This window comes from Ranitomeya imitator, chromosome 1 (assembly GCF_032444005.1).
Source record: "Ranitomeya imitator isolate aRanImi1 chromosome 1, aRanImi1.pri, whole genome shotgun sequence".
Lineage (NCBI taxonomy): Eukaryota > Metazoa > Chordata > Amphibia > Anura > Dendrobatidae > Ranitomeya > Ranitomeya imitator.
In genome coordinates, this window is record NC_091282.1 from 1,179,500,443 (window position 1) to 1,179,761,270 (window position 260,828).

General features: G+C 44.3%; 1 protein-coding gene across 5 annotated transcripts; it reads left to right on the forward strand.

Moving 5' to 3' along the window:
- The first annotated feature begins 315 nt into the window (after nt 1–315).
- Nucleotides 316–193,937, forward strand: RGS12 (regulator of G protein signaling 12). Of its 5 annotated transcripts, none has more exons than XM_069744749.1 (18): nt 316–470; nt 15,174–17,092; nt 42,375–42,491; nt 127,230–127,251; nt 149,674–149,843; nt 150,910–151,002; nt 151,409–151,552; nt 152,044–152,223; nt 156,062–156,221; nt 157,432–157,544; nt 159,500–159,688; nt 161,600–161,673; nt 162,103–162,229; nt 163,520–163,616; nt 168,220–168,287; nt 169,356–169,512; nt 171,466–172,065; nt 192,421–193,937. In XM_069744749.1, exons 2-18 carry the CDS (start codon nt 15,242–15,244, stop codon nt 192,762–192,764), a joined length of 4,506 nt encoding a protein of 1,501 aa, XP_069600850.1. In that variant the 5' UTR covers nt 316–470; nt 15,174–15,241; the 3' UTR covers nt 192,765–193,937. The 5 variants fall into 5 exon arrangements, with proteins under 5 accessions (XP_069600850.1, XP_069600849.1, XP_069600852.1 ...); XM_069744748.1 differs by having other exon boundaries at nt 353–475; XM_069744751.1 differs by having other exon boundaries at nt 399–475; nt 152,044–152,154; nt 192,421–192,902.
- Nucleotides 193,938–260,828: the final 66,891 nt, after the last annotated feature.

Consider the following 260,828-nt stretch of genomic DNA (forward strand, 5'->3'; position numbering starts at 1 on the left):
CAGGAATTAAAAAAAAGAAAGTTCATAGCTTTAAGGGGTTAAAAACAAGGACTAGAAAAAATAAAATAGAAGATAAATGAATAAAAAAAAGAAGAAAAAAAGTAAGAACATAAAAAATAGATATTACAAATGTTTTGTGCTAATAACTAGGCAGGGGCTGGACGGAGCAGGAGTAAATCGCATGCGGTTCTTACTGTAGCAGGTAAATGAAAGGCTGCACTGAGGGCCACTCCACCGGTCCGCAGCCCCGACCAATCAGATGCCTGCATTCGTATCAACACAAGCGTCTCCTAGGAGACAGGAGGAGGCGGGGCCAGGCTGCAGCCGGGGCCGGAGGAGGAGGACGGGAGGCGGCGGCGGCTATTGTCAGCTGCGGGGAGAAAACTTCTACGTTACGAGGGAGGGAGAGAAGTTTTGAAATGGCAGCTCCGGTGCAGGGCGGGAGGCCGGGGAGCTGAGCGCCACCACCGGTAATGTAAGCATGTGACCTGGGGTGTGGGGGTGAGGATGGGGGGCGCTGACAGGATCTATTGTGCGTGCTGAGCCCCCCTGCATGTCATGGGGCCTGGCCCACCTCTGTGCTGCACTGACGGCTGCCCCAACTGTAAGTGCGTGGGCCTGGGGGCTGCCCCTTATGTCCTGGGACCCCCATCATGTGACCCTGAGCTAAGTACATGGTCCTGGGGGCTGCCCCCTATGTCCCAGGACCCCCATCATGTGACCCTGAGCTAAGTGCATGGTCCAGGGGGCTGCCCCCTATATCCCGGGACCCCCATCATGTGACCCTGTGCTAAGTGCATGATCCAGGGGGCTGCCCCCTTATGTCCTGGGACCCCCATCATGTGACCCTGAGCTAAGTACATGGTCCTGGGGGCTGCCCCCTATGTCCTGGGACCCCCATCATGTGACCCTGAGCTAAGTGCATGATCCAGGGGGCTGCCCCCTATATCCCGGGACCCCCATCATGTGACCCTGAGCTAAGTGCATGATCCAGGGGGCTGCCCCTTATATCCAGGGACCCCCATCATGTGACCCTGAGCTAAGTGCATGATCCAGGGGGCTGCCCCTTATATCCAGGGACCCCCATCATGTGACCCTGAGCTAAGTGCATTGTCCTGGGGGCTGCCCCCTATGTCCCGGGACCCCCATCATGTGACCCTGAGCTAAGTGCATGGTCCTGGGGGCTGCCCCCTATGTCCCGGGACACCCATCATGTGACCCTGAGCTAAGTGCATTGTCCTGGGGGCTGCCCCCTATGTCCCGGGACCCCCATCATGTGACCCTGAGCTAAGTGCATGGTCCTGGGGGCTGCCCCCTATGTCCCGGGACACCCATCATGTGACCCTGAGCTAAGTGCATGGTCCTGGGGGCTGCCCCCTATGTCCCGGGACCCCCATCATGTGACCCTGAGCTAAGTGCATGGTCCTGGGGGCTGCCCCCTATATCCAGGGACCCCGTCATGTGACCCTGAGCTAAGTGCATGGTCCTGGGGGCTGCCCCCTATATCCAGGGACCCTGTCATGTGACCCTGAGCTAACTGCATGGTCCTGGGGGCTGCCCCCTATATCCAGGGACCCCCATCATGTGACCCTGTGCTAAGTGCATGATCCAGGGGGCTGCCCCCTATATCCAGGGACCCCCATCATGTGACCCTGAGCTAAGTGCATGATCCAGGGGGCTGCCCCCTATATCCAGGGACCCCCATCATGTGACCCTGAGCTAACTGCATGATCCAGGGGGCTGCCCCCTATATCCAGGGATCCCCATCATGTGACCCTGAGCTAACTGCATGATCCAGGGGGCTGCCCCCTATATCCCGGGACCCGCATCATGTGACCCTGAGCTAAGTGCATGGTCCTGGGGGATGCCCCCTCTATCCTGGGACCCCGTCATGTGACCCTGAGCTAAGTGCATGGTCCTGGGGGCTGCCCCCTATATCCCAGGACCCCCATCATGTGACCCTGAGCTAAGTGCATGGTCCTGGGGGCTGCCCCTTATATCCAGGGACCCCCATCATGTGACCCTGAGCTAAGTGCATGGTCCTGGGGGCTGCCCCCTATGTCCCGGGACCCCCATCATGTGACCCTGAGCTAAGTGCATGGTCCTGGGGGCTGCCCCCTCTATCCCAGGACCCCGTCATGTGACCCTGAGCTAAGTGCTTGGTCCTGGGGGCTGCCCCCTATATCCCGGGACCCCCATCATGTGACCCTGTGCTAAGTGCATGATCCAGGGGGCTGCCCCCTATATCCAGGGACCCCCATCATGTGACCCTGAGCTAAGTGCATGATCCAGTGGGCTGCCCCCTATATCCCGGGACCCCCATCATGTGACCCTGAGCTAAGTGCATGATCCAGGGGGCTGCCCCCTATATCCCGGGACCCCCGTCATGTGACCCTGTGCTAAGTGCATGATCCAGGGGGCTGCCCCCTATATCCAGGGACCCCCATCATGTGACCCTGAGCTAAGTGCATGATCCAGGGGGCTGCCCCCTATGTCCCGGGACCCCCATCATGTGACCCTGAGCTAAGTGCATGATCCAGGGGGCTGCCCCCTATATCCAGGGACCCCCATCATGTGACCCTGAGCTAAGTGCATGATCCAGGGGGCTGCCCCCTATATCCCGGGACCCCCATCATGTGACCCTGAGCTAAGTGCATGATCCAGGGGGCTGCCCCCTATATCCAGGGACCCCCATCATGTAACCCTGAGCTAAGTGCATGATCCAGGGGGATGCCCCCTATATCCAGGGACCCCGATCATGTGACCCTGAGCTAAGTGCATGGTCCTAGGGGCTGCCCCCTATATCCAGGGACCCCCATCATGTGATCTCTCTTCTCCTTGTTCAAAATGTTTTTATTAAGATTTTTCACATATTATATGGGAGGAGATACAGGAAAAGGAACAAATAGAGAAAGTGGAGTGTGGCGATCTCTCTCCTCCTGAGCTTCATTACAGCAGTCAGTGGCTCTCCAGATGTGTGGAACTACAACTCCCAGCAGACTCCTATTGTGATTATACAATTCCCACGCTGCTCCTTCTTGGACTTCCAGCTGTTGGGGAAACTACAACTCCTAGTATGCATCACTGCAAGTCCAATTCTTTTTCAACTTCTCCCACTCCCAACTCTCCAGGTTGTAAGGACGTGCTGGGAGTTGTAGTTCCCCCAACCGATTACAGACCCCAGTGTTAAAGGGGATTTTTTAATTCTCACACTCTAGATACAGAGAATCCACTGACTGTGAGTCGTGGACTGCAGAGCAGCACTGAGCGCCCGTGTGTTCATCCGCTATATGGGGGCTGCATACGTCAGGGGGACGGGTCATAATGCCACCTGCTGCCTAATTACACCCCCCCCGGACAGATGGCAGCGGGAGATTCACCTGAGGCTGCGACACAATCGCTCCTGTCATCCTGCGCACCCACCAGAAGTATCCCCCTGTGTAACCAGGGATATGTCAGTGATGGGTGCAGAAGGGGCCCCTGTGCCAGAACAGTACACGGGCCCTCTACACTCCAGTGTATGGCTGCCGTCACACAAGCAGTATTTGGTCAGTATTTTACCTCAGTATTTGGTCAGTATTTTACCTCAGTATTTGGTCAGTATTTTACCTCAGTATTTGGTCAGTATTTTACCTCAGTATTTGGTCAGTATTTTACCTCAGTATTTGGTCAGTATTTTACCTCAGTATTTGGTCAGTATTTTACCTCAGTATTTCTAAGCCAAAACCAGGAGTGGGTGATAAATGCAGAAGTGGTGCATATGCTTCTATTATACTTTTCCTCTATTGATCACCCACTCCTGGTTTTGGCTTACAAATACTGAGGTAAAATACTGACCAAATACTGAGGTAAAATACTGACCAAATACTGAGGTAAAATACTGACCAAATACTGCTAATGTGACAGAAGCCACTGTCTGCTTTGGAGCTGCTAGTGGCCCCATTACTCGTTGTGGCTGCTCAGGTTCCTCCAGTGATGTCTCCGGCCCTGGAGAGAAGGACAAATGAGATACATAGATTAATGGATGAATTATTCGTTACATAAATTTGATTACTTAGAGAGATATTAAATAATTAGAGAGAGAGCTGAGATACAGTATCTATCCATCTCATATCTATGTAGATAGACCAGTGCATCACAGCAGCACAAGTACATCATCCACACAAGTGCTGATAGATTAATTAGATGAATAGAATAATGAGATTTGTATATTAGATTAATTAGATACAAAGATTAACGAGAGATTAGACAGATTAAGGCCGGTTTCACACGTCAGTGGCTCCGGTATGTGAGGTGACAGTTTCCTCACGTACCAGAGTCACTGACTCACGTAGACACATTGAAAGCAATGTGTCCCTGCACATGTCAGCGTGTTTTCACGCACCGTGTGTCCGTGTGCAAAACACGGAGACATGTCAGTGTTCGTGGGAGCGCACGGATTACACGGACCCATTAAAGTCAATGGGTCCATGTAAAACACGTACCGCACACGGATGCTGTCTGTGTGCCATGCAGGAGACAGAGCTACTGTAAGCGCTGTCCCCCCCACGTGGTGCTGAAGCTGCCATTCATATCTTCTTTCCAGCAGCGTTCGCTGGAAAGAAGATATGAAAAATCCTTTTTTTTTTTGTCCTCGTGTTTAAAATAAAGATCCCTGTCGCCAACCCCTCCCACCCTGTGTGCGCCCCCCCAGCTGTTACTAAAATACTCACCCGGCTCGCTCCCTCGCAGCGTCCTGTCCTCTCCGCACCTTCTCCTGTATGGGCGGTCACGTGGGGCCGCTTATTACAGTAATGAATATGCGGATCCACCCCTATGGGAGGTGGAGCTGCATATTCATGACTGTAATCGGCGGCCCCAGGGGACGCACAGGGGGTGGGAGGGGGTGGTGACAGGGATCTTTATTTTAAACACGAGGACAAAAAAAAAAAAGCATTTTTCATATCTTCTTTCCAGCGAACGCTGCTGGAGAGAAGATATGAATGGCGGCTTCAGCACCAGATGCAGGGGACAGCGCTTATCTCTAGAGCTGTCTCCTGCACGCTCCGTGTGGTACCCAGTCGGCACACGTGTGCCACACTGATGTACCACGGGAGCTCACGGACACGGATAATTCCGGTCGGGATTTTTCAGGTACCGGAATTATCTGGACTTGTGAGACTGGCCTAATGAGAATATTATTTATCTCTGTCTAATTAATCTGTGGATCTAATGCATCTCTCATTAATCTGATATAAATGTATCTCATTATTCTAATTAATGTATTTATGTAATTGATCTGTCTATTATCTGTCTATTATCTGTCTATTATCTGTCTATCTATCTATTAACTATTTATCTATTATCTATCTATTATCTATCTATAAAAAAAAAAAATCACTCCAAAAACTTTACAAAACAATCATGTGCCTCATCTACTTCTGTGCTGCTTTAGTTCCCGGTCTCTGTATATCTCTCTATGTATTCCTTCCTTCTTTCTTTCATTTCTTTTCTCTTTTTCTCCCTTTCTGATCCCCACACATTCCTAGTAGAGGTGTACTCAGTTTCCTATATATTGACCTATGCATTCCCTGTTTGATCCATATTATGGACTATTTGTTTCCAATAGCAACCAATCAGATCGGATCTTTATCAGACAGCTCTGATAAAATGGAAGCTGCTGTGTGATTGGTTGCCACGGACAACACACACACACAGGTTTTAGTTTTGGCCCCTTTGCATGGCTTTGTATGTGCTACAGGCGTGGACTTGGCCTGGAGGGGGGCAGAAGGGTGCAAATGGATAGGTGATCAGATTCGTAAGCCTGAACAACCCCGTTAACTGTATGCATAGATAGTAGTGAAGAGCTGGTACTTGCCTACCGTAGCACTGGACCAAGGGAGGGCGAGTACTATCTTTTGTTTTTTTTTTTTTTGTTTGTTTGTTTTTACCCCTTTGATCAATTAAATCAGAATATTTTTTTTGAAGAATGTTAAAAAAAACAAAACACCAGCACCCAAAACGTCCCAAAAAACTCAGGATTAGGGATGAGCGGACCAGTGAAAGTTGGGTTTCGTCTGGTTTGACCAAATTTTAGTCCAAAGTTCGGGTACCTGAACTTGAACCCCATAGAAATCAATGGGGACCCGAACCTCCGAGCTGGAAAATCTCTCTCTCCCCTCCCCACGCTCCCGAATTGTAAGGCCATGTTCCCACATTGCGTTTTTCTGCGTTTCTTTTTCTACGTTTCTTTTTCTACAAGCAAAACCTGCTCTTTTGGCAGTAAAGAAGCTGCCTACAAAAAGTAGGTTTGCTGCTTATTTTTTTTTTGCTTTTTTATTGTCCCTTATTCATGTTGATAAAGTTTAGTGCCCCCTCAAAAAATGATGTAACTTTCTTAGGTTTTTGCACCAAAAACACAGCAAAACCTGATACCTGTGTTTTTTTTTTTTTTTTTGCTGCATTTTTTTTTTATTGCTTTCTATGGGTGAAAAAAAACGCTGAAAGTAGTGACATGATGCAGTTTTCCAATTCAGTCAGGAGAAAGAAGTGTGTGCGCACGAGATCTCTGAAATCTCATAGCGTTTTTATTTTACTGTAAAACGCAGCTTAAGTTGCCTAAAAAAAAAAAGCAGCAAAAACCCAACGTGTGAACACAGTCTTAGGTAGTGAATTCTGCACAAAATAGAAAATGCTCTTTATTTTTGTCTTGAATTTTCTTTGCAACTTTTTAGCTCCAAAAAAGTTCTATGTTCTGCAAAAGTGTCGCCAAATTTCAGATGTTAATATAACTCCAAGGAACAAACTACATTTCCGCAAATATTTAACAAGTGGCATTTGATGAATCAAATATCTGGAATCTCCAAAGCACGACCGCAATGATTGATGTGACATAAAAAAAAAAAAAAAAAAACAACACAGGGGACCAAATAAAAAGAATAATGAGGCGCAAATGAACAAAAACAGGCAAAAACCACCAAGAAGGAGACAAAAAAATGTGCAAATGCGACAATGAATCAGAACCTTAGTTTTTAATCTTTTTTTTTTTCTTTTAACAAGGATTTTTCAGCCAGAAAATTTGGAAGAGGATCTGCTTAAAAACTCATATAAAAACACCACTTTGACTACTTTTTGAAGTGCATTTTGAAGAGGAATTGTTTTAAAAAGCCACATAAAAAAACTGTGTGTGAACATGGCCTTATTGTTTCCTCCTCTATGGGAAAGAAGTGGAGACTTGGCCTAAACTGCGGGTTGCTGAGAGACAAGGTGAGAACAGGAGGCATTTGGGACGAGTCTCCGCTGATTGTGTATTCCAGGCGACGAGGAACAGTGTGTGGAGAACCTGCTGACACATTGTCACGACTTTTCTGCATCCTCTGCAGCAGCGTATTAGTGTCGTGTGTAATTAACGCCGAGGAATGTCCGTTGTTACCTCTGGTGATTCTCCATATCCTGATCAGAAGCCACAGGTCACAATGCCCAGGAACTGGTTCGGCTTGTTTGCAATGAATTATATATTTGTTTTTGTTTTTTTTGGTGACGGATAAGTGCATGCGGTAATGCTTGTGTTATGAAATGGTTGGAGACACAAACATAAAGTTCCAATAATCCTCCAACTTTGTCTTAAGAGTAGTGATGAGCGAGCGTACTGGGATAAGGTGTTATCTGCGCATGCTCATGTCCTAATTTGGCATGCTCCAAAAATATGCTTGAGTCCTCGCGGCTGTTAGCTGCAACACATGCGGGGATTGTCTGTTAGGTAATCCCTACATGTGTGGTGGCTGTCGAACAACCGTAAGACATGCAGTGGCGGGGATTCGAGGATATTTTTCAAGCACAACACTCTATTAAGACACGAGCATGCTCAGATAACGCCTTTCCCGAGCACGCTCGCTCATCACTACCTGGGGGACTCATCAGCGGGCTCCCGCCACTACATTTTTTGGTTATTGCATACCCCCTCAAAAGAAAATCCATTGCATCTCGGTAAAACCTCTTTAGGGTGTGTACACAATGACTCTTTTTGCTGAGTTTTTGGAGCTGAAACGTTCCGAAATCTGTATTTTGCTACTTTTTTTTTTTAACAGCTTCAATGTTTCGAGACCATGAGGCAGCTTCCACAGGAAAGTTTTTAAGGCTAAAGGGGAAGCATTTGTCCATCAAATTCAATCCATAACCTAACATGTGGATCCAGAAGAAGGTAAAATTACCCCATATTACGGGGAAACTTTCTTCCTGACTCCACATACGGCAAGCAGACTAGTTCCCTGGATGAAAAAAAATGACCACAACGCTGACAGTGAAGACGCTTCAGGGAAAAAGTATGCTGGCGTTTTCAGAAAGTAGCTTAACATACAAAAACCATGGCAGCTCTGCTGGGGAAACAATGGGGGAACAAAGATGTAGTGTGCACATACCATTCAGCTATGCGCATGCGGAGGCCCCCGATTCCTGAAAACCCAGCTCCTGATGACGGTGCTGCGCTGGAGTCATCTGCTCCTGATGACGGTGCTGCGCTGGAGTCATCTGCTCCTGATGACGGTGCTGCGCTGGAGTCATCTGCTCCTGATGACGGTGCTGCGCTGGAGTCATCTGCTCCTGATGACGGTGCTGCGCTGGAGTCATCTGCTCCTGATGACGGTGCTGCGCTGGAGTCATCTGCTCCTGATGACGGTGCTGCGCTGGAGTCATCTGCTCCTGATGACGGTGCTGCGCTGGAGTCATCTGCTCCTGATGACGGTGCTGCGCTGGAGTCATCTGCTCGTGATGACGGTGCTGCGCTGGAGTCATCTGCTCGTGATGACGGTGCTGCGCTGGAGTCATCTGCTCGTGATGACGGTGCTGCGCTGGAGTCATCTGCTCGTGATGACGGTGCTGCGCTGGAGTCATCTGCTCGTGATGACGGTGCTGCGCTGGAGTCATCTGCTCGTGATGACGGTGCTGCGCTGGAGTCATCTGCTCCTGATGACGGTGCTGCGCTGGAGTCATCTGCTCGTGATGACGGTGCTGCGCTGGAGTCATCTGCTCCTGATGACGGTGCTGCGCTGGGGTCACCTGCTCCTGATGACGGTGCTGCGCTGGGGTCACCTGCTCCTGATGACGGTGCTGCGCTGGGGTCACCTGCTCCTGATGACGGTGCGGCGCTGGGGTCACCTGCTCCTGATGACGGTGGGGCGCTGGGGTCACCTGCTCCTGATGACGGTGCGGCGCTGGGGTCATCTGCTCCTGATGACGGTGCGGCGCTGGGGTCATCTGCTCCTGATGACGGTGGGGCGCTGGGGTCACCTGCTCCTGATGACGGTGGGGCGCTGGGGTCACCTGCTCCTGATGACGGTGCGGCGCTGGGGTCATCTGCCCCTGCTGATGGTGCGGCGCTGGGGTCATCTGCTCCTGATTACGGTGGGGCGCTGGGGTCACCTGCTCCTGATGACGGTGCGGCGCTGGGGTCATCTGCTCCTGATGACGGTGGGGCGCTGGGGTCACCTGCTCCTGATGACGGTGCTGCGCTGGGGTCATCTTTAAGCTTTAAAGTGACCAAGACCCCTGACACTGGCTCAGTGAATAGTGCAAGTCTCTGCATTATGCGTCCAGATAGTTTCTCCTCCTGTGCCACCGTCCTTCTGTGTCCTAGTAATCTGGAGATTAAAGCAGTATGTACAATATATATACCGTATATGTATATATACTGAGAAAGTGACTAGCAAGGATAGACGCTCCCGCTGCGGATTAGACACCGTAGCCTCCATTACCAATGGCCCCAGGACAGGATTTTCTTGTAGTAAGAAAATTGTAAGATCTGAGATATATATCTGTAGAATTGTATAAATAATGAGAAAAATATCAGAACAGATCTTACAAGTTTCTTACTCCAAGAGAAGCATACAGTATATGTATTATAATGTCTGTATATTTCTGATTTCCAGGGCTCAGGACAGGCCCCTCCGTGCTGCTCCTTACAAAGTGTTGGCGCCTTTATTTGAGCGCTGCTGCCTGTCAGTTATTTCGCCCTTTTACCTGTCCAGGTCACGTGCCTACAGCAGGTGACAGACGATCCTGTGCCGGCTCCATTAATAATTCACTCCGAGTCTTATTTCAAAGACTTGAACAGGAAAAATGATGATACGGTGGCGGGCGAGAGTGAGTACAGCGCACATGTCGGGCTCCGATCTTGTATTCCTCGATTTAGCTCACAGAGTTTTTATTTTTTTAATTATAATCATATATAAATGCCTTGCTATTTACATACTTCTGTTATAAGGTGGACGAGATCAGATTTCAGACTGTTTTTTCCCCCCTAATGTACATTATCATGGCAGACTCTTAGATTTTCTATTTGCTTTCTTTTGTTTTTTACATTTTTTGTTTTCTTCCTGCTTCGATTTAAATAAAAACAAAACAAAAAAAAACAAAAACCCAAAAGGCCGAGGAATGTATGAGGATTGTGGAGAATGGAATCCGTCGGGCAGCATTGTATTTCTCATGTGGTTCATATTACAAACCTGTAGTATAGGCTGACTTTGCTGTGATATAATGTGTTTCATGTACATTGATTTTTATACTATGCGGATATGTTATCCCGGAATTTCCTGAGCAGAAAATCCGCAGCCTGTTACAGCAGCAGCACAGTGGATGAGATTTGTCTGAACCTCACACACCGCCAGAAAAATAACCTGCGGTGCAGAGATTTTACATGCAAACTAGACTTTATACAAACTTTGCATAAATCAACAGTAAAGATGAATATTGGAAGAGCATCGGAGTAATCTTTCTTTCCTACTTAGGAGCCACTTCTTCCTCTTCCTCCTCATCTCATTATGCACTCTGAAAAAACAGCTCCACTCCATCTTGCTCGGACAGGACAGTCCGTCAGCATGGTGAGGGGAGCAGGAAGGAGCGAGGGGCAGAGTGAGAGACACGGAAATATCGTGCTGTTGATACCATGATGTGTATGGGACATAACGATCGCATTTGAGATAATTCTGTCCCCATTATTGTTTGTTAGTCATTAGAAACAGAGGGATCTATTTCACTTGTTTATTTCTGTTAATGTTGATGTTTATGGCTTACAGCCAATGAAAACCCAAGTCATTATCTCAGTAACAGTAAATTAGAATACATTATAACACCAGCTTGAAAAATGATTTTAAAATCTGAAATGTTGGCCTACTGAAATGTATGTTCAGTAAATGCAGTCAATACTTGGTCAGGCTTCTTTTGCATCAATTACTACATCAATGCGGCGTGGCATGGAGACGATCAGCCTGTTTTCGCTGCTGAGGGGTTATGGAAGCCCAGGTTGCTTTGATAGCAGCCTTCAGCTCATCTGCATTGTTGGGTCTGGTGTCTCATCTTCCTCTTGACCATACTCCATAGATTCTCTATGGGGTTAAGGTCAAGCAAGTTTGCTGCCAATCAAGCACCGTGATACTGTTGTTTTTACACCAGGTATTGGTACTTTTTGCAGTGTGGACAGGGGCCAAGTCTTGCTGGAGAATGACATTTCCATCTCCAAAAAAGCTTGTCGGCAGAGGGAAGCATGAAGTGCTCTAATATTTCCTGGTAGACGGCTGCGCTGGCTTTGGTCTTGATAAAAAACAGTGGACCTACACCAGCAGATGACATGGCTCCCCAAACCATCACTGATTGTGGAAACTTCACACTAGACCTCCAGCAGCTTGGATTGTGGCCTCTCTATTCTTCCTCTAGACTCTGGGACCTTGATTTCCAAATGAAATGCAAAATTTACTTTCATCCGAAAACAACACCCTGGACCACTGAGGAACAGTTCGGTTATTTTTCTCCTTGGCCCAGGTAAGACGCTTCTGGCGTTGTCTATTGGTCATGAGTGTCTTGACACAAGGAATTCGACACTTCTGGCCGATGTCCTGGATACGTCTGTGTGGTGGCCCTTAAAGCAATGACTCCAGCAGCAGTCCACTCCTTGTGAATCTCCCCAAATGTTTGAATAGCCTTTTCTTAACAATCCTTTCAAGGCCGCGGTTATCCCGGTTGCTTGTGCACCTTTTTCTTACCACACTTTTTCCTTCCACTCAACTTTCCACGAATATGCTTGGATACAGCACTCACAGCCGGCTTCTTTAGCAATGACCTTTTGTGGCTTCCCCTCCTTGTGGAGTGTGTCAGTGACTGCCTTCTGGACATCTGACAAGTCAGCAGTCTTCCCCATGATTGTGGAGCCTGCTGAGACAGACTAAGGGACCCTTTTAAACCCTTAGGAAGCCTTTGCAGGTGTTTTTTGATAATTATTCTAATTTACTGAGATAATGACTTTTGTGGTTTCATTGGCTGTAAGCCATAATCATCAACATTAACAGAAATAAACACATGAAATAGATCATTCTGTTTATAATGACTCTATATAATGTTTCACTTTTTGTATTGAACCACTGAAATAAATTAACTTTTTGATGATATTCTAATTTTGTGAGAAGCACCGGTAGGTACAAACGGCCGTAATCCACTGACTGTATTGCCCACCGCATATTTATTGTGCATTATGTCTAGTATTTTGAATTAAAGAAAATACCTTGATGGTTTTTGGTGGCCCAACAATAGGAACTTTTAAAGAGTCTCTCTTAATATTTGTTCTGAAATTTGCTTTTCACTGGTATAACCTAATCTGATCATAGATATGAGCATTACCTAGAATTAATAGTTGTGCAAAGCCATTATCTAAACTCCTGATGATCAGCTGATCGCTGCTGGTCAGTGCACAGTTTTCTCGCAGTGGCCACTGCTGGAGAGATTTGGCATTGCACTCTGTCTATTGAAGTGAATGGGTGACTATAGGTGGCGGGCAGTGATGAGCAAAAGTGCTGGGATAAGGTGTTATCTGAGCATGCTCGTGTGCTATTTGAGTATCTTCCGCGTGCTCAAATAATGGTCCCCATGGCTGCATTAGACAGCTGCAACACATGCACGGATTGACTAACAAACCTCATCTACAGTGAGACATGAAACTTTTTCCGTGTTCCCCATGTCCTTTCCCTAGCAGGCAGCAAACCCAACTTGTTCTTGCTTAATATCCGCAGCAATCCATAGTGTATATTTATAGTCTAAGCCTTCTGCGAACCTGAAGATTCAGAACTGACCCAATTCTGCTCCAATGTTACACCTAAAAGGGTCAGTAGGGTTGTTTGATGATGTCCTCATGTCCGTCACTGTGACCATCTGTCATCTGGAGAACACAAAGTTGTCACCAGTCTTCTACATGTCTTTTATTGTTCCCTCCTTTCAGGTGATCTTCTGTAATGTTGACCTTGCTCAGCCCAATCCGGTTCTCTGCTGATTTAATAAGCCGCAGAGTCCGCAGAATATTAGGGCATCTATCACATGACCTAGTAAAACTACCGCAATCTAATGCTAGGGAAGCACACTGCTGACCACTATATACCGTACTAAGTAACCAATAAAACTGCATTGGATTCCTATTTTTTCAGCATAGCCCACGTGGCCCGCTCCATTAGCTGGATTATCACCCGCTAGCTTAGTTTTATCAAAGAATATCTACCCCTTTAACTAAGGCATCATATAGGAAATATTGCGTCTCCAAAATTGTTAAGCTCTTTGCCATAAATATGTTTTTGTTTAGCTAGTGTAAATGCCGCTGTTCTCCTGAATCCGGCGTTGTTTTTCTTCTGTTGCTACGCCGCTTCGTTCCTGAGATATGGCCCCCTCTCCCATGCATATAAATCCATTATTTTTAGCATGGTCCTCAGGAGCTGATGACCACACCCATTTGACAAAAAAAGACCATATTTACATACAGGGAAGAGGCAGCCATAAATCTGAAACAGAGAGGCGCAGGAACAAACAGTCATGTCTCTCTATACCTTTGTAAAACAAATCTGTCGAGATTTTTGCTAAGTAATCTGAAAGCAGAATGATGTAGGGGCGGAGACCCTGATTCCAGCGACATATCACTTACTGCTCCGCATTCTTTCCTTTTCTTTCAAGCACAGTTTTCTCGGCTGCATATCTAGCAGAGCCCAAAAAGCTGAGCCCTGTATAACCCGCCCACACCACTGATTGGCTGAAAGCTGGTAATCAGTGGTGGGGACGTGGTTGGACTAGGAGGCACGAAGCTGCTAGTCCTGTAGTGATAATCTCTTGCTGATAAAACAATGATTTTATTGAAACTGGAAAACACAGCCCAGTACGTGACACATTATTGAAATTGGGGTCTCTCCCCTTCCATCATGCTGCTCTCAGATTACATGGCAGAAAACCTGGAGACGATTTCCATTTATGATCTGTAATCTAACAGTTCTCCTTCCATAAGATCTGTCTGCATGACCCACCTTTAGTGTGAAGAACCTATGTTTTGGAACTCGACATATTTCAGCTTCTCAGACCTTCAAGTACAGTATATGAAATATTGGCATTGGCCCTAGTTGAGTAGAAAATGGCTAGGGGGCACATTTCTAGGGGCTTTTCTATTGATATCTGCAGACGTTTTCATAAGCGACTGGCGATGAGGAATGGACATCATCTACTTGAGTGTAGGAGTAGGAGCTGGTGATTTGGATATTTTCTTTAGGGTACAGTTTGTGTTACCAATGATTGCAAACATTGCTAAAAATCCAAATGTCTCGTTTAATATCAGAGTGGGAATTAGAAACTTCTGGTACCAGTTACTGAATCACCAATCCGCCCCCGGAGGCTATAGATTTCCTTGGAAAGCCTATAAATATTTTGATTAAATTTGGACCTTTCTACCTAATCAAGTATTCTTTTTACTTTCCAGTTAATAATCATCTTGAGAAGAGTACGTTTTGTGATTTCCACTGTGAGAACCTGCAAGGCACAAGAGAAATGGTCCACTTATTAATGCATCAGCGTGGCTTATATTACTTATGTAAAAGCATACCTGTTAGAAACGTTTGGTTAAAGGGGTTGTCCAAGGTCAAAAGAACATGGCTGCTTTCTTCTATAAACAGCGCCACACTCATCTACAGGCTGTCTGTAGTATTGCAACCTTGTCTCATTCACTTCACCGACTGGACAAACCCAATGACAAGGGTCACTGTTTCTGGAAGAAAGCAGCCATGTTTCTCCAATCACTGGAAACCTCTTTGGCGTTTCTCGTAACGGATATGTTTGACATTTCTAGGACTTGAAGCTGATTCAGCGGAATACAGCTGCTTAATGTGTTTTGTATTTTTGTTTTCTAGGAATCTTTGCCGTACAGGGGAACTCTTAATATTTTATAGAAGATTGCTTCACCCCATTGATCACTGAAATGCATAGACCGGGCGAGCCCACCAAAAACTGGAATAAAATGCATCTGCCCCATAGATTGAGGAGTGTTGAAGTTGCTCGAGGGAGAACTGGCTATGGCTTCACCCTTTCTGGACAATCTCCTTGTGTCATTGGTAGCATCATTAAAGAAAGTCCTGCTGAATTTGTAGGCCTTAAACCTGGAGATCACATATGTGCTGTCAACGACATCAGTGTCAAGAACGCATCTCATGACGACGTCGTCAAGCTGATCGGCAAATGTTCTGGAGTACTTCACATGGTGATTGCCGAAGGGTTCCGTCATGTAGATCTATGCTCAAGCGATGAGGAAATTGCTTTCTATGAGGGCAAGACTTCATTAAAACCTAGGCCTGATTCCAAAACTTTAGGCATAAACCGAGCGGAAAGAGTTGTTCAAGAGATGCAGTCAGGACGAATCTTTAGTATGATCTTTGAGAACCCAGTAGGTGGTGGGAAATCCGACCTTCAAATGGCAAAACCAAGATCAAGGTCAATGTCTGCATCCTGCTATGAAACGAAAAGGGACAGGCCGAATCACAATCTTGACTTGCTTTCGAAAGACGAAATATCGAAGATGATTAACTGTGACTCGGTGTTCTCCAATGGTGTTCAGAACCTCGAAGACTTTGAGTTAGATGCGAGCATCCTAAACGTTGGCATGATAGTTGGTTACCTTGGTTCCATAGAACTTCCTTCTACAAGCTCTAACCTCGAGTACGAAAGCTTACAGGCCATCCGAGGATGCATGAGACGACTCCGAGCGGAACAAAAAATACACTCCCTAGTGCTGATGAAAATTATGCATGACAACATTCAGTTGTGTAACGAGAAGACCGGCGTCATAGCTGTGTACCCAGCAGAAAAGTTGGCATTCAGTGCCGTTTGTCCTGATGACAGAAGGTTTTTTGGACTCGTAACTATGCAAAGTAGCGATGACCAAAGCTTGGCGCAGAACGAAGAAGGGGTTTTGAGGACCTCTTGTCACGTCTTTATGGTAGACCCTGAACTGTTCCACCATAAAATACATCAAGGTATTGCTAGGAGATTTGGATTTGAATGTACTCCAGACCCAGATACTAATGGTTGTTTGGAGTTTCCACCCTCTTCTCTGCCCGTTCTACAATTTGTCTCAGTTTTATACAGAGATATGGGTGAGATGATAGAAGGGGTCAGAGCACGAGCTTTCCTAGACAATGATGCTGATGCCCAACAGAACAACAGTACCAGCAGTAACAGTGATAGTGGCATCGGGAATTTTAATCAGGAAGAAAAGGCCAACCGGGTGTTGGTGGTTGACTTGGGCAGTGCGCCAAGTAAACATATTCCTCATGCTTTTTGGGAAAATCCGAGTGGAAGATCACCGAACCAATCTGTCCTACACAGGAACGGTTATTCCAATGAGGATGATGGGCACTTTGTAGCACCACATGGACCAATAGGTGATAAACCTCAAAACTTAAAGAAGCATTTAGGACCATCTGCTCGAATTGAAGTCCCCGTTATCCCACCCCGAGGACCACAGCCAGTCCCCCAAAAATTCAGCGCTTTGGAGGGTCAAAAGAAATGGCTGCCTGTTCATGTAATTCAGGATTGGCAACAGGGGAATGTCAGTGACCATGAATCCTATGCGGACTCAACCGACGGTTGGTCGAGTGTCAATTGCGGAACCTTGCCTCCGCCCATGAGTAAGATTCCAGCGGACAGATACAGAGTTGAAGGGAGCTTCGTACCGCCTACTACTCGCAAAGATGTCTGGCCCAAGAAGACGTTTGACGTACACCACATATTTGGTGTTGGACATGGTTCCAAAAAGTCAAGAGAAGACAGGAAGGTAAGATTGGAACAAATCTATTGTGTAGATACATTTTACCTGGCTGACTAATATCAGATTATCGTACAAACTGGAAAAGTTATATAAATTGTCATTATAGGTGTTATTTGGGGGATTACAAAATTGATGACCTCCCAATATATCTACTGTATATACTCGAGTATAAGCCGACCCGAGTATAAGCCGACCCAGCCCCCCCGCCCCCTACCTAATTTTGCCACAAAAAACTGGGAAAACTTAATGACTCAAGTATAAGCTTAGGGTGGGTAATGCAGCAGCTACCGGTAAATGTCAAAAGTAAAAATAAATACCAATAAAAGTAAAATTAATTGAAACATCAGTAGGTTAAGTGTTTTTGAATATCCATATTAAATCAGGAGCCCCATATAATGCTCCATACAGTTCATGATGGGCCACATAAGATGCTCCATATTAAAATATGCCCCATATAATCCTGGATAAAGGTTAATAATGGCCCCATAAGATGCTCCATAGACACATTTGCCCCATATAATGCTGCACAAATGTTGATTATGGCCCCATCAGATGCTCCATACAGACACTTGCTCCATATAGTGCTGCACAAACGTTTATTATGGCCCCATAAGATGCTCCATACAGACACTTGCCCCATTTGCTGTTGCTGCGATAAAAAATAAAAAAATCACATACTCACCTCTCTGTCGCACAGGCCCCCGACACTTTCAATATTTACCTGACTTCGTTACGGTGCCGCTCCGTCTTCAGCGTCTTCTGCACTGACGTTCAGGCAGAGGGCGCGCACTAACCACGTCACCGCGCCCTCTGACCTGAGCGTCACTGCAGAAGACGCTGAAGACGGAGCGGCGCTGGAACGAGGAGAGGTGAATATCGCACAGCGATTCCCCCTCCTCATTATACTCACCTGCTCCTGGCGCGCCGCAGCTTCTTCCAGTACTGAGCGGTCACCGTTACCGCTCATTACAGTAATGAATATGCGGCTCCACCCCTATGGGAGGTGGAGCCGCATATTCATTACTATAATGAGCGGTACCATGTGACCGCTTGGTACAGGAAGAAGCTGCCGGGGAAAAGACGTGCAAGGACCGCACCAGGAGCAGGTGAGTATTATTAGACAGCCCCCGTCCCCCTCCCCTGCCGACCCCTGGGTATGACTCGAGTATAAGCCGAGAGGGGGACTTTCAGCCCCAAAAAATGGGCTGAAAATCTCGGCTTATACTTGAGTATATACAGTATCTAATCGTCCTCTGTAGGGGAACAGTGAGTGAGCCCCCCCACCATAGGCAGTCATACAATGGCCATCCATTGAGTGCCATCTCTTACTGCACTCACAGTAATAATGCAGACAGTAGTGTAGATTGTGTAGAAATAAAATGCAATTTTAAAGGTTTTTTTTACCTTCTCAGGAATAATGTAGGATATTAATACATAATTAGTGGTATTCCAACCACCAGGACCCAAACTGAACATCAGAATAAAGGAACGTAGCCATGTTAGAACTTCATATCTTAAAAGGAATCTGTTGGCAGGTCTTTGCTATTTAATAAGAGATGTAGGGGCTGAGATCCTTGATTCTGGTAATGTGCCAATTATTGGGCTTCGTGTTTCAATAAAATTGGAATTTTATCAGCAGGAGATTATCACTACAGGACAAGCTGCCTCATGCCATCTAGTCCTGCTGCTCTGTGTAATCCCACCCCCACCACTGATAAGTAGCTTTCTGTCCATGTACAGTGTACAACAGAGCTGCCAATCAGTGATGTACGGGTGGTATTATGAAGGTTTCAGCATTCAGAGTACTGCTAGATCTAAAGCAGAGAAAACTGTGATTGTATCAAAATGACAGCCTACAGACCAGCAATTGACACATCGCTGGAATCAGGGTCTCTGACCCTTACATCATGCTCTCAGATTACATGACAAAAACCTCCTGACAGATCCCTTTAATCCTTTTCCAGATACAGTGGGGTATCCCGTCACAAGCACATATTCTGCTGATCGGTGGGGATTCTGGTGGTCATATATCTCTACATGTACATGGACATCTATACTCTGTACAAAGGATATTTTATTTCATAGGATTGAGAACACTGCAGAGGCAGATTTCATTTTCTGCTTCCCCAAGTCTCTTGTGCTGCGTGATATCGGGCATTTTGGAAAATCTATAATACGCTGATGGCTGTTTCGCGTGTACATTGTGGTAATGTGAGTTTTTTGGGGGGATTACTCCTCGATTTCCAAGATTTGGCAGTGATTTTGGTTGGACGCCATGCATATATCATGTAGAGCAATCTTGTCTCTTTATGTTAAGCTTGGCTCCTGTGGCACTTTTTTCTTTTATGGAAACCATGTGAAGCTGTGGAATGATTCACTTCTGTGGATCAGTATGAAAAGCTGCGTGTCTGTCCAGATCTCTAGTCCTGACGTCTGGTTTTGATGGTTTATCTTTTTTGCAAGTGGCAGCCGAGCCTGGCGGGCGTATAAGGTAGTCTGTTTTGCCTCTAAATGTCCAGTAGGTTCTTAGTAAATCATTTATTATAGAGACTTTATTTTTTATTGGTCAAAGGGTTTCCAACGTTTTTGGCACCAATACAAGATAAAAGTCGTCTGAACCTGCTAATTTGCATAATTGGCCCCAAATCATGTTTGTTTATAGGCATTCTGGATGTTCTCCGACAGATTATGTGTGGGGACATAAAGATCCGGCTGTTAATTGTCCGTCCCTTTTGTTCTGCTTGGCAGAGCATTCATGTGTATGGTGGAGTCAGGAGAGGTAGCTGTTGGCCGAACAGTCATTCATGTGTATGGCCTGCTTAAAGGGAGGTTTTTTTTTTATTTAATCTGAGAGCAGCATAACGTAGGGCAAGAGATCCTGATTCCAGGGATGTGTGTTGTGAATTCTGTTGTCAAGCTCCCTCCTGTGGTCATGAATGGTACTTCGGCTGGTTCTGTCCATGGGCTTCCTCTGGTAGTTGTGAGTGGGGCTGCGGCTTCTGAGTTTCCTTCCACAGGTGACGAGGTTAATTCGTTAGCTGGCTGCTCTATTTAACTCCACCTAGATCATTGCTCCATGCCAGCTGTCAATGTTCCAGTATTGGTCTAGTTCACTCCTGGATCGTTCTTGTGACCTGTCTTCCCAGCAGAAGCTAAGTTCCTGCTTGTTTTTCTTTAGTTTGCTATTTTTCTGTCCAGCTTGCTATTTTGATTGTTGTCTTGCTTGCTGGAAGCTCTGGGACGCAGAGGGAGCGCCTCCGCACCGTGAGTCGGTGCGGAGGGTCTTTTGCGCCCTCTGCGTGGTCTTTTTGTAGTTTTTTGTGCTGACCGCAAAGCTACCTTTCCTATCCTCTGTCTGTTCAGTAAGTCGGGCCTCACTTTGCTAAATCTATTTCATCTCTGTGTTTGTAATTTTCATCTTTACTCACAGTCATTATATGTGGGGGGCTCCCTTTTCCTTTTCGGGAATTTCTCTGAGGCAAGGTAGGCTTTATTTTTCTATCTTTAGGGCTAGCTAGTTCCTTAGGCGAGCCGAGTTGCATAGGGAGCGTTAGGAGCAATCCACGGCTATTTCTAGTGTGTGTGATAGGTTTAGGGATTGCGGTCAGCAGTGTTCCCACGTCTGAGCTCGTCCTATATTATCAGTAACTATCAGGTCATTCCGTGTGCTCTTAACCACCAGGTCCATTATTGTCCTGACCACCAGGTCTTAACAGATGTGTCACTTATTAGGCCATGTACTGTAGTTTCAGTGCAATCAGTGTTTTATCAGCAGGAGATTATCACTGCCTGACTAGGTCTCATGTGCACTGTAGTCAGGCTAATCTGTGTAACCCCGCCCCCACCACTGATTGGCAGTTTGCTGACAGTACATTGGAAGCTGCCAATCAGTGGTGTGGGCGGGGATATACACGTCAGTATTCATAGCACTGCTACACCTACAACAGATTAAACAAGGATTCTATCAAAACTGCACCAAGCAATCCAACAAGTGACACATCGCTGGAATCCGGCTCTCCTGTGCTATGTAATGCTGCTCTCAGATTACATATCAAAAACCTGCTGACAGATTCCCTTTCATGTTATGTATTCTTGTCAAATACAGCTGAGAAAAAATAGGCAGATTTGCACAGCCTCATTGAATATTGGTTCGAGGGCAATCTGAGAAAAGAAAATATATATATATATATATATACATACATACATACATACATACATACATACATACATACATACATACATACATACATACATATATATACACACACACACACACACACACACACACACACGATGGTGGCCCGATTCTAACGCATCGGGTATTCTAGAATATGCATGTCCACATAGTATATTGCCCAGTCACGTAGTATATTGCCCAGCGACGTAGTATATAGCACAGCCCACGTAGTACGGTATATTGCCCAGCCACATAGTATATAGCAGAGCCACGTAGTATATTGCCCAGCACAGAGCCACGTAGTATAGAGACTTAAAAAAAACAAAAACAAAAAACATATACTCACCTATAGCCCGTTGAAGTCCTGCTATACTTACCATCCGCCGCCTTTTTCGCTCCTCTCCACGCTCCCGGGACCGCTCCATTGCAAGCGGCAGCTTCCGGTCCCGTCCCAGGGCTGGTGTGAGCAGGACCTATGATGACGTCGCGGTCACATGACCGACTGTGACGTCACGGCAGGTCCTTGTCCCACACCAGTGGAATGGAGCGGTCCCGGGAGCGTGGAGAGGAGCGAGAAAGGCGGCGGAGGGTGAGTATAGCAGGTTTTTTGTTTTTTTGTATTATTTTTAACATGACATATTTTTACTATTGATGCTGCATAGGCAGCATCAATAGTAAATAGTTGGGGACACACAGGGTTAATAGCAGCGGTAACGGAGTGTGTTACACCGCGGGCCGTTACCGCTGCCATTAACCCTGTGTGAGCGGTGAGTGGAGGGGATTACGGAGCGGGCGCCGGGCAGTGAGTGTAGGGGAGGGACTAATCGGACTGTGGCCGTCGCTGATTGGTCGCGGCAACCATGACAGGCAGCTGCCGAGACCAATCAGCGAATGAATAACCGTGACAGAACGACAGACAGACGGAAGTGACCCTTAGACAATTATGTATATAGATTTTTGTACATTCACACTGAAGGCATCAAAACTATGAATTAACACATGTGGGATTACATACTTAACCCCTTCATGACCTTGGGGTTTTTCGTTTTTCCGTGTTCGTTTTTCACTCCCCTCCTTCCCAGAGCCATAACTTTTATATTTTTCCGTCAATTTGGCCATGTGAGGGCTTATTTTTTGCGGGAAGAGTTGTACTTTTGAACGACATCATTGGTTTTAGCATGTCGTGTCCTAGAAAACGGGAAAAAAATTCCAAGTGCAGTGACATTGCAAAAAAAGTGCAGTCCCACACTTGTTTTTTGTTTGGCTTTTTTGCTAGGTTCACTAAATGCTAAAAATGACCTGACTTTATGATTCTCCAGGTCATTACGAGTTCATAGACACCAAACATGACTAGGTTATTTTTTACTTAAGTGGTGAAAAAAAATTCCAAACTTTGCTAAAAAAAAATAAAATAAATAAATTTAAATTTGCGCCATTTTCCGATACTCGTAGTGTCTCCATTTTTCATGATCTGGGGTCGGTTGAGGGCTTATTTTTTGCGTGCCGAGCTGGCGTTTTTAATGATAGCATTTTGGTGCAGATACGTTCTTTTGATCGCCCGTTATTGCATTTTAATGCAATGTCGCGGCGACCAAAAAAACGTAATTCTGGCGTTTCGAATTTTTTTCTCGCTATGCTGTTTAGCTATCAGGTTAATGCTTTTTTTTATTGATGGATCGGGCGATTCTGAACGCGGCGATACCAAATATGTGTAGGTTTGATTTTTTTTTTTTTTTTTATTGATTTCTTTTGATTGGGGCGAAAGGGGGGTGATTTAAACTTTTTTTTATTTTTTTCACATATTTTTTTTAACTTTTTTTTTTTTTACTTTTGCCATGCTTCAATAGCCTCCATGGGAGGCTAGAAGCAGGCACAGCACAATCGGCTCTGCTACATAGCAGCGATCTGCTGTTCGCTGCTATGTAGTAGAAAATCAGGTGTGCTGTGAGCGCCGACCACAGGGTGGCGCTCACAGCTACCGGCGATCAAGGACCTCTATGGTTACAATATTGAAGCATCGCCGACCTCCGATCATGTGACGGGGGTCGGCGATGCCGTCATTTCCGGCCGCCCGGCTGGATGCGGTAGTTAAATGCCGCTGTCTGCGTTTGACAGCGGCATTTAACTAGTTAATAGGTGCGGGCAGATCGCGATTCTGCCCGCGCCTATTGCTGGCACATGTCATCTGTTCAAAACAGCTGACATGTCCCGGCTTTGATGCAGGCTCACTGCCGGAGCCTGCATCAAAGAGGGGCTTCTGACCTCGGACGTACTATCCCGTCCGAGGTCAGAAAGGGGTTAAAGGGAACCTGTCAGACCCCATCCCCCCCCACCCCCAGGCGTTTGAAACTAAAAGAGCCACCTTGTGCAGCAGTAATGCTGTATTCTGACAAGGTGGCTCTTTTAGTTATTGGTGCTGTAATTTGTCGTAAATACCTGTCTTCAGTCCTGGAGGCAGGCCTTTCCCCCCTTCTGCAGACGCCACACAGCCGTCACTCAAGTCTTCTTGGCGCCGGGCGCCGCCTCCTCACCGCTGTTTGCTTTGAAATCAGCCAGCGCCTGCGCTCTTTTGTCTTGCCTGGGGCAGGCGCAGTGAGCGCTGCCCGTCTGTCCTCATATGCAGTCTCGCTGACTGCGCCTGTGCGGCCGCCCTGCTTGTGAATCCCAGCCCCGTAGTATGAATAAATCAGAAGACACTGCGGGGCTGGGATTAGGGTATCAGACATTGAAACCCTAAGGATGGGCCATCAATGTTAGTCTCGGATAACCCTTTTATGTATTTATGTACCAAAACGCTGGAGTTCACAGTGCAGCTGGAGATGATGCGTCTCCATGACAACAGACCACAAATAAACACTGCGTAGTCTGATCCAGCAGTCATATTCTCTGCGATCTTGTCTTTCATTTCTGACTAATCAACAAAATGTACGTTAAGATGTAATAAAAGTATATGCCTGCCGGATTATTCTGCACAGCGTTTATTTGCTATGTTACCATGAAAATACAATTATTAGGCCTCATTTATCAAGTGACTAAATAGAAAACCAATCAGAGTGCAGCTTTCATTTCATAAACTGATGTGGTAAACTGAAAGCTGCTCTGTGACTGGTTGCTAAGGGTGTAGCAAAAACGCCTCCTTTTACACACTTCTGATAAATGATCCCCCTTATGTCTGCAGGAGCCGTGGAAACAATGCCGTAGTTAATTAAGACCTGATGTGAAGTTGCTTAATTTTTCATATTAAATATATTGGGGAAATTAAACAAACAAAAATTAAACAAACAAAAAAAGAAAAATTGGATGTGAAGCCGAGCATCCGTGTAAAAGCATGGGGGTCATAAAGCAGCATGGACTTCACATAAACCAGGGGGCTGATAATGAAATTAAGCATTATAGTTGAACCTTTAAAGGGGTAGTCCAGGTTTAGGGTACATGTCTGCAGTCAGTGCATGTGACCGTAGACTTGTGATTACTCGTGGTGTGCGCTGTCAGGATTCGCCCCGCCGGAATCGGGTGGTCATGTGATTGCATGTATGTGATTTGCAAACTTGCGGCCACATTCTGACTAGACTTGGCCAGCCTCGATCAATACACTGGTACTGAGCACAACCGAGTGCATGTGTGTACTGTAAGGCTGTGTGCACACGTTGCAGATTTGGATGCGGATCCGCAGCGTTTTTGGCCACATGGATTCGTATCAAATCCGCAGTGTAGTGCACAGCCAGTGTTAATCTATGGGAAATTGAGATTTGTTGTGCACATGCTGCGGAAAAATCCGCGCAGATTTGCAGCAGTTTTTTTTTCCGCTGCATGTCAATTCTTTTTTTGGATCTGCAGCATTTTTGCACCCATTGATTTCCATTGAGTCAGGCCAATCCGCAGCAAAACCGCAGATGTAAAAAAGATCTGCGGATTTGCTGCGGATGTGGGTGCTAGAAATACTGCAGATCCAGAGGAGGGAAGTGTGTGGCGGAGCTGTGTGCGTGTATGTGTGTATGGGGGTCTGTGTGTATGTGTGTGTGTGCCGGTGTCTGCGTGAATCTGTGCCTGTGTGCGGGGCTGTGTGTGCGGCAGTGTGTAGGCAGGCATCGTCCGATGGGACTACTGATCCCATCCGGCTATGCCTGCTACAGTGACACCATTAGCCAATGGTGGGAAAGTAGTCCCATCATCCAGCTAATGTATTGAATGTTAAAAAAAAGCAAAAAACAAAAACCACACATGCAGTACACATGTAGTACATACTTACCATATACAGCTAATCCCCGAAGCCATCAATCATCTGCAAATAAAATTAAAATAATAAACCAACAGTATACTCCCTGTTTCCAACGTAATCCATTTAATAACGATTGACCCACGACGATCTCCCCTGGAGAGCTGTCACATCAGCAGATGCGACCGCTCTCCAGGGGCTCCAGGATACAATGACGGAGATAATCCTCCGCACTGTATCACTCCACCGCCGACAGGTCACCTCAGTTCACCTGTCACTTGCGGCACTACAGCATGAGAATTTTCTCTTGGCTGTCGTGCCGTAAAGTGAACTCCGATGATACACTGCGGGAGGGTTTTCTCCTGTCAGTGTGTCATCGGAGGCCCTATAGAACGGTGACATCTTTTGATGTGACCACTCTATAGGGGAGATCATCGTGGGACACTCGTTATTAAAGAGGGACTACATCGGAACAGGGAGTATTTGTGTGTTTGTTTTTTTTTACATTTTTTGCAGGTGATCGATGGCTTTGAATAAAAACAATGAAAAGTGTAGTGTTTTATTTCATTAAAATACCTTTCTCTGGCTCTTTTTTTTTTTTTTTTAAACCCATTAATAACTATAGGATTAGTAACAGATAGTTGTCTTTATTGACACCTCTCCATTATTAACCAGGCTTAATGTCACCTTGCAATCAATGGTGACATTAACCTCTTATTACCCCATATGCCACCGCTACGGGGCAGTGGGAAAAGAGAGGCTAAGTGCCAGAATCTTACATCTTACAGATTTGCCAATCATGGGTCAGCTGGGTGCTGGTGTTTTTAGCCGAGGTGGTGGAGGGGGGCAATATACATGGCCTCTTTTTAAGCTATGAATATCAGCCCGCCGCTGTCTGCATAGCCTTTCTGGCTATAAATTATAGGGGGACCCCACGTAATTTATATTTTGTGGTGGTCCCTCTATTTTAATAGAACACACCGATATCGACTGGTTCAGCCAGTAATGTGTATGGGGCGCTGCATGACCGATGGTCGGGGGAGATGTCGATCATGCATGTCCAGTTACGAACTGCTGATTGCATTTTTTCCCCCTAAGATAAGTGCCGGCCGAGAATACAGGAGCGTTCGGCCCACGGCTGTAGAGTCTGTGTCCATTTTGGTGGCGTTCGGTATAAAATAGACTGATGCCTAAAATATATAATGCATTGGGTTCAGTAGTACAGTGCTGCAAATTTTTTCATAAGAATTTGTGAAAGTTATGAAATGTCCAATAAATGTTTGATCTGTTCCTGTTCTAAGGATCTGGGCTTTTAGGTGAGATGAATCTGTGCTGCACTTTATGTACATGCTCAGTAGTGACCAGTGCTGTGGGGTTGGAGATGAGATGAATCTGTGCTGCACTTTATGTACATGCTCAGTAGTGACCAGCGCTGTGGGGTTGGAGATGACATGAATCTGTGCTGCACTTTATGCACATGCTCAGTAGTGACCAGTGCTGTGGGGTCGGAGATGAGATGAATCTATGCTGCACTATATGTACATGCTCAGTAGTGACCAGTGCTGTGGGGTTGGAGATGAGATGAATCTGTACTGCACTTTATGTACATGCTCAGTAGTGACCAGTGCTGTGGGGTTGGAGATGACATGAATCTGTGCTGCACTTTATGTACATGCTCAGTAGTGACCAGCGCTGTGGGGTTGGAGATGGCATGAATCTGTGCTGCACTTTATGCACATGCTCAGTAGTGACCAGTGCTGTGGGGTTGGAGATGAGATGAATCTGTGCTGCACTTTATGCACATGCTCAGTAGTGACCAGTAGGGTTGAGCGAAACGGGTCAAACATTTTCAAAAGTCGCCGACTTTTGGCGAAGTCGAGTTTCATGAAACCCGATCCGACCCCTGTGCGTTGTCGGCCATGCGGTACGCGACTTTCGCGCCAAAGTCGCGTTTCAATGACGCGAAAAGCGCCATTTCTCAGCCAATGAAGGTGAACGCAGAGTGTGGGCAGCGTGATGACATAGGTCCTGGTCCCCACCATCTTAGAGAAGGGCATTGCAGTGATTGGCTTGCTGTCTGCGGCGTCACAGGGGCTATAAAGAGGCGTTCCCGCCGACCGCCATGTTACTGCTGCTGATCTGAGCTTAGGGAGAGGTTGCTGCCGCTTCGTCAGAAGCGGGGATAGCGTTAGGCAGGGTCCATTAACCACCAAACCGCTTGTGCTGTAGCGATTTCCACTGCCCAACACCACCTTCGGTGTGCAGGGACAGTGGAAGCTATATTTTTTTTTTTTCCTCAGCGCTGTAGCTCATTGGGCTGCCCTAGAAGGCTCCCTGATAGCTGCATTGCTGTGTGTGCGCCACTGTGCAAACCAACTGCTTTTTTCAAAGCACAAATCCTCTTGTTCCTTCCTTTCTGCACAGCTATCTTGTTTGTTTGTCCACACTTTTTATTTAATTTGTGCATCAGTCCACTCCTTATTGCTGCCTGCCATACCTGGCTGAGATTACTGCAGGGAGATAGTAATTGTAGGACAGTCCCTGTTTTTTTTTTTTTTTTTTTTGTGGGAGATTAAGATTGGCATTTCTGCTAGAGTGCCATCCCTGTCTGTGCCATCTCTCACTCAGTGGGCCATAGAAAGCCTATTTATTTTTTTGCTTGATTTGGGTTCTAAAATCTACCTGAAAAAATCACTACATCAATCAGTGGGAGAAAAATATTGGCCTCAGGGCTTGTGTGCCACTCCTGACTCCTGTGTGTGCCATCTCTCACTCAGTGGGCCATAGAAAGCCTATTAATTTTTTTGCTTGATTTGGGTTCTAAAATGTACCTGAAAAAATCACTACATCAATCAGTGGGAGAAAAATATTGGCCTCTGGGCTTGTGGGCCACTCCTGACTCCTGTGTGTGCCATCTCTCAGTCAGTGGGCCATAGAAAGCCTTTTTTTTAAATTTTTTTTAATTTGGTTTCTAAATTATTCCTGAAAAAATCATTTTATTTTATTTTGTTTATAAAGTCTCCCTGAAAAAAAAAAAAAAAAAAATGGGTGGGAGATTAATATTGCCCTTTCTGCTTGTGTGCCAGTCTTGACTCCTGGGTGTGCCATCTCTCTCTCTCTCTCTCTCTCTCTCTCTCTCAAATTGTGGGCCATAGAAAGCCTATTAATTTTTTTGCTTGATTTGGGTTCTAAAATCTACCAGAAAAAATCACTACATCAATCAGTTGGAGAAAAATATTGGCCTCTGGGCTTGTGGGCCACTCCTGACTCCTGTGTGTGCCATCTGTCACTCAGTGGGGCATAGAAAGCCTTTTTTTTTTTTTTTATTTGGTTTCTAAATTGTCATTGAAAAAATCATTTTATTTTATTTGGTTTCTAAATTATTCCTGAAAAAAATCATTTTATTTTATTTTGTTTATAAAGTCTCCCTGAAAAAAAAAAAAAAAAAAAATTGGGAGATTTATATTGACATTTGTGCTTGAGTGACAGTCCTGCGTGTGTGGTATCTCTGTGATTTGGTGCCACAGAAAACAGAGTGTGTAACATTGTGCCTGATTTTCCTTGTGGTATCACCAACCTGTAAAGGGATATTGAAATCAAACAGAAGTTATAGCTCACCGTGTAAGTTGTTTGACAGCAACAAATACCGTTAGTTTGGTAACGTTTTAAAAACAATGAGGAAGTCTGGTGCAAGAGGTCGTGGCCGTGGGCGTTCATTGTCAGCTGGTAATGATGGTAGTGGTAGTGGAGCATCAGGTGGTCGTGGGAAAAAAAATATTGCACCTAAGTCTGGAGCTGTGGAGCCAGGTTCGTCGTCTGGCTACACAAGGCCTCGAACGCTCTCTTTTCTGGGAGTAGGAAAACCGCTTTTAAAGCCGGAGCAGCAACAGCAAGTTTTGGCTTACCTTGCACTCAGCCTCTAGCTCTTTTGCCTCCTCTTCTGAAACTGGTAAATGTAAAAGCAGCGCGTCGTTTGTGGATGTTCACGGTCAGGGACAAGTCGCTTCCTTGTCCTCTTCAGCAAAAACAACAACAAGAGAGAAGGATGCAGCAGGCAACACAACGGGTTACTCCATGGAGCTCTTTACACATACCGTCCCTGGCTTAGAAAGTGAAACAGTTAACAGGCCATACCCATTACAAGTAGATTCTGACATGGAGTGCACTGATGCACAGCCACAGCCAGACTACTATGCTGGTCCTTTGACTCAGACCACAACATTGCCCTCGCAGGGTGTTGATCAAGAATCAGACCCTGATGAGACTATGTTGCCCCATCACGAACGCTATACCACCGACCGACACGGTGACACAGACGAAGTTGCACACGAGGTAGAAGAGGAGGTAATAGATGACCCAGTTGTTAACCCCGATTGGCAGCCATTGGGGGAACAGAGTGCAGGCGGCAGTAGTTCTGAAGCGGAGGAGGAGGGGCCGCAGCAGGCATCAACATCGCAACAGGTTCCATCTGCCGTGCCCGTATCTGGCCCAAAACGCGTGGCAAAGCAAAAAACTGTTGGAGGACAGCGTGTCCATCCGGTTAAAGCTCAGTCTGCAATCCCTGAAAAGGGATCCGATGCTAGGAAGAGTGCAGTCTGGCAAAGTCATCTGTCAAAAATGTTCAACTACCTTAAGCAGAGGACAGAATCTGAAAAGTCTCAATACAAGTTGCATGCATAGACATTTAACCACCATGCATTTGCAAGCCTGGACTAACTACCAAACATCCCTTAAGGTTGTAGCACCCTCGGCCAATGAAGCTAGTCAGCAACGCAACATCCCTTCCATCACTGTAAGGCCACCATTTTCCGCACCACCGGCAGTATCTGTGCAGGTTTCTTTGCCAGCCCAAAGCAGTCAGGGTCAGGGAATCACCAGTTTTGTAGGAGGAAATACTGCATCTAGGGCACCGGCGGAAACAATACCGTCTCCAACAGTCTCTCAGTCTGCCATGGCCACCGGCACACCCGCTAGTTCCACGATCTCCAGCTCTCCAGTCCAGCTCACCCTACATGAGACTCTGGTTAGAAAAAGGAAGTACTTATCCTCGCATCCGCGTACACAGGGTTTGAACGCCCACATAGCTAGACTAATCTCGTTAGAGATGATGCCCTACCGGTTAGTTGAAAGCGAAGCTTTCAAAGCCCTGATGGAGTACGCTGAACCACGCTACGAGCTACCCAGTCGACACTTTTTTTTCCAGAAAAGCCATCCCAGCCCTACACCAGCATGTTAAACAGCGCATCGTCCATGCACTCAGGCAATCTGTGAGTACAAAGGTGCACCTGACTACAGATGCATGGACCAGTAGGCATGGCCAGGGACGTTACGTGTCCATCACGGCACACTGGGTGAATGTGGTGGATGCAGGGTCCACAGGGGACAGCAATTTCGGGATAGTTGTGCCTAGCCCACGGTCTAGGAAACAGTTGGCTGTAGGCGTTCGCACCCCCTCCTCCTCCTCCTCGTCCTCCTGCAGAAGCGAGAGCTCGTCCACAGACCGCAGTCGCACAACCACTCCATCGTCAGCTGTCACTGTTGCACACCAGTTGTCCCATTATGGGGCAGCTACTGGCAAGCGTCAGCAGGCTGTATTGGCTATGAAGTGTTTGGGCGACAACAGACACACCGCGGAAGTTCTGTCCGAGTTCTTGCAGGAAGAAACGCAGTCGTGGCTGGGCACAGTAGATCTTGAGGCAGGCAAGGTAGTGAGTGATAATGGAAGGAATTTCATGGCTGCCATCTCCCTTTCCCAACTGAAACATATTCCTTGCCTGGCTCACACCTTAAACCTGGTGGTGCAGTGCTTATTGAAAACTTATCCTGGTTTCTCCGACCTGTTCCTCAAAGTGCGTGGACTTTGCTCACATATCCGCCGTTCGCCTGTACACTCCAGCCGTATGCAGACCTATCAGCGGTCTTTGAACCTTCCCCAGCATCGCCTAATCATAGACGTTGCAACAAGGTGGAACTCAACACTGCACATGCTTCAGAGACTGTGCCAACAGAGGCGGGCTGTTATGTTTTTGTGGGAGGATACACATACACGGGCAGGCAGTAGGATGGCAGACATGGAGTTGTCGGGTGTGCAGTGGTCGAAGATACAAGACATGTGTCAAGTCCTTCAGTGTTTTGAGGAATGCACACGGCTGGTTAGTGCAGACAACGCCATAATAAGCATGAGCATCCCCCTAATGCGTCTGCTGATGCAAAGTTTGACGCACATAAAGGATCAGGCGTCTGCACCAGAGGAAGAGGAAAGCCTTGATGACAGTCAGCCATTGTCTGGTCAGGGCAGTGTACAGGACGAGGTAGCGGGCGAAGAGGAGGTGGAGGACGAGGAGGATGATGGGGATGAGTATATTTTTAATGAGGAAGCTTTCCCGGGGGCACTGGAAATTGGTGGCGTGGCAAGGCCGGGTTCTGGTTTTTTGAGGGACACAAGTGACGTAGATTTGCCTGCAACTGCACCTCAACCAAGCACAACCGCAGATTTGACAACTGGAACTTTGGCCCACATGGCGGATTATGCCTTGCGTATCCTCAAAAGGGACACACGCATTACTAAAATGATGAACGATGACGATTACTGGTTGGCCTGCCTCCTTGATCCTCGCTATAAAGGCAAATTGCAAAATATTATGCCACATGAGAACTTGGAACTAATATTAGCAACAAAACAATCAACTCTTGTTGACCGTTTGCTTCAGGCATTCCCAGCACACAGCGCCCGTGATCGTTCTCACACGAGCTCCAGGGGGCAGCAGACCAGGAGTGTTAGGGGTGCACACATCAGAAGTGGCGTTGGACAGAGGGGTTTTCTGACCAGGTTGTGGAGTGATTTTGCTATGACCGCAGACAGGACAGGTACTGCTGCATCAATTGAAAGTGACAGGAGACAACATTTGTCCAGTATGGTAACAAACTATTTTTCATCCCTTATCGATGTTCTCCCTCAACCGTCATTCCCATTTGATTACTGGGCATCAAAATTAGACACCTGGCCAGAATTGGCAGAATATGCAGTGCAGGAGCTTGCTTGCCCGGCAGCTAGTGTCCTATCTGAAAGAGTATTCAGTGCTGCAGGTTCAATATTAACCGAAAAAAGGACTCGTCTGGCTACACAAAATGTTGATGGTCTAACATTCATTAAAATGAACCACAACTGGATTTCGAATTCTTTTGCCCCACCTTGCCCGGGCGACACCTAGCTTTCCTTAGAAAAGCTCTTGCCTGTGGACTACTGTGAATGACTTTTCAAATGTCTTAATTTGCAGCAGCTGATTGTCCAGCACACGACATGTTTACACCTCCCTAAATGGCCAAACTCCCCACACGGGGCCGTGGTATCGCGACTTGGCGCAAGCACCCGTGAGAGTGTTGTTTGTCTGAAGAGGTGGGTGTGCCCGCTTTTGGTCGACAGCACTGCCACTGGGTCCCTCATAGTACAATAAAGTGTCTCTGGCGGTGGTGGTGCGCACCCAACGTCAGACACACTGTTGTAACATGAGGGGCCCTGGGCCTCTGCCGCCGTCCACAAGAGAGTTCACCCACCCCCAGGTCAAACATTGCTCTGCCACTTCCACAATTATCTCTCACACTTCCACCAATGTTTAGACTATGCGCTGACATCCTTCCATTCCTGCCACTGACAATACCATTGTGTTGACATGTATAATGGTACTTAACATAGTCAGGGGCAGTGTCCTCTATTTACCAAAGTAAAAACTTTGCGCCAAATTAGTAGGTCAGAAACAACGCAGAGGATCCCACCCCTGTACCTAAAGATTGCACCCTTTAGTGTTTTCGCTGGATTTTAATGTGAGACATTCACATTTATGTATTGTTTTGGACTACTAACTGGCAGACACTCATTACAATCATCCTCCGCTGACCAGGCCACTGCTGGCCGTGTTCACCTGGAACCAATTTAAAATTGCCTACAGCCATCTGATATTATGTTAGGCCTTCGATGCCTGTCTGCGGTCACTCCTTCCACTAGGCCTCCACTGACCACACCACTGCTGCCCGTGTACCCCTGGAACCAATTTAAAATTGCCTACAGCCAGCCCAATTTTTTTATGTTAGGCCTTCGAAGCCTGTCTGCGGTCCGTTCTTTCTACTACTACTACACTGACCAGGCCACTGCTGCCCGTGTTCCCCTGGAACCAATTTAAAATTGCCTACAGCCATCTGTTATTATGTTATGCCTTCGATGCCTGTCTGCGGTCACTCCTTCCACTAGGCCTCCACTGACCACACCACTGCTGCCCGTGTTCCCCTGGAACCAATTTAAAATTGCCTACAGCCATCTGTTATTATGTTAGGCCTTCGATGCCTGTCTGCGGTCACTCCTTCCACTAGGCCTCCACTGACCACACCACTGCTGCCCGTGTACCCCTGGAACCAATTTAAAATTGCCTACAGCCAGCCCAATTTTTTTATGTTAGGCCTTCGAAGCCTGTCTGCGGTCCGTTCTTTCTACTACTACTACACTGACCAGGCCACTGCTGCCCGTGTTCCCCTGGAACCAATTTAAAATTGCCTACAGCCATCTGTTATTATGTTAGGCCTTCGATGCCTGTTTGCGGTCACTCCTTTCACTAGGCCTCCACTGACCACACCACTGCTGCCCGTGTACCCCTGGAACCCAGCTGAAAGTGCATGTAGCCTCCTTTTTTTCTTTGTTTTATATTTAGAAAGCCCAGATGAACTACGCTGTGCAACGGTTCAAGCTACCCAGTCGACATTTCTTTTGCGAGAAAAGCCATCCCAGCCCTCCAGCGGCATGAAAAAGTCTGCATTGTCATAGCACTCAGGCAATCAAACAGTAGAAAGGTGCACCTGACAAGAGACGCGTGGACCAGTAGGCATGTCCACAAAAAGTTACGTGTCCATAACGGTGCACTGGGTTAATGTGTTGGATGCATGGTCCACAGGGGACAGCCTACAAAGTCTGTCTGCAGTCCCTAATTCCAATTTTCCTCCGCTGACCACACCACTGCTGCCCGTGTACCCCTGGAACCAATTTTACAGTGTCTACAGCCTAATTTTGTTATGTTAGGCCTACTACGCCTGTCTGCGGTCCCTCCTTCCAATACTCGTCCACTGACCACACCACTGCTGCCCGTCGACCCCTGGAACCTATTTTTAATTGCATTGAGCATCCTTTTTTTAATAGTAGGCGTACAAAGTCTGTCTGCGGTCCACTATTGAAATTGTCCTCCACTGCCCAGAGCACTGCTGCTTGTGTACCCCTGTAACTTTTTAAGCTGCAGTGAGCCACATTTTTGGGTTAAGTCCTACTACCTGTGTCTGTCTGCGCCACTCAATTCAGCTGTGTTCCTTTGAAAAAAGCTGAGCGTCAATGGTCTTGTTTTCAGCCTCTAGGAATTTTAAAACTGCATTGGGGGTACAACTTTGGTAGGGCCTACTAACGGTGTCTGCCTCCCCAAGGTGTGCTCCAGGTTTCCTCGCCATTGCTTCGATCTTAATGCTCTCGTTTAGTAGTTGTTGGAAACTACACTGCATTAGGCCTACAAATTGGGTATGGGGTGTAGAGAGATGGTGTGTTCCACTCCAAGGTGTTCCCCAGGTTTCGTCCACATTGCTTCGGTCTTCCGACTCTCGTTTAGTAGTTGTAGAAAACTACACTGCATTAGGCCTACAAATTGGGTATAGGGTGTAGAGAGATGGTGTGTTACACTCCAAGGTGTTCCCCAGGTTTCGTCCACATTGCTTCGGTCTTCCGACTCTCGTTTAGTAGTTGTAGAAAACTACACTGCATTAGGCCTACAAATTGGGTATGGGGTGTAGAGAGATGGTGTGTTCCACTCCAAGGTGTTCCCCAGGTTTCCTCTCCATTGCTTCGATCTTCATGCTCTCGTTTAGTAGTTGTTGGAAACTACACTGCATTAGGCCTACAAAATGAGTATGGGGTGTAGAGAGATGGTGTGTTCCACTGCAAGGTGTTCCCCAGGTTTCCTCTCCATTGCTTCGATCTTCATGCTCTCGTTTAATAGTTGTTGGAAACTACGCTGCATTAGGCCTACAAATTGGGTATGGGGTGTAGAGAGATGGTGTGTTCCACTCCAAGGTGTTCCCCAGGTTTCCTCGCCAATGCTTCGATCTTCATGCTCTCGTTTAGCATTTGTTGGAAACTACACTGCATTAGGCCTACAAAATGGGTATGGGGTGTAGAGAGATGGTGTGTTCCACTCCAAGGTGTTCCCCAGGTTTCCTCTCCATTGCTTCGATCTTCATGCTCTCGTTTAGTAGTTGTTGGAAACTACACTGCATTAGGCCTACAAATAAGGTATGGGGTGTAGAGAGATGGTGTGTTCCACTCCAAGGTGTTCCCCAGGTTTCCTCGCCAATGCTTCGATCTTCATGCTCTCGTTTAGTAGTTGTTGGAAACTACACTGCATTAGGCCTACAAAATGGGTATGGGGTGTAGAGAGATGGTGTGTTCCACTCCAAGGTGTTCTCCAGGTTTCCTCTCCATTGCTTCGATCTTCATGCTCTTGTTTAGTAGTTGTAGAAAACTACGCTGCATTAGGCCTACAAATTGGGTATGGGGTGGAGAGAGATGGTGTGTTCCACTCCAAGGTGTTCCCCAGGTTTCCTCTCCATTGCTTCGATCTTCATGCTCTTGTTTAGTAGTTGTAGAAAACTACGCTGCATTAGGCCTACAAATTGGGTATGGGGTGTAGAGAGATGGTGTGTTCCACTCCAAGGTGTTCCCCAGGTTTCCTCTCCATTGCTTCGATCTTCATGCTCTCGTTTAGTAGTTGTTGGAAACTACACTGCATTAGGCCTACAAATTGGGTATGGGGTGTAGAGAGATGGTGTGTTCCACTCCAAGGTGTTCCCCAGGTTTCCTCTCCATTGCTTCGATCTTCATGCTCTCGTTTAGTAGTTGTTGGAAACTACACTGCATTAGGCCTACAAATTGGGTATGGGTTATGAAAACAGACAATTTTAAAAATAGCCTACAGTGCTACTAGTGAGCCAAAGAAAAGACAAACAGGCATCACCAATGGATGGGCAGATAAATCACAAAATGTGACAGACTAAATAATACATTCCTCAATGCATAACCATAACGTGCCGGGGTATAAAGAAACACTAAACATGACTGATGAGCTGTTAATACAGAGCCCTACTGGACAAAATCAACGGTCCCCAATGCAAGGACTAAATCAGTATATAAGTAACTATAGGGTTAAAGTAAATAGTAAACTACGCTCCTGAAACTAAGGTCGTGTAGGTGAGGAAAAGGTTACATAATATGGAACTTACCAACATCCATGTGGTGATGCCACAACCCCAATGCGTATTTCGGCATTGTGCCTTCGTCAGGGACCTTAGTTTGACATCTAGGATTTCAGGGGTTGTTTCATTATGGACTTTTTGTAGCCGTGGCTCTGATGGGTTCTTTCAGGAGCGTAGTTTACTATTTACTTTAACCCTATAGTTACTTATATACTGATTTAGTCCTTGCATTGGGGACCGTTGATTTTGTCCAGTAGGGCTCTGTATTAACAGCTCATCAGTCATGTTTAGTGTTTCTTTATACCCCGGCACGTTATGGTTATGCATTGAGGAATGTATTATTTAGTCTGTCACATTTTGTGATTTATCTGCCCATCCATTGGTGATGCCTGTTTGTCTTTTCTTTGGCTCACTAGTAGCACTGTAGGCTATTTTTAAAATTGTCTGTTTTTATACCATTTAATAAAGTTTGTTGCTTGTTCATTAAATACGTGTTTTTCCTATTAGCTTCATCTGACATTTCACGTAGAACGATAGTTTATCCTCTTACTTGGACACATTTGGATTTCTCATAGTCCTATTACTATCATATCATACTTTTTTGGTGTGTCCATTAGCAGGAATTATCATTGGTTATTAAATTGGGTATGGGGTGTAGAGAGATGGTGTGTTACACTACAAGGTGTTCTCCAGGTTGCCTTTCCTGAGCTTCTATCTTCAGGCTCTTGTTAAATAGTGGTTAAATGGAACAACTGCATTTGGTGTACTAGTTGGTTTGGGGCCTACTATCGGTGTCTGCCACTCCTTGCTGTTCTCCTCCACTGAACAAAGCTGTGCCGCCTGTTTACTACGGTTGCCAATTTTGAACTGCATTTCGACTACTTACTGATTTGGGCCTACTCTCTGTGTCAGCCTCTCATTCCAGTTGTCCTCCACTGCAATGCCCCCTGGTTAGTCCTGTGTTACCAATTTTGAACTGCATTTAGCCCACTTTATTCTTTGGGCCTATATCTGTGTTTCCTCCTCATCCTGCCCATTGCCCAGCCAGTGATAGATGAGTCTGCTGGTACATTGACCCATAACGCAAAATTCCCCGTGCATGCTACACAGCAAGATTGTGACCCTGCTGAAAGTCACGTTCCTCTTCCCGCATACCATACCACCTTACACGGGGACAAAGAGGAAGGTGCAGATGAAAGTGCAGGTTCCTTCATCAGGTGCGGGGAGGAATACTAGTTGGCGACGTCACTGGCACAGGGCCTCTCATAGTACGCAAAAGTGTTGCTGCCGGTGGGAGGCGCCCCCGCCGTGCAAACACACCGCTGTACTTTGAGGGGCCCTGTGCCAGTGCCAATGCCAACTAGTGGGCCCCCCCTGCTTGCTCAGGATCACAGCACTTGCAAAGTTGAAATACTTACCTCTCCCTGCTCCACTGCCGTGACGTGTTCCAGATTTCCTGGGCCCACTAATTACTTGAACCAGCCCTACCCCCCACAACTTTAGCCAAATGACCCCCAATTTCAAATGCCTTCAAATTATTATAAGCTAAATTACAATTGACAAGCTTCAGTAACAAGAATGGATGTTTTTGCCATTAAAATGGGCAGTGTAGGTGTTTTCCTGGCCTCCACTCACTGCCGACTATGCTCCCCCATTGATTTGCATTGGGTTTCGTGTTTCGGGCGATACCCGACTTTTCGCGATAATCGGCCGATTCCACTCGACTCGACTACTAAGATAGTCGGGTTTCGCGAAACACGGCTCGACTCCAAAAAGGTCAAGGTCGCTCAACCCTAGTGACCAGTGCTGTGGGGTTGGAGATGAGATGAATCTGTGCTGCACTTTCTGACCATGCTTAGTAGTGAGGCAGGGCTGTGGGGTCGGAGATGAGATGAATCTGTGCTGCACTTTCTGACCATGCTCAGTAGTGACCAGTGCTGTGGGGTCGGAGATGAGATGAATCTGTGCTGCACTTTATGCACATGCTCAGTAGTGACCAGTGCTGTGGGGTCGGAGATGAGATGAATCTGTGCTGCACTTTATGTACATGCTCAGTAGTGACCAGTGCTGTGGAGTCGTGGTCGTGGAGGCGGAGGTTTGGCTTACCGACTCCACAGCCCTGGTTTGGTCGAATGAGCGCTCCTGTGTATGGGGAGTTTTGGCTGAGACGGCGGTCGGCTGAACGATTGGCTAAAACATTGTTTGGTCGACAGCCAACTAGTGTATATGGCTGGCTTACAGGGGTAACAAACAGCAGCAGATGTTCTATTTTTCTGTTTTTTTTTCTCCGATTTTTGATAATTTTTTTTTGCTTTCACGGTCTACACTTACTATCATCCCCATTCTATATACCAGACCCAGCTCTTTAATTGGAAACACAAAATACTGTTCTTCATAATGTGCCCAGTGTTCCCCATTGTCTAAGTCATGACTTGTGAGATCGGAGGACAGGACTAGGATTTATTACGATTCTCACATAAATATTGACATTGAGATAATATTCTGGATGTTAATATTTAGCCAGTGTTTGGACACTTCATTTCAATGATTGATGTATGACAAATTACAAAATCAGGTGTGTAACCTATAAGCTTGCAGGGCGCTGCATATGGGGAATTGTTGTCGTTATTACCCTATGACCGCAGGGTGGACAAATGCTGAGATCCCCAGCGGTCAGCGGTAATCTGCAGGGAAAATTCGCATAAAGTTTCCAATTTCCCCACAGCACCGCCACAGGGGGAAGTAGTATTGCATGGGGCTCATTAGAATGGCTAGGCTGTGTAATCTACTATATAAAGCTGAATGTGTGTGTATGTGTGTGTGTATGTCCGGGATTGGCATCTGCACCGTCGCAGCTACAGCCACAAAATTTTGCACAGTCACACGTCTGGACCCCGAGAGCGTCATAGGCTATATTGTGAGGCGAAATTTTAACCCCGCGCGTTCCAATTCACCAAACAATTTTGCCCCTATCTACATAATGGGGTAAAAAGTGAAAGGAAAAGTGTTGGAAGCGTCGCAGCTACAGCAACAAAATTTTGCACAGTCACACGTCTGGACCCCGAGAGCATCATAGGCTACGTTGTGAGGTGAAATTTTAACTCCGCGCTTTCCAATTCACCAAACTATTTTTCCCCTATCTACATAATGGGGAAAAGTGAAAAGAAAAGTGTTGGAGGCAAATTGACAGCTGCCAGATGTGAACAAGGGGGACTTAAAGAATGAGAGCGATGGCGCCAAAGAGTATATACCGTACACTTGCTAAGGTGGGACCCCGACATGGGATACTCACCACACACGGGGATATGAACACACACACAAAATGCGCCACACACTACCACGCGCTTGAACACATATACCACCCTCAGCACACGTTTCACCACACATACACCAACCTCGCCACATAAAAGTCCAAACACAAAAGTTGCCGCTCAAAACTCACCACATGCAAAAAATAGGCTCACGCAAAACTCGCCACAAGTGCAAAACTCACCTCATGTAAAACTCGCCACTAGCAAAACTTGCACACGCGGAAAAATTGCCACATGCACAAAATTTGCAACACATGCAAAAGTTGCCTCACACAAAACTTGCACATACTCAAAAGGCACCAGACATAAAACTCACGACGCGCAAAACTCGCAATGCGCAAAACTTGCTGCACACAACTTGCTACACTAACCTGTCACATGCAACTCGACACACAAAAAGTTGCTACACGCATGTTGCCACACAAAACTCATCTCACAAAAGTCGCTACATGCATGTCGCCACACGCAACTCAACACACACAACTTGACACATGAAACTCACCCTAAAACACACACAAGTCTGGTATTAGCCTTCAAAAATAAAAATCTGATTAATAACCAGACAAACTACAAGAGCAACAAATGTACCATATAGGAAATACGGCAGCTGTCAGTCACATGACCTGTCTATTTTGTGTATGTGTGAGCTAATATATACTGCCAGGGGGAGGGCTTCCTGTTGGCTGGGGATTTATCAGGCTGCCAATTTATCTTACAAATACTGAGGTAAAAATACTGACCAAATGACGTGTGAACGAGGTCTAATACAGGAGGAGATGACATACAGATATATACTATATACAGGGGAGATGACACACAGGTATATACTATATACAGGAGAGATGACACACAGCTATATACTATATAAAGGAGGAGATGACATACAGGTACATACTATGTACAGGAGGAGATGACATACAGGTATATACTATATACAGGAGGAGATGACACAGGTATATACTAAATACAGGAGCAGATTACCTACAGGTATATACTATATACAGGAAGAGATGACATACAGGTATATGCTATATAAAGAAGATGACATACAGGTATATAATATATACAGGAGGAGATGACACACAGATATATACTATATACAGGGGAGATGACACACAGGTATATACTATATACAGGAGGAGATGACCTACAGGTATATACTATATATAGAAGGAGATGACATACAGGTATATACTATATATAGGAGGAGATGACATACAGGTATATACTATATATAGGAGGAGATGACATACAGGTATATACTATATATAGGAGGAGATGACATACAGGTATATACTATATACAGGGGAGATGACATACAGGTATATAATATATACAGGAGGAGATGACACACAGATATATACTATATACAGGGGAGATGACACACAGGTATATACTATATACAGGAGGAGATGACCTACAGGTATATACTATATATAGAAGGAGATGACATACAGGTATATACTATATATAGGAGGAGATGACATACAGGTATATACTATATATAGGAGGAGATGACATACAGGTATATACTATATACAGGGGAGATGACATACAGGTATATACTATATACAGGAGATGACATACAGGTGTATACTATATATAAGGGAGATGACAAACATGTATATACTGAGGTGAAAATGAGAGGTGTGAGGTGAAAATGAAAAGGTATGAGTGCAGAATGAGAGGAGTGAGGGAAAATAGTGTAGTGATCGGAAAATGACAGATGTGAGGTCGAAATGACAAGTGTTAGGCGGGAATGAGAGGAGTGAGGGAGAAAATGAGAGGTGTGAGGGGGAAAATGAGAGATGTGAGGGGGAAAATGAAAGATGTGATTGGGAAAACGAGAGAAGTGACGTGCTATAACTAACCACCGATATTTACTATGCCCAGGCAACGCCGGGCTCTTCAGCTAGTAGATAAATATATTGGGTCTTCCAACATTACAAATGATTTTTGCAGACACTGCTCAGTCTGGTGAATAGATGATGCTCCTAACCTTGGACTCTCTAATACTGACTCACTTATTGAGTATTTTAAAAATGTTTTTTTTCCCAACCAAATAGGTTTGATTATGTTGTGGTTTACTTCACGGCCCTTCCTAGGTTCATGCACCATCTTCAGCCAGCTATAACTTCTTGGCATAGGCGGAAGTGCCGTAATGCACACGTGTTACATACCCGTGCCAACATGGTCACCTGCATAGTGTTTATAGGCATTGGTGCTGGCATTATCCATTTATATAGCATTTTCTTTTATACATACCAAATTTTCTGTCTTATTATTATTTGTTATATGCATATTTTACAGAGCTCAAAATTTGGCCTGTCCAGTGGGATGGTCCCAGGCTCCCAGCGCTCCTCGGGACGTAGGTCGCTTGGACGATCAAAGAGGTTCAGTGTCACGCGGTCTCTGGACAACTTGGAGGTAAGAAACGAGCAGTCGTCATATTGATGGGAATATGAATACAGTTTGCTTTCAAGAACATACGCTCTGGCATTAAGAATTTCTTGCTGTGGATATTACTCAGAAGTGTGCCTATAGGCAAGGCAAAAGATATGATGCACCTTGTTGTGATAAAAAAGAGGTAGAAGATGGAAGATATTAAGACATGACTACCAGGAGGTGTAACTTAACGCAGCTGTACCTCAGTGCAAATTTAATAACTGTGCCCCCGCCCACCATGGGGTGTTTGCGACAGTAGTGTGAAAAGAGCTTTACAGTCAGCCACCAGGGTCTGCAAATGCTGCATCTCCTCAATCTCTGCCCCTCACGGCTGTAGCAGCAGCGCTCTGCACACAAACTGGTGACTTCATTTAGACTATTTGTATGTTAAAAATGTGAAGGTGACAGAAAATGTTTATTTTACACATTAAGATGTCAGGACAAGGGATGAGCGGGCCCATGGAAGTTTGGGTTCTGGTGCGCTACCCGATCTTTATTCCAAAGTTTGGTACGGGTGCCAGAACTTTACCCGAACCCCTATTTAAAACAATGAGGACCTGAACTTTTGAGCTGGAAAACTTCCTCTCTCTGCAGTGGACTTTACCCGGAACTCCAAACGTTGTGATGGACCTGGAGAAGTCTGTGTTTGGCGTTTAGCATCGGGCACGAACTGTCCAGTACGAACCACAAACTTTTAAGTTTGGGTTCACTCCTCTCTAGTCAGCACCTTTGTACTGTGTATGGAAATAGTGGTGAATGTTAGGGGTCAGTTGGCAGCTCTAAAAAAGGCTACAATGGACAGGCTAGTTACTCTGTACTCTTTAACTTAGTGACGGAGCCAAATTTTTGAAATCTGACCAGTGTCACTTTATGTAGTAATAACTCTGCAACGCTTCAACAAATCCCAGTGATTTTGAGATTGTTTTTTTCGTGACACATTATACTTTATGATAATGGTAAATTTAGGTCAATATGTTTTGTTTATTTATAAAAAATATCAAAAATTTGAGAAAAATGTTAAAAAATTAGCAATTTTTAAAGTTTGAATGATTATCCCTTTAATCAAGATGGTCATACCACAGCAAACCATTAATAAATAATATTTCCCTCATGTCGGCTTTACATCAGCACCATTTGTAAAATGTTCTTTTATTTTGTTTGCATTTTAGGAAGTTTAAAAATGTAACAGCAATTTTTCATTTTTTCAAGGAAATTTACAACATTTTATTTTTTTAAGGAACTATCCATGTTTGAAGTGACTTTAGGGGTCTCATATATTGGGAAACCCCCAAACGTGATACCATTTTAAAAACAGCGCCCCCTGACATATTGAAAACTGCTGTCAGGTAGTTTATTAACCCTTCAGGTGCTTTACAGGAATTAATGTAGAGTGGTATGACAGAAATGAACTTCTGAACAGGTTACAACAGCCGACAGACAAAGGCCGCTATTTGGTCATGAATTGCCATCGCAAACACACAATCATGATCTGAGGGCACCAATTGGGGTAAAGAGGAAGCCCCCACACTCTTTTAATCATTTATATGATGTAGTCAATTTTTACAACAGCATCTAAGGGGTTAAACAGATATGGACGGTGCCAATACTGATCGTGGCTGATACAGCAAGTTGTCAGCTATAGTGGACAGCCGACAGCGGCTGGATTGTCACCTGTATGGGGAGGCTATTCTCTTATATCTCAGGTCAGTTAAAAGACGTATTGGCTGTCATTAAGGGGTTAACCCCTGTACAGGGACCTTAAGCCAAGTCCTTGAAGTAGGCTCTGGCCAGTGTGGCAGGCTGGCAGAAAGAATGTGTCAGGTAGGCAGTTAAAGACAGAATGTATGAGGTACAAAATAGTCAGGTGGGTGAATGGTGAGTAAGCGAGCCAAGGTCTGAATCGGTACTGATAGGTCGTTCGGAACCGATCTGGCCCAAAGAACTGCTCCCTTCAGTGAATTGTGAGAGCTGCTGCAGTCTATGAAAGTCTCTCTGGTAAGGCTACTTTCACATTTCCGTCTTTCTGCTACTGTCGTAATACGTTGATTTTTGAAAATGCAGGATCCTGCATTTTCCCATAGACTTGTATTAGCGACGTATGGACTCGCGTTTTGTCCGCCGTGCACTGGATCCTGCAAAATGTGACGTCTGTACGTTGTATCCTGTGTTTCCGACTGCGCATGCTCGGCAGTCTTTCTCTCTCTTTCCTCCCCGGGACTTTAGACTGGACAGCGGACCCGTTGAAAAACTGCGTCCGCTGCTCACGATATACACTACTAGCTATTGAACCCGTTCTACGCCCGGGTGGCGAGCATTTATATTGGTATATGGTCTCCATCCTGGTATGTACTGCTCCATCCTGCGTCCCCATCCTGTCATGTGCTGCACCCATCCTGCGCCCCCATTCTGTCATGTGCTGCTATCATCCTGCGCCCCCGTTCTGTCATGTGCTGCTCCCATCCTGCGTCCCCATCCTGTCATGTGCTGCTCCATCCTGCGTCCCCATCCTGTCATGTGCTGCACCCATCCTGCGCCCCCATTCTTCTGGGTCCTCTGGCTGTGACTGTTCAGTCAGAGGGCGGCTCGCATAAGCGCGTCATCGCGCCCTCTGAACTGTGAACGTCACAGGCAGAGGACCCGAAAGATGGAGCCGCACACAGCACTGGAACGGGGGACAGGTGAATATAATACTTACCCTCCTGGCGCGTCCACGTCCCTGCCTCTTCGTTGGAGATCGCGGTGTGCGTTCAGTGTTTACGCATACCGCGATCTCCTGGGAGCGTCACTCTGTGGGGTCCAGCTTGCGCTTGCGCAGTCTATAAAGGCTTCGGACAGAGTGACGCTCCCAGCGTTATATTATAGATTTCACAAACGTCCGTCAGTACGTCGCGCTGACGCTTTGTGACGGCCGACTACCGACGGAAATGTGAAAGTAGCCAAAAATGACTGTTTGGATGCCAATGAAACAGAAAGCCTGTCCTAAAAAATGCTCTGATTATGCCTGTAGGTGAGTGGGGTTCTGATTTTACCATACCTGCCGGTGTACACACATTAAATAGGGATCCATTTGGGATGCAAAACAAAGCTGTATTTTATTTATTTATTTTTTTGGTGAACTGAGCCAAATGATCCAGCTCATCTAACAGAGCTAGACTGCCCATCAGTATGAATCAGGACTATCCACAAGAAACAGGAGTACACCAGAGCAAGTAGAACTATAACTGGCAGCAAGTAGCAGGATTTCAAGAGCTTAAATAGCTTGCAGCCCCGCCCAGAGCAAATGATAACTGAAGACTATTCCTGAGCTCCCAGCTAGGTAGTACTACAAGTCACAGAAAACCTAGGAGTAGCTTCGTTGCCAGCAATGAAGGTGTGGCAGCGCCCGGCAACAGAGGAAGGTAGACAGATGTCACAGTGTAACTGTATAGGCGTTCGGTCCCCAATTAAATTATACTTTTTATATAGAGATCCGATATGGCAGTCATGACGTATCTAGCTATATGCAAATCAGGCTGAAAGTGCGTTGGAGGCGTGTCTATTCACTTGTAGGAAACAGTCCCAGCGCACGGATCTTCATGTGTTTTTATTCTAGATTTCCCCTGTCTGGCTCATCCGATCTCTGCATAAAAGGTATCATTCTGATTGGGAGACAAGTGCTATACAGTCGCACTACTACTTCCGTATCTAAAAATATTCTGATAGGTTCCTTTTACGTTTCTGCACTAGGATGGGGGGAAAGTTGGGGTTTTATTTAGCATCTGAGCACAGGGAAAGAGCAAATGACGGTTATATGAAAGTGCCTGTATTTTACCTGTAACGGTTTACTGTCTGCAGGGCATTCTATTGAATTACATCAGCATGTTATGAAGCATAGCACCGAGATTAAAGGGAAAGAGTAGCGCAGACTCAGTGCCGGCAGTGCAGCCAGTGTAATGTTTCTACAGGGTTGGGCTGTTGTGGTTGCACTTGGCAGCAAGGCTGCATTTCCACATTTTTATCCAAAAGATGTGTATACCAACCCCTAAAGAGCAACACCCAACCCTGAGCATAGTACTTACACTATAACAACATGCCCAAAATACAATGGTGGCATACTGATATGCCGCGTACAACAGGACACCCGGACATACGCCGCGAGCAGCAGAACAACTGGACATTCACCCAGTATCCCCGACATACACCGCGTGCAACAGGACAGCCGGACATTCACCCAGGATGCCCAGACATACACCGCGTGCAACAGGACAACCGGACATACACCCAGACATTACACCGCGTGCAACAGGACAACCGGACATTCACCCAGGACACCCAGACATACACCTTGTGCAACAGGACAACCGGACATTCACCCAGGACACCCAGACATACACCGCGTGCAACAGGATAACCGGACATTCACCCAGGAAGACATACACCGCGTGCAACAGGATAACCGGACATACACTGCGTGCAACAGGACACCCCGACATACACCGCGTACAACAGGACAACCGGACATTCACCCAGGACACCCCAACATACACCGCGTGCAACAGGACAACTGAACATTCACCCAGGACACCCCGACATACTCCGCGTGCAACAGGACAACCGGACATACACCGCGTGCAATAGGACACCCCGACATACACCGCGTACAACAGGACAACCGGACATTCACCCAGGACACCCCAACATACACCGCGTGCAACAGGACAACCGGACATTCACCCAGGACACCCCGACATACTTCGCTTGCAACAGGACAACCGGACATTCACCCAGGACACCCCGACATACACCGTGCAACAGGACAACCGGACATTCACCCAGGACACCCCGACATACTCCGCGTGCAACAGGACAACCGGACATTCACCCAGGACACCCCGACATACACCGTGCAACAGGACAACCGGACATTCACCCAGGGTACCCCGACATACACCACGTACAACAGGACAACCGGACATTCACCCAGGACGCCTAGACATACTCTGCGTGCAACAGGACAACCGGACATTCACCCAGGAAGGCCCGGACATACACCGCGTGCAACAGGACAACCGGACATACACCGCGTATAACAGGACAACTGGACATTCACCCAGGACACCCAGACATACAGCTCGTGCAACAGGACAACCAGACATACACCCAGACATACACGCTGACTGACATACACCGTATACAACAGGACAACCAGACATACACCCGACACCCAGACATACAGCTCGTGCAACAGGACAACCAGACATACACCCAGACATACACGCTGACTGACATACACCGTATACAACAGGACATCCAGACATACACCCAGTACACCCGGATGTACGCCGGTGACGCCAGGATGCCTGGAGGTACGCTGAGGACACCAGGACAGTGGTTACATTTTGACCCCGGGACACAAACTGTTAGTGCACCATGCTGAAATAATTAATTTATTTTTAGAAAAGTAGGAAAGTGCCAGAGTGCTTGTACAATTGTAACGCTGACACTGCAAAATAGGAATATACTGACAACGATTAGATAATAGAAGTATGAGGCCAAGGAAAGTACTAAATCTGGTCATACACATTAGCTGTCAGACAAATTCCCCCATACACAGGAGTGCTAGGCTGTGTCCATTTATTTTCTACAGTATGGGGATAGAGGAAAGGGCTGCTGGCAGGTATCTCTGGCAGCATCTTATCTCCACTACCAGGTGAGGGCGGGAGGCTCCCATACACATCAGAAGGCTGGTTCAGCTAGGGCTGATCTAATCTGTAAGGGCCTTAAGGAGCGCAGTGACTCTACATGTTTGATTTATATAGGCTAGTGCTAAACTCCTAGTTCCTGCTCTTTTCAGTAGCCATATAGATATGGACAGCAATTGACTGGCTCATGGACCTCAGCAGGAGAGCAGCAGCCTGGGCATGCTGTAATTTGGGTATTGTTCTTTGTGGTGGGAGCGAAGAGGTAAGCTGTGATCTCACCTACTGTCAATGGTGGATTCTGTGTTATATACTGTATATAGAGGTGTTATCTGTCATTGTACAGGAGGAGGAGGTGAGCTGTGACATCACCTATTGTGAATGGTGTGAATGGTGGATTCTGTGTTATATACTGTATATAGAGGTGTTATCTGTCATTGTACAGGAGGAGGAGGTGAGCTGTGACATCACCTATTGTGAATGGTGTGAATGGTGGATTCTGTGTTATATACTGTATATAGAGGTGTTATCTGTCATTGTACAGGAGGAGGAGGTGAGCTGTGACATCACCTATTGTGAATGGTGTGAATGGTGGATTCTGTGTTATATACTGTATATAGAGGTGTTATCTGTCATTGTACAGGAGGAGGAGGTGAGCTGTGACATCACCTATTGTGAATGGTGGATTCTGTGTTATATACTGTATATAGAGGTGTTATCTGTCATTACATAGGAGGAGGAGGGGGTGAGCTGTGACATCACCTACTGTCAATGGTGGATTCTGTGTTATATACTGTATATACAGGTGTTATCGGTCATTGTACAGGAGGAGGAGGTGAGCTGTGACATCACCTATTGTGAATGGTGTGAATGGTGGATTCTGTGTTATATACTGTATATAGAGGTGTTATCTGTCATTACATAGGAGGAGGAGGGGGTGAGCTGTGACATCACCTACTGTCAATGGTGGATTCTGTGTTATATACTGTATATACAGGTGTTATCGGTCATTGTACAGGAGGAGGAGGTGAGCTGTGACATCACCTATTGTGAATGGTGTGAATGGTGGATTCTGTGTTATATACTGTATATAGAGGTGTTATCTGTCATTACATAGGAGGAGGAGGGGGTGAGCTGTGACATCACCTACTGTCAATGATGGATTCTGTGTTATATACTGTATATACAGGTGTTATCGGTCATTGTACAGGAGGAGGAGGTGAGCTGTGACGACACCTATTGTGAATGATGGATCCTGTGTTATCTACTGTATATAGAGGTGTTATCTTGTAGTATCCTGATACCCGTTCTACTGCTGAGTGAAACAGTAGTCGTGTGGCAGTGTGTACTCCCGTGTGCCAGCACTGCTTTGGGCCCCGTGAGTTAGGAGATGTAATACATTGCATGTCCATACAGTGAGGATTCATACATTTTCATTGTAATTTGGACTTTGCTGCCATATACTGATCAATATATGCATATTAAAGTTAGGTGATCAATTTCCTCACAACTAGCTGCCATAGCCTCCCACCTCAGTGAACACACTTCCCGTGAGCTGGTACAAACCAGTCTGATCCTGTCTAGTTAACCCCTTTCTGCCATTAGACGTACTATTGCGTCCATGTGGGGTGGGCTTTACTTCCCAAGGACGCAATAGTACGTCATGTGCGATCGGCAGCGCTCACGGGGGGAGCGCCGCCGATCGCGGCCGGGTGTCAGCTGTTTATCGCAGCTGACATCCGGCACTATGTGCCAGGAGCGGTCACGGACCGCCCCCGGCACATTAACCCCCGGCACACCGCGATCAAAGATGATCGCGATGTGCCGGCGGTACAGGGAAGCACCGCGCAGGGAGGGGGCTCCCTGCGGGCTTCCCTGAGCCCCCCGCAGCAACGCGATGTGATCGCGTTGCTGCGAGGGTCTCACCTCCCTCCCTGCTCCCTCCAGCCCCGGATCCAAGATGGCCGCGGATCCGGGTCCTGCAGGGAGGGAGGTGGCTTCACAGAGCCTGCTCAGAGCAGGCACTGTGAAGCAGCCTGCACTCCTATCAGATCAGTGATCTGACAGAGTGCTGTGCAAACTGTCAGATCACTGATCTGTGATGTCCCCCCCTGGGACAAAGTAAAAAAGTAAAAAAAAAAATTTCAAATGTGTAAAAAAAAATAAAAAAAAATATTCCAAAATAATGAAAAAAAAAATAAAAATATTATTCCCATAAATACATTTCTTTATCTAAATAAAAAAAACAAAACAATAAAAGTACACATATTTAGTATCGCCGCGTCCGTAACGGCCCGACCTATAAAACTGGCCCACTAGTTAACCCCTTCAGTAAACACCGTAAGAAAAAAAAAAAAAAAACGAGGCAAAAAACAACGCTTGATAATCATACCGCCGAACAAAAAGTGGAATAACACGCGATCAAAAAGACAGATATAACTAACCATGGTACCGCTGAAAACGTCATCTTGTCCCGCAAAAAACGAGCCGCCATACAGCATCATCAGCAAAAAAATAAAAAAGTTATAGTCCTGAGAATAAAGCGATGCAAAAATAATTATTTTTTCTATAAAATAGTTTTTATCGTATAAAAGCGCCAAAACATAAAAAAATGATATAAATGAGGTGTCGCTGTAATCGTACTGACCCGAAGAATAAAACTGCTTCATCAATTTTACCAAACGCGGAACGGTATAAACGCCTCCCCCAAAAGAAATTCATGAATAGCTGGTTTTTGGTCATTCTGCCTCACAAAAATCGGAATAAAAAGCGATCAAAAAATGTCACGTGCCCGAAAATGTTACCAATAAAAACATCAACTCGTCCCGCAAAAACCAAGACCTCACATGACTCTGTGGACCAGAATATAGAAAAATTATAGCTCTCAAAATGTGGTAACGCAAAAAATATTTTTTGCAATAAAAAGCGTCTTTCAGTGTGTGACGGCTGCCAATCATAAAAATCCGCTAAAAAACCCGCTATAAAAGTAAATCAAACCCCCCTTCATCACCCCCTTAGTTAGGGAAAAATTAAAAAAATGTATTTATTTCCATTTTCCCATTAGGGCTAGGGTTAGAGTTAGGGCTAGGGTTAGGGCTAGGGTTAGGGCTAGGGTTAGGGCTAGGGTTAGGGCTAGGGTTAGGGCTAGGGTTAGGGCTAGGGTTAGGGCTAGGGTTAGGGTTAGGGCTAGGGTTAGGGCTAAGGTTAGGGCTAGGGTTAGGGCTAGGGTTAGGGCTAGGGTTAGGGCTAGGGTTAGGGTTAGGGCTAGGGTTAGGGCTAGGGCTAGGGTTAGGGCTAGGGCTACAGTTTGGGTTGGGGCTAAAGTTACAGTTAGGGTTTAGATTACATTTACGGTTGGGAATAGGGTTGGGATTAGGGTTAGGGGTGTGTCAGGGTTAGAGGTGTGGTTAGGGTTACTGTTGGGATTAAGGTTAGGGGTGTGTTTGGATTAGGGTTTCAGTTATAATTGTGGGGTTTCCACTGTTTAGGCACATCAGGGGCTCTCCAAACGCGACATGGCGTCTGATCTCAATTCCAGCCAATTCTGCGTTGAAAAAGTAAAACAGTGCTTCTTCCCTTCCGAGCTCTCCCGTGTGCCCAAGCAGGGGTTTACCCCAACATATGGGGTATCAGCGTACTCAGGACAAATAGGACAACAACTTTTGGGGTCCAATTTCTCCTGCTACCCTTGGGAAAATACAAAACTCGGGGCTAAAACATATTTTTTGTGGGAAAAAAAAGATTTTTTATTTTCACGGCTCTGCGTTATAAACTGTAGTGAAACACTTGGGGGTTCAAAGTTCTCACAACACATCTAGATTAGTTCCCTGGGGGGTCTAGTTTCCAATATGGGGTCACTTGTGGGGGGTTTCTACTGTTTAGGTACATTAGGGGTTCTGCAAATGCAATGTGACGTCTGCAGACCATTCCATCTAAGTCTGCATTCCAAATGGCGCTCCTTCCCTTCCGAGCTCTGCCATGCGCTCAAACGTTGGTTTCCCCCAACATACGGGGTATCAGCGTACTCAGGACAAATTGGACAACAACTTTTGGGGTCGAATTTCTCCTCTTACCCTCGGGAAAATACAAAACTGGGGGCTAAAAAATAATTTTGGGGGGAAAGATTTTTTTTTTTAATTTTCACGGCTCTGCGTTACAAACTGTAGTGAAACACTTGGGGGTTCAAAGCTATCACAACACATCTAGATGAGTTCCTTAGGGGGTCTAGTTTCCAAAATGGTGTCACTTGTGGGAGGTTTCTACTGTTTAGGTACATTAGGGGCTCTGCAAATGCAATGTGACACCTGCAGACCATTCCATCTAAGTCCTCATTCCAAATGGAGCTCCTTCCCTTCCGAGCCCTCCCATGCGCCCAAACAGTGGTTCCCCCCCACATATGGGGTATCAGCGCACTCAGGACAAATTGGACAACAAATTGTGGGGTCGAATTTCTCCTTTTACCCTCGGAAAAATACAAAACTGGGGGCTAAAAAATAATTTTTGTGGGAAAACATTTTTGTTTTATTTTTACGGCTCTCCATTATAAACTTCTGTGAAGCCCTTGGTGGGTCAAAGCGCTCAGCACACATCTAGATAAGTTCCTAAGGGGGTCTACTTTCCAAAATGGTGTCACTTGTGGGGGGTTTCTACTGTTTAGGTACATTAGGGGCTCTGCAAACGCAATGTGACACCTGCAGACCATTCCATCTAAGTCTGCATTCAAATGGCACTCCTTCCCTTCTGAGCCCTCCCATGTGCCCAAACAGTGGTTCCCCCCACATATGGTGTATCATCGCACTCAGGACAAATTGGGCAACAAATTTTGGGGTCCAATTTCTCCTGTTACCCTCAGGAAAATACAAAACTGGGGGCTAAAAAAATAATTTTTGTGGGAAAAAAATTTTGTTTTATTTTTACGGCTCTGCATTATAAACTTCTGTGAAGCACTTGGTGGGTCAAAGTGCTCACCACACCTCTAGATAAGTTCCTTAGGGGGTCTACTTTCCAAAATGGTGTCATTTGTGGGGGGTTTCAATGTTTAGGCACATCAGTGGCTCTTCAAACGCAACATGGCGTCCCATCTCAATTCCTGTCAATTTTGCTTTGAAAAGTCAAACGGCGCTCCTTCCCTTCCGAGCTCTCCCATCCACCCAAACAGTGGTTTACCCCCACATATGGGGTATCCGCGTACTCAGGACAAATTGTACAACAACTTTTGGGGTCCAATTTCTTCTCTTACCCTTGGGAAAATAAAAAATTGGGGGCAAAAAGATAATTTTTGTGAAAAAATATGATTTTTTATTTTTACGGTTCTACATTATAAACTTCTGTGAAGCACTTGGTGGGTCAAAGTGCTCACCACACCTCTAGATAAGTTCCTTAGGGGGTCTACTTTCCAAAATGGTGTCACTTGTGGGGGGTTTCAATGTTTAGCCACATCAGGGGCTCTCCAAACGAAACATGGCGTCCCATCTCAATTCCAGTCAATTTTGCATTGAAAAGTCAAATGGCACTCCTTCGCTTCCGAGCTCTGCCATGCGCCCAAACAGTGGTTTACCCCCACATGTGGGGTATTGGCATACTCAGGACAAATTGTACAACAATGTTTGGGGTCCATTTTCTCCTGTTACCCTTGGTAAAATAAAACAAATTGGAGCTGAATTACATTTTTTGTGAAAAAAAGTTAAATGTTCATTTTTATTTAAACATTCAAAAAATTCCTGTGAAGCACCAGAAGGGTTAATAAACTTCTTGAATATGGTTTTGAGCACCTTGAGGGGTGTAGTTTTTAGAATGGTGTCACACTTGGGTATTTTCTATCATATAGACCCCTCAAAATGACTTCAAATGAGATGTGGTCCCTAAAATAAAATGGTGTTGTAGATATGAGAAATTGCTGGTCAACTTTTAACCCTTATAACTCCCTAACAAAAAAAAATTTTGGTTCCAAAATTGTGCTGATGTAAAGTAGACATGTGGGAAATGTTACTTATTAAGTATTTTGTGTGACATATCTCTGTGATTTAATTGCATAAAAATTCAAAGTTGGAAAATTGCGAAATTTTCATAATTTTCGCCAAATTTCCGTTTTTTTCACAAATAAACGCAGGTACTATCAAATAATTTTTACCATTGTCATGAAGTACAATATGTCACGAGAAAACAATGTCAGAATCACCAGGATCCATTGAAGCGTTCCAGAGTTATAACCTCATAAAGGGACAGTGGTCAGAATTGTAAAAATTGGCCCGGTCATTAACGTGCAAACCACCCTTGGGGGTAAAGGGGTTAAGGGAGAGCATGGAAGCTCCTCTGCTCCCTGAATCTATTCCAGTCCACGCTGAGGGGACATCATCCTCCACAAAGGAGTGAAGCCTCCAACAGTCGGGAAAGCTAGGCTGCACAAGGGCAGTCCTGCTTACTGGTTTTCCAATGTGCCTCCAGCTGGAAACCAGATCCATGTGTCTGACCATATAATGAGAAGAAAAATGATGCAGCACTCACCCTTGCGCTTCTTCCAAGTGTGCTCTTTATTCAGCAAAACATACTATGCATAGTATGAACTGGCATACGCAGTGATCTGTGAGGGAGCGGGAGTGAGGAGAGACCGGACGACAGCTGTTTCGCGCTACGGCGCTTCTACAGGTCCTTGCTAAAAACAGGTGATGTCGTTTCCTTTTTAAGGTTTTTTTTTTTTTTTTTGACTCACCTGATTCTATTAATTACAATTGTGCGAGTTAAAAACAATGAGATCTCTTATTACAGAATGAACATTTACAAGTATATTACAAAATGAACATTTACAAATGTAGCGCGAAACAGCTGTCGTCCGGTCTCTCCTCACTCCCGCTCCCTCACAGATCACTGCGTATGCCAGTTCATACTATGCATAGTATGTTTTGCTGAATAAAGAGCACACTTGGAAGAAGCGCAAGGGTGAGTGCGGCATCATTTTTCTTCTCATTATATGGTCTTGTACAAAACTCTGACGATTGCATAGCACCACCCGCAGCTCACAGCAAGAGAGACCTCATCTGTCCTTCTGAAACAGATCGTTTAAGCGAATCTCCAATTGCGCTATAGTGAAGCTCTGTGCCGATCATCTTTCTGTTTCTTGGTATAACGAAGATCCATGTGTCTGCCACGCCACAAGCTTTGTCCCACCTACCCCCTGCAGTAGGGAACGGTAGGACCAAAAACATGTGGAGTACCTACACACTAGTAGTGTGTTGCCATGGGGAGCAACCTGTGAAGGTCCCTCCATTAGTGTAGCATTATCTGGACTGTGAATAATATTTCTCCTAATAACTAGTGTCAGGTCAGGGAGAATACCCGAGAGATCACACAGATCCCACCGCTGCTGCCACCAATTTGTCAGTGTGACGCAACTCCGCTTCATCCAGTGGTCAAGACAATTACGTAATTGACTGATGGTGGCAGGATGCGGAAAGGGCTTCGATATGTGATTTGAAGGAGAGATCAGAGTGAAGGATCACCCCGAGGCAGCGAGTTTGTGGGACTCGGGAGAGTGAGCAGCCATTTACTTTAATTGATAGGTCCTTTGTGGGGTTCGAGTGAGATGGCGAAAGATGATGAATTCTGTTTTGTCCATGTTAAGTTTTAGAAATCCAGTGGAGAAGGATGAAATAGTGGATAGACATTGAGGGATTCTGGTTAGTAGGGAGGTGATATCTGGTCCAGAGATGTAGATCTATGTGTCATCAGCATAGAGATGATACTGAAAGCTGCGAGATTCTATGAGCTGTCCCAGGCCAAAGGTGAAAATGGAGAAGAGCAGGGGCCCAAGGACTGAACCTTGTGGGACTCCGACAGATAGAGGGCGAGGTGAGGAGGTGGTGTGTGAGTGTGAGACGCTGAATGTCCGGTCTGTTGGGTATGGCGAGATCCATGATAGGGCCAAGTCTGTGATGACAAGGGATGAGAGGGTCTGTAGGAATAGGGAATGGTCCACTGTGTCAAAGGCAGATGACAGCTCCAGGAGGAGGAGGACAGAGTAGTGTCGCTTTGGCGGTTAGTAGGTCATTGGTGACTTTAGTCAGGGCAGTTTCAGTGGAGTGATGCGGTCGGAAGCCAGATTGTAAGCGGTCAAAGAGGGAGCAAGAAGAGAGGTTGGAGGACAGTTCGAAATGGACGTGTTGTTCCAGTAGTTTTAAGGCATAGGGAAGAAGTGATCTGCTAGAGTCAAGAGAGGGCTTTTAGAGGATGGGTGTGATTTAGGCATGTTTGAAGCATTAGGGGAAAACACCAGTTAGTGATAGGTTGAAGAGATGGGTTAGAGTTGGGATGAAGACTGTGGTGAGGTTTGAGATGAAGTGGAATGGGATCGGGTAAAGTGCACAGGTGGTGAGATGTGATCTTGAGAGTAGAGCATAAAGTTGATCTTCTGTAATACTGTTTGGGCACAGTCTGGCCGCGAATTCGCCCCTTCCTACTCTGTCAGTGCCCCCTTCAGTCAGCGCTCACACAGGGTTAATGGCTGCGTTACACCGCGTTATGTCGCGGTGTAACGCACTCCGTTAACGCTGCTATTAACCCTGTGTGGCCAACGTTTTACTATTGATGCTGCTTATGCAGCATCAATAGTAAAAAGATCTAATGTTAAAAATAATAATAATAAAAAAAAAAATCATTATATACTCACCTTCCGGCGCCTTTCCCGCTCCTCGCGACACTCCGGGCTATGCATTGCAGTCTTGCGAGATGATGACGTAGCGGTCTATTACATTTTATGGGGGGGCTGCATTACATTCTATGGGGGGGGGGGGAGGGCTGCATTACATTCTATGGGGGTTGCATTCTATTCTGTGGGGGATGCATTATATTCTATGAGGGGGCTATATTATATTCTAGGAGGGGGGCTACAACAACCCCTGCTATATCATTAAGACTAGTGATAAGCGAATATACTCGTTGCTCGGGTGGTATCTGAGTACTTGTGACTGCTCGGAGATTTAGTTTTCTTCGCCTCAGCTGCATGATTTACAGCTACTAGCCAGCTTGATTACATGTGGGGATTCTCTAGAAACCAGGCAACCCCCACATGTACTGTGGCTGGCTAGCAGCCATAAATCATGCAGATGAGTCAATAAAAACTAAATCTCCAAGCACTTACAAATACTCGGAGACCACCCGAGCGGGAAAACCCGAACGAGTATACTCGCTCATCACTAATAAAGACGTGTAATGCCTGATATTAGCGTGTTTTACTGCACAATTGGTGGTCTTGTATTTATTTCTATGTAGCTACATAGTGGGCCCCAAGAATGCTTTTCTCTGGTGGGCCCAAGGTGCTCCAGTCCGATGCTGCCCTGATAAGATCACTGCCAGCTCCACAATACCAAAAGGATCTACTAGCTGCAGCCACCAATTGTTTACACAGGCCAATTGAACAGCCGTTACAGATAGTGTATAGCTTGAGCGGTGCGGTTTACAGAGCAAGAGGAACAGAACTATCACATTTTATATATTTAATCCGGAAAGGTAGGCTGTGTTTTGTAAATTAAAAAAAAAATATAGAAAGATGTTACAAAATAGGAACAAAACAATACAGAATTTACAATTTATGTAAAAGGGATAACCTAAAAAAGTACTGAACCTGTGTCATGGAAATGACTCAATGCTGAGTGGTTTTCCTTAGGAAAACGGACAGAACTACAGCATGCTGTAACTTCCTATACGAACCAAAACCCAAATTCTGACTCTTTATTAGATCAAGGTTATGCCCGCATACCTCCCCTTGGTGAGCTCATATGGGGACTGGTTGTGGGATGTACTAGGTCTTTTAGAAGTTTGAGATCCCCAACTATCAGGCTATGTACACCCGTTGAGGTCTCAGGCAGAAATATGTTTTTTTTTTTTTTTTTTAATGTTCCTGTGCTGAGATAATCTTATAAATGTGCCCCTGCTGTGTAATAGCTGTGTCTGACCGTACAGGAACATGGTTTGATCATACCACAGCTCCTGGGCAGAGGAGGAAGCAAACGAGAGAGCACCGATATTACAGCATGGGATCACAGCTTATTCTTTTTGGGAGCCAAAACATTACACTGCCTTTTTACACTGTTTTTACAAAATGTTTTAACTCAAAGAATCATTTGTGATCCCGTGCCGCCCTGTTGATAATCTCTTCCCCTGCCCAGGAGCTGTGGTATGATCACACCAGAGTCTGGGTCAGACCAGGACGACATCCAAATGTTTTTTGTGATTTCACAATGCTGACCCTATATACACAGCAGGATATACATGCTGTATACAGCTTGTACGTGTATACATGTCCCAGAGACGGCTGTACTGGTGTGCGCCCTTTAGCTCTGTGATTTTTCCTAGCCTCGGTGGGAGAATATAATACAATTTTATAGGTCAGCAGGAGAACCTTTTGAAGACCTGAATCATCACGGGGATAGAATGGAGGCGGTTAACAGGCTTTCCTCTGTGTCGGCGGCAGTCAGTATAAACATACAGAATAGCGCCCAGCTGGGAACTTCTGACCCGCTGCCCTAGATGTGGCCAAGTGTCTATGGTCTCCTCGGAGGAACACAGGAGCCATTGTCCTCCGCTCAGGGAACTGTAATTTGGTTTTTCCATTCACTTTCCAGCCCTGTTTCTTTTTGGCCGGGTTGCAAATCGCTTCAAGGGTTTCTCTTCGGTTTGCTTTCTAGCAATGACCTTGACTTGACGTGGCTGCTGATTCCTACTGAAAATGCTTCTGTCACTTATGTGGTCGCCGGTCATTTATTAACATTTGTTTTTTTCCCGGAGCGTGTAATAAACTTGATCCTTTATTTAACCCTTTCCTTCAAAATAGTGGTTGAGCTACATTGACGTATCGTCAAAAGGGAATGTGCGGCATTGCCACTGTTATACACAGAATCGCTCCCACCGAAGCTCCAGGATCAGAAAAGGAAAAGACCCTCACATTGGCCGCAATGCCTCATTTGTTTTATTTTTAATCTTTTTTTTTTTTTTTTTGGCTTGTTTTCCTTTTTTGTCCCATCTGCCTGTAACGGTAACTGGAGTTTGCTCTGATCGCTGCTGTGTAACCATTTAAATGCTGTTTTCAATTAGCGACAGCAGCATTTAAATGTCCTGATTGATACTATCGGCTCCACGAGACTGGATCACAAAGAGCCAATAGATCATCATGACAGTTTGGTGCTGGCCGATGGCCCCAAAAACTGCAATTTTTATCTTCATGTGGCGCCATTTTCTCTATATACTGCAATCCCGTAGAACTGCAGTATATAGCACAAGCAAGCAAGCAATCAATCAGTCACAGGTTCACAATAAAAAATGGTTAAAAAATTGAAAAATACAAAAAAAAATTCTAATCTCCAATTAAAAATACATTTAAAACAATTTGGCATTTCCATGTCCATAAAATTCTTAACTAGGAAAATATAAAATTGATTTAACCATACGGTAAATACCATAAGGTGAGAAAAAAAATTGAAAACAAGAATTGCATTTTTCTTGTTGCCACATCTCTCTTAGGCCTGTTTCACACGTCAGTGGCTCCGGTACGTGAGGTGACAGTTTCCTCACGTACCGGAGACACTGACACATGTAGACACATAAAAATCAATGCATCTGTTCAGATGTCATTGATTTTTTGCGGACCGTGTCTCCGTGTGCCAAACACGGAGACATGTCAGTGTTCGTGGGAGCGCACGTATTACACGGACCCATTAAAGTCAATGGGTCCATGTAAAACACGTACCGCACATGGACGTTGTCCATGTGCAGTCCGTGTGCCGCGCAGGAGACAGCACTACATTAAGCGCTGTCCCCCCCACTGGTGCTGAAGCCGCGATTCATATCTTCCCTGCAGCAGCGTTTGCTGTAAAGAAGATATGAATAATAGTGTTTAAAATAAAGATCTATGTAAACTTTAGCGCTGTCTCCTGCACGGTGCGTGTGGTACCCAGTGGGCACATGGGCGGCACACGTGTGCCACACTGATGTGCCACAGAAACGCAGGTGCACACGGACACGGATAACTCCAGTACTGATTTTTTTCCGGTACCGGAATTATCTGGACGTGTGGGACAGCCCTTAAAAAAAAAATAAAATGCCATAAAGAACCTTCAAAATGTTGTTTATACCTGAAAATTCCATCGTTAATAAGTCTCCAAAAAAAGTGACATGAACCAATTTTTGTAAATAAATTTACAATTTTTTTTCACTACTTATAAAAGACTAACAAGCAAGTTTGCTAATACCATCTGTTGTCTGGTTATTGTTGTCACATGGTCAACACTGTCCAAACAAAGCAAAAAAAACAAACAATGATGGAGCTGTGTTTGGAATTTTTTCCCCAAATTTTTCAATACACAACATGCCGCCCCCTCCCCCCCCCAAATAATAAGTTGTCCTATGTCTAGAGAAACATAATAATAAAAAAACGCTTTGGTTCTTATAAGACGGAACGAAGGGGCAAAAACAAAAATTTACTTGAAGATTTCATGATCTTCAGCTTCCGCTCACCCAGCTCCTGCGATGTATGCTCTCAGCGTCGGCAGCAGGTCCTGTGTGAGCGGTCACATGGTACCGCTCATTACAGTGATGAATATGCGCATATGCTGGGTGAGTATTTCTCGGCAAGCGGGCGGGCGCACAGGGAATGGGAGACGGGAGGTGACCCACAAACTTTATTTTTAACACAAAAAAAAACTTGATTTTTCATTCCTTCTCTCCAGCTGCTGGGGAGAAGGAATGAATGCCGGCTTCAGCACCACACGCAGGGGGGACAGCGCTTACTGTAGCGCTGTCTCTCCTGCGGGCGGTACGTGCACACGGAGGAGAGTGCACACTGTTCTCCGTGTGAACGTGTGCGGGACACTTTGCGGCCCGTGCTGCCGGAGAAAAGCGGACATGTCTCCGTGTTTTGCACATGGACACACGGTCCGTGAAAACACGGAGACATGTGCATAGACCCATTCATTTGAATGGGTCTACGTGTGTCAGTGTCTCCGGTACGTGAGAAAACTGTCAGTACACGTACCGGAGACACTGACGTGTGAAAGAGGCCTAAAGTAGTATTTCTTCACTGGGCTTCTTACTTAAGATGCTGTGGAAATGCGCCTTGTCTGAGGAGATCTAGCATATGGGCTTTAGTGCTAAAGAAGTTCCCTTTAATAATTCAGACTCTAAGCTCATGTTTATGCAGTGTACAAATCCAATCTCATCCTACTATTACCGCCAAGCATCAAAGTGGATGACTGCAGCTCGTACCCTCCACCATGTGAAGAATATTTATACCAGAAAATGACGATTATGATATAATGGCCCCAGATAACCGCCCAAAGCTGGAGAAACATTGTTGTTCTCGGCATCTGTATCTTTAAGATAAAGTTCTGGTCAATATTATTGGCACCGCTGATATAATGATATGATCTACTGATATAATGTACTCCAGGTAAAATTTCTTCCGAAATCGGTTAGTGAACCTGCTCGGTTATATATAAACTTACATGAATGATGCAGAAAAGCTCAAGACACAAATTAAAAAAAAAAAAAAACATTAAAACCTTTAAAAGAAAAAAAGATATAAAATTGTACACAATGTCAGTACGTGATTAATGGCACCTGCTGTTCACAGTGAAGCAAAGGACAAAAGCAGATTAATCTGTAATTAGAAATTAAAGGGAATTCATCAGCAGGTTTTTACTATGGAATTTGACAGCAGTATGAGTTAGGGGTAAAGTGCCAGATTCCAGCGATGTTTGTTATTGGGCTGCTTGCTGCAGTTTTGATAGAATCCTTGTTTTCTCTGCTTTAGATGTAGCAGGGCTCGGAATGCTGAGCCCTGTATAACCCCGCCCGCACCACTGATTGGCAGCTTTCTGTGTACATTGTCAGCGAGCTGCCAATCAGTGATGGGGGCGTGGTTGCAAAGATTAGTCTTACTGCTTTGCTCATGACATCTATTCCTCCAATGATGATCTTCTTCTGATAAAACACTGATTGTATTGAATCTACAGCAAGCTGCTGAGCAAGTGATACATCCCTGTAATCGGGTTCTCAAACCCTACGTCCTGCTGCTGTCAGATTACTGAGCAAAAACCTGCAGAAAATTCCCTTTAACACCTCCATACCCACTTAGATGACTTGGCCAAATGATCCGATTCCGGCAGGATAGGCCGACCATCTAACGTGTATGAGGGCAATTATACTCTACTATAAGCAGCTCTGGACCGCGGGAGTGAGGGTGAGTAAAAGCTTAGCTTGTTTGTTTTGTTGCCCACCTTAGCATTTAGAGCAGTAATCTTTAAAAGAGGACAACCCCTATAATCAACCCACGAATGATGGTTTTGATGCTTAGAAAGTTCCATTGTATTCCCTGTTCGTTCTTCACAATGGCAAAGACAAAAAGAAGTTTCTGAGTAGAAATGTTATCACCAAGCACAAGCAGTCTAAAAGGAAATGTTATCACCAAGCACAAGCAGTCTAAAAGGTACAAGGCTATCTCCAAAGACTTCGGCATCGCAGCTTCAGTAGTTCAAAATATTGTGAAGAAGTTTACTACTTATCGAAGAGTCCAGAATCTTCCAGGACATGGTGAAAATGCAGAGGATAGTGTTGGGTGCTTCTGGAAATTGTCGGTTTGCGATGAAAATTGGTGATCCTGCTCCATTAAGCCCCAGTGACTGGTCAAGAGATTAAAGCCGGGTTTTGGCGCCCCATTTTTGGACCAGACAAAGCTACTGCACCCATCCATAATATGGATTAACACCCGGATCTGTACGTGGAGCCAGTCACAACCAAAATTCACAGATGTTACTGACCCGTTTCTTTTCTCATACGGCCACCAAAGGGTTTGACATTCTTCTGCATCGCAATCCAAGCCGGAATCCTGGCCTCTTCTCTGCTACATTATGTTGACCTCAAGTTTGGGCCAAGGAAATAGTAAGGTTTTGTTTTTTTGTTTTTTACTACCTAAAACCACAAGGCAGCGAGAACTACTGTACGGGCGGCTTCTTGGGTGCACATGGATTCTGGACCACACTTAGTTCACCTGGTGCAAAGACCAAGATGGGAGATAACCCGTGCAATAAAAGAAAAGCATAAAGAAGCCAGACATGTCCTAAATATTAAAACGGATAGCTGTTTTTGTTTTGGGTGGTGGGATGGTAAGCGGGATGGTTGGGCATTGGAAATCCCTCTAAATCGCCCTCTGCCTGTGTCGGTCCTCTCTGTTCAGTAACCTGGGCCTGATCGGATTGACAAAAGAAAAACATGATTTCCTAAAATCCAATATAAAATGTTATTAATACAATAAAAGCCTCCAATTAACCTTTGTGAATGTTAATGTGTTCCAGCATGGCGAGAGCCGCGCTGCGCTGAGCCGCTTTCCTCAGTACGGATGTAAGTGTGGATGAAACATGGCCCAGGTTCAAGAAGTCCTTTACACTTCTCGAAATAATTAATTCCACTGTTTTCTGAACATCAAGAAACTTTGGGGGAAAATGGCACTACTCAGGCTAAACTCGCGCACGTATAGTGATCTCCACCGAGCACGATGTCGGGATTCTGTCAGAATCCACAAAAAACGGGACTCGCGACAGAGCCATTCACTATTATGAGGCCTTTGGGGTCAGTGTAGACACTGACTGACCTCCGCCCGGGGAGTATTTCTCTTCTTCAGACATACACGGAAATGTAACAGGCCATGTTTTGCGCACACTAGAGAAAAGACGGGTTTCTGTCTGAATCCATTTTTTTTTTTTCAGGGATAACATCAGAAACCACTATGTAGAACAGTCAGTGTATGTGTGACCCTAGACTCATGGAGACCTACTGAGTATAGCGTCTTATTGACAATTCTGTATGGAAATAAAAGCATATACTCTCTCCAAAAGGGAAAGAAAACTATACGTCTAAGGCCGGAGTCACGCAACAGCGAGATACGGCCGAGTCTCACAGGTTAAAACCGAGCTCTGGCACCGGCACTCCGGAGCGGAGCGTGCGGCTCCATGTATTGCTATGTGGCTGCACGCTCCGCTCCAGAGTGCCGGTGCCAGAGCTCGGTTTTAACCTGCGAGACTCGGCCGTATCTCGCTGTGTGTGATCCCGGCATAATGCAAACTATAGAGGTAGTGATTGTGTACGTCACGGGTGGGCAATGAATTTTCCCATGGGGTCACATGAGAGACCGTGACTGTTGTGGAGGGCCGAACCAATAGGCTGAATCAATATTAATATTTATTGATAATTACCGTATGTTAATTGTATTACCTAATATTGAGCAGCATTAAGTGTGCTGACATCCCCCCATATATCATTTGAACCCCAATACAGCCCCTTCTGTATATCGCATGAGCCCCCACAGCCCCTTATATACTGTAAGAGCCCCCACACAGCCTCCCCATATACTATAACATCCCTCACACAGACTCCCTATATACTGCATGAGCCCCCATAGCCTCCACGTGTCTAGGAAGAGCCCCCCATAGCCTCCCCATGTCCAGGATGAGGCCCCCACAGCCTCCCCATGTCCAGGATGAGGCCCCTACAGCCTCCCCATGTCCAGGATGAAACTCCCATAGCCTCCCCATGTCCAGGATGAGGCCCCCACAGCATCCCCATGTCCAGGATGAAACTCCCATAGCCTCCCCATGTCCAGGATGAGGCCCCCACAGCCTCCCCATGACCAGGATGAAACTCCCATAGCCTCCCCATGTCCAGGATGAGGCCCCCACAGCCTCCCCATGACCAGGATGAAACTCCCATAGCCTCCCCATGTCCAGGATGAGACTCTCATAGCCTCCCAATGTCCAGCCAAACCTCCTATACACATGGAAAAATGAACACCACATACTTGACTAGGTCACATTCCCCTGAAGCTCTGCTTCTGCTCCTGTCTCTGTGCCTCCCGTGCGCTGACTCTCCACAGTACACAGCTGATGCGATGAAGTGACGTCAGGGCGTCAGCTGTTTCACTTTCTGATTGGTGGAGGAAGTGCCTTCCTCCACCAATGAAGTCCGTGCAGATGGAGACAGCGAGCGGGTGGGCATGGGAGGGTACAGTGCGGCCCGTGTGCCACTGTTTTTCAGCCCCTCGGCTGTCTCGGTCACAGGCTGGACTGGGACAGCCAGAGGACCGGATGTGACCCGCCGGCCACACTTTGCCCAGGTCTGGTCAATGACTATTTACCAAGCCTAGCATCGTGACGAGGAAGCCATTTCTAGATACTTGCCCCTCATCAGTACAGAGCAGAGTTTGGGTCACAGATTAAGACACCTTTGACATAGTGGGAAAATAAAGACAACCAGGGAAGTTATTTGCATTGATTTACTTAAAGAGGCTTATCCAGAAATAGAGTACTTATTGTTTAAAGGAAGCCCTGTATTGATCATCATCAGCTATAGTGCTAATCCTCAGATGTATCCATGTATTTAAAGCAGTATTTAACAGTCAACACACCCCTGTTGAAATACTAGTTTTTTTTTGTCATGTAAAAAAACCTGATAATAATTCCCTCTACCTTGACTAAAACTCCAGTTCCAGCTTCTGAAAAAGCCCAGCGCATAGTGATGCCTCCACCATGCTTCACTGTGGTTATGGTGTTCTTTTGGTGATGTGTAATGTTGGCTTTGTGCTAAACATACCTTCTGGAATTATGGCTACAAAGTTCAACTTTGGTCTCATCAGACCCTAACACGTTTTCCCACATGTTTTTGGCAGACTTGATTTTAGGTTTTGGTAGAGCCATAACCTTTTTTATTTTTTGGTCAATAGGGCCATGTGAGGTCTTGTTTTTTGTGGGACGAGTTGGTTGTGCTTTTGAAAGACACCATTGGTTTTAACATATCATGTACTGGAAAATGGGAAAAAAATTCCAAGTGCAGTGAAATTGCAAAAAAAGTGCAATTCCACAATTTTTTTTTCTCTTAACCATGTTCACTAAATGCTGAAACTGACCTGCCATTATGATTTTCCAGGTCATTACGAGTTCATAGACACCAAACATGTATAAGTTCTTTTTTAAAGTGGTCAAAAAAAAAAGGCGCCATTTTCCAAGATCCGTAGCATCACCATTTTTCGTGATCTAGGCTTGGGTGAGGGCTTATTTTTTGCGCACTGAGCTGCCATTTTTATTGATACCATTTTGGTGTAAATACAATCTTTGTTCACTCATTATTGCAATTTATTTTAATGTAGCGGCGACCAAAAAAATGTAATTTTGACGTTTTTAATTTTTTTTCTTGTTACGCTGTTTACCAATCGAGTTAATTCATCTTTTAATTTCATATATCGAGCGATTCTGAACTCGGCGATACCAAATATGTGTATATTTCATATTTTTATTGTTTTATTTTGAATGGGGCGAATGGGGGGTGATTTAAACTGTTATATTTCTTCATATTTTTAAAAACATTTTTTACTTTTTGCATGCTTCAATAGTCTCCATGGGAAACTAGAAGCTGTACTGCTTCAATCACCTGTGCTACATACAGGCGATGATTAGATCACCTGTGTGTAGCAGAAATGCTCACTTGCTATGATCGACGACCACCGGGCGGCACTCATAGCAATCCGGCTATAATAACCATAGAGGTCTGCTTCAGACCTCTGGTTGCCATGCTGACCCATCGGTGACCCGCGATCATGTGACGAGGTAACCCATGGGCGGGATTTACAACGCACTTCCGGTAAGATCTTTGCTTTTGTTTTTTTATTTTTTTTTTTATACCTCATCTCCTTTCTGGATAAATGGAGGGTCACACAGAGAGGGGAAAATCAGCAGTATGTACATAAAGCATAAAGTAGATTGTGCCTTCCAGCAGTCGTATGGTAATAGCGTATTTACAGCGATGGAACAAACGGCACAATGTGGATTATTCCGTACTTTATACACCGGACGTTTCCGATATCAATGATGATGTGTATTGGGAGAATAGCTATAAAATCCACGTTGTTGTTGTGTTCTGGATGATACGTTCTCTCCGCAGCTCGTTCTTTTAATATTCGCCGTGCCGAGATCAGTGCTGAGCTGCATACGGAATTCAGAGCCACCATCAGACTGCGAAATAACACCGCACAAATAGGGGAAGCGGATTATTCTCCAGCGACAGTTCCACAATTTGATCCTCCTTGTTAAGATTATAAACATGTGGCGCTTTCTTCCAGAACCAGCTCTGTTGTGAATTCTGCTTTTGGGCTCCCTCCGGTGGATGTAGGTGGTAATGCAGTTGTCTCTGGGCTGCAGTCCTGGACAGGTGTATCTACTGATTGCAGTTCTGACTGGAGTATTTAGGTTTGCAGGACTCATTTGTCCTTGCCAGTTGTCAATGTTTCTTGGGAAGGATTTGATCTCTGTCTGGCTTCTCCTGCTTAGCTGCCAATTCAGCAAAGATAAGTGTTTGTTTCTTTTTCTTTGGCACACAAGCTGAGTGCTTGTTTTTGATTGTATTCCTGCTCTGAGTTTAGTAGTCTCTGGAGTTGCAGATATACGTTCCACGTCTTTAGTTAGATGGAGGAATTTTTGTATAATCTGCTGTGGATATTTTTGGAAGGGTTTTAATACTGACCGCACAGAACTCTGTCCTATCCTTTCCTATTTTAGCTAGAGCGGCCTCTTGTGCTAAATCCTGTTTTCTGCCTGTGTGTGTCTTTCCTCTCCTACTCACAGCCAATATTTGTGGGGGGCTGCCTATCCTTTGGGGTTCTGCTCTGAGGCAAGATAGTATTCCTATTTCCATCTATAGGGGTATTTAGTCCTCCGGCTGTGACGAGGTGTCTAGGATTTGTTAGGCACACCCCACTGCTACTTCTAGTTGCGGTGTTAAGATCAGGATGTGCGGTCAGTATAGTTACCACCTACTCCAGTGAAAGTTTTCATGCTGCTCCAAGGTCACCGGATCATAACACAGCTCCACTCTTGTTTGTGGGCTGTTTCTGATATTCCAGAGACCGGACATGGATATGAGTAATGATGTCTCCGGAGAAAATAGCCACATTATTCTGATCTCGTACAATACTCATCAATTGAAGTTGAGCAAAATTATTTGCAGAGCCCTGGTTCGGTGGCCCCATTGGAAGTCCGTGGTTGCCATACCAGAGCCTTGCGAGCCTCCTCACTGGCGCCCTTTCTGATGTCTGGTGCAATGACATATGCCTGCTAGTCAGAAGATGTGCCGAGGTTGGCAGGGCTCCGGTCCAGCAGCCATTGACTACAGATGTGGCCACTGGACCAGGGTCCTGCAAATCTTTTTGCTCAACTCTTATCATGAACACAACGTTACAGCCTACATAAGGAATAAACCTACTTTACTCGGACTCCCATGACAGCACGACGAGAGAGGGGATCCGCCCATTAGGAACAGGAAACCTACAGATACAAAAGGGCGGTACCTCTCCCTTGCCTCAGTTGGTTTCCTGTTCCTGAGGGGACGGGTGCCTACAGACAGAAGCCCAGGCCGGCCTGCCGATTACGGTAGCGGGGGGGTCTCCTACCTCGGCCGGTGCGGAGATCCCTGGAGACGCCACGGTGGTCCTTGCTGGATTGCACGTCGGTGGCGTTCGCAGCAGGGAGCGGAGTCCGGAGGATTTCCTGCATCCATCAGCGTCGGCGCAGGTAAGTATTCCCATTGGTGGCGCAGTGGTGCGGCGTGGCTGCGGGTGCCGGGCTCAGGTGTGTGGGTGAGCTCCGGAGCGCTGCCAATCTGTCCCCGGCGTCCTGCACCGCTCTCAGCGTGTGCTGGAGCGTTTCCGGGTGCGGTGACGTGTGGGGGGCGGAGTTTGGTAGCCGCTTCCGGGTCGCCGGACGTCTGCGCATGCGCGGTCGGTCCAAAATGGCGGCGCCCATCGCATCTGGACGCCGGTTCGTCCGACAGCCCTCCTGCCCTCCCTGCGGTGTCCAGAACCAATAGGGATAGCGCTGGCCCATCTGCTGACCGGATCCAAGGGGGATATAAGCAGGTTAAAATGTCAGAACCTTGCTTTTTGATCGCAATTCGTCATGGAGAGTGGTGGTGAGCAGCAGCAGCAGCAGCTGTCAGACGAGGTGCGTCAGAAGCCCAAAAAGGATAGAGGCGACCAGCCCAGTCGAAAAAGCTCATCCAAGCAGGGATCCAGAGCTTCGACTAGGAAAGAACCCCCTCGGATTCCGGTACTTGACTTTGGCGCACGGGTAAGTGATCTACGTGAAAGTTCACTCTGTGACGCAGGCCCCTTATACTTTATCTTTCCAGGGGAAGAAGAGTTCGGACAAATCAAAACATAAGGAGTGTGCCCTCTGTGGAGTCCCCTTACCTGACTCTTGTTTGAAAAAGTTATGTGCCCCCTGTATACAACAGACGGTGAGGTCTACAGGAGTGGTTGGGTGGAAGTGACTTTAGGTCAGATAGTGGTTATCACCTATATTGTCCTCCCCTAGGTAGCAGAAGAGTCCGTGAGCACAGCAAACTTAAAGGAAATGATCCGGCTTGAAGTAAGGGAGTCATTACGATCCCTATCCCAAGCGGAAGGCTCGAAGCATAGGACGCCTCTGGACTCTAATTCGTCAGATGAGGAAAGAGAAGAAAGTACCTATCTCTCTAGTCCTTTCTCCTCTTCATCAGATGAGGAGTCTGGACGATTTTGTCTACCCTTGGATAAGATTGACAGGGTGGTCAAATCAGTTAGAGGCACGATGGGTATAGAGGAACCCAAATCACAGCCCTCAAAACAGGAGTTAATGTTTAGTGGATTAGATCGTAAAAAACATAGATCTTTCCCGGTAAATGAGAAGATCCAAGAACTGATCCTCCGAGAATGGAAGAAACCGGAAAAAAAGGGGGCCTTACCGCCAGCTTTAAAACGCAGGTATCCCTTTGATGATCCGGTGGTGGATACATGGGATAAAGCCCCTAAGTTGGACGCGGCAGTAGCAAAAGCGTCAAAGAAAGCCTCATTACCCTTTGAGGATATGGGGTCCCTCAAAGATCCCCTAGACAGGAAGGCGGATATCTTCCTAAAAGGTACCTGGGAGATGGCGGCAGGATCCCTCAGACCAGCCGTGGCCGCAACATGCACAGCCAGGTCATTAATGGTCTGGCTAGATCAATTAGAGTCTCAGCTGAAGGACGGGGCATCCAGAGATTCTATTCTGAAAGCGCTACCGACAATTCAGAATGCTGCGGCGTTCCTATCGGATGCATCTGTGGACTCTGTCAGAATGGCAGCTAGAGCGGCAGGACTGTCTAACGCGGCTCGCAGAGCCCTATGGTTAAAGTGCTGGTCGGGTGACATTCAGTCCAGAACTAAACTCTGCGCCATTCCGTGCGAGGGACAGTATCTCTTTGGTCCAACGCTGGATGAATTACTTGAAAAGGCAGGCGATGACAAAAAGAAGTTTCCCAGCCTGTACTCGGCATCCTACCGCCGACCCTTCAATCGAAGAAGGTTTGGACGCGGGAAGAAACGCGGGTCCTCTCCCACTAGAGAAAGTTTCAGATGGGAAGACAGACGCGGTAGAGGTACGGGCTACATGTTTCGCCGTTCCTCAAAGGATCAGAAAAAACCGGACCAATGACTAGCGATCCCTGTGGGGGGTAGACTGTCAGCATTCTCCTCAGCGTGGCTTGACATTACGAACAGTAGATGGGTCAGAGGTATTGTTACTAAAGGTCTAAGGCTGGACTTGAATCATTGGCCTCGAGATAAATTCAAATTAACCCCTTTTCGCTCCTCTTCCCTGGAGCAAGCAGCTCTAGAAGCAGAAGTCATGAACTTATGCGCTAAAAATGTATTGGTGGAAATCCCAGAATCAGAAAGAGGAAGGGGATTCTATTCTCCTTTTTTTCTGATCAAAAAGCCAGATGGATCTTTTAGAACGATCATTAATCTAAAATGTCTTAATGAGTTCCTGGTTAATGAATCCTTCAAAATGGAAACAATTAATTCAGCAATAAAAATGTTGTTTAACCACTGTTTCATGGTAGTTGTAGATCTTAAAGACGCATACTATCATGTCCCAATACATGAAGATTTCCAGAGGTTCCTGAGAGTAGCTGTGTCAATGGAGGGTAGCATTCGCCATTTCCAGTTCAGAGCTCTCCCCTTTGGCTTATCAGCGGCTCCTAGGGTGTTCACAAAACTAGTGGCTGAGGTCATGGCGCACTTGCGAGAGTCCGACATCCTGATCATTCCCTACTTGGATGACTTTCTTATAGTAGGGAGCTCAGCAGATCATTGCCTGTCCCAGCTAGAAACAGCCACATCCAGGCTGGAGCGTCTGGGGTGGATCATAAATTATGAGAAATCTCGTTTACAGCCTCAAAAAATACAAAGATTCTTAGGACTGTCATTAAACTCAGAGTCCCAACAGTGTTGTCTTCCATCCGACAAATCATTACATATCCAGCAACAGGTGTCTAAGGCAATTGACAAACCATCCATGACCCTTAGACAGGCTATGTCACTATTGGGTTCCTTAACCTCTTGCATTCCCGCTGTCCGTTGGGCCCAATTCCACACCAGACCGTTACAATCCGAGGTGCTGGCTAATGATAGAATCTTACAGGGGTCCCTGCAGAGTCAGGTTACTTTAGGTCCAAAAGCGCTTACATCTCTTAGGTGGTGGCTAGTCAGTGAAACTTTATCGGCGGGGGTTCCCTGGGTGTCACAGATAACACGTGTTGTAACAACAGATGCTAGCCCTTCGGGTTGGGGAGCACACATGGATGACATGATGGTTCAGGGTCTATGGCCCCCTCCCCTAACATCAGCCTCCTCCAACCAGAAAGAGTTAATGGCAGTAGAGCTTTCAGTGAAAAAATTCCTCTCATATCTGCAGGGTCATCATGTCAAGATCCTATCGGACAACCAGGTGGCGGTCGCATACATAAATCATCAGGGTGGAACTCATTCCGAGTCACTGATGAGAGTGGCGGATCGTCTGTTCCAGACAGCGGAAAATCACTAATTATCCTTAACCGCTCTACACATAAGAGGAAAAGAAAACGTCAGAGCGGACTTTCTAAGCCGCAACACCTTGAGGCAAGGGGAGTGGTCCCTAAACAATTGCGTGTTCGATCAGATTGTCCAAAGATGGGGACATCCAGAAGTAGATCTATTTGCTACCAGGGACAACCGGAAGACAACAAAATTTTGTTCCCTAAATCCCAGGGAGAATCCTCTGGCAGTAGACGCCCTTCTGATCAATTGGGATTTTCAGCTGGCGTATGCATTTCCTCCACTAGGCCTGTTACCCTTAGTAGTCAGGAAGATAAGAGAAGATCGAGCCAGAGTTATATTGATTGCCCCATTCTGGGCCAGAAGGGCCTGGTTCACTTGGCTCAGGATCATGTCAGTGGAGGATCCCTGGGTGCTTCCGGAGATTCCGGATTTGCTCTACCAGGGTCCGATCAGTCATCCGCAAGTAAAGAACCTTCATTTAACGGCATGGATTTTGAAAGGGCGTTACTGAAAAACAAGGGGTTTTCCCCGAGTTTAATTGAAACCCTTATGAAAAGTAGGAAGCAAATAACCACAACAATCTACGCTAGGACCTGGCGAAAGTTTCTGGTCTCTTCTGATTTCAATTTAGAAGAAGGAATACCCGTAAAACAAATTTTAGAATTCCTGCAAAAAGGCTTAGAGCTAGGTCTATCTACTAGTACTCTAAAGGTACAGGTCTCGGCCCTAGGGGCTCTATTTTCATGTAACATCGCCAATAATTACTGGATCTCAAGGTTCATTAAAGCATCTAGTAGGTCTAGACCCATACATAAAGATAGATCTATGCCTTGGGATCTCAACTTAGTCCTATCAGCATTGACTAAAGAGCCGTTTGAACCTTTACAATCAGCTTCAATTAAGGCCCTATCCCTTAAGACAGCTTTTCTGGTAGCAATTACATCTGCCCGTAGAGTGGGAGACATACAAGCTCTCTCCAGGGTATCCCCTTATACAGAGTTTCTACCAGAAACCGGACCCAGCCTATTTACCAAAAGTGTCATCACGGTTTCACAGGTCACAAGAGATAATTTTACCATCCTTCCTCCCTAATCCTGCTAACCCTAAGGAAGAACTACTCCATACATTAGACGTGAGGAGATGCCTGCTAGAATACATCTGTTACCGACACATGGAAGAAAGATGATGCATTATTTTTATCTTTCCAAAATCCTAGAAAGGGACTCGGGGTAGCAAAATACACGCTAGCAAAGTGGATTTTGTGTAAAGTCTTGTCTAAAGTCCACTTTAAGGGAGGATATTAGCGAAGGAAATGAGGATGTCGAGTCCATATGGGTCGAAATTCATGGAGGGAAAAATGGTAACAAAATTCTCATTGGGGTCTGTTACAAACCCCCAAATATAACAGAAACCATGGAAAGTCTACTTCTAAAGCAGATAGATGAAGCTGCAACCCATAATGAGGTCCTGGTTATGGGGGACTTTAACTACCCGGATATTAACTGGGAAAGTGAAACCTGTGAAACCCATAAAGGCAACAGGTTTCTGCTAATAACCAAGAAAAATTATCTTTCACAATTGGTGCAGAATCCAACCAGAGGAGCAGCACTTTTAGACCTAATACTATCTAATAGACCTGACAGAATAACAAATCTGCAGGTGGTCGGGCATTTGGGAAATAGCGACCACAATATTGTACAGTTTCACCTGTCTTTCACTAGGGGGACTTGTCAGGGAGTCACAAAATAGCGACCACAATATTGTACAGTTTCACCTGTCTTTCACTAGGGGGACTTGTCAGGGAGTCACAAAAACACTGAACTTTAGGAAGGCAAAGTTTGACCAGCTTTAATCTGGTAGACTGGGACAATATCCTCAGAAATAAGAATACAGATAATAAATGGGAAATGTTTAAGAACATCCTAAATAGGCATTGTAAGCGGTTTATACCTTGTGGGAATAAAAGGACTAGAAATAGGAAAAACCCAATGTGGCTAAACAAAGAAGTAAGACAGGCAATTAACAGTAAAAAGAAAGCATTTGCACTACTAAAGCAGGATGGCACCATTGAAGCTCTAAAAGACTATAGGGAGAAAAATACTTTATCTAAAAAACTAATTAAAGCTGCCAAAAAGGAAACAGAGAAGCACATTGCTAAGGAGAGTAAAACTAATCCCAAACTGTTCTTCAACTATATCAATAGTAAAAGAATAAAAACTGAAAATGTAGGCCCCTTAAAAAATAGTGAGGAAAGAATGGTTGTAGATGACGAGGAAAAAGCTAACATATTAAACACCTTCTTCTCCACGGTATTCACGGTGGAAAATGAAATGCTAGGTGAAATCCCAAGAAACAATGAAAACCCTATATTAAGAGTCACCAATCTAACCCAAGAAGAGGTGCGAAATCGGCTAAATAAGATTAAAATAGATAAATCTCCGGGTCCGGATGGCATACACCCACGAGTACTAAGGGAACTAAGTAATGTAATAGATAAACCATTATTTCTTATTTTTAGGGACTCTAGGATCTGTTCCGCAGGACTGGCGCATAGCAAATGTGGTGCCAATATTCAAAAAGGGCTCTAAAAGTGAACCTGGAAATTATATGCCAGTAAGTCTAACCTCTATTGTTGGTAAAATATTTGAAGGGTTTCTGAGGGATGTTATTCTGGATTATCTCAATGAGAATAACTGTTTAACTCCATATCAGCATGGGTTTATGAGAAATCGCTCCTGTCAAACCAATCTAATCAGTTTTTATGAAGAGGTAAGCTATAGGCTGGACCACGGTGAGTCATTGGATGTGGTATATCTCGATTTTTCCAAAGCGTTTGATACCGTGCCGCACAAGAGGTTGGTACACAAAATGAGAATGCTTGGTCTGGGGGAAAATGTGTGTAAATGGGTTAGTAACTGGCTTAGTGATAGAAAGCAGAGGGTGGTTATAAATGGTATAGTCTCTAACTGGGTCGCTGTGACCAGTGGGGTACCGCAGGGGTCAGTATTGGGACCTGTTCTCTTCAACATATTCATTAATGATCTGGTAGAAGGTTTACACGGTAAAATATCGATATTTGCAGATGATACAAAACTATGTAAAGCAGTTAATACAAGAGAAGATAGTATTCTGCTACAGATGGATCTGGATAAGTTGGAAACTTGGGCTGAAAGGTGGCAGATGAGGTTTAACAATGATAAATGTAAGGTTATACACATGGGAAGAAGGAATCAATATCACCGTTACACACTGAACGGGAAACCACTGGGTAAATCTGACAGGGAGAAGGACTTGGGGATCCTAGTTAATGATAAACTTACCTGGAGCAGCCAGTGCCAGGCAGCAGCTGCCAAGGCAAACAGGATCATGGGGTGCATTAAAAGAGGTCTGGATACACATGATGAGAGCATTATACTGCCTCTGTACAAATCCCTAGTTAGACCGCACATGGAGTACTGTGTCCAGTTTTGGGCACCGGTGCTCATGAAGGATATAATGGAACTAGAGAGAGTACAAAGGAGGGCAACAAAATTAATAAAGGGGATGGGAGAACTACAATACCCAGATAGATTAGCGAAATTAGGATTCTTTAGTCTAGAAAAAAGACGACTGAGGGGCGATCTAATAACCATGTATAAGTATATAAGGGGACAATACAAATATCTCGCTGAGGATCTGTTTATACCAAGGAAGGTGACGGGCACAAGGGGGCATTCTTTGCGTCTGGAGGAGAGAAGGTTTTTCCACCAACATAGAAGAGGATTCTTTACTGTTAGGGCAGTGAGAATCTGGAATTGCTTGCCTGAGGAGGTGGTGATGGCGAACTCAGTCGAGGGGTTCAAGAGAGGCCTGGATGTCTTCCTGGAGCAGAACAATATTGTATCATACAATTATTAGGTTCTGTAGAAGGACGTAGATCTGGGGATTTATTATGATGGAATATAGGCTGAACTGGATGGACAAATGTCTTTTTTCGGCCTTACAAACTATGTTACTATGTTACTATGTTACTATGATTAGGGAGGATATCTCTTTGGCTTATACTGCAGGTGGGGGTCCGGCTCCGCAGAATCTAAGGGCGCATTCCACCAGGGCCATGGCTACATCCTGGGCGGAAAAATCTGGAGTATCAATCGACCAGATATGTAAGGCGGCCACATGGTCATCCCCGTCCACCTTCTTTAAACACTATAGGTTGGATTTGGGGGCTTCCTCTGATCTCACATTCGGGTTAAGGGTGCTACAAGCCATAGTCCCTCCCTAAGGTACCTTACATCTCTGTAATTCTCTCGTCGTGCGGTCATGGGAGTGCGAGTAAAGCATTAAGCTACTTACTGGTAGCGGCATTTCTCGGAGGCCCATGACAGCACCCTTAGTTCCCTCCCTATTCACTGGGGGTTGCACTTCCTATAGATGTATATCTCACATATGATACCCAGTTCCAAGTATATGACTGAAATTTTGTATATAATCTGTATATAGTGTATATTTTTTGTGCCACTAACCGCGGTAGTCCTCTCAAGACTCTGAAATACAACTGAGGCAAGGGAGAGGTACCGCCCTTTTGTATCTGTAGGTTTCCTGTTCCTAATGGGCGGATCCCCTCTCTCGTCGTGCTGTCATGGGCCTCCGAGAAATGCCGCTACCAGTAAGTAGCTTAATGCTTTTTTTTTTTAGTGTTTGTACCTTGTATTACTGAGCTAAAATCTGCCTATTTACATAACATTCCCTGTGCCTACCTAGTTTTGGCAATACAAGGATACAATATTGTTCCAATACAGCAGAGCTCAAGAGAGCTGCAAAAAATATGGATGAAAAAAAGGATGCAACTCAGGATCAGTAATGTATGTACACAGTGACTGCACCAGCAGAATAGTGAGTGCAGCTCTGGGGTATAATACAGGATGTAACTCAGGATCAGTAATGTATATACAGTCATGGCCAAAAGTATTCACACCCCTGCAATTCTCTCAGATAATACTCAGTTTCTTCTTGAAAATGATTGCAAACACAAATTCTTTGGTATTATTATCTTCATTTAATTTGTCTTAAATGAAAAAACATAAAAAGAATTGTCCTAAAGCCAAATTGGATATAATTCCACACCAAACATAAAAAAGGGGGTGGACAAAAGTATTGACACCGTTTGAAAAATCATGTGATGCGTCTCTAATTTGTGTAATTAACAGCACCTGTAACTTACCTGTGGCACCTAACAGGTGTTGGCAATAACTAAATCACACTTGCAGCCAGTTGACATGGATTAAAGTTGACTCAACCTCTGTCCTGTGTCCTTGTGTGTACCACATTGAGCATGGAGAAAAGAAAGAAGACGAAAGAACTGTCTGAGGACTTGATAAACCAAATTGTGAGGAAGCATGAGCAATCTCTGTGCTACAAGTCCATCTCCAAAGACCTGAATGTTCCTGTGTCTACCGTGCGCAGTGTCATCAAGAAGTGTAAAGCCCATGGCACTGTGGCTAACCTCCCTAGATGTGGACGGAAAAGAAAAATTGACAAGAGATTTCAACGCAAGATTGTGCGGATGTTGGATAAAGAACCTCGACTAACATCCAAACAAGTTCAAGCTGCCCTGCAGTCCGAGGGTACAACAGTGTCAACCCGTACTATCCGTCGGCGTCTGAATGAAAAGGGACTGTATGGTAGGAGACCCAGGAAGACCCCACTTCTTACCCCGAGACATAAAAAAAGCCAGGTTGGAGTTTGCCAAAACTTACCTGAAAAGGCCTAAAACGTTTTGGTACAATGTTCTCTGGTCAGATGAGACAAAAGTAGAGCTTTTTGGGCAAAGGCATCAACATAGAGTTTACAGGGGAAAAAAGAGGCATTCAAAGAAAAGAACACGGTCCCTACAGTCAAACATGGGGGAGGTTCCCTGATGTTTTGGGGTTGCTTTGCTGCCTCAGGCACTGGACTGCTTGACCGTGTGCATGGCATTATGAAGTCTGAAGACCACCAACAAATTTTGCAGCATAATGTAGGGCCCAGTGTGAGAAAGCTGGGTCTCCCTCAGAGGTCATGGGTCTTCCAGCAGGACAATGACCCAAAACACACTTCAAAAAGCACTAGAAAATGGTTTGAGAGAAAGCACTGGAGACTTCTAAGGTAGCCAGCAATGAGTCCAGACCTGAATCCCATAGAACACCTGTGGAGAGATCTAAAAATGGCAGTTTGGAGAAGGCACCCTTCAAATATCAGGGGCCTGGAGCAGTTTGCCAAAGAAGAATGGTCTAAAATTCCAGCAGAGCATTGTAAGAAACTCATTGATGGTTACCGGAAGCGGTTGGTCGCAGTTATTTTGGCTAAAGGTTGTGCAACCAAGTATTAGGCTGAGGGTGCAAATATTTTTATCTGGCCCATTTTTGGAGTTTTGTGTGAAATGATCAATGTTTTGCTTTTTGCTTCATTCTCTTTTGTGTTTTTTTCATTTAAGACAAATTAAATGAAGATAATAATACCAAAGAATTTGTGTTTGCACTCATTTTCAGGAAGAAACTGAGTATTATCTGACAGAATTGCAGGGGTGTGAATACTTTTGGCCATGACTGTACACAGTGACTGCACCAGCAGAATAGTGAGTGCAGCTCTGGGGTATACTACAGGATATAATTCAGGATTAGTAATGTATGTACACAGTGACTTCACCAGTAGAATAGTGAGTGCAGCTCTGGGGTATAATACAGGATGTAACTCAGGATCAGCACAGGATCAGTAATGTAATGTATGTACACAGTGACTGCACCAGCAGAATAGTGAGTGAAGCTCTGGAGTATAATACAGGATATAACTCAGGATCAGTAATGTAATGTATGTACACAGTGCCTGTTGGTGCAATAGTAAGAAAATGGAAGAAGTGCAAAATGACTGTCAATTGACATCGATCTGGGGCAGCATGCAAAGACCCAAAGAACACCGTCCCCACTGACAATCATGGAGGTGAAAACATTATGTTGGGGGTGTTCCTCTGCTAAGGGCACAGGACTAGTAAAGCGCATCAGTGGGAGAATGGATGGAGCCATGTACCGTAAAATCCTGAGTGATAACCTCCTTCCCTCCGCCAGAACATGACCCAAAACATACAGCCAAGGCAACAAAGGAGTGGCTCAAAAAGAAGCACATTAAGGTCATGGAGTGGCCTAGCCAGTCTCCAGACCTTAATCCCATAGAAAACTTATGGATGGAGATGAAGCTCCAAGTTGCCAAGCGACAGCCTCAAAACCTTACTGATTTAGAGATGATCTGCAAAGATGAATGGACAAAAATTCCTCCTGACATGTGCGCAAACCTCATCATCAGCTACAAATAACATCTGACTGCTGTGCTTGCCAACAAGGGTTTTACCACCAAGTGTTAAGTCTTGTTTTCCAGAGGGATCAAATACTTATTTCTCACTGCAAAATGCAAATATATATAATTTATACAATGTGATTTTCTGGATTTTATTTTCGATATTCTATCTCTCAATGTTAAAATTAACCTGCCCTTAAAGTCCTAGACTGTTCATGTCTTTGTCCGTGGGCAAACTTACAGAATCAGCAGGGGATCAAATACATATTTCCTTCTCTGTATATCAGCATCTCTGCACAGGTCTCTGCTCATTCCTCGGACGTGTCATAGTGGGGTTACTGCTGTATGGCACCAGACATGCAGCAAATAAAACTGTACGATATTCATCAAACGTCAGAATGACTGTAGCGGAATCCATTCTAAAGATTAATAGCGCTGTACGACATGATTGATACAACCGGAAACATCAGTACATCTCCGGGTAAGAGACATTCATTCATCACTGCAGAGGAAAAAATAATTAACTGGTACAAAGCAGTGCAAGGATTTCATTAGTTGTATTTGTAGCATTCTCAGTATTTTTATTATTTGTTTTTTTATTATTATTTATTTTGGGGAATAAATTTAAATTATCTCCGTGCACTTATCAGAAACCTCATTTTAAAATAACCTTTTAGGTTTTTTTTTTTAATTAATAAGAGATACAAATAGCATCTTTTTTACCCTGATGACCATTGTCCTCTATATTTGTTATCAACTGCCCCTTGATTTGAATGAGAACTGGTGTAATGCTTTATTTGTCCTATTGTGGCGCTGCAGAGATGTTGAAAATTGGCTGCTGGCTCTCATACACCATAAGGCTAATTATATGGGGTCCTGATACCCTGTTATTAGCTAATTTATAGGAATGGTCCAACAACTAGTATATTTTTTTTTTACCCGTTTTCTCATAATATTTAAAAGATTCTCTTGTTGCCAAAGGGAAATCGAATCTGTCATTCCACGAGAATTTTTTCAGTCTTGGAATCGGGATGCTTGGACACTTGAGACCATTTCACAACAGACCGTAAAGAGAGGCTCCTTTTACAAGGTTGAAGTCTAGCTTGATGCACTGACATCTAGTGGCCATCATGAATACTGCAATATCAGAATTAATTTATACATACTTGGATTGTCATGCAAAATAGTGCTCAGTTATGCAACCCCCTTATTATGATGTCCCTTAATATAAGAGGTGCACATAATAGCGTACTGTTTAGAAACCGACATGATGGCTGTTGACATGTCGTCAGAGAGAAGAGGCAGGGACAGACAAATACTAATGGTGTACTATGTGTTCATCCCTGGATCCCCGATATTGGGGCCTGGTTGGCAGAAGGAAGTTCTGGCAGATATCAACTCTTAAGCCGGAAGAATTATGAATGCTGCTCTGGAGTATTTTTTTTTTTTTTTTTGCTTGCTGCTTGTGTGATTGATGAATACTGGATACAAATACTTCTAAAATTCTATTTATATAATTGGAACTATCACAAATACATTCATTTTTGATAATTATTGCAATTGTTAGCGTTTTCTATGAAAGTCCTTGGCTTCACTGCACCAGTTGCAGCTTTACTAAACATCCAAGGGCTCATGCACGGCCGTGTTTTCGGTCCAAGTGTCATCTGATAAAACATCAGATCGTTCTCTGACTACGGGGCCGTGGACATGTCAGATTTATTTTTTACATAAACTGTGCTGGTCTAAAAAAACAAAAAAAAACAAAACAAAAAAAAAAACATAGCTGCAAAATAAATTAATAAAGTTAATAAAATGCCGTATGTAATTCATGTATAATGTGGGCCGGAATATAGTGGAAAAAAAATCATGAGGATTTGTATACCTGCAGTAACTAATTTTGGCCACTAGATGTCACCTTTGTAACTTTAATAAGTAAAATGACCCCCAATCACTTTTCTGTACCATGAAATGTCCCGTGTTGCGTTCACTGCGACCATCTCTGAATGCTGACATTTTTTTTCCCATGTGTGGTTTTCTTACATTAACCTTTCTGCAAACAAAACGCATCAATAAGGAATTATTTTATTTAGGAAGATAGCAGAACGCTGACCAGATGTCTTGATTCGTCACGTTGACCTGAGCGTAATTTATTCTGATTGCTTTGGTATTTGCTGCTATAATTAAATGTCTTCTGCTTTATTATTTTGAGTGCAGCAAATACCAGGAAATTGTAATATCTGCAGCCAGTACGAGGGAGAAGTAGGTGCAGCAGCTCAATATACTTCATGCGTCCTTTCTATACCTCCATTCTATTTCTGAGGGTCTTGACTATATTTTGCCTTACTATAATCTGAATCCTTTTCAATCTGGAGGACCTATAAGGTCATTTATTACATAGACAACTCTATTTGATGCTTCCTTTTTTACTGCGGTGGTACTGTAGGGTAATAAAATGCATGCTGTCACATTTCATAGCTGATCTCTGGGGGTCCCGGACAGTGAAATTCTATGTAATCCCTTTTTTGTTGGAGGACATTACTAGTAAAACGATTTTTCAAAATAATGATCCTCTTTAAATTTAGAAAAAGCTGAAATCTAGGGTATAGTGGCTTTTTTTGGAAGTGGTTAGAGGAAGTGTCACAGGTTTACCGCTACAGAGAGGAGCCAGAAGACCGCGGTGCCTGATTTCACGTACTGCTGCACTAATTAGGAGCACTTCGCCATCATAATAAACATTGCAAATATCTGCTTGCAGTGGACGAGTTAATGTTCATTTGAGAAATCCTGGAGCTTTCCCGCTTTGATGGTATCAGCTGTTAAGTGTTGGCCACTCGCCTCTGGCAATCAGGGGTGTTTTGAAGTGTTGTTCAGAAGACTGTTGCTTGGTGATTTGTTTGTGTGCATATCCCTATCACCTCCTATTTGGTTTTTCTTTCCTTTACTTCCTGGTGTTCCACTCTGTTGTTTGTGAGTGCATATTTGTATTATTTGTATTTTAATTTATCCATGTACATCTTCCCTTCTGATTTGCGTATTCTTATACACTACAACTGTCCATTTCCCTGGGTGGAGGAGGGGGACATATAAGGGCTGACTTAGAAGCTCAGCAAGGCATGTGGCCCCGGCATCTTCACCATCAGAAGTTATCCAAGGAGAAGGGATAGCTAGGGCACCCCTATCTTTAGAGCTAGAGAAGGAGCCCCTAGCCCTGGAATATCACTGCAACAGTGCTGTGACATTGACTCTGGCCCAAACCATTTGTTTGATCCATCATGGATGCAGTGACTGTTCTGGCTGGGTGACTGCAGCAACCCAGCCTGGAGGTGGCATACCTATGCACTGTTGTTGTGCAACACCCAAACACATTTGGCTTAGGTAACGTGACTCTCAGGCAACCCTGTATTCAGGAAGGCCTGTAATCTTAAAATTACGTCCTCATTCCTTAGGAACCCAGGAGCAATGGGTGGGGATCACAATTTCTCTCTTTCAGGGTGACCCCCAAGCCTGGGCATTTTCTTTCCTGTTAGACTGTCACTTCGGGCAGTTGAGGAATTTTTCCAGGTGCTGGGTCATATATATGATCACCTCGATTGCATTTCCTTGGCAGAGTCTACGCTACGTCAGTTTCAGCTGGGAGACCGGCCAGCAGAGGAGTGTTACTTTGAGTTTCGGAGGTGGTCCACAGATACTAAGTGGAATGACCCCACCCTCCATAGCCAGTGCAGTCAAGGGCTGTCTGTTGGGGTAAAGGATGCCTTTGCTCTGTATGAGTCTCCGGTCTCCATGGAGGCGGCCATGTTTCTAGCTATCCGCATGGACCCCTGCTTTTGCCAGAAACATGGATAAACTCCCATATCCATGGGGCCCGGTGTCAAGGGAATTAGCTCTGAGTCTCCTGAGGAACCCGTGCAGTTGGGTGGGGCGACTCTTTCTTTTGGTCCAACTGTAGTTCGGCGTAAAGGGGAGTGTATTTTTTCTGTGGTGGTAAGGGTCATTTTGTGGGTGCTTGTCCTTCCTTCATAACACCGTAAATAGTCGCCGGAAAACTTATGAGCTTGGGTTGTGGGGAGGCTGGCAACCCTGGTCTACATATTTCTTCTGTGTGTAGGTCACAATTTCTTTTTACCGGCCATGATTCATCTGGGCAAAAATAATGTGGTTATTTAGGCCTTTCTGAACAGTGGGGGGGATTTAATTTGATTGACTCTAGGCTCGTCCAGGACCAGGGCTTCAAACCACATGAACTGTATAGAACCCATAATCGCCACTGACTCTGCACCCTTGAGCCAGGGTTGTTTTACTCAGGTCGTTCGTATGCGGCATTTACTGATAGGGGCCATGCACTCAAAAGTTATTGACGGTCATGTGCTAAAGAGTCTGCCCTTTCCTGTGATTTTTGAGCTACCTTGGCTTACACTGCAAAATCTTGTTTTAGACTGACACTCGGGAGGTAGTCAAGTAAAATGGAGCGAGTATCGTCAAGGACATTGCTTGTGCACTCGGCTATCCAAGATGGATACCCAATCTCTGCCTGAATACCTGTTGACTTTGGGGATGTGCTTTCAGAACAGAGGTGTCAGGAAGTTCTTCCTCATCATTTTTATGATTGCGCTGCTATTCTTATTCCTGGGACGAAGCTGCCAAAGAGCAGGTTATACAATATCTATGGTCCGGAGAGGCAGGCCATGAGGGACTATATCACTGAAAGTCTAGCAAAGGGTCATATCTGATGTTCTTCATCTCTCACTACAGCAGGGTTTTCCTTTGTCAAAAACAAAGACCAGTGGTTATGCCCCTGCCTAGATTTTCGGATACTTGATCAGATCATTGTGCGGGATATATATTTTCTAAACTGGATCTCAGGGAAGCTTATAATCTCATTCACATCAAGGAGGGGGATGAGTGGAAGACAGCCTTCAATACACCTGAGGGACACTATGAAAAACTTATGATGCCATTTGGGTTGACTAATGCTCCTGCGGTCTTTCAGCACTTTGTAAGATTACATTTTTAGTCACCTGGCAGGTAGATTTGTTGTGATTTATCTTGATGACCTATTGATTGATTTATTCGTCTGACCTCAAGTCACATCAGGTACATATCCGGCAGGCCTTTGAGATACTCGGAGACAATAAATTATTTGTCAACCAAGAGAAATGTATGTTCTCAGTTCAGGAGATCCTTTTCATGAGTTATTTCTTATTGTCCATTTTTTTTTCATTTTTTCATTGGACTGGGATTCTTTTCATGCATCTGCATATTTCCCATAAGGGATGGGGGCAGTGTTCTGGAATCACTGCGTTGAGAAACACGTGATGGTGTCTCCGCGGTGTTGGATGTTTTGGTCTCCCCGAGGCCAATCATCTGTGCCTTTATAGCCTTTTTACTAGGCACTGCTCCTAATAGCCAGATTCCTACTCCACACTGATGAGGGGCAAAAACCCCGAAACAGCTGTCTGTGGATGGATACCATGCTTGGCATAGGTGGCTTTCCTTCATAGGATGCTGCCCTTCCCGTGGTTGTTCCTTCCCGGGGAAAGGCCTGGCTATTCACTGCTTGCGTCGAGAAACACGTGATGGTGTCTCCGCAGCTTCTTTACATGCATCTGCATATTTCCCATAAGGGATGGGGGCAGTGTTCTGGAATCACTGCGTTGAGAAACACGTGATGGTGTCTCCGCGTTGTTGGATGTTTTGGTCTCCCCGAGGCCAATCATCTGTGCCTTTATTGGACTGGGATCGTCCTGGGTTCATCAACTACTACTGTAAGCTCATCAAAAATGCTTCGGTAGTTGCTAAACCTTTGACGGATATGAGCAGGAAAGTGATGGCCTTTTCCAAATGGTCCAGTTAGGCCAGGGAGGCATTTGATACCTTGAAAAAATGTTTTGCTTCTGCCCAGATTTTTATACTGCCTGATGCCACTCAGCCATTTAATGTATCTGAAGTGGGGCTGGGGGGGCTGTGTTGTCGCAGGATGCATCTCCTGGTAAATGGAGTCCGTGTTCATATTTTTATTAGAAACTCATCTGCTGAAAAAAGCTATAACATTGGTAATGGGGAACTCTAGGCAATTAAGTGGGCTTTTGAAGAGTGGTGAAATTTTCTGGAAGGGGCAGTTCATCCGGTTATGATAATCACTGATCATAAATCAATAAATCATAAATTTTATATTTAATCCGCTAAGCATGTGACGCCTAGATAGACAAGATGATTGTCGTTCTTCACCAGATTCAACGTTTTTGTGACATATAGACCGGGCAATAAGAGCCTACGTCTCCTGGGGGGTGGAGATACGGTAGTTATTATCCGGTTCCTATAGTACAGAAAAGGGTGGTTATTGCATCTATATGTTCCGATCTTGAGAACGAGGTGGTAGAGGCTCAGGGGGATGTCCCTGCTGTCCATTAGCTGTTCGTACCTGTGAATCTCCATCTTAAAAGTTTTTTTAAGTGAACATCATGATTCGGTCTTGGCCAGACATCCTGGTAGTAAAGCCACCACAACTCTCCTTACTCTGTGTTTTTGTGGTCTGACGTGCACAAGGATGTTTGGGAGTATGTATCTGCCTGCAGTGTTTGTGCAATTTCTAAGAACCCTCATACTTGTTCGTCTGGGTCTCTCCAACCATTTCCGATTCCCAGTAGACCTTTGACTAATTTATTGGTAGATTTCATCACTGCTCTACCTGTATCTGTAGGTAATACAGTTATTTTGGCGGTGGTGGACAGATTCAGCAAGATGTCTCATTTCATTGCACTACCTGCTTTTCCCCAATTTCAAGACCTTGGCGTAATTTTTTATCAAAGAAATTGTGAAATTATATGGGATTCCTACAGATATTGATTCTGACCAGGGGTGCAATTTAATTACAAATTTTGGAAAGCATTTTGTGCTTTTTCGAGGGTCCATCTGTCTTTTTCTTCAACCTTTCATCCACAGTCTAATAGGCAAACTAAATTTGTTAAAGGGAACCTGTCACCTGAATTTGGCGGGACCAGTTTTTGGTCATATGTGCGGAGTTTTCAGGTGTTTGATTCACCCTTTCCTTACCCGCTGGCTGCAATATTGGATTGAAGTTCATTCTCTGTCCTCCGTAGTACACACCTGCGCAAGGCAATGGATTGTAGACTTGGCAAGCACAGGCTTGTACGGATGATGGACTGGCAGGTGGGCACGACTGATAGACTGGAAGGTGGGCATGGCTGATGGGCATGTAGGCTGGCATGGCTGATGGACCGGCAGGTATGCAGAAATGCGAGCACTGGGACCTGAGAAGTAACAAGAGTGTTATAAACAAACTTACAATGTTGCACATGCACCTCCCATCAAGTGGAGATGCCTTATATAACGAGTGTTTCCTTGCCAGTCCCTTTAAGAGCACCCTGGGCGTCAGCAGCCAGAGCTGTAAGTGCAGGAAGGAGGCCGTGGCGGTGAGTGAGTCGGCGTCTTTGCTGGGGAAGAGAGTCAGAAGGCAGAGGGGACAGATAAAGGCTGATTTAGGAGCTCAGCAAGGCACATGGCCCTGGCATCTTCACCATCAGAAGTAATCCAGGGAGCAGGGATAGCCAAGGCGCCCCTAGCCCTGGGATATCCTCAAACATTGCTCTGACAGGAAGTTTTTTACTTTTAACAATCCTTTTGTTTGGTAAAAATGACCCAGCTTTGATTCGCTGCTGGTTATCCAGGTACTTGGACCTGCAGCGATCAGCTGCAAACTCTATGAGAGCCAAGTGTTGATTTCTTCTACAGTGCCTTCAGAAGAAAATTAAAGTTTTACATGTTACCCTTTTCAAATCAATGGATTTTTATGTATCGTTCTCCAATCTGGTGATTTGATGAGCTCTTGACTTAAGAATCCCTCACCCCCTTTATTAACTTACAGTTCCTTTATAAGGTATTTGAGAATTGGTTTTGTAAACTTTCAGTTCTGTCTCTTGCGGGACTTCCAGCCACGTCTACTCTACAGGGGATTCCTTACATGAGATTACGTAATGCATTTCTTATGCCAAATGTGGAAGTACTATATTGAGCAGACATCCCTTTTATAATAAGGACTTTTATCTTATAGGAATACAGAGTTATTTATGTTTTATTAATGTGTAACTCAATATGTAGTAAGTAATAATATATGGCCCTCCGAAAAAATGGATAAGGGGCCTGAGTAGCGTTTCAATCCGTACCGGTAAGTAGATGTTAAACTCGGCACTTGGGTAGGTGTAATGAAGAAAGGGTTCATGCAGTCCAAAAAATCCAGAGTGATACGAACATTTCGGTCCTATCTGTACTTTCATCAGAATGATGCAGATCACGGTGTGTATAGCGCTACACGGCCAGCAACATCCATCCTCCAGCATTATTCTGATCAAGATCCAGACTTAGCTTGGAAACATTAATATAATTTTGGATTGCATGAATAAATACCCAGAGGTGGTAAGCACCTGCTGCCTTACTCATTGTGGTCACCCCTCTACTCTCCCCAGTTGTGGGCTGTCTCGTGGAGTTGCCTCTTGTAGCATTTCCTACACTGCTGAATCCTCCTGCTGCTGACAAGTGTTCACCTTTCTATAGGCATATGCAGCCATTGTGTCCTGCAGAGGGGGGAGATCCTCTGGCCTATCCTCAAGCAGTATTGGGTTTATTAGGCAGCTCCTCCCACCACTCCTCACCTGATCTAATGTTCTAGTTCAGTTTCTGTCTAGATTCCTGTAAGGTGCTTTTTTGTGTTGTCTCTCCTGTTTTCTGACCCAATTTGCATACCAGTTTATCCTGACCTCGGCTATGTATATTAAACCAGTGCTGCCTACTCTGTCCTCCCATTGCCTGACTACGTCTTTGCATCTGTCCAATTGTACTTCTTACCGGTGTCTGTGACCCTCTGGTCAGCTGTATAGGACCTCAATTTAAAAGCAGTGGACAAGCTCTTTAAGTACACCTTCCCACCTGCTTGGTTTCTATAATAAGGAATGGGTAGAAAAAGGTAGCGGCCCTTGTCTAGCCAACGTGTGGCCCCAATATTACGCGGTTTTCATGTACTTTTTAATGTGTGCTTTTTTTTTTTACAGGTAAATTACAGTTTTGCCTGACATTAAAGGGTTTTTCCCATGTTACCTATGATTGAGATGGGAATATCTGACTTCAGTAACAGCCTTGCGAGCTGGGCCAGGCTGTTTACATAACTCCTGTAGAAGTGAAAGGGAGTAACAGAGTAGCACAGCACTCTATGGTGTTACATAACTTGGAGTTTTTCATAACCCTATCCACTCCATATCCATATTCTCGTCTCCGCTATGAATGGTTAATTCGAGATTACCCTTTGAACAATATTTGAAAACAACACCATATTGTTTATCCATTTTTGCTCATCAATAACCTATGTATATACCTGCAAGAAGAGCATTTTTATCAATGGATCTGTTTAGATGTTTTCACATACACAATGTTTTATTTGTTTGTGATGCTATAAATCACGTCATTTTATTTTTGACATGTTATTTTGAAGGCTGCTCCTGAGTGCTATGAAACATATGGCTGCTGAGGGTGCGGCTACAGCACTCAGCTCTGTGATTATGACCAAAACTATTCCATTAATAAAAGTTGTGAACCAAAGAGGAAGCATCTGGATTTTACAGTCTAGTTTCATAATGATTTTAATGGATATGCAGAAAATCAAGAATTAAAATTCTGTTAAATATATTTTGACATGTTTTCTACCATTTCTAAATTTTTTGGACAAATGTACGTGACCATGGCGGTACCTAATCTTTGTAACTTTTACTGTGTATTGCCCTATTTCCCTGGTTATTCAGATATACTCCTACCCAAGATGTTAACATAGGGCTCCTTAAATAAGAGGAAATCTCTGGGACCACTAACATAGCAGGCAGGACCCATACGGTTAGTAGTAGTCACACAGCACTCCCCCTGAGATGATATTCACTTTATCAGTGATGGCAAAGATCAGTACTGATAGATAAGATTTGCACCATTTTTTTTAAGCGCGCTGAATCTGTTATCATCTGTATACTGTAGCTTGCTTGATTTGACAATGTGGCTGTAATGCATTGGCTAGTACTATTTTAGGGCACTGTGGCTTGCAATGCTATTTGAGACTGGTATCGCTATGCGAGTACTATGGCTGGCTCTGTTTTGGAGAACTTTTGTTCCCATTGTTAACAGGTCCAATGTAGATATTTTTTGGGGGGGGCACTGACTTTAAATTTATTACTAGCACCATTTTAATACTGTTGGAGAGCTGTGGCTTAATACATTGCCTTTTTTGATGTTTCGGCTTAAAATATAATGGGACATTTGATGTTCACGCTGTTATAGTAGCATTGTGACTGCCTGTGTTGATGTAACAGGTCCGCTGTAACTGTTATTAGTGGGTACTGTTCACTTACCTAAATAGCTGGAAGTGTTAAGAGTGCCCATACTAAATTGCCACTGAGTAATTGGTAGCGGCCACTGCAGGTAACAAGTGGTATTACACGCCCTATATACTGTATAACAAGGCAGTTTTGAGTCCTCCAGAAAGATGGCTGATTTACTCCTTATGGGTATATAATAATACTAATCTTTTATTTTTATATAGCGCTAACGTATTCCGCAGCGCTTTACAGTTTGCACACATTAGCATTGCTGTCCCCAATGGGGCTCACAGTCTAATATATGGGTAAGTATTGTTCAACTTTTACTTAAAAAAAAATAAAAAAAAATTCAAAAGGATATAAATAACATTGAAGGGGTTAAAGTGAAATATTGTATAGCAGTTTCTCTCTGGTATACAGTGCATTACATTACTGAGCCCCGCTATGAGCTCTGTGCAGCAGTCATTATATACCAGCCATGATACAGTAAATGTTATACTATAACCAGTACGGGGTTAAGTGCTTTGTATGTGGGTATGATACAGTAAACCCTGGCATTATATTGGCTGCCATCACTGCGCCGCTCCGCAGGTCGCCTATTTTCATGTCTTCCTGTCAGAATCTCGACTGCTGTTTCATTATCCTCCCAGACCATTTAACAAAACTGAAGTCCTATGCTGGGTATTATATTGTCATCCATGATTACTGCTCAGAATTCCTCCTCCTCTTCTCTATTTTACGCGACCTGGTACAATGGGGCACTTTTATGTATAACATCTAGAAGATGGCGCACGGTCACTGAAACTTAAGAGTTTTACCAAGGCATTCTCCTACACAGACGAAGTTCCAGGATGCTTCCCTGGCCAAGGCAAAGTGGCTTGTTAGCATCCTCTTCTTGTTTTTTTTCCGATAGGAAGGGTTAAAGAGTCTGTACTAAGCATGTAATGGTGGATTTAGCATGTAATGGTGGATTTTACATTGCCGATTTTACAGCATTACACACACGATGGTCATTTACTATCCTTTTTACATAGGCAGACCGCACTTAGATTTTATCCACTACTTTTACACTGATGACCTGTCCTCAGTCATCAGGCCATCAATCTTTCATTGGCCGAGGTCTTACACCCGACACCTAAGCAGATCAGCGGTGTCTGCAGCCACCGAAGTACCCGTTTGCCGAGCTGCTCAGTCTACTTGCAATGGCCATGGCTTGGTACTGCACATCCGCCTCCTATACAAATCAATACAAGGCGCATATGTAGTACCCCACAGCGGTCACTACAAGTAGACGGCCAGCTTGACACATAAGTATTTCCAGCCTCCACCACCGCTAACAGCTGATCATCAGGGGTGAAAATACAACATATCGGCCACCAGTGGGTCTTTTTCAATTAATTGAACATAGACCCATTGGTGGTCAAAACGTTACATTTTCTACGGCAGAATAAAACTTCATCTTTTTTTAAACTTCACCGTGGGTTGGACGCGGTCTACACCTTTTCTTCCTATCCCAAAGATAAGTCATCAAGGTAAAAGTAGTGGACAACATCTTTAACCATGCGCTGCTGTCGTTTGTGAAAACGAAAAGACCATTTCACCCGATGAACATGCGTTTTGCTTGTTCAGGTGACCGGCAGCCTGTTTAGACGACAAGATTATCGTGAGATGAGCTTTCCTACGAACTCTCGCTCGCAATAATTTTGCAGTGTAAATGCTAAGTAATCTCTAATCCAATCCCCTAACTGCTAGGCATCCAACCGCTGGGACCACTGCAGAGCACCACCTTGATGGAACTGAGGTCAAGCATGCAAACCTTCACTTCATCCATTGTCTATGGGACTGCTGTAGATAGCGAAGCATGGGTCAAGTAATGAATGGAGTTGTACTATGTATGCTCCACCTCTGCACCATTCAGACGTGGCTTTATGCAGCCCCATTCCTGAGATTGGTGGTGGTCCTTTGGGTAGGTGATAACTATAAAGCTTGGTACAATGTAGAGTTGAGCAAAAGAGTTGTAGAGCCCTAGTCTAGTGGCCACCACATTGGTAGACCTGTGAACCTCCATCAACATGCCAGTATCCCCAGCTCCTTTATCTTTGTGGCAGGACACATGCATGATGCCGCACCAGTCCTACTAATCTGCAGACATGTAAGGGATGTTGGCCGATAAGGAGAGTCGCAGGGCTATGGTTTGGCAACCACGGACCAGGGTCAAGCTAATCGTTTTGCTCAAATCTAGTACGAATGTGATTTATGCTGATCATTACCAGATCCATATTATGCCTGACTTTGTTGAAAGCCATAGGAATTGGCTAGACACAGCCTACCCTATTGTGCTATGGACACCAAAGGGAGCCTGGTGTCTGCCATGTTTGCTGGATTATCTACAGGGTAGGACGACCTAAATATGTTTTCACCATCAGAGGCGGCATGTGCCCAGGTGCCAAGAAGCTACTCTGCTTTAGCTAGGGTAATTGGGCTAGGGCAGCAAAGTGAAGCTTTGTTCAGGGTTATGGAAATACTAGATTTGTCTACACCCCAAGTCCTTTGCTGCAGACCTTTCTGTAAACCAGATTGCAGAGATGCCAAGTGACAGCGCTTCTTCCCCCCCAACACCCTAAATTACATTACCATCCATTTAAATAGATCCCATGAGATACTTAAGCCAATTATCAAAGAGGTGCTGTGGAAACTAGGCTTAAGGCAATTTCTCCGGCTCTGCAGATTTTAGTCACCCTCTCTCCGGGAAATCGTTCCATTTTAGTGAATGAGATTCTCATAGAGTCAAATATTAGTAAAGAAGCCATAGCATTAAGTTACCAGCTATGCACAAGATAGGTAATCATGTTATAATCAGTGGGGGTCCAACCACAGGAACCCCCACTGACCCTGAAGCAGAGCTCTAAATGCCTTGCCGAAGTAGAGCAGTCACCGTGTATGCTCACTAAATTCTTGTTCTGTGGGAGTACCGGAAAATGCAGAGGGCTGTACTTGGCTAAAACTCTGGCAGGGCCATAAAAAATGAATGGAGCAAAATTACACAGGTGAGGCCTCCTTTCCATTCCAACAGAGCATTTTAGAGGCCTATTTTCTGCAATGGTGGGTGTCTGACCCCTGGCATCACATCAGCACCAATCGCAACGTTTGACTGTTGGGAATAACCCTTTTGTAGCGCTGGCGTCCCTGCAGGCTGCCCCTCTGCTACGGCAAGGACACCGACTCACTCACCGCCGCAGCCCAGAACTCCCTCCTTCTCCTGCAGCTGCTGCCCGGGGTCTGCGTATGACCCTCAGATCCCCGATCACTGTGTTTAGGGCGCGCCTTCCCACCCTCTTAAGGGGATAGCTTTTGTCATCCTAAACTGTCCCCAGCCAATGGCTGGGAGACACTTATTATTTAAGGCACCTTCACTTGATGGGAGGTGCCTGTGCAACATTGTTAGTCTGTTCCCAAATACGCTTGCTAGTTCTCAGGTCCCATTCGACTAGTTCACACTAGTGTCTGTCCCTAAACCTTCTTGCCAATATGTGACTTATCAGTCTGTATTAAAACTGGACCAAGCCGTGCCAATCTGTAGATCAGCTGGACCCGCCATGCCAGTCTGTATATAAGTCAGGCCCACCTGCACCTGCCGTGCCAACTTGTATCAGCCATACTAATCCGCTTCTGTCAGTGCCTGCCTGCATCAGATGCCCTCTCCCTCCAAGCTGTTCCAACTACCAGTTCATTGTGCGTCCTTGGTCTGTCCTGGTGTAGCACCTAGTGTTCATTGGGAGCCAAGCCTAACCTCACCCTCAGGGGCTCTAGTGAAATATCAGGTGCTTACCTAGTCACGTCCCTCCAGGCTCACCTCGGACCACAGCACAATGGCTCCACCACTCCTCTTACACCATTAAGTACTGCAACCCCTTTATTCTAGGGTTTGAGTTCTTAGCAGGAGTTCTGGTAGTTGTATTCGCACTGTTCAGGATCTGAGGCCATATCCTGACTATAGTGAGAAAACCCCTTTTAATTTATTACTTAAAAGTATATTCTTCCTGAACACTGGGAGATCTGACCTCTGGAACCACCGCCGATCCTGAGAACAGGGGTTTTGAAGAACTCAACCGGAGTTTTGGTTGTTCATGCTGCTCCATTCATTCTTATGGGAGCGCCAAAGACAAGCCGAGGGCAGCGGTCCGCTATCTCCAGCATTCCCTTTAGGAAAGAACGGAGCCACAGTGCACATGTTCGACCACCGCGCTCTGGTTTTCGGGATTGGTGTGGTCCCAGCGGTTGGACCCCTTTTTAATGGAATTTCCGTTTTAAGCATTTTTGCAGCTCAGTTGTAGCTTACTACTTTAGGTCGCTGAATCATTAGTTACATTCATAGAGCACATATGTAGGCCGTCATCGGCACCTACAAACCTTCCTTATAATGTTTTTTTTTGTTTTTTTCTATTGACAAAAATTTCCTGAATGCCCGAATTAGCTCTTTGTGCTTCCTCTACAAGCACCCACTTCTCAGTAGTATTTTAGAAAACCTCAAGGTTCTGGTATAAAGCTGACGAGTCTGGATCTGCCGCTGGTCTCCTCGCTGTCAATTGGTGATAGTTGGGGTTTTCGGGTTGATTATGGTGATGCCACCATGCTGGTAATTCGGTGTAAATATTCGGAGAAGCTCAGGACAGCTCATCTCATTAATCGCACTTCTTCTGTCCACAACGAGAAGTGAGAAATTAACACATTGAAACTATGACTTTCTTATTTTTTGTTTATTTTTGTTTCTCTGCACTGGAAAGTACTGTGCATACCCCTTTCTATCAGGACTAGTGTTGAGCATTCCGATACCGCAAGTATCGGGTATCGGCCGATACTTGCGGTATCGGAATTCCGATACCGAGATCCGATACTTTTGTGGTATCGGGTATCGGATACATAGAGATGTGTAAAATAAAGAATTAAAATAAAAAATATTGATATATTTACCTCTCCGGCGGCCCCTGAACTCAGCGCGGGTAACCGGCAGGCTTCTTTGTTCAAAATCAGCGCTTTTAGGACCTGAGAATCACGTCCCGGCTTCTGATTGGTCGCGGGCCGCCCATGTGACCGGCACGCGACCAATCACAAGCCGCGACGTCACCGCAAGCTATTAACGCGCTCATTTTTAAAAATGAGCGCGTTAATGGCTTTCAAATACGTAGCGGCTGGTGATTGGTCGCGTGGCCGCGACCAATCACAAGCCGCGACGTCACCGCAAGCTATTAACGCGCTCATTTTTAAAAATGAGCGCGTTAATGGCTTTCAAAGACGTAGCGGCTTGTGATTGGTCGCGTGGCGGTCACATGGGCGGCCCGCGACCAATCAGAAGCCGGGACGTGATTCTCAGGTCCTAAAAGCGCTGATTTTAAACAAAGAAGCCTGCCGGTTACCCGCGGACTCACCAGGGGCCGCCGGAGAGGTAAATATATCAATATTTTTTATTTTAATTCTTTATTTTACACATCCCTATGGATCCCAGGGCCTGAAGGAGAGTTTCCTCTCCTTCAGACCCTGGGAACCATGAGAATACCTTCCGATACTTGATGTCCCATTGACTTGTATTGGTATCGGATATCGGTATCGGCGATATCCGATATTTTTCGGGTATCGGCCGATACAATCCGATACCGATACTTTCAAGTATCGGACGGTATCGCTCAACACTAATCAGGACAAATTGAGTCATTCTTTTATGTCTTCCATAAAAAGCTTAGAAGAAAATACCGTATCTAGTTTTGTGAGAAAAGATTCAGTATAGCTTGTATTTTTTTCATTGAAATCCCTGATCATTCTGGACTTAGGAGACCAGTGGGCAGTCCTAGTCGGTTGTCTCTGAATGCAGAAGGGGCTGCAATTAACTAACATTAAAGGGACTCTGTCACCTGAATTTGGAGGGAACAATCTTCAGCCATGGAGGCGGGGTTTTGGGGTGTTTGATTCACCCTTTCCTTACCCGCTGGCTGCATGCTGGCTGCAATATTGGATTGAAGTTTATTCTCTGTCCTCCATAGTACATGCCTGCGCAAGGCAAGATTGCCTTGTGCAGGCATGTACTACGGTGGACAGAGAATGAACTTCAATCCAATATTGCAGCCAGCATGCAGCCAACGGGTAAGGAAAGGGTGAATCAAAAACCCCAAAACCCCGCCTCCATGGCTGAAGATTGTTCCCTCCAAATTCAGGTGAGGTTCCCTTTAAAGGGACACTGTATCACCAGATTTTTGCTACCTCATTCGAAAACAGCTTGATGTAGGGGCAGAGACCCTGATTCCAGACTCCAGATCACTTACTAGTAGTGATGAGCGAGTATACTCGTTGCTCGGGTTTTCCTGAGCACGCTCGGGTGACCTCTGAGTATTTATGACTTCTCGGAGATTTAGTTTTCATCTCGGCAGCTGAATGATTTACAGCTACTAGCCAGGCTGAGTACATGTGGGGGTTGCCTGGTTGCTAGGGAACCCCCACATGTAATCAAACAGGATAGTAGCTGTAAATCATTCAGCTGCTACGATGAAAGCTAAATCTCCGAGCAGTCATAAATACTCGGAGGTCACTCGACCATGCTGGGGAAAACCCGAGCAACGAGTATACTCGCTCATCACTGCTTACTAGGCTTATTACTATAGTTTTTTTTTTTTAATAAAATCGCTATTGTAGCAGCTGCAGATTATCACTAGAAGACTATCAAATTTCCACTACTGATTATCAACTTTCTGCCTATGCACAGTGTACATAGAAAGCTGCCACTCAGTGGTGTGGGCGGGGTTATACAGAGCTCAGCATTACAGAACTGCTAGATCTGCAGAAGATAAAACAGGGATTTTATAAAAACTGCAGAAACAGCCCAGTAAGTGATACATCACTGTAATCGGGGGTCACTGCTCTCAGATGGGGTTGCAAAAACCTGGTGAGATTCCCATAAATTCCTTCACATTCTGATGTTAGGAGTCTAGTGGGCGGTCCTATCAGGGATTTGATAGCTGTTCTTTTAGAAGTGTGCATGCAGAGAGAACTTTTTGAGAGAGGGACAACCCACTGGACTCCTAAGACCAGATCCAGTTAGAAATTTAAATGAAAAAAATTAGTTATACATCGTTATATATATATCTATATATATATATATATATCTATATATATATATATATCTATATATAGATATATATATATATATATATATATATATATATATATATATATATATATATATATATATATATATATATATATAATGTGTGTGTATGTATGTATGTACAGGATGTGTATGTATGTGTATATATATATAATATATATATACCGAATGTATTGACCATCCTGCAACACTGGGTGAGAATGATGGTTTTGCTGCCGCAACCAAAACTGACATTAAAAATTCCCATGATGATAAATCCCCCCCAGGAGTGCTGTCCTGTACACGTCTGGAGGCCTCGTTTTCGAATGTGTACTGCTAATTTTATTATAAAGCTCAGAGAGAATAGAGCCATTGATACGTAATTCATGCATGTTATTTCCTATGGAGACGGGTGAAGCAAAGGGGAGGTAAAAAGAAATAAGGCATGACATTGAAGGTGTCTGGCAGGCCAGCTATACAGAGCCATGTACCCGGTGTGTACTCACAATACATAGCTATGCGTAACTACAGATCTCGTTATGTTCCTGCAGGAGGTCACAGCGGACCTGCACCCCCTGCTGATTGCTTTATATACAGGTTGAGTTTTTTTTGCTTTCCTACTTTTATAGGATTTGGTGCACTGACCCCTTTCCTGAACCCAAAGTTTATTTCTCTTTTAAATAGAAACCTTCCAGTCTTTATGTTGGCCAAACCATAGGCAGAATAATACAGCTCTGGCAAAAATCAAGAGACCACTGCAAAATGTTCAGTTTGTCTGATTTTTCTCTTTATAGGTATATTTTTGGAGTAAAATGTAAATTTTTCTTTTATTCTATAAACTTCTGACAACAAGTCTCATTTTTTTTTTCTGAAATGGAGAAATGGTCAAAATTAAAAAAAACAAACAAAAAGAAACCCCCAGTGCTTACAGACCTCAAATAATGCAAAGAAAACAAGTTCATAATCATTTAGACGCAATAATACTGTTTTAACTCAGGACAAGTTCAGAAATCAATATTTTGTGGAATAACCATGATTTTTAATCACAGCTTTCATGCGTCTTGGCTGCTTTCCACCAGTATTTCACACGGCTTCTGGTGCAAAAATGTAATCAGTTCTTCTTTGTTTGACGGCTTGTGACTATCCATCATCCTCCTGATTACATTCCAGAGGTTTTCAGTGGGGTTCAGGTCTGGAGATTGGGCCGCCCATGACAGGGTTTTGATGTGGTGGTCTCTTAATTTTTGCCAGATCTGTATATAGACAGGCTCCCTCATTACAGAATGCTTCTCTGATAGCTTAAAAGCATTGTCCACATTTGGGAACAACTTATTTTTTTCTTAAAGAACTTGTCCACTACTTGGACAATCTGTTCTCATACCCCACGCTCTGCCCCCGATAAAATAATAAAGCATATACTCCCCTCCCGTGCTGACGCCGTTCCCGCAGTGTCGGCACTTGCTCTCCTCGGGGCTATGGTGCAGTTATTGTGACCCGTGGTACCCGGCGCCCAATCAGCGCTGGGGTCACTGCCCCCCACTTAGTACGAATTGAACAGGAAGTCAGAGATCAGCTGATCCCGGACTTCCTGTTCTCGTTCAATTTGTCCGAAGGCAGAGACAGTGACGCCAGTGCTGATTGGATGTCGGGCATCATGTGTCACAATAACTGCACCATAGCCCCGAGGAGAGCAAGTGCCGACATTGCAGGAACAGCGTATAGACTTTATTATTTTATTGAGGCCAAACATTTATATCAAGAAACGATTGTCCTAGTAGTGGACAAACCCTTTAAATGTATGTATGTGGGGCTAAAAATAATTTTTGCAATTGGGATTCATTAAAAAAATGTCACCGTTTTGGCTTTTACACTCCCTGTCCCAGGTCCACTCATGTTAGCGGATCTGCAGAAAACCAGTGTGAAAATGCCAAAAGTTGCAAGATCTTGCACAAAGCTGCACTGCGCAAGATTGTTGTGATTTTTCACACCAGTTTTCTGACATGAACACATCGATGAAATTGGGGCACACGTTTCCCTGCACGTTTAACTTTGATGTTCTCATTGGTCATAAATCAGATGAGAGGAGATCGGAAAAAGACAGATAGGAGAGTTATCGTATGTACTCCCTATTAGTCTGTTTATAGAGGGCTCACTGCATTTAGGTAAGAAAAAAACGCCATTAAAAATGAGCCGGAATTCGGAAAGGAGTCTTCTGGGCAGCGTTTTACATATAGGTAGAGACCTGGCAATCAGGACAAATAGGGCAAGTAGAAATTGCCGGGAAAGGCGCCGCCCAGCGGACTCCTCTCCCTGTGCCCGGCCTTTTTAACTGAAATGACACAATGTTTCATAAAGCCTAGCTCCTTGCCACGAGGGCCCTCGCCTGCTACTCATGGTTTGTGCATCGTGGAATGGCTGACCAACCTCGCCTGGCTGACCGACCTACCTCGCCTGGCTGGCCGACCCACCTCGCCTGGCTGACCGACCCACCTCGCCTGGCTGACCGACCGACCGACCTCGCCTGGCTGACCGACCGACCTCGCCTGGCTGACCGACCGACCGACCTCGCCTGGCTGACCGACCGACCGACCTCGCCTGGCTGACCGACCGACGACCTCGCCTGGCTGACCGACCGACCTCGCCTGGCTGACCGACCGACCTCGCCTGGCTGACCGACCGACCTCGCCTGGCTGACCGATTCCCTTTAACCCTCTAACAATATCTGCCATACATTTATAGAGGATATGTCACCATGGCAAAAGTGGGCAGTTTTGCTCTTATTTTAGTCCCGCTGCTCCCCTGAATATTCTGTTTTGTTTGCTTTTTTTTTTTTTTTTAGTTTTTGAATACCAACATACAGTTCTACAGATTTGGGTCTTCTTATTTCTGTATGCCAATTTTTATGGTCTTTTACCAAGGGGACAGTGCTCACAGGATATCCTGGGGCATCTATTCAGGCTGCTTTGCATATTTACCTTATAAGGAACACCTCCTTGTAAAGACTACAAAAATTAGCACCAAATCAAAAGGGCCATATCACTGGAACCGTGTGGCGGATATAAAAAGAAAACAAATGGAACACTTGGGAGCAGCGGGAATGAAATGAGAGCAACAAATGGACACTTTCGACCTGGTGACAGTACCTCTTTAAAGCTGATGTGCGCATTGTTTATATTTGGCTGACTCAGGAGCTGAGCCTGCTCCATACAGTGCATGTTCTAGCTGTGTTACACAGCTGGCAGCTGAGAGCAACTGCTGTCATCAGAGTTAACGCTGATCACAACAGTCAAGCATAAAGGGAGAGTGTTTGAGAAGACCATATAGGGAGGGGGGTGTATGAAGAGGCCGTATGGGAGTATGTGCAATGTATGATAAGACAGTATGAGGAAAAATGGTAGTGTGTGAGTAGATAGTATGGGGAGTATGTGCAATGTATGATGAGACAGTATGAGGAAAAATGGTAATGTGTGAGGAGACGGTATGGGGAGTATGTACAATGTATGATGAGACAGTATGGGGGAAAATGGTAATGTGTGAGGAGACGGTATGGGGAGTATGTACAATGTATGATGAGACAGAATGGGGGAAAAATGGTAATGTGTGAGGAGACGGTATGGGGAGTATGTGCAATGTATGATGAGACAGTATGGGGAAAAATGGTAATGTGTGAGGAGACAGTATGGGGAGTATGTACAATGTATGAGACAGTATGGGGAAAAATGGTAATGTGTGAGGAGACAGTATGGGGAGTATGTACAATGTATGATGAGACAGTATGGGGAAAAACGGTAATGTGTGAGGAGACAGTATGGGGAGTATGTACAATGTATGATGAGACAGTATGGGGAAAATGGTAATGTGAGGAGACAGTATGGGGAGTATGTACAATGTATGATGAGACAGTATGGGGGGAAAATGGTAATGTGTGAGGAGACGGTATGGGGAGTATGTACAATGTATGATGAGACAGTATGGGGAAAATGGTAATGTGTGAGGAAACAGTATGGAAAGGAGGAGATTTAGTGAAAATGTGTAAATTCTGTAAGAAAAAAAAAATATATATATATTTGCAATATACATTCCGATCTCCTCTAGGCCTAATCTGTATACTGGAGCATTGATGAGGAACAACAAGAGACCACAAAAGCCTTTTGATGGTGAATGTATTCCAGTGACTATTTATTTTTACCTCTTTGATTTAATTCAGACACAGAAAGATCTTTGTCCTATCACATGTTGGATATAAAAATAAACTAAAACCAGAATAAACTCCGTGGGAGTCATTTATCAATGATGCCTTAAAGAAAAAAAGAAAAACAGTTGTTGTTGCCCATAGCAACCATTCTGAACTTGGGTTTAAACTTTTAAACCGCTGTCGTACAATGAAATCTGCACTGTGATTGGTTGTTACAGGAAACAAAGTTTCTTTTTCAGACAGGCCTAATAAATCCGCCTACAATTAATGCCATCACAATGCACAGAAGTGAGGGGACAGATTCGTCTCTGCTACATGCGGACCCTGTTCGTACCCTTGTAACCTAATGGCAGGTACACGTGTAATCCTAATGATTTGCCGCTCAGCTCTTTTTACACTACGTTTTCCCTCGTCTTGGGTGCGTCTGTTGCTTCCCGTCTTGATCCTGACACAGTTATGAAGTCACCTAGTAAGAATGCCTTCCGGATGAGACTCGCTGAGATAACTGTGTCCGTAACAGAATTCAGCAAATCTTTTCAGATTCCCATTGAAAAAATATAAAAATCATATATATTTCTGCTTATTATTGTGCTCGAGGCCTTTATAGCCGCACTGGGTGTCTACTAGCCCTGGACAGGTAAAGGGTATATATTACCCATCACAGCCAATCAGCAGATCAGAGAATAATAGCCGTGATCTGATTGGTTACTGTGGACAATATATCTAGTTTTGGCCATTACTAGTTTTATACACAAGGCTTAATACCGGTTTGTCCAAGCTTGGGGTACAAGTCAGTCACTGCAGACTTTTAACCTCACAGTGGGCATATTGCACACTGTCAGGATTCTCTGGGGCCCGGAGCGAGCAGTCATGTGCCTGCAGGTATGTGATTTGCATTCCCTCTGTCACATTCCGACTAGACGATTCTGACCTTGTATTGAGTGAGGATATGCACGTCTAGTCGGCACGTGACCGCATGTATGCAGATTACATACTTGCAGTCACGCGCTCCCTCCCTCCTGGCGTTCTGGATAATCTTGACTGTGCGCACTGTGAGGATTCACAAGTCTGCAGTCGCATAGATTGTCTGCACACTTGTACCCCAAGCCCTGACAACCCCTTTAAAGGTTTTGTTGTGCATGGGAGAGGTGGGTGAGATTGCTGTCTGCCAAACGATCAGCTGCAGCGCCGTTCGGCCGATAGCCATCTAATGTTTATGACTAGCTGTTGTCAAGGTTTGGAGCACAAGTCTGCAACCGCTCTCTGTGACTGCAGACTTGTAAAGTGCACGTACGGTCATGAGACCGCAAGTATTTGATTTGCATACTCCTGGCCACATTACAACAAGACGTGCCCAACCTCGCTCACTTGTATTGAGCGGCGCCGCACACGTCTAGTCGGCACATGACCGCATTTATGAAAATGGCACACTTGCTTTCACGCACCCGCTCGCTCCCAGCAGCAAAGAATCCTGACAGCGCAGAGTGACAAGTCACATAGTGCGACTACAGACTTCTACGTCAAGGCTGGACAACCCCTTTAAAGGTGTTTTTTTTTTGGCCTTTTTGAATACATATTTTTGTTTTCACTAAACATATTCATTTAGAGGCTGAAAATCATTTTTGCGATTTTGTTTTCATTAAAAATTTTGCACCGTTTTGGCTTTTACAGGTTCATTGTTCCCTCTTTTTCTTCTGTAGCCTCTGTATTGTACAGCGTATTGCTGGCTGCAGAATGAGTTAACTGAGAATCCATCAGTGAGCTCATTGTAACGGTTTAAAGGGACTCTGTCACCTGAATTTGGAGGGAACAATCTTCAGCCATGGAGGCGGGGTTTTTGGGTGTTGATTCACCCTTTCCTTACCTGCCGGCTGCATGCTGGCTGCAATATTGGATTGAAGTTCATTCTCTGTCCTCCATAGTACACTCCTGCACAAGGCAAGATTGCACTGTGCAGGCGTGTACTACGGAGGACAGAGAATGAACTTCAATCCAATATTGCAGCCAGCATGCAGCCAGCGGGTAAGGAAAGGGTGAATCAACACCCAAAAACCCCGCCTCCATGGCTGAAGATTGTTCCCTCCAAATTCAGGTGACAGTGTCCCTTTAAGGGAAGGTGCTCACATCGCTTTTGAAATAGAGGATTTTTCTTTCTTTTATTGCCGCCTTTTGTCTTTTTGTGCCATTTTTGCAGTGTTGCTGTTGCCGGCTTTTCTTTCATTCCATATGTAGAACAGTGGCAGCTTCCAAGCCGGCTGGAGAATGCTCGGGTCACTTCTTTTAGCTGCTTCATGACTTTCGAATATTGAAGCGACAAAAGACGGAACATGTGCACAGCAAGTCGTTTTGCAGTTGCCGTGTATTCTTTTTTTTTTATTTTTTATTCTTGATGATTGTTTAGTGCTTTTTTTTTTTTTTTGGCAGGTCCCAGGTGACCTGAAAAATATGTTGTGTGCACATACCCTATGTATGTACGCTCAGTATTTGCCGAGTATTTTTCTGCATCCAAAACCTGCTCTTAGCAGTAAAAATTGCTGCGTTTTTTGGTATTTATATATTTTTTGGATGACTTTTGTGACTTGTCTACAGTAGATGTTTAGTAAAGTTGGTTTTAATCACCATAAACCGCAGTAAAACCTGCAAAGAAGGTGTAAAAGCAGCGCATCATGGTCCTGGTGTTGGTCTCATCGGTCCCATTGGATCCCGGCCCCGCTCTCCTGTCTGACACTCGGCTGATCCTGGTCTCAGAACTCCTCCTTTGTTTTTGTAGCGGGGGAATCTGGCCACAAACCCTCCTGGCAGCGGCTGGAAGGATAAACACGTTTTCTATGCAGGGTAATGTAATGTATGGTAAGACCATGAAGGGGAAATTTCCTAAGGGATTTTGCCAGTTTCTGGATATAAAAAAAAAAAAGTTGCACACATTTTTTAAAGAAAACTTTTTTTGCGACTTTATTTAACTTTATCTGAAAATTTGAGTAGGGTTAGGGGAATAGAAAAGGGCCCTCGTAATCTCAGAAATGGACTACAACTTATACCCGCCCTTAAGTCAGGCTTAGAATTGATTTTTGGGAACGTGAACAGAAAAAAGATGCAACGTTTTTTAGTAAATTTGTCACTTTGTACGCTAGCGGGTTCTGATTTAAAGGGGTGTTCCACTCTCTTCTGCATCGGTCACATGTATGATTGAGAGGTATTGTGTTCCTATCCTATTTTAGGGTATGTGCACACGTAAAAAGCTCCTCTGCGGATTTTTCCGCAACGTATTTATCGCGTTTTCTATTGCGGATTCCGCTGCGGATTTACATCTGCAGTTTTCTATTGGAGCAGATGTAAAAACGCTGCGGATTCCGCACAAAGAATTGACATGCTGCGGAAAATAAAACGCTGAGTTTCCGCGCGTTTTTTTTCCCGCAGCATGTGCACTGCGGATTTCGTTTCCCATAGGTTTGCATTGTACTGTAAACTCATGGCGGATCCGCAGCGAAATCTGCATTGTGTGCACATAGTCTTACTGAATGGGACTGGTGCCAGATTTCACGTTGCTCCTCTGTCTTGGGCTCTGTCTTTTAGACGCCAGCGAGCCTGCACCAACACTATGGCTATTTTCAGACAAAGGTATCTGTGTACGGACCGACTGCCGGCCTCCCAACCTGCAGTTAACAGCCGGACCATAATCCAATATCTACCACGGGGTAGCATGTATTCTGCATATAAAAGACAACTAACAGCCTTGACACGCCGTGCAGATAATCCTTCTGCTGCGGCTACACGGCCACTTTACGTGACACAGGATGGGCAACCTCAGATGGCTCTGTGCTGCAGTGCCGGGGAATAGGGTTGCGTTGCGACCAGCAAGCTACTGAAACTGACAAGTCACAAAAAAATCTAATATCGGCTGACATTTTGCGAGTTGCTTGTCCCGGTACCTTGCGGGTCACAATGCATCTCCATTCATCTGCAGTTTTGCTGTGCATAGTTCTCTTTAGCTGTGTGACTTGTCTTGAGGCTAAAATCTCCATAGTTCCAGTCTTAAAGGGGTTGTCCGGTCTTGGGGGACAAGTGGTCACACTGTGACTGCAGATTTGTTAAGTCTCTCTCGGTGCCGTCAGGATTTTCCGGTGCCGGGAGCGGGCGGGCGCGTGATTGCAAGTATGCAGTTTACATGCACACAGTCACATGCCGACTAGACATGAGCAGCATCACCCAATACAAGTGAAGTGGGCGAGGTCGGACATGTCTAGTTGGAATGTGGCCGGAAGTATACAAATCACATATTGGCAATCTCATGAACCAGCGAATCCTGACAGCGTACACTGTGATAATTTACAAGTCTGCAGTCACGTAGAATGACTGCAGACCTGCGCCCCAAGCCTTGAAAAAAACAAAACATTAGATGGCTGTTGGCTGAACGATGCTGCGGCCGATCGTTTGACAGACAGCAATCTCTCCCATACACGGGGACGCTCGCTCAGACGAGCGCTCCATGAGAAATTTGCCGAGTGACAGCTCATCTCTGCAAGAACAAAGCGATCAGCTGTCAGAAATCGTGACATAAGGCACGGCGTATGGATGAGATTAAATTAAGGCTATGTGCACACGTAGGAAAAGAGGTGCAGAATTTTCTGCACAAAATCCGCATCTCCTTGCAGAAGCCGCAGCCGCGGATTTGCCGCGTTTTTTATGCGGATTTTGTGCGGTTTTTATGTAGAATTGATGCAGATTTTCTGCGGTTTTTTTACAACTGCGGATTTTTATTACGGAGGGGTGCAGAAACGCTGCAGATCCGCACAAAAGAAGTGACATGTACTTCTTTGAAATCCGCAGCAATTCCGCACTGATTTTTCCGCACCGTCTGCACAGCTTTTTTTTTTTTTTTTTTTAACCCATTGAATAACATCATACTGTACATCACAGTGCGGATCTGCAGCGTTTCTGCGTGGAAATCCGCATCGTGCGCACATGGCCTAAATCCTCAACCAGTCATGAATGAGCCGAGGACGCGTCGGCATTCTGAGCCGTGGATTCATCTTTTGTTTTTCCGATACGCTTCCCTTTTGGGATAAACCCCTGACCGCTCCACATGACTGATAATTAATAACCTCATGACCGTCCGCCGCGTGTAACACCAATTCCCTTCGTGAAAGAAGCGCTTTTGGCCATTATGACTTGTTCCCAATTCCGTGTAATCTTGGTGACGCAGAACCCACACCCTCCGCGTCCTAGAAATTGCAGGCAGCTTCTGATTTATTCCTAATTATCCACTTTTTTAGAAAGGTGGAGAGGCCAAATTTAGCTTCCACTTCTCCGCCAATTGTAATATTTAGAAATGTGCAAGGGGATTATAATGATGAAGCCGATGAGTGTTCTTACACCCCACTAATCTCAGCCCTTGCTGATGGATGGAAGGGGGCGGAATGAGTACAATGGCTAAATATATCACAACAAAGGCCGCACCTTGGGGGTTTTTTTTTTTCTTTTTCTGAAAAGAGGATCCCTTGAATGGTTGTCAGCAATTGTCCTGTTCTGTAAGGGGGGGAGGCCTGAGTGTTTAACATGGGCGGAGAAAGAAAAGGGGGCAGAGAGAGGAGGTGCTGGCTGAGCCAGGCTGCATTACACTGTGCTGAACTGATGAAGCAACTTGATCATCTGGAGACAAGCTGCAACCTAGAATAGGGGGGCTGTGCTGACCACCATGAAGGAGACCTTCATTGAGGACCTGCTGGGCACTGAGGACACCCTAAACACCAGCCGCTTGTCGGTGAGTGCCAGCTATATACTGCCTGACCCTAAGGAATCCTTTATTCTCCCCACCAGACCTTATCCTGCTCTGCAGACCTGCACTATTTTATTTATTTTTGTTGCATTTACTAATATAGTTGCAAAATTTAAAATATGGCAAAGCTAGCTCTGCGACACTGTCAACTTTTAAAGTTTACAAACTTTCACTGCCCAGACTGAAACTTTTTTTATTTTTTATTTTTGTAAGCACTTTTAGGTACAGTAAAGAGTCACGGGGCGTAGATGTGAGTTTTGTTTTCATACATGAAGGGGAGGTGGGGGGCAAGTCCCTGTAAGGAATAAAATGCAGCTTTTGTTGAGAGTTGCTCCTTCCAGCCCGGGCCACATCTGTGCGTAGACGTGTAATTAAATTGTCTGTCTCTTACAAAAAAAATTCTCATTAATTAGCAAGTTTCAGGCAGTGTTGGTGTCGGAGCAGCATGGGGCAGCGCAGAGCTGGATTTGTCATCGTTGGGGTTTTTCAGGACATTATTTTATGACCTGATCCTATGAAGGGCTGTGATACATATAGCCAAGGGCTAGACGGATTAACCCATAGCTTTCCCAGCCCAAAAAGACCCCATCCAAGTATTTTCATTCAATAAATCCATTGAAGGTTGATTTTGTCCAGCAGGAATGCAGTTACATTTTACTACTACTGCTTTATGATAAGTGTTTTTTATTTATTTTTTATTGCATTTCATACTTTTTAAGATTTCTATTTACTGTTTATTTTTGTATCTTTGTTGTCTTGTACAGGTAGATGGTTGTTTTATTTTAAGTAAATTGTCGTTTTTATTGGTCTGTGCATCATTTTCTGGGAGATATCTAATTTGCATTGTTTTTTTTTATTCACCCATTGCCAATAAGTCTCCATACACAGCTGGTCCCTCAGCCATATCCTGCGACATTTTCGTCAAAATATTACCCAGCTCTGTACGCAATATGGAGAGCAAAGTAAAATAGTATGGTTATAAAGTTACATCACTAACCCTGTACGTACATCAAAACCTGTTATATTCTTATTGATGGCTACCTCGCATATTAGTAATATGGCCCTTTTTGGTTAGCTCACCGAGAGAGAGTATGGGCTTAAGGGTTCCTGCAAACTGACGCTTTAATCGGACAAGTTTTATGTGGTTTAGATGGAACACCCTTGTACCCATGTTATTCTATGGGGCTGTGCACAGGTCCAATTTTTTTTTGTTTTCCTCGAACTGCGTGGTCCGAGGAAAAATGTGACAGCATGCAATTTTTGCCTTTGAGAGTCCGATGGCACTTACCCATACTTCACTACGGGTCCGTGACAAAAAGTCAGATCGCACACGAAGTCATCCTAGTACAGTCTGATTTTCATGGACCGACATAATGGAGAAGGTGGAAAAAAGTGTCCCCCCCCCCCCCTTCCCCCTACCTACAAGAAAATAAGATTAGAGTGTGATTAGCATAAAGGGACCGATTTTCTCAGATGGAGAGAAAGCGGTCATGTGAACCTAGCCAGTATCGATCGCACTGAGCAACCCACGACCGTGAAGGACTCCCGATTGGCTGCGTAAGGCTATGTGCCCACGATCCGGAATCAGCAGGTAAATACGTATGTGTGCACTGAACCGTGCAAATTTGCCGCATTCAATACATTTCTATTGATGTAATTTCTGTTATGGAGACTCACGTCTCAGCAAGGAAAATTGACATGCTGCAGTCCTGAAAGACGCACCGCATGTCCGTGTCCGCTGGTGATCCGCAGACGCACATGCACGCATAGTGGATATGGAATTTCTAGAAGTCCCATCCTTTACGCTGTCAAAGCTGACCGCTGTGGTTAGACGCTGCATAAATACACAGCGTCAAACCCGCAGCGATTCCTGATCGTGGGCACGTACCCTAATAGGTTGGCTATCCGAAAAAAACGAACATGCTTAGGCTGGTTTCACATTGGCGTTTTTTCGGGTGCGTTTTTGCGGTAAAAAACGCATGGTGAAAAAACGCGTGTAAACGCTGCGTTTTTTTGACGCATGCGTTTTTGCATGTGGTGAAAAAAACGCGGCGTTTTGACGCGTTTACATGCGTTTTTACATGCGTTTGCATTTTTTAAACGCATGCTGAGAAATGTGTGACAGCTGCCAATCATCAAAATAAAGTAAAAAACCCACTATAAACAGAAATAGTTAGGGTTAGGGGTAGGGATCATAACCCTAACCCTAAAGGGATCCTACCCCTAACCCTACCCCTAACCCTAAGGATCCTAACCCTAACCCTACCCCTAACCCTAAGGGATCCTAACCCTACCCCTAACCCTAACCCTAAGGGATCCTAACCCTACCCCTAACCCTAACCCTAAGGGATCCTAACCCTACCCCTAACCCTAACCCTAAGGGATCCTAACCCTACCCCTAACCCTAACCATAAAGGGATTAGGGTTAGGGTTAGGATCCCTTAGGGCAGGGGTCCCCAACTCCAGTCCTCAAGGCCCACCAACAGGTCATGTTTTCAGGATTTCCTTTGCATTGCACAGGTGATGCAATTATTACCTGGGCAAGACTAAGGAAATCCTGAAAACATGACATGTTGGTGGGCCTTGAGGACTGGAGTTGGGGACCCCTGCCTTAGGGTTAGGGGTAGGGTTAGGGTTAGGATCCCTTAGGGGTAGGGTTAGGGGTAGGGTTAGGTTCCCTTTATCACCTTTATGTTGGGGGGTGGCATATCAGTGTGTTTTCTGTTTTTTTTAATAAAAAAACGTATGCGTTTTTTTACCGCAAAAAACGCATGCGTCCCCATTGACTCCAATGTATTTTTTGACCCAAAAAAAACGCATGAAAACGCATGCGTTTTTTTTTGGTCCAAAAAACGCTTGTAAAAATACTACAAGTAGCATTTCAGAAAATGAACGCATGCAGTAAAAAAACGCATGCATCAAAAAACGCGACCAAACGCGTACACAAAAAAACGCATGCGTTTTCAATGTTAAATATAGGGAAAAAAACGCATGCGTTTTTTTGAAAAAAAACAAAAACGCTGCAGACAAAAACGCAAGTGTGAAACCACCCTTAATGCAGTAAAAAAAAAAAACGCTCTTGGGCCGAATCATCATTTGCTGGGTTTTCTTTTTTTCTTCACTTTTCTCTCTTTTTTTTTTTTTTTTGTCCTGTGATATTCATTGTCGTTTTTGTGCCAAATTCTTCAATATGGTACGCGTGGCTCTTGAATCTTTTTGCGCAAAATGAAAAATGCTTTTTTTTTTGGTCTTTTAAAGCTTCTTGCAGATATTTAACACAAAAAGTCAGAGTTTTTTTATTACATTTTGTGCATTTAGTCTATACATAAATATATTGTAATGAGGGGGTGGGGGATTGGCGTACATTTGAACAAAAAACATATGGAAACCCCACAATGGCGAACAGAGTTCCCCCCCATTCCCATCCTTCCTCTAAGCAATCAAATACCGTATATAAAACATTAAGAATAAGGTGTAAATTAAACACCAAAGAACTGGTCAAAAAATGCAATAATGATTTGGAGCCTTTTGTGTGATGGAGGCTAAATCTCTTGTAGTGCATGGTATGGCGCCACTTTTACTCGGCGTGCTTCGGCCCCTTTATAGTGGGCAGGACAATGAGCCTGTTTTAGGCTTCATGACTGTGAATCATGTCGTGATCACAATATTATGGCCCTCCCTACCCTAACCCTAAGGTACCATCACACAGTGGCATTTTGATCGCTACGATGGCACGATCCGTGACGCTCCAGCATCGTAACAATATCGCTCCATCGTCGTAGACTGCTGTCACACTTTGCAATGTACGACGCTGGAGCGATAGTTTAATGACGTATATGCGATGTAGAAGCCGTTGGTTACTATGCGCACATCGTATACAATATCGTGCACACCTTTGTTACACCATGCGATCATGCCGCCACAGTGGGACACTAGACGACGAAAGAAAGTTTCAAACGATCTGCTACGACGTACGATTCTCAGCGGGGTCCCTGATCGCAGGAGCGTGTCAGACACTGCGAGATCGCTGGAACGTCACGGATTTATCGCTGGAACGTCACGAATCGTGCCGTCGTAGCGATCAAAATGCCACTGTGTGACGGTACCCTTAGTGTTATCCTATGTGCTGGTATGTAAGATGTCTGACATTGTCAGGTTTTATTTCAATCACAGATAGCAGCAGACACATGAAATCTGTTAGAGCAGCGATGGCGCGCAGCGGCCCTCAGAGAAGGAATGGTCCAATGATACATCCCACGGTTATTGCCATGGATCGGCTCCAAAACCGACCATAGGTGCTAGTCCAACAACTCTCATCCCCGTGGCGCCACCAGTCATTTTTTTTTTTTATCCATTCATCTATGCGGCTGCTTGTTTTTGAGTGGACGTATAGGAAGGGACAGGTAAAAATCCAATTTCTCCAGTCCCTGTTTTAATCTTTGGCTGACATCAGAGAACAGTCTGGCAGTCGTCATATTATCAGCTGATCCTATCGTGATCGGTGGAGGGTTGTCTAGACGGGATGCAAACGCTGAGCTGTGAGACGTATAGTTAAATGTCTGCCGATCGGTGCTTGTTTAGACCGGCCGACCGCACTTTGCACGCGCACAGAAAGAAATCCAACTTGAGCTGCCGAGAGCAATGATTTTTGCGCCGGCTTAACCATTTTACCCGATGACTAGTTTTTTTTTTTTTTTTGCTTGATTGACGGGTCAATTGTCAAAAAACAAGCATTGGTAAGGATGTGGCTTTCTCATTATCGGCCACGGAGACTACATCCTTCAGCTTAAAAATGCTTTAAAAAACCCACAAGACTGATTTCTTTGGAGGAAAGTTCAGTTCCATGTATATGTAGGCCCCGATTCATTATTGCCTTTGCGTCTGTTTTTTTTTTTTTGTTAGTTTTTTTTTTTTTAGTTGTGTTTTGCGTCTGTTTTTGTTTGCATTTAATTCAATATTTTTTTTTTTCAATAATTTTCCGCTTGGTGGGTGGTGTTTAGCGATTCCAGATGTTTTCGGCTAAGTCACAAATTTTGGCGCAGCTCCATTCTCGCTCTTCCCTCCATGTATCTTTGAGTGTGGTTTCTGGCTTTTTTTTTATTTTTTTGCCACGGTTTGCAAAACTTGTGACTTTTTAGCATAAAAACAGTTCAAAATAGACCATTTTTGACTCTGTGCCAAATTAATGAATCACATGCGTCATTTTGAAGAAGTTGAAGCAAAAAACAAACGAATACCACAAACCAAAAAGGAAAGTGACTTTAAAAAAAATAATCCCCACAAATGATGAATCGGGAACACAGACATAAACTGTCCGTCCAATGTAACTCTCCCGCTCAATCCTTTCATTGACGTGGGCAACCGGATTGGCGGCATATCACAGTGCCTCCCCCTGCCCAATCTGAAGAATGAGTGACATTACAGGGACAATTCATGGCTGTTCCCACAATGAGCTTTTGATTTGCGGATTTTCTGCACCTATTCAGTAATTTAGTTTTATTGTGGTTTTTTTTCATAGCTCTTTTCACATGAGTTTTTCTTTCTTGTTGGTGTGTCACGTTATAAATAAAGCTGCTTTGTTTTTGATACCTCTGGTGCTTTTACAATGGACTTAGGCAGTGGCTCACATCGGGGCTTATGCTCGAAACAACGCAAAACGAGATTCAGACGCATGCGCCGACAGGGACCATAATGGTGAGGGCAGAGCGAACGTCTGCTCTGACGTGCATCATTTTTGGGTGTATACGCCTACTGGAGACGGACACCCAGCCATAATAGACTGCATCCGAGTGTCCGTATCAATATGCGTATACACCCAAAAAAGTTGCACAGCAGAGCGTACGTTCAGTCTGCCACCACCATTATAGTCTATGGCCCCGTCTGCGCATGCGTCCGGATCTTGCTTTGCCTGGGAGGGGTTGGACATAAGCCCTGACAGGGGCCACTGAACGGTTACCTAAATGCAATATGAAAGCACCATTTTTGTTATTTGACAAAACCTTATTGATACAGTCCTGCGTTTTTGCTTTTTTTTTTTTTTTACCTGTGGATTTTTCCACATCTAATGCAAATCTATGGTAAAAATCAGGATATAAAACTCAGCGTACCCGCAAGAGAAACTGATATGTTGCGGAATTGAAACTTGCACCGCAGGTCAGTTTAGGCAGCATTAAAAAAAAAAGTTCAGTGAACGGGAGATTTCTATAATTCTCATTCACTTTGCTGGAACCGTTAGATGCTGACTAGATGCCACGTTCACACATTCAGAATTTGGTCAGCATTTTACCTCAGTATTTGGTCAGTATTTTACCTCAGTATTTGGTCAGTATTTTACCTCAGAATCTGTAAGCCAAAACCAGGAGTGGGTGATAAATACAGAATTGGTGACATGTTTCTATTCTACTTTTTCCTCTGGTTGTTCCACTCCTAGTTTTGGTTACAAATACTGAGGTAAAATGCTGACCAAATACTGAACGTGTGAACGTGGCCTATTATCGTTTTCTCAGTATGTAAAGAGACTTTTTTTTTATTCATGGACTACAAGCAGAGACTTACAATTGTTGAAGGTACATACTTAGAGTAGGTCGTAAACCGCTGTTCTCGGACTCAATGTCCAAGGACAGAAGTGCTGACCGCCATGTCTACATGAGACTGCAGTAGGACATTGCACTGGGAGCATTTGTCATGGGGTAACGGTAACTCGGGAACTTGTATAAGTGTACTTTCAGCTTCAGGAATGACATGTTGTATATGTCCGTCAGTTATATGTTTACTGACATGACTGTGCCGACAAGCTTGTGCCTCCGTCCTCACGTTGTCGCTTAGCATGCTTTCCCCATGACTGGTCTGTACTACTTATATATGGAGAATCCCAGGTGTTGGCTCAGTCACAGGATCACAGACGTGTTGGCACACGCCAAGGCCGAACGCTGCAGAACCTCTCCAGCTGTGCTTCCTCATCATTCCTGGTCAGGTCCTGGAGCAGTATCTTCACCTCACCATCTTCTTAGGGCCTGGGGCCTATGTCTGCCCGACCTAATACTGGGATTGTAGCTGTGTCACCGATCCTCCACTATGACCGATCTCCGTATCGCCTGTCTCATGAAGATGACATTGAGGAGGAGAATTCCTTTTCCTCTGGATGAGCAGGTATTGATTTTTACAATGGAGGGGGGTGCCATGATATAAAGTGATATAAGATTGTGAAGTATTGGGGTATGCTCACATGGAGTTTTTGGACAAAGATTTTTCTGACTGTAAAATCCAGTTAAAAAAAAATAATGCTGTGTTTTCTGACACCGTTTTTGTCAATACAGCACTTATTTTTCCCCAGTTTTCAGTAGACAAATTTGGAGCAGAAATGCCACAGGAATTGACAATGTTGCTTCCCCTCCATTGAAATGAATAGGAGGCTTATTCAGGGGCCATTATTATCACTTGATATGTTCGCGATACTTTTTTTTGCTTTTTCAGGCATATATAAACACAATCAAAGAGTAAGTGAAGCAGTTTTTCATGCGTATCTTGGCGCAAATCCACATGAAAAAGGAACATAACCTTTAGGCTATGTGCACACGGAGCCTTTTAGGCCTCTGATGAATTTTTCCAGGCGAAACCACCTTAGGAAACCGCTGGAGGTTGTTTACCTGAAGCGGCGTCGGCGGCAGCTTTGTGGATCCGCTGTAGGCGTCTTCCGCTCTGCACTGTGATATATATAGAGAGAGAGAGAGATCAGACGGATTCCAAGCGGGATCGTCTGAAGAATATGCACGTCCTTTCTTTTAACCACGTCGGGGTTTCCGATGCCTAAAGCAGTTCAAAGAAGTGACATAAAACAGAACGTGTGCACAGCAGTGTCGTTTTGATATTGCTGTGCTTAATATTCATTTTGTGGGGCATTTTTGCGCCACTTTTCCAGGTGGAGTCCTGAAAAAAAAAACAACAACCCGCTGCTTCACCTAGCCTTAGGCTAGCTAAGGAGTTTTTTTTTTAATATCTCTTTGGAATGAATGGCTTAGTTCATAGTTCATACTGATTTCCTGATTCATCAAAACATTTATGCCAGCGTTTGAGTAAAAAGCTTTGAAAAGTCGCATAATTTTGTCGCAACTGACGGCTGCACTAAAATTATGCAACTTTTAGCGTTCTCGCACCATTTTCGCCCAGCTAAAGCAAAAAGCAAGTTTGTGGCGGCGTTCTCTATGCCACAAATTTTACTCCAGCAATGACCAGAGTAGGATTTGTGTACAAATCTTAATGAATCGGGAGCGGCTGACTCCAGCCCATCTCTTCATCAGGACCAGTGTGAACAACGTCGGTCTTGATGAATCGTACCCCAAGTCTGTATGCTGACTTTTGGATAAGGATTTGGAGAGTTTCCGAAAAGTCTGTGTGCAAGTCTTGGAAATATCTTCCTGGTCATTTCTATGAGAAATCCACTTTGCTGTTTTTATATGACGATTTTTTTTTTTCATCAGCTTTTAATGACATTGCAAAACACTAGTTAGAAAAAAAAACAATATTTAAAATGCTTCCTAATAAAATCTTCTCAAATCTAGGAGCTGACGAATCATCAGGCTGCAAAAAATTTAAAAAAACCCAAAACCACCTAAATGTATGTCCACGTGCATTTGTATATTGACCCCATGATCATATTCACCACAGAATTTCTTCATTTTTTTTTTTGTATACATTTTAAAGTGGTTTTTGAAAGGTTACCACCTAAATCTGTGCCTTTTTTGCTGGTCTTTTTCAGGGACAATAAAGGCCAGGCAGATTTTTGGTTATAAAAGGTCGCTGACCATATACAAGTCGGTTAGTGAAACTATATGGGGCAGGACGACCGTGAAGACAGTCATTCTGCCTCCATAGAGTATGCTACATGTTCAGACAAGCAAAAACGATCCAATCGGCCACCTAACGAGCACCGTGCTGATTGGTGTCGTGTTTGCAGGAATTTATGATTGGAAACGAGGAGGTGGTCAACCAATATAATTGATTGATCGCCAACAACTATTGTTTTTTTTTGTACTTAATTCGGCAGGTGAGAAGTGTCAAATCTTTTTTTCAATCATTATTTTGAGACTTTGTTAATGCTAAAATCTTTTGTAAACTCGTTTAGTCAGTGCCTTTGTGTCTCAGTTTGGTTTCCGTGGTGAGGATGGCAGCGGTGACATGATTATACTGCTTGAGCCCCTTTCACGTCTTTCCCAATTTCAGACGGATTCCAAGTGTCATGTGAACCTATCTCGGTATTGGTGGAGCAAAAAACAAAAAAAACTCAGAGGGTATTATGTACAATTTACTAACATCTGGCCGCTGTTCTTCTAAACATTTAAAAAACGTGCACAATTAGGGTACATGCCTCAGAAAAGCCCGGCCTCCTCCATAAATCTGTCCCTACAAGGTGTGTAAGGTATGTTCACGCGAGGTGAGGAGGAAAGAAAAACAAATGTCCTGGATTTTGTTGCAGATTTGCTGTGGATTTCAACCTGTGTATTGTCACTCAATGCAAGGAGAAACATTACACCTTAGACCTCAATCCAGAGCCTCTCACCTAGCCAAATCAGTTCTCATTCTTTGCACTGACTAGTGACAATACCCCGAAACACCGTGTCTGCAAATTGAGATTCTGATTTGACTTTTATCCTCTGTTACATTTCAATGCTCGTTAAAGGGTTGATAGTGACTCGTAGGATCGCTGTTTCCAACAAGTGGCGCTCACTTCTAGACCTTACGTGCCATGAGGTTACCAAGCCTGTGAGTGTGTTTTCTACCTGTTGCGGCCTTGTCTATAGGAAGGGTTATCGGGCCAGATTTCTGCCCATTTAATTTGAGGTTGAAACGACGCTTGCCAATAACCAGTGTCCAAACGATCAAAATACAAAACTTGCGCTGGTTTAAAGGTTCCCTTGTGGGTCAATAGAAGCTGCTGGCCAACATGATTGTTCTGTTCCCATACACGTTTCATCAGCAGATATCCCCTCTGTACCTGAAACGCGCGACTGACATTGATATGCATACCCGCGTACCTTATCCAGTCAGGCGTTGATCAGGAACAATGCTTCATAGTATTAGAAGTGTATTCCCATCGTGCCCTGTTGATGCGCCATAAGTGTATGGTAGACGCGGGTCCCATCAACTCACAGAAAATACCATGGCGTAAAACGCAGCGAACCGCGTCAAGCAAATCCACCCTCCTACGACATACAGTGGTGGAGCAGCTGCTATACACCTGTAGGGGAGGGGAGCAACATATACAGCCATAAACATGTTTGTATGGCAGACCGCTATCTATCTCCACTCTCCTATTCACTCAAGCACTTGTGTTTTCAATGGGGAGAGAGGAGAAAGCCACTGCCAATCACTCTGATCTCCCCTGAAAGCAAAAGGTGTTGAATTTCCGACTGCCCGAGTCTTCTCTTGCACGGCATCATGAGTCGAGAGGTCCCAATACACCCGGCATCATGAGTCGAGAGGTCCCAATACACCCGGCATCATGAGTCGAGAGGTCCCAATACACCCGGCATCATGAGTCGAGAGGTCCCAATACACCCGGCATCATGAGTCGAGAGGTCCCAATACACCCGGCATCATGAGTCGAGAGGTCCCAATACACCCGGCATCATGAGTCGAGAGGTCCCAATACACCCGGCATCATGAGTCGAGAGGTCCCAATACACCCGGCATCATGAGTCGAGAGGTCCCAATACACCCGGCATCATGAGTCGAGAGGTCCCAACACACCCGGCATCATGAGTCGAGAGGTCCCAATACACATCAGCTGGCAGGCCGGTGCCATCAAAATCATCAGCTTAGCCGATTCTAATGTGTATGGAGACTTAAGGCTGTGAAATAAATCTTGTTAACTTCTAAATACCCTTGATGCCTGAGGGTGTTGAAATACCCTTGTAAGCATTTGGCCCTTATTGAATTGAGTCTGTAACAAAATAGACTTTGAGCATCACAGCTTCTCTTAAAGAGTTTGTCCCTAAAAATCTGCCCCCGGGCAGCATAACCTCTAACATAATTAGATAATATATGCTTGCCCTTTTGCTCCCTGCCGTTCCGGTGTCACACTTCATCACCTCTGTGTACCTCGGACTTCCCATAGACCGCACATGACTGCTGCAGCCAATCGCTGGCTTTTGCAGTCTTGTAACTTCTGCGGCCAATGATTGGCTGCAGCGGTCACATGGGGCATATGGGACGTTACCGCCGTAGCCAGGAGGGTGTCACTACTTGGCTCATCTGCTTTTGGAGATCCCCATACAGCAGAAATTGGCAAACTCTACCAATTTGTATCTAGTATCTATGGGGGTCAAGGATAAATTTGGACGCCAGTGTGCCATGTGTGAATGGAGCCTGAAGCGTCGGACGTGTATGATGGCCATCTATCTGTAAATGGCACCAGAGGGAGACTTTCATTTTTTATTTTTCATGGGGTTATGTTGCATAGTTATTGCCTAGGAGCCATTGGCCTGATTCCTATTATCGGGCGTCCACAAGGATAATCTGCACCTTCCCAGAGATCTGCAGCACTCCCGCCACGGATGTGCTGTTAGCTGCGGCCCCATATTATGGCCTCTTGGCTTTGCAGGTGATGTCACCGAACTCTGACATGACTCATTTGCTCTATTACTCCCCATCAGAGCCATATAATGATATTCGGCTTTCCCATGTGTCCTGTTCACACTGACTTCTCCATGGACTAATTATTTAGATGAGGTCCTATCTCCATGAACAGATCCATGAATGTTTGTCTATGCTAATAGCAGTCTGTACTGTGGGGGATTTTGTTTTGGTGGAAGCAGCATGGGGTGAGACGGCCCTTTAATTAGCACAAGGCTCCAACACAATGGATGACTCTAGGGCGCTGGAGGAACAATTCCACACTTGGCATAACCTTCCTAAATGACAAAGAGGAGGCTGGCTTTGGATTACGTGTGGCCTGGGTGGTGGGGGAGTCATTTGTAATGTTCATGTGATGATTAGAGGGATTTGTGGCCTTCCATACCCATGATTTCCACCCTATATAATGACATAGTGAAGAAAATGGTCATTCTGGTAGGTGACACTTATATACCGTACTTATTTAAAGGGATTTTCTACTTTTTTTTTTTGCATACAAAGTATTTGGACCGGTGCTGAGGCAAAGCTGCTAGTAACGCTATAGACTTCTCTGAATTTAATCAGCAAGGTATTGAGACGCGTGGGAACACTTACATGTTATGGATTTTGTATAAGTGCTTGTTTACACGTTGCATCTTTGCTTTTGGAAAAATGTAACATTTTACAGTCACCAGCAAAGTGTATGAGACTTGTATAGGGTTAATATGCAGGTTAATAGTGTTAGGAAGGTGCCCGGCCGCAGCCGGCTTTGTCGTACAGATTTGCTGACTCTGATTTCGTCACCAATCACAGCACTGTGAGCAACATATGCAAGAACGGCCTGACACTGACTGATAGCCGGTCTGCACTGATACACTGTAGACTTGGCTGTCAGTTAAAGTGACGGTGTCTGCTTACAGCCACCACTCTCTGTGCTGTGAGTGGTGACTGTAGTTGGCCAAACCTTCTTTTTTCTGCGGGATCAGCCGACCATCTGTGTGTGGGGGTCTCCTGACTGTTTCCCGATGGGTGATATAGTGGAGTCAAGGGTCAGGCTTTTTCTTTTCAGGAGAGATAAGCTGCTGCCAGAGGAGTATGGCAGTGGCTTTCTCTGGCTGACAGTGCATGAACGCTCTGCCGACGTGAGCACCTCTGCAAATGAGGGAATCGGAAGAGAAAGTAGTCTGGCTGCCAACTTTCTCTCCACCTTATGTTCTGTTTCCCACCCTGCAAATTTTGTTGTGGATATTTCTGTGGCTGAAAAAGCGTTTCCGATCATCTGAATGGGGGTATTTCTGGTGAATGGGGCAGTTTTGGAACTTTTCACCCTTAGTTTTGGAGATGATTGGATGGATTCCAACATTCATTCCGTGGATGAATAAAGTCCTGGGGAGACTGAAGTTCACTGTTTAAAGGCGACTTCTGGATTGATATACATAGGGCTATGTAAACGTCTATGACTTCTTCAAGATCACTGCTGATCAATGAGATCAGTAAGGATGAGTGTGAGATTGCGGCAGATGAGTGTGAGATTGCGGCGATTGCGGCGGATGAGTGTGAGATTGCGGCGGATGAGTGTGAGATTGCGGCGGATGAGTGTGAGATTGCGGCGGATGAGTGTGAGATTGCGGCGGATGAGTGTGAGATTGCGGCGGATGAGTGTGAGATTGCGGCGGATGAGTGTGATCAGGGCAGCTGTATTAAGTTCATCTTAGCCCGTCTACAATTGTCCACTTCTCAGCTCTGCAACGGACCAGCTAAGGCTACTTTCACAGTGGCGTTTTTTTTTTTAATACGTCGCAATGCGTCGTTTAGGGGAAAAAACGCATCCTGCAAAGTTGTTTGCAGGATGCGTTTTTGCCCCATAGAGTTACATTACCGACGTATTGACACACGTCGCAACCGTCTTGCGACGGTTGCGCCGTGTTGTGGCGGACCGCCGGGAGCAAAAAACGTTAAATGTAACGTTTTTTGCAGCCGACAGACCCCACCTCCCCGCACCTTACAATGGGGCAGCGGATGCATCGGAGAAATGCATCCGCTGCACCCGTTGTGCGGCACAACAAACGCTAGTGTGAAAGTAGCCTAAAGGCCCCGTCACACATAGCGACGCTTAAGCGATCCTGACAACGATATGACCTGTCAGGGATCGTTGCTGCGTCGCTATGTGGTCGCTGGTGAGATGTCAAACAGTGAGATCTCCCCAACGACGCAGCAGCGATGCGGCGACCTGTAGCGACCTGTACAACGATGCTATTTCATGACGATTCAATGGGACGTCCTGTCAACGAGGTCGTTGGTAAGGTGTCAAACACAGCGATGTGTGCTACCCAGCGGGACCTCAGCGATCAAAAAACGGTCCAGGCCATTCCGACACGACCAGCGATCTCACAGCAGGGGCCTGGTCGCTGCTACGTGTCACACATAGCGAGATCGCTACTGAGGTCGCTGTTGCGTCACAAAACTTGTGACTCAGCAGCGATCTCGCTAGCGATCTCGCTATGTGTGACGGGGGCTTTAGTCACCAACATCCGTGCTGGCAGCGTAAAAATGTTCGTGGTGTTGTGGAAGGAGACAGTGGATTAGAGGAATGTCAGTGGTGTTCTTGTCCATGTCTTGGCTTATTTGTGGGGAAGGTTGGTATAAACTATATGTCCTCCCTCTTTTTTTTACCGAAATCACTGAAAATTTGCCTGGGCTGCTTTAAAAATGTTTTGATTATCCCGGCAAATTTGGGACAGGCGACATGTAGCCTTTTTTGCCAGCGCTCAATTCTACGGGATTCGTTTGGATCCTCCATACATGATTGTGTTGTCCAATTCCCTTTGCTGGAGCTTCATGTTCCTACCTGTACAGACACATGTTGGGGAACGGCCGTCCTCACCAGACAGGGAAGTCTTCGCTTTCCAGTTGCCAAGAGCGTTGAGTAATCGCGCAGATCAGCAGAATTCCTCAGCATGTAGAGGCGGCGTTCGGGGCCCGGGACGTCCTTCCTGCCTCATCGTTATGGCAGTGCCCCGGAGAAACTCTCCTCTAACATGCCGCGATTGAAGAAAGGAATTTGGAGAAAACAGACCTTTAATATTTTTGATGATAAGGTGAGAGGCGAACGTAAAACTTGTATGTGGAGAGGGGGGATAGGGACACTGATCCGTCACCTTTTGTCACTTCAGACAATCGCATAAATGGCAGTTCCTCATTATCGATTCCTTTTCTCTACTACTAATTGCTTTTACTTTCAATATTAGATTTATCGTACGTACACGATATTTGCTGCAGCTTAGACTCGGATAAAGGACTATAATTAAGGAATAACAATAAGTTTTGTCATGTACAGCAATGTAGTAGGGTGGCCATAGGTGTACGATAGGGGGGTCTGCACCACTCTTTTTGGAGTTCTTTCCATTGGATGCAGTTTTTTTTCGGAAGCCGTTTCCCCTAGAAATGTTGGTGTTGCCCCAGATCTTCAAGCAAAATCTAAAATGGTCAACAAACTGGCAAAAAAATGGAATTTTCCATCCTAAATTGTGTTCCCGTATTATTACTGTACACTACAACCCTCTAATTAGCTGGGATTTAATTGTTGTGTTTTATACATGGTAAACCGGCTGGTATAATCCCCAGTACTAATAATTCATAAAATGCATACATACCATGGAAATATATTTTATTTTTTTTTTACTTATATGCATGTATTTGAGGCTGAAAATTATTTTTGCAATTGGGTTTCATTTAACATTTTGCACCATCCGACCTCTGCCGGCTCATGTGGCCCCCGATTCAGTAAGACTGGTATCTGGCTTTTTGTAGCCCCTTATGTATTTCTCTACACATTCAACTTTGATGTGTCGGCAGTCCTAAATCAGCAGAGGTCCTAACACCCCGCCTCTCCCCCCCCCCCCCAAAAAAAAAAAAAAAAAAAGTTAGCCTCACCCATTAAGTTGTAAAAAATGAGCCCACTAACGGTTTCACAGTTAACTCACTCTACAGCCAGCAATAGAACATACAACACAGACCCTACAGGAGTTAAGCTGTGTAAGAGTTTTAGCCAAAATTATTTTTAGACCCAAATACAGGCATATAAGTAAAAAAAATATTGCTCCCAAAGCTGGACAACCCCTTCAATCTCTGACCTCTGAGCATGCCCTCATAACCGGAGGGTCTCCAGTGCAAGAACGTTATAAGGGCCCCTCGCTTATGTTAGTGAATGATTAATGTTGTGCAAGTCTGGGTCAGACCAATGGGATCTTGGCTGTTTCAAGAAAACTAAAGGATTGGGCATGTTGAAATTCATCTGTCTGATCCTTCTACTGCCCAGCATCTGACATGAGGGGAGAGTCGGTAGGCCGCCATAATCCTTAAATAATAATATATTAGACAAAATATTGCCAGAATCCGTCCCTTCCTCAGCCCTCAATCTACTAAAACTCTTGTGCATGCCCTCATAATCTCCCGCCTCGACTACTGCAACACCCTCCTCTGTGGCCTCCCCGCTAACTTTCTTGCACCACTCCAGTCTGTCCTCAACTCTGCTGCCCGGCTAATCCACCTCTCTCCTCGCTACTCCCCTGATTCTCCCTTCTACAAATCCCTCCACTGGCTCCCAATTCCCCAACAAATCCAGTTCAAACTACTAAAACTGATCTACAAAGCCATCCACAACCTGTCCCCTCCCTATATCTCTGGACTAATCTCCCACTATCTTCCCTCACGTAATCTTCGATCCTCCCAAGACCTCCTACTCTCCTCCACACTTATTCGTTCCTCACACAACCGCCTCCAAGATTTCTTCCAAATATCCCCCATCCTCTGAAATTCCACGCCTCAATACATCCGATTATCCACCACCCTCGGATCCTTCAAACTGCAATAACCATTCTGCCGCCTCTCCGCCACCCGTGCTGCCGCCTCTCCGCCACCCGTGCTGCCGCCTCTCCGCCACCCGTGCTGCCGCCTCTCCGCCACCCGTGCTGCCGCCTCTCCGCCACCCGTGCTGCCGCCTCTCCGCCTCCCGTGCTGCCGCCTCTCTGCCTCCCGTGCTGCCGCCTCTCCGCCTCCCGTGCTGCCGCCTCTCCAACCACCCGTGCTGCCGCCTCTCCAACCACCCGTGCTGCCGCCTCTCCAACCACCCGAGCTGCGGCCTCTCCAACCACCCGTGCTGCCGCCTCTCCGCCACCCGTGCTGCCGCCTCTCCGCCTCCCGTGCTGCCGCCTCTCTGCCTCCCGTGCTGCCGCCTCTCCGCCTCCCGTGCTGCCGCCTCTCCAACCACCCGTGCTGCCGCCTCTCCAACCACCCGTGCTGCCGCCTCTCCAACCACCCGTGCTGCCGCCTCTCCAACCACCCGAGCTGCTGCCTCTCCAACCACCCGTGCTGCGGCCTCTCCAACCACCCGTGCTGCCGCCTCTCCAACCACCCGAGCTGCGGCCTCTCCAACCACCCGAGCTGCTGCACCCATGACCTTCTGTCTCTTTCCCATTATCCCATAGAATGTAAGTCCACAAGGACAGGGTCCTCTCCCCTCTGTACCAGTCTGTCATTGGAAATTTGTTTACTGTAAATGATATCTATAACCCTGTATGTAACCCCTTTCTCATGTACAGCACCATGGAATTAATGGCGCTATATGAATAAATAATAATATTTTCCTCTTGACCTGAGATCTAATGTGTATGGGCAACTTAACATGTGATCTAGTGGGAAGCTGCATTTAAAGGGATGGTGGCCCTTATGGCATATGCCCTTTTTATGGTGATGGGGCCATTTTACCAGATCTTGACAAACCTAACCGCCTTCCATTTGACTTTGGCTTTTGATTGCCCGACAGCTGCTGGTTCGGAAGCAGTGATCTTCCTGTCACAGGCGATGGCCCCACATAAAACACAGGCTCATGTATAAGTCATTAGTGTTAGAGGAGGCGCACGTTTGGATACTCATCTGCCAGCAAACAAATGGCAGCAAATGGGGCCCAGGACCCTGTGAGGAGCCCCCTTCCTGCCATCATGGTATCACTGGGGTTATCCTGGGTAGGAAGGAATGGTGGTCACACCTGAGGTGACAAATGGCGCCACATGCCTGTGACTCACTGAAGAGGATGATTGTGTTTGATCCCTTACCGAGGATGGGGCAGATGATGAAGCTGCCGTGCGCTCAGCCCTGTCATTTATACAGTGCACCATTCATCAAAGCCAATGATTTCCTCCTGTGTAGGGTTCTTTACAGGTCGCGAGGTCAGGAAAGGAGCGACCTCTTCAAAAACTCTTCTGCAATTTCTTAGATATATCTATGTCTGGGGAAACGTGGGCGACTACCGATATGGCTGCCATTAACAGATGGGGCCACACGAAACAAATCCACATAGAAAACCATAGAAACTATTCAATGGAAAATCCACTTTGCTGTAGATACTGCACGTTTTTATTTTTTTATTTTTTAAGAGGTTTTTTCCCCACTGAGATTTGAAAAACTTGTACAAAAAACAAGGAATCTGCTCCATTCTTGAAATGATGCAAAACAACATGTGGGAAAAAATAAACTTAAGGAAAAAACAAAAAAACAAAAAACACTTCTGCAATTGGGTTTCATTAAAAATTTGCATTGTTTGGCTTTTCCAGATTATTTTGTCTCCCTGCACTTTTAACTTTGATGTGGTCACTGGTCATATGTCGACTGAGTAAAGCAAATAACCATTAAAAAATCTCCTCCTGTCAGATTGAGCTCGCTGACTGATACTCAGTTAACTCATTCCGCAGCTTGCAATAGACAGCGCATCATTTCTAACAAAATCCAACTGCAAAAATTAATTTTTAGCCGCAAATACACGGTTGGAAAGCCTCTTAAGGGAATCCCTCTTGAAAAACTTTTTTTCTTCTCGACTACAAAATTGTGTGACTACATCATAAGGATCCTATAGGGGGTTTTCCTTCCAGAATTTACAGGAAAAATCTATTTTTATTATATATTTTTTTTACTATTTTTTTAGTTTTTGAAGTTACGAATAGGTTTTTGTTTTGTTTCAGGGAAAGTTTGGAGACCACCAATACACCATCCTCATTGCGGCACCAACTTGTCAACTCTCCTGAAAGCGTGGTGTGATCGCTATGGTGGGAGATATATTTTTGCGAATAATACTGTAGTTTCACAGAGGATCTAAAAAAGTATGAAGTTCTTCCCTGCCGGGGTTGTTCCTCAGCTTTCAGAATAGTATTCACATACTGGAGTCATATGCTTCGAAAGGGAAAAAAAAAACCCTTAAACTTCAAGACTTGACAATCCCTTTAAGTCTGTAGTCGATCTCTGTGACTGCAGACTTGTGAGACCTCGCAGTGTGCCCTGTCAGGATTCCCTGTTGACCGCAACAGGAGCTGGCAGTACTAAGATAGTGAATGGCATTTCTGAAATCTCATGCACATGCTGCTTATTTTTTTTCCTTGACGATTTTAACCATCAATGCTTTTTTGTTTATTTCCCGAAATCTGCATCTTTCACACACTAAGGCTGCCGTCACACTATCAGTATTTGGTCAGTATTTTACATCAGTATTTGTAAGCCAAAACCAGGAGTGGGTGATAAATGCCGGAGAGGTGCATATGTTTGTATTATACTTTTCCTCTGATTGTTCCACTCCTGGTTTTGGCCAGCCAGCGTGCCGGCACCGGGAAGTCCACGGTGTTCATATGTATGAGAAAACCGGCAAGAGATAACAGGCAGCCGCGTGGTAGTTCCCTAAATTTGTTGGATGGAGACGGTGGGCTTCGGAAAAGTAAAATGTTTGGACCGGTGGGCTGAAGTGTACGCCCTTCGATGCTGCGTGCTATACAGCGCTCCAGAGATCCGGCCAACTTTAGATTAACACTTACAAACGCACTGCTCATGCTCGGCCACCGCTGACAGTCTGCAGAGGTGGTAGGTGAAAACCCATCCATTCCCAGTGCAAGCTGCATTTGGGGGAAAAAGAGCCACTGACCTTGGAGGCACAGCCCAATGACTATGGACCCGCAGGATCTGCATGTAATTATTTCTGATATCAGTGGGGTTGCATAGAGTTAGAAAAACTGTCTTTCAAAAAACGGCTCCATTTAAAGGGAATCTGTTATCACAAAATGACCGCTCAAACCAAGCACAGACACTCGGCGCACCCCTGCCGTGGCCAAACGGTTCAGCGCACCTTCCACCTACTTGTCATCCAGCAATCTCTGCCCTTCTCTTCCTTTATAAACCCAGAAGTGTCCATCAATGAGGGAAGGTGTCCGAGAGCGGAGGGGAAGGTGCGCTGAATTGTGACACTCTCCGCCCCAGGATTTGTCCGTTCACCTCCCTATTCCGTTCCCGCTACAGAACATCTGCCGAATTTAAATCATTCCGAAGTATTTTTATCCCGGCCCTAATTAGTGTTTTTTATTTATTTATTTATTTTTTTATGCAAAAGCAGCTTTTTTTCCCCAATAAATTGCGAGTGACTGATAGGACGGCGACTCTGATGATCCGAGGAGGAGTCAGTCGCTCTGTTGTTCCTGGCGGGAGGGAGGAGCAAAGCTGCTAATCAGATGGACGTGTTAAGCCGCGAATGTATCATAATCTATCCTGCTTTTCAGACTTGACAGATATTCACCATTTTGAATTCTAGATTTTAATTTAAACAACATATATATATATATATTTTTTTTATTTTTTGGGAAGGGGGCGTTGTAATGCGTCTTTGCATCCATTCATGTCTCTCTCTTCTTTCCCGCAGGCCGCCACAGTCTCCGATGGAGGTAAGACCGCTTTCTGCTTATTATTTGAGAATTATTTTGTCTAGAATGAAATGGACTGATGTAGCAGCGCTGATTTTGTTTTCCCATGTACAACTGGATCTGATTTTTTTTTTTCCACATTTTAAGTGGCTCCTACATCCCATTATTCTGACCCAGTGCTGGGTGCCAGGCGATGGGGCTCTCGTCGTCCTCGCCTATGTTTGCAGCAGGGGTGGACGGGTTGGGACGGGCAGCCCGGCATGTCTCTGCCATGTGATCGTTTACTGCGGAGAAAGTTGGGTTCTTACTACCATGGAGACGACTTGTCTTTAGTCCGTAGCCTCCGGCACAATCCTCTACGTGTGCGGACAGGCAGGTTGTCAAACACTTTTCCTTACAGACGGCGAAAAGAGCCGCGGCAGAGTTGTCTATTGTCTGTCAGTCATCAGCTGTGCTCGTCTTGTAAATCCCCTCCCGCCCGCTCTGTGGCTCCTCAGTTGAAATGGCAAGTAAATGGTTAATGCAAAAAGCTGTTTTGCACTTTGATTTTCTTATTTTTTTTGGGGGGCGATGGTTTTAGGCGTCTCCTCCTCATACACCGCCTATTCCCTATCCAAAATATTAGTAATGCACCTACCGGATTTTTGCTTAATGACTTTCTCAATTATTGGGGTAAAAACCAAAAAAAAAAGAAAACCTTGGAAAAAAGTTATAGTTGGCCAAAAAAAAAAAAAAAAAAATCTGCCGTAAATATAAGTACCAGATCTGTCGTAATGTTGGTTGGACTTTAGTTTTCGGGATATGGATGATGATCTAAACTCGCCAATATTATAATAATATATACGGTAACTTTTGATTTTCTAAAAGTCAGACTTTTTGAGATAAAAGACGTTCTGTACACTTGTGGGTCTATGGTAAGAAATATGCTATAATATAAATATATATATAGATAGATAGATATTATATATATATATATATGTGTAATACAATTTTCTATATTTTCTAATAGAATTATTTATATATATATGTAATGTGTATTTATAATGTGTGCTTACATACTGTAGTATGTATAATATATATGCGTGTGCATATATATATATATATATATATATATATATATATATATATATATACATTTTCAGCGAATAAAGATGACGCATTCATTAATGGAAACGTACAATGTTCTAATATTTTCTGTAATCTTATTTATTTTTTTAAGCTCTCCTCTTGTTGTCTTGCCAAAAGGAGCCTTCTTTGTTTACACCCACAGGCGCAGGGGTCATTACAGCACCAGCCTTGCACCCCTGTATTCGCCCCTTGACCGGGACGAGCTTTTTTTTTTTTTTTTTCCCCTGCAGACAAGCAATGCAGGTTTCCATTAAAAGACATCAAGAAAAGTTCATATAGAACATTTTTTTGGGGAGGGGGGAATATTGCTCAATTTTTCATTATACAAACATTTGCAGACACGGTATTACCCTTTTTGGGGGAATAGTTTTTTTTTTTTTTAATTCCAGTTTAAATGCATGTATTTGGGGCTAAAAAAATGAAATGATATTCGCGATGGGGTTTCATACTGTCTATAGCTGGCTGCCAGGTGAGTTACCTGAGAATCCATCAGTGAGATCATTTACGCCCCAGAGGTACATAACCCCTTTAATTTGTTATTCCCGGTTATAAGCCATTTCTGGTTGCCAATGGGAATACCAGTAGAAATTAGTTTTACCATTTTTTTTTTTTTTTTTCTGTTCAAAAAAATATCAATCCTCAGTATTCTATTTACACCCATCTTTGTGAATATTGGCACGAACGCTGCAGGCTTAGTGGCCCTTTAGATTGCAGAGGGCCCTATATCCGTCACTGTATAGATGTGCCGTGCCGCCATGCCTCCTCCCCTGGACCGCAGACTGAGCCTAGCTCAGATTTTCTTTCTTTTTTTTATTTTATTTTATTCACTAAAACCAAACCTCCGCACGTGTATCAGTCTTCTCCTAGGATTTTGGGCTGGAACACGTTTAAGCACCCTGCTAAAAATGGGGTAACAGGAGCCTAAACTGTACACTTTTTAAAGGACATTTTTTTTCTCTTTAAATGTGTTTTTTTTTTTTTTTTTTGGGGGGGGGGGGGGATAAAAATATTTCCTTTTTATTAAACTTTCCTGCACAGTTTTTGCCCCCTTTAGCCTCTGTGTTGCATTGTTTATTGTTGGTGACAGAATGAGTCAACTGGAAATCGGTCAGTAAGCTCCCTATGATGGTCTGACCGGGAGTTTTTATCTTTTATGTGTCTTTCTGAGCTTTTATCAGCTGATTGATGATCAATGACCACCAGGGCTGTGGAGTCGGTAAGCCAAACCTCCGACTCCTCAATTTCCATGACACCGACTCCACCAAAATGGGCTCCGACTCCAGAGCCCTGATGTGACCACATCAATGTTGAGTGGGCAAGGAAACGAGGAACCTGTAAAACAATAAAATGGTGCAAAAATTTTGAGTCTCAAATTTATGCATTTAAGTGATACAAATTAAAAGGGGCTTGTTTTCTTTTTACCGGGGGAGAAAAGATTCAGACATGTTTGTTCGGACAGCCGGTCCTTTTGTGCCGCCGGAGGTGCATGACCGGACTCCACTCTCCCCATAGAGAAGCTGTGCACGCTTGATCAGAGTGTGCTCTGTATGGCGAGGATGGGGGGCCGAATGAGCTACTTTCTGACCCAGAAGCAAAAGGCAACAGTCTACACCGAGTTACTACCGATAACGGATCCAGCCAATTTTTTTCCCGGTTCCCACTCCTGATGAAGGCGCCCTTCCCGGCCTCAGCGGCGAGGTGCACAGTCACGCTATATCAAAATGAATTTATCCAAACCCAATCAGATCTCCGCTTCTAATCCCATTTTTATGATCGCATGAAAATATATTCTGATTTTAGAGCCCTGCATCTGTTTTTTTTTTTTAACTAATTAAAACTCTTCTGCATACATTTGCTTGGAAATGGTGGCAGATGTGTTGTCGCATAAAAAGGATAATTTATACTTTTTTCTTTTTTTTTTTCTTCTGCCTTGATTAGCGGATCGTACTCTTACCACTTTATAATCAGCACTAATCAACATTTCTTCACAGTCAAGATGTGGAAAGTTATTATTTTCCATTTTTTTTTTTTTTTTAATCCAAATAGACATTATTTTATTAGATCCTGGTTACTGAATATCAATGGCCAGATATGATGACTGATACTGATCATATTGGGGTACGGTCACTACAGACCTCCCAAAAACATGTAACAGTAGGTACCGCTGCAAGAGGATCGGTCAACAGTGTCCAGTGTTTGCTCTTTTTATTCCTGCTCCTCGCCTGAGTATTGTTTCTTTTTTTAATATCTGCCATACATTACTATTAAAGAGAGAGATGAACCTTTTTTATTTCTTGCTCTTTTTTTATGGTCTTTTCTAAGGAGGTGTGACGCATTAGATTCCTCGGGGGCGTGTCTTTAGATGCTCCACCCCCCAAAACATGCCCCCGAGGAATCCAACGAGTCCTATGGTAAGGTAATCAAAATTATCACTAAATAAAAATGTGCATATCTCATTAACCGTATGGTGGATTAATAAGAAAAAATGGAAATCTCAATGGAGTATCAGGAATAAAAGATTAAAAACTGGACACGTCGGACCTGGTGGCATGCTCTCTGTAAGCTCAGTTTGACATGTGTGCTCATAGCCATGTATAAATACCGCATGAAATACAACAAACCACAAAGAGTGACACTATTTAGCTTTTTTTTTTCCTGTTTAAAGGGGTTGCCTAGGCTTGGGGCGCTCAAGTCTGCTGTCACTCTGTGACGCAGACTTGTGACTAGTGCACGCTGTGAGGATTCTCCGGGAATGGGCGGTCATCTGACTGCAAGAATGGGAGCTGCATACTTCCTGCCACATTCCGACTAGACGTGTACACGGCATCACTCAATACACTTGTACAGAGCGAGGCTGCACACGTCTAGTCGGCACTTGACCACAGGTATGCAAGTCACATATTTGTGGTCACGCACCGCAGAGAATCCTGACAGTGTGCACAGTGCGTTCTGTAAGGATTTACAAGAGTGCAGTCACATAGAGTAATGACAGACTTCTACCCCGATCCTGGACAGTCCCTTTTAATTGAGAATTTTTCTATCACAAAAATCCATGTCAAAATACTTTGTGTGAACATACCCTTAGCATGTGAACGGTTGACCACTCCCTGTTCCTACAGTCCCCTTTACTTCTGGAGACCCCGTCACATCTTGATGCCATCGTTGCCCTGCAGTAAAGTGTTTGTGGAGTACAACGTACTGTAATCTGCGTATTTTCCCCATTTCTTTGTGCTGCTGTGTGCACAGCCTGGTTCTGCGCGTTGATATTATGGACTGGATGGAGAACCTAATCTTGTTTTTTTTCCTCCTCTGGGTGCTCGTATCTTATCAGTATAGTTGTGTCCTGACTCATCACACACTTTTCCGGGGTCATATCGGTTCTTGAACACAAGACTGCTCTGTTCTTCTGATATTCTATGAAATCTGTGACCGAGACAGATACAGAATTCCTGGAACGCAGCACCGTGCCGAGTCCCGGCCGAGGTTTATGAAGCGATAGGGAGTAAGGCTGTGTGCACACGATGCAGATTTGGTGCAGAAAAATCTGCTGCAGTTCTGCACTAAAAATCTGCATCTCCTGGCAGAATCTGCAGGTGCGTTTTTTATGCGTTTTTGATGCGTTTTTGATGCGTTTTTTTGAGCACAAATCTGCACAAAAACGCACCTGCAGATTTCTATTATGGAGGGGTGCAGAAACGCTGCAGAACTGCACAAAAGAAGTGACAGGCACTTCTTTGAAATCTGCAGCGTTTCTGCGCAGATTTTTCTGCACCGTCTGCACAGCTTTTTTTTTTTCACATTGATTTACATTGTACTGTGATCACAGTGCAGTTCTGCAGCGTTTCTGCTGCAGAAAAATCTGCTGCAGTTCTGCACTAAATCTGCATCGTGTGCACATACCCTAGAGTGTTTTCTGTCAATCAAAATGTTGTATAATGAGTAAATAACATTTGTTTTTCATTCTACTCCCTATAATGTATGATAAAAATGCCCAAATTCCATAAACAGCGCCACTCTTGGCCTTAGGTTATGTCTGGTATTGCAGCTTAGTTCAGTTCTCTTCATTGAAGCTGCAGCTACAATACTATACACAACCTATGGACTGTTTCAAAGAAAAGCATCCAAGTCTTGAATGTTGTAGCACGAGTCTGTCATCCCCACAAAATGGATTTTAAGCGAGCTATACATTGATACAGACACCTATAAAATAATACTAACACTGTACCTGTTACTGGTACAGTGAGAGAATACATTTTAATTAGTATGAACTGAGGGGGCTATTTTGCACTATTGGCATTACGCCCCCTCATTTTGTATGTTGTGAGTTTCCTTCGCTTCTTGTTGATGGCGCTCACTTCCCAGAGAGAGCGCTGCCTAATCTCGGGCACACTCGTGCACACCGACACTGCTCATCCCTGGCTGTGTGCTCTTCCCTTGCTCCCGTCTGTTGATGCCACTCGTTAAATTTCCAGGTGTATCGGTGTAGTGAGCGGCGTCAGCGGGGAGGAACCAGGAAGGAGACCGCACTCCGCCACCATGGTGGGGCACGGGCAGGCTGAGTTTAGGCAGCACTCTCCCAGGGAAAGTGAGCCATGTCAATCAGAAGCAGATGAAGCCCCAATATATAAAATGAGGGAGCGTAATGGCGCATCAAGCTCTTGATCACGCCAAGTGTGAACCGTACCACCCTCCTTTGCATAAAAATTATTTACCAGTACAATGCTAGTTAGATAGATTTTTAAATTCGCTAAGTCCCTTATATCTCTGTATAGCTCATTTACAATCCATTCCAAGGGTGACCGACTACTGCTCCCACAATTGAAAAAACCGTAAAGGTCCATATTTTTGGGTCCAAATCTCTGTACCTGAGCCTTTCCCCACGGTTGGAGTAGAATGCTTTCATCAGAATAGTAGTGTGGTCTATCATGTCAGCTGTTGGCCAACAGTTGTTCAGCTGACCACCATCTCTCCCGACTCCTTCATCCACCAGAACGATCAACTGAGCCGATCCTATATTGTCTGAGAAAGACGCTGCCAGACTCCTGGCGGCAGCTGATCTCCAGGAAGATGAAAAAGATTGGGCGCTAAACTTCAGGCGAGAGTCAGGAGGCCCCCATACGCATTACTGTCGGATGAATGATGCTGGCTTTAAAGTGACATCACCTTAGCAATTAGAGATTGTCCCCTTCTGACAAACACTTTTTGTTTAAAGTGGAGGAGGATGCCTCATTGCGTGGACCTTTTTAGTGATCACCTGTAATCTGTAGAGCTACCTAGAATAAAGTGTGTAATTTCTATACAGCGCCCCTTCAGGTGAAGTAAAACTTGACGTGGAGCCCTTTGCTGTCCATCTAATGTGGGGTCCTCCCAAATAGAGTTCTTTGTAGACCCTTCTCTGATCTAGATAATTGATTACGGGACTCCTTTTTAAATATTTTGCCCTCTATGGAGGCCATTGACAGACTGGTTTTGCCTCAGTTTTGACGATTGTTGATAACTCTACCCTCTCTTTCGTCCACTTTCGCAACAAAAATTTTCTGTGAGTTCTTGATGACTCTCGTTTGCTCTGCATACCCCCATAAAGTACTATAACGTTGTTGCATTGGGCATAGTTGACCTCGGCATGGTAACCTGCGGTGAGGACACACATGGAGCTTCGCTGAGGTCTAAAAAGACTTGGTTAATGACTTGATTTACATGGTCCTGTAGGCAGTTAGAGCTGAAGTTACAGCCATTACTGTGAAATCCCTGAGGATTTTCTTGTTTTCATTCTTTGTCTGACTTAGAGACCTGATAAAGTTCTACAAGATGACTGGTGATCATCTTATAGATGACTGTTGAATTATCTAATCGCCCAACTCCCCTATTTATGACTCTTTCAGACTCCTCTGGTGGTAGCTTTTTTTTTTAGGGAGAACAAAAGGATAGTCAGTCTGAAATCGGACATTGTAGAACTTTACCTACGCAATCTGTTTGGGGGTCACCCATCCACATAAGACTGTTGGGCAATCCTGTCACTATCAGTGACGTTAGTATAATGTGTATGATTAAATCCGTATCTATTGACCATATTATATTCATGGTGTTTTGGCATGACCGATCACCCATGACAGCACCACTGGAGATATGGGATCCTCCCTACAAGGAAAGGAAACCTACAGAATAAAAGGGTGGCGCCTCTCCACCGTATCTGTTGGTTTCTTGTCCTTGGAGAGGGAACCTACATCTTTGAGTTGTCCAGGGAAATGATCATTGTGGGAAATGAAGACTAATATAGCCCCGGTCACCTGGGTAGCGGTATGGCACTGCTGTGGCCGGAGCATGTGGATCTTGGAGACGCCCCCTTGGTTCCAAGGGGAAAACAGCTGGTGAACGGATGCTGGACCGCAGCAGCATAGTAATCTGATGTCTGCTGGACGCCGCTTTAACTTGAGCCTGCACATAATTCTGGGAATCCAAAGGAAGAACAACTTTAGATGTTAGAAGTCTGAGAGTATATCTCAGCCGCAACAAGATGTCAGCCACTTTTTATTTCCTTTCTGGCTCTTACAAAAAAAAAACTATAAAGCCACACTAGCTAATTGGATTAAAGAGGCAATAGGGTTAGTTAGTTCCGCAAATGGGCAGTTCCAGGTGATCTCAAGGCTCATTCTGCTACAGCTAGTACAACCTCCTGGGCGGAGAAAGTGAATGTCTTCATCAAGCGACATGGTCGTACCTTCTATAGACATTATAGGCTTGATCTGGGTTCTTCTGCTGATTTTTCCTTTAGGCCGGTGTCACACTTGCGTGTACAATTTGAGAAACTCTCGCATCAATACCCGTCACTGCCCCCGGCGGTTCGGACCGGAGCGTTCAGCTGCGTAGAAATACATGAAGCCACACACTCCAGTCCCGAATGCCGGCGGCAGTGCCAGGTATTGATGCGAGAGACTCGCGCAGGTTTCTCGCATTGCACACGCAAGTGTGACACCAGCCTTAGATGAAGGCTTTTACAAGTTGTGTTCCCACCCTAAGTTTAAAGTTTTTCTGTAAATCTCTCAGGTGTAGCGGTCATGGGTGATAGGAAAAAACTAAATTACTTACCGGTATTGGAATTTTACAGAACCCATGATAGCACCCTTTATATTCCTTCCCATCACCGGTGATGGATGATTATTTTGTTTCCTTCGTGGTGTTGGATTTACGTAGCGTTTAGAAGAAAAAAAATCCTGTTGGTCTTTAATAGTGTATTACTATTGTGTACTATTAAGTGGTGTCTTCTCATGCTCTGTAAGCAATTGATGTTGTGGAGAGGCGCCGCTCTTTTATTCTGTAGGTGTCCTTGTAGGACAAAGCTCCCTCTCGCTGGTGGCGCTGTCACATGTACTGGAAAATCCCATTACCAGTAAGTAATGATTGGTCATGGGTCTCGTGACTCAAATTGAGTCTCGTATGTGTTTTGAGGCTGTTGCGATCAGGTCAGGAGACCCGTGACGTGTCTAAAAATTCAAGGTCTGGACAGGGAGTGTGAAACCGGCCTTTGAAAAATTAGAACTCCTCCTTCAAGACGGTCAGCAAGACACTCCGACAGATGCTGTATCTGTTCTGTGGCATAATATTGTCAACAGTTGGTCTTCTTATGTAAAGATGATCTGGACTCGCGTAGTCTAATACATCAGGAGCTTATTGAATGATGCCGGGTGTCTTATATCTGAAAATTTTAAGCCAAAAAATCTTTTAGGAGAGAATTTCCTTGTTGATTATTTCTAGGGAAAATAGTTGTCAAATTTTCCATTTTATTAGAGGAACTCCCTGATCCTACAAAAAAAAAATATTGGTTGCTAATTCTTCTGATTGCTTTGGGGTCTGACTCACCGCTAATCATATGGAGGGGCTGTAGTGAGATTTATGTTCTCTACGTTTAGCGGAATTACAACTCTGAGCATCTTGGTCTAATTGACGTGAACGGTTCTGGGGACACAAGATGGAGAATACACAAGAACATGTCAAGTAAAAGATGACATTTTACATTAATTACATAATTCTTTTCAACTTTTATTTTTTTTTCCACATTGAAAATAAAAGTAAATGAAAGTTGTGTGTATAAAGCAGAGCGCGTGTAACCTGTAGTAGATGGCTGGGAATATCTGCCGTCTTATGGAGGTTATATTTCATCGTAAGCGCATGGCTCCAGTCCAGATTCAGGACTTTACTGGGAGTTCTTGTAAAACTGGCGTCCTTTGTGGTGAGTTTTCCAGCTCTGGATGTCGGGTTTCGCAGCGTGTCGGTTTGTCTAGAGGTGTAAAGGTTAAGAAGCCGGAAAAGGAGATTGACATAGATTTACAATTCTTGGTCCATCCGTGGCTTCTCCAAGAAAACCTCTGAATATTTAGTATGTTCCCCGGGGGACGCAGGATGCTAAATTCCAGACAGACCAGGAAGAAGGGACATAATACATAACATGGGATTGACCTCCCTTATGATAGAAAATGTAAAGGGTTTGTATTTGGGTGAAGTTTGCTTTTTATTTTTTTATGTCCCCCAATAATGGCGACACCGTTGTCTATAGGTCGTGCCTGGTATTGCAGCTCAGCCAAGCCATTGAGTGACATTGGTTCTGTTTCTGAAGAAAAAAAATGCTGATTTTTTTTTTTTTTTTCTTTTTCAAACTCGCACTACTTTTATTAGTGTTGTTTTAATATATTTTTTCCTTTTATTCATTTTTATTATTTTTTTTACTCCGGTGTTTCCAATTATGCTACTGATAGTTTGCACACTATATGGGGACCAAACGATCGTAGAGTCCTTCATTCATCCTCTTACAGTTCCCACTGGACAGAGTAAATGGATTTCTAAACTACTGCGGATCTACTTGTTATATCGACACTCGATTAAATCTGCCAGCGTAGACTTGCCCTTTTAAAGAGGATCTATCATTTCCAATAAATACGTAATTTTTTTTACCTTGGTGTACATGCCACTGTTCTCCTGAACCCGGTGTTGTTTTTCTTTTCTTCCTGTGTCTCTTCGTTCCTGAGATATTGCCCCATCTTCCCTGCATATAATTCTTGTCCGCCGTGTGGGCGTGGTCCTTAACGCTATTCTGTAGGTGTCGTCTTGAAGACCACGCCTAGTTGTTTAGCGGGACTAGATTTCTGTGCAGAGGAGAGAGGGCCGTATCTCAGGAATGGAGAGGCGTAGGCGCAAAGGAAAAATGACACCGGATTCAGGAGGACACTGGCATTTACGCAAAGTAAAAAACATTTATGGAACGTGAAAAGTCCTCTTTAAAGGGATATTCCCATTTCCTACAAATTCACAAGAAATATCATAAATGCATATTAGAGGTGGGTCTCATCGGTGCCATAAATGAAAAAGATGGGACTACACCTCTTATACGCAGAATTTTTTGTTCTATGAAAATACCGTATAACAAGCTCAGCTCTGCTACTTCAGTTCAGGATCCTTGGCATTGCAGAGACCGGGTTGGGATGGCAATTATTAGGAGGTGCCTTGAGTCATCTCCCCGTCAGTAGTGCTAGTATTACAGAAGAATAAAGTTGGTTGATGAGGTTTTTCTCTTGTTATTGGTCGCGCCATGGCTGTGGCTTTAATAATTGAGGCCTCTTTATCTGCGGCAGGCTAAAGGTCCGCTTTATTAAATAATTCAGTAGCCTTCCCATGCTGCTTTGTTGAGGGCACTATCGGTTTTCACTCCTTCCAGCCGTGGCGGAACGGGGGGGGTGAGGAAAATCAATTTGTCCGTACGGCAGAGCTGGAAAATGAAATGGATTAGTCCTCACCGTGGAGCTATTAGCGAGGAGCCATGTGCCATTTTACAGTCTGTACGCGTCGGGGCCATGGGGGCTAACAGCTGAAGTGGGCATGGATTCTGATGGCTGGTTCTCTGTGAGCGAGTTGAAGTATCTGGTGAGATGGCACACGGGTTCCTACCAGCTATACCCAGGTAAAAGGCTTGCCCTTGTGTGCTGGGGGTCACTTACTTATTTTTTTCTGGTTTGTGTGAAGTGTTTGTTTGTGAAGTGTTATTCCTATTTGCCAGAACAAGCTCATTCCGAGACTTGTGTTGTCTCTGTACCACGGACGCACGTTTTTAACAGGAAGACGGTGATGCAAATCAATTAAATAACTATTCTTTGCATACTAATTTCCAGGAACATTTGTTGGCAGACAGAAAATTCTGTCTGTGAGAATAGCATACAACTAGTTCAGAACTAGCCGAGAAGAGTTTGCAAAACAGAGCAAACTTAACTTCTAGGAAATTACATAGGACTGCCGATGAACTTACTGCATAGCCTGAATTCAATAATGGGCCTCATTTATCATTTGCATTTTTTTTGTTATGAATTTCGTTTTTGTTTTTTTTCAAATTCATAAATATAGTGCACTAAATAAAAAAATAAAAAAACACAAAAACTTTTTTTTTGTCTTAACTGGAGCCTAAGGGGCCAATAAGGTCCATTTTGACCCATGTGAGAAGACCATTACTGTTACGGACCAGTGATGGTTGTGGGTCTCGTTAAGATTTGTATTGGGGCCTACGAGCTTCACGTTACACCATCTGTATCAAAAATGGAACCCCACTGTGCAATACCTGGAGTGTAGAGGTGGCCATGCTGGCAACCCCGGGCTCTATTCATTTTTATAGGCTGGAAAAATATTGAATATTGGGATTGAATATTGGGATAACCCTTTAATTCCAGGCTCTGACATACGGTGGGCTAATCTGAATGCCTGTATTTAAAAGGATTGAATAGGATTTAAAAATAAATAAATAAATTATATATATATATCTACTATATAAAGCTGAATGTGTATGTATGTATGTATGTCCGGGATTGGCATCTGCACCGTCGCAGCTACAGCCACAAAATTTTGCACAGTCACACGTCTGGACCCTGAGAGCGTCATAGGCTATGTTGTGAGGTGAAATTTTAACTCCGCGCTTTCCAATTCACCAAACTATTTTTCCCCTATCTACATAATGGGAAAAAGTGAAAGGAAAAGTGTAGGAGGCAAATTAACAGCTGCCAGATGTGAACAAGGGGGACTTAAAGAATGAGAGCGATGGCGCCAAAGAGTATATACCGTACAGTTGCTAAGGTGGGGCCCCGACATGGGATACTCACCACACACAGGGATATGAACACACACACAAAATGCGCCACACACTACCACGTGCTTGAACACATATTACCCTCAGCACACATTTCACCACAAATACACCAACCTCGCCACATAAAAGTCGAAACACAAAAGTCGCCGCTCAAAACTCGCCACGCGCAAAACTCGCCACATGCAAAAACTAGGCTCACGCAAAACTCGCCACAAGTGCAAAACTCACCTCATGGAAAACTCGCCACACGCAAAACTTGCACACGCGGAAAAATTGCCACATGCAGAAAAGTTGCAACACATGCAAAAGTTGCCTCACACAAAACTTGCACATACTCAAAAGGCACCACACATAAAACTCGCCACGCGCAAAACTCGCCATGCGCAAAACTTGCTGCACACAACTTACTACACTAACCTGTCACATGCAACTCGACACACAGAAAGTTGCTACACGCATGTTGCTACACAAAACTCATCTCACAAAAGTCGCTACATGCATGTCGCCACACGCAACTCAACACACACAACTTGACAAACGAAACTCGCCCTAAAACACACACAAGTCTGGTATTATCCTTCAAAAATAAAAATCTGATTAATAAGCAGACAAACTACAAGAGCAACAAATGTACCATATAGGAAATACAGCAGCTGTCAGTCACATGACCTGTCTATTATGTGTATGTGTGAGCTAATATATACTGCCAGGGGGAGGGCTTCCTGTTGGCTGGGGATTTATCAGGCTGCCAATTTATCTTACAAATACTGAGGTAAAAATACTGAGCAAATAACGTGTGAACGAGGTCTAATACAGGAGATCACACAGGTATATACTATATACAGGGGAGATGACACACAAATATATACTATATACAGGAGAGATGACACACAGGTATATACTATATAGAGGAGGAGATGACATACAGGTACATACTATATACAGGAGGAGATGAAATACAGGTATATACTATATACAGGAGGAGATGACACACAGGTATATACTATATACAGGAGCAGATTACCTACAGGTATATACTATATACAGGAGGAGATGACATACAGGTATATGCTATATATAGAAGATGACATACAGGTATATACTATAATACAGGAGGAGATGACATACAGGTATATACTATATACAGGAGGAGATGACATACAGGTATATACTATATATAGAAGGAGATGACATTCAGGTATATACTATATATAGGGGAGATGACACACAGCAGGTATATGCTATATACAGGGGAGATGACATACAGGTATATACTATATACAGGAGATCACATACAGATGTATACTATATGACAAACATGTATATACTGAGGTGATGAGGTGAAAATGAAAAGGTGTGAGTGCAAAATGAGAGAAGTGAGGAAAAATAGTGGAGTGATCAGAAAATGACAGATGTGAGGTTGAAATGACAAGTGTTAGGGGGGAATGAGAGGAGTGAGGGAGAAAATGAGAGATGTGATTGGGAAAATGAAAGGCGTGATGGGAAAATAAGAGAAGTGAGGTGCTATAACTAACCACAGATATTTACTATGCCCAGGCAACGCCGGGCTCTTCAGCTAGTGTGTGTATATATATATATATATATATATATATATATATATATATATATATATATATATATATATATATATATATATATTTATAATCCTGTACAATCCCTTTAAATACAGGCATTCAGATTGGCCCACCGTATGTCAGAGCCTGGAATTAAAGGGTGGCGCAGTGGTTAGCACAGCAGCCTTGCAGCGCTGGGGTCCTGGGTTCTAATCCCACCCAGGACAACATCTGTAAAGAGTGTGTATGTTCTCTCCGTGTTTGCGTGGGTTTCCTCCGGGTTCTGATAGGGATTCTAGATTGTGAGCCCCATCGGGAGCAGTGATGATAATGTGTGCAGCCTGTAAAGCGCTGCGGAATATGTTAGCGCTATATAAAAATAAAGATTATTATTATCCCAATATTCAATATTTTTCCAGCCTATAAAAATGAATAGAGCCCGGGGTTGCCAGCATGGCCAACTCTACACTCCAGGTATTGCACGGCGGGGTACCATTTTTGATACAGATGGTGTAACGTGAAGCTCGTAGGCCAGAATATATATACCATACTTAAAAAAAAAAAAAAAAATCAAATATATACACACACACACACACACACACACACACACACACACACACACACACACACACACACACACACTCTCTCTCTCACACTCACATATATATATATATATATTTTAGGGATTTATTTTTTTAAATTTCAGCTTTACCTGCCCTGCAAACATAAAGCACACAAGAAAAAGTATGATTTTCTTTCCCCCCTGATGACGACAAGCTTTACGTAACTTGCAACTTGACCCTGCAGGCTTTCCGTACTCGGGTGACAGACGGCGCCAATCTCCGTTAAATCTGGTATTTGACGAGGTGAAAAGCAGAAATGGACATTTTACAGGATATTTCCCAGAACGTGGAGATGGCTCTTATCTGGGATAAAATCTTGGGCGGATCAGAGAGATACAAGATAAACACTGCCTTATTCTCACAATGTTCGGAAGATGTATATCATGTGTCCAGGAATCCAGCGCACATGAGAAAACAACAATTTCATGTTTAGTCAGAGCGAGGAAGGTTATTTATAGAGGAGCAGAAATGGGGAGAAACAGCACATGAATAATGTTATAATAACCGATCAGACAGATTCTGTAGGCAATTGCCAGATCCTTTAGAAGAAAAAAATCTGCTCCCATCAGTATAAATCAATCAAATCCCAGCAGTCAGGTTAAAAATATAGAATCCGGCTTTCTCCGCACTGTAAACCACTATTGTTACAGAGTCTAATTTCTTAACACACCATTGGATTATAAAATTGCAAAGAAAACCTGAATAAGAAAATATCCTATCCTATAGCGGCAGATGTAGCGTTAATATTTCACCCAACAAATATTTCTCAATCACTTTTTTCTTTTAGAGGCTCCCCGGACAATAAGCTGATCACAGTGATCAGTGGTAACACCTAGCATCAAGTGTTCAATTCCTCTGCAGCACTCCCACTGGAGAAGTGGAGTATTGCACAGCTCTCCTTTAAAGCTCAGTGAACAGTAGATGTAATGAAAGGTCAAGCCGAGTCCTCCAGAGTGAGACACTCACTATAGCTGCTCCCAAATCTGGCTGATGGATGAGAATCCTAAATTAGAGACCTCTTATTTTAAATTGGTTGTCCCAAATTATTTTTATTTAAAAAAAAAAAAAAGGTTCATGCTAGAGTACTTGAATATGGGTTTCCCACACCAGACAAACCAAATGCCGCAAGAGTTGCATGGTGGAGACCTAAAATTTATCTTTTGCCCCATCCTTTTCTTTGTAAGATCGTATTTTAGTTACACCAAGTAGTGATGAGCGAATGTGCCGAGATAAGGTGTTATCCGAGCATGCTCGTGTGCTAGCCGAGTGTCTTTGGCGCACTAGAAGAATATGTCCGGTCCCCGCGCCTGCATGTCTCGCGGCCGTCACGTCATGAGATATTTGAAGTATACATCTTATCCTGGTAATATTAAGAAAGCTTAAAGGCCAAGAGCAATTTTTTGGCAGATCTAGCGCAAAACCTCTCATTCAAGCCTGGGGTCCTTGTGACCGCACGGCCGGAGACTTGTAGAGGAAACCCAGGCCTCTGGTTAGGAAAATGTCCAGGGAAAGCTGGCTAGATGCAAACTCTCAAAACTTGAGTTTCTTCCTCCTGGGCTTCTTCTACATGTCACTTCTCCTGTTCTGTAGTGAGCTGGATGAGTGCCTCGGAGGCAGAAATGTGGAAATGAGGACAAACGTGAGCTAACCTATGAGAATTGGCATGTAATGATAGATTCAAGCCGCACTTGTAAGCCAACTTGGATGCCATCACCTCCATCGCTTGTGTTTTTATGTTTGTTTCCAGTCTTTTTATGTGTCTTGGCTAAGTTTGACAAAATTTATTCTCACTGTAGTAAAAATCCTTAGCCAAACTGTAGGTTGACTTTTGGCTCTGTAAAAAGAAAAAAAAAAACACCCAGACCCTTTCCTACGAAGTGCTGCCAGATATAATGCTCAACATTGAAAGTGCAGCATCAAGAAGCTAAAGTCGTTCAATTGTGGAAATCAGACCTGTTAATAATATACAAATAATATAAAAATGGAAACCATTTTTTCTAAAAATCTCGATTTATTCAATATGAAAGCCACATGCGGAAATCCCCGCACTTACAGCATCGACTGCTATCTGTGAGGTTAGTAATGGTTGACTGACGAAAGTTCTGCTGCTCGAAATGCACTTGGGCAAATCAAGATCTGCTGCTGGCAGATTCCTTTTGGAATTGACGACCAATGATTTCCCAGATGTGCTCGATGGGAGACCAGTTCATTAAATTTCTCCCCCACCTTCGCAGCTGTGCTATGATCATCTCTATGCGCGAGGATTGGTGCACAGTGGTATGACACTTGGATCAAAGCATGGGCCAAGAGTCATTAGCATGATATACTGGTGTGACTCCAGCCTAAGGCAGCAAACAGTGTCTACAGAAAACATCCGAATGCGTTTGCATGACGCTGGGCTCTGAGTTAGACATCCAGTACAGGTGCTCCATTGACCTCGCATCACCTCTCTCAAATTCTATGATGGTGCAGAACCAGAAGGCATTGGAGGCTGGAATGAAGGTGTATCCTGTTCTGTGATAAGTCCCACTTTTGTAGACTGGTCTGGAGACCACGTGGACAACGCTATGAAAAGGTTTCCACAAGGGAATGCCACACCAGTCCGAGTCCTTGTTGGGTGGAATAATTTACGATAACCGAACCCTTTAGTATTCATTCCAGGTACACTAGCAGCCCAGCGTTACATTGATTTGGTCACTGAACTAGTGGTCCAGCCATATCTCAAGTGTCCCATAAGCCATTTTTTCAAGATGACAACGCCAGCCCAAACATTACTTGCACTACTTGAGCAGCCTACATGGCCTAAATGTGCTACCATAGCCTGCAGCGTCACCAAGACTGGTCTACCGTCGAGAACATATGGGACGTGATTGCGCAGCTTTTGCAAAAGGAGGATTTTTCTTCTTCTACAGTACCTTTTTTGGTTTCGAAATTCAAGATGCTAATTTTTCAGTGCAAAGTGAACAAACCGGTGTTTTTGCTTCTTGAAGGTGTCTTCTACCTACTGTTGGTTGTCTACAATAATCAATCAATTGGGAGGAGATGGGAATGAGCACTAAAACAGTGCAGAATCAAGTTGAAAAATTAATGCGGCCATTTTTTACACTTTTTGGTCTAGATCTTCTTTTGGTTTTAGACCTTGCTGTGAGCATAATCATAAAAAAAAAACTTGACAGATGTGTTCAATTTTAGCTGTCTGGCATGATGTGATCTTAACCACTTATCTTCAGATTTATCTTTATCCATTTGGTAACAGGCTCTAAAGGCCTTGATACACATTAGATAGCTGGATCTCCCGATGGCCATCAGCCACTTCTCCCACTGCCCCACCGTAAACAGACTGCTCAGCCAAGTGTTCCTATGCTCCTAGAGAGACGCTTACCTCTCTGGAAACAGATTTACTCCACGTGGAACAAAATGATCGGTTAAAATTCAACAGACCTGATTCTTCTCTCCCCTCGGGGGAGGCCCGGATACACTTGACTTCAGATGGGCAGTCAGTCCCACCATAATTGGCAGGTTCTTCATTTTCCATTTACTGTGTTTGGGAACCTTCATAGCCCAAACTTGTCTTGTGGATTTATTAATTGCCCAAAGCCTTTGCTCCAAGAAAGATATTTCCATAAACCTTCACGTTCTACTCGCCACCAGTATTTACCAAAATTGGAAATTGGGTAGACTTTCTAATTACCCCAACACACATTTTTTCTAAGGCCAAAGAGCCTTCACAAACTTGTAAATTATAAAGGCCCAGATGATTGGCCTCGGGGAGACCAAAACATCCAACACCGCGGAGACACCATCACGTGTTTCTCAACGCAGTGATTCCAGAACACTGCCCCCATCCCTTATGGGAAATATGCAGATGCATGTAAAGAAGCTGCGGAGACACCATCACGTGTTTCTCGACGCAAGCAGTGAATAGCCAGGCCTTTCCCCGGGAAGGAACAACCACGGGAAGGGCAGCATCCTATGAAGGAAAGCCACCTATGCCAAGCATGGTATCCATCCACAGACAGCTGTTTCGGGGTTTTTGCCCCTCATCAGTGTGGAGTAGGAATCTGGCTATTAGGAGCAGTGCCTAGTAAAAAGGCTATAAAGGCACAGATGATTGGCCTCGGGGAGACCAAAACATCCAACACCGCGGAGACACCATCACGTGTTTCTCAACGCAGTGATTCCAGAACACCCGGGGAAAGGCCTGGCTATTCACTGCTTGCGTCGAGAAACACGTGATGGTGTCTCTGCAGCTTCTTTACATGCATCTGCATATTTCCCATAAGGGATGGGGGCAGTGTTCTGGAATCACTGCGTTGAGAAACACGTGATGGTTTCTCCGCGGTGTTGGATGTTTTGGTCTCCCCGAGGCCAATCATCTGTGCCTTTATAGCCTTTTTACTAGGCACTGCTCCTAATAGCCAGATTCCTACTCCACACTGATGAGGGGCAAAAACCCCGAAACAGCTGTCTGTGGATGGATACCATGCTTGGCATAGGTGGCTTTCCTTCATAGGATGCTGCCCTTCCCGTGGTTGTTCCTTCCCGGGGAAAGGCCTGGCTATTCACTGCTTGCGTCGAGAAACACGTGATGGTGTCTCCGCAGCTTCTTTACAAACTTGTAAATTAGGCAGCATTCATATATCTGTGTGTCAAGGTCAGAGTATGTCCGCCGATCTCCTATAGCAACCTTGACAGTCTGAGGCTGTCCAGTTTGGGTCAGGAGACCCATGGCTGGTCCTTGAATCATTGTTTGTGGTCTGACCATGAGACACAGATGTGTGAATACAGCATTACTCACCACAAGCAGAAGACCGACCATAGTACAAGTGGTTAATGCCAGTTTCTCCTCTCCCTAAGACTATATATGGGCTTCTTAAAAAGTATTTCATTATTAAAATCCTACTAAAATCAGATCATATAGTTTTCGTCAGGCTCTGTGGACAGTCTTTATCATGTACTTGCCAGCTTCAAAAAATGACCACAGTAGATACTCGCTGATAACAAAAAAAAAAAACCACAATATAAATATTGACCCAAAAAACAAGCGCTTAATGAGGTCTCCTCCAGCATCTGTTTGTCCTCACCAATTCGGGTTCATGTAGGGATAATGTTATGTCAATGGCCGCACCATCTTATAGGCAGAGTAAGCCCCATCCGTTCCAGTTTTCGAGCTTCGGCCTATTGTACATCTTCCATGGTTGAGCACATTTGCCCGATGCGTCTCCTCCGTTACTCTGCAGAATTTCTTGGCACATACTAAATAAACAATAATGAAAATAACAGGCCTTTTCTGCTCGTAGATGAATATGTACGATTGTGGAAAGCCCTCTTTTGTTGCACATGGCCCTTTCACATAATTATAGGTCTTCGGCACATTCTGCTTTCTCTAGTCAAGTTGATTGCCCATTGACTGCCGCCCTGCACACGCGGCTCTGAGGGGGAGGCTTAATTATCCTGACGAGCTTCTCCTCCACTGTCTTGTGGGCTGTGTGATGATTTGATCGCCTGCTGTCAGAACGGGTGCATCCCCTATGTTGGATCACTATGTAGCCAGCGTTCTCTTAAGGGTGTACCGTTATTTGCCAAATCTGAGATAAACGTTCTGATACTGTAAGATATAACCTTGGTGCACCGACTATGGCAGACCCTGTAAGGACTGAACTAGGATTTACTGTTTTCTGCACGGAACAAGGTTATAAAACACATTTATACCTATATTAAATCACGTGATTGTTCGGCGTGTCCTTGCCATTGTTTTATAGTGTCACTTTTCTCAAATAATATTTGCACATGTTGGATGAGAGAAGGTTTACAAGGTTATTTTATTGGATGCCAAACAAACCATGTTCTCCATAATCAGGGTGTGATAGCTCTTATTGCTTTGTGTGTTTTGTATCTTCCTTACAGTATTTAGATTTTTTTTTTCAATTTTCTGTAAATATTGTTATAGACATTGAGAAAAAGGTGTATACAGGCATAAAGGCTTCAGTGCCTGCCCACTAGATTGGTTGGCTGGGGTCCTGCAGACTTTGATTGGAACTACTTTGCTCATTATCAACCGTGAGCCCATTTTATCTCTTATTGTTGGGAAACAATGGACCTCCTTGTAGCAAAAAATGGACGCCCAATGGACCTACAATGTAGTAATCAATGGGCGCCCAGTGGACCTACAATGTAGAAATCAATGGGCGCCCAGTGAACCTGCAATGTAGTAATCAATGGGCGCCCAGTGGACCTACAGTGTAGAAATCAATGGGCGCCCAGTGGACCTGCAATGTAGTAATCAATGGGCGCCCAGTGGACCTACAGTGTAGTAATCAATGGGCGCCCAGTGGACCTACAATGTAGTAATCAATGGGCGCCCAGTGGACCTGCAATGTAGTAATCAATGGGCGCCCAGTGGACCTACAATGTAGAAATCAATGGGCGCCCAGTGCACCTACAATGTAGAAATCAATGGGCGCCCAGTGGACTTACAATGTAGTAAACAATGGGCGCCCAGTGGACCTACAATGTAGTAATCAATGGGCGCCCAGTGCACCTACAGTGTAGAAATCAATGGGCACCCAGTGGACTTACAATGTAGTAATCAATGGGCGCCCAGTGGACCTACAATGTAGTAATCAATGGGCGCCCAGTGGACCTACAATGTAGTAATCAATGGGCGCCCAGTGCACCTACAATGTAGAAATCAATGGGCGCCCAGTGGACTTACAATGTAGTAATCAATGGGCGCCCAGTGGACCTCCTTGTAGCATGACTGTATACAGATGGATTTCACTCTGTGAGTAGGATCACCCTCCTGAATCATTCATACAAACACCAGGGATTTTAATGAATATAGTCCAATTGTACTGAATTTTTTCATAAAAAAAAGAAAAAGAAAAAAAGCAACAACAAAAAACAGTCTATATATAATGCTTTTCCTTCTTTTATGGGCAGCACGGTGGCGCAGTGGTTAGCACAGCAGCCTTGCAGCGCTGGAGTCCTGGGTTCAAGCCCCACTAAGGACAACATCTGCAAAGAGTTTGTATGTTCTCTCTGTGTTTGCGTGGGTTTCCTCCGGGCACTCCGGTTTCCTCCCACATTCCAAAGACATACTGACAGAAAAATTTAGATTGTGAGCCCCAATGGGGACAGAAATGATAATGTGTGTAAAGCGCTGCGGAATATGTTAGCGCTATATAAAAATAAAGATTATTATTATTATTATTATTTGTGCCATGCTGTCAGCAGATCAGACTGTGTGTACAACCTGACCGGTTCCTGTTAGGACTGCAATTTAAATGAATCTGATGAACCCATGGACACATTGGTGCCCCAAGTATTTGGGGAAAGAAGGATCGGGTGATTGGACATTACCGGAATCCTTTAGTTCTCATGGAAAATGAGCCGCCATCAGAGGAGACTGATAAAGGCTTCCTCAGCTCTCCCCATTCAGAACTTATGTATTCTTGGGTGAGCAGAGCATGCACACCTCTATGGCGGGGTTGGGAGGAATGGCCGCCTGCAGCTATCCAGAGTTTGCCCGGCTTTAGAGTTTTTCTCTATCTGGAAGACATGTCTTGTGTTAAACACAGAAGCAGTTAATGCTCATGGGCACAGTGTTATGCCTTCCTTCTCCGATGATGGCGCTGCAGGGATCCTGATCGGGTGATCTACAGCAGGGGTCCCCAACTCCAGTCCTCAAGGCCCACCAACAGGTCATGTTTTCAGGATTTCCTTTGCATTGCACAGGTGATGCAATTATTACCTGGGCAAGACTAAGGAAATCCTGAAAACATGACATGTTCGTGGGCCTTGAGGACTGGAGTTGGGGACCCCTGATCTACAGTACTCCAAAAAGTTCTAAATAAATCCCCTATGAAATGTCATGTAATGCACGTCAGTACTTCCTAACCATATTGGCCACTACCCATGTACTTCTTCTCTATGGAAACGAATGACTGATGACCTACCTACGTTGTACTTCATGATTTTCTCTTTGGTTTTCTGGTAGAACTGAACAGCACTGATCTTAAAGGATGTATCAGCGAGAACAGCCTGAGCAGCAATGCCAGCCTGCCCAGTGTGCAGAGCTGCCGGAGGCTCGGAGAGCGGCGGGTGGCCAGTTGGGCTGTGTCGTTCGAACGTCTTCTTCAGGATCCAGTCGGGGTTCGATATTTTACGGTTAGTAAATTTCTGTGACTGATGAGAAATTACTGAGTTACTTTTTGGGGTGAAGTCTAGATGGTTTATATGGTGACCATCCTACGAGAAAACTGCAGTGGTCCTGGTAGGCCGTGTCCAAATTGTGGTAAATTGAGCGGAAAACAATTTGACAAACAATCTATAAAGTTTCAGAAAGCATGACTTATCCCAGACACATGCTCGGAGGAGAGCCAAGAGCAGCCAAGGGCACGCGGCTTGGTGAGGCAAACTGGTGGAAGGGAACTGTCATAAAGCAGAGTAATTGCCAAGTGCTCTTCAAGCCACGAGTGGAGCAGCTGCTGCTAAAGTGCCTCATTAAAAAAAGGTCTGACAATCAGTCTGCAGAGAAGAGCAAGTTGTATGTGGAAATTACAATAATGCGTTCACTATGTGAGTATTCCGGTTCAGGTTGTGAAGACTTAAATGGTTTGCACCCAGATTAGAAGTTAGCGCCCTACGCCTAGGATAGGGAATACGATTAATGGAGGTCTGACCTCCGGTACTTCCACCAATCCCAAGAACATGGTTCTGAAGAGCCCATCTGAATGGAGTGGAGGTTGTGCAATGCATACCAATGATCCATTCTTCTTGTCTCCGTCTTTCCCATTAAGAATGAATGGAGTGTAGCTGCGCATGCTCACTCTTTGCTCCATTCTGAAGGGACTTTAGAGTCCCAGAGGTCAAACGCTTCATTGGTTAGGGGATGACCTCTCATCTTGGTACATATCCTTTAATTGGAGTTGTCTGGCAAAAAAAAAAATGAGAATATGCATTTCCTTCTCTGGAGGATCCTGCTTGTCCAGGCGTGTAGACATCTTAATGGAAACTGTGTAATGCTTCATTCGCCCAGTGGGGGTGCTGTAGGGAAATTGCCTGGTGTCACTGCCAGGTTCTCTCGGCGATCATTGCTGATCCCTTTTATTTTTAAAAGGGAGACTCGTGGAAATAAGATTATTGCTGTCGGAGTCACACACACGTGGAGGAGGTGATCTATGTGCGCTCAGGTTTCATTGTAATCTGTATTTTGTGTCTTGACCCCCTGCAGGAATTTCTAAAGAAAGAATTCAGCGAGGAGAACATCTTGTTCTGGCAGTCCTGCGAATATTTCAGTCGTGTTCCAGCTCATGACAAAAATGAGGTAGACTGCTTACGTAATGAGTGATATTTCTGCAGAACCGTATTTCACCGCGCTGTCTGGGCTTTGTGTATACCAAAAGAAAATCCTAAAATAAATGCAGAAAAAAAACACAGAACTGTTTGCTCCGACTAATAAGTAGAAATCCTCTCTCCACTGCATAAAAGCATGAGGCACATTCCACCTCGTGCCTTAGTTGTTGGAATATATTAATTATCGCTATAACATAATGTTGTATATATTATTATTAGTAAAAGATGAAAACAAATATACACTATTACTGTTTTTAATAATGAAATTTGTCTAATTTATTATCTATCTATCTATATATCCCGGTCTGTGTATGTATGTGTGTAATCTTGAATATATATATATATTATTTAATTTTTTTATTTTTTTTACGTGACAGCTGTCCTATCGAGCCCGGGAGATATTTAATAAGTTCTTAAGCAGCAAAGCGACTACACCAGTAAACATTGACAGCCAGGCTCAACTGGCCGATGACATCCTGAACGCTCCGCACCCTGATATGTTCAAAGAACAGCAGCTCCAGGTACGGCTGCAGAAAATAAAATATTCGGACCTTTTAGTGCAGACACTTGTAGAAAGAATTGCTCTGTTTATTGCACGTTTGCTGTGTTTTTATTTGTGTTTCTCTGTCTTTTATGGACATAAAAAAAAAAAACTTTAGTGAAATCCCGTGGATTTTGTTTAGAAGCAAAATGCAGCGTATAAAGTATTTACACTATTTGGCTCTGTGGCCTTATGTGCATTATTATATTATTTTTTTAATGCCCGTCCTCCGGGGACACATTTTTTCTTGTTCCTTTTCAAGCTCGTTATATCCTCGGCTTGCTTTCAGAAGCTTTATATTGCTACCACTAAGCGCATAAACTCCTTTAGAGTATGGACCTGTTGTTAAAATTCTGTTGCCTTCCATCACTAGAGCAAGACAAATATATTTTTTTTATATAATGTTTTTCTATATTTATTGCTCTGTTCAATTTGTTGAAAACACTAAATAGGTTTTGTCTTTGTTTGTAGATTTTTAATCTTATGAAATTTGACAGCTACACCCGGTTCCTAAAGTCTCACCTGTACCAGGAATGCATGCTTGCCGAAGTGGAGGGGAAATCTCTACCAGACCCCCAAGAGGTACCAAGTAGTCCCACCTCAAAACATAGCGTTGGCTCTGACCGCTCAAATATCTCCACACCTAAGAAGGTATCTATTTTTTTGTATTTTTTTTTTAAAGGGAGTCTGTCAGAAGGTTTTTGCTCTGCCATTTGAGTAGGTAGCGGTTAAACACTGACTTCAGCTATGTGTCACTTATCAGGCTGTGTGCTGTTTACTTACAATGAAGGTTTTATCACTAGGACATTATCAATGCTCAGACTAGCTGCCTTGTGCCAAGGTGTCCAACCACGCCACCTCCTGTGATTAGCAGCTCACTGTCACAATTTGCAGGTCTGTGTAGGAATGATGTTTGGATGCTGCAGATATATCCAGGACTGACTATAAGTGGAGACCTGTCTCTGAGTGTCCTGGAATGTCCGGACTGGTGTCTGGTCTGGCAAGTGTCAATCTCCAGATAGTGAGGGATGAGCTGTATAAATGATCTCCAGTGCTTTATGTGGTCCGTCAATCTCCAGATAGTGAGGGATGAGCTGTATAAATGGTCTCCAGTGCTTTGTGTGCTCCGTCAATCTCCAGATAGTGAGGGATGAGCTGTATAAATGGTCCCTAGTGCTTTGTGTGGTCCCTCAATCTCCAGATAGTGAGGGATGAGCTGTATAAATGGTCCCTAGTGCTTTGTGTGGTCCCTCAATCTCCAGATAGTGAGGGATGAGCTGTATAAATGGTCTCCAGTGCTTTGTGTGGTCCGTCAATCTCCAGATAGTGAGGGATGAGCTGTATAAATGATCTCCAGTGCTTTGTGTGGTCCGTCAATCTCCAGATAGTGAGGGGTGAGCTGTATAAATGATCTCCAGTGCTTTGTGTGGTCCGTCAATCTCCAGATAGTGAGGGATGAGCTGTATCAATGATCTCCAGTGCTTTGTGTGGTCCGTCAATCTCCAGATAGTGAGGGATGAGCTGTATAAATGGTCTCCAGTGCTTTGTGTGGTCCGTCAATCTCCAGATAGTGAGGGGTGAGCTGTGTAAATGGTCTCCAGTGCTTTGTGTGGTCCGTCAATCTCCAGATAGTGAGGGATGAGCTGTGTAAATGATCTCCAGTGCTTTGTGCGGTCCGCCAATCTCCAGATAGTGAGGGATGAGCTGTGTAAATGGTCTCCTGTGCTTTGTGTGGTCCGCCAATCTCCAGATAGTGAGGGATGAGCTGTATAAATGGTCTCCAGTGCTTTGTGTGGTCCCTCAATCTCCAGATAGTGAGGGATGAGCTGTATAAATGGTCTCCAGTGCTTTGTGTGGTCCCTCAATCTCCAGATAGTGAGGGATGAGCTGTATAAATGGTCTCCAGTGCTTTGTGTGGTCCCTCAATCTCCAGATAGTGAAGGATGAGCTGTATAAATGGTCTCCAGTGCTTTGTGTGGTCCGTCAATCTCCAGATAGTGAGGGATGAGCTGTATAAATGGTCTCCAGTGTTTGTGTGGTCCACTAATCTCCAGATAGTGAGGGATGAGCTGTATAAATGGTCTCCAGTTCTTTGTGTGGTCCGTCAATCTCCAGATAGTGAGGGATGAGCTGTATAAATGGTCTCCAGTGCTTTGTGTGGTCCGTCAATCTCCAGATAGTGAGGGATGAGCTGTATAAATGGTCTCCAGTGCTTTGTGTGGTCCGCCAATCTCCAGATAGTGAGGGATGAGCTGTATAAATGATCTCCAGTGCTTTGTGTGATCCGTCAGTCTCCAGATAGTGAGGGATGAGCTGTATAAATGGTCTCCAGTGCTTTGTGTGGTCCACTAATCTCCAGATAGTGAGGGATGAGCTGTATAAATGGTCTCCAGTTCTTTGTGTGGTCCGTCAATCTCCAGATAGTGAGGGATGAGCTGTATAAATGATCTCCTGTGCTTTGTGTGGTCCGTCAATCTCCAGATAGTGAGGGATGAGCTGTATAAATGGTCTCCAGTGCTTTATGTGGTCCGTCAATCTCCAGATAGTGAGGGATGTGCTGTATAAATGGTCTCCAGTGTTTGTGTGGTCCACTAATCTCCAGATAGTGAGGGATGAGCTGTATAAATGATCTCCAGTTCTTTGTGTGGTCCGTCAATCTCCAGATAGTGAGGGATGAGCTGTATAAATGATCTCCTGTGCTTTGTGTGGTCCGTCAATCTCCAGATAGTGAGGGATGAGCTGTATAAGTGGTCTCCAGTGCTTTATGTGGTCCGTCAATCTCCAGATAGTGAGGGATGAGCTGTATAAATGGTCTCCAGTGCTTTGTGTGGTCCACTAATCTCCAGATAGTGAGGGATGAGCTGTATAAATGGTCTCCAGTTCTTTGTGTGGTCCACTAATCTCCAGATAGTGAGGGATGAGCTGTATAAATGGTCTCCAGTGCTTTGTGTGGTCCACTAATCTCCAGATAGTGAGGGATGAGCTGTATAAATGGTCTCCAGTGCTTTGTGTGGTCCACTAATCTCCAGATAGTGAGGGATGAGCTGTATAAATGATCTCCTGTGCTTTATGTGGTCCGTCAATCTCCAGATAGTGAGGGATGAGCTGTATAAATGATCTCCTGTGCTTTGTGTGGTCCGTCAATCTCCAGATAGTGAGGGATGAGCTGTATAAGTGGTCTCCAGTGCTTTATGTGGTCCGTCAATCTCCAGATAGTGAGGGATGAGCTGTATAAATGATCTCCTGTGCTTTGTGTGGTCCGTCAATCTCCAGATAGTGAGGGATGAGCTGTATAAATGGTCTCCAGTGCTTTATGTGGTCCGTCAATCTCCAGATAGTGAGGGATGTGCTGTATAAATGGTCTCCAGTGCTTTGTGTGGTCCACTAATCTCCAGATAGTGAGGGATGAGCTGTATAAATGATCTCTAGTGCTTTTTGTGGTCCACCAATCTCCAGATAGTGAGGGATGAGCTGTATAAGTGGTCTCCAGTGCTTTATGTGGTCCGTCAATCTCCAGATAGTGAGGGATGTGCTGTATAAATGGTCTCCAGTGCTTTGTGTGGTCCACTAATCTCCAGATAGTGAGGGACGAGCTGTATAAATGATCTCTAGTGCTTTGTGTGGTCCACCAATCTCCAGATAGTGAGGGATGAGCTGTATAAATGATCTCCTGTGCTTTGTGTGGTCCACCAATCTCCAGATAGTGAGGGATGAGCTGTATAAGTGGTCTCCAGTGCTTTGTGTGGTCCGCCAATCTCCAGATAGTGAGGGATGAGCTGTATAAATGGTCTCCAGTGCTTTGTGTGGTCCGCCAATCTCCAGATAGTGAGGGATGAGCTGTATAAATGATCTCTAGTGCTTTGTGTGGTCCACCAATCTCCAGATAGTGAGGGATGAGCTGTATAAATGATCTCCTGTGCTTTGTGTGGTCCACCAATCTCCAGATAGTGAGGGATGAGCTGTATAAGTGGTCTCCAGTGCTTTGTGTGGTCCGCCAATCTCCAGATAGTGAGGGATGAGCTGTATAAATGATCTCTAGTGCTTTGTGTGGTCCACCAATCTCCAGATAGTGAGGGATGAGCTGTATAAGTGGTCTCCTGTGCTTTATGTGGTCCGTCAATCTCCAGATAGTGAGGGATGTGCTGTATAAATGGTCTCCAGTGCTTTGTGTGGTCCACTAATCTCCAGATAGTGAGGGATGAGCTGTATAAATGATCTCCTGTGCTTTGTGTGGTCCGTCAATCTCCAGATAGTGAGGGATCAGCTGTATAAGTGGTCTCCAGTGCTTTGTGTGGTCCGCCAATCTCCAGATAGTGAGGGATGAGCTGTATAAATGGTCTCCAGTGCTTTGTGTGGTCCATTCCTCGAGATAAGCAGAATGTCAGCGTTGCCACCCTCTGGTGCGAGAAGATAAGAGTATCATCCCTTAAAGCACATGCCTTTGTTACTGAAGTATTTGGCCTGACCTGTCTTTCCTGTACTTGTTCAGCAAGCCAGCAAGAAAACCAAGTCAGGAAGATCGCTAAACGAGGAGTCTGGAGGGGAGGATGAAAATGAGAAGAGGAAGAAAGGCACCTTCTTTTCTTGGTCAAGGAGTAAAAGCATAGGGAAGTCTCAGAAGAAGAGAGAGAATGGAGAGATCCCAAACGGTAACTATATACTGTTGTGACCTGCTGAAAAAAAGTACTGTAATACGCAATGTGACTAGCATGTGGTCAGGATTAGGAGAGGGCAGTGACTTATCTCCCCTGGGAACAAAAGGATCGGACATGTTGAAATCAAAGTGTCTGATCCTTATTTCCTCCCACTGCTGCTGTATTGAGTCAGGAGGGGCCATATGCACACAGTCAATTAGTCCTGACCCGGCTCACTGTAAGGGTATGTGCACACGTTCAGGTTTTTTCGCGATAAAAACGCGATAAAACCGCATTAGAAACTGCAGACATATGCATCCCATCATTTAGAATGCATTCTGCAATTTTTGTGCACATGATACGTTTTTTTCCGCGAAAAAACGCATCGTGGTAAAAAAAAGCAGCATGTTCATTAATTTCGCGTTTTTTTGCGTTTTTCCCGCTATTCTATGCATTTGGAAAAAACATAAGAAAAAAATGCATCAAAAACACGCAAAAATTGCATGCGGATTTCTGGCAGAAATGTCAGGTTTTTGTCAGGAAAATTTCTGCCAGAAATCCTGATGTGTGCACATAGCCTTATACAGCTCCTGTTTAATTTATGAGATTGTGCTTGGACTTACTGCTGGGAGAGGGGAAGACAGAGCTGCCTCCTTAACTAAGCTTTACATGGAGAGAGCAATGAGCTTGTCTGGGGCCCTGAGTTTTTCATAAACTTGTATCTTCCGTGGCTGGCTATTGGATTTATTTGAGTACAGTACTGTTCAGATCTGGGAAACCTATAAAAAGGGAACACAACACCAGAAAATAACCTACTGTGTAAAGGGAAGTTACATGATCATCTTCACAAGGAACACAATGGCTTCCCTTCCAAAATCATTGTCAAGACCAGAGCATGCCCATAAAATACTTCTGTGCTACTCAATAGACAGCGCCTTTCTATTGCTGCTTAGATCTATGTGGCTGTTGAAATGAACAGAGTATGTATCCAATATTAAAGGGGTATTCCCATCTGCAAGATCCTATCCCAAATATCTAAGTTTAATAATATTATTAAACCTGATTCACTATGTCACTTACCCCATGTACAGGGCATTGCAGTAGCTTAGTTTTCCATGGTTACGATCACCAGCAACGACTGCTCTTCAGCTCTGGACAGTCAGGAGGAAGCTTTTCTTGTTACCTTTCCACTCATTTTTATTTTCATGAACCTTTTTCCTGGCAGAATCCTCCATTAGCAACGGGGCTCCCTGCAGGAGGCGAGGGTCGCAGGGTTCTGTGTCCTCTTCAGCGAGTCTTGAGATGATTAATTGTGGCAGTAATGGCAATGCGCTCGAGGTAAGGATCACATTAAAGTTGTAATTGTTTTACAAGACAAATTCTTATCGTCCGTCTTGACATGGGGCTCTGCCTTTGTAACCTTGCGTTACGGACTTACCCGCATGTTAGCAAATGACTGGTGGGCACGTCCCCTCGGGGGAATTGTAAACTTTACATAGCTGGCCGGTTTAATGCTGACAGAACTTGGACGTGAATCCTTCCTTTCCATCCGTTCTGGCTTCTTTCTGAGGAATATTAAATGGCCTTTAGTCGATTACAAGAATAATTATTTGTGTGTGTTGTCATCTAATTTTGGACATTTTTACCTTACATATGCTAAATTAATAAAATGTATAAACCTTATGCTGTGTAAGGAAAAAACAAAAGCTCGAATCCTACATATTTCTAGTGTCAAAACTAGTCTTTCATTGACTTTCTGATATATAATTTCCTCTCTTCAAAATGACAACAAAAAACTTTTATAGGTCACTTTCTCCCATAAGTTCAAGCTACTCTGCCTCTCCTGCTTTTGCTACTATTCTTGTCTTCTGATCTAACCTCAGGATGCTCGATACCTGTCCAGGGCAGAATTGCATAAAACTGGAACATCATGGTCCTTTCAGCCACATATGGTTCCTATAAAAAGATTTAAATCGTGGCAAAAGCAGAAGAGGAGTAGTCGTCTGATCTTTGTGGGAGGTAGTGACCTGTAAACTTTGTTTAAAAAAAAAAAAAATGTTGGACGATTCAAGTATCCATTTTTCATTGTCCCTGTCACATGCCATCATGTCCTCATGATCACAGTTGCATGAGCAGACTGGTCACTGCTCTCAGAAAAATCTGCTCACTCCTCTCCTGCTGCTTCCATCATTCTCATTTTCTGATTGGTCACAGAATGTTGTCACCACCCACTTTATAAAATTCTGTCACATATTCTAATACTTAAGAATCTGCTTCATATTTTCTGTGATCATATATTAGGAAATTACCTCTAATCTCCATGGTAAGATCGCCATGGCAGTTATTGTTACTGTTATTGTGAAGCGATTTAGCAGGACCTGGTCAATCGGACAAGTCGGTAATCTGTGTTCTCTGAACAGGAGCCCTGAGAACCATCTCTTATGTGACTGCGTGTATTTTGTTTCTATTAGCTGGACTGGCTAGACTGGCTAATCAAAGGAAACTGGATGCTGTCCAGAAGGATGGGGTTCTGGGGGCTCCTTTCGAGCAGCCACTGGTTACTGAAGTGGCCGAAGGATCGGGTCTTGCAAATCGATTCGCACCAATTCTGGTCACTGACTACTGCCTGCTATTACATTTTTTTTTCTTTCATTATTTTTTAGAACTATTTAGAGGGAATCTGTGATCAAATCTCTGCTATGTAATCTGAAAGCATCATGATGTAGGGGCTGCGATCCTGATTCCAGTGATGCGTTACTTATGGGGCTGCATGCTGTCATTTTGATACAATCACTGTTTTCTCTGCTGCAGATCTAGCATAGCTCGAATGCTGAGCTGTGTGAACCCTGCCCACATCACGGATTGGCAGGCTTGTCAATATACAGTGTACACGGCTGCCAATCAGTGGTGGGGGCGGGGTTACACAGTGTATTTGACTGGGAGACACCTAGTCCTGCAGTGATAATCTACTGCTGATAAAACACTGGTTTTTATTAAAACAACGCACAGCCCAGTAAGAAACACATCACTTGAATCGGGGTCTTGGCGCCTACATCATGGTGATCGTTTTCAATTTTATTCAATTCTTCTCTCAATTACGAACCATACAGAATATTTTTCATACCTATTCTTTACGTTTTTAGTGCGTGTATAGATATATTTATCTCACAGGTTTGCATTTGTTGCCATGTACAGGTACCCTCTCTAGAGATGGTAATCGAGGAGCGTTGTCTGAATCCTCAGTTCTGCTGTCTGCTCCTTTATTACCTGTCACTTTTCTCTCCCTTCCACAGTTTGAATCGTCGAGAGTTTCTTCTTCCGAGAAATCCCCCAGGCACTGTTATATTACCCTGCCTGACGGCTCATCCTGTGCCATAGCAGTGAAAAGTGGCCATTCCATTAAAGAAATCCTCAGCAGCCTCTGCGAGAAGAGCGGCTTCAATATCGCAGCAGTGGACCTGTTCTTAGTCGGAGGCAACAAGGTATTGTACTTGAAAAATCATCAAGAGTATTTCATTACAGCAGAAAAAGGGGATATTAAAGGGATTGTCTCTAGTTTCTATCTTCTAGGGGGTCTCCGCTCCTTTGCCTCTCGGCTTCCTGCTTGTATTGGGGGAGCACAAGAGCACTGATCCTGTGATCAACCAAGCTGGCAAACCGTTTTGTCAAATGGCTAACAAGCACACGCTCCTCACCTAGGAAACTGACCACCTCGGAGACTGCAGAGGTGGCCGGTTACCTGAGTAGTGCACAATAGAATTAAAAATCCCGATGTTCTTCTTCAGAACAGAAAAATATATATATATTTTTAAATAAAAGTAAAATTGCTTGTTTTTACAAGCACTTTTAAAATGTTACTCCTTTTAATGAGATGAGAGAACCCCTTTAATAACTTACCGTTGTTATAGTAGAAATTGTTTAATTTGGCAATCTGCTAAATGTAAACTCAAAGCTTGATGTAAAACTTGCTTCTTAGAGAAGCGATCGTAAAAAAAAAAAAAAAAAAGATTAAATACACTTCTCACAGTGGCCACTGAGGATTTTTTAGAACCAGACTTTCAGGATACGATGACTTTCAGGAATCACCTGTTTTTCCAGGATAACCTTGTATGCGGCTTGATTCATACGTCCTTCGCAAAGAACAATCTGCCTAATTCCAGCCTTGCTGAAGCATCTCCAGATCATCACCGATCCTCCACCAAATTTCACAGTGGGAGCAAGACTCTGTGGCTTGTACGCCTCTCCAGGTCTCCGTCTAACCATTAGGCAGGGGTCCCCAACTCCAGTCCTCAAGGCCCACCAACAGGTCATGTTTTCAGGATTTCCTTTGCATTGCACAGGTGATGCAATTATTACCTGGACAAGACTAAGGAAATCCTGAAAACATGACCTGTTGGTGGGCCTTGAGGACTGGAGTTGGGGACCCCTGCATTAGAGGACCAGGTGATGATCTGGAGATGCTTCAGCAAGGCTGGAATTGGGTGAAGGACGTATGAATCAAGCCACATGCAAGGTTATCCTGGAAAAACAGTTGACTCCTTCTGCTCAGGCAATCTTCCCCAACTCTGAAGACTGGTTTTTCCAGTAGGACAATGCGCCATGCCACACAGCTAGGTCAATCAAGGTGTGGATGAAGGACCACCACATCAAATCCCTGTCATGGGCAGCCCAATCTCCAGACCTGAAAACCTCTGGAATGTAATTAAGAGGATGATGGATAGTCACAAGCCATCAAACAAAGAAGAACTGCTTACATTTTTGCACCAGAAGCAGATTAAAAGTCATGGTTATTCCACAAAATATTGATTTCTGATCTCTTCCTGAGTTAAAACATTAGTATTGTTGTTTCTAAATGATTCTGAATTTGTTTTATTTTTGCATTATTTGAGGTCTGCAAGTAATGCATTTTTTTTTATTTTGACCATTTCTCATTTTCAGAAAACAAATACAAAATTTATTGCTTGGAACTTCGGAGACATGTTGTCAGTAGTTTATAGAATATAAGAACAATTTACATTTTACTCAAAAATATAACTATAAAGAGAAAAATCAGACAAACTGAACATTTTGCAGTCTCTTAATTTTTGCCACAGCGGTATATAAGCTTTCACCTATCCTAGCCCTGTATCTAAATTCCATGGTCAGGGCAAAGCGGTTTCTTCCACCTATCCCCTTGGGCACATGTCCGGCAGACCTCTGCCCTGTGCAGCTTGGAGCCGCTACATGTGCGTTAGCTTCAGGTCGTACAGCAGGGAAGGCGTTAATTGTCTTTGTGCCTTGTACAGAGCCGTACACGGGTCCCACCCGGCAGCCTGTGATTTGTGCCCACCGGCCCTTCTCAATGTGTAATTTATTGTATGTTTCTGTTTATTTTGTCTCCGCTTATAATGAAGCCTCTCGTCCTGAGCCAAGACAGCAGCATTCTGGAGTCCCGGGATCTAAGAATAGAAAAACGGACTTTATTTCGGTAAGAGAAACAAAATGAATCTAGCAAATGTAAATCTGGGCTGCGGAAAAGTTTTTCCACTCAGACCCTCCTGGCAGCAACGATTTTCTTTTTAGCCGTTTTTATAATAAATGTGCACTCAAGATCGTGAAGATCTGTGGTCTTCAGCTCCCAGCCTAGCAAACTCCCGGGGATTATGTCTACAATGTATCATTCACAGTGTGCGGCGAGTATAGGATTAAGTAGGCAACAGTAACGCAGAATTAAAAGAATAAAATAAAATGTGATATCCCTTTTTTTAAGAAAATCTTTTAATTTTCGTGCAAAAAAGAAAAAGGTTAAATATCACTCAAAAGCAAAACTAATCTATGAGGTGTTAAAGGATTAATGTTCAAGGAATGGAACAACATATGGATTAATATTAAGTAACCTTTTCTTCTTTCTATTTAGTTTGGACCTTGTACCGATTAACAGGTCTGTTGGACTGAAAGCCAAACCAACGAAGCCAGTTACGGAGGTCCTGCGCCCGGTTGTCGCGAAATACGGGCTGAATCTTGGCGAGCTGGTGGCGAGGCTGGTAAGTGTGCCATTTGAATAATATTTTTTGTATTAAGGTTCTACATATGATTTTTTTTTAATGTATTTTATATTTTTTTTTATAATTTTTGTAAAAATGGGGTTGATTAAATTGGGGTAGGGGTTCCAGTTACCAACTATTCTGAGAAGTGCTGCCAACTAGGGGATCAATGTGGGTCTCCGCTGTTGGACACTCGCAAAGTTGCCAAAGTGAGGGACTTTTGTTCCTTGTTTGAATGGAGTGGTTGTCAAGCATCGGTCCCATAGAGAAAAGGGTTCCGGGGCTGGATGGACATCGCGGAGGTTGGACCCCCACTGATCTACTACTTATCATCTATCCTGATGATCTTGATCTTACTGGAATATCCCCTTACTTGGCGGGATGCTTCTTGCACCATCATCAGGTGTTCCCTCCAACACCTGGCAATGACTAGAATAGGACAGGTGCACAATGCCCCCAATGGTGCACACATCCCACCAGCAATCTGTAGATGTGACCTTATCCGCACCGCTCGTGACAGGCAGCGGATAATCATCTAGATACATTTTGTTTAGATCTGTTACTGTTTTGTCAAAAATAATATAAAAATATTAAGCTCCGACTTTAAATTTCTTTCTGTTCTATTCTTTTTTTTTTTCATGGCTATTTATACTTTTTTTTTCCTTCGTTTTTTTTTAAAGTCGCGCTTGTATTTATAAATTCAGTTTTGCAGATTAAAGACTGAGTCTTTTTTTATTTTTTATTTCATAATTTTCACAAAAAGTAAGAAACTGGTAATATATCAGAAATCTGCTTCGTTCTCCTCCTGGACTGATCATTCATTCTCAATTCAGGGGTAAAAATCTGTTTTCGGTGAAGTCATATCTCTCCATTAACTGAGAGAGGAGATGACAGTTGGTGCTTCTCGTATTCTATGGAGGAGCTAGAGGCGACACAGACATTCTGCTGCAAGTTCTCCTGAAACAATTGTTAGTTTTCCATGGAATTTTACGAGCTCCGACTGTCATCTCCTAACTCAGAATGGATAAGTTTTTATTCACTGTCAGTGACGACTTATTTTACCCATGAAGAGAGAATGAAAGATCAGTCCAGGAGGAGAAAGTAGTGGATTTCTCTAATAAGATATATTACAAAAGTTTAAGCGGTACTTTTGATTTATGGAAAAAAAATGATGGTTATTCTTTAAATATTTCATAGTTTTGTAAATAAATGTAGCCCCACCATTCTCCCCACAACACCCCCCAAAAAAATATTAAAACCAAAATAATGTATTAATTACACTGTTTGCAGAGCGGAGAACAAGAACCCTTAGATTTAGGTGTCCCGATTTCTACCTTGGATGGGCAGAGGGTTGTGTTGGACGAGAAGGAGAGCTCCAGAACGAAGGGTGAGTCCTTTAGTAATTTAATGCACACTGTATATACTCATGTATAAGCCGACCAGAGTATAAGCCGAGGCACCTAATTTTGCCACCAAAAACTGGGAAAACTTATTGACTCGAGTATAAGCTGGATATGCATTGTCCCTTCATCCCCATCCTTGTCTGCATGGCTCCTTATTCCCATCCTTGTCTGCATGGCTCCTTATTCCCATCCTTGTATGCATGGTTTCCTCATTCCCGTCCTATTATGCATGGTTTCCTCATCCCCGTCCTTGTATACATGGCTTCTCATATCCATCCTTGTATACATGGTTTCCTCTTCCCCATCCTTGTATGTGTCGCTCCTTATTCCCATCCTTGTCTGCATGGCTCCTTATCCCCATCCTGTATGCATGGCTCCTTATCCCCATCCTTGTATGCATGGCTCCTTATCCCCATCCTGTATGCATGGCTCCTTATCCCCATCCTTGTATGCATGGCTCCTTATTCCCATCCTTGTATGCATGGCTCCTTATCCCCATCCTGTATGCATGGCTCCTTATCCCCATCCTTGTATGCATGGCTCCTTATCCCCATCCTTGTATGCATGGCTCCTTATCCCCATCCTTGTCTGCATGGCTCCTTATCCCCATCCTTGTCTGTATGGCTCCTTATCCCCATCCTGTATGCATGGCTCCTTATCCCCATCCTGTATGCATGGCTCCTTATCCCCATCCTTGTATGCATGGCTCCTTATTCCCATCCTTGTCTGCATGGCTCCTTATTCCCATCCTTGTCTGCATGGCTCCTTATCCCCATCCTTGTCTGCATGGCTCCTTATTCCCATCCTTGTCTGCATGGCTCCTTATCCCCATCCTTGTCTGCATGGCTCCTTATCCCCATCCTTGTAAGCATGGCTCCTTATTCCCATCCTTGTCTGCATGGCTCCTTATTCCCATCCTTGTCTGCATGGCTCCTTATTCCCATCCTTGTCTGTATGGCTCCTTATCCCCATCCTGTATGCATGGCTCCTTATCCCCATCCTTGTATGCATGGCTCCTTATCCCCATCCTTGTCTGCATGGCTCCTTATCCCCATCCTTGTATGCATGGCTCCTTATCCCCATCCTTGTATGCATGGCTCCTTATTCCCATCCTTGTATGCATGGCTCCTTATCCCCATCCTGTATGCATGGCTCCTTATCCCCATCCTTGTATGCATGGCTCCTTATCCCCATCCTTGTATGCATGGCTCCTTATCCCCATCCTTGTCTGCATGGCTCCTTATCCCCATCCTTGTATGCATGGCTCCTTATCCCCATCCTTGTCTGCATGGCTCCTTATCCCCATCCTTGTCTGCATGGCTCCTTATTCCTATCCTTGTCTGCATGGCTCCTTATCCCCATCCTTGTCTGCATGGCTCCTTATTCCCATCCTTGTCTGCATGGCTCCTTATTCCCATCCTTGTCTGCATGGCTCCTTATCCCCATCCTTGTAAGCATGGCTCCTTATTCCCATCCTTGTCTGCATGGCTCCTTATTCCCATCCTTGTCTGCATGGCTCCTTATCCCCATCCTTGTCTGCATGGCTCCTTATTCCCATCCTTGTCTGCATGGCTCCTTATTCCCATCCTTGTCTGCATGGCTCCTTATCCCCATCCTTGTCTGCATGGCTCCTTATCCCCATCCTTGTATACATGGTTTCCTCTTCCCCATCCTTGTATGTGTCGCTCCTTATTCCCATCCTTGTCTGTATGGCTCCTTATCCCCATCCTGTATGCATGGCTCCTTATCCCCATCCTTGTATGCATGGCTCCTTATTCCCATCCTTGTCTGCATGGCTCCTTATCCCCATCCTTGTATGCATGGCTCCTTATTCCCATCCTTGTCTGCATGGCTCCTTATTCCCATCCTTGTCTGCATGGCTCCTTATCCCCATCCTTGTCTGCATGGCTCCTTATCCCCATCCTTGTCTGCATGGCTCCTTATTCCCATCCTTGTCTGCATGGCTCCTTATCCCCATCCTTGTCTGCATGGCTCCTTATCCCCATCCTTGTAAGCATGGCTCCTTATTCCCATCCTTGTCTGCATGGCTCCTTATTCCCATCCTTGTCTGCATGGCTCCTTATTCCCATCCTTGTCTGCATGGCTCCTTATCCCCATCCTTGTAAGCATGGCTCCTTATTCCCATCCTTGTCTGCATGGCTCCTTATCCCCATCCTTGTCTGCATGGCTCCTTATTCCCATCCTTGTCTGCATGGCTCCTTATCCCCATCCTTGTATGCATGGCTCCTTATTCCCATCCTTGTCTGCATGGCTCCTTATTCCCATCCTTGTCTGCATGGCTCCTTATCCCCATCCTTGTAAGCATGGCTCCTTATCCCCATCCTTGTATGCATGGCTCCTTATCCCCATCCTTGTATGCATGGCTCCTTATTCCCATCCTTGTCTGCATGGCTCCTTATTCCCATCCTTGTCTGCATGGCTCCTTATTCCCATCCTTGTCTGCATGGCTCCTTATTCCCATCCTTGTCTGCATGGCTCCTTATCCCCATCCTTGTCTGCATGGCTCCTTATTCCCATCCTTGTCTGCATGGCTCCTTATCCCCATCCTTGTCTGCATGGCTCCTTATCCCCATCCTTGTAAGCATGGCTCCTTATTCCCATCCTTGTCTGCATGGCTCCTTATCCCCATCCTTGTCTGCATGGCTCCTTATTCCCATCCTTGTCTGCATGGCTCCTTATCCCCATCCTTGTCTGCATGGCTCCTTATCCCCATCCTTGTAAGCATGGCTCCTTATCCCCATCCTTGTCTGCATGGCTCCTTATTCCCATCCTTGTCTGCATGGCTCCTTATTCCCATCCTTGTCTGCATGGCTCCTTATCCCCATCCTTGTCTGCATGGCTCCTTATCCCCATCCTTGTCTGCATGGCTCCTTATTCCCATCCTTGTCTGCATGGCTCCTTATCCCCATCCTTGTCTGCATGGCTCCTTATCCCCATCCGTGTCTGCATGGCTCCTTATCCCCATCCTTGTCTGCATGGCTCCTTATCCCCATCCTTGTATGCATGGCTCCTTATTCCCATCCTTGTCTGCATGGCTCCTTATTCCCATCCTTGTCTGCATGGCTCCTTATTCCCATCCTTGTCTGCATGGCTCCTTATTCCCATCCTTGTCTGCATGGCTCCTTATTCCCATCCTTGTCTGCATGGCTCCTTATCCTCATCCTTGTCTGCATGGCTCCTTATCCCCATCCTTGTCTGCATGGCTCCTTATTCCCATCCGTGTCTGCATGGCTCCTTATTCCCATCCTTGTCTGCATGGCTCCTTATTCCCATCCTTGTCTGCATGGCTCCTTATTACCATCCTTGTCTGCATGGCTCCTTATTCCCATCCTTGTCTGCATGGCTCCTTATTCCCATCCTTGTATGCATGGCTCCTTATTCCCATCCTTGTCTGCATGGCTCCTTATTCCCATCCTTGTCTGCATGGCTCCTTATTCCCATCCTTGTCTGCATGGCTCCTTATTCCCATCCTTGTCTGCATGGCTCCTTATTCCCATCCTTGTCTGCATGGCTCCTTATTCCCATCCTTGTCTGCATGGCTCCTTATCCTCATCCTTGTCTGCATGGCTCCTTATCCCCATCCTTGTATGCATGTCTCCTCATCTCCAACCTTGTCTGCATGGTTTCCTCATCCCCATCCTTGTATGCATTGTTTCTTCATTCCCATCCTTGTATACATGGTTCCTCATCTCCATCCTTGTATACATGGTTCCTGATCCCCCATCCTTGTATGCATGGCTGTTCATCCCCATCCTTGTATGCATGGCTGTTCATCCCCATTCTGGTATGCATGGCTCCTCATCCCTATCCTTGTATGCATGGCCCCCCCATGAGAGAAGCATAAAAAAACCATCCTACTTACTTTCTCTACATGCCCTCGCTGCACCTTGTACCGGCGACAAGCCATCACGCGTCCCCGCTTATTAAAAGAATGAATATTCACCTCTCGCCATTCCTCTAGGAGTGGAGAGAGGTGAATATTCATTACCTTAAGGAGCGGGCACTTGTGATAGCTCAGCCGCTGCTGGCACTGTGCGCGCTATAATAGAAATGAATATTCATTGCCAGCACAGTGGATATTCATTTCTCTTTAGCAGCGGGCACAGGCTTTAGCCGCCGGCTCCTGCCTCCTGTTACCCGCCGCTCCCCCTACCCCGCCAGCTTCTCAAACAGGACAAAAAAAAGTGCTGAAAAAACTCGGCTTATACACGAGTATATACGGTAAATGCTACATAGTGATATATCGTCTTTTTTCCCCCCCTTTTTTGGCACGAACAAGGCAAAGTTGACTCATTTCTAGCATTTTTATTTTATTTTTTTTTGTCAAATGTTTAACATAATATTTCTATAAATTGGCTTCTGTGTTTGGTTTTCTCCTATTCTGGAGACTGATACAAGAATAATTTTTTCGTGTAAATCCGATGCACTAAAACCACATTTCCACACCTTTGTGTCATTTATGATCCCCGCACTTTTTTGCCTCTGCTGTGAATAGTCTCTTTATGTTTTACTGAGCTGAATTATGTTTTACTTAAAGTCTCGGATTGTATCGTTATTCCATTGCAGACAAATCCAAGAACCCAATGATGAAATCGATTCCCGCGCTGACTAACTCCAGGAGTAATAATTCCATGGTAATTACACCATTGATCTCAATATTAAGTTTATGATTCTTAAGGGAATTCCATTTTTGCCAGTTTTCATTTTGCAAATGAGCGGGGGTTTTTTTTGTTTTTTTTTTTACCTTTTTTTATTACATTTTGCAGTAGAAATCTACATAATGCATAAAGTTTGTTTTAAATATGAATGCATGTTCGTTCGCTCATAATTATTCATGACCTTGGGTCAATTCTAGACATTAACGCTGCCCTGGGTCAGTGTTTTGGTCTTTCACGGCTTCTGCTCTTGTCTTCTGAGCCTGGCATCCTAGGTGCCTTTCACTCCTACTAGACCCTGCAATATCATGATGTGCATCTCAGGAACTAGTAAGAATCGTAAGCGCCCATAAATGAAAGCCAGCTGCCATAGAGGACTAGCCTCGACGCTGGACCGCAATTAGACTTGATCATCTCTAGTTGTTTCCCAACACCCTTACACTGAGGACCCTCTAAAGTGGGATGTCCTAAAACAAATGGCAAAGGAGAAGAAACCATCCAAGGCTGGATTGTCTTTCCCCAAAGGGCCTTTAGTTGCTACATAATTTGCCTTTATGGGATGCTTGGGTGTACTTACGAGAAAAATTAAATCAGGACCCCCTTTTGGTGGTTTTTTATAGCACTACTTCCCATCTGATACAGTGAGGCCAGCAAGTCCTTTTTCTCCATTTCTGTGATTTTTGACCTGTTCGACCAAGGATCACCCATGAAGTGGTAATGTCTACTGAGATTGTTACCACTCATTAACGTGAAGCCAACCTGGGTAAGGTCCGTTCTCTTTTTGATGCCCCAAACCAGCTGCATTGGGCTGCCTCTATGGTAAGTAGCTCCTTGTCAGGTCATGAGGTTGGTCTTGGTGCTTTTTTGGCATTGGGTTCTAGATATTTGCTCGTAAACAGACATCCTCAGCAAATCCCTTCCTCATCTTTGTCAGGGATTAGGGCTATAGGATGGCACAGACGATTATATTGTAGCATATGTCATAAGGTTTTAGTATCTGTGAAATTAGAGGAGATTGGGATACTCACAATCATGATATTGGTCAAGGGAGAAGATCGGCCTCTGGTGAAATCCTCATCCATCCGACTGAAGGGCGAATACGGCAAAGGAAGCAGCAGAGATGTCCGACAACAGAGAAAAGATGAAGCTGTTATGAGGATGGGCAAAAAGAAGCAGCATAAGATTAATCTGGATGAAGCAGAAGGTAAAGACAGGAATTACATTTTTTCCCCTGTGCAAAGCAGTAAAAAAACATACTGTGTGTGTGTGTATATATATATATATATATACACATATATATATACATGTGTATATATATATATATATGTGTATATATATATATATATATATATGTATATATATATGTGTGTATATATATATATATATGTGTATATATATATATATATATATATATATATATATATCGAATGCCAGAATCCTCTTACTTGCCCCTTATGGGACAGAGTATTGTGTAACATCTTTTTTTTTTTTAGTTTTTTTTTTTTACACAATATTTTAATATGTCAACACTATTACTTTGTTTCTTTTTAAGTTACTTTTTAGTAGTCTAATAGTTTAACATGAAGTCTGTAAAGAAGAAATCCCCCCCCCCCCCCCCCCCAAAACATTTTATTTCATAAACTTTTGGAATTACCTATGTGTAAGTGTAATAATGTAGTTGGCGATCGCTGTCGCTCCCAGTTTCCAGCGGTGCTCCGATGCTCTTCTTGCCCATGTGACTCTGCTCACACAGGGTTTTATGTGTTGAGACGGAAATGGCTTTCTCTGTAAGTTTATGGAGCCCTGTTCTGAGGCTTCACAGCCTTACAGTGGAGGAAGTCGCTCCGCCCTACACAACGGTCACTGTACGAGTCGGCAAAGAAGAGGCGCGCTCACTTGGGATTGGAGCCGCGCTGGAAACTGGAGAAGACTGCAATCCGTAGGTGTAACAATACACTTTGGCTGTGTGCACACGTTCAGGGTTTGCAGCAGAACATATGCACCTTTTTGCTTCCTATTGTGAGGTTTTCTGAGATCTTTCACTTTGCTGATACTGTGAAACGCGGTGTATTTTTTGCACCAAATTCGTACTGGGAAGAAAAAAAACCCCAACGTGTGTACATAGCCTTACACATCATCACATTAGGTCAATTTCTGAAATGTATGTTTATACAAATATATAATACGCGTGTGTGTAGGAGGGCAGTATGTCGCCTAATGATGGGACGGGAAGCGTGTAGTCATGTAGCTAAGCTGTAGCCGCATCTCACTGTTCTGCCCTAATGGAGATTAGCTAAGAAGGAAGATTTGAGAGCTACCATATAAATCAGATCTTCATCCTCTCATACTGACTTGTGTTTCCGTTTGGCTGGACAGCCCCTTTATAGTCACATATTTGGCCCCAAAAAAGAGCTCTTGTTCAGTATTTGGCAGGACAATGTATGTATTCTTTTACTTTATTATTACAGTCATATGTAATTCAAAAAAAGAAAAATTGGAAAATGCTGGATAAAATCAACGGCAAAGAAATATAGAACTGTAATATATACAGTAGTTACATAGGTTGAAAAAGACTGTGGTCCTTCAAGTTCAACCTTTCTCCACCTATTATGCATTTTTGTCACTAAATTAGCTATAACCCATGATTTGAAAATTTTCTTTATTTCTTATATTTTAGACTTTTTTTTGTTGTTTTTATGTTTTGGTTTCTTTTTTACAGAAAATAGCACATTTGTTTTTTTACTTTTATTGGGGTTTTTCCAAGGTCGTAAAAACATTGGTCAAACCCATTATGGGTATACATGTTGTGTTTTTCTTATTTCTTCACATTGGCTGACTTTTTTTTAATGATTTTGGCCAAAAAATAAACAAAAATGCTGTTCTTTGCCTGCAGGTTTGTGTAAAACACAAAAGACTTTGTGATATCAATGTGAGACGAATGACAGCCTTTACTACATAGACCGGCTGTGGGTCTCCTGACCCGAACTCCTCAAGCCTAAGTCATGTATGAGGCCACCGAGCTCGATTCAGGAGACCCGCCGGCGGCCAGTATGTGCATTGTGGTCGGAGTATGGACCACAAAATACAGATGTGTGAAGATGGCCTTGGTCATGATGAAGTATTGTTAATTTACTTTTTTTTTTTTTTTCACTCAAAGCTTTCTTTGAGTTGATTTCTAAAGCACAGGGTAATCGGGCAGAAGACCAGAGAGGACTTCTCAGAAAAGAAGACCTGGTGCTTCCAGATTTTCTCCGTCTGTCTCCACTTAACGCAACTTCTTCCGGCCTAACATCAGGAAACCCCACCAAGAGGAGGCCCGAAAAGAGTACTAGCCTTGACAAAGGCAACAGTGGATCATCCAGTGTATTTATAGGTACGCAGAACGGTGGAGAAAAATCCAGCAAGTACAGCGGACTGGATAAAAGAGACAAACATGACCTTGTGCCACCTGCTGGAAGGAAAGCCTATGCTCCATTTAACACTCCATTATCCCCGATTCCACATGTTCAAGAAAAAAACATTCCCAAACGAGAAAGACTGTCCAGAGACTTGTCCACTGGAAATATCCAGACTGTGGAAGATGACAATGTCGCCGATCTCACCCTAGTAGCCGAAGGAGACATTAGCAGTCCCAATAGCACTTTACTACCATTACCCCCATCACCGCCTCGTGATGTCAGTAAGCTCTCCGAAGCCAACTTTTCACCCCCAACTCCATGCTCGGGCAGTCGAGATAATTCTGGATATCAGAAATCAGGTATTTCAAGATTTTAGTGGTGTGTTTTGATTATTTTTTTTTTTTTTTAAGTTTACAAAGCCCTCCTTTAGTGCAAAAAAAGTCTCCTTTTTATTTTTTATTCTTTGCACTTTTAAACATTGCAGAATTGCACATTTTTTTAAACTGCATGTGTCTGTTTATAACACTATTTCCATTGTGGAAAAAAGTAATTTTTCAAGTGCCAAGTTTCTCCTTTACGTGCTACATCTTGTATTTATGACCGATCTCTAAGGATAGGCTAAGGTTGGTGATGTAAATTTTACGGTATGTGGATTGTTAAATATTAAGGAAGCCATAATTTACAAGTAATGATATTCATTTGTACTAAGCTGACCTTACGGAAGCCAAGTAGTGTTGACTTATATTGGTACCCTGTGATTTAAAGGGTAACTCCACTTCAATCAATCTTGTGACATGTCGTTGAGATATTTTAGAAGATAATGATTTTTGTTGGAGGTCCTCAAGCTATGTCTCCCATCAATACCCAAAACCACTGATGGATACTAGACCACTGCACTGCTTATGGTAGAATAAAATAACTCGTAGGGTTTGTTCACACTGACTTTTTTTTTTGCGTTTTCGGAACAGGGACTCTGAAACTTTGTAATGAAACCACTTGGTTTTTTAACTCCCCTGAGTATTTTTTACAGAGTTTTTGAAGCAGATACTCTCCATAAACTCAGTGTGAACACACCCTTACATAGTGGAACGCTAATGAGCTTCTCTGTCCCATCATCGGTGGTGGTTCTAGGTCACTGATCCCCCATCAAAAATGCGAAATTCCTCGCAAAAGTTTTGGTGACTTTAGAACTATTACTACCATGTTCTACTTTCAAGGGTCGTCTCAAGATATTTCTTCAAGAGCAGAGACGTGCTTGTTTGCCGAGAGGATGGGGCGTTGCTCTCCTGAATGGTTGACTGTTGGGACCAGTGGCATGGTTGAGCCGCCGGTCTGATCTATGGACTCTCTGCAACATCGGCGTAGCTCAGGGGTGCTGAAGCTGGTTGGATCTACCAGTCTTGTCAAACTACAGATCAGAGCTTGCAAGCACATGCTTCTTACCTAGGAGACCATCCACCACCAAATAGACTGCAGAGGTGGTCGATTAACCTCGATAACAAGCAGTGAATTATATAATGAAAGATCCCTCTGATCTTAAGAAAGAAATAGCTTTTTAGCAAATTATGGTGATGAGAAAACCCCCGTAATACAACAAAACTCATAATGACTCTATTTAGTCAATTTTTGGATCCAGCCTATTTTTATTATATTGAATAGTTAATCAACAGTTCAAAAGCTATTTGAGGGCCATGGAAATAAAAAAAATCTTATTTTTCTACAACTATTAAAGAAAAAAAAAAAGAAAAAAACATTTCTTAAATTTGTATATATCCTATTTTTTTATTTTAATTTACTTTTTTTTTTTTTTTTTTTTTTTTTTTTAAATTCTGTGAATTTCTCCTGTAAATTCTACAATGACGATATCTTCTGCCCGGCATGTTCTCCTGAGATTCTCATGGTGTATAGATATCTGTACAGTTTTTATTGATCCTCTTTTCTCTTTTGATTCCTCAATTGAAACCTTGCTATAAAGTGTGCCTTTATCAAGCATGATCTGTGTGTTTCTTTCGTTGTATCATTTTTTTTTTTCTGCTGTGGTCTGTCGATGATTTTAGATAACGCACTGAATTTTCTTAACTCTCCTTAAAGGCATTCTACATTACATAATCTTCAGACGTAACCACTCATATTAACATTTATCCATACTAATAGGCAGCTGTTCATAAATTATTCTCTGATTAGAGGGAAAAAATGATCATTCAACTAATGGATCACAATTCATAAATTGGTTTATTTTGTAATCACTTTTTTTTTTTTTTTTTAAATAGCCAATTAAAAGTAGCTTTTAATCTGAATATTTGGTATCGGGAGGAAAAAAAAAAAATGTTGCCTTGAGTTATTAAATTAGATAAATATAATTTTGGGACCAGATAAATTGGGCGAACTTTTTTTTAGTTATTTTTTTTATAAATTAAACATTATGGAAGATTTGATCTCCTACACAACCACTCTGATAATGGTATGTAGCGTTATGACCCGCAAATCCCTTGTTAATGGCCACTCCACAGTTTCCCACTGTACTGAATAAGGTGACCGGGTGTCAATGTCATGGTCAGAAAACTGTTCCTGGAGTGCTGGTTTCCCCCCAAAATTTGAGGGGCTTTTGAGGCACCTGGAAAATTTTTTACTAATCTTCTAGAGTCTGCGAGTTGTCCCCTTTTTATGTTTCAAGTGAGATGGTAAAGTATGGTAATGGATGGTGTTGCCCCATCTCTTCCTTCAAAACTGGAAAAGAAATTTAGCTTCGGGATGATCTAGTGACTTCCGTAGCCTCTCACTTCTGCTGACGTTGTGTGACCCACAACCTGCCGAAACGCGTGGATGTACCAATGAACAGGATATGTGCACAATACCTGCTTATCATACACTCACTGCGGCCTGGCTTGGAGTGTGGATCGTAATGTCATCCACACTGGTCACTTCTGATGCTGAAAGAGAGCTTGTCATGTCCCAAAATGCTGTTAATCTGCAGATATAGCTCTGTACTGATGAGCCGACTGTCAAGTCAGTGCCGGTGCACGGCTGCAGCCACAGGTACACGGCTACAGCCGCCGGTGCACGGATACAGCCACCGCTCCCCATGTACTGAGTGTTGACTGAAGTCACTCCAGACGTTCCTTTATGACTGAAAGCTGGAGGGAATAAAGTGCATTTTCTCTTGGCAGCCAGGCTATCCGTGCTGCAGCCACACGGCTTAACAACGCTATAAACCTGTAGATTAACCCCAAACTTATAGGTTAATATTGTTTTTTGAAACTGCAGGTTCCCTTTAAGTGAGAGGCTGTAGATGCTGTTGCATAATCCCTTTTAAAGCTTACAGGAGATACACAACCACTCTTAAATCACTGAGCGGAAGTTAAGATCCCCTCCTGAATACACCTGTCTGCCTTTTTTTTTGTGTTAGGACCCATCCCAATATTATGCCGACAAAAGCGTACGATAACAAAACAGTTTTTGTTTATTTTTTTAAACTTGCTGTAGAATCTGAGACTTAAAAAGACAAAAAAAAACCATAGGAGCAGTTCATCCAGCCAAACCCGTAGAAGCTTGGCAGTTCATCCAACCAAACCAGTAGTAGCTTAGCAGGTCATCCAACCAAACCTGTAGGAGCTTGGCAGTTCATCCAATCAAACCCGTAGGAGTTTGGCAGGTCATCCAACCAAACCAGTAGTAGCTTAGCAGGTCATCCTACCAAACCTGTAGGAGCTTGGCAGTTCATCCAATCAAACCCCTAGGAGCTTGGCAGGTCATCTAACCAAACCCATAGGAGCTTGGCAGTTCATCCAACAAAACCCATAGGAGCTTGGCAGTTCATCCAACAAAACCCATAGGAGCTTGGCAGTTCATCCAACCAAACCCGTAGGAGCTTGACAGTTCATCCAACCAAACCCGTAGGAGCTTGGCAGGTCATCCAACCAAACCCGTAGGAGCTTGGCAGGTCATCCAACCAAACTCGGAAGAGCTTGGCAGGTCATCCAACCAAACCCGTAGGAGCTTGGCAGGTCATCCAACCAAACCCGTAGGAGCTTGGCAGTTGATCCAACCAAACCCGTAGGAGCTTGGCAGGTCATCCAACCAAAACCGTAGGAGCTTGGCAGTTCATCCAACCAAACCCGTAGGAGCTTGGCAGTTCATCCAACCAAACCAGTAGGATCTTGGAAGGTCATCTAACCAAACCCGTAGGAGCTTGGCAGGTCATCTAACCAAACCCGTAGGAGCTTGGCAGGTCATCCAGCCAAACCCCTAGGAGCTTGACAGTTCATCCAACAAAACCCGTAGGAGCTTGACAGTTCATCCAACCAAACCCGTAGGAGCTTGGCAGGTCATCTAACCAAACCCGTAGGAGCTTGGCAGGTCATCCAGCCAAACCCCTAGGAGCTTGACAGTTCATCCAACCAAACCCGTAGGAGCTTGACAGTTCATCCAACCAAACCCGTAGGAGCTTGGCAGGTCATCCAACCAAACCCGTAGGAGCTTGGCAGGTCATCCAACCAAACTCGGAAGAGCTTGGCAGGTCATCCAACCAAACCCGTAGGAGCTTGGCAGTTGATCCAACCAAACCCGTAGGAGCTTGGCAGGTCATCCAACCAAAACCGTAGGAGCTTGGCAGTTCATCCAACCAAACCCGTAGGAGCTTGGCAGTTCATCCAACCAAACCAGTAGGATCTTGGAAGGTCATCTAACCAAACCCGTAGGAGCTTGGCAGGTCATCTAACCAAACCCGTAGGAGCTTGGCAGGTCATCCAGCCAAACCCCTAGGAGCTTGACAGTTCATCCAACAAAACCCGTGGGAGCTTGGCAGTTCATCCAACCACCCTATAAAGAAGGGTGACCATACTTTCCATTTGTCTTCATGAAGAGCGATCATGGCCAGACATGTTGTGTAGCCTTATTTTCTGTACATACAATAGAGCAGGCCCACTTTTTGCAGTAAAGACCTTATTCAGTGCCCGCCTCTATTGGTATGTAGATGCAGAGAGCTCCATCATAGTCACGACCCACAAGTAGACATCGGCCACCTGTACAGAACCTCGATCTGTAGAATTCCTTTAAGGGCAATCAATTGTGTTTGCACTCTAAAAAAAATCCTGAAATGATCTTTGTATATTGCATGTAATCCCAATATTGTGTGAACTGTAGCCTGTGCTCGTCTCCTCCTACTCTGTAGATCACTTGATCTTGACTGTAGAGATTTTGTGTGCATTTTGTATCAATTCTCTCAAAAAAATAATAAACTGTCTCCATTCTGTATCTTTCTCTTTCTTTCTTGTTTGTTCTTTCGCTATTAATTTTAAAAAAATTTAAGTTTAAAGAAAAATAAAAGCTGCTTAACCCATTCATTTACCCTGCATCATGTCATCATATACCTAATTACTTAACATGAGTCCATTCACTCTTAACGAAGCACACCGGGAATGTGATGGAAGGCATCTGATTCTAAAAAGACGTCTTAAAACGGAAAGTCTCAAGGTGAAAAGATGGCACAGAAGGGCGATGCCAATAATTATTGGTTTTCATTTCCATAGAGCCATAGACTTAACTGTTACATGGTAAAGACAGTAACGTGAGTTTTGCACTCTTTTTACCTTTTTTTTCACTCCCAAGTGAAACACATGGCCAAGCTGCAATACCACCTACAACCTGAAGACCGCATCTTTTCCGCATCTTTTCAGCGGAGTTGAAATTTCCTTTTTTTTTTTTTTTAAATACTATTTTACTTTTTATTTTTGCTAATCTAATTTGTGCATGGTGAGAACTTGGGAGTAATTGCACCACACCGTGAAGGAGTCTTTCTCAGATTTAAAAAACAAATGCAAAAATGTTCACTCTTGCTACTGAGGCTTTCATCCATGCTGGAAGAATTTTAGGCAGACTCCTTATCAGAGACATGATTACAATGACTGATTACTCTTTCATGCACAACTGATCAAACAGAATCCACCCATCACTCTAGGAGGTGGTATCACAGCTCACCGCCTCCCCCGCCCTTCACAATAACTTTTGCACATGCGGATTAGATGCTACAATGCAAAAGATAGGATTGGGTACAATGTGGCTAATATACGTGTGAATATCCTGAAACAGGAAGTTAGTCTAAAAAAAAAAATAACCCCAGTGGCCAGTGTGAAAATTACAAGATTTCTAACTTTTATATTTAACCCCTTATCACAATGTAATGGATGTATCGGTCATGGAGCACAGGTCACTTTGTACTCTGTGACGGATAATCCGTCATGCGGATTTCGCACAGCTCAGGTTCTGTACTAATGCAATCAGCAAGAAAAAAAAAAAAGTAAATATGAAAAAAAGAAGTTAAAATCACCCCTATTTTTGCCCCATTTAAAATAAAATAAAAATACATATTTGTTATCGCAGAAAAGTACGATCTATCAAAATATAAAGTAAATTAATCCGATCAGTATATGGTGTAACAAGAAAAAAAACACATTTTTTGGGGCCTCAGCAACATTGCAATAACAGGGTATCTACCCCAAAATGGTATCAATAAAAATGTTAGCTCGGCTCACAAAAAATAAGCTCTTGCCCAACCCCAGATCATGAAAAACGGACACGCTACACTTTCCTTGGAATTTTTTTTTTTTTAGCACTTACCGTAAATAAAAAGAGAACCTATACATGTTTGGTATCTGCAAACTCATATTGACCCTGAGAATCATAATGGCAGGTCTAGCATTTAATGAAGAAAAAAAAGTAGAATTGCGCTTTTTTTTGCAGTTTCACTGTGAATTTTTTCCCCCCGTTTTTTAGTACTCTATTTGGTAAAACGGTCCGGCAAAAAAAAAAAAACCCCAAAGCCCTCACACGGTCATATTGATGGAAAAATAAAAAAGTTATTTCTCTGGGAAGAAGGGGAGCAAAAAACGAAAGTGCAAAAAACGGCAAATCACAGTGTAGTGAAGGGGTTAATCTGGGGAAAAAATAGTGAGTTAAAAAAAATCCACAATTTATTTGGTGAGCAATGACATGTAGTATAACACTGTCGCTATAGTACTGTGAGTGCTGCAAAAAACTACATGAAATTAAAAAAACGCCAAAAAGAGTTATGTATTGAAATATGGCAGCCATTAATACTACACCTTACCATGCAAAAACAAGCCCTCATACAGCTCTGAAAAACAAGCCAAAAAAGTTATGGCTCTCAGAACATAATGCAAGTAGAAAAAAAAAACTTCATTAAAAAGTGATTTTCTTGTGCATAAGTAATGTGAAAAAATATGAAAGTTGGATTTTACTGTAATTGTATTTAACTTTTACAATGGTCTACTGAAAAAAAAAAAAGGTCTTGGGGTATGTGCAGACGATCAGTAAACGCTGCGGGCTGGACGCTGCGTACCTCAGCAGTGGCCAACCCGCAGCGTCCAGATGTTATAGCATAATGGATGGGATTTCAATAATTGATCTTTATTTATATAGCGCCATCATATTCCACAGCGCTTTACAGTTTAACAGTTTCAAACACAACAGTCATAAGTAACAACTCTAACAATACAATAATTAAAGCGAAATAAGACGACCCTGCTCGTGAGAGCTTACAATCTACAATGAGGTGGGGGAGATACAAAGTACAGGTGTGTATTTACAATGATGTATTTACAATGATGGTCCAGCCATCTTCAGGGGGTGGGGGATAGATGGGGATAGTGAATGGGCTACACACACACACAAACATAAAATGACTTTGATTAGTGAACGTGGTAGGCCGCTCTGAACAAATGTATAGTCCTAATATCTTGGGGTAGAGCATTCCAGAGGATTGTCGCAGCACGGGAGAAGTCTTGGAGTCGGGAGTGGGAGGTACGGATTAGTGCAGAGGTTAGTCGAAAGTCATTTGCAGAGCGCAGCGGTCGGTTAGGCCGATAGACAGAAATGAGTGAGGAGATATATGGGGGGCCGCACTGTAGAGAGCTTTGTGGGTGAGAACAAGTACTTTGAATTGTATCCTGTAATGAATGGGCAGCCAGTGTAACGACTGGCGAAGAGCGGACGCGTCCGAGTAACGATTAGCCAGATGGACAACCCTGGCTGCTGCATTAAGGATAGACTGGAGAGGGGAAAGTCGAGTGAGGGGGAGGCCAATTAATAGAGCGTTACAGTAGTCCAGGCGGGAGTGGATCAGGGCAACAGTGAGTATTTTTGTTGTTTCCATGGTGAGAAAAGGGCGGATTCTAGAGATGTTCTTTAGGTGTAAGCGGCAAGAGATTGTATATGGGAGGTGAAGGAGAGATCGGAGTCAAACATAACACCCAGACAGCGCGCCTGCTGCGGGGGTGTTATGGTGCCACCCACGGAGAGGGAAATGTCAGATTTAGGGAAGTTAGTAGAAGGCGGGAGCAGAAGTAGTTCAGTTTTGGAGAGGTTGAGTTTCAGATAGAGAGCGGACATGATGTCAGAGACTGCGGACAGACAGTCAGTGGCGTTCTGTAGTACAGCGGGAGTAAGGCCAGGGGATGACGTGTATAGTTGTGTGTCATCGGCATAAAGATGGTACTGAAAGCCAAATCTGCTGATGGTCTGTCCAATTGGGGCCGTGAGAGAAGAGAAGGGGGCCAAGGACTGAGCTCTGAGGGATCCCGACAGTGAGAGGAAGAGGAGATGAAGTGGAGCCAACGAACGATACACTGAAGGAGCGGTCAGAAAGATAGGAAGAGAACCAGGAGAGAGCAGTATCCTTGATGCCTAGTGACTGGAGCCTAGAGAGTAGGAGAGGGTAGTCAACAGTGTCGAAAGCTGCAGAAAGGTCGAGAAGAATGATTCAAGAAATCCCATGCCCACTATGCGTCCAGAGACGCCCGCGGATCACCTGCGGAGACAGACATGCAGCGCATCTCTCAAGACCGCAGCATGACAATGACTATAAACTGAATAGTGCACGTTGTTTGAAGAAAAAAAAAATCCAGAATTGTTAGTTGGTTTTTTGTACATTTCACCTTCAAAAGAAAAAAGAATTAAAATGTCCACTGTACCAGAGAATGTTACCACTGAACACTAAATCTGGCCCTGCAAAAAATAAGCCCTCATACAGCTCCTCTAATGGAAAATTGTATTCTGAAGACTGCACCACAAACATAGTCATGGATGAAAGTGTTGGTTCCCTTGAAATAGTTACGGAAAATGATGCAATTGTCCCTGAAAATGATTGCAGTTACACACGTTTTGTTATACACATGTTTATTTCCTTTGTGTATATTGTAACAAAACAAAAAACAAGAAAAATAAAATCTAAAATATCTCACAAATGGGCCAGACCAAATTGTTGGCACCCTCAGTGTAATATTTTGTGGCGTACCTTTTGAAATAAATTACTGCAAATCACTTCCTATAACCAACAACAAGCTTCCAACACCTCTCAACTGGAATTTTGGACCACTCTTCTTTTGCAAACTGCTCCAGGTCTCTTGTATTTGAAGAGTGGTTTCTCCCAACAGCAATTTTAAGATCTCTGCCCAGGGATCAATGGGATTTAGATCCGGGCCCATTACTGGCCACTTCAGAACTTTCCAGCTCTTTGTTGCCATCCATTTCTTGTGTGCTTCTTGATGTATGTTTGGGGTCATTGCCCTGCTGGAAGATTCCTGACCTCGGATGCAAAATCCGCTTTCTGTCTCTGTTCAAACTACATTACGACCCAAAATCTTTTTGCAATCTTCAGATTTCATGATGCCTTGTTCACAGTCGAGGCACCCAATGCGCGAGGCAGCAAAACAACCCCAAAACATATTTGACCCTCCACGGTATTTGACTGTAGGTACTATGTTTTTTTTTCTTTGAAGACCTCATTCCATTTTCAATAAACAGTAGAATGATGTGTTTTACCAAAAAGATCTATCTATGTCTCATCTGTCCACAAGAAGAAGAATTTTGGCTTGCTCATGTACATTTTGGTAAACTGCAGTCTGGCTTTTTTATGTGAAATGATGTCCAATTTGCCTTTTTTCTCACTTTCCTTTGTGTGTATTAGAACACCACAAAAATACAAACGTGTGTAACTGCAATAATTTTTTGGGAGAAATGCTTCATTTTCTGGAACAATTTCAAGGGTGTTAACACTTTTCAGCCATGACTGTAAAGGTACCGTCACACTAGACGATATCGCTAGCGATCCGTGACGTTGCAGCGTCCTCGCTAGCGATATCGTCCAGTGTGACAGGCAGCAGCGATCAGGCCCCTGCTGTGCTGTCGCTGGTCGGGGAAGAAAGTCCAGAACTTTATTTCGTCGCTGGACTCCCCGCAGACATCGCTGAATCGGCGTGTGTGACACCGATTCAGCGATGTCTTCACTGGTAACCAGGGTAAACATCGGGTAACTAAGCGCAGGGCCGCGCTTAGTAACCCGATATTTACCCTGGTTACCATCCTAAAAGTAAAAAAAAAAACAGTACATACTTACCTACAGCCGTCTGTCCTCCAGCGCTGTGCTCTGCACTCCTCCTGCTCTGGCTGTGAGCGTCGGTCAGCCGGAAAGCAGAGCGGTGACGTCACCGCTCTGCTTTCCGGCCGCTGTGCTCACACAGACAGTACAGGAGGAGTGCAGAGCACAGCGCTGGAGGACAGACGGCTGTAGGTAAGTATGTACTGTTTGTTTTTTTTACTTTTAGGATGGTAACCAGGGTAAACATCGGGTTACTAAGCGCAGCCCTGCGCTTAGTTACCCGATGTTTACCCTGGTTACCGGCATCGTTGGTCGCTGGAGAGCGGTCTGTGTGACAGCTCTCCAGCGACCAAACAGCGACGCTGCAGCGATCCGGATCGTTGTCGGTATCGCTGCAGCGTCGCTAAGTGTGACGGTACCTTAAATTATTTTCTTTCACAGTGTATTGTACAAAAAAAAGTAGTAAAACCCAAAACTATATATACTCTGTATCACTAAAATCGTGCGTACAGAATCAAGTTAATACTTTATTTGTGTAGCACATGAATACAAAATGCCAAAAAACTACATAAACAATATGTACGCCAAAATGCTGCCACTGACCGATCCATGTCGTCCTGAAAAAACTAAGCCCTCCTATTACCATGTTGACAAAAAAAAATATGCCAGGTGTCCCAGTTGATGGGTATCTGCTCTGGTTATGGTTTTGGTAGCTCTACTCTCGACTTTGCGCTTGACATGGGAAATTTTTCGGAGACCAATGCTGTACGTGAAGAGAGCAGACTTAACTTCTCTTTTCATTAGCTAAGCCAGCCCCCTTCTCTGGCTATGAATTGGTCGTGATAGAGGAGAGGGCTGACTCCGCTACTGAAATGAGAAGTCAGCCGGCAGCAGCTTCATACACATCACTGGCCTTGTAACAACGGTAGCAGGAGCAGGAGGAAAGTGGAGGCTCCAGAGCAGATGCATAATAATCAGAGCTGACATAATTATTCATATATAATCATTATTATTTTTTTCACTTTTTTTTTAGTTTGTTTTTTTAACGAGACAGCCTTTATTAAAGCAGTTTTTATGGTTGTTTTCGAAGTTGATGCGTTAACTCTTAAAATAAGACTTCTTCTCGATGGTAAGACCAAAACAAAAACAAATTGTGCTTCCAAGGAGATTTTTATTTAGATGAAACACCAATTTCTGGAGAAGTTTCCCATATGACATATGAGTTCAGGATGAGGATGACAATTTGTGTGATTAAAGTGAGCTCTGCATGGGGCTCAGCCAAAGTGTTTGGGAGGTTATCTTGTCCCAGGAGTGATAGATTAGGACAGGGAGGAAGTAAACAGTAATGTGTGATTGTTTTACAAGTAGAGGAAGATTGTCCTTGAGATAAGGACCAAATGGGCCAAGTGAGAGGTCATTCATCCTGAGCCTATAGAAGATCACTTTGTCTTATAAACAGGCTGTCAATGAGTGAAAAACACAATGCACTGGTGAATTTAGGCATCGGGTTGAGTGTTTTCAGTGGATATTTTCTAAAACAAAATCCACAATGAAGTTGAAAAACAAAACAAATGCCTAAAGCAAAAACAATGTCAAAGAGCAATCTAAATGCTAAAAACAGCCTGCTGACCGGTGTGGCAGGTTTGCAAGGGATGACAGAAAGAACCTAGTGGGCCCCTTGTATGATGTCAATGTGTGAAAAGAGCCTATAGTCTATATGGAGGTCTTGTATTATCTCAAACTCATCCCTCAGTGCGAAGTTCAGAAGAGTCCAGCAGGTCTCTTCCATCCAACGGAGTCTGAAAGCTCCACACACACCTCGGCTGGACAGTAAAAATGACTCCCTGCCGCCCTCAAGGTTTAGCACTCACTGACGCTTAGGCTATGGTTTACACCCAGTTTTTGCTCTTTCTTTTTTTTTTTACTCCATAAAAGAAGCTGTTTTTAACAGTACCGGCAAAAGCTATGACCTATCAGAAATCTGCACACGCTTTTTTTTTAAAGTTTTTCTTGACTGAATTTACAGCGTTTTTGAAATCTGCAGAATGTAAATTCCTTTAGCATTTTTTGCGGCATTCTCTTCACCCGTAGAAAGCAACGAGAAAGTGCAAATAAGTTTTACTACGTTTTGGTTGAATGAAACTAACTTTATTAAACGTAAAACGCAGCAAAATTTACGTTTTGAACACAGCATTTTTTGCTGCCAAGAGGGCAGATTTTGACTGAAGAAAAAGAACGCTGCAAAAACGTTGCGAGTGAGAGTAGCCTAGGGCCATCCGGTAGATCTCCCTCATTATCAGTCATCCTTAAAAGATTCTTAACCTGTGGACTAATACCAATTAAGGCCCCCCTATACATTAGACCAATGTTGGCCGATATCAGTGGGCTTGGCCAATAGTGTTATAGCTGCCACCCTAGCCATCATTTCAACAACAGCTGTCCATTGTGTTTGGAACCCCTAAGTGTACCAGTACATATTTTTATGGGTACCGTTCATCCATCCTTCCAATTAGGGGCACAATTTTAAACTCCTGGGCTTCAGTGCAAATTTGGCAGCAGAGTTCCCCAACGCGTATGTTTTTTGATTCTTTATGTAGCGGAAGCCTTCCATCAGGCACCATGGACTGGGTGTGACTGGTTCTTGCTGCATCTCCGAAATTCTAGAAGTCAACAGGCCCTCATTGTTGTGGACATTTCATTGGGTGACGAGGACAAGCTAAAAATGCCTTCTCCTTTCCTAACACGCTAACAGTAACGTCACCGCTCTGCTTTCTGGCTGCCCGGCGCTCACAGCCAGACCAGAGAAGCAGAGCGCCGAGGACAGACGGCTGTAGGTAAGTATGTAGCGTTTGTTTTTTTACTTTTTAGGATGGTAACCAGGGTAAACATCGGGTTACTAAGCGCGGCCCTGCGCTTAGTTACCCGATGTTTACCCTGGTTACCGGGGACCTCGGGATCGTTGGTCGCTGGAGAGCTGTCTGTGTGACAGCTCTCCAGCGACCAAACAGCGACGCTGCAGCGATCGACATCGTTGTCGGTATCGCTGCAGCGTCGCTATGTGTGACGGTACCTTAAGGCTAACCTCAAGGGCCACAGTTATGCTGCTTTTTTGTCACTCGATAGTGCTGTTCCATGAAACTTTGATTCCATTTTGAGATGGTCACATACCCATAGTAAAGCTAGTCCTACACGAGAAAAGGTGTCCAACTCCATCAAAAAATGTGTTTCAACAAGGAGCGTGGCATGGTTCACTGACCTACCCGTCCGGCACCAGATCATTTTCTGTAGGAGCAAAGGTTTGGGCATGCTGAAGATGAATGCACTTTGTTGTTTTTCTTAACCTCTACCATTGAAGCACTGATGGGAGGTCCACATTTATATTAAAAGGTGTTGTACCAAGTTTGTGAGTTGTTCCCTCCCTATCCATATGAGGGATAACTTCTCGATCACTTGGATTCCAAGTGTTTGGACATTCTTGAATCCCAAGAACAATGCTTTGCAGAGTGCATCTGAATGGAGCGATGGTCAAGCATGTGCACCTCTTCTCCGTTGTGATGGGACTCGTGGATCGCACCTTCCTAATGTGTCACAACTCCTTTAAGGAGCCCAAATATATAAGCGCAAAGTTGCTGAACTGACCAGCCAGCTTATGTGTATCAGGGTGTGCCACTTCTCCGATGGCAAAGGTCAAGCAAAAAGATTGGCAAGTTGGATTCTTTGGGCTCATGAGCATATACATCAGATGTGTTGTATGATTTTTGATTGGATATCACATGGACAATACACTGGCCCATGTTTTCCAATAGGGCTTTTCAAATTATTGATTTCTGTCTTGGGCCTTCTGACCGTGAGAATAAAAAATATGGCTGCATGTACTATCTTCTTCCCTGTCTCAGATGAGACTCAACCATTCATGTCTATGGGATCAGATCCCACAAACAACATTCGTGTGCCAACCCATATATATCTATTATAAACTTTGTGAAACTGTAGATGTATGGAAACGGATTGCACATGGACATAACACGGAAAAAAAAACCGACACATGGATGGTGTACGGATGAAAGTAAGATAAGTCCGAGTTTCCTGGATGATAATTTTTCATATGCTTGTCTGCAGGGACCCTTAAGGGGTATTCCCATCTTCAAGATCCTTTTTCAATATGTAAATACCTCCAATTAGAAATGTGGTATAGTTTTTCTGATTTGCTATCTCTTTTCTCATGTGCAGGAATTGCAGGACCTTGGGTATCCTTGGTTACGACCACTAGCTAACTGTCACAATATCAGTGGTCGTAACCATGGATATCTAAGGTCCTGTGTGCTAGGATAGTTTCAGATAACCAAACATGGCAACATTTCAAGGACCACATATTGGCGGTGCTACCTCCTGATTCTAGTAAATCCATAATCACCATTGAGCTCTGCCAATTAGGCCCAGTAGCAGCGTCCATGATTGTCAGGTGCAGGATGGTGAAGAAAAACTTAAAATACCTTGGAAAAAATAAATAAAATAGCCAAAATTTTGCCAGTTGTTCTCTGCTATTGGTCATGTAGATGAGCGTGGGACCAAAAAATGGGCAAAACCCAGGACAAGCTATGGAAATCAGCAATTTTTGCTGCCATAATTCTCACTTCTATGACTGTAGATAATAAATGTCCTGCATTTTCCATAAAGGTCTCCTAAATTAATGCTTATGTTTGAGGGTTCCATGTGCTTTATAGACCTCTTCCGAATGACTGCCTTGCCCCGGTGTGTAACCGATTATATACCGGATGTAACCAAGGGCCTGTGGCACTGTAAACTTGATTCCGTAGAAGTCCAAGGTTTGCACCTAAGATATTGACTGTTAGGCTCTGTGCACACATTGCAGATTTGCCTCTGGAATTTTTTTGTGCGGATTCTGCATCCCTTGGCAGAAAACGCAGCTGCGGATTTGATGTGTTTTTTGTGCGGATTTCTTGCGTTTTTTTTACCCCTGCAGATTTCTATAATGGCGCTGCAAATCCGCACAAAAGAAGTGACATGCTCCTTCTTTTAATCCGCAGCGAATTTTCCACACCATCAGCACAGCATTTTTTTCCCCATTGATTTACATTGTACTGTAAATCACTTGCGGATCTGCAGCGTTTCTGCACGGCAAAAAACGCTGCGGATCCGCAGGAAATCCACAACGTGTGCACATAGCCTAAAACAGGCAAAACACCATTCTGAATTACAGATCTAAAGTGAATCTGTCTCCCGATTTCACAATACAAACTGAATAAATGATTAAAGCGAATCTGTCTGCAGGTTTTGCCATCTAATCTGAGAGCAGCATACTGTACAGATAGTGACCCTGATTCCATTGATGTATCACTTACTGGGCTGCTTCTGTCGCTTTGATAACCTGCTGATAAAATTGATTTTATACTAGAGGACCAGTAACACATCAAAAGAGGAAAATACCTGCCTAGTTTAGTGGCAATGCTTCAAAACAATATAACCATCCAAAAAAGCAACAAAGAAGTAATATGGCCAAAAAATAACAAAATTTTATTTAGAACATATGTAAATACAGAAAATCAAAAACATATAATAAAAATATGAGGAAGGGAAAAAAATGGGAAAAATCTCTGTATATATATGTTGGCATTCAGTAAAAAACCCAGAAAGATGGATACACACAATGCTATAGAAATATCTAAAAGATATATATATCCTCATATCAGCAGAGGCAGTTCAAATGACCCGAAAGTTTATTATACAAAAAGGAAAGTGCATGAAAGGATAGTGCATATAGTACGAGACCTATATCCACCCTAAAACCAAGTGGCTTAAAAAGGGTATGCAGCGATCTGGGGAAAAATGGTGGAAACAACCTGCCTATAAATAGATACCCATATGCTGAGAATCGTAATTCTACAAGTGTAAAGCAGACAGCCAGGGATATTACCTCACGGTGGTAGCAGCAACCCGACGCGCGTTTCGCGTTTACCTTCGTCCGGGGATAAGTGCATGCTTTACACTTGTAGAATTACGATCCTCAGCATATGGGTATCTATTTATAGGCAGGTTGTTTCCACCATTTTTCCCCAGATCGCTGCATACCCTTTTTAAGCCACTTGGTTTTAGGGTGGATATAGGTCTCGTACTATATGCACTATCCTTTCATGCACTTTCCTTTTTGTATAATAAACTTTCGGGTCATTTGAACTGCCTCTGCTGATATGAGGATATATATATCTTTTAGATATTTCTATAGCATTGTGTGTATCCATCTTTCTGGGTTTTTTACTGTATGCCAACATATATATACAGAGATTTTTTCCCATATGTCTGTTGTAGCTATTGTTTGGCAGTATAACTAGCACGCCTGGGTTCCCTTGCTTCTTTTTTATGTGCATTATGCCTTATACTCTACATGCGTTTGACATAATTTCATTATGAGAAGCCATTCTGTGGCTCCTTTTATTCCATTATGCTATGTTTCTTACGCATATATGTCTTATTAATAGTATTCTACCATCTTATTTTGCACATTTAAATATTGGTACTATATTTTGCCTCTCGGTGGTTATTCTTTTTGCATTTTTTTTCCCTTCCTCATATTTTTATTATATGTTTTTGATTTTCTGTATTTACATATGTTCTAAATAAAATTTTGTTATTTTTTTGGCCATATTGCTTCTTTTTTGCTTTTTTGGATGGTTAGAGGACTAGTAAACCTGCTTCCATGTAGTCCTCCATATTCATGAGCTCTGTTTAACCCCGCCCCCACCAATGATTGGCAGCTTTCTGCTAATGCACAGTGTACATAGCTGTCAAAAAGTTGTGTCGGCGGGGGTATATAGAGTTCAGCATTCAGAGAACTGTTAGATCAGCAGATAAAACAGTGAATCTATCAAACCTACAGCAAGCAGCCCAATAAGTGATACATTGCTTAGTCTCTGCCCCTATATCATGTTTTTTGATGAGGGAGCAAAAACCTGCTGACAGATTCTCTTTAAATACCGTAGATCTCCTAGTCTGGATACAGTTGGTACGCTTACTTTTAAAATCCATGGCAGAATAGTTGTATAATCCATTTTCAAAGCTTATACTCAATAGCCATCTACCCAGCTAGCCTGATTGACAGCTCCTCAGTGTCCCTCCTCCCTGCTGAGATCTCACAATGCTCAGAACAAGTTGTCAGGCTGGGTGGGAGGAAATTGAATATAGTATTGAGACATGAGCTCTTACTCAATAGCTGGACTAATAAAATAATAATAATTTTCATATCAGAATTATACAGCCATTTTGACATGATTTTTTTTTTACGCAAGTACACCAGCCTCCTAAGGTCTAAGAGATCTACTTAGTAACGTATGCCATTTTTTATTGAGAGCTCACTATAAAGAAAAAGGATTCCCAATGCTAACTTTTATGACCTATCTACAGAATAGCTGATAAATGTTTGATCTCTGTATGTCCCACCATTGGGAACCTCACAACTGCTAGAAAAGTGGCCCCATTTTCCTTGCAGCATTTGAAAATAAATGGAGCAATCTTGGTTCCTGGATTTGTCTATGGGATTGACTAAGATAAGCTTGAATTTAATGGCAGCATTCATGAGTGACCATGTCTCTTCATTCATCGCCCCAACATTGAGGAAGAATAGGGGATCGGCACCACCGGTGATTAATCCCAGAAGTGATAAATGGTTTCCTGATCTGTGACCTTCTCTGACCGAGCAGCTTTCTCATTCATGCGATGCACATCTGTCGTTTAGGGCAGGGGTCCCCAACTCCAGTCCTCAAGGCCCACCAACAGGTCATGTTTTCAGGATTTCCTTTGCATTGCACAGGTGATGCAATTATTACCTGGGCAAGACTAAGGAAATCCTGAAAACATGACATGTTGGTGGGCCTTGAGGACTGGAGTTGGGGACCCCTGGTTTAGGGCATGAACAACTTTAGTTGTACAGCATCTGACAACAATTGGGAAAATTCAATATGGGGGACAGCTTTCTACATTTGTTATGCTCCTCACGAAAAAGGCTCAGATGGTCTTCAGAAAATGGTCTAGATGGTCATGTTCTGCTTCCGAAATCTCTACGTTATGGCTAGCTTTACCGTATAAGTGACAGGTAGGACGTGCTGTGATGCATTTGCTACCCTCATCCGCTATGTAATGCTGCCCCTTCTGCAAAAAAAAAAAATGTAACAATTAGAAGGATCTGTTTGGTGCTTATGAAGCATTGAATAAAGAGCTTTTTCTAACAATCGTGAACTATTTCTGGCTGACAGAATCCAGTAATTGTGCCGGTCGGCGGGCAGGGGCCCAAATTGCATTTAGCTTACCTGGAGTTTTCCCAGGACTATTCTCTAAGGCTGAAAACATTGAGTAATGAATGCCAAGCCGTGCCTCAGACGACGTTGTGCCAGTGTATGACATGGCTTCATTCATGCACATAATCCCTTACCTGGCAGCCATGACACATTGCCAATTATAAATAAAAGACCGGATGCTTCTAAATTGTGAATTAAGGAACCAAACACATGTTTCTTGGAGTCACATTGAAGAGAATTTGGATTTTTTTTTCAGTATGTGTATTATACTGTATTTTAGTATGAAATTATGTTTTTCCAACACCTTCTCAATTACTATATTCCCCCATGTAAAATAAATACTGCTGTACTCGCCTCCAGTGTCGTCGGTGCCAGTGCCGTTCCACCAGTGTCAGCGCCAGGGCTTCCATGACATTGTTATACCTTATGAAATCTACAGCCAATCAGCCTCCGCTAATGGTTGCTTTACTCTCGCTTTCCGGAGAAAGTCAGAACTGCTGCTGCTCTCTCACTTCCTCCGAATATCAGTTTTGTTCAAAGGGAGTGAGAGTGAAGCAGTCCCTGGGCTCACATAACATAAGAAGGTCACGCAAGCCCCGAGAAACCCCACACTGATATCTTTGGAATAGGTCCAGAGGTGAGTACAGGGTTGTTGTTTTTTTTCGTTTTTCTATTTTACACAGGGGAATATAGTAATTGAGATAAGGTTGTCTGAGAACTGGACAACCTCTTTAAGGATTTAAAGGAAAATTTCATGAAATTTTGTAGTCAATTTTCTCCGCAAGGGGAAATGATACTTCTTGGATCCCGGTCAGACGCCTCTCAATCAAACCAGATCTCCACTTTGCACTGACGAGGAGCAGTACCCCGAAACAGTGTCTGCAAATTGAGATTCTGGTTTGGCTATTATCCTAAGTCATGTGACAAGGCTCGTTAAAGGGTTGACATTGGCTGTTAAGGTACCGTTACACTAAACGATTTACCAACGATCACGACCAGTGATACGACCTGGCCGTGATCGTTGGTAAGTCGTTGTGTGGTCGCTGGGGAGTTGTCACACAGACAGCTCTCTCCAGCGACCAGCGATCCGGGGAACAACTTCGGGTAACCAGGGTAAACATCGGGTTACTAAGTGCAGGGCTGCGCTTAGTAACCCGATATTTACCCTGGTTACCATTGTAAAAGTAAAAAAAAAAAAAACAGTACATACTTACATTCCGATGTCTGTCACGTCCCCCGGCGTCAGCTTCCCTGCACTCGGTAAGCGCCGGCCGTAAAGCAGAGCGGTGACGTCACCGCTGTGCTCTGCTTTACGGCCGGCCGGCGCTGACACAGTCAGTGCGGGAAGCTGATGCTGGGGGACGTGACAGACATCGGAATGTAAGTATGTAGTGGTTTTTTTTTTTTACTTTTACAATGGTAACCAGGGTAAATATCGGGTTACTAAGCGTGGCCCTGCGCTTAGTAACCCGATATTTACCCTGGTTACCAGTGAACACATCGCTGGATCGGCGTCGCACACGCCGATTCAGCGATGACAGCGGGTGATCAGCGACCAAGAAAAAGGTCCTGATCATTCCCAGCAACCAACGATCTCCCAGCAGAGGCCTGATCGTTGGTCGCTGTCACGCATAACGATTTCGTTAACGATATCGTTGCTACGTCACAAAAAGCAACGATATCGTTAACGAAATCGTTATGTGTGAAGGTACCTTTAGGATTGCTACTTCCAATAGGTGGCACTAGATTTCTAGTCCTCTTCCTCTCTGAAGAGAAAATTTGCATATTTCCCAGAGGAGCATTGCGGCTTTAAGTCTCCTCTCCTCGACATGATTAACATGTCACTCTCCGCAAGGAGAAACGATACTTCTTGGATCTAGCTCTACATTAGAATCTCAAATTTTACTTGGACCAGATAACATATTAATTTGCAGAAGGAAACTCAAAAATGATGAAGGACCCATTCACACTGGCACTAATCATCACTGTTTTTATTTTTTCTTCCATCTCAGGTCACAAGGACAGAAAGAAAAAACTGTCTAGAAGCACAGAGAGTTTTTGGGAGCATTCACCAGACATAAAGGACAAACCCATCATCCGATGCAACAGTTCGGTTTATCGCCCCCAAGCCGGTAGAGTCATCGATGTGGATGGAGTCAGACGCACCCCAAGAAAGCACGACTCGCGGGAAGACATGGGAAATCTGAGCTTTGAGGGCTACATTTCAGAACTAAAATCTTGCAAGGGACGAACGAGGACGGGGGTGTGCAGGACATCAGATCTCCCACCAATGGTCACCGCTAAGAGTGAGAGAAGCAAAGATTCGGACACAAAATACAAAGCTACTTTTGTGTAAAAAGGCCACCAGTGCCTATCGGGAAGCTGGATACATCTGGTGCAGAGGAAGTAGCTCCTACGTTGCCATTGTTTCTGAGGGGGCCCAAAGATTCCCTATGCCACAGAGGAAGACATTAGTATTATAAATGGCACATTAGTAAGGGGTCTTGTAACAGATTTGGCAATGGCAAAATGAGCTACGACACTGCCATAAAAATGGACATATGTCTTCTTTTTCCAAGCCGGTTAAGGTCTACCGATTGTTCTCTATTATCTTTATCCATGGATGTTTGTGTTTGCTACTTATTTTGCCAATTGTTTTTTCAGAGATTCACATAAATAGACGTTGAACTTTTACTCTCTTAGGCCCCCTTCATCCGTCCGTATAAAATAGATACCGAAAAAAGACAACATCAGTGTTTTGGATCGGTGTGTCATCCATGTTTTTTCCGTATGGATAAACTAAGAATGAAATGACAAATCTACTCCTACACTTTACAATTCATTCCGTGTGCTATACTTGTCTGTCACAGACCCATAGACTTGTATTGGCCCTTGTCATCCGTGCTGCCAGTAAAAAACGGACATGTCACAGTGTAGTACACAGTCCGTGTTAAAATATGGCATATGAAGATGACCCTAGGTTATAATGGGTACATGAAAAAGATGGGTGCCACACGTACTGGAAACACGTACATGTGAAGAGGGCCGCAAACACGTTAGACCGTCGGCCGAACCCTGGACAATTTATTGTAGGGGGGATTACAATCTGGCATGTCCGATTTAAGACCGATCTCATGCAGATATGTCAAGACTGGCGGCAGATAAGACAAGTCTGGCTGCAGCTTTCTCATCATAGGAGTGGTAGGCTGAACATGCGCTCCCGTGTGTGAGAGCCGGCCATATGATGGTTCGGCCGATAGCCATCTGATGTGCAAGGCGGGCTTTATGAAAGGTTGCTATATTTTTGCATTGGAGGGATACATCGGTTTACCTGTTTTATCTTTGACATAACCAAATGAAAAACTCTTCATAATTGGATATTCTCCTCCAAGTCCACAGCCATGTACAATACCTATCTACAGTGGGTGCGGGAAATATTTAGACCCCTTTAAATTTCTCACTCATTTGGTAAATTCAAAAAAGTTCATTTTTTCTCATTAATATACACTCTGCACCCCATCTTTACTGGAAAAAAAAACAAAAAAACAAATGTAGAAATTTTTGCAAATTTATTAAAAAAGAAAAACTTAAATGTCACATGGTCATAAGTATTCAGACTCTTTGCTCAGACACACACCTTTCTTTATAAGACCTCACAGTGAAAAATGTAAAGGGGTCTTAATACTTTCCGTAGCCACTGTATATGCCGCGGTATAGCGATGATGCAGTGTAAAGTTTCCACTTACCGTACTTTAAGGAAGATGGTATCCATCTTCTGGAGAACTGGGAAGGTTCTAACGCTATAAACTGATTACAAGGTGCTCAGTTCTCTTGCAGCGCCACCACAGGGGAAATGAAGCATTACACAATTCTTTTGGAATCAATGTACTATCTATGTGATGCATGAACACGTTGGGTCCTCCAGGGAGATATTCTGTGCTCTACTCTGGTTAATAGATGAGGATCGTGAATAGGTGGCACGCCTCTACCGACTCATAATTAATCAATAGGCAAAAGATTAAAGCTCTAAAAAATGCTCTTAATTGATTTTCATTTAGGAAAATGCCTGCGTAAAAATGTCTATAAATGCAGAATTTTAATCGGTGCAGCCGTGCCCATACATGAGATGACTATCGGACGTTAATACAGCAGACTGCCATCTCTCCCGACTTCCCCATACACCGGAACGCTGCGCTCTGTCGAACATTTTATGTGGTTTCAGTGGGGAGAAGAAAAAGTCGGCGCCAAGTTCCCCTGAAAACAAAAGAATCGGAAGTTGAAATTCCAATGATTGGATCCTCCTCTCCCCAGCCATTTTCTGTCGTGGGACATGAAGGAGGCCTCCATCCACATCAGATGGTTTATGTTTCTACCAAAATAAGCAGGTTCAAATAACTTTTATTTATTACATAGGGGCCTTAAAAATTTATATCAGGTTATGGACTCGTGGAAATTGTTGGCAATGTACAGTATGTAGCGATGAGCTATTTATCTACATCAACACCATATAAAACGGGAAGTCTATATATTATGTACAATGCTCGAAGGAGATGAATGCACTTTCTCATTGTTCCTTTTATTGTCATTATGAAAATTGTCTTTTGCATTTCATGAAACACATAAAATCTTTCATCCATGACATTTGCAACTATAGCTACCCTCAACAATGGGGGAGAGGTGTGAGAGTCACTTAAATTATTTTATGCTGTAATTTAGCTGCTTCTGCCAGGTTTGAGTTGTCATGATGCTGTCACTAAAAATTCAAATGTGTCTGAAAATAAAGATATTTTTATATGATATAAACAGTTTTCATTGATCTTTTGAGGACTGACATAAGACATGGAGTTAAGATACTGGAGGAGTTGTTACCCTCTGGAGGCATCTAAAAGACTTCAGGCTCGGCCATACCATCCATGTTTCTTGCTGAGTTGTAACTATTGCGGCACGTGACATTGTGGTCACGACTTTCGAAGTAATTGTAATGGAAATCATTGACAATGAGACGAGAGTTTTAGCCTTATATACATCAATATCTTTAGGTTCAGGCTCCTCTGCAACATTAGGTCTAGAATCAGTTACTATAAAATCATGGGATGGGTCAGAAAGTAACTACAGTACAGTTAGCTGAGATTTCCCTGGACTCTTGAGCCAGTGGGGGACAGGGTTTATGTAAGCCCCACCCAAAGTAAGTTTTCTGGGATCAGTCTGGGGCGTTCCTGAAAGGGGCCAGGGTTGGGTTAGGACCTAAGGAAGGCCTGTCATTGGCCAGGAGTACCGTTATTTTATTTTATTTTTTTGTTTTTTTTTATAAACAAGCCATACGGTTCCAGAGATATGTCAATTTTTCTAGTGTTTATCAAGGGGGCATGGTACACAGGATCCTGTCTTTATGCTGCTGTACATTATTAACATGTGAGCAACATGCCCATAAAGACCACAAAAATAAGCAAAAAAAATGGTGAATGGTGGATTAAAAAAAAAACGGAAAACTCAGGGGAGCAGCGGTAATAAATGAAGAGCAATAATTGGCCAGGTGTCGCCTGTTGACAGATCCTATTTTAGCATCCCTGGAAATGTTGGTAACTATTCAGTAACTGATTCTCGTTGTGCTCAGGGTCTCTTCTTCAAACATTGAATTTCAGTGATGAGGTTCTGGTCATTTTCCCTTTCGATTATTACAGGCGGAAGTGTTTTTCCTGGTTTAGAAAAGCTGTTTTGTTCCAGAAACGTTCCATAATTGTCCATTGGTTGCTGTGTTTAGTTTTGGACTTGGTTTTTATCGAAGTTAGCGAGTTGCACACAACCTTCAAATCAACGGGCATGTAATCCCTGATTACTGGTTGGTTGAGTATTGCTGGATGCTATGTATTTGAATTATATAGATTTGAGATGTACTGTAGTTTGAAGCTACTTGCCAACTCTCTCAAAGTCTGGGAGGTCCCCTGAGAACGGTATTACCTCCTGAATGAGTTGGCCACTGAAAAAATCTCCCAGAACCTCAGGGAAAGCATCTCTCCCTGAAGGTTTCCTGTTCATGACCACTGGAATACTTTTGTCTTCAGATCGAGCCCTGGCCTTCACATGCACAGTCAGATGGCAGGAATTGGGAGTAAAGGTTGGATGTGTCGTGTAAAAGAGGTTCAACTATACAAAAATTGCCAAGATCCCCTGCAAAATCTCTTTCAAAATGTAATAAAGAGTTATTGGGCTTAACCTCTGGTTGACATAGCGGGACATGGTAAACATTACTGAAGCTTCTTTCTAGTACTGAGCAGCACTACCACACCCTCAAAATGGGTTCTGACCACCCACCAAAATAACAGATGTAGCCTACCTGGTCTGGACCAATTTTCTCCAGTGATCCCATAGTACCCGCACGGGGTCTCTCTTTGTAGTAATTTTATCTTAGGGCCATCAGGTGCTGAAATTCACAATGACTACTCTATTATTGTGCAACGCTCTGGTAGCACCATCACCAAGGAGTTGCTTATACACCAAATACGACTACGAAGTACCATTACTGAATTATCCCACTGCTGGACAACCCTTTATTAATGGGTCCACGGTGGTAGAAGAAAAATTGATGGTCACTACCCAGACAGCCACATCTCTTTCATAGTCAGTGATGTGTCTCCTGCCGATCTCCTAGAATCAACATTTGTTGGGGACTATTGATGAGCGAATATGCTTGGATAAGTGTTATCCATGCTTGTGTGCTATTTAAGTGTCTTCCGCGTGCTGGAAAAATATATGTTCGATTCCCCACGTATGTTTAACAGCTGCAACATATGCAGTGATTGCCTATTTGTTAGACAATCAATCCTTGCACGTGTTGCGGCTGTCGAACAGCCACCAAACATGCACACACGGTGACTCAAACATATTTTTCAAGCGTGCAGAAGACACTCGGTTAGCACACGAGTATGCTCGGATAACACCATATCTGAGCATGTTCGCTCATCACTAGGGGACGTCACATTGATCCCAAGAGATCGGGATTGAACATAGCACTGACTACGAAGTAACGGCGTTGTTTCGGGAGGTATTGTTTTTCTTCTCCCCCTCCTTGGACCCTTTAATAGGACAGCTCACATGTGGCTGCAATCTCTACACCCTGTGAGTTATGCCACTCCATTCATTAAGGAAAGGATTCCTACCGAAGCTCCCATCTCTGGTGACAACAGGATCACTTGAGCCGTAATGTTTGCATGACAGAGGCCCTTAGAAATGTGCGTCTGTGTGTTTGACGTTCACCTGCGATCTGTTCTTAGTCTGCAATTATCTGGAGCAGAGTTTATTGGAATAATGGAAAATGTGAGGCAGCTGCGAGCTGTTTTGTGTGAGAGCGATGACAGTAATGGGGCTGATGATGCTATTGTGAATGATAATGAATATAAAAATATTTGGGAGGAGGAACGCGATCAATCTTTCTGCAAATCCTATTCAGATTCCTCACAATACCAGGATGTTTCCCAGTTTACATCACTTCATTCACTGTTGCGTTCTCGATGTAGAGAGATGACACCATTATCTATCCAGCATTGTACACTACATTAGCATTGTAAAGCCTGAAGTATGCTCCCGGAAGATGAAACCACCACATCTGCTGCAGATACTTTGACAGGTTTCTTCTGGTTACCCTAGGAGCCTAATATAAAACATGTAGCCTATAGATACTTTGCAGAGGAGACACAATCTCTGTCTTTCCTGCATTTCCATACACAAATTACAGGAAACCGTAATCTATCATCTATTGGATGAATGTTGTCTCTGATTTTTACATAAGTACCGTAAATGCAGACACAGTATTTGTCTTCTCTGCTTCTATAAATCAAATGAAGGTAACATCTCCACTTGATATCCGTGAATTGGAATCCAGTCGATGAAACCTGCCCTAATTATGACAACACGGTATGTCAAATGGGTTCTCCGACCTTCACCCAAAATTTTCAGGTGATGTGAAAGGTTTTAAAATAAGAAAAAGAGGCAAATGCCTGGTGGTCTAAACCCACTTAAACCACCTAAGTCCTGCCCTAAACCCCATCCGGGAACAGTCTGACCGTCACAGGCCTGTTCACATCTAGGTGCGATTTACACAAACCATGCCCCTTGTGAATTTCCTGGGACTCTATCTGAAAAATTTGAACCATTCTGAGAAATTTAAGACTGTTGGCAGCTATTCAAGGCACATCCAAAATAGCCAACAATCTAGATATGGTACAATCGAAAGGTGTCCGGCTCCTCACCCCAACCCACTTCCAGTAGTTGACTTTGCTAGCAAAAGTAAAAGGGTTCTTTCCAATATAGTGAGCATCTGTTAGAAACGGGAAAACGTACTGATTGCTGAGGGTCTGATCACTGTGACCCCGGTGATTTAAAAAAATGGGGCTTTGTAACAACAAGAACCAGGCTCTGTAGAGCACCGTCTTGAATGATGCTGAGGCGTGGATGATTGACCACCTCTGCATTCATTGGGTCTGCCAAAGAACGTCGAGCAATATGCTCAGCTATTTCCAGCAGTCCCATAGACAATATCTTGGTAATAACAATTTAACAAAATTCTGCGTCCTCTCCAGTAGAAAAGAAACATCATATTGTGGCCATTTACAGGTCCACCATAGAGGGAGTTATTCTCGTAAAGATGATCCTCATTCAGCTTCATCAAGGAGGACTTGAGAGCGTGAAACCTCCCTTTATGTCCATATGTTCTAATTGGCAACTTGACAGCCCTAATAACTAAATACTGCGGAAAATAAGAGTTTCTCCATACAATCAAGAGTTAATCTATACAGTTGTCTCCTGCTATTATTTATACCAACTGGTATCGTGAACACCCTCTGGTATTTATACCAGTGCAGATGGTGGGCGACAAGCAGCGAAGCTTTCTGTGATGCAGTATCATTAGGATAACGTGGGCTTTATGGAGGAGTATAGTGATGGAACTTTTTTTTTCATATTGAATTTTAAATTGTAAGTTAGAATTTATCTCTATTAATATTTTTTATTTGCTATTGCTATTCCACAGTGGTGTCCAGAGATTGCCATTTGATGAGTGCCGGTCTGCAGTAGGGCTCACAGTCTAATCGTCCCTCACACAGCAGGAAGACAATTCATCTATTAGTGTTTTGAGGTAATGATAGCCCCGAAAGGGAACCTAGGATAGCAACCAAGGATATCATGAGTCAGAAACCGTAGTTGTTTATGGCTTCCTCTGAATATCTGCTGCCGGGTAAAAAGCCGGTCTGGGACTAGCCCAAGGTTGCTCCCCAGCTTCTTCCTGCCATGTTCCCACGGACTGATAGTCTAGGCGCATGGGGCAGGGGGACGCCAACAGGGACCGGCCTCGGATTAGTTTTCCGAGACACATAAGGGTCGATTCATTAAAGCTTTTTTGCCAGATTGAAGGCGAAAAAAAGGCTTTGAATAGTCGCAATGTTTGTGTGCAACGCAATGTTGCTAGAAGAAATGCAACTTCTAACGTTTTCATGCCATTATAGCCCCAAGTCTGACAAAGCGGGTGGAGCTTAGGATGAGGATGTGATGGGGTGTGGTGAACTCAGATTCACAACGAGTGATGGCGTTTACTACACCACAAATTTTACTTCAACAGGGACTAGGGTAAGATTTGTGGCGAGCCGCACATAGATGCCTTTAATGAATCAGGAACATCTGCTCCAACACGCCCACTCATCTAGACTGGTGAGAGAGTCGCTGGTCTTGATTAATAGGGGCCATAGTTCCGCGTTGGCTTTTCAAAGCTTATTTTCTCTGATACATCGCATACATAGGTGCTATCTATATATATAATTGTCTAGGGGGTACTTCCGTCTGTTTGTAACTTCCGTCAGTCTGTCGCGGAAATCCCGGGTCGCTGATTGGTCGCGCCCGGTGGGCCGCTACCAATCAGCGATATTGGGGCGGGATTTAAACACCGCTTCATTTTTACTATTGATGCTGCATATGTTAAAAATAACAAAACAAAAAAAAACAAAACATATTCTCACCTTCTGGTGTCCGCAGCAGGCTTTCCCGCTCCCCGCGACGCTCCAGTCCCAAGATTTCATTGCGGCAATGACCGCTACATCATCATCTCGCGAGACCGCTATATCATCACGGGTTATTGCCGCAAGGCATTACTGGGAACGGAGCGTTGCTGGATCCGGGGTGAGTATATACCTATTTTTTTATTTTAATTGTTTTTTTTAACAGGGATATGTGTTATGAACTGGTGGTTTAGGAGCAACATGGGACGAGCTCTGAAGGAGGTGGTACCTGTACTGACCGCAGTCCCTAAGCTCAACACAACACTAGAAGTAGCCGTGGGATGCTCCTGTCACTCCCTAGGCACCTCGTCACAGCCTGAGAACTACCTACCCCTAAAGATAGAAACAGGAAAAATATCTTTCCTCAGAGAAAATCCCCAAAGGATAGATAGCCCCCCGCAAGTAATGACTGTGAGTGGAGAGGGAAAAGACATACGTAGAATGAAACCAGGATGTAGCACAGGAGGCCAGTCTAGCTAGATAGATAAGACAGGACAGAATACTGTGCGGTCAGTATTAAAAACTACAAAAATCCACACAGAGTTTACAAAAATCTCCACACCTGACTAAAGGTGTGGAGGGTAAATCTGCTTCCCAGAGCTTCCAGCTTAACTGAATTAATCCATACTGACAAGCTGGACAAAACATAGAATGCACAGAACGAATAAGTCCACAACATGTGGACAGAAAAGAGCAAAGCAAGGACTGATCTTTGCTGAACTGGTCAGGATATCAGGGAAATCCAAGAGAGATGTGAATCCAACCAGGAACCATTGACAAGTGGCACTAGCTGAAGGGAAGAACCAGGCATAAATAGCCGAGCAGAAAGACAATCAGTGGAAGCAGCTGCAGACTGCTAAATCCAAGGAGCAGCCATTCCACTCAAAACCACCGGAGGGAGCCCAAGAGCAGAACTCACAAAAGTGCCACTTACAACCAACGGAGGGAGCCAAAAAGCGGAATTCACAACAGTACCCCCCCTTGAGGAGGGGTCACCGAACCCTCACCAGAGCCCCCAAGCCGATCAGGACGAGCCAAGTGAAAAGCATGAACCAAATCGGCGGCATGGACATCGGAGGCAACAACCCAAGAATTATCCTCCTGGCCATAACCCTTCCACTTGATAAGATACTGAAGCCTCCGCCTCGAAAAACGAGAATCCAAAATTTTCTCAACCTCATATTCCAACTCTCCCTCAACCAACACCGGGGCAGGAGGATCAACCGAGGGAACAACGGGCACCACATATCTCCGCAACAAAGATCTATGGAAAACATTATGAATGGCAAAAGAGGCTGGAAGAGCCAAACGAAAAGACACCGGATTGATAATTTCAGAAATCTTATAAGGACCAATAAACCGAGGCTTAAACTTAGGGGAAGAAACCTTCATAGGAACATGACGAGAAGACAACCAAACCAAATCCCCCACACGAAGCCGGGGACCAACACACCGATGGCGGTTAGCAAAACGTTGAGCCTTTTCCTGAGACAACGTCAAATTGTCCAAATCTGCTGCAGCCTGTCCACCACAGAATCCACACCAGGACAATCAGAAGGCTCAACCTGCCCCGAAGAAAAACGAGGATGAAAACCAAAATTACAAAAGAAAGGTGAAACCAAAGTAGCCGAACTAGCCCTATTATTAAGGGCAAACTCGGCCAACGGCAAGAAAGCCACCCAATCATCCTGATCAGCAGACACAAAGCATCTCAAATAGGTTTCCAAGGTCTGATTAGTTCGCTCAGTTTGGCCATTAGTCTGAGGATGAAACGCCGAAGAAAAAGACAAATCAATGCCCATCCTAGCACAAAAGGCCCGCCAAAACCTAGAGACAAACTGAGAACCTCTGTCAGACACAATATTCTCCGGAATGCCATGCAAACGAACCACATGCTGAAAAAACAATGGAACCAAATCTGAGGAGGAAGGCAACTTAGGCAGAAGTACCAGATGGACCATTTTAGAGAACCGGTCATAAACAACCCAGATAACAGACATCTTCTGTGAAACAGGAAGATCCGAAATAAAATCCATGGAAATATGCGTCCAGGGCCTCTCAGGGACCGGCAAAGGCAAAAGCAACCCACTAGCGCGGGAACAGCAAGGCTTGGCCCGGGCGCAAGTCCCACAGGACTGCACAAAAGCACGCACATCGCGCGACAAAGAAGGCCACCAAAAGGACCTAGCAACCAAATCTCTGGTACCAAAAATCCCAGGATGACCAGCCAACACTGAACAATGAACCTCAGAAATTACCTTACTTGTCCATCTATCAGGAACAAACAGCTTCCCCACTGAACAGCGATCAGGCTTATCAGCCTGAAATTCCCGAAGCACCCGCCGCAAATCAGGGGAGATGGCAGAAAGAATCACCCCTTCCTTAAGAATGCCAACCGGCTCAAGGACTCCAGGAGAATCAGGCAAAAACTCCTAGAGAGGGCATCAGCCTTAACATTCTTAGATCCCGGAAGAGACGAGATCACAAAATCAAAACGGGAGAAAAACAGGGACCATCGAGCCTGTCAAGGATTCAGCCGCTTGGTCGACTCGAGGTAAATCAGATTCTTATGATCAGTCAAGACCACAACGCGGTGCTTAGCTCCCTCAAGCCAATGTCGCCACTCCTCAAACGCCCACTTCATAGCCAACAACTCCCGATTGCCGACGTCATAATTGCGTTCCGCAGGCGAAAACTTTCTGGAAAAAAAAAAGCACACGGTTTCATCAAAGAACCATCAGAATCCCTCTGAGACAAAACGGCCCCTGCCCCAATCTCAGAAGCGTCGACCTCAACCTGAAAAGGAAGAGAAACATCCGGCTGACGCAACACAGGGGCAGAAGTAAATCGGCGTTTAAGCTCCCGAAAGGCCTCAACAGCCACAGAGGACCAATTCGTAACATCAGTGCCTTTCTTCGTCAAATCAGTAAGGGGCTTAACCACACTGGAAAAGTTGGCAATGAAACGGCGATAGAAATTCGCAAAGCCCAAAAATTTTTGAAGGCTCTTCACAGATGTGGGTTGAATCCAGTCATGAATAGCTTGGACCTTAACAGGATCCATTTCCATAGACGAGGGAGAAAAAATAAAACCCAAAAAAGAGACCTTCTGAACTCCGAATAGGCACTTAGACCCCTTCACAAATAAGGCATTATCACGAAGGATCTGGAATACCATCCTGACCTGCTTCACATGAGACTCCCAATCATCGGAAAAAATCTAAATATCATCCAAATATACAACCATGAATTTATCAAGATAATTGCGGAAAATATCATGCATGAAAGATGTGAACACAGATGGAGGTATTCAAAATGGCCTTCGGGCGTATTAAATGCAGTTTTCCATTCGTCACCCTGTTTAATACGAGCAAGATTATATGCCCCTCGAAGGTCAATCTTAGTAAACCAACTGGCCCCCTTAATCTGAGCAAACAAATCAGAAAGCAAAGGCAAGGGGTATTGGAATTTGACCGTGATCTTATTAAGAAGACGATAATCTATACAGGGTCTCAAGGAGCCATCCTTCTTAACAACAAAAAAGAAACCCGCTCCCAATGGTGACGAAGACGGCCGAATATGCCCCTTCTCCAAAGATTCCTTAACATAACTCCACATGGCGGCATGCTCTGGCACAGACAGATTGAAAAGTCAGCCCTTAGGGAACTTGCAACCTGGAATCCAGTTAGTAGCACAATCACAGTCCCTATGTGGAGGAAGGGAACTGGACTCTGTGCTCTGTTCTGCCTTTTTTTCCTCTTAATATCTGGGTGGTTATGGATATATGCTCTGGTATGGAGGTTCAGGGTTTGTTTTCTCGTGTGGATCAACTTGCTGCAAGAGTCCAGAGTATCCAAGATTATATTGTTCAGACTCCGGCTCTAGAGCCAAGAATTCCTACTCCTGATTTGTTTTTTGGGGACAGATCCAAGTTTTTGAACTTTAAAAATAGCTGCAAATTGTTTTTTGCTTTGAAACCCCGTTCTTCTGGTGATCCCATTCAGCAAGTGAAAATCATCATATCCTTACTGCGTGGTGATCCTCAAGACTGGGCATTTGCTCTTGAAACAGGGAATCCGGCATTATTGAATGTAGATGCATTTTTTCAGGCGCTCGGATTGTTGTATGACGAACCTAACTCTGTAGAGCATGCTGAGAAAACACTGTTGGCCCTGTGTCATGGTCAGGAAGCGGCAGAGTTATATTGCCAGAAATTTAGAAAATGGTCTGTGCTCACTAAATGGAATGAAGAGGCGCTGGCTGCTATTTTCAGAAAAGGTCTTTCTGAAACCCTTAAAGATGTAATGGTGGGCTTTCCTACGCCGGTTTGAGCGAGTCTATGTCTCTAGCCATTCAGATTGATCGGCGCTTGCGTGAGCGCAAGGCGGTGCACCATATGGCAGTGTCATCTGAGCGAAGTCCTGAGCCTATGCAATGTGATAGGATTTTGACTAATGCAGAAAGGCAGAAATTCAGACGTCAGAATGACCTGTGTTTTTACTGTGGTGATTCAGCTCATGCTATTTCTGATTGCCCTAAGCGTACTAGGAGCGTCCCTAGGTCTGTTACCATTAGTACTGTAAAGCCTAAATTTTTCTTGTCTGTTACCCTGATTTGCTCGTTGTCGTCCTTTTCTGTTATGGCATTTGTGGATTCTGGCGCAGCCCTGAAATTAATGGACTTAGAGTTTGCCAGGCGCTGTGGTTTTTCCTTGGAACCTTTGCAGAGTCCTATTTCCTTAAGGGGGATTGATGCTACGCCATTGGCCAAGAATAAACCTCAGTACTGGACACAGTTAACCATGTGCATGGCTCCAGCACATCAGGAAAATATTCGTTTTTTGGTGTTGCATAATTTGCATGATGTTGTTGTGCTGGGTTTTCCATGGTTACAGGAACATAATCCAGTGCTGGATTGGAGATCTATGTCTGTGACTGGTTGGGGTTTTCAGGGGATACATAGTGATATTCCTTTGATGTCCATTTCCTCGTCCCCTTCTTCTGAAGTTCCTGAGTTTTTGTCGGATTTCCAGGATGTATTTGATGAGCCCAAGTCCAGTTCCCTGCCTCCTCATAGGGACTGCGATTGTGCCATTAATTTGATTCCTGGCTGTAAGTTCCCTAAGGGCCGACTTTTCAATCTGTCTGTGCCAGAGCATGCCGCTATGCGGAGTTATGTAAAGGAGTCCTTGGAGAAAGGGCATATTCGCCCGTCTTCGTCACTGTTGGGAGCGGGATTTTTTGTTGTTGCCAAGAAGGATGGCTCCTTGAGACCCTGTATAGATTATCGCCTTCTCAATAAGATCACTGTCAAATTCCAGTATCCGTTACCTTTGCTTTCTGATTTGTTTGCTCGGGTGCTAGTTGGTTTACTAAAATCGACCTCCGAGGGGCGTATAATCTTGTGCGTATTAAACAAGGTGATGAATGGAAAACAGCATTTAATACGCCTGAAGGCCATTTTGAATATCTTGTGATGCCATTCGGGCTCTCTAATGCTCCATCGGTATTTCAGTCCTTTATGCATGATATCTTCCGGAATTATCTGGATAATTTTATGATTGTGTATTTGGATGATATTTTGGTTTTGTCTGATGATTGGGAGTCTCATGTGAAGCAGGTTAGGATGGTGTTTCAGGTCCTTCGTACTAATGCGTTGTTTGTGAAGGGGTCTAAGTGCCTCTTTGGAGTTCAGAGGGTTTCTTTTTTGGGTTTCATTTTTTCTCCCTCGGCTATTGAAATGGACCCTGTTAAAGTCCAGGCCATTCATGATTGGACTCAACCTACATCTGTAAAGAGCCTTCAGAAATTTTTGGGCTTTGCCAATTTTTATCGTCGCTTTATTGCTAATTTTTCTAGTGTGGTGAAGCCTCTGACCGATTTGACGAGGAAGGGCGCTGATGTGGTGAATTGGTCCTCTGCGGCTGTTGAGGCCTTTCAGGAGCTTAAACGTCGTTTTACTTCTGCCCCTGTGTTGCATCAGCCAGATGTTTCTCTCCCTTTTCAGGTTGAGGTTGATGCTTCTGAGATTGGGGCAGGGGCCGTTTTGTCTCAGAGAAATTCTGATGGCTCTTTGATGAAACCATGTGCCTTCTTCTCCAGAAAATTTTCGTCTTCTGAGCGTAATTATGATGTCGGCAATCGGGAGTTGTTGGCTATGAAGTGGGCATTTGAGGAGTGGCGACATTGGCTTGAGGGAGCCAAGCATCGCGTGGTGGTCTTGACTGATCACAAGAATCTGATTTACCTCGAGTCTGCTAAGCGGTTGAATCCTAGACAGGCTTGGTGGTCTTTGTTTTTCTCACGTTTTGATTTTGTGGTCTCGTATATTCCTGGATCTAAGAATGTGAAGGCTAATGCCCTTTCTAGGAGTTTTTTACCTGATTCTCCGGGAGTTCTTGAGCCGGCTGGGATCCTCAAGGAGGGGGTGATTCTTTCTGCCATCTCCCCTGATTTACAGCGGGTACTTCAGGAGTTTCAGGCTGATAAACCTGACCGCTGTCCTGTGGGGAAATTGTTTGTTCCTGATAGATGGACTAGTAGGGTAATTTCTGAGGTTCATGGTTCGGTGTTGGCTGGTCACCCTGGGATTTTCGGTACCAGAGATTTGGTTGCTAGGTCCTTTTGGTGGCCTTCCTTGTCGCGGGATGTGCGTTCGTTTGTGCAGTCCTGTGGGACCTGTGCTCGGGCTAAGCCTTGCTGTTCCCTTGTCAGCGGGTTGCTTTTGCCTTTGCCTATTCCTGAGAGGCCATGGATGCATATTTCCATGGATATTATTTCTGATCTTCATGTTTCTCAGAAGATGTCTGTCATCAGGGTGGTTTGTGACCGGTTTTCTAAGATGGTCCATCTGGTACCTTTGCCTAAGTTGCCTTCCTCTTCTGATTTGGTTCCATTATTTTTTCAGCATGTGGTTCGTTTGCATGGTATTCCGGAGAATATTGTGTCTGACAGAGGTTCCCAGTTCGTTTCTAGGTTTTGGCGGTCCTTTTGTGCTAGAATGGGCATTGATTTGTCTTTTTCTTCTGCATTCCATCCTCAGACAAATGGCCAAACGGAGCGAACCAATCAGACCTTGGAAACCTATTTGAGATGCTTCGTGTCTGCTGATCAGGATGATTGGGTGACCTTTTTGCCGTTGGCCGAGTTTGCCCTTAATAATCGGGCTAGTTCGGCTACCTTGGTTTCGCTTTTTTTTTGTAACTTTGGTTTTCATCCTCGTTTTTCTTCAGGGCAGCTTCAGCCTTCTGAATGTCCTGGTGTGGATTCCGTGGTGGACAGGTTGCAGCAAATTTGGACTCATGTGGTGGACAATTTGACGTTGTCTCAGGAGAAGGCTCAGCGCTTTGCTAACCGTCGTCGGTGTGTTGGTCCCCGGCTTCGTGTTGGGGATTTGGTCTGGTTGTCTTCTCGTCATGTTCCTATGAAGGTTTCTTCCCCTAAGTTCAAGCCTCGCTTTATTGGGGCTTATAAGATTTCTGAAATTATCAATCCAGTGTCTTTTCGTTTGGCCCTTCCAGCTTCCTATTCCATTCATAATGTGTTCCATAGATCCTTGTTGCGGAGATATGTGGTACCTATGGTTCCCTCCGTTGATCCTCCTGCTCCGGTGTTGGTTGAGGGAGAATTGGAATATGTGGTAGAGAAGATTTTGGATTCTCGTTTTTCGAGGCGGAAGCTTCAGTATCTGGTCAAGTGGAAGGGTTATGGCCAGGAGGATAATTCTTGGGTTGTTGCCTCCGATGTTCATGCTCCTGATTTGGTTCATGCTTTCCATTTGGCTCGTCCTGATCGGCCGGGGAGCTCTGGTGAGGGTTTGGTGACCCCTCCTCAAGGGGGTGGTACTGTTGTGAGTTCCGTTCTGGAGCTCCCTCCTGTGGTTGCTAATGGTATGTTTGCGAGTTCTGCCCTTGGGCTCCCTCTGGTGGTTTCGAGTGGAATGGCTGCTCCGTTAGGGAGCTGTAACAGCTGCCTTCACTAATCGCCTTGCCTGGGTTTGTTATTTAAACCTGCTCTGGGCTTTAGTCCATGCCTGCTGTCAATGTTCTTGGTTGGATTTGATTCTTCCCTTGGATTTCTCATATGGCCAATCGTTGTCTGCAAAAGATAAGTTTTGCTAGTTTGTTTGTCCATTTGTTTGGACTCTATTGCTTTGCATTTGTCTCTTTTGTCCAGCTTGTCACTATGTCTTATTTAGGCTACCTGGAAGCTCTGGGAAAGCAGATTTGCCCCTCCACACCGTGAGTCGGTGTGGAGTTCATTTTTGTAAACTCTGCGTGGATTTTGTAGCTTTTTATACTGACCGCACAGTTTCCTTTGCTCTCTATCTAGTTTAATATTGGCCTCCCCTTTGCTGAATTCTAATTTCATTTCTGTGTTCGTCATCTCCCTCTCCTTTCACAGTCAATATTTGTGGGGGGCTATCTTTCCTTTTGGGGGTTTCTCTGAGGCAAGATAGCTTTCTATTTCCTTCTTTAGGGGTAGTTATATCTGAGGCTGTGACGAGGTGTCTAGGGAGTGTCAGGAACATCCCACGGCTATTTCTAGTTGTGTTGTTAGGATTAGGGACTGCGGTCAGTAGAGATACCACCTTCTCAGAGCTCGTTCCATGTTGCGTTTTAGCCACCAGGTCATTTCAGTGTGGCCTCTTAACCACCAGGTCATAACAGGCTAGTTGGTTTACTAAGATTGACCTCCGAGGGGTATATAATCTTGTTCGTATTAAACAGGGTGACGAATGGAAAACTGCATTTAATACGCCCGGAGGCCAATTTGAATACCTCGTGATGCCATTCGGGCTCTCTAATGCTCCATCTGTGTTCCAATCTTTTATGCATGATATTTTCCGCAATTATCTTGATAAATTCATGGTTGTATATTTGGATGATATTTTGATTTTTTCCGATGATTGGGAGTCTCATGTGAAGCAGGTCAGGATGGTATTCCAGATCCTTCGTGATAATGCTTTATTTGTGAAGGGGTCTAAGTGCCTATTCGGAGTTCAGAAGGTCTCTTTTTTGGGTTTTATTTTTTTCTCCCTCGTCTATGGAAATGGATCCTGTTAAGGTCCAAGCTATTCATGACTGGATTCAACCCACAACTGTGAAGAGCCTTCAAATATTTTTGGGCTTTGCTAATTTCTATCGCCGTTTCATTGCCAACTTTTCCAGTGTGGTTAAGCCCCTTACTGATTTGACTAAGAAAGGCGCTGATGTGGCGAATTGGTCCTCTGTGGCTGTTGAGGCCTTTCGGGAGCTTAAACGCTGATTTACTTCTGCCCCTGTGTTGCGTCAGCCGGATGTTTCTCTTCCTTTTCAGGAAATTGGAAATTTATGTTATGGAAATTTGGGTTGGATATATCTACCCGTGTGTGCTGCGGCCGCTCCCAATTATTTCTGAGCCCTTAAAGAATGAGTCTGACACGTGGTGACAGCTTGACATTCAATCAAAGACTGGCCATTTATTTCCTGATACATAGTTTTTATAATAGCATATAGAAAGGTGTGGTTGGGGCGGTTAGTTAATTAACATACAATTCAGTTATTGGTTATCTGATATATATGGAATATTGTGATTAATGCGCATATGACTGCTGATTATGCAACTAAAATGTAGCTCTCGGTATGTAGGGCAAAGTTGAGGCATCTGACCAGGACTCAGTACATTTGGCACTTGTTGATCTGCCATTTCAGAAGACTCAGCGGTATCAGTCCCGAACATCTGGTCCAACTTCCCGTTTGTAAGGTGTTTGAGACATAGCGGAAAGTACCGAGCACAGTCTGGCCTAGCTTATGTGGTTAAATTGACAATTGATTATAAAGTAGCTGAGTAGATAGATATATAAATTTGCTTTTGTGTAAGTATATGTGATTTAAAGGAATATACATGCAAGTGAGATCTACATGATATACATATTTCTATCACAAGCCCCCCTTAGATATCACTTGCCCTAAGCCTAGCCTCCTGTCCCAAAGCGCTGCAATTCTTTTTTGATGCCGGCGATCCGACGCAAACCTAGTGTCTACGCCCTACACCGTACAGTCTTTCGCAATGAGCGATCAGGAGATCTGTCCCTAAACGGGGGTAGAAACATGTATGGTCTCATATTGGCGACTCTGTGCGATCAGTTCCACATATTCGTCGTCATCAGGATTGGAGGAGCCATCAGGTGGGTGAATCTGAATTCGGATAGGTTCATCCAGGAGGAGATGCGGCATCAGGTTTGTTGTTTCCTTTACTGTCTTTTCCATCATCAGGATCATTCTGGCTTAGGCGTATCTTCTGGTACGGGAGCCTTCTTGCAGTGCGATGCGTGGATCCAAGTGGGCCTTCCCTCTAGTTTCACAGAGGTTGGTGTCGTCAGCAGCACTTGGAAGGGACCGTCAAATCTGGGGTCGAGCGTTCTCCTCACAAACTTCTTCACCAACACCCAGTCTCCTGGTTTCAGGGAGTGTGAACCGGGTACCGATCCTGGATCTGGTAATGAAGAGAAAACTCGAGAATGGATGTTAGCAAGTTTCTTGGTGAGTTCAATTACATAAGCAGACAAAGTATCATATTGCATTGTTAACTGCTGAGGGAAGAATACCCCTAACCGAGGGCTGGACCCAAACAGAATCTCATGAGGTGACAACTTTTCTGGGCCCCGGGGAGTGTGCCTGACACTAAACAGTGCGATGGGGAGTGTTTCATGCCATGGTTTGCGTGTCTCTTGGGCAACTTTTAACATCCTGTTTTTGAGTGTCCCATTCAGTCTTTCTACTTTCCCGCTACTCTGGGGGTGGTAGGGAGTGTGTAGGCCTAAGTCTGACCCTACTGCTGACCAGATCTCCCTTGTGAGGTTTGCTGTGAATGCGGGCCCCTGATCACTCTCTATAACTTCTGGGACCCCGTATCTGCACACGATCTCTGAGAGTAGCTTCTTTGCAGTAGTCTTTGCTGACTGATTCCTCACTGGGAAAGCTTCAAACCATCCTGAAAACACGTCCACGACCACAAGGGCATATTCGAATCCTCCACTTGGCGGCATCTGGATGTGGTCTATCTGGATCCTCTGGAAGGGGTACAGCGGTCTGGCGAGATGATGTGTGGGAACTTTCTCCATTCTTCCAGGGTTGCATTTGCCGCAGGTCAGACAGCTGCTAGTGAACTTGGCTGTTAGGGTGGAGATCCCTGGAGCGAACCAGTAAGCACCAATCAGATCATTCATCTGTGTCTTTGATCTGTGCGTGGGCCCATGTGCCCACTGGACCACCATAGGGTACATGCTTCGGGGTAAACAGGGTTTGTAGTCCATTGAGTATACCCTTCCTTCTTGATGTGTTGCACCCTTCCGCATCCAATTCTCCTCCTCCTTTGGGGCTTGTTCTTGCAACTTCTTGAATAGATCCCAAGACGTCATCTCATCTGGTGTCTTGTCCTCAGTTGCCACGTAGTAGCCATCCGGCTCTACGACCTCTCCCATTTCTCCATACTGTCTTCCTTTGGCGGCTTCTTTGGCTGCCATATCTGCCATGTTGTTTCCCCGTGCCTCTACTGTGTTCAGTTTTCCATGTGCTTTGACCTTCAGTACTGCCACCATTTTTGGGAGTTGGAGTGCGCTCAGTAGGTCTTTAATAGCTCCATGATGCTTTACGGTTGTTCCGCTTGCTGTGATGAAGTCTCTTGCAGCCCAGATGGGTCCGAAGTCGTGTGCTATGCCATGCGAATACCTTGAATCGGTGTAAATGTTCGCAGTTTTGCCTTCTGCAATCTGGCAAGCCTTCGTCAGCCCTATCAGTTCTGCTTCCTGGGCTGACAGGCTAGGTGGCAAACTCCTGGACCACAGGATTTCTTGATTGCTGGTCACTGCACATCCCGTGTGAAATCTTCCTTCATCATCTGCAAATCTGGAGCCATCTACATAGAGGATCAACTCTGGGTTGGCCAGTGGCTCTTCTGCCACATTGGGTAGTCCTGCTGTTTCCTGTTGCATGATGCTGAAACAATCATGATCATCCGGTCGGAGCAAATCCAGATCCTTGTGGAAGGTATCATGCAGATTTTGATCTGGAGGGTCCATATCTGTATCCCCCCTTGGGAGTGGGAGTAGAGTGGCTGGATTGAGGACTGTACATCTGGAGATGGTGACGTTGTCAGGCAGTAGTAGTGAGCACTGTAGACGAAGATGTCTTGCAGTGGAGAGATGCTTTGGCTGGGTTTGATTGAGAATTGCTGAGATGTCATGTGGAGCCAGGATTTCCAGTGGATGTCCAAGAATGATGTCAGCTGTTTTGTCCAGGAGGGCGTGTGCTGCAAATACTGCTCTCATGCAGGAGGGGGCTCCCCTTGCAACTGGATCCAGGCGAGCTGAAAAATAGCCTAGAGGTCTCTGTCTTCCCCCGTGAGTCTGTGTCAGGACTCCAGTAGCATGGCCTTCTTTCTCCATCAGGTAGAGACGGAATGGCTTCTCGTAGTCAGGTAGGCCTAGCGCTGGCGCTGAGACTACTGAGTCTTTTAGCTTCTTGAACGAACTGAAGGCCACATCTGTTAGCAGGAACGGGGTTACGTTAACGCAGTCATACAGAGGTTGCATTAGGACTGAGGCATCAGGGATACAGGTTCTGCAGTATGATACTAGACCAAGAAAAGCTTGTAGTGCCTATGGAGATGTTGGGGGAGCCATCCTCTCCACTGTGGTCTTCCGGTCATCTGTCAGGTGTTTAGTCTGGTGAGCAATGCAGTACCTAAGGAACGTAACTTGCTTCAGACACCACTGGACTTTGTTCTTTGAGACCTTGCAGTGTTGTTTCGCCAGGTAGAGTAGGAGAGACACGGAATGTGCTTTACACGTGTCAAAGTCAACTGCACAAAGGAGTAGATCGTCCACGTATTGTAGCAGGGTCACTTCTGCATGTTCTGTGATCCAGTTGGCGAGAACTGTGGACATTGCTTTGGTGAATTGCGAGGGGCTGTTCTGGGCCCCCTGGGGCATCACCGCCCATGTGTACTGTGCCCCCTGATGCGTGAAGGCAAACAGGAACTGGTCGTCTGGATGGAGGGGAACACTGAAGAAAGCATTTGCCAGGTCGATCACCGTGAACACTGTTGCTGTGGAAGGCACATTTGAGAGCAGGGTGTGTGGATTCGGCACAATTGGAGTTTCAAATACTGTAGCGTCATTCACCGCTCTTAGGTCATGTACCATTCTGAACTTGGCTGGCTCTCCTTTTACAGTCTTTTTCTTGACAGGGAAAAGCGGGGTATTGCAAGGAGAGGTGCAGGGGACAACGACCCCTATTTCCAGGAACACCTTCAATTGGTCTGAGACGGCTTGACTCTGTGCGATGGACAAGGGGTACTGGGCCTTACGAGGATATGGAGTACCTGGCTTGAGCGATACCCGCACCGGGGCAACTTGAAGTTTTCCCACATCTTGGGGTCCCTTAGACCATAGACTTTCTGGTACTACGTCCAGTACCTCCTTGGGTAGGCCTTCATGGGTTGTTTGAGGTTCCTGTAAGGCTGCCAGCATGACTGACTCTTCCTGGGTCAGAGGTGAAGAAAGGGTCACGGTCCCATCTTCCTGGAACACTATGGTTGCTTTTAGTTTCTGTAGAAGGTCTGCCCCCAGAAGGTTGAGTGGGCAGGTTCTTGACACCACAAACTGGGATAGGATAGAGTGTCCTGGCTGAGTGCACACGCTCAGAGGCTTCGTAAGCTGAGAATTTCTGACGTGACCGTCGATGCCTACGCAAGACATGTTGAGGGAGGATCTAAAGTGATCCTTCACGGTTGACTCAGTGATTTCCAAATTAATCTAAAGGGCGTTGCCGGCAACTGAAAATGACCAGACGGAGACTCGTGCCTGTGTGTGGGGGATCGAGCAGATCTCTGGGCCCCCGTTTTATTGTCTGACTTTTCATAGTCATAGAAATTATACTTCAACCAATCAGCATAAGAACACGTTCACAGTTCTTAACCTATAAGAATACAGGAAAAACTTAACCCATGAGGATACAGGAAAAATGGGAACTACAGATATGGTCATGTCTTTTTGGCATAGAAAAACATATTTACAGATGCCTCAGTCTTGTATAGCGATACCCCCACGAGTCTCTTATCTGGCTCGGCTCCAATTAGAACACTCAAGGTCTTTATACCAATTATGAACCATAGACTAGCTGAATAACAAAATATTATCTTCGTGAGAAACAGGACAGTTAGTTCATAGCAGCTGTAACCTTCTACCTAAGTAAATAACAAAATTTATCTTTAACCAACAACAAAATGGAGTCAAAGCACAAAATGGAGAATCTTTCATAATTTGTTCCTTCACAGACACAGAGGATTCTGATAGGCAGGTAGGGTCAGGGAGTTCCACATGTCTCATCACACTTCTGGCTGCACCAGTGTCCACAAGAAAAGACCTGACAACGCCATCCACTTTCAGGGTAATTTGAGGGGTTGGTCCTGCTGAAGGGGTTTTGCATGTCAGCAGCGTGGTGTCTTGCGGACCTGGCTTGCCCCTGTCCTATGGATGGGGCGCTTCACTGTCCACCTTGTCTGCTCCTCGGCTTGCTCCTCTGGGCAGGGTCTTGGGTTGTGATGGAGCTCTGCACCGGCTCTGGTAATGACCCAATTTGCCGCAGTTGAAACATCTGACGTTCCTTCTGTCTCGGTATTGCGGTGGCTCTTCAGAGTCTATGGCCGCCATAAGGGGTGTTGTCTTCCGCACTCCTGGTTGGGACTCGATCCCTTTGGCTACGGTGAGCAGGGTGTCCATTGCTATTGACCTGTACTCGGGTCTAGCCACTATCAGTAGTTAGTTTCTCAGGCTGTGCCGAGTTGCATAGGCAGAGTTAGACGCAATCCACGGCTGCCTCTAGTGTTGTTTAGAGAGGATTAGGGATTGCGGTCTGCAGAGTTCCCACGTCTCAGAGCTCGTTCTATGATTTTGGGTTATTGTCAGATCACTGTATGTGCTCTGACCGCTATGTCCATTGTAGTACTGAATTGCCTTTCATAACAGTACAGGAAGCCAAAAGTACTAATGATTCTCAATAGAGGGAAAAAAGAAGACCATTTTTTTTTCTTTGCACTGTGTTTTGCCTTTTTTTTCCCCTAGACATTTGGGTGGTTCAGTACACAGGTGTAGGGATGGACATTAGAAGTCTGTCTTCATTTATGGATCAGCTCTCGGCAAGAGTACAAAAGATTCAAGACACTATTGATCAGAAAGCTATGTTGGAACCAAGAATTCCTATTCCTGATTTGTTTTTTGGAGATAGAACTAAGTTTCTTAGTTTCAAAAATAATTGTAAATTGTTTCTGGCCTTGAAACCTCGCTCCTCTGGTGATCCAGTTCAACAGGTTTTGATTGTTATTTCTTTTTTGCGCGGCGACCCTCAGGACTGGGCATTTTCTCTTGCGCCAGGAGATCCTGCATTGAGTAATATCGATGCGTTTTTCCTGGCGCTCGGATTGCTGAACGATGAACCTAATTCAGTGGATCTGGCTCTTTGTCAGGGTCAGGATGAGATAGAGGTATATTGTCAGAAATTTAGAAAGTGGTCCGTGCTCACTCAATGGAATGAATCTGCGCTGGCAGCTATGTTCAGAAAGGGTCTCTCTGAAGCCCTTAAGGATGTCATGGTGGGATTTCCTATGCCTGCTGGTTTGAATGAGTCTATGTCTTTGGCCATTCAGATCGGTCGACGCTTGAGTGAGCGTAAATCTGTGCACCATTTGGCGGTATTACCTGAGCTTAAACCTGAGCCTATGCAGTGCGATAGGACTTTGACCAGAGTTAAACGGCAAGAACACAGACGTCTGAATGGGCTGTGTTTCTACTGTGGTGATTCCACTCATGCTATCTCTGATTGTCCTAAGCGCACTAAGCGGTTCGCTAGATCTGCCACCATTGGTACGGTACAGTCAAAATTTCTTCTGTCCGTTACCTTGATCTGCTCTTTGTCATCGTATTCTGTCATGGCATTTGTGGATTCAGGCGCTGCCCTGAATTTGATGGACTTGGAGTATGCTAAGCGTTGTGGGTTTCTCTTAGAGCCCTTGCAGTGTCCTATTCCATTGAGAGGAATTGATGCCACGCCTTTGGCCAAGAATAAGCCTCAATACTGGACCCAGCTGACCATGTGCATGGCTCCTGCACATCAGGAGGTTATTCGCTTTCTGGTGTTGCATAATCTGCATGATGTGGTCGTGTTGGGGTTGCCATGGCTACAAGCCCATAATCCAGTATTAGATTGGAAATCCATGTCGGTGTCCAGCTGGGGTTGTCAGGGGGTACATGGTGATGTTCCATTTCTGTCAATTTCGTCATCCACCCCTTCTGAGGTTCCAGAGTTCTTGTCTGATTACCGGGATGTGTTTGATGAGCCCAAGTCCGATGCCCTACCTCCGCATAGGGATTGTGATTGTGCTATCAATTTGATTCCTGGTAGTAAATTCCCAAAAGGTCGACTGTTTAATTTATCCGTGCCTGAGCACGCCGCTATGCGCAGTTATGTGAAGGAATCCCTGGAGAAGGGGCATATTCGCCCGTCATCGTCACCATTAGGAGCAGGGTTCTTTTTTGTAGCCAAGAAGGATGGTTCGCTGAGACCTTGTATAGATTACCGCCTTCTAAATAAGATCACGGTTAAATTTCAGTACCCCTTGCCATTGTTATCTGATTTGTTTGCTCGGATTAAGGGGGCTAGTTGGTTCACCAAGATAGATCTTCGTGGTGCGTATAATCTGGTGCGAATCAGGCGAGGAGATGAATGGAAAACTGCATTTAATATGCCCGAGGGTCATTTTGAGTATCTAGTGATGCCATTCGGACTTGCCAATGCTCCATCAGTGTTTCAGTCCTTTATGCATGACATCTTCCGAGAGTACCTGGATAAATTCCTGATTGTGTACTTGGATGACATTTTGATCTTCTCGGATGATTGGGAGTCTCATGTGAAGCAGGTCAGAACAGTTTTTCAGGTCCTGCGTGCTAATTCTTTGTTTGTGAAGGGATCAAAGTGTCTCTTTGGTGTGCAGAAGGTTTCATTTTTGGGGTTCATCTTTTCCCCTTCTACTATCGAGATGGATCCTGTTAAGGTCCAAGCCATCCATGATTGGACTCAGCCGACATCTCTGAAAAGTCTGCAAAAGTTCCTGGGCTTTGCTAATTTTTATCGTCGCTTCATCTGCAATTTTTCTAGTGTTGCCAAACCATTGACTGATTTGACCAAGAAGGGTGCTGATTTGGTCAATTGGTCTTCTGCTGCTGTGGAAGCTTTTCAAGACTTGAAGCGTCGTTTTTCTTCTGCCCCTGTGTTGTGTCAACCAGATGTTTCTCTTCCGTTCCAGGTCGAGGTTGATGCTTCTGAGATTGGAGCAGGGGCTGTTTTGTCGCAGAGAGGTTCTGACTGCTTGGTGATGAAACCATGCGCCTTCTTTTCCAGGAAGTTTTCGCCTGCTGAGCGAAATTATGATGTGGGCAATCGAGAGTTGCTGGCCATGAAGTGGGCATTCGAGGAGTGGCGTCATTGGCTTGAAGGAGCTAAGCATCGCGTGGTGGTCTTGACTGATCATAAGAACTTGACTTATCTCGAGTCTGCTAAGCGGTTGAATCCTAGACAGGCTCGCTGGTCGCTGTTTTTTGCCCGTTTTGACTTTGTGATTTCGTACCTTCCGGGCTCTAAAAATGTGAAGGCGGATGCTCTGTCTAGGAGTTTTGTGCCCGACTCTCCGGGTTTGTCTGAGCCGGCGGGTATCCTCAAAGAGGGAGTAATTGTGTCTGCCATCTCCCCTGATTTGCGGCGGGTGCTGCAAAAATTTCAGGCTAATAAACCTGATCGTTGTCCAGCGGAGAGACTGTTTGTCCCTGATAGGTGGACCAATAAAGTTATCTCTGAGGTTCATTGTTCGGTGTTGGCTGGTCATCCTGGAATCTTTGGTACCAGAGAGTTGGTGGCTAGATCCTTTTGGTGGCCGTCTCTGTCGCGGGATGTGCGTGTTTTTGTGCAGTCCTGTGGGATTTGTGCTCGGGCTAAGCCCTGCTGTTCTCGTGCCAGTGGGTTACTTTTGCCCTTGCCGGTCCCGAAGAGGCCTTGGACACATATCTCTATGGATTTTATTTCTGATCTTCCCGTTTCTCAAAAGATGTCAGTCATTTGGGTGATCTGTGATCGCTTTTCTAAGATGGTCCATCTGGTACCCTTGTCTAAATTGCCTTCCTCCTCTGATTTGGTGCCATTGTTCTTCCAGCATGTGGTTCGTTTACATGACATTCCAGAGAATATCGTTTCTGACAGAGGTTCCCAGTTTGTTTCAAGGTTTTGGCGAGCCTTTTGTGGTAGGATGGGCATTGACTTGTCTTTTTCCTCGGCTTTCCATCCTCAGACTAATGGCCAGACCGAACGAACCAATCAGACCTTGGAAACATATCTGAGATGCTTTGTTTCTGCCGATCAGGATGACTGGGTGTCCTTTTTGCCTTTGGCTGAGTTCGCCCTTAATAATCGGGCCAGCTCGGCTACCTTGGTTTCGCCATTTTTCTGCAATTCTGGGTTCCATCCTCGTTTCTCTTCAGGACAGGTTGAGTCTTCGGACTGTCCTGGTGTGGATACTGTGGTGGACAGGTTGCAGCAGATTTGGACTCATGTAGTGGACAATTTGACCTTGTCCCAGGAGAAGGCTCAACGTTTCGCTAATCGCAGACGCCGTGTGGGTCCCCGACTTCGTGTTGGGGATCTGGTTTGGTTATCTTCTCGTCATATTCCTATGAAGGTTTCCTCTCCTAAGTTTAAACCTCGTTTCATTGGTGCGTATAGGATTTCTGAGGTTCTTAATCCTGTGTCTTTTCGTCTGACCCTTCCAGATTCTTTTTCCATACATAACGTATTCCATAGGTCATTGTTGCGGAGATACGTGGCACCTATGGTTCCATCTGTTGATCCTCCTGCCCCGGTTTTGGTGGAGGGGGAATTGGAGTATATTGTGGAGAAGATTTTGGATTCTCGTGTTTCTAGACGGAAACTCCAGTATCTGGTTAAATGGAAGGGTTATGCTCCGGAAGATAATTCCTGGGTTTTTGCCTCTGATGTCCATGCTCCCGATCTTGTTCGTGCCTTTCAAGTGGCTCATCCTGGTTGGCCTGGGGGCTCTGGTGAGGGTTCGGTGACCCCTCCTCAAGGGGGGGGTACTGTTGTGAATTCTGTGGCAGAGCTCCCTCCTGTGGTCACAAGTGGTACTTCGGCTGATTCTCTCTGTGAGCTTCTGTTGGTGGAGGGAAGTGGTACTGCGACTTCTGAGTTTCCTCCCTCAGGTGATCTGGTGAGGTCGTTAGGTGCTTCTCTACTTAACTCCACCTAATGCTTTGATCCTGGCTTCCTGTCAATGTTCCAGTGTTGGATTTGCTTTTCCCTGGATCATTCCTGTGGCCTGCTGCTCTGCATAGCTAAGTTCTTCTTTGCTATTTGTTTGCTATTTTTTCTGTCCATCTTGTCTAATTTGTTGCTGGAAGCTCTGGGACGCAAAGGGTGTACCTCCGTGCCGTTAGTTCGGTACGGAGGGTCTTTTTGCCCCCTTTGCGTGGTTTTCTTTAGGGTTTTGTGTAGACCGCAAAGTTACCTTTTCTATCCTCGATCTGTTAAGAAAGTCGGGCCTCACTTTGCTGAATCTATTTCATCTCTACGTTTGTCTTTTCATCTTAACTCACAGTCATTATATGTGGGGGGCTGCCTTTTCCTTTGGGGTATTTCTCTGAGGCAAGGTAGGCTTATTTTCTATCTTCAGGCTAGTTAGTTTCTCAGGCTGTGCCGAGTTGCATAGGCAGAGTTAGGCGCAATCCACGGCTGCCTCTAGTGTTGTTTGGAGAGGATTAGGGATTGCGGTCTGCAGAGTTCCCACGTCTCAGAGCTCGTTCTATGATTTTGGGTTATTGTCAGATCACTGTATGTGCTCTGACCGCTATGTCCATTGTAGTACTGAATTGCCTTTCATAACACTTTCCTTTCTTTCTTTTTAAGACATCATGCCATTCTGCAGCTCTAAGTCTGCCTCCCTGATGCTTTTCACATACTTTCATGAGCTGCCTGTAATTCTTCACATATCTGACACCTTCATGCTCCGCTACTATTTGAGGAGCCGTTTTCTCATCAGGAAGCAAAAGGCTCTCCTGTTGCTTGGCCAAATTATTCCCCATTGCAAATAGAGAAATAAAAAACACAACAATAAAAAATCTCAAGTAGGTAAGTATATAAAAACACGAAAAGTAGAAGAAAAAGGGAGCTTTCAAAAAATTGATGCAAGATGTTGAAATCAAAACATAAAAGAACCATAAAAAAAACTCGGTACACGATCCAAAATTCAGGATCTTTACAGAAAAGGAAGAAAAAATGAATAAATAAAAAACCCTTTTAAACAAAAAAAATGAAGAGGCAGAAAAGAAAAGAAACTTTGAAAAACTTAAAAGTCTAAAAACTTCAAAAAAAATGCAACAAAACAACAGAAAAATAAAATAAAATTAAAACGGCTTCTCCTCTCCCCCCCTTTTTTTTTTTTTTTTTCTTTGTACTCTGCGCTTAAATGCAGTCAGAGACACACTTCCCCTTTTTTATCAGCAGCTGCTGTTATACCAAAAATCATGTATGTCACATCAAAAATGATAGATATCATTTAGCTTCACCTCTTCAAATAAATGTCATATACCATAACCTGATATATGCAAAAATCGAAAACTTAGCAACAAAAAAGAATAGAAAAAAAAGACAAAAAAACGGTTGTGACCGTGTGATTTACAATGCATTTATTTCTCCTAACTGCATGGAGGAGGGGAAGTTCTAAATAGAGAACAGATGGGGAGAGAGAAGAAAAAAAAACTTCTTTTTCAATTCTACACAGTTAAGCGACAGTACGTGACATTAACAGACAAAGAACATTGACATCCAGGAGATTCGACACCCTCTTTATTATTTTGTGACACGTGCAGGAAGCTCTGGGAAACAGACTACTGCCAATCGCACTGAGCACACCTTTGCTCGGGCCACCTGAGTGAGAAACACAACAGGTGGGATTTCTACCACCCCGGTCCAACCTATCTAACTAGATAGTCGGCACTACGGGAATCTGCAGTAGCCCTCTAAGTTATCACTACCCGTGCCTGGAGCCTGGGGCCAGCTGCCCCGGGACTAACTATCCCTCCTATGCACGGGAATCCTGCAATAACTTATCGAGCGATTTGACCTCCTGCGGTCTGTTACCCAGCAACCACAAACAGTCACTGTTCCTTGCTTCTCCCGGATGTTACACAAACACAGTACATATACACGGCACACAGCAGACACCTCGACTTATATCCCAGGGTTTAAGTTCAGGCTCGGACTTTTTACACTACCTGGGAATGCGGTGGTGACCACACCTGACCGGCTAAAGGTACAGACCCGGACTGGGCACAGGGGACATTCAGGTAAGATGATAGAATTTTCTTACCTTACTCTGATGGAGCTGCAGTCTCCGTCCCATGGGCCAAGGCCGTGGCCCGCACCCTCGTCTGTGCGGTCAGCCGGATCCCCTCCTGTGATATCTTCGTCCGGCCCCACGTTGGGCGCCATTTGTTATGGAAATTTGGGTTGGATAAATCTACCCGTGTGTGCTGCGGCCGCTCCCAATTATTCCTGAGCCCTTAAAGAATGAGTCTGACACGTGGTGACAGCTTGACATTCAATCAAAGACTGGCCATTTATTTCCTGATACATAGTTTTTATAATAGCATATAGAAAGGTGTGGTTGGGGCGGTTAGTTAATTAACATACAATTCAGTTATTGGTTATCTGATATATATGGAATATTGTGATTAATGCGCATATGACTGCTGATTATGCAACTAAAATGTAGCTCTCGGTATGTAGGGCAAAGTTGAGGCATCTGACCAGGACTCAGTACATTTGGCACTTGTTGATCTGCCATTTCAGAAGACTCAGCAGTATCAGTCCCGAACATCTGGTCCAACTTCCCGTTTTTAAGGTGTTTGAGACATAGTGGAAAGTACCGAGCACAGTCTGGCCTAGCTTATGTGGTTAAATTGACAATTGATTATAAAGTAGCTGAGTAGATAGATATATATATATATTTGCTTTTGTGTAAGTATATGTGATTTAAAGGAATATACATGCAAGTGAGATCTACATGATATACATATTTCTATCACAGTTGAGGTCAACGCTTCTGAGATTGGGGCAGGGGCCATTTTGTCTCAGAGGGATTCTGATGGTTCTTTGATTAAACCGTGTGCTTTTTTTTTCCAGAAAATTTTCACCTGCGGAACGCAATTATGATATCGGCAATCAGGAGTTGTTGGCTATGAATTGGGCGTTTGAGGAGTGGTGACATTGGCTTGAGGGAGCTAAGCACCGCGTTGTGGTCTTGACTGATCATAAGAATCTGATTTACCTCGAGTCGGCCAAGCGGCTGAATCCTAGACAGGCTCGATGGTCCCTGTTTTTCTCCCGTTTTGATTTTGTGGTCTCGTATCTTCCGGGATCTAAGAATCTTAAGGCTGATGCCCTCTCTAGGAGTTTTTTGCCTGATTCTCCTGGAGTCCTTGAGCCGGTTGGCATTCTTAAGGAAGGGGTGATTCTTTCTGCCATCTCCCCTGATTTGCGGCGGGTGCTTCGGGAATTTCAGGCTGATAAGCCTGACCGCTGTCCAGTGGGGAAGCTGTTTGTTCCTGATAGATGGACAAGTAAGGTAATTTCTGAGGTTCATTGTTCAGTGTTGGCTGGTCATCCTGGGATTTTTGGTACCAGAGATTTGGTTGCTAGGTCCTTTTGGTGGCCTTCCTTGTTGCGCGATGTGCGTGCTTTTGTGCAGTCCTGTGGGACTTGCGCCCGGGCCAAGCCTTGCTGTTCCCGCGCTAGTGGGTTGCTTTTGCCTTTGCCGGTCCCTGAGAGGCCCTGGACGCATATTTCCATGGATTTTATTTCGGATCTTCCTGTTTCCCAGAAGATGTCTGTTATCTGGGTTGCTTGTGACCGGTTCTCTAAAATGGTCCATCTGGTACCTTTGCCTAAGTTGCCTTCCTCCTCAGATTTGGTTCCATTATTTTTTCAGCATGTGGTTCGTTTACATGGCATTCTGGAGAATATTGTGTCTGACAGAGGTTCTCAGTTTGTTTCTAGGTTTTGGCGGGCCTTTTGTGCTAGGATGGGCATTGATTTGTCTTTTTCTTCGGCGTTTCATCCTCAGACTAATGGCCAGACTGAGCGAACTAATCAGACCTTGGAAACCTATTTGAGATGCTTTGTGTCTGCTGATCTGGATGATTGGGTGGCTTTCTTGCCGTTGGCCGAGTTTGCCCTTAATAATAGGGCTAGTTCGGCTACTTTGGTTTCACCTTTCTTTTGTAATTTTGGTTTTCATCCTCGTTTTTCTTCGGGGCAGGTTGAGCCTTCTGATTGTCCTGGTGTGGATTCTGTGGTGGACAGGCTGCAGCAGATTTGGACTCATGTGGTGGACAATTTGACGTTGTCTCAGGAAAAGGCTCAACGTTTTGCTAACCGCCGTCGGTGTGTTGGTCCCCGTCTTCGTGTTGGGGATTTGGTTTGGTTGTCTTCTCGTCATGTTCCTATGAAGGTTTCTTCCCCTAAGTTTAAGCCTCGGTTTATTGGTCCTTATAAGATTTCTGAAATTATCAATCCTGTGTCTTTTCGTTTGGCTCTTCCAGCCTCTTTTGCCATTCAAAATGTTTTTCATAGATCTTTGTTGCGCAGATATGTGGTGCCCGTTGTTCCCTCGGTTGATCCTCCTGCCCCGGTGTTGGTTGAGGGAGAGTTGGAATATGAGGTTGAGAAAATTTTGGATTCTCGTTTTTCGAGGCGGAGGCTTCAGTATCTTGTCAAGTGGAAGGGTTATGGCCAGGAGGATAATTCTTGGGTTGTTGCCTCCGATGTCCATGCCGCCGATTTGGTTCGTGCTTTTCACTTGGCTCGTCCTGATCGGCCTGGGGGCTCTGGTGAGGGTTCGGTGACCCCTCCTCAAGGGGGGTGTACTATTGTGAATTCCGCTCTTGGGCTCCATCCGGTGGTTGTAAGTGGCACTTTTGTGAGTTCTGCTCTTGGGCTCCCTCCGGTGGATTTGGGTGGAATGGCTGCTCCTTGGATTTAGCAGTCTGCAGCTGCTTCCACTGATTGTCTTTCTGCTCGGCTATTTATGCCTGGCTCTTCCCTTCAGCAGTGCCATTTGTCATTGGTTCCTGGTTGGATTCAAATCTCTCTTGGATTTAACTGATATCCTGACCAGTTCAGCAAAGTTAAGTCCTTGCTTTGCTCTTTTCTGTTCACATGTTGTGGACTTATTCATTCTGTGCATTCTATGTTTTGTCCAGCTTGTTAGTATGGATTAATTCAGTTAAGCTGGAAGCTCTGGGAAGCAGATTTACCCTCCACACCTTTAGTCAGGTGTGGAGATTTTTGTAGTTTTTATACTGACCGCACAGTATTCTATCCTGTCTTATCTATCTAGCTAGACTGGCCTCCTGTGCTACATCCTGGTTTCATTCTGTGTATGTCTTTTCCCTCTCCACTCACAGTCATTACTTGTGGGGGGCTATCTATCCTTTGGGGATTTTCTCTGAGGCAAGATAGTTTTCCTGTTTCTATCTTTAGGGGTAGTTAGTTCTCAGGCTGTGACGAGGTGCCTAGGGAGTGACAGGAGCATCCCACGGCTACTTCTAGTGTTGTGTTGAGCTTAGGGACTGCGGTCAGTACAGGTACCACCTCCTTCAGAGCTCGTCCCATGTTGCTCCCAAACCACCAGTTCATAACACAACCCCAACTAGTCACAGACATAGTTTTCCAATCCAGCACCGGATTATGTTCCTGTAACCATGGAAAACCCAGTACAACAACATCATGCAGGTTATGCAACACCAGAAAACGGCAATCTTCCTGATGTGCTGGAGCCATATACATAGTCATCTGCGTCCAGTACTGAGGTTTATCCTTGTCCAATGGTGTAGCATCAATGCCCCTCAAAGGAATAGGGCTCTGCAAAGGCTGCAAGGAAAAACCACAGCGCCTGGCGAATTCTAAGTCCATTAAGTTCAGGGCAGCGCCTGAATCCACAAATGCCATGACAGAAAAGGACGACAATGAGCAAATCAGGGTCACAGATAAAAGAAATTTAGGCTGTACAGTACTGATGGTAACAGACCTAGCGACCCTCCTAGTACGCTTAGGGCAATCGGAAATAACATGAGCAGAATCACCACAGTAAAAACACAGCCTATTCTGACGTCTGAATTCCTGCCGTTCTGTTCTAGTCAAAATCCTATCACATTGCATAGGCTCAGGACTCTGCTCAGAGGACACTGCCATATGGTGCACAGCTTTGCGCTCGCGCAGACGTTGATCAATCTGAATGGCTAGAGACATAGATTCGCTCAAACCAGCAGGCGTAGGGAAGCCCACCATAACATCTTTAAGGGCTTCAGAAAGACCTTTTCTGAAAATAGCAGCCATAGCATCCTCATTCCATTTAGTGAGCACAGACCATTTCCTAAATTTCTGGCAGTATAATTCTGCCGCTTCCTGACCTTGACACAGGGCCAACAGGGTTTTTTTCTGCATGATCCACAGAATTAGGTTCGTCATACAATAATCCGATCGCTTGAAAAACTGCGTCTACATTCAGCAATGCCGGATCCCCTGATTCAAGGGAGAATGCCCAGTCCTGAGGGTCACCACGCAGCAAGGATATGATGATTTTAACTTGCTGAATGGGATCACCAGAAGAACGGGGTTTCAAAGCAAAAAACAATTTGCAGTTATTTTTAAAGTTCAAAAACTTGGATCTGTCCCCAAAAAAACAAATCAGGAGTAGGAATTTTAGGCTCCAAAGCTGGAGTCTGGACAACATAATCTTGGATACTCTGTACTCTTACAGCAAGTTGATCCACACGAGAAAACAAACCCTGAACATCCATGCCAGAGCATAAATCCTGAACCACCCAGAAATCAAGAGGAAAAAAAAGACAAAACAGAGCACAGAAAAAAAAATGGCTCAGAATTTTTTTTCCCTTCTTTTGAGATGCATTTAATTCATTTTGGGCCACTTGTACTGTTATGAACTGGTGGTTTAGGAGCAACATGGGACGAGCTCTGAAGGAGGTGGTACCTGTACTGACCGCAGTCCCTAAGCTCAACACAACACTAGAAGTAGCCGTGGGATGCTCCTGTCACTCCCTAGGCACCTCGTCACAGCCTGAGAACTAACTACCCCTAAAGATAGAAACAGGAAAACTATTTTGCCTCAGAGAAAATCCCCAAAGGATAGATAGCCCCCCACAAGTAATGACAGTGAGTGGAGAGGGAAAAGTGTTGTGAATTCTGTTGTCAAGCTCCCTCCTGTGGTCATGAATGGTACTTCGGCTGGTTCTGTCCATGGGCTTCCTCTGGTGGCTGTGAGTGGAGCTGCTGCTTCTGAGTTTCCTTCCACAGGTGACGAGGTTAATTCGTTAGCTGGCTGCTCTATTTAACTCCACTTAGATCTTTGCTCCATGCCACCTGTCAATGTTCCAGTATTGGTCTAGTTCACTCCTGGATCGTTCTTGTGACCTGTCTTCCCAGCAGAAGCTAAGTTCCTGCTTGTTTTTCTTTAGTTTGCTATTTTTCTGTCCACTTTGCTATTTTGATTTTTGTCTTGCTTGCTGGAAGCTCTGGGACGCAGAGGGAGCGCCTCCGCACCGTGAGTCGGTGCAGAGGGTTTTTTGCGCCCTCTGCGTGGTCTTTTTGTAGTTTTTTGTGCTGACTGCAAAGTTACCTTTCCTATCCTCAGTCTGTTCAGTAAGTCGGGCCTCACTTTGCTAATTCTATTTCATCTCTGTGTTTGTATTTTCATCTTTACTCACAGTCATTATATGTGGGGGGCTGCCTGTTCCTTTGGGGAATTTCTCTGAGGCAAGGTAGGCTTTATTTTTCTATCTTTAGGGCTAGCTAGTTCCTTAGGCTGTGTCGAGTTGCATAGGGAGCGTTAGGAGCAATCCACGGCTATTTTTAGTGTGTGTGATAGGATTAGGGATTGCGGTCAGCAGAGTTCCCACGTCTCAGAGCTCGTCCTATATTATTTGTAACTATCAGGTCATTCCGTGTGCTCTTAACCACCAGGTCCATTATTGTCCTTACCACCAGGTCATAACAGAAAAGACAAACGTAGAATGAAACCAGGATGTAGCACAGGAGGCCAGTCTAGCTAGATAGATAAGACAGGACGGAATACTGTGCGGTCAGTATTAAAAACTACAAAAATCCACACAGAGTTTACAAAAATCTCCACACCTGACTAAAGCTGTGGAGGGTAAATCTGCTTCCCAGAGCTTCCAGCTTAACTGAATTAATCCATACTGACAAGCTGGACAAAACATAGAATGCACAGAACGAATAAGTCCACAACATGTGGACAGAAAAGAGCAAAGAAAGGACTTATCTTTGCTGAACTGGTCAGGATATCAGGGAAATCCAAGAGAGATGTGAATCCAACCAGGAACCATTGACAAGTGGCACTAGCTGAAGGGAAGAGCCAGGCATAAATAGCCGAGCAGAAAGACAATCAGTGGAAGCAGCTGCAGACTGCTAAATCCAAGGAGCAGCCATTCCACTCAAAACCACCGGAGGGAGCCCAAGAGCAGAACTCACAAAAGTGCCACTTACAACCACAGGAGGGAGCCCAAAAGCGGAATTCACAACAGATATAGTGCCCACATTGCTATATACTACGTGGGCTGTGTTATATACTACATGGGCTGTGTTATATACTGTGTGGCCTGTGTTATATACTGCGTGGGCTGTGTTATGTACTACGTCGCTATGTTATATACTGTGTGTCTGTGCAATATACTACGTGGGCTGTGTTATATACTGCGTGGCCTGTGTTATATACTGCGTGGCCTGTGTTATATACTGCTTGGCCTGTGTTATATACTATGTGGGGTGTGTTATATACTACGTGGTTGTACTATATACTACGTGGGCTGTGTTATATACTACGTGGCCTGTGTTATATACTGCGTGGGCTGTGTTATATACTACGTCGCTGTGCTATATACTACGTAGACTTTCGCCCGGAGCCCTCAAAAGCCTTGAGCTGGCCCTGGCTTCACTGATTAGTCGCGCCCGGCCGGCCACGAACAATCAGCGACAGATGCAGTCCAGCCACTGTGTATTCATTGCATTATTCTGAAATCTTCATAAATAAACTACATACATATTCTAGAATACCCGATGTGTTAGAATCGGGCCACCATCTAGTAGAGTATATATTCCTATAACCAATAGGAAACCACTACTATGTCACATGACTAACAAACAGACCCTTGAAAAGGATTATAACAAGCAGAAAAACCAACGAAACATAGAATAAAGATAAAAATAGGCACAACCATTTAGATACAATGCAGAGTCTGAGACATTAATAACGGAACATACGGTAATTTCTTTGCAGGTATTTAAATCTGCAGGATAACAGGTTTTTAGGTAAAATATCCAGAACATCTCCCTGGTCATCAGTTGCCTCCTGATGTCTCCTCCCCTTGGTAAGTTCATTATCCTTTCAATTCCGGTGCTCTGAACGATGTTGTACATTTCTCATGACAAGTAATAAATTGCTTCGATGCAGAAGTAATAGCATGAATAGAACTGAAAAGAGAGGCAATGTCCGTTAAATGTTCTGAAATCCTCACTTTTAAATTTCTCGTGGTACAATCGATATAAATTAAATTGCATTCAACACATTTGATCACATCTACCACGTTCTGTATTGTTTAATTTTGTGTCCTACATCTATTAATTAATATATATGTGGCATGGCTTGGATTGGAGATTCGATCCTCTGACCTGTTGGTTCTTCTGTCTGCTGAGCTATTTCCTTTTTTTGATGGACAAATCATGATGATTCCAATTGTCTTTGTTCCTCCTTCTTGGTTTGCTCCTCTCCAGCTGTTTTCCATTTTCCTGTGTTGGTCTGCCCTATCACATTCTGGGTTGGGTTTTATATATTCACCCTTCACTGCACTTCCTTGCTGGCTATATCTTTAGTTCAACTTGGATTTAGGAGTTCCAGCCCTTCAGCTAAGAGGTTTAACTTGCATGGTAAACACCAGTTGAATTACTGCAGTGAGTATGTTTATTTTCATTCCCAGTTCCTCTTCCTTTCATCTCTTTAGGTTTCTGGGAGGTTATACTTGTTCTATTTACTTTTGGCTCTCCTCAGGTTTCCCTCTTTTCCCTATAGGAACGTGTTTTAATTTTCTCACCCTGGGTTTTCATATCTTCATGCACACTTTCCTCTCCTCTTATTGGCAGAGTGTTGCTGCCTCCCCTCTTATTCCTCAGAAGGTACTAGAAACTCCTCAATGTTTTTGGGAGCCAGGTCTGAGGTACTGTTTATGAGACTGTGGCTATGTGTGGCTAGTGTCTTTCTAGTCTGTACAGGGACCAGTTGGGTGTGGGTGCGGCATCTCCCTGAAGTAGGTTGTCCCTTTTTCCGTTAACTTTGACTGAGTGAGTGTTACATTAGTAACATTATGTTCATATCATGAAATTTCCACCAAAATGTCCTCACAAGCATTCTCACATTAATTTTCGTTACCACAATAGTTTGTGCTGCAGAGCTGTGGAGCGCCCGCCAGGGCCATGGGGATACTCGATACCGGGCCGGTTGTTAAAGGGGATGTGGTCACGGCAGCAGTGACCCGGTCTGGGGCCCTGGGCGTCCAATAAAAGTGATGATGAAAAGGGTAAAAATAAAGTTTATAGGGGAAAGGGGAATTGTTTGTGATGCCACCCATGGTATTAAGCAATGAGATGGTGGCCAACGCTGCAGTTCAGGTACTCTAGGGCAGATGGTGATGCAGCAGAGTTGGTACAGCTCTCCACGGGTAGAGCTAGTCCCCAGGGCAGATATAGATGTTAATTGTGATGATGGTGGTTGTGGTAGTTGTAGTGCAGGGCGAGTGATGCAGGAATAATTCAGAGGACACAGCTGGGTGCAGTTTTCAACTCTTTACTCACAGTTGCAATCCCCAGCCGGGGTGCTGTGTTCTCCAGGTCAGTGATCCAGCCAGCTCTCAGGTAGTTTGGAAGGCACTTTACCAGAACCCCGTTCTTGCGCTGGCTTTCTCCTCTCCTGCCCTGCGCCTTCACACACAGTCTCCTAAGCCAGCAGCCTTAGATCTTGTTGGGCGACACTCTCTGTTAGTCTCCTGGATCCTATTTGGCTGCCTTTTCAGCAAATGTTTTGGTTGTGGCTGCAGCACATGCAGATGCTGCAGCCTCCGGCTTGCTAGCTGAGTCTTGTAGTCCTCCACTAGTCTTGGGGGCCGGTTCCCCACTGCGACCTGGTCCCTCCACCTGGCAATGGTCAGTGTGGATGCGGGCCCCACGGGTGGATTGCTCACTACCCGTGCCCCTAGGACCCCTTCTCTCTCTTTCTCTCTGTAGCTTCTCCTTTATCTAGCTCCCTCTCTCTGGGAGCTTCTTTCTGCACATCTCACTTTCTCTTCCTCCCCACTCACTGACTAACTTTCTAGACCTTTTCTGACTCCTCTTACTGTTTCCATAACATCTCTACTCTCTCCACCCACACCCTCTACCTAGTAACGTTCTCCAAACTGGGATGAGGCCATCCTCCCATGGGGTACAGCCAGATGCCCTGACTGGAGTGATGTGGTGTTGGATGCTGGTGTTAGGGTCCTGGGTAGTGTCCCCTCCTTACCCAAGAGCTCCTCTGGATGAGGTGCAGTACCTCTGTGGCGACCGAACCTCAGGGGCACCACAGCTGCTCTTCTTGAAAGAGTTGTTCAGATAAAAAAATATTATCGTTAGGTGAGCAAAAATCTACAACTTATTAATATACTATGAAGCTGATTCTTCTAGACTGGCGTAAAACACACTTACGCTACCCCAGACTTGCTGGAGTAAAAGGCACCAAATTCATTAAGAGGCACATGCAGCTTAATAAATTTGATGCCTCTTCTAAGTGTGTACATCTGCTGTCCACCATGGCAGAAATGCTCCTTCACTCAAGGACTAGAGGAAAAAACAATATCACTTTTCATGAATTTGATAGGTTGTCGTAGCCACTCTTCGATCCGACGTGGCTCATTCTCAGATCTGTCGGCAGAGCTGACTCATACTGTCATGAACATGATCACAGTATCAAAATGTTTGCATAACGCGCCGTTTTGCAAAAATTATGCGCCATTTTGAGGCTTTTACGCCAGTTTTCTTTCTAAAAGATGCTCTAATTTTCAGTTACAAACTCCGGTCTCCAGAAATGACAATGAACAACCTTTTCATCACTAATTACTGCCAATTAAAATGTTTTAAACTGGAACCTATGAAGTTGAATTTGTTGTATAATTGTGAACGTAGTGTTTGTGACCACCTGGAGAACATTGGGTCCCTCACTAATTCCAAGAACGAGGCACTGGATTGTGCACTACTGCTACGGTTATTGTCAATGGGACCAACATAGATGGTAAAGTGCTATACTTGGCTATCTCCAGCAGCTTCATAGGCCATGAAGTGGTTGCACACATGTGGGACCATGGCTCCATTTAAACGGAGGGGTGCCCCAGATCACAGTTCTCAGTATCAGTGTTTGGGGGCTGATCGGTATGACCTCCAGCAAACTATCACTTCACCTGTGGATAGGTGTAACTAGCATTTACGGTACATTCCATTCCCTATAATCAGAGATACCCCCCCAATCCACCACCACAAAAGGCTTTATTAAATTATATAATTTGCTTTATACTTTCCAACTTTTATCTACTGAAATTTTATACCTTTTGGGTAAAGGAAATTTCAGCTTTTGTGTATTTGGTTCCAATGAAAAATCATTAGGTCAATTATTGGCTGATTATTATCTCGGGCATCTGCCCTAATTTATTGTAGCTGAATTTTTGGAATAATTAAGCAGTTTTTAGGTCACGCAGTCAACCCATATACAGGTCCTTCTCAAAAAATTAGCATATAGTGTTAAATTTCATTATTTACCATAATGTAATGATTACAATTAAACTTTCATATATTATAGATTCATTATCCACCGACTGAAATTTGTCAGGTCTTTTATTGTTTTAATACTGATGATTTTGGCATACAACTCCTGATAACCCAAAAAACCTGTCTCAATAAATTAGCATATTTCACCCACCCACTCAAATAAAAGTGTTTTTTAATAACAAACAAAAAAACCAACAAATAATAATGTTCAGTTATGTACTCAATACTTGGTCGGGAATCCTTTGGCAGAAATGACTGCTTCAATGCGGCGTGGCATGGAGGCAATCAGCCTGTGACACTGCTGAGATGTTATGGAGGCCCAGGATGCTTCAATAGCGGCCTTAAGCTCATCCAGAGTGTTGGGTCTTGCGTCTCTCAACTTTCTCTTCACAATATCCCACAGATTCTCTATGGGGTTCAGGTCAGGAGAGTTGGCAGGCCAATTGAGCACAGTAATACCATGGTCAGTAAACCATTTACCAGTGGTTTTGGCACTGTGAGCAGGTGCCAGGTCGTGCTGAAAAATGAAATCTTCATCTCCATAAAGCATTTCAGCCGATGGAGCATGAAGTGCTCCAAAATCTCCTGATAGCTAGCTGCATTGACCCTGCCCTTGATGAAACACAGTGGACCAACACCAGCAGCTGACATGGCACCCCACACCATCACTGACTGTGGGTACTTGACACTGGACTTCAGGCATTTTGGCATTTCCTTCTCCCCAGTCTTCCTCCAGACTCTGGCACCTTGATTTCCGAATGACATGCAAAATTTGCTTTCATCAGAAAAAAGTACTTGGGACCACTTAGCAACAGTCCAGTGCTGCTTCTCTGTAGTTCAAAAGTGGCTTTACCTGGGGAATGCGGCACCTGTAGCCTATTTCCTGCACACGCCTGTGCACAGTGGCTCTGGATGTTTCCACACCAGACTCAGTCCACTGCTTCCTCAGGTTCCCCAAGGTCTGGAATCGGTCCTTCTCCACAATCTTCCTCAGGGTCCGGTCTCCTCTTCTCGTTGTACAGCGTTTTCTGCCACATTGTTTCCTTCCAACAGACTTACCATTGAGGTGCCTTGATACAGCACTCTGGGAACAGCCTATTTGTTGAGAAATTTCTTTCTGGGTCTTACCCTCTTGCTTGAGGGTGTCAATGATGGCCTTCTTGACATCTGTCAGGTCGCTAGTCTTACCCATGATGGGGGTTTTGAGTAATGAACCAGGCAGGGAGTTTATAAAAGCCTCAGGTATCTTTTGCATATGTTTAGAGTTAATTAGTTGATTCAGAAGATTAGGGTAATAGGTCGTTTAGAGAACCTTTTCTTGATATGCTAATTTATTGAGACAGGTTTTTTTGGGTTATCAGGAGTTGTATGCCAAAATCATCAGTATTAAAACAATAAAAGACCTGACAAATTTCAGTTGGTGGATAATGAATCTATAATATATGAAAGTTTAATTGTAATCATTACATTATGGCAAATAATGAAATTTAACACTATATGCTAATTTTTTGAGAAGGACCTGTATACAAGTATATATAGATATTTCCATACTCCTTCCATTCTTCTTTGCTTTTCTGTCTGTTTGCTTCCACAGTCATAATATGGCATCTCATGTGCCAACGTGAATGGTAAACGAGGAAGCATTGCTAAGCTAAAGGATAAAGTTCCACATTGCAACCCTACTGCACCTTGGAATTCAGCAAAAACATCTTCTCTGATGGTTTCCATTTACTTCAATTGTGACATCAGTGCCATGGAAATTTTGAAGAGACGGGACCCAATACCCCATAGTTGCTGGAACCTGTGCAGGACCAGGACCACCTACTCTACCCTCACAAAGAGGGTGAGGAATTGGTCCGAATGGGGTAGTGAAGGTAGCAAAGACCAGGCTCTTTAAATTAGGCATCATTATATGAGGGCCTAATTTGATCTTTCCTATAGAGCCCCCTCTTTTCGATTACAAACAACCTTTTTTGTATTTCTTTTCACATTTTTCAGATTTTGCATGTTCTTTATCCCAGAAAGGAAAGCTCTGCTGATACCAGAAAGGAAATATGTTATCAGGACGACTGAGTTGGACATTGTTCTTCAAGTATTTATTAAGAAAAAAAAAAGAGCCCCTCTATTTTTAGAAGAACGGACCAGAACATTTCCAATGCCTGTGCTACGTTCTTCCTCCACAATGCCTGCCATAAACACCCACATGGGGCGTCATCGCCGCACCAGCTGCAGTTTGTGTAGGAGGTCAATGAATGGGAAGAATGGATGAAGGCTAGGACGCAGTCGTGCAGGAATATCATCCTATACAAGTATGGCGAGGCTCCAATTACAGCCTTTCAGGAGGGTAAATATTACTGAAACCGAGAACGTGCGTCTATATCAACACAACAAAAAAAATGAAGGGGTTGAGAGAAGTGCATATAAGGCAGAACATTTTTTAACCTCTTTATTCCGACTGCTTCCCGTGGCTGACAACTTTCCATTGTTTCCATCTTCTCCTAGCATTAAGAGCTTGATCTGCAAAAAAAACAAAAAAAAATGTCAAAACACTGTTACGATTTATTGCTCGGCTATTCGGATCTGTAATATTTTGAGAAGACTTTTTAGATACAGGATGGATAGTATCGTGCTTTTAACACTACAATATTGATAATGGAATATAGGGGTAGGGCCGATACTGCAATCATTCACGGGGAGAGGGAAGAACCCCTGAAAGGTGAAATAAGACATTTTGTTTCCTGGGCAGAAGATTAGAATAAGAAAAATGCCAACCCAATTATTTCTATAAGACACAAAAAGAGCACAGCGAGGTCAAAAATACTCTGTTGTTAAGAAGTCACAGTAAATAAGCAAGTGCTAGTCAAAAAATGAAGAAAAAAAAATACAGGGTATTTAGTTAATACGTTTTTTTGCAAAAAAATGTATATTAAGCTGCTCCATCAATCGTCAAGGTATTCCCATAATAGAGCAGTCCTATCTAATGTATATAATCCCTATCTGATATATTTAAAAACCTGATTAAATACAGGACTTGTTCACTGTGCAAGTAGCCCCTGTGTTTTTGGTTCTATAATTGTTCTCTTGTTTCTACAAGACTGGGGAGTCCACCACTCCTCTGTGGGCCATTTGCACTGAAGCTGTTCCATCCTGCATGTCCACATGGATATTCTCTCTCTGAACCCTGCTTATACATGTACTATACAGATGATCAGGTTTTTAAATACATCAGATATGGATTATCTACATTAGATAGGACTGCTCTATTATGGGTATACCTTGACGATTGGTGGAGCAGCTTAATATACATTTTTTTTTTTACAAAAAAACGTATTAACTAAATACCCTGTATTTTTTTTTCATTTTTTGACTAGCACTTGCTTACTTACTGTGATTACTTTACAACAGAGTATTTTTGACCTCGCTGTGCTCTTTTTGTGTCTTCAAGTTTCTTGGTGGTGTGAACAGGTTTCTACAGACTTGTTCACTGTGCAAGTAGCCCGTGTTTTTGGTTCTCCAATTATTTCTATATTGTTAATATGAGGAAACAGGAAAAGTATTTTGGGGGCAAAATGAATATTCCGATGATTGCCAGGTGACAATGCCAAATAAAAAAAAATCACGTGATGACCTGGTGTTGCAACAATGGCAAGACGTGGTCCAAGTATAGGAGAATCCGATAACTAAGACTTAGGCTGTTGGGGCTATCTCCTGTGAATGTACTACTAATGGTCTACATCGCTTTGGCTAGCTACAAAAGTCCCATTTCTAATTGGATGCCGTGGAGAAATGGGCAACTAAGGACACTACTTGGACAACCCCTTGTTAAATGGCCAAATACCCCAAACAGTTGCCCATGACTATTCTGACAGGCAGACGTCCGCTAGCACGAAATAGTAAAGTTCAATGTCATGCAAGCAATGGGACACCCAACACCAGCATCGCTAGTGCGGGAGGTGAAAATCCGCTTTTCTTATTTTACTCAGGGGTCTTGGGAAAGTAGTGAACAGCCCCTTTAAGATGAGAGGGTTACCTCTAGGGCATCACTGCTGGATCTACTCTACTGCCCCTTTAGCTATGGGGGTAAGATTGCTGTTTGCCAGAAGAAAAAGGATTACATTGTTTCTCAGAGGAATCACAATTGGATTTACTCCAAGAGCCTTATTACTGAAATTATCAAATGGGTATGTACCACCAATGGTGATGTTATTCGGAAACCTAGTATAGTATGTACTGTGATCAGACTTGGAAAAAAAACTATAAAATACATTAATTATCATTGACCTGACATGTAGAAAGAATAATGGCATATTGTATGGAAAATCTTGGTTGGTCTCTTGGGTTAGTAGAAACCCTTCCTGTGCAAGGACCCGCCCCTGCTTAAGACCTCTCATTACTTCTGGTAGAGAAGACTGAATCAAGGCAAGAGAAATTATGCACTGGAACAGCAGGATGGAATAGTGGGATGTAAAGAGGATACTAAGATGATATAGTAGAGCTGGAAAAGTAGTGACTGGTGAAGCAGAAAAAAAGTAGCATAGTTGATACAATGATGTAGCAGAGTTGTTACCATGATATAGCAGTTGCTACAACAATATTGCAGACTCATTCCTGTGATGTAGCAGCGTTGTACTGCAATGTAGCATTGCTGGAACCATGATGTAGCAGAGTTGCACCCTAATGTAACAGTGCTGGAACAAAGGTGTTCTCAGCACAAAGTAATGGAAGCATGCAAACTACCTGAATTCATAGGCAGTGACCTGCCTCTGAGCCGGGTTAAGTAATCTGGCAAGATGACCTTGAACCAGGATCGGTGAGTAACAACTATTCAGTCATGATAGCCACATTGATAAAATGTAAAATCCCCCATGATAAGTGTTAAAAGTGAATGGCTTTATTCTGGCAGAGTTGATGCAACAAATACTGTAGAACCTTTGATTGATCAGATAAAATCAGGCATGTGTGATGCTTAGTCACTACTCATGGACAAGTCGTGAGGTCAAGAGGTCAGGCGTTCCGCTGTCAGTACCGAGAGAGCATGTAGTAAACTAAGGGTAAAGACAAAGGCGTAAGTCAGGCCACAGTCCGAGGTCAGAATACCAGAGAAACAGCGGATGTAAACAAATGGACAAAACAAACGAATAGTCAGAACATGGTTCAAACGTCAGGCAGCAGTGGATTAGAACTCACAGCACAAGACACACACCAGAGAGCAGAATCTTTGACTGGCAGTTATTTGGGCTAGACAGCTTACCTAAATAGCAGGGCAATTACTAAGAACAGGGAGCACCTGGAGAAAACTCAGCACCTCCCAGTCACAGATAGGTCAACTGAGCTGTAGATCAAAGCACCGACAGCTCAGCACACCCCCGTACAGGATAGGATGACAGAGCTGTCAATTACTGAGTCTCAGACACAGTAGGCGGAGGGATCGTGACAGTGTGTAGCTAGAAAGATGGCATGACAAGCTGGGTGCCAGGAAGGGGTGACAAGAAGCAACATTACTTAAGCCAAAGTATTTAGAAACAAAGCTCAGACAGCAAACTATGTCTTGGAAAACATTTCCACTATTTTGTAGAAGGACATTTATAGAGGACCTGTCACCAGGTGAAAAGTCAGTTTTTGCAATTATTTTATGTCTGCTGTTCCCCTGATTGATCCGTTTTTTTTGTTTGCTTGTTTGTTTGAAATCCACTATAAGGTTTCAGAGACATTAACTTTTTTATTTAGTGCTAATTTTTAGGCTATGTGCACACGTTGCGGATTTACTGCTGATCTGAGATTTTTTTTTCCGTGCAGAAACGCTGCAGATGCGCAAGTGATTTACAGTACAATGTAAATCAATGGAAAAAAATGCTGTGCTAATGGTGCAGAAAATTCCGCACGGAAAAGCTGCGGATTAAAAGAAGTAGCATGTCACTTATTTTGTGCAGATCTGCAGCGTTTTTGTACCCATTCCATTATAGAAATCCACAGGGGTAAAAACGCATGAAATCCACACAAAATCCGCAGTAAATCTGCACAAAATCCCCATAAAAAAACGCATCGAATCCGCACCTGCGTTTTCTGCCAAAAGATACAGAATCCGCACAAAAATTTCCAGAGGCAAATCCGCAACGTGTGCACATAGCCTTATGGTCTCTACAAGGGGGCGGGGCTCATTGGATCCTCTAGGGTGAGTTTTCAGGATGCTGTGGAAAATAATTTTTTCAATCACGCCCCTTGAAAAGACCAATAAAACTAATACTAAGTAAAAAAAAAAGGCCCATATCTTTGGTACAGTATGATAGATTTGAAAAAAAGGAATACTCAAGGGAGTAGTGGCAATAAAATGAGAGCTAAAACTGGCCATTTATGACTTGGCTACAGGCCCTCTTTAAAGTAAATGTATAAATACAAAAATATTTAAATTTCTTCTTTTTTTTCTGGTTTGGTGATTTTAATTTTTTTGTCATGATCTATAAAAAAAGTTGTGAAAAAAAAAATTGAAGCTTTTCAGCTAAAACATGCAGACACTTTCTGTTCTTTGCTGCTCACTTGGTTTCTTTGCTGTGTAGACTAGGACAGAATGAGCAGAGTCATCTTTAAAAATTAATATATAATCACAAAAATATTTACATTTACTATTTTTTGGGTTTGGTGATTTTATTTTTTTTTTGTCACCATCCATAAAAAAAGCTTTGAATAAAGCAATGAAACTTTTCAGCCAGAACATGCAGGCACTTTCTGTTCTTTGCTGCTCACTTGGTAGCTTTACCACATAGACTAGAACAGAATGAGTAGAGTCATCTTCCCTTAAAAGGAATATATAATCAAAAAAGTACTTTTTATTTTTTTCTGGTTTGGCGATGTTTATTTTGTCACTATCCATGTGAAAAGTTTTGATTCAAAAAATGAAAATTTACAACCAACACATCCAAACACTTTCTGTTGTTTGCTTATCCCTTGCAAGCTTTGATGTATAGACTAGGACAGAATGAGCAGAGTTATCTCCTTATCACTAGAATGCAAACAAGTTAATGGAGAAGAGGTAGCCCATGGCCTGGCAAATTTATTAGATATTTCCACTGGAGTTGGATGTCAATTATAGTGAAAATCTACATCTGTACATCGCTGGACTAGATTTTGGTATGTTGTGCATTTAAACTGGTCTTTTAGTAAATGCCGCCCTTTATTTCTAATATTTAATTAATGAAACTAATGTGAAATACATTTCTAAGAGGGTATATGATTCCTTTTAACCTATTTGAAGGGGAAAATACCATATGGTGTCTCATGTGCAGATCCTTGATGTTAATGTACAGATGTAAAAATAACGCATGACAGAAAGTGTATCCCCATAATACCACACTTCGGGGGCATTTATTCTATACTATTATTCTTTATATCCATGCGGCTTTCCTGCTGGGCCTTGCAAACTGCAATTAGAAGAAAGTGGAAAGAAAAAGTCCATAGATGTATAGAATAAAACAGCATGGCACTATACATTCATCTACAGACCATACAGTGCCCTTCATGTTACATGTAAAAGGTAGAGAAGGTTTTCACCCATCTTGGACTTTTTCATGTTTCGTTTTTTTGTATTAACCTTGGATCCTATTAAGTTTTAATTAATTAGACTTTATAGAATTAGTGAATTTGTCTGAAGCCCCCTTTTATCTTCATGGCAGTATTTTAGACCTTATTTACAGAGGATCTATCGCCAGGTCAAAAGTGGTCAGATTTGGTCTTACGTTAAGGTACCGTCACACATAATGATATCGTTAACGATATCATTGCTTTTTGTGACGTAGCAACGATATCATTAAGGAAATCGTTATGTGTGACAGCGACCAACGATCAGGCCCCTGCTGGGAGATCGTTGGTCGCTGAGGAAAGTCCAGAACTTTATTTAGTCACTGGACTTCCCGCTGACATCGCTGGATCGGCGTGTGTGACGCCGATCCAGCGATGTCTTCACTGGTAACCAGGGTAAACATCGGGTTACTAAGCGCAGGGCCGCGTTTAGTAACCCGATGTTTACCCTGGTTACCAGCGTAAACGTTAAAAAAACAAACACTACATACTTACCTTCAGCTGTCTGTCCCCGGCGCTGTGCTTCTCTGCACTCCTCCTGCATCCTGGGTCAGCGCCGGCCAGCGGGAAAGCACAGCGGTGACGTCACCGCTCTGCTTTCCGACTGACCGGCGCTGACAGTGCAGAGGAAAGCAGAGCGCCGGAGGACAGACAGCTGAAGGTAAGTATGTAGTGTTTGTTTTTTTAACGTTTACGCTGGTAACCATGGTAAACATCGGGTTACTAAGCGCGGCCCTGCGCTTAGTAACCCGATGTTTACCCTGGTTACCGGGGACTTCGGGTTCTTTGGTCGCTGGAGAGCTGTCTGTGTGACAGCTCTCCAGCGACCAAACAGCGACGCTGCAGCGATCGACATCGTTGTCGGTATCGCTGCAGCGTCGCTTAGTGTGATGGTACCTTTAGTTCTGCTCCTTTCCAAAGTATTTCCAGTTTTTTTCTTTCTTTTTTAATTTCTTATATGAATCCAGAGTTACGGGCCTTTTTATTACGTGCACCCAATATGCTAATTTTTATAGTATTTATCAAGAGAGCGTTGCTCACAGGGTATTTATGTAGTGCAGCGTTAAGACCCACCCTCAGAGACTCCTGTAAGCATCGCCCGCTTGGTAAAGATCATAAAAATTAACATATTAGGCACACAAAAAATAAAAATGTGCAAGATGTCGTAACCAGTGCCTTCCCCCTCCCATCAATCCCGTAATGAAACACACACAGTCCTAGGTGGGTTGAACAGGTCGGTCACAGTTTATTAATTACATTACACGTTGGGATGCTGGATTCTGAAAGCTTGCCAATAGGAAAATAGCAGTGAGTTCATGGTTTTGTCATCTACTTCCGCCGCCACCGTGGCTCTACACCAAATATTGTTTTCTAGACATAGCAGCGCAAGCCAGCGTAAGAGAGCGAGTATTGGCAAGAATGAGGATGACATGTGGTTTAGACTCATTGCTGTTTTCGCATTTTTTGTTTGAAAATGAATGTTCATGTTTCTCAACTGATCGGCCCATATCTCGATGGCTGCCACCATTGCAAACATTTCCCACAGGGCTGGGTCTCACCCCCATTGTGAAGTTGTCCATAGCTCCGGCCAATCGGATTGGAAAAGATCATAAAAATTTACATATTAGGCACACAAAAAAAAGGGGCAAGATGGATTTAAAAAAAAAAGAAAAAAACAATTATGCAGGAGAGCAGCGAGAATAAATCACTGGTCAACGCAATTTTTTTGGCAAAAGGTTTTAAAACATATTTTAAGTCAATTTTGGCTGCTGATTACGAATATGAACTCCGTTTTTGGCTATCACATCAGGATTTCGAGATATTTTCAATTTTTGATGAAAATTACTCCTAATGTTTAATGATAAAAACACATGATTTTCGGTACTACATTTTGTATATTTTTAATCAAGGAATAACAAAGATTACAAAGTCTATGTACGGCAAATCAAATATACTTACAGAATTAAACTACAAAATATAAAAACACATATATATGGCACACAGATGAATGACAAATGGGAGTTAGTTGAACTTTCTTTTCTTGGCTGATCTGTGATGTACAGCTTCTGGGTTGTCTCTCATCAAGCTCCAGCAATAGTCAGTCATCATATGTCAGTCCCACCGGCCTTGATACCGTTCTTCCATTGTTTTAATGTCCTGTTGAAAACGCTCCCCTTGTTCCTCGCTCACATCCCCAAGGTTCTCTGGAAAAAAAGTCCAAATGGCTGTGTAAATAGTGAATCTTGATACTCATTCTCCATCCAAGATTTCGCAGACTCATTAGTAGCTCTTCCACAATCTCTTCATAGTTGTCTGCTTTCTTATTCCACATTACAAAATGCATTCCAAGCTCTTTCTTCTGTCTCATTCATTGATGTGATAAAATTTGGGTCTCTCATAAGTGTTCTTATTTGAGGTCCATCAAATATTCCAGCCTTTTTCTTCTCTTCACTAAGACCAGGAAAAGTTGAACATATATAGTTAAAGCATTCTCCACTGTGATTGAGAGCTTTGACGAACTGCCTCATCAATCCAAGTTTTATGTGTAAGGGAGGAAAGACAATGTCCTTCCTATCCACTAGAGGATCATGGATGACATTCTTATCGCCAGATGCCAAACTCTGTCGCTGAGGCCATTCAGTTTTCACCCAACGCTCTGCTGTAGCTCTCCTGTCCCAGTAGCAAAGACAACAAGGGTGTTATCATAACAAATGGGAATTATGCATGTTCAAAGAAAACAAAGATATTCTCACATTTATTGAGAGACTAAATGAAAACTAAATTTACCTTAGTGAACCGTATAAGTTGGCACTTTTCATACACTACTTATATTTATCATGGAATTCATGAAAATGGGCTATATACCTATAGCGCAAAAACGTAATGTGATAGAGAAATTATAAGATCGGATTTTAATTCAGAACTTTCAAATTAGTCTAAAACTGTTCTTAAAGTCAATGCCAGAAATTTTTTTTTTTTTTGTAGACCAGTGTTATGAGCAAAAACTGGACACTCTTTACCGGGTGACAGGGCCTTATTAATCCAAAGCTGACAGTACAAACTAAGCACATAGGACTGTGGAGACCTGCCTGTCGTAACCAGTGCCTTCCCCCTCCCATCAATCCTGTAATGAAACACACAGTCCTAGGTGGGTTGAACAGGTCGGGCACAGTTTATTAATTACATAAAAAGAGAAAGGCAATTACATTTCGTAACGGGCGGCTCGCGCCGAGCTCCTGTCCGTGATCAACAGGTGAATTGGCCCAACGAGCGGTTATGACCTTTGCCCTCCTCTGCTTCTTCCGCCACAGAGGATCCCGTGTACGTCCTACACGGGACTCCGACCCCCACCCATCAACTTTAGGGCCTGTTCAACCCCATCCTGTAAACCAGACAGAAAAATATCGAAGCCAATGTCCGTCAGGTGAACTCCGTCCGGTCTTAGTAGTGCTGTGTTATCCCCTTGCAGCTGGTGGTGACAAATTACGATACCGCCCTTTCATCTCACAAATTTTCCGATCCGAGCATTGAATTTTCTCCTTGTGCACTTGATGGCTTTTTTTATCTCTTGTGCCCCACCAGACGGCCTGGGGTATCATCTCTGACCACACCAGTATCATATTCGTAAATAAACAGCCAAACCTTCCATATCCGTTGTCATCCATTTGTACAGATTGGCCACCTTTTGCTTGCCTAGATCATTGCCACCCGCGTGCAACGCCATTATCACCAGGTGTTTAGCCCTCCTTGCTATGCCAACCATCTCTTTGAACACCTGTTTCCATTGGAGGCCTCTGATACCCCTCTAGTTAACCAAAAACTGGACACTTTTTACCGGGTGACCGTGCCTTATTAATCCAAAGCTGACAGTACAAACTAAGCACATAGTTTTGTAGTCTCTAAAAAAAATTGCATCCTCCATTCTGCAGAAACCTGATTTTAAAGAAGACCTGTCACCATGTCGCCAGTTTTTGCTCTTATTTTATTCTCTCTCTTTTTATGCTCTCCTCAGTATTATTTAATCTGCTATGAGGTTCCAGAGATCTTATTATTTACTGCTACTTTTTATGATCTTTTCTTTACCTGACAGGATCCTCTGTGGCATGTTCTTAGGTTGCTCTATGAACCACGCCCCCATGCAAAGACCATAAAAATTAGTACTATATAAAAAGGCCCACATCTCTGGAACCGTTTGGCAGATTAAAAAAAAATGAAAAAAATAATATACTCAGGAGAGCAACTGAACTAAAATAAGAGCAAAAATTGATCACTTTTGACCTGATGACAGTTCTGCTATAATTAGAAATGCTAATTAGGCTGCTCAGTGCACCCTGCTCATTACTATAACAATTAAAGAGTAACCATCATTTTCATTTTCTTTACATAAATCAGTAGTACACATGTAAATAAGCAACTTTGTAATATATGTCTATTAGGGATGGGCGAAGCCGTCGTGTTAGGCTGAATTTTTAAAAAAAAGAACTTGAACCCAGACCTCATTCAAATGAGGGGGGTCTGAACATCTGGTGGTTCCCACGCTGTCATCTGTGTGACAGCGTGGGAAACACCGGCTCTGATTGGCGATAACCCTACACACTAAATGAAAAGTATACCGCCGGTTGATGAGAGTATTCACCAGCTGGTGCCTGTCCATAGTAATAAATATGTCAGCGAGATAATTAGTGCAGTGCATGTGTTTTTCACTGTACATTGATTTAGCTTATAAATAGAATAAAAAATAGCATGGGGTCCCCTTAGTTTTTTTTAACCAGCTGAGGGAAAGTGGACAGCTGAGGGCTGGTGTTCTCATTCTGGGAAGGGGCCAATATCCATAAAGTTTCCCAGCTATTAATATGAGCTCACAGCTGTTTGCACTGCCTTTACTTAGGGGGACCCCCCAAAAAATGACATGGGGTCCCCTACATATTTAATAATCATCAAAGGCCAAACAGAAAGCTGCGGGGTGATATTAATAAGTTGGGAAGGGGCCATGGATGACCCCCTCCCAGACTAAAAACATCAGCCCTCAGCCGCCCCAGAAATGGCGCATCCATTAGATGTGCCAATTCTGGCACCTAGCCTCGGCTCTTCCCACTTTCCTTGGTGCATTGGCAAGTAGGGTAATAGTTTTGGAGTTGATTTCAGCTGTTTTATCTCTGCTGGCATCAAGCCCAGTGGTTAATAATGGAGAGGTGTCTATCAGACGCCCCTATTACTAACCCCGTAAGTTTAAGTAATAAAACACACACAGAGCAAAGTCCTTTATTTGAATAAAACACTCCCCAACACTCTTTCACCCATTTATTAATCTAAAAATAAATAAAAGTTATACTCACCTTTCCGCTGATAATCCATAATGCTGATGTCACACGACGAGTCCCAACTCTGCAACATCTGGTTCCATTGCTGAGTGGTGACAAATATTACCGCTCAGCCCAGCAACCAGAGTGTGAGAACGCGTCTGCGTATGACCAGCAGTGATGTCATTACGGTTACCGCTGGTCACACACAGCCGCGTTCTCATAGTCAACTTATTGTCATCTGGTTACCGGGCTGAGCTTGTAACATTTGTATCCGCTCAGCAATGCAACCAGATATAACATAGTTAGGGATTGTCATGGGACATCAGCATTATGGATTATCGGTGGACAGGTGAGTGTAAATGAGATTTTTTATTTTTATGTTAATAAATGGGTAAAAGAGGGTTATTGGGGGGAGTATTTTGTTCAATTAAAGGACGTTGCTCTGTGTGCGTCTTTATTACTTTTTACTTACTGGGTTAGTAATGGGGTTGTCTTATAGATGCCGCTCCATTACTAACCCCAGGGCTTGGTGTCAGTGGATATAAAACAGCTGACATTAACCCCAAAATTATAACCCCACTTGCCAACACATATGGGCAAGTGGGAAGAGCCAGGCAAAGTGCAAATATTGGGACATCTAATGGATGCGCCTTTTCTGAGGCGGCTGTGGGTTGCTTTTCTTAGGCTGAGGGGGGCAATATCCATGGTGCCTTCCCAGTCTAAGAATACGAGCCCCCAGCTGTCTGCTTTAGATTGGCTGGTTATCAAAAATGGGGGAAATCCATACTGTTTTTTAAATTATTTAAGTAATTAAAAAGAATGGCGTGGGGACTCCTCTATTTTTGATAACTAGCTAAGACAAAGCTGACAGCTGAGGGCTGCAGCCTGCAGCTGTCATCTTTACCTGTTCTGGTTATCAAGGCTAGAGGAGACCCCATGTATTTTTTTTACACTGCAGCCTTTCAACAAGCTTTGTTCGTGCTGCCAGACTCAAACAGTAACACGGACTTCCGGAAAAAAGACCGTGTTCTGGGTCCGAGCACAGACCCGAGGTGTCCGGTATGGGCCCCGAAAATTTACCGTTCAGGTTTGCCCATCTCTAATCTCTATCAAAGAAATTTGTTTTATTTCACCTTCCGGACTGATCTTTCACTCTCAATTCATGGGTAAAATCTGTAAAGTTTGTAAAACAGATTTTCCCATTACTGAGATAGGAGATGACAGTTAGTGCTTTTAAAATTCTATGGCAGAGGGAAGAGCTAGAGGCGGACACAGATGTGGTGCCCCAGGGTCCTGGTCGTCACAGTAATGTTGCTTTCCTCCCGGGGAGAGTGATGCTACGTTTGGAGACAAGAAAGGATAACTGTAACCAGGTACCACAAACATGCAACACATTCACACTCCAGGCCACCAGGGGGAGCTTTTGATCCTATTTACTTGGTGACTCCCCATATATATATATATACAACTGGTAGTCTGTAGGGAGAGTTAGACATCCATCTGAGGAGGATAGAGGGTTTACGGATCTGTGCATGCCCCCAGAGCTGCAGCTCCCAGAAAGAGGCATTTAGAAAGCAGAATTGATTGCAGCGAGCATGCAGGAGAGGAAGCACAGGAGAAGATACCAGAATCGGACAGGCTGCCTCCTTCTGAGGCACAGAACACCGGTAGCCGGAATTCCGAGGTGGTAAGGACCTCCACGCCTTACATCAGAGACTGGCAGGACAGCTAATTTCACGTTACCTGTCCGCACCCACACCCAGGAGGCACGGTGACACCCCAGAGAGCCGGATCAACTAAGAGACCCTATAAACAGGCTCAAGTCACCATATTGCCCAGCCACGTAGTATATTGCCCAGTCACGTAGTATATTGGTCAGCTACGTAGTATATTGCCCAGTCACGTAGTATATTGCCCAGCCACATAGTATATTGCCCAGCCACGTAGTATATTGCACAGCCACGTAGTATATTGCCCAGTAATGTAGTATATTGGCCAGTGACATAAAATAAAAAATAAACATATACTCACCTTAGTTCTGGCTCCTGTGTACGGTGCACGCGGCAGCTTCCGGTGCCAGGGTTGGTATGACTATGAGCGCAGGACCTGTGATGACTTTGCGGTCACATGACCGTGACGTCATGGCAGGTCCTTCTCGCGCAGGCGCGCAGGACCTGTGATGATGTCGTGGTCACATGACCGTGACGTCATGGCAGGTCCTTCTCGCGCATGCGCGCAGGACCTGTGATGAAGTCGCAGTCACATGACCATGACATCATGGCAGGTCCTTCTCGCGCAGTACCTGTGAGGACATCGCGGTCACATGACCGTGACGTCATGGCAGGTCCTTCTTCCATAGCATCTTTAGCACCGGAACCTGCCGGCGGACAGGACGCGATGGAGGGTGAGAATAACGTTTTTTTATGATTATTATTATTATTTGTAACATTAGATCGTTTTACTATTGATGCTGCATACGCAGCATCAATAGTAAAAACTTGGTCACACAGGGTTAATAGCTGCATAACCGGAGTGCGTTATACCGTGCTCCGGTAACGCTGGCATTAACCCTGTGTGAGGGCTGACTGGATAACTGGAGGGGAGTATGGAGCGGGTACTGACTGCGGGGAGGAAAGAGCGGCCATATTGCCGCCGGACTGTGGCCGTCGCTGATTGGTCGTGGCAATGGTCGTGGGTGTTTTGCCACGACCAATCAGCGACTTGGATTCCATGACAGACAGAAGAAGCCGCGACCAATGAATATCCGTGACAGAAAGACAGACGGAAGTGACCCTTAGACAATTATATAGTAGGATTTGTCTTCACTGAATAGAGATTTTACCTATGAATTGATAATGATCAGTCAGGAGGAGCAAGAAACAAATTTCTCTGATAAAATACATTTCTAAGCTGATTATTTTCAGGTGCACTATTGAATAGGATTTTGAGAACGAATGATCAGATCAGGAGGAGAAAGAAGAGGATTTTTCTACTAAGATATTTTGCAGTTTCTTACTATGTCATGTATTTTTTTTTTGTATAAGTACATATACATATGGTGGATGGTCTCCTGAGGGATCTCCTCCCAGACCTGGACTAAAACATCCGCTAACTCCTGGACAGTCAGTGGTGCAACGTGACGTTGGTGGATGGTGCGAGACATGATGTCCCAGATGTCTTCAATCGGATTCAGGTCTGTGGAACGGGCGGGCCAGTCCATAGCTTCAATGCCTTCATCATGCAGGAGCTGCTGACACACTCCAGCCACATTAGGTCTGGCATTGTCCTGCATTAGGAGGAACCCAGGGCCAACCGCACCAGCATATGGTCTCACAAGGGGTCTGAGGATCTCATCTCGGTACCTAATGGCAGTCAGGCTACCTCTGGCGAGCACATGGAGAGCTGTGTGGCCTTTCAAAGAAATGCCACCCCACACCATTACTGACCCACTGCCAGACCGGTCATGCTGAAGGATGTTGCAGGCAGCAGATCGCTCTCCACGGTGTCTCCAGACTCTGTCACGTCTGTCACATGTGCTCAGTGTGAACCTGCTTTCATCTGTAACGAGCGCAGGGCGCCAGTGGCAAATTTGCCAATTCTGGTGTTCTGGGGCAAATGCCAAGCGTCCTGCACGGTGTTGGGCTGTGAGCACAACCCCCCATCTGTGGACGTCTGGCACTTAGGCCATCCTCATGGAGTCGGTTTCTAACAGTTTGTACAGACACATGCACATTTGTGGCCTGCTGGAGGTCATTTTGCAGGGCTCTGGCAGTGCTCCTCCTGTTCCTTCTTGCATAAAGGCTGAGGTAGCGGTCCTGCTGCTGGGTTGTTGCCCTCCTACGGCCCCCTCCACGTCTCCTGGTGTACTGGCCTGTGTCCTGTAGCGTCTCCAGCCTCTGGACACTATGCTAACAGACACAGCAAACCTTCTTGCCATGGCTCGCATTGATGTGCCATCCTGGATGAGCTGCACTACCTGAGCCACTTGTGTGGGATGTAGAGTCCATCTCATGCTACAACGAGTGTGAAAGCACAACCAACATTCAAAAGTGACCAAAACATCAGCCAGAAAGCATTGGTACTGAGATGTGGTCTGTGGTCCCCACCTGCAGAACCACTCCTTTATTGAGTGTGTCTTGACAATTGGCAATAATTTCCATCTGTTGTCTATTCCATTTGCACAACAGCATGTGAAATTGATTGTCAATCAGTGTTGCTTCCTAAGTGGACAGTTTGATTTACTTGGAGTTATATTCTGTTAAGTGTTCCCTTTATTTTTTTGAGCAGGGTATACAGTATATATATATATATCTATATATATATATATATACAGTTAGGGCCAGAAATATTTGGACAGTGACACAAGTTTTGTTATTTTAGCTGTTTACAAAAACATGTTCAGGAATACAATTATATATATAATATGGGCTGAAAGTGCACACTTACAGCTGCAATATGACAGTTTCCACATCCAAATCGGAGAAAGGGTTTAGGAATCATAGCTCTGTAATGCATAGCGTCCTCTTTTTCAAGGGACCAAAAGTAATTGGACAATGGACTCTAAGGGCTGCAATTAACTCTGAAGGCGTCTCCCTCGTTAACCTGTAATCAATGAAGTAGTTAAAAGGTCAGGGGTGGATTCCAGGTGTGTGGTTTTGCATTTGGAAGCTGTTGCTGTGAGCAGACAACATGCGGTCAAAGGAACTCTCAATTGAGGTGAAGCAGAACATCCTGAGGCTGAAAAAAAAGAAAAAATCCATCAGAGAGATAGCAGACATGCTTGGAGTAGCAAAATCAACAGTTGGGTACATTCTGAGAAAACAGGAATTGACTGGTGAGCTTGGGAACTCAAAAAGGCCTGGGCGTCCACGGATGACAACAGTGGTGGATGATCGCCGCATACTTAATTTGGTGAAGAAGAACCCGTTCACAACATCAACTGAAGTCCAGAACACTCTCAGTGAAGTAGGTGTATCTGTCTCTAAGTCAACAGTAAAGAGAAGACTCCATGACAGTAAATACAAAGGGTTCACATCTAGATGCAAACCATTCATCAATACCAAAAATAGACAGGCCAGAGTTAAATTTGCAGAAAAACACCTCAAGAAGCCAGCTCAGTTCTGGAAAAGTATTCTATGGACAGATGAGACAAAGATCAACCTGTACCAGAATGATGGGAAGAAAAAAGTTTGGAGAAGAAAGGGAACGGCACATGATCCAAGGCACACCACATCCTCTGTAAAACATGGTGGAGGCAACGTGATGGCATGGGCATGCATGGCTTTCAATGGCACTGGGTCACTTGTGTTTATTGATGACATAAGAGCAGACAAGAGTAGCCGGATGAATTCTGAAGTGTACCGGGATATACTTTCAGCCCAGATTCAGCCAAATGCTGCAAAGTTGATTGGACGGCGCTTCATAGTACAGATGGACAATGACCCCAAGCATACAGCCAAAGCTACCCAGGAGTTCATGAGTGCCAAAAAGTGGAACATTCTGCAATGGCCAAGTCAATCTCCAGATCTAAACCCAATTGAGCATGCATTTCACTTGCTCAAAGCCAGACTTAAGACGGAAAGACCCACAAACAAGCAAGACCTGAAGGCTGCGGCTGTAAAGGCCTGGCAAAGCATTAAGAAGGAGGAAACCCAGCGTTTGGTGATGTCCATGGGTTCCAGACTTAAGGCAATGATTGCCTCCAAAGGATTTGCAACAAAATATTGAAAATAAAAATATTTTGTTTGGGTTAAGTTTATTTGTCCAATTACTTTTGACCTCCTAAAATGTGGAGTGTTTGTAAAGAAATGTGTACAATTCCTACATTTTCTATCAGATATTTTTGTTCAACCCTTCAAATTAAACGTTACAATCTGCACTTGAATTCTGTTGTAGAGGTTTCATTTCAAATCCAATGTGGTGGCATGCAGAGCCCAACTCGCGAAAATTGTGTCACTGTCCAAATATTTCTGGCCCTAACTGTATATATATATCTATATATATATATATATATAGATATATATATATATATAGATATATATATAGATATATATATCTATATATATATCTATATATATATAGTGTCCAGAATGTATACAGAAAACTGTGGGCAATGCCAATGCACGGCAATCATGGGGTCTGCTACTAATTAGGACAGTAGGTGAAACAAATGCTAATAGTGATTCTGGTACTAAAGTGCTGACCTCTGCTGGTCAAAAAGAGCAACACATTGTTTTCTTTGCGAAATATCTTTGTGAATGTGTTCATTGTAAAGGTACCTTCACACATAACGATATTGTTAACGATATCGTTGCTATTTGTGACGTAGCAACGATATCGTTAATGAAATCGTTCTGTGTGACAGCGACCAACGATCAGGCCCCTGCTGGGAGATCGTTGGTCGCTGAAGAAAGTCCAGAACTTTATTTCGTCGCTGGACTCCCTGGAGACATCGCTGGATCGGCGTGTGTGACACCGATCCAGCGATGTCTTCACTGGTAACCAGGGTAAACATCGGGTAACTAAGCGCAGGGCCGCGCTTAGTAACCCAATGTTTACCCTGGTTACCATGCTAAAAGTAAAAAAAAAACAAACACTACATACTTACCTACCGCTGTCTGTCCTCCAGCGCTGCGCTCTGCACTCCTCCTGTACTGTCTGTGAGCCGGAAAGCAGAGCGGTGACGTCACCGCTCTGCTTTCCGGCTCCCAGACAGTACAGGAGGAGAGCAGAGAAGCAGAGCGCAGCGCTGGAGGACAGACGGCTGTAGGTAAGTATGTACTGTTTGTTTTTTTTTACTTTTAGGATGGTAACCAGGGTAAACATCGGGTTACTAAGCGCGGCCCTGCGCTTAGTTACCCGATGTTTACCCTGGTTACCGGCATCGTTGGTCGCTGGAGAGCGGTCTGTGTGACAGCTCTCCAGCGACCAAACAGCGACGCTGCAGCGATTCGGATCGTTGTCGGTATCGCTGCAGCGTCGCTAAATGTGAAGGGGCCTTAAGGAGAATCACTGTAATAAATCATGTGGTATTTTCTGAGTAGGATATATTTAGGCTATAACTTCTTCTGCCAGCAATTGTTGCTTTTAATTTTAGTGTATAGAAAGTAGATAGTAAGTATGTGCTGGAATTCCTAATGGACAATATAGATAGGGTTCCAGCAAAATCTAACTGCAAAGGAAAATGCCTGTCATGGCAGGACACAATATGGCAGAGATATTAATACTGTGTGCAATTTATAATGTTTAGAATTACAGTGACTCCTGCTAAGAAGTCTGGCATCTCTTTTCCATTTTTTGCCAACTTTTTTGCAGCCTTTTGATTCACTTCCTTTGTACATTGATCTATTTTTTGTTCCAAATGTGGCTCATTTTAAACCCTACCCCCTCTGAACTACACTATAGGTGACTTTAGCTTCCATTATTGTATTGTAAGTCCACACTTGAGGATCTGTGATGACTTCTATGTGTAAATTCTGTGTATCACGACAGTGAGGGTGGCACTATTACATGGCCTTTTAAAGGACATGTTACTTGCCATAAATATGTAATTGTTTTATCTAATATAAACTCCACATTCTCCTGAATCCGGCGATGTTTTTCTTTTGTTCCTGCGCCTCTCCATTCCTGAGATATGGCCCTCTCTTTCACGTATGTAAATGTCGCCTTGTTAGCAACTAGGTGTGGTCCTCAAGAACACGCCCACATAGACTAGTTGAAGATCACGCCCACTCTGCTTTAAATGCTAGATTTACATACAAGGAAGAAGGGGCCATATCTCAGAAATGGAGAAACGTAGAAACAAAAGAAAAACATCTCCGGATTCAGGAGAACAGCGGCATTTACGCCAAGGAAAAAAGTTACATATTTATAGCAAGTGGTAAATCCTCTTTTAACAGATATGCAAAAATTAAAGATGGTTCTCATGTTAAAGGTGTGTGAGATTAATCTAAGATCTTTCCTAGGGAAGCCTTTTCTTATATCTGGGATGTGTGCAGCCCAGTGCCGGGTGCTCCAATACGTAAGCTGTAAATTCCTAAAATGTATTTTAGGATTTTACAACCTAGGGACTGCAGCACCCAGGACTGGGCTGCACACCTATGGCTATTTCCAATTGATCACTTACCTCCAGTCCGGATGGCAATTTGGAGGAGTGCAGCTGCACAGAGCAGCAGCCCCAGTAAATGATTATTGCTCCAGCCACACTGAATATAGAGCTGTGCCTACATACTTTACAAGGTTAGTGCTTTACTGTTCATCAGTTCTGTTAGATGGTGTTATAACTCGGGGGCGGGGATCACATTACAATGGTCGGCCTGGCCGTCCACTATCCCGACCCGTGAGACGTGAGTGACAGTGGCATAGAAATATATGCTGTCAGGCTCAAGTCCGGTGATCTGATGTCTAGTCCGCGCATTGGGTTGCAATCCCTGTCCGAGTTATATTGCCATCTGCCTCTTCCCTTAGATTCGGAGGGGGGGGGGGGGGCGGAGGCATGACAACAAATAACCTTTCCACAAGCTTCAATTTCAGGAAATGTTGCTTGAAATGGGGCGAGGCAAGGGCAATATCACTCACACTTCACATTAGCCTTCCATCAGGACAATACCCTTTTCACAGCAAGAGCTGCAGGCTTATTCTGTAGAGGGACTGTGTTGGGTACATACCAGATGGCGATGTCACAATTCTTACAGTTATTTAATACTATACCATGTGACTTCTTTGGTACATTTTTCAGTTCTTCCTGTAATCCATAATTTTGTATAGGTGATGTGGAATATTAGAAGCAATACAGTTGATTCTTTCACAATGTCTGAACGCTGATGATTCTGCTGAAAGCTGGAATCCGCTGCGGCCCTAACACCTCCTATGTGCTGACTTGGCCTGACGGGAGACATTGTAACCAAGCCTCAGTAGTGCTGATGTTAGTGCTAATGTGAAAACATAGTGTCACGGGTGTGTCAGGTGCAACAGTCGCTCTACATCTGGCTGCAGAAGGTCTCTACATTTGTTATTACAGATGTCTCCTTAATCCTTCTGACTTTTGGACACAGCGGCAACCTTCCTCCGGCTCTAGTTGAAACACCTGGATCTGGGTGTTTATAAATCCCCAGTCTGCTGCAGAGTCGCCGGTGATATTCACATTTTTCCCTTGTGAAGGCTTGGAGCTATAGCAGTCAGCTAACTTCCTCTCTGGAGCTGTTTGAGGACGTTTGATGTTACCACTCTGACTCTGCTCAAGCTAAGTTCATTCCCCTTATCTACCTTTTAGTTTACAGTGGGGACTCATCAGTGTCATCCCCTCCCCCTCCTTATCTAGGGCTTAGTTCTAGGGCAGTGTTTCCCAAACTTCAGTCCTCATGGACCCCAACAGGTCATGTTTTCAAGATTTCCTTAGTATTGCACAGGTGATGGAAGTATCAGGAGTTCTCTCACTTGTGCAGCACTATGGAAATCCTGAAAACATGACCTGTTGGGGTCCGCGAGGACTGGAGTTTGGGAAATACTGCTCTAGAGAGATACAGGTCTTAGTTTTACAGCTCGGTGATTGGTGAGGAACAAGTTTAGGGACGATAGGGCAGGAATGGTGTTATTAGATCTGCCTAGGGGCCTCCACTCATCCTTTCCCTAGTACCTGGGCTTCCTTCCCCTCATCCCTTTGTGTTTCACTTAGTCTTCCCACATTGTGCGTGCTACATAGTACCAAACACCTCTCCATCAGACACATATTAGTGTGGTCACAGGGGATGTATGCCGTTAAATGATTTGTATTTATAGCAATAATCGCTTGCTAAAATTCTGTCGCTATAGTTATAACTTTGATTTATGAAACCAGTATAGATTTTGGATGTCCATCAACTCTGATAGACCTGAAGTGAGCCAGCATGGTGGCGTGGGATGATCTGTGGAATAGCGACCTGAGGTCACTCTCATCATTGTCATTACTGCCTGTGCTGCGCTGACAATATCCTAGCTGCTGAGATGAGGACGACACTTTCCTTATAGAAGGTGCACATGGGATCCTGAAGCGTTGCTCTGATCAAGTCTGCAGTCTGGGAAATTCACAGCTAATGACTAAAGCAGCATTTCCAGTGTGATCACAATCCTATGTGTGAGCTCAGGGGGTCAAGATTAATGCTCAGTACTGACGCAGATCGGCATCATTACAGGCTGCTGTGGGGCTGGCAGATGCCTGCGCTCCGACAAGGGGCGGATCCTTCTGCTACACATAGGATCCTGCCCCATAACGAGCCTGGAGCATCTGATTGACCTGTGATTATTCTGCTTGCAGTCTCCACACGGTGTAACGGCCATTACAAGAGGTCTCGGTACATTGTATCGTCTCACATGGGCAATCATTCGTCCTGTTACTCTGAACCGGTACATCACGCCGCCTCTAAATGGATTTTTCGTGTTTCTCGGTAAAAGGGTCATGAAAAGTTATTGTCAGTATCAAAAGATGGGAAAAAGAGCCGAGACATACGGTGCGGGGGATGTGTCTAACAGCGGATAGCCTAGTTAAAGAGTTAAAAATGATCATTATAAACTGTATATAACGCAAATGAAATATTTTTAAAACCAAGGTAAACTGAATTAACATCCATTAACCTCAATAAAGTTCTAATTTCATCATCTCATGTACAATATCGTTTTGCTACATGGATCCAGTAACAGTGGGAGAGAGCAGTCAGCAAGTTTTTAATTTTGCAATAGCTCCCCCGCAGGTGAAATGAAGCATTACGTTGGGCAATTGATTGCGTAATGCAGAGACATATGTGATCTTCTAGAACAATTTGTATATTTAATTTCCCAGAGGAGCACTGCGTGGCCTGTAAGTCTTCTTACATTGGCATGTCAGGTAGATCACTCTGCACAAGAAAGTACATTACTCCTTAGAACCCAGTGAAAGGCCTCTCATACAACCCAATAACGGTCGATCTCTTGCTTTGCCCAGAGGAGGGGCAACATCATGAAACAGGTGTCTGAAAATAGAGATTCAGGTTTGGCTTTTACCATAAGTCATGTGGCAAGAAATATTAAAGGATCAATATTGAATTTTAGGAAAGCTACTTCCAATAGGTGGCGCTAGAGTTCATGTCTTTTACCTGTCCTTGTTAATAATCTAAAAGGGGGGAAGCTTAACATTATCTGTAAACATATTTGATAAGCCAGGCAACCCATTTATGGAGGGTTTCTCTGACACGTTTTAGATTTTACCACTTAGATATGTACTTAATGGTCCAGCCAATATTGATTTGCATTTTTACCGCTATTGAACCTTTATAGGTAGAAAGATAATAAGTGGTCAATAAACGTCAAAGCTACAATGGAAAAGTTTTTGGACAAAGTATCTTAAAAGGGTTTCCTATAGCTGAGATAATAAAGGTATGTTTAAGGTTGGTGTCACATTTGCGCTTGTGTCCGCAGCGTTTCTTCCGCAATTATCCACATGCGTTGTGTATTCCTATATTTTCCATTAGAGACGCATGTGTCTGCGATCTGTTGCGTTTTGCCGCGTTTGATGACTCATGCGTCGTTTCTTCATCTGCGGTTTGGTGCGGTAAATGCTACATGTAGTAATTTTAGAGGCGTCAATTTGCCGCCTAGAAACGTATGCGGTTGTTAGCGGAAGGAATGCGGCAAAAAAAGCATTGCTATCTATGTGAACGCATGCGTTGCACCACAGGAAAACATGTCTAGACACTGATTAGCCACCCCCCACATGCAAACTGATAAAAGGGGGGAGTGGACATTTGCAGGTCACTACTCAGCAGACTGGGAACAAGAGTAGAAGCAGCAGACCAGACACAGGAAGGAATCTACACTCTGAACAATGTGAGTATATCCTAGCCAATGTCTTTATTTTCTGTCTCTATATGTCCTAATTTCTGCCATTTCTTTCTTTCTGCGTGCATCAGAATCTCATCTTCTTCTGAGGAGGAGCAAGGGCCTGGGCTTGCACAAGCCGAACATGTCAGTGAAGTGAGTACTCACCTCAGATTGGTAAGTATTCACTGTCACATCTACACATATGACAATTTTTTTTTCTTTTTTAAAGCACTTCTTCCACTGCTGCAGAGGCTGAGCAGGAGCAGCGGGGTCACGGTCGGGTGGCAAGGCGGCAGCGTGTACGTAAACGTGGCTGACTGTTTATTGTATCCTCACTTTACTATTGGATGTTCATTTTTTTACTTTCCTTTTTCTTTCCCTTTTTCTTCTTGACTCCTTTTGTTTCTTGACTTTCAATATTCATGCCAGTTTTCTGTCTTTGTTTTCTTTCTTTTCCTTATGTTAATATATCCAACATTAATGTCTTTATTTATTTTTTAAGTTCCAGAACGGGATGAGGACCTCATTGAAAATGACCTCCTTATCTCCCTGGTCCATGAGCGAGTCCCGTTGTGGGACACCCAGGTTCCGCAACACTCGGACAACGTGACGATCCAGCGGCTATGGAATGAGGTGGCCAAAGCGATGTGGGATGGCTGGGACAACACCTCGACTCGGGTCCGAAATGCATTTTGTAAGTATTGCAATGCAGTGTGATGCAGCAGTGGCCTTGGCTGGGATCACACAACTGTGTGTGATGAAAGAAACTCTCAGGAGTTTCTCTCATCACACACAGTTGTGTGATCACGGCCAAAAGTCTATTGTCTAACCATTGTTTTTGTTTTTTTCAACAGTGCTCAAAGTCAAAACACGTTGGCGTTCGATGAAGGATCGCTTCAACAAGGACCTTCGTCAAGAGAGCCAGGTTCCTAGTGGTTCTGGAGCAAGAATCCGAAAATATAAATACCACCGCATTCTGGTATTTTTGAGACCGGTCCTTGCCCAGAAAATGTAAGTATTTTTTTTGTGTATTAGGTTGTGTTATATTGCCTTAATCTGTATGTTTCTATTCCACAGGAGTTGGCGCTTAACTTTTGTAAATGTTTGGTAGTAATGTGTTTTTTTCTTCATTTTTCACAGCACATGGAGCAGCACTATTGACCCTGGTTCTGGAGCAGTCCTTCATCAGACAGCCACGGACCCATCGTAGCCATCCAGCAGCGCTGCAGCAAGTGGGCCTGGCACACAAACTGGAGACCAGGAAGCTGGTCCATCAGGTGTTCCCCTTTCCCAGTCCTCTGCCTCTGCCCCTTTTTTGGGGGGCTCTTCCAGGCAGCGGCAGAGGGCCTCAGACAGGTCACTCATGCCCGAGTTTTTGCACTTGAGCTCGGTCTTTCATGACGGACTCAAGGCGATGGGTGACCGACTGGATACAGCCAGTAGCCATATGAATACACGTATCCAGGAGGTCACCAAAAGCCTTGACCAAGTGGAAGCCGACCTCCAGAGGTCAGCACATCATTTTTTTAATCAAATTGAACAGGGTATGTCGGAACACCTTACTCCTGATCTCCAGCTTAGTGTCATGCAGGCCTGCAATGCTGCTTACGTGCAGGCTATGCAGCAGAGTCGGTATTTTCAGCAGACAGTGGCGGCATATCCACCTGTGCCAACACTTTCACGCTTGACATCAATGCCGAGCTCTGCTGCATTCCACTGCACGGCCACCTCCATGCCAAGCACTGCTGGACACCACTACAGCACCATCACCATGCCGAGTGCTGTTGGACAGGCCACCGCCACCACCATGACAACCGCTGCTCCTGCTTGGACCTCCTCCACTGCCACCACCATGCAGCAGCAGCACCCGGATCAGGACAGGTCGACCACCTTCACCAGGTCCCAGCTGCAGCAGTACCTGAATCCAGGCATGTTTTTCAGCACCAGCATGCAGCAGCAGCAGCACCCGGATCCTGGCATGCTTTTCACCACCAGCATGCAGCAGCAGCAGCACCTGGACCCTGGAATGGCTTTCTCCACCAACAGGATGCAGCAGCAGCACCCGGACCCTGGCATGGCCTTCCCCATCACCACAACCATGCAGCGGCACACGGACCATGACAGGTCGGCCACCACGACCAGTCCGCAACAAATGAGTCCACCGAGGCTCCCCAGACCACAGCGCCGTTCCCAAAAAGGGAAACAAAATAAAAAGCAAAGGATGATCTCAATTCTTTCCCCCCTCACCTCCCAATGTGTCTGTAATGTCAGGTTTGTCTCACCCTTCCAGTGTGTCTCTGCCCTCTCGTGCAGCAAGCCCCATCCCAAACTCCCAGACCCCACTACTTTAATTGCCCCTTCTCCTGCCACCCCTGCGTCGTCCACATTAAGCCAGCCCTCACAGCTACACACGCCATTTCCATCACTCTACCCCAAGCAGGCATAGTTAAATTAATTTGTTTGTTAAAAAATAAATAATAATGTTTTTTGCCCCCAGTAATGTTTGGTTAATTGTGTATTTCGCCGCCGGCAACACACACCGTGCGCCGAATAAAACACTGCGCCGCACACTTTATTTTTTTGCCACCTCATAGCTCCAGTAGTTAGTAAGTACAACACTGCAGCTTTGTGTGTGTTTGGTATAGAGAGATGAGGTGGCCCAAAAAATAATACTTGTATTTTCTCCATAATCTCTTCCTTCTGCTTACTCTGTGACTTTGTATTGCAGACTGAAGAGAAAATGGCGGTAATACAAAGCAGAACTATACTCAACAGGTTATGTGTCCAAAAACTCATTAGTTATGACACCTGACCTGGTGAGTAGAGAACTGCCTTGTATAACCTCCATTTTCTCTTCTATGTATGTAATCTATTTCACACAAAGTGAAGGGACGATGGAGGTCATACAATGCATATCTATACTCACCTGGACAGGTGTCAGAAATAGTGAATTCATGAGGCTGTTATTTGTGCATCATGATTTCATTATTTCTGACCCCTGACTTGATGAGTATAGATCTGTTTTGTAAGCAGCCATCGTCTCTTCAGTCTGCATCCAATAGATACTGCAGAACAGAATCAGGACGCAATGACGTCAACAACCTTACCACTAACAACCTAAGTAGTTTGTAGAGGAAACACATAGGAGACACGGTCAAGGTAACAAAACACGTAGTTTATTAACAACAAATATTAGTAACATTTAAAACATAACTGGTACAGACCCAAACCCAACAGGACATTTCACACAATATTGTCCTGCCATGCCACACGTCCAATATCAGAATAAAAAAAGGCAGAAAATTGGTTCCGCATGTGGCCAACTTCAACTGTTGTCCACAGCAGGTGATGCTGGTAATCTGGCAATGGGTTTGCAACTGGTTCATCCAGTTCAATGTTGGGTCGCTCTTTAGCCATAATGTAATTGTGGAGAACCACACAGGCTTTGACCACCTCATTGACTGTCTCCATTTTTAGATTAATGGCTGTTGCAAGAATGCGCTATTTTGAGACTATTTTCCCAAAGGTGCACTCTACTGTTCTTCGGGCCCTGGTCAGTCTGTAGTTAAAGATCCTTTTAGTGTGGTTTAAGTCCTGACTGGAATATGGCTTCAGTAGGTTTTCACACATCTGAAA

Coding starts and splice junctions, on each gene's coding strand:
- RGS12 (XM_069744749.1), top strand. CDS start 15,242: ATGCATAGACCGGGCGAGCCCACCAAAAACTGGAATAAAATGCATCTG. Junction 161,674..162,102: donor GAAAAACGGACTTTATTTCG/GTAAGAGAAACA, acceptor CTTTCTATTTAG/TTTGGACCTTGTACCGATTA. Junction 168,288..169,355: donor CCAGGAGTAATAATTCCATG/GTAATTACACCA, acceptor ATATTGGTCAAG/GGAGAAGATCGGCCTCTGGT.